General features: G+C 42.3%; 2 protein-coding genes across 4 annotated transcripts; both read right to left on the reverse strand.

Moving 5' to 3' along the window:
* Positions 1-17,442: 17,442 nt before the first annotated feature.
* LOC110527694 (zinc finger E-box-binding homeobox 2) lies at positions 17,443-64,218 on the reverse strand. 2 transcript variants are annotated; one of them, XM_021609134.3, is made up of 9 exons: positions 63,963-64,218; positions 27,192-27,521; positions 24,112-24,330; positions 22,314-22,528; positions 21,955-22,063; positions 20,339-21,693; positions 19,887-20,123; positions 19,425-19,608; positions 17,443-19,162 (listed from the first exon to the last, which is right to left on the reverse strand). In XM_021609134.3, the coding sequence occupies exons 1-9, from the start codon at positions 64,021-64,023 to the stop codon at positions 18,462-18,464; spliced, it is 3,411 nt and encodes a 1,136-aa protein (XP_021464809.2). In that variant the 5' UTR covers positions 64,024-64,218; the 3' UTR covers positions 17,443-18,461. The 2 variants fall into 2 exon arrangements, with proteins under 2 accessions (XP_021464809.2, XP_090096798.1); XM_090240672.1 differs by having other exon boundaries at positions 24,112-24,327; positions 63,963-64,150.
* Positions 64,219-68,607: 4,389 nt separating this feature from the next.
* On the reverse strand, positions 68,608-194,528 carry LOC110527695 (GLI family zinc finger 1). 2 transcript variants are annotated; one of them, XM_021609135.3, is made up of 17 exons: positions 194,102-194,528; positions 125,091-125,231; positions 118,479-118,705; positions 118,161-118,250; positions 117,786-117,984; positions 117,265-117,412; positions 105,559-105,666; positions 101,299-101,436; positions 100,877-101,026; positions 98,757-98,921; positions 98,195-98,440; positions 96,053-96,371; positions 89,300-89,554; positions 77,092-77,342; positions 76,506-76,673; positions 75,233-76,381; positions 68,608-75,060 (listed from the first exon to the last, which is right to left on the reverse strand). In XM_021609135.3, exons 2-17 carry the CDS (start codon positions 125,159-125,161, stop codon positions 74,158-74,160), a joined length of 4,587 nt encoding a protein of 1,528 aa, XP_021464810.3. In that variant the 5' UTR covers positions 125,162-125,231; positions 194,102-194,528; the 3' UTR covers positions 68,608-74,157. The 2 variants fall into 2 exon arrangements, with proteins under 2 accessions (XP_021464810.3, XP_021464811.3); XM_021609136.3 differs by lacking the exons at positions 105,559-105,666; positions 117,265-117,412; positions 117,786-117,984; ... (2 more) ...; positions 125,091-125,231; positions 194,102-194,528 and adding an exon at positions 103,665-103,769.
* Positions 194,529-224,644: the final 30,116 nt, after the last annotated feature.

The raw sequence follows: 224,644 nt of genomic DNA on the forward strand, positions 1-224,644 counted from the left end.
AAAAGAGGAACTAGAAATGCATATGTTTAAAAAAAATTGGACTTTCCGCAAACAAACTCCCTCTGCAGGTTTGATACTTTTATATTGACTGGTTTGGCAGGAGAAGACAGAAACGAACAAGAAGGAAAAGAAGAAAAGTAGAAGAAAATAGTGTGCGTTAGATTTGGATGTTTAATATGTTATATTTATTCATTTTTATTATTATTGCAAGTCTCATGAGAGAGGGAGAGAGGGGAAGGGGGAAATAGTTTTGTGACATCAGAGAAGATTTGACTCAAGTAGGGTCGTTATAACTTTTGAAAATGGGAAGAAAACTCCCCATTCCGTTTCAGTGCTGATTCTATTTTTTGGATAGTACATCTGAAGATGCTCCACATACTATCTACAGACAGTAACATTTCAACTACTTAATAACCCCAACCCTAGCCCTTAACCCTTATTCTAACCCTAAACTTAACCCTAACCTTAACCCTTACCCTAACACTTATTCCTAAACCTAACCCTAACCGCAACCTTAGAAAGCAGTTGATAGATAGTTTGTTGATAGTATGACCATCTGTAGAGCATCTAGATGGACAATCCAGACTATCCAAATGAAGTGTGACCCTATTTTTTGATTGCATTGAGGACCACAACCATTTTGGAGTTTGGCAACGTATAGATTATGTAGGTTATTTAGGCCTATAGATTACTTTATAACTTTACCTAGATTATTGACTTGCCTGCCTGCCTCTAATATCTGGCTTCTACACTCCACCCAAAGTTAGTGTTGTATAATGTTTACATATATTTTTTTAAACCTATTTCTAGAAGTTTGTGTTTTATTCCTAAAATGAGAGTTCATATATTAAACAGTGAACTCCAACAGTAATGGTACAGTTGTCACACCCTGACCATAGTTTGCTTTGTATGTTTCTATGTTTTGTTTGGTCAGGGTGTGATCTGAGTGGGCATTCTAAGTTGTGTGTCTAGTTTGTCTGTTTCTGTGTTTGGCCTGATATGGTTCTCAATCAGAGGCAGGTGTTAGTCATTGTCTCTGATTGGGAACCATATTTAGGTAGCCTGTTTGGTGTTGGGGTTTGTGGGTGATTGTTCCTGTCTCTGTGTTTGTTTGCACCAGATAGGCTCAGTCATTTGTTTTTTTCTTTTCACTTGTTTTGGAAGAGAAGAGAAGAGAACGAGCGCCATTCTCCTTGCGGAGATGGTGCTAAATACATCAACATGGTCGGTCCCTGGGATTGGGCTGGCTAACACGATTAGGTTTGCTTGGAAGGAAAAGGAGATGGAGCCTTTAGGACGGGAATCTTTTGGAAGGATAATATTGATGGGGATTCTAAAGCTGACGGTGAAGGACGTGTTTTGTTTCCAAGGCAACTCGTTGGAGGGAGCATACGACGTGGCACTATATACAGAGGCAAAACACGATGATATCCTGAGAAGGGCAAGAGCAGTGGGAGGTGAGAGGCCGATGTGCCACTACGAAATAACAAGCCTGGCGAAGAATAATTTTAGGGTTGTAACTGTCAACATTTACAACCCTTACGTTAAGGACGAAGAGGTGAGGGCTTTTCTGGGGAGATATATGGATAACGTCTCCTCAGCAAGGCACCTCAAAGACTCCCTTGGGTTTTGGAATGGGAGGAGAGGTTTCCAGGCCCTCCTCAGAGAGGACCCAAAGGGACATGGTGGCTACCTCCATCCTCCTGCTATGTTCTCCCTAGGGGCTGACAGGGGGATGTATTTTTATGCACGTCAGCCCCCATTTTGCAGACGCTGTATGGCCTACGGTCACATATTCGCCTCATGCAGTACAAGAAAATGCAGATTTTGTGCATCTGAGGATCATGAGGCGAGGGATTGTGACAAGCCTAAGACGTGCCATGGGTGTGGCTCGTCAGCACACCTGTGGCGGGGGTGCCCGGCCCGTCAGCGGTCATATGCGTCTGCGGCTGGGGGGGGAGCAGGGGCGGGGGATGGAGGAAGAAGAGGAGGGGAAGGAAGCACGCCTCATGATCAGAGTACAGGTCCAGAGGGGAAGGCCACAAGGAAGGAGGAGGAGCAAGAAGCGGCGGAAGGAAGAGAGAAGGAAACGGAAGGCACGGGAGTAGGAGAACCAGGAAAAGCGGCGGAAGACGGCAACCGAGTGGAGGAGCATGAGAGAGAAGAAAGCGATGGAGGAGTGGTGGAGAAGGAGACGGTGGAAGAGCAAGTGGACTGGGGGGAATGTGCCCTGGTGGAAGAGATGAGGGGTATGGTGAAGGAGCTGGCGGGGGGGGGGGGGTTGGTATCTCTCCACTGCCGTCATCACCAAAGAAGAGAATGAAGAGGAGGGAGCGATTGGCCGACAGTGAGAGGGAGGGGATGGCCAAGAGAGTGATGGGGGTGGGAGAAACCTCTGGGTTGCTGCTGGTTTCCACAGGCTCTCAATATCTGTTGGGTGGGGATACACCTAACAGGACTCAGGACTGGGTACAGGAGGAGGTGGGGAGTTTTTTGTTTGGGGACTCAGCCTCCCTGAATTTTTTCCAATCCAGCTGCAGCACTGGGGAGGGGGAGGATTGTGGGGGTAGACCCAGGGTGCAGGGCACCCCGGAGCCAAACACTATTCCTGCATCCTGGGTTGGTGAGATGGAGGAAGAGGGGGGGATGTTGGGAGTACAGATGGTGTCATCACCGGTAGATATGGAGCAGGGGAGCATCAGGTGAGTCTCCTGTTTTTGTTTTTTTCTGTCTGGGTTTAGAATTTGAGTGTATTACATGTTTTTATTTTATTCTTTCATGGGGTCTGATTTTACTTTTGTTAGTTTAAATGTAAGGGGTTTAAGGGATTGTGTTAAGAGGAGGGCGGTTTTTAGTTATTTGGAGGGTGTGGGGTTTGATTTTTGTTTTTTACAGGAGGTTCACCTGAGGGATGGAGGGGATGTTAATAGGTTTAAGAGGGAGTGGGACAAGGGGGAGTCGGTTTGGGGTGTTGGGGGGGGTGCACTCATCGGGGGTAGGGATTTTGTGTGGGCACAGGGAGGTTAAAGTGGAGGATTCTTTTGTGGTAATGCAGGGGAGGGTTATAGGGGTGGATGTCACGATAAGGGATTGTAATTTTAGATTAGTGGTGGTGTATGGACCACAGGTGGTGGCAGACAGGAGGGAGATGGTGGACTGTCTGACGCCCCTGTGTGTCACAAATAGGAAATTAGTGATAGGGGGGGATTTTAATACAGATTTAGGAAGAGGGGGGGATAGCAGTGCAGGCGCCATTGCCAGGCTAATGGCTTGCCATGGTCTGGTAGATGGTGGTCTGCACACTACTCCGAAAATGGACGGTCCTACATGGCGCAACTCCAGGGGGGTTGAGCTGAGGCTCGACTATATTTTTGTACCCAGGTCTTTGGGTAAGTTGTCTGGGCGGCTGTTGCCTGTTTTCTTTTCGGATCACGTCGGGGTGCTCCTGCAGGTGGGGTCGCCAGTCTGCCTCTTTGGTAGGGGGTACTGGAAGCTAGATCGGGATGTGCTGGAGGAGCAGGCTTTTGTTGACGGGTTTTATGGTTTCTTTTGGAGGCTTGAGGGTCTCCGGTCCATGTGCGAGGGGGTGGTAGAGTGGTGGGATTTAGTTAAGGTGAGGATTAGGGCTTTTATAATAGGATATTGCAAGAGGAAAAAAAGGGAGGAGAGGAGGGAGGTGGATCGTATCCAAAGGTTAATTGAACTCGAGTACGAGGCAGGCAACCTCGGCGGGTCGTTTGACTGGGAGAGATCCGCAACCCTAAAGGCGCAGCTCAGGGAGTTGCAGGAGCGGAAGGCTCGAGCTTTCCTGGAGCGTGCGCATAGTGGCTTTCTAGAACATAATGAGACTTGTTCTGCTATGTTCTTTAAGTCGGTTAGGGCCAGACAGAGTAGGAAGGTAATGCATGGCGTTAGGGAAGAAAATGGTAGTATAGTTAGAGAACCAGAGGATATGGTCAGGGTGACAACTGATCATTTCCAAGGTTTATTTAAGGAAAGGGAAATAGATGTAGAGCAGGGAAATGTGTTTTTAGAACACTTGTCCAGGCGGTTGCCGGAGGACATTAGAGAAGTGATGGAGGCCCAGATCTCACTAGAAGAGGTTGAGAGCGCTCTTAGGAGGATGGGAAAAGGGAAGGTGCCTGGGATAGATGGGCTGCCGGCTGAGTTTTATCTCAAGTTTTGGGGTCTACTTGCACCAGTGGTCCTCGAAGTCTTGAAGGCCATCCTTGAGACGGGGGTCCCGGGGGGATCAATGGCTGTTGGTGTGCTGTCACTTTTATATAAGAAGGGGGAAGTAACAGACCTTGGCAACTGGCGGCCGTTGACCATGCTGTGCGTAGATTACAAGCTACTTGCAAAGGTTTTAGCAGACCGGTTGCGCACAGCCCTTCCCTACGTCGTCCATGAGGATCAGACGTGCGGGGTAGAGGGCCGCTCTATTAGATGGAACCTACAGTTAATCAGGGACTCCATCGCTTGGGTTGAAGATAGAGGACTGCCTTTAATGGTAGCAGCGCTAGATCAGGCGAAAGCCTTTGATCGCGTGAATAGATCATTTTTATTCAGAGTGTTAGGTCGATTAGGATTTGGGGAGAAGTTCATAGGATGGATTCGTACATTATATGTCGGAGCGGGGTGCCGAGTTAGTGTAAATAGTCACTTGGGTGACGTTTTTGACCTCTCGTCTGGGGTCAGGCAGGGGTGCCCACTCTCGGCTCTCCTCTTCGTTCTGTACATGGAGCCTCTGGGGGCTGCCATTAGGGCAGACACAGGGGTGGAAGGCTTGTTGATCCCTGGAAGTGGTGGGCTGCGTGTTAAGATGACGCAGTACGCCGACGACACTTCCTTGCTGCTGTGCAAGGACTCGTGCCTGACAAGGTCCCTTGCCATCTTTGGGGATTTCACCCGAGCGTCGGGAACAGTTCTGAACCATGCAAAGTCTTCCGTCAAGTTTTTCGGAAGATGGCGCGGTAGAACGGATGTGCCCGGGGGGTTATCTCTCTGTGAGGGGGCCCTGAGGATTCTCGGGGTCCATTTTGAGACCTCCGGCTCAGCGACGCTAAACTGGAACATGCGTATCGCAGTGGTACAGAGGAAGCTAGCAATGTGGAAGGCTAGGTATTTGTCTTTTATGGGCAAAGTCCTGGTTCTAAAGGTGGATGTGTTGCCGTCTCTTTTGTATTTGGCGTACATCTACCCATTGCCGGCTAGTCTGAGGAGGCCTCTAGTGAGGCTTGTGTTTCAGTTCATGTGGAGTGGCAGGTGCGAGTGGGTCGCCAGGGCACGCATGCTTTGTCCCATCGGGGAGGGAGGTAGGGGGGTACCACATTTCCCCCTCAAGCTGGACGCAATTTTTGTTTCTTTCTTGTTAACGGAGCTTGCTCATCCAGTGATACACCCGTCCGGTTACCTCCTGCGGGTGTTCTTCTCGTATCAGGCGAGAAGCGTAATGGTGTGGTCTAACACGGGTCCTCGGGCGGAACAGCTGCCGTGGCACTTTGGTCATGCGGCCAAGTGGCTGCGTGAGCACCCTGAGGTTGAAGTTGCCTGAGTAGGTTTAGATCACAGGCACCTGTACGAGGAGGTCAGAAAGGCAGGGAGTCCGGCGCCTGTAGTGGGCATCTCGGAAGTGGTCTGGGAGGGAGTGCAGGCGCGGGGTCTGGACAACAGGCTCAAGGACCTGAATTGGTTGAGCCTCCATAAGTGCTTGCCGGTACGTTCCATCATGTACCGGTATAGTTTGGTGCAATCCCCCACCTGTCCAAGATCTTCTTGTGGCAGGGAGGAGACTGTGCGCCATGTCTTTTGGGACTGTGCCTTTGCCGGAGTAGTATGGGCTAGGGCACGGGTGTTGTTAGGTTTGGTAAGGGGGGATTTTGTATTGACGTGGGCCAGGTTAGAGAGAGGTGTAGGGAGAGCGAGAGGGACGGATAGGGACAGGTTTCTGCTCTGGCTTCTCATGAGTCTCTTTAAACGGGGGCTGTGGGAAGCCAGGCAGAACATGGTGAAGACAGGGAGAGATTGGGGGGTGGAAGGGATAGTGAGGAGGGTGGAAGGAGATTTGAGGGGGAGGATGAAGAGGGAGGAGAGGAAGTGGGGGCAGCATGCTGCCCGGGAGAGGTGGAAGGGGGGTTTAGGGCTGGGTGTCATTTAGATTTGTAAGGGGATAGATTAGGGACGGGGAGATAGGGAAAGGTAGTTTGTAGGATGACGGGGAGGGAAGATGCTCCCCTGAGGTTTTGTTTGGGGTTTTTGTTTTGTTTAAATTAAAATACCACTATTTGAGTTTGTATGGAAATTATGAGTTGTACAGAATGAATGGTATTGATGATAATAAATTATTTTTATAAAAAAATAAAAATAAAAAAATAGGGCTGTTTTCGGTTTTTCACGGTATCTTCTTTTTTTTTTGTATATTGTTCTATTTTCATCTTTATTAAAGATGTATCACAATAACCACGCTGCGTTTTGGTCCACCTCTCCTTCAACAGAAGAAGCCTGTTACAACAATGACCCGTTTTTTTTTTTTATCTAAGTACTACAGAACTTTGGATTTTAACTGATACAATAACTATGAGGTTAAAGTGCAGACTGTCAGCTTTAATTTTAGGGTACCCATATCAAGATTGGGAGAATGTCATATGGTCAGATGAAACCAAAATATAACTTTTTGGTAAAAACTCAACTCGTCGTGTTTGGAGGACAAAGAATGCTGAGTTGCATCCAAAGAACACCATACCTACTGTGAAGCATGGGGGTGGAAACATGCTTTGGGGCTGTTTTTCTGCAAAGGGACCAGAATGACTGATCCGTGTAAAGGAAATAATGAATGGGGCCATGTATCGTGAGATTTTGAGTGAAAACCTCCTTCCATCAGCAAGGGCATTGAAGATGAAACGTGGCTGGGTCTTTCAGCATGACAATGATCCCAAACACACCGCCCGGGCAACAAAGGAGTGGCTTCGTAAGAAGCATTTCAAGATCCTGGAGTGGCCTAGCCAGTCTCCAGATCTCAACCCCATGGAAAATCTTTGGAGGGAGTTGAAAGTTCGTGTTGCCCAGCAACAGCCCCAAAACATCACTGCTCTAGAGAAGATCTGCATGGAGGAATGGGCCAAAATACCAGCAACAGTGTGTGAAAACCTTGTGAAGACTTAGAGAAAATGTTTGACCTCTGTCATTACCAACAAAGGGTATATAACAAAGTATTGAGAAACTTTTGTTATTGACCAAATACTTATTTTCCACCATAATTTGCAAATAAATTCATTAAAAATCCTACAATGTGATTTTCTGGAATTTTCTTTCTCATTTTGTCTGTCATAGTTGAAGTGTACCTATGATGAAAATTACGTGGGAGAACTTGCACAATTGGTGACTGACTAAATACTTTTTTGCCCCACTGCATGTGCAGATGAGGATGTGCAAATATAAATACTGGTGTACAAAAGAGCAGAAAAACAAAAACAAATATGGGGATGAGGTGGGTAATTGGTTGGATGGGCTATTTACAGATGGGCAGCGATCGGTAAGCTGCTCTGACAGCTGATGCTTAAAGTTATTGAGGGAGATATAAGTCTCCAGCTACAGTGATTTTTGCAATTCGTTCCAGTCATTGGCAGCAGAGAACTGGAAGGAAAGGCGACCAAAGTAGGTGTTGGCTTTGGGGATGACCAGTGAAATATACCTGCTGGAGCGCATGGGTGTTGCTATGGTGACCAGTAATATTCCTAGTATGCAATGATTACATAAACCTTGTGACTCTACAATCTCATTGGATGCTGTTTGTTTTGCCCAAAAGAAATTAATGGTAAATAACGCATTGTGTCATTTTGGAGTCACTTTTATTGTAAATAAGAATAGAATATGTTTCTAAACACTTCTACATTAATGTGGATGCTACAATGATTACAGATAGTCCTGACTTAATCATGAATAATGATGAGTGAGAACGTTACACACTCACAAATATTATTATCCTGAAGACATACTAACATCTCACCATTACAATAACAAGGAGGTTTGCGTTTTGAGGGGGGGGGGGGGGTATGATATTTGTGCATCTGTAACTTTCTTACTCGTCATTGTGTGCCCCTTTCCCACAGTGAAGTGTATGAAATACTGCACCGTAATGCAGAATTGAAGTTGTGTGGCCTTATAACTTGAAGGGATGAATCTTGAAGACGCAAGCCAAATTAGATGACAAGCCAAATCTGTGCATAATGACAGTCGGGCCAAATTTTAGGCCACATTTTTTGTGCTATACAATGTTTAAATTTCAGGCCGGAATTTGTGTCATGTTATATATTAGCCACTATTGGTAGCCACCATCAGTAATACCCACACACATTTTTGACTGTCACTTAAGTCACAGTTCCCTTCAATTTGTAGGCTACATTTGGCATCATTCCATGACACTGTTGGTTTCCCTTTCTTTACTCTGTCATGTCCGTGTGGTTGATCCTGAGGGTTGCTAGCAACAGTGGATAGTATAACGTATAACAAGTTGTTCAATAATTTGGGACATGTAGCCCACTTCATGGAATCATCATGGAGCCTGGCAGTTTGAACCTGGAGCCTGGCGCATGGTTTACGATGACTGGATCATTGTCATATCAGTTACATGATCAGTGAGGATTAGGGTAGATTTATAGGACTATTGGTCAACTTTTATTGTTTTCTCCCTTTCCAATATTTAATATTTAATGGATTGAACAACTGAATGGCAACTTTCAGGATTAATCAAACCACTGTATTTTTGATGTACTAATACATTTTGTACGTAAAGGCTATCCAAACCTGTTTTTTTATGAATTGAGTACTGAATACATTCCTAACCCTAAATAGTCTACAAGATCAGATCATTTTTAAATCTACAAATTGGTGCTGAAACGGAGATATTAATTATATTATAGGCCTATGTTTTAAGGGCATTCTTTTATTGATCCTTATTACTCTGATCCCATTCTCTCTATATATTACAGTGAGTATGTTGATAAAATTCTAATGAAACTGTATTTAAAGGGATGACTTTAGATAAATGTACTGAAAACCCTGTGAATTAAAAATCCATGGGGAAATCTGTTAGCCAGAAAGTGGGAAGGTTTTCAGTGGTTGAATTACATTTGCAAACTATTACAGACTACAAAGGGAAGCACAGCCGCCAGCTGCTCAGTGACACAAGCCTACCAGATGAGCTAAATCACTTCTATGCTCGCTTCGAGGCAAGCAACACTGAGGCATGCATGAGAGCATCAGCTGTCCCGGACAACTCCAATTTGCATACCGCCCAAACAGATCCACAGATGATGCAATCTCTTTTGCATTCCACACTCCCCTTTCCCACCTGGATAAAAATAACACTTACGTGAGAATGCTATTCATTGACTACAGGTCAGCGTTCAACACCATAGTACCCTCAAACCTCATCACTAAGCTAAGGATCCTGAACCTAAACACCTCCCTCTGCAACTGGATCCTGGACCCCCAGGTGGTGAGGGTAGGTAGCAACACATCTGCCACGCTGATCCTCAACACTGGAGCTCCCCAGGAGTGTGTGCTCAGTCCCCTCCTTTATTCCGTTCACCCACGACTGCATGGCCAGGCACGACTCCAACACCATCATTAAGTTTGCAAATGACACAACAGTGGTAGGCCTGATCACCGACAATGACGAGACAGCCTATAGGGAGGAGGTCAGAGACCTGGCCGGGTGGTGCCAGAATAACAACCTATCCCTTACTGTAACAAAGACTAAGGAGATGATTGTGGACTACAGGAAAAGGATGACCGAGCACTCCCCCATTCTCATCGACGGGGCTGTAGTGGAGCAGGTTGTGAGCTTCAAGTTCCTTGGTGTCCGCATCAACAACAATCTAGAATGTTTCAAACACACCAAGACAGTCGTGAAAAGGGCATGACAAACCTATTCCCCCTCAGGAAACTAAAAAGATTTGGCATGGGTCCTGAGATCCTCAAAAGGTTCTACAGCTGCAACATCGAGAGCATGGTTGCATCACTGCCTGGTACGGCAATTGCTCGGCCTCTGACTGCAAGGCACTACAGAGGGTAATGCGTACGGCCCAGTACATCACTGGGGCAAAGCTGCCTGCCATCCAGGACCTCTTCACCAGGCGGTGTCAGAGGAAGGCCCTAAAAATGGTCAAAGACCCCAGCTACCCCGGTCTCTACTACCGCATGGCAAGCAGTACCGGCGTGCCAAGCCTAGGACAAAAAGGCTTCTCAACAGTTTTTACCCCCAAGCCATAAGACTCCTGAACCGGTAATCAAATGGCTACCCGGACTATTTGCATTGTGTTCCCCCCCAACCCCTCTTTTTACGCTGCTGCTACTCTCTGTTTGTTATATATGCATAGTCACTTTAACTATACATTCATGTACATACTACCTCAACTGGGCCGACCAACCAGTGCTCCCGCACATTGGCTAACCGGGCTATCTGCATTGTGTCCCACCCACCACCCGCCAACACCACTTTTACACTACTGCTACTCTCTGTTCATCATATATGCATAGTCACTTTAACCATATCTACATCTACATACTACCTCAATCAGCCTGACTAACCGGTGTCTCACTACTTTTATAGCCTCGCTACTGTACTTATATAGCCTATCTTTTTACTGTTGTTTTATTTCTATACCTACCTATTGTTCACCTAATACATTTTTTTTGTGCTTGTTGCACACCTACGTAAGGTAAAGTCTGATTACCAAATAGTGAGATGTGCTTAAATAAAAATCCGTAGGAAAGGCATACATTTCCTAAGTCTGAATCAAATGTATCTATGTACTATTTTGTTGTTTGTTTTTAGTACTGTTGAATGAAATATGTCCCTGCTGTCTTTCTAGTTACACTAGAGGAGTGACTAAGGACTGATGACTAAGCTATCTGTGAGTTAAAACAGTTACTGAGCACTGTCTTGTCTGCATGGCACAGCCATAACATGTTTCCGGGTAAAACATCTCCACCAATTCTGTACATTTAGTCCCCTTGAGCAGAGAATTGAGGCGGTGAGGTTACCATATAGAGGGAACTGAGGTATTTTACCAAAACCACATAGGCCTACTGTGAACATTTTGATTGGTTTATCCCTGAAGCTGATAATGTGTGGTCCTATCCAGTGATGCAGTTTGGGAAATAATTCATCAAAGGGTAAAGCAAAATGTACATTTTTATTACAAATATATCCACAGGTTAAAAAACAATACTAAATGTAATTCAATACAAAAGGCATAGCTGAGTTGATAAAAAAAATACAGCCTGATAAAAGTATTTTTGTGCAGATATAAATATAATGAAATTAACAACAGCTGGTGGCATGAGGCAGTTGTAGGCTTGCAGTTCAATACTACAAAATCCGATCATCTTGAAGTTGGTTGACTGGATATATGACTACACTCTCTGTTACTAAATATAGACAAGCCCATGATGGGCTTTCAATTCATAGTGATAGAGTAAGTGTCAGGCATATTCAATTTGTACAACACAAATTCAGAACTATTGAACTCAAATTCACTTTCTGAATACAAATTCACAATTATTGAATTAAAATCTCATTTCTTTTGGCACTAGTATGGCTCCACACAGGTACCCTGGCTGACATGACTGACTTGACACAGTCCAGGAAGAGCTGTGACACCAGTGGTGTCAGTTCAGCTAAACCTAGGATATGGCAAAGTATGATTTTTTTTAGGAGGTTGAAGCTCATTTATTACATTTCTACACAATTGAAGAACTCTAAAATGCTATTTCGAGAACAGCAAAAAAACAAAAAAACAACAACAACAAAATAGGCTGCAATGTCAACCACTACTCAACCTCATCATGAATTTAAACATTTACTAGTGGAACAGCGAATACAGTGAACATGAAATAGAGGCATAATACACAATATCAAGTCACTGCATGGCCGACTTAAAATGCCAACATCAACGTGAAAGTAACCTGTGCATAAAATAGCTGACCGCAAATGCAAACTATGCCAGATATAAATCCTACCCTGCATTGAAAGAAAAGGCATAGCCTACATCAAAGGACCTACTTAGGCCTACAATCGACAACGACGCATGAAGACAAACAACACTTGACCAAAGAATGACGAAAATAAAGAAACACAAAAGGAAAATCTACAAATGCATAACACTAGAGAGCTAGCTGATGTTAGCCACCTAGCTAAAATTCATAACATATCATTTGTTTGCAAATTCGTGACATATTTTGTACGTTTTGCAAATTTGTAACATATAATACCAATTATAATTACTAAAATATCATACGAAATTGGTGGTGGACATCCACAAATGAATACATACCATACAAAACACAGTGGTGTAAAGTACATAAGTAAAAAATACTTTAAAGTACTACTTAAGTCGTTTTTTTTGGTTATCTGCACTTTATTTGACTATTTATATTTTTGCCAACTTTTACTTTTACTTCACTAGATTCCTAAAGAAAATAATGTACTTATTACTCCATACATTTACCCTGACAGGAAAATGGTCCAATTCACACACTTATCAAGATAACATCCATTGCCATCCCTGCTGCCTCTGATCTGGTGGACTAACTAAACACAAGTGCTTCATTTATAAATTATGTCTGAGTGTTGGTGTGCCCCTGGCTATCCGTCAATAAAAATGTCTAAAATAATTGTGCCTTCTGGTTTGCTTAATATAAGGAATTTGAAATGGTTTTATACTTTACTTTGACTTTTGACTCTTAAGTACATTTTAGTAATTCAATTTACTTTCGATACTTAAGTATATTCAAAACCAAAAACTTTTAGACTTTATTTACTCGAGGTATTTTACTGGGTGACTTTCACTTCTACTTGAGTATTTTTTTATTTATCGGGTATCTTTACCATCCTACAATTTCTAAAGAGATGCGTGCCAGTTATGATTTTCAATAATGTATTGTAGGCTACCTAACGGTGCCCAACAATGTCTAACTGCCCACCAACTGGACATGGAAACCCGCACACTGTTGAAAAAAAGGAATAAATCAAAAACTGAGGCTTGAATGCAAAATAAAGATATTTATTAAAACATCATGGTGCCCAAAAAACTGCCCACAAACGAAATAATTATATAGCTGGCTCTAGACAGAGGGCTGTCCATTCAGCACTATGCCTTTCTGTACCGAGTTGCAAAGTAGCTAAATGTAGTTAAAAATTGCTAATGAGGTAAAATGCTAAAAATGTCCGTGATGAGATTCAAACTCGCAACCTTTGGGTTACTAGACATTCACGTTATCTGTGATGAGATTCAAACTCTCAACGAACCCCCCCATCCACCCTCCTTTTGATTTTGTCTAAGGTAACCATCTGTCTTATGTAAGGTTATATATGAAGCCACCCTTGTGGAACGGCGCATATGACAGTGGCATTGTTTCGTGCGCTCATTGTGCGCTCATTGTGCTGCATTCAGAGATGTTCCTCGAGTGTGCGCCTAGCTCATTGTCGCACTTGCATTTTTCGCCAGGGAAGGCAAACATTCTGCGAATATTGAAGCGTTATATCAACGAACAAAGCGGCTCCGAGAATATTGAAACGTTTTGTATCGACCAGGCGGCTCCGATAATATTGATTGCCACCCCCGAGGTGGTTGGTGGCACCTTACTTGGGGAGGATGAGCTCGTGGTAACGGCTGGAGCGGGCCAGCTTGTCTAACTAATATTAGTTGCACTATATGGCTGATTATTATACATTTATACTCTTATACTATTATACTTTATTATACAACAAAAAAAACTTCATTCTTACTATAGCTAAATAACTTAGCAATATTTAATGACATTTTGCAATCAAGATTGATCTGTAAGAGTATCTCATTTTAATCGAGGAAAACTGATCGAGTGAGAGGTGGAAATGTATTACAGCTATCACAGCCTATATTTTAATAGCAATAAATTAGCTTTTGGTTTTGAATGGTCACCAAAAATGAGGGATCCCTCACCTCCCAATTCCCAATTAAATGAACACATGGCTATCAGATTACAACAAGGTTTACACAGCAGAGTTCAAATGCCTACATCAATTTCAAAGCAATCGGATGCACTAACTGGCAAAGCAGACTGACACTGTCTCTGGTCTCTGCTATGCATTTTAATTGGGATTTTAATGATTTTAGTACATTTGTTCAGCCTACTTTAAATGTTTGGTCTTGAGCAAAGGTATGACGGCCCTGGGTGACACACTGGTCTGGACAGGATTCCGTTGTACATGCAATATTTGCTCAGAAATTGAGTGGACGCATTAATTGGTTCTCTCAAATGTTTGATTATTTTTCCTGGGGAGTTGAGACCTCTCATTGTTTGGATTTGAAATTCCAACAGTATTCCAACTGTAATTGAAGGGGGGCTGTGCTCAGGGGGCTGTGTGTGGCTGTGCATGTGGGTGTTTGAGTGAGAAAGACACGGAGGAGAGCCAACCAGTAAAAGTAACAGCCCACTTAATTGTCGACGCATCGTGCTGACAACATCAAAACAGCCTTTCCAGACTCTGAAATCAGGAAGACTTCACATTAGATGTTAGCAGGACTACCACACAGGTACAGTAGTCAAGTATGTACTGAAGACACTGGCTTGGTCACATCTCAGCTCTCTGTAACTCAATCTTATCGACTGTAGCAGAGAAGTTACAGATGACTCACAGTGGCTGAATACTGTGTATCCGAGGCGGTTTTCACATGGACTACACCACAGTCAGATTGAGGAAGTATGAAGATGATAAATGTTATAGAATCTGTTCTGAGACCTTGCTTGACTCTGTCGCTGTGGACACACCCATAGAAATAGAGACTGAAAGAATGGGAATGTTCAGTTCTAGTAATTCTATTTTTATGTTTACACCAGAACTGCTTTCATTGTGGTGGCATATACAGTTGTGCTATTGGCACCCTTAAACTTTACAATAAATGGATCAGAATGGATTTTTTCAAAACTGGTTGAATGGCTATTTTTACCCTGCTACTTACCACAGATTAGATCAATTACACAGTAAACGAGAATCACCTGCCTCCAACCAAATTAATTAGAACTGTGAGTAATTTATTCCAGGCCATTTGAAGTGAAAAAACTCAATTAAGTTTTGATTAAAGGCCCAGTGCAGTCAAAAACATGATTTCCCTGTGTTTTATATATACAGTGCCTTGCGAAAGTATTCGGCCCCCTTGAACTTTGCGACCTTTTGCCACATTTCAGGCTTCAAACATAAAGATATAAAACTGTATTTTTTTGTGAAGAATCAACAACAAGTGGGACACAATCATGAAGTGGAACGACATTTATTGGATATTTCAAACTTTTTTAACATATCAAAAATTGGGCGTGCAAAATTATTCAGCCCCTTTACTTTCAGTGCAGCAAACTCTCTCCAGAAGTTCAGTGAGGATCTCTGAATGATCCAATGTTGACCTAAATGACTAATGATGATAAATACAATCCACCTGTGTGTAATCAAGTCTCCGTATAAATGCACCTGCACTGTGATAGTCTCAGAGGTCCGTCAAAAGCGCAGAGAGCATCATGAAGAACAAGGAACACACCAGGCAGGTCCGCGATACTGTTGTGAAGAAGTTTAAAGCCAGATTTGGATACAAAAAGATTTCCCAAGCTTTAAACATCCCAAGGAGCACTGTGCAAGTGATAATATTGAAATGGAAGGAGTATCAGACCACTGCAAATCTACCAAGACCTGGCCGTCCCTCTAAACTTTCAGCTCATACAAGGAGAAGACTGATCAGAGATGCAGCCAAGAGGCCCATGATCACTCTGGATGAACTGCAGAGATCTACAGCTGAGGTGGGAGACTCTGTCCATAGGACAACAATCAGTCGTATATTGCACAAATCTGGCCTTTATGGAAGAGTGGCAAGAAGAAAGCCATTTCTTAAAGATATCCATAAAAAGTGTTGTTTGAAGTTTGCCACAAGCCACCTGGGAGACACACCAAACATGTAGAAGAAGGTGCTCTGGTCAGATGAAACCAAAATTGAACTTTTTGGCAACAATGCAAAACGTTATGTTTGGCGTAAAAGCAACACAGCTCATCACCCTGCACACATCATCCCCACTGTCAAACATGGTGGTGGCAGCATCATGGTTTGGGCCTGCTTTTCTTCAGCAGGGACAGGGAAGATGGTTAAAATTGATGGGAAGATGGATGGAGCAAAATACAGGACCATTCTGGAAGAAAACCTGATGGAGTCTGCAAAAGACCTGAGACTGGGACGGAGATTTGTCTTCCAACAAGACAATGATCCAAAACATAAAGCAAAATCTACAATGGAATGGTTCAAAAATAAACATATCCAGGTGTTAGAATGGCCAAGTCAAAGTCCAGACCTGAATCCAATCGAGAATCTGTGGAAATAACTGAAAACTGCTGTTCACAAATGCTCTCCATCCAACCTCAATGAGCTCGAGCTGTTTTGCAAGGAGGAATGGGAAAACATTTCAGTCTCTCGATGTGCAAAACTGATAGAGACATACCCCAAGCGACTTACAGCTGTAATCGCAGCAAAAGGTGGCGCTACAAAGTATTAACTTAAGGGGGCTGAATAATTTTGCACGCCCAATTTTTCAGTTTTTGATTTGTTAAAAAAGTTTGAAATATCCAATAAATGTCGTTCCACTTCATGATTGTGTCCCACTTGTTGTTGATTCTTCACAAAAAATACAGTTTTATATCTTTATGTTTGAAGCCTGAAATGTGGCAAAAGGTCGCAAAGTTCAAGGGGGCTGAATACTTTCGCAAGGCACTGTATTTCCTCACTATGAGGTTGGAATAATACTGTGAAATTGTGAAAATTATAATGCCCTTTTGGTGTAAGAGCTGTTTGAAAAGATCGGCTGAAATTTCAGTCTGTTTTGGTGGGAAGGAGTTTTGGCCTGCCTGGTGACATAACCATGCAGTAAATTAGTTAATAGACCAAAAAGACAAAAGAGTTCCAAACCTTTTTGCCAGTAACAGCTAGTTTTCACTTTTCCCCTCCGCACTCTAAGACAGTCCTAGCAAAATTCTTGCTTGATAAATTGCTCTTTGCTAAAAATATATTTTTGGTTATTTTCAACCATTTAAATTGAAAACAATGTACTTAATTGTTACCCAGAAATTATTTGATATTGCAATAAAAACGGTTGCATTGGACCTTTAAAAATGATCTTGGTCCTGTGCAGTTATTAACCAAACAAATAAACGTGTGAACATTAAACTATTTTCAATTTCCACTTATTTGAGAAGAAATAGTGAATCGTGCAAGGGTGCTAATATCTTTGAGGGCAACTGTAGTAGAACCTACACTGTGTTACAAGCATAATACTGCACTTATATTTCATAGAGCGAGACAATGTATTTGCGTTTTTCTAATAGAGACAAAGCAACTCCACATGTCTGTTAAGAGATATGGAACATTTTGTGAGGCAGTACAAGTTTAATTTATTTGTACCTTCTTCAAAGAAAACAAAATAAAACCATTTTAATTTTGACTCTCGTTTTTCTGTTGTGTGTAGAAATATGGTAAGGTATGGATGGATACATCGATTTACTTTACCAGGCTTAGGGTGGCTACCCAACATTCAACTTCCTAATGGCTCAGTGTAAAAGTCAGTGAGCGTTTGTAGTGACCGGCTTCCCTGTTGATCTTTTAGACAGTATATTAGCCATTCATTAGTCACCATGGAAACCCAATGGTAAATCTGTGTTTGTATGGAGATACAGTATATTAGTGCCAATATAACTAACTAACTCATTTACATAATTTGGCACTAATCTATCTGCATACTAACGCCCATAATTAATGCACAGCTGACCACAGTCATAATGGATATATCCTGAACCAATTTGTAGCTTTGGCAAAAAATAATACATATTTAATCCTTTATTCTAATTTGAATAATAGTTATTATTTATTGCTTATTCATTTTAAAGCACAGAGGTCGATTGTTTGATACAGTTGAGACCTCATGGTCTTTGGAGAACATGATGTCAAATCTGATATAAAAACCTTCAAAAGTGAATACTTGTATTGCCAAATAAAAAATACTGTATTATACTGATAAGGCAACTGGAAACACATTGAACAACACTGCTTGCTACAGAACAACATGAACATCACCTTGCAGTGCATACTCCTTTACCTTTACCTTAAACCAGTCGTAAGTGGTCAACTGGTAGCTGTGATGACAGATATGTAGTAGTCAACATTGCGCATGCTAACATACCGACCAGCGTGAATATCATACCCATGGCTCTTACTATGCACTTTGTGTTATGCTGTCAGTTCATGTGGTTCATATTTTGGTTGTGTTCATATGGCTTTGCATTGGAAGTCACTTCCTGTACCTGTACAGTATAAGTTTTGCTATATTTTGAACAGTGCATTTTTAAAATATATTTTCACACAGCTCTTAATCCTTATTTGTACATGTAGCTAGATGCATTGTTTTGGCACACTTGTCCACTGTTGTGACACTGGAGCTTCCGGGCTCAGCTCGTATGTGTCTGTGTTCTGGTCTCCATTTCGTTCCAATGTGTCTTTGTCCCAGTGATGGTTGGTCTCTAGTCCGTGAGTCCCTAGACCAGCACTCTCTCTCTCTTCATTGTGTCTGTCGACCTGCTCTTTGTCTCTCTCCCTCTGTTCTCTCTCACTGTCCCTCCCCACAGGGGACCCCTGTACCAGACTGGGGCTCGGCCCCAATCCCTCACCAGGCATTGACCCTGACAAACTACATGCCTCCTTCATACGTCCGCCTTCAGTCTCTTCTGTCACGTGCTCCTCTTCTTCCTCCTCTTCATCTACTCTCCCTTCTATCCCCCCATCTAGACTGGAGTCACTAAGAAATGTTGGGGTGTCCTCCATGGAAAGGGGGGTGTCCACGGCCATGTGGCCCACATCGGTGGGCCCTCCTGGGGTTAGAGGAAGCTCCTCACCCCCCTCCTGGTCCTGGTGCAGGCTGCAGTAGGCATACCGATGGTTCATGTGTTGGGAGTAGGAGCCCGAGTGGGAGAAGCGCTTGCCACACTTGTCACACTGGTAGGGCTTCTCTCCAGAGTGCAGGCGGCTGTGTTCAATTAGATGGTGCTTGTGCTTGAAGGCCTTCTTGCAGATCTTGCACTCGTGAGGACGCTTACCTGTGGGAATAGGACAAAACAGAGGCAGATGTGTAACTGTGGCAATTTCTTGATCTAGTACATTTGGTTTTTGTTTTGTTGCAATTGTTAAAGATCCTTTATGTGTATGCAGTTCAGTTCCTTGTTCTGGTTTGGATCATATCTGCCTGATCATGGAACACTCTGCTCAATTTAGCAACGCAACAGAAACATGATCTATCAATATCAATCACATGCTTCAAAATACATTGAGTAAGATAGTTACAGTAGACTCTGTATTTACCTGTGTGTTCGTACTTGTGTCGGAGCAGAGAGCTGCTCTTCTGGAAGGTTTTGTCACAGATGTCACAAGCGTACAGGCCTTCATCTGTCTTCTGTAGTCTCTTCCTCCCTGGTCCCCCCTCGCCCTCTCCTCCCTCCTGTATCAGAGAGAGGTAGTCCAGACCCCCGCGGCCAATCACCTCACCCTGCAGGACACACACAGACTTACAGACGGAGAGGTCTCTACCCAACGGGCAAATGTTTGGCAAACCTTTGGCACATGACATCTTGATGATGTTATTTTCTAGTTGTATACTTATACCAACTGGTTAACTAGGTTAAGCCTTGTTTTTCATGACAAGATCCATGTAAAATCCATTGTTTGGAATATCTACGCTTGGAGGTGACATGAAATACAGTTACACTGTTGGAAGTGACATGTACAGTATTTGTCAGCCCATCTAAGAAAAAACATCAATTTTACCATTAATGCTCGTCTCTCCTGGTGGATCCTCTTCAGCACAGCGTCTGTGTCTGACTCCATCATGTAGGTCATGGGTGAGAGGAATCCCTGGTTGCTAACTGGACGGCTGAGGGGCAGGGAGGGAACCCCATCGTGCTCTGAGCCAGCTAGCCCAGCAGGCATCATAGGGTTAAACAGAGGGTAGGCACTGTAGATGGAACCCCCGACAATATGAGCGCCGCTGTAGACTGCATGATGCTGGTGGGATTAGAGTAGATTACTGTAGATTGTAGTTTAAGGAGGCAATTCTTACCAGTGCTCACACATTAAATACATAAACTGCATAGAAACACAGCACGAAACAAACAACAGTCCATAGTCAGACATAAACTTCCTGCCCCACATCTGCACACGCACATGGTTTACTTTATTAGGATCCCCATTAGCTACTGCACATGTAGCAGCTACTCTACCTGGTGAGGAGGTGGACTGAGATTGACACTCAGCCTCCGGTGGTGCTGGTTCTCTGCCTGGTCTCTCTGGGTCTTCTGTCTCTTCTCTTCCCAGTGAGGGTGTCCATTATAGGGCTTGCTGTCCTCTATGGCTTTCCCCTCCTGGGGCTTGGGGAGGGAGAGATCCAGGGGTTGGTCATTCTCAGAGCTATATGACCGGTGGGTCCTTCCCTGGGGGGCGGCTCTGCTTGCAGGAGTGTTGAGAATGGCAGAGGACAGGTCCAGGCAGAGGTGCGAGCCGAACCCTGAAGAGGGGACCCGTCTTCGCCCCAATGGGGGAGGGGATGACATGTCTGTAGCAGGGCTGGTTGGTGCTGGTTGGCCAGGGCTGCCGTCACTCCTGCCACTCTCCTGGCTGGACCAATGTGACCTCATGGCAAGTGAGTCTGGGCTGGGCGGGAAGGGGGAGTGCATGGCAACCAGCAGCTGCTGAGGGACAGAGTTCCAGCTGGGTCTCTGGAGAGGAGACTTGTCTTTCGGGAAACCGTTGGTCATCGCTGGGGGTTTGTGGTTATCTGGTGATGGTGGTGGGTGGAGAGGGGGTCTGGTGGAGAAGTAGAGGGGGGAGAGGTGTTTTTTACTGTGAGGATCCTCAGACACCTCCATGGCCTCTCGGTAAATCTTACAGAGGTAGCGCTCGTGCTGGAGTAAGATGGCGGGGCTGGGAAAGAGCTGGGAGCACCAACGACATGTTACCCCTCCACTTACCCCCTGGCCATCACCCGAGCCGGCACGGTCGCGTTTTAGTTTCAACGGAGCCTCCGGTGATGCCTTCCCATCTCTCCCGCCATTGTGAACCCCCAGTCTTCCTTCCTCCCTGGCTGAGCCTGACCCTCCCTCCTCCCTGTGCAGCATCGCCTGCAGCATCTGCTCAAACTTTTCCCCGGTGCCGGCATGGAGGTACGGCAGCAGGGTGGACTCCTTGAACACACTGGCCCGGAGAAAGCGTTCCGGCGTGGGGTCCCACCGCCGGCCCAACTCCCAGCCTAGCTCCTGGCCCCGGAGGAGACGCGTACCATGGTCTCTAGGGAGATACAGGTTCCTCTCTAACCCCATTGGAGGACGTTCCTCCTGGGTGTGGGGAGGGTAGGGAGAGCCCATCCTACTGCTGTTCCTTCCACTACCTGCAGAGGGCGACGCAAGGGAGGAGTAGTAGGCCCCATGGTGGCCATGTCCGTTGTTATAGCTCCCCTCTCCTCCTCCTCCGCTGCCTCCTCCTCCTCCGGTCAGGCACTTCTTACTGCTGAGGTGTGAGCTGTAGGAGCCAGAGTGAGAGAAACGCTTCTTGCAATTGGAGCACTCATACGGTTTCTCACCTAAAGGAAGAAGCGCAGACAGGGAATATCAATCCAAGATACTACAGTTCAGAAAACATTTAATTGTCAAAAAAACTGATTTGACTTAATAGAGGAGATCATGCTCTTCTGCTCTTGATTCTACCCTCTTAACCACCTATCCTTAATAATTACCCTGTTGTACATAAGGCACTACCTATATAAGATTCTACTGAACCTACAGTACCTTATCTGACACGACGTAAAGTTGACGGGATTGATTTGGATTGTCCATTTCCTTACCACTGTGGATGCGGAGGTGCTCCTTGAGATGGTGTTTGTACTTGAAGGCTTTCCCACACTGAAGACACTTGAACTTCCTGCTCTCTATGCCATGGTCGGACCCAGGGTGCTGCACCAATCACACACAGACATAACCATACATACAGTCAAATCAGTAGGCCTGCCTACAAGAGATTAAGAATTCACATGAGATCGGCATTGCATGTTCAACAGTCAAACTAAATGAACTAACACAACACTCTTTTCGGAGTCATTTTCGGAGCAGGTTCATATCTAGCTCAAAATACCATAAAAAAGAGTGCCACCTTGTAGTAGATGGACTCCAAAATAATTATTTTATATTTCTTCCAGTGTCTCACCTTATCCTCTACCTGACTGTGCAGTGCCATGTGTTGTTCCATCTGTGCCCTATAGCGGGGAGTGTACCCACAGACCGGGCACACTATGTGCCCCCCGTCCCGCTCATGGCAGAACTTGATGTGCTCGCGTAGAGATGCACCGAGGTGGTAGGTGCGCTGGCAGAAAGGACATGCCTGAAGGTTCCTCACAGCATCCGGACTCAGAGGGATGCCATCTAGGGTACACACCCACCAGAGAGAGAGAGGGTGAACTAAACCTTCAGGAAGATACAATGTCCAGTTCTCAAACTATATCTACATACAGTTCAAGTCCGAAGTTTACATACACTTCTGTTGGAGACATTAAAACTCGTTTTTCAACCACTCCACAAATGTCTTGTTAACAAACTATAGTTTTGGGAAGTCGGTTAGGGCATCTACTTTGTGCATGACACAAATAATTTTTCCAACAATTGTTTACAGACAGATTATATCACAATTCCAGTGGGTCAGAAGTTTACATACACTAAATTGACTGTGCATTTAAACAGCTTGCTTTAGAAGCTAGTGGTAGGCTAACTGACATACTTTGAGTCAATTGGAGGTGTACCTGTGGATGTATTTCAAGGCCTACCTTCAAACTCAGTGCCTCTTTGCTTGACATCATGGGAAAATCAAAATAAATCAGCCAAGACTGACCTCCACAAGTCTGGTACATTCTTAGGAGCAATTTACAAATGCCTGAAGGTACCACGTTCATCTGTACAAACAATAGTATGCAAGTATAAACACCATGGGACCATGCAGCTGTCATACCGCTCAGGAAGGAGACACGTTCTGTCTCCTAGAGATGTACGTACTTTGGGGAAAAAAGTGCAAATCAATCCCAGAACAACAGCAAAGGACCTTGTGAAGATGCTGGAGGAAACAGGTACAAAACTATCTATATCCACAGTAAAACGAGTCCTATATCAACATAACCTGAAAGGCTGCTCAGCAAGGAAGAAGCCACTGCTCCAAAACTGCCATAAAGAAGGCAGACTACAGTTTGCAACTGCACATGGGGACAAAGATCGTACTTTTTGGAGAAATGTCCCCTGGTCTGATGAAACACAAATAGAACTGTTTGGCCATAATGACCATCGTTATGTTTGGAGGAAAAAGGGGAGGCTTGCAAGCCGAAGAACACCAACCCAACCGTGAAGCATAGGGGTGGCAGCATCATGTTGTTGGGGTGCTTTGCTGCAGGAGGGACTGGTGTGCTTCACAAAATAGATGGCAAAGCTTGTGGAAGGCTACGCAAAATGTTTGACCCAAGTTAAACAATTTAAAGGCAATGCTACCAAATACTAATTGAGTGGTATGTAAACTTCTGACCTACTGGGAATGTGATGACAGAAATAAAAGCTGTAAAAGCTGAAATAAATAATTCTCTCTACTATTATTCTGACATTTCACATTCTTAAAATAAAGTGGTGATCCCAACTGACCTAAAACAGGGGATTTTTACTGGGATTAAATGTCAGGAATTGTGAATAACTGAGTTGAAATGTATTTGGCTAAGGTGTATGTAAACTTCTGACTTCAACTGCACGTATATCTATAGGCCTCTAAAGATAGGCTTCACATTTTTTCCCCCTGCCATTTTGAAAAAAAGTAGCTCTATGAATCTTGTAGCAAGCCTTAATAGAGATTACGGGAAAGGTGTTTGTGTGAAAGCAGACAGTCGTCTACCTGGAAAACTAGCCTTATTAGCAAGCAGTAGATAGAGACATGCAGTGTGTTTGCGTCAAAGCAGGCAGAGAGTAGCCTACAGTACCTTGTCCCTCAGGTGAGCGCTGCGTCCCAGGAGACCAGATGGGAAGGGGGTCATCGTGGAGGTTCAGGCTGCCAGGGTGATACATGGCTGGGGCTGTAGCGCTGCCGTTAGGGGGCTGATGGTGCTGGTGGTAGTGGTGGGAGGATTCCTTTCTCAGCTGCACCAGGAAGTCATAGTGGGCCATGTCCTCCAGGGCCTGACTGTCTGACCTGTGACCTGCTGGGAAAAAGAGGGATAGGGGATAAAAACATGTGCTGTGCCTAAGGACACCCAACAAATAAACCATAAGCTCTCATGCCCTATTGCTTAAATATGATGTTATGATATGAAATGAACAGAGACTGTGAGCAAATCCCAAATTACAGTATTTTATGTGTAGTGAATTTAATGAATAGTCAACTGGTCTGGTTCCAGATAGTAAACGATATAGAACAGATAGAGAGGGCACATTCACAATGACACTATTTTCTATGAAGGGCACTACTCTGGTCGAATGTAGTGCACTATCTAGAGAATATTTCACCCTTGTGCTTGCAATGTTTTAGTAATTGTTTAACACTCTTAGATAAGATAAAAATACATTATACTGTATTTTGAATTTTATGAACAACTACGAAAGAGAGAAGTTGTCTGCTCTGGGCATCCGCAGGAATAGCCAAGAAGCTTTTGTCATTGACCTTGAGTGCTGTAACAGGCAGCGAAACCCACAGATGTAATGTCATGTGAAGAGAAGACGAGAGACGAGAGGGCGCTTTGCTTTCTATCACAATCAGAGTGCTCTGCTCTGCACTGAGTTGCCTGCATGTGACAGACTTTGAGGAAGTTTTTTCAAATGTTTGCAGATGTTGGCATATTTTGATCTGTTCTTCATGTGGCGAGGGAAGAGCCTGTGTGGTTGAGTGTTGTAAAAATTGGGCTTTGCATTCATCAGGCACAGACAAATCACATGAGGTGAGAGAGGAGAGAGGGAAAGAAAGGGAGAGAGAGAGAGATAGAGAGAAAGAGTGTGTGTGTGTGTGTGTGTGTGTGTGTGTGTGTGTGTGTGTGTGTGTGTGTGTGTGTGTGTGTGTGTGTGTGTGTGTGTGTGTGTGTGTGTGTGTGTGTGTGTGATAGAGAGAGAGAGAGAGAGAGAGAGAGAGAGACAGAGAGAGACAGAGAGAGAGGGAAAGAGAGAGAGAGAGAGAGAGAGAGAGAGAGAGAGAGAGAGAGAAAGAGAAAAGGGAGCAACAAGTGATTGTTAGGAGGCGAGCTGTGTGAGCCTTTGATCTCCTATCTAAATAAAAGGGAAGTGTGTGTGAGTGTGTGTGTCTCTGAGCAAAATGAAAGGGAAAGCCTCTCAGATTCTGCTCCGTTCTTATTTCGGTACGGTAACATCACCTCTTTGGTGCATGGAAATATTGCGACATTGTGGTGGGATGACTCTTTTGTCATGCTGCAGCATATTCAAAGACTATGCTTGTATCTTAAATGGCACTTAATACCTTATATATACTGAACAACTCTAAAAACAACATGCAGCACTTTCAATGATTTTACTCAGTTACAGTTCTTATAACGGGATCAGTCAATTGAAATAAATGTATTAGGCCTTAATCTATGGATTTCATATGACTGGGAATACAGATATGAATCTGTTGGTCACAGATGCCTTAAAAAAAGGTAGGGGAGTCGTTCAGAAAACCAGTCGGTTTCTGGTGTGACCACCATTTTCCTCATGCAGCGTGACTCATCTCCTTTGCATAGAGTTGATCAGCCTGGAATGTTCTTCAATGGCTGTGTGAAGTTGCTGGATATTGGCTGGAATTGGAACACACTCCTCCTGTTGTACATGTAAATCCAGAGCATCCCAAACATGCTCAATGGGTGACATGTCTGGTGTGTATGCAGGCCATGGAAGAACTGGGACATTTTCAGCTTCCAGGAATTGTGTACAGATCCTTGTGACATGGGGCCATGCATTATCATGCTGAAACATGAGGTGATGGCGGAAGATGAGTGGCACGACAATGGGCCTCAGGATCTTGTCACTGTATCGCTGAGCATTAAAATTGCAATCAATAAAAATGCAATTGTGTTTGTTCTCCATAGCTTATGCCTGCCCATACTAGAACCCCACCACCACCATGGGCATCTGTTCACCATGTTGACATTAGCAAACAGCTAGCCCACACAACGCCAAAAACAGGGTCTGCGGTTGTGAGGCCAGTTGAACATACTGCCAAATTCTCTAAAATGACGTTGGAGGTGGCTTATGGTAGAGAAATGAACATTAAATTCTCTGGCAACAGCTCTGGTGGAAATTCCTGCAGTCAGCATGCTAATTGCACAAACTTGAGACATTTGTGGCATTGTGTTGTGTGACAAAACTGCACATTTTAGAGTGGCCTTTTATTGCACAAGGGGTACCTTTGTAATGATCATGCTGTTGAATAAGCTTTTTGATATGCCACACCTGTCAGGTGGATGGGTTATCTTGGCAATGGATATCTTGGCAATAACAGGGATGTAAACAAATTTGTGCAAAACAGTTTTGAGAAATAATATTTTTGTGCACATGGCACATTTCTGGGATCTTTCAATTCAGCTCAAGGAACACTTTACATGTTGCATTTATATTTTTGTTCAGTATAGTACACTACTTTTGACCAAAGCTCTATGGTAGTAGTGCACTATAGGGTGCCATTTGGGATATTTGGGACAAACAAATCTTGGTTAACCCAGAACTAAAGTCTTGCATAATTGGTCAGATGCTCAATTAAAGTTCTGGATCATATGTGTTAAGAGAAGGCATAAAACGAGTATCGGAACCGGAACGAAAAGCTCCACCCTTTTTCTTTCTAGTTGCAGGTAAGTCTATAGGCCAAATGTCCCCTCCCCTTCCAAAATTCTAAAGATACAAAAACCTGCGAAATCGTGATTTGTTCAAAGCACCGGAAACTAATACTGCTCGTTATCTCACGCATCCCGTTGTGTCATGGCAGATCTATGGTACCATCCTTGTTTAAGTAGTCTGTCTATAAGAGAATAGGGACAAACCAAGACTGAAGAAGAAAAAGTGTGACCTTTGTTGATAAGCTTACTATAGGTCTTGAGTGATCCCTGCTCCCTCTCTCCATCCTTGTCCTCCATGGTTAGCCCACTCCCAGGGCTCTCCTCCTCCTCGGCCCCCTCTGCCCAGTGGCCCTCTCTGGGGCTGGGGCTGAGGCTTAGGTTGTGGGGCCGAGTTGAGAGTCCCCTAGGGCTGGGGCTGCCTGCTGGCTCAGTCCCCTCCCCGTCACCCTCTCCCTCGCTGGGGGTCAGACTGGTCTTGTCCAGGCTGTCCTGATAGTCCTGGACCTCTAGGCTCCACAAACCCACCTTATCATCATCCTTCCCCTCCGAGCCCAGCGAACTGGCCTGCTCAATGTCCACTGTCGTGTGTGAGTGTGAGAGAGAGAGAGAGAGAGAGAGAGAGAGAGAGAGAGAGAGAGAGAGAGAGAGAGGAGGGTGGAAAGGAGGTTTATAAGTTACATATTAGGTCATTTTATTTCACTCTCGTTAGAATCTAAATTAATTAAGAGTCTACTTAAATAAAGTACAAAAAAAATTACATTATAAAAGAAACCTTACATTTAAAACCTTGCAACCATGTAATTCCCCTCAATTCCCCTCAATTATTAGTTCAAGTGGTGACTATTTTCACAGGGTTAATAGAACTCTCCTCTCATTTTTGACATTGCGTTACTGACATACTGTATCTAACACAGTGAGAGAACATTTTAAAAGGCAAAATGCAGCGACATAACTAGAGAGTGTACAACACATCAAAGTGTGAGAGTGCTATTGTATCCAGGGCCACTTTTTCCCACCGTGGAGACAATGAATGATTATCAAACACACGCACACACACACACACACACATGCAAGTACACACACACACATCTGAGAGGGACCATATAAGCCACTTTTTTCCCATTGTGAAGACAATTCATGTGGATCACAAACACATGCAGGGGATTTCAACTGTAGACTCTTATTTCCAAAACTCTTCTGAGGTCTCTCTCTTTCTATCTCTTTCCCCTCACTCTGATTAGCAATATCTAATCCTTACTACATAGAACCATGCATTCACTTTGATGGGTTAATATAGAACTTTACTTTTTAACAGGGCAGCTCTTTTAGGCACAGGGTTGGCAAATGAAAATATGTGTTTATTATGTTTCTCTATGAAAAACGGTGTAAGTCACTTCAAACAAAGCCAAACAAAAACACAACAGTTCATAAACTATACAATTCAGCTCTGCAACTTTTACTGGGTATGGCGGGGACATTTCCACATTCTGAAATGGCATTTTTGACCCCCCAGTTGTATCATTAGAATATGATACAAAACGAGGAAACTTGTGCTTTAGGACCATGCAGACACCTCCTAGCTGTCGGGTAGGCTGTTTGGAGTTTTATCCGGCTGGATATAAAAAAATATATAATCATATTTAGTTATGTCCCCCTCACTTCTAAAAGCAAATTTACGTCCCTGTTAAAATTAGAACTCGCACATACGGTTTTGTAGAGCATGTATGTGTACAGACATTCAACGAAAGTATTGCGTCTGAATTATGAATTGTAGCTCAGTTGGTAGAGGGTGGTGCTTGTAATGCCAGGGTACTAGGTGCAATTCCTGGGCCCACCCATATTTAAAATATATGCAGGCATGACTTTCAGATGCTATGGATAAAAGCGTCTGCTAAATGGCATTGATATATAAAGTGGGAAACATTTTCAGCTTCGCTCTGACCGCATTGGCAATATCTAATCATTACCACATAGAACCATACATTCACTTTGATGTGTCTAGCACTGCACAGAACCATTCACTTTGATGGGTTTATATACAGTACATCATTGCATATAACCCTTCACTAAAGACGAAGCTCTGATGTGTGTGACTTTGACAATATTTTCCACTAGATACAGTATGTGCTGAATTGGCACTGATAGGAGCAGTGTTGGCAAAGTAAAAATGTCATCCTGCAGTTTGTTTCCTCGTGTATTGATTGTTTAAAACTCCTTACTGTTCATGTGACATCAAATGAAGGCAAACACACAAGCTACATATTTTCCGTTAAATAAACACAAACATACAACCTAAACACAGACGTCGATACCTTAGCAAATGAGAACTCGGAGAGGGATGTGTACAGTACAGCATGTGTACACACTTTTGAATTAGATGTTTTTGTGATGTATTTACTGTTATGAAGTCATGGAATTAATCACTGGCCTGTATTCAGTTCATAGGCATGTAAATTACTTGCAGCTTTGCTACGAGTACATCGTAAATGGCTATTTATGAAGCCGTTTTACATTTACATCTCCAAGGAATGACTCTAGGTATGACTGGATTTCTATTCTCTTCTCATTAAAAAAAATATATATATGTTGAAATGACCCCCTAGGTTTTTGTCTTACGTTATGTGATTGTGTTCACACATGGTGAGTAAGCAGATTGAGTTCATGTTTGGGGAACCCACTGCCATTTTAGAAGAAAAACAATTTATTGGTCAAATGAGTAATCAAGATGGGACACACTTGTATCATTCTCACTGACTGCATATACAGAAGAGCTGAGGTGAGTAAATTCAGACGTGACCTTTATAGTTATGACTGTGATGCTTTGACTGTCGTGGAGAGGTGGGCCGGTGGGCTCGAGGGGCAGCCCAGAAATGCAGCTATATAATTTCCAGCATCCTCAGTTTCGCTCTGCTCTCTCACAGTAAATGCATGCCCCGGCTGACTTGCAGGGAGCATGGTTCACAACGCCCCACGCTAAATTCACTAGTCATCAACTCCGTATTAAACAAGATTACTCTTCACTGCCGTACCAGATATTAGAAGCACAGAGGGAGCTATTTTTCTGCTCTGCTTATGAGCTGAGAGTGTGAGATAACTCCTATAAAGACTTTGAAGAGCCAAAATGAGGATGTGCTGGGCCGAGTTGTTAGGCATCTCCTCTGTCTGTCTAATCACTGAAGTTGGTGTCAGCACAGTGATGTAGATATTAATATGGTGAGTGTTCTTGTTCTCAGACAGTCCTCCAAACAGTCCCCTGAGGACTCACTGATCAACAACCTCAACCATGTGATGCAGCAGAGTAGCGCGATTAAAGGTTACAATCCCATCCCACGAAACATGCAAAATGACAGTTGTCCTGTGTTCTCACTTGTGTTCTACTCTCCAATTCCTCTCCTCTCCTTCTCTCTTTTTCTCCTTCTCTCCTGTCTTCTCCTTCCTAGCCCCTGCACTGTTCAGCCTCTCTTGGATTTATTGGTTCTTACCCAATATAAAAGAGTTTGCGAAGAATGCACTTGCTATCCAAATAAATAAATCAAGTGTGCAGATAATGAAAGCAATCCCCAGGCCAGGTTGTGTGATGCTGCTTTAATGACAGCACATGCCGTACAGTGTCAATCACTGTTATAGGAGAGAAAAATGTAATCCAATTTGGGAGGTAATGTGGACCAGAGCAAAGTTCTCTCTCTCACTGGTAGGTTGGGACTGACTGTATGGCTGAGCCCAAATGGCACCCTACTCCCTACATAGTGCACTACGTTTGGCCAGAGCCTTATGGGTCCTGGTCAAAAGTGGTGCGCTTATATAGCGAGTTGGGTGTGATTTGGGGTGTACTATATGTCTTACAGAGAAATCCCAGCAGGAATTAGAGTCTCGTCTCAACAACATGCTGCAACATGGGCCATATAGTTGTACCTCTCTATCTCGCGTCGTTTCAGGAAACAGATTGGATCACAATTTCATCCCATGTAAAGGGAATGTAATGTAGTCTCTCTGTCTTTCCACAGTTCAGCTAGATCTCAGTGAAGGGAGATACAGTAGGAGCGACCAAGCCTAACTCTGGAGCCATATACTGTACTGTAGCAAGATATTATACCATGTGGTGTGGCAACAAAGTTGACGTTAAATTTGACTATAAAATAGATTAAAATAACTTGTATTTTGAAAAGAGTTTAAATCTAAAGCAATTCTGCAGCCTACTCCATTCTCTGTCAGTCCGTCATTACAAAGCTATATAAATGCAATATTAGCAAAACTTTTGATAAGTCATTCATATTGGTAAAAGTCCTAATTAAATTGGTACCTTTCATAAATTAGATCAAGGCCCCTGAAATGATTTTATAATAATACACCTGCTCAGAGAAAGAGATTTCGTTTTAAGAAGTCATTATTTACAAATCTAAAAAAGTTAGGGCTAACAATGATTAGCACCCCTGTTTTCACTACTACAGCACCCTACCCTTGCGAGGATAACGACAACAATACTTTTCCTAAAATGTTTTATGAGATTGGAGAACAAAATAGCCCAATAACATCAAATATGCACCACCATATTTTACCATAATTGATGAAAAATATACATATGTATATATTTGACCATATTTGGTGGTAAAATACGGTGGTGGATCTTCGATGTTATGGGGCTAGTTTGCTTCCACTGTCGTGGGGCCCTTTTCAAGATCAACGGCATCATGAACTATACCAAGATGGCCGCAAGTGGATCTTCCAGCAAGACAATAACTACAAGCACTAATCAACATCCACAAAGAAATAGTTAATTGACCACAAAATCAATGTTTTGCAAGGGTGATCTCAAGTCTCCGGACATGAACCCTATTGAAAACCTGTGGTTTGAATTGAAGAGGGCTGTCCATAAGTGCAGATGAAGGATATAAAGGATCTGGGAAAATTCTGTATGAAGGAATGGTCTAACATCCCTCCCAACGTGTGCTCCAATCTCAATAAAACATTTATAAAAAAAGGCCAGTGTCATTATCCTCGCAAGGGGAGGATGCTAGAGTACTGAAAACAGGGGTGCCAATCATTTTGACCACAACATTTTTTAGATTCCTTTTTTTTAGAACTTGTTCAAACAAATCTCTTTCTCTGAGCAGTTATATTTGTACAAAATAATATCATATCAGTCTTTTTTGCTCATCTATATCAAGGGTTGCAATTATGTGAATTTCTCAAAATACTTTTAGTTCCCTAAAATGGGGAACTATGTACAAAAAGTTATGTAATTTGCAAGTGCCAACCGATATCGATGAAAATGAAAGCTGTAAGTCTGCACTTTAACCTCATGTATCATTTAAAATCCTAAATTCTGGAGTACAGAGGCAAAACACCGGCACGTGCCACTGTCCAATTACTTTTAGAACTCGCTGTATATATTTCAAACTCTATTATTAAAAGTTCTAAAAGTGAAATTGGTTCACTCAAACATTTTGATTTTTATTATAAACCTAAATTATACTTCAGAGATTCGGAGATTTGCACAGACTTGATGACTTCCAAGGAAATAAAATACCAATCTACGAAAAGGAGAAGAAACCATGTGGGCCCCATATGACAGTAAATTAATTCATCACTACAGCTAAAAAGATCAATGAAAAAAAGAGGGAATTATGCATATTTTGTTGATTTCAAATGGTGGAGGGGAAAAGAAGTCACTCACTATTATTGATCTTGAGGAATCTGACATGCAACGCAATGACAAAAAAAACAAGGAAATGCTAATCAAATGGCTACCCGGACACACCCCCTATTTTACGCTGCTACTACTCTCTGGTTATTATCTATGCATAGTCACTTTACCTCTACCTACATGTACATATTACCTCAATTACCTCGACTAACCTGTGCTCCCTGCACATTGACTCTGACACTGTCTCGGTACCCCCTGTATATAACCTCGCTACTGTTATTTTACTGCTGCTCTTTAATGATTTGTTATTTGTTTTTTGTTTGTTTTTTACTTCACACTTGTTTTTCTTAAAACTGCATTGTTGGTTAAGGGCTTGTAAGTAAGCATTTCACTGAAAGGTATTCGGTACACCTGTTGTATTCGGCGCATGTGAGAAATACAATTTGATTTGATTTGAAGGCAACAGTAAACATGCCGTACCCCACAAATTATGCAGCGCCCCCCCATGGGTCAATTGAGATTTGCATGTGACTACCACATTTTTGTTAATTACTATAGATCCCGCCTTGGGCCATTCAGTGTAATTTTGGAAAGGCCGAATCTCTGTGGCTAAACGCATCATTCATCCAAGTATCGTCCTAATCGGGCCAGTGGTGTCTGAGATATCACGTGTGACTAATGTCCTAACGGAGAGAGACAGATCCACGGTCACCTCCCCGATTTCCTCGTGGGGGACAGTTAAATTAGTCAAAAGGCTAAGTATTTTTAACCGTATTTCAGATTAATTAAAGGGGTGATACTAAAGGGGTGAACGATTTGGATAAAATGTCAAATGTACACTTTTCAAAATATCTGAATGCCTTTACTTAGCAACAATCAGACATGGCAGAGATGCCATTGGGGCAGCCGTAAACAAGCGCTTTCACACGGCCAACTGTTGTTCAACATAACGTCCAGAAAATCCGTATGTTTCTCAAACTCTCTGAAGAAATAGAAATGAAATTCACAATTTTACAACCGTGTTACCACATGAAGGTATAGGAGAGGAGGCCACATTGACAGGAATGGCAGCAGCATTTCTCAAGACACAGAGGAAATTGTAATGGTGGGGCGAGCAAAACACACGCTTGTGCAGTATAGAACTAAAACTCATAAAAGTTATCTACATTAATGTACTTTTCTTGTGCAAGTTCAATAAAAAAAAAACATCTTATTGGTACAGGGAACGTATTAGAAGAAATGCGCAAGTTACTTTAAAATATATATATAATGTTTTGAAAAACAAACAAACTCCCTAATAGACAAGATACCATTTCTCTCACAATAACCAAAATGTGAAATGCTATGTTTACACAAGACACATATTTAGACAGAGACACACATGCAGGAGCAAGCAGGAAATAGTTTCAGTAGCCTACCTATGATGACTGTAGCACAGGCAGAAGATCCATACTGCATTAATCTTGAAGTTCCACAATGATGATGATGATGAAGAGGATTTATTTAGGACATTTTAGAGATCAACTAGCCCAAAACACTAATGCAACGCAATGTCTGAATTATAGCAAATACCAAAGCAGCTATTTGACATTCTTGCAATGAGTCAGAGGCACCACATCTAAGAACAAACACCTCCCACTCCAACGCTTCTATCAACACTGTCAGTCTGTCAGGGAGGCAGGCAGGTCCATCGCTCTCTCTGCCCTCGTTTGGCCTGGTCTGATAGCACACAGAGAGAGCAAGGCCACATTGCAGAGAGGGAACCAGGACATTATAGCAAAGCATTCAGTATATCAAAGATGCCTATTTGCCTCTAAATTATAAACTGGTAATAGATTAGACATCAACTACAGTACTGGCCACACATATTCAACTAATATGCAGAACAACCATTCGTATTGTTCAATTGATTGGTGGTAGAATAAATCCTTAATAATTACTCTGCATCAAACTCATGTCGATAAAGCTTTTACAACAGCCTTATATTTAGCTGCAGCTTTATAACATTCTTACTGTAGAGTAAAGGGTAGAACAAGTGTCTGTCTATTGATGGTCAAATAAATAACCTACAGGTTATTAACAGGACAGATACTGTACTGTAAGTGTGTACATTTTAGGCCCACTACCGTAAGTGTGTATATTTTAGGCACACTACCGTCAGACTTGCAGAGACACTTGCCCTGATGTACTGTGCAGTAGGCCACACTGTTGTATTGCTGCAGAAGAGTGAACGTTCATGCTATAAAACTGTGCTACTGAGATGGACTCCCTGGAGGCGAAAGAAAGGCAACACCTATTCAGGCCTGGTGCTGGCATGCAGAGAAGAACGATTGAAAAAAAAAGATGAGAAGAGCTGCACACTCTGGGAGCTCAGATGCAATCATTTTATAAGCAATGTTTCGACAGCTAAGACCTTTGCTCCCTTCGGTCTCAGTGTAGAGATCCATGTGAAGCCAGTCGTGTGATCAATGTCTTTATTGCTATCCATTGTAAAATCATGTTTGCAGGCCTATGTAGCCAAATTGTATTTATGATCTAATGTTATCCATTCATGCTTTTTTTTTATATGTTCTATTTATATCACTAAATCAACCAATGAAATCAAGCCACAGCCAGCCATGATTACACACACCTGTGTGTCCTTTCAAACTACATAATGTTTCGAACATTATATGTTTGTCATTATACCCTGATGAAGACGGCTTGTCTGTCATATCAGTTTCATGTATGATGGGGTGGAGAGCATAAGTTACCATTAGTAATACGTGGGTGTTGATCAGTAAATGTCTTTGTGGAGTGTGTGGCTTCTCTCTGCAACTGCGTAGGCGTGAATATGTTTGTGGAAGAAAGAGATAATGAGATAGAGATACAGAGAGAGAGAGAGAGAGATATTCAGTGGGGCAAAAAAGTATTTAGTCAGCCACCAATTGTGCAAGTTCTCCCACTTAAAAAGATGAGAGAGGCCTGTAATTTTCATCATAGGTACACTATGACAGACAAAATGAGAGAAAAAATCCAGAAAATCACATTGTAGGATTTTTAATGAATTTATTTGCAAATTATGGTGGAAAATAAGTATTTGGTCAATAACAAAAGTTTATCTCAATACTTTGTTATATACCCTTTGTTGGCAACGACAGAGGTCAAACGTTTTCTGTAAGTCTTCACAAGGTTTTCACACACTGATGCTGGTATTTTGGCCCATTCCTCCATGCAGATCTCCTCTAGAGCAGTGATGTTTTGGGGCTGTTGCTGGGCAACACAGACTTTCAACTCCCTCCAAAGATTTTCTATGGGGTTGAGATCTGGAGACTGGCTAGGCCACTCCAGGACCTTGAAATGCTTCTTACGAAGCCACACCTTCGTTGCCCGGGAGGTGTGTTTGGGATCATTGTCATGCAGAAAGACCCAGTTTTATCTTCAATGCCCTTGCTGGTGGAAGGAGGTTTTCACTCAAAATCTCACGATACATGGCCCCATTCATTCTTTCCTTTACGATCAGTCGTCCTGGTCCTTTTGCAGAAAAATAGCCCCAAAGCATGATGTTTCCACCCCCATGCTTCACAGTAGGTATGGTGTTCTTTGGATGCAACTCAGCATTCTTTGTCCTCCAAACACGACGAGTTGAGTTTTTACCAAAAAGTTATATTTTGGTTTCATCTGACCATATGACATTCTTCCAATCTTCTTCTGGATCATCCAAATGCTCTCTAGCAAACTTCAGACGGGCCTGGACATGTACTGGCTTAAGCAGGGGGACACGTCTGGCACTGCAGGATTTGAGTCCCTGGCGGCGTAGTGTGTTACTGATGGTAGGCTTTGTTACTTTGGTCCCAGCTCTCTGCAGGTCATTCACTAGGTCCCCCCGTGTGGTTCTGGGATTTTTGCTCACCGTTCTTGTGATCATTTTGACCCCATGGGGTGAGATCTTGCGTGGAGCCCCAGATCGAGGGAGATTATCAGTGGTCTTGTATGTCTTCCATTTCCTAATAATTGCTCCCACAGTTGATTTCTTCAAGCCAAGCTGCTTACCTATTGCAGATTCAGTCTTCCCAGATTCAGTCTTTCTATTGCAGATTCAGTCTTTGACAGCTCTTGGGTCTTGGCCATAGTGGAGTTTGGAGTGTGATAATTTGCAAATATTTTCGTTAAAAATCCTACAATGTGATTTTCTGGATTTTTTACCTTCTCATTTTGTCTGTCATAGTTGAAGTGTTCCGATGATGAAAATTACAGGCATCTCTCATCTTTTTAAGTGGGAGAACTTGCACAATTGGTGGCTGACTAAATACTTTTTTGCTCCACTGTATATATATATATATATATATATATATATATATATATATATATATATATATATATATATATATATATATAGAGAGAGAGAGAGAGAGAGAGAGAGAGAGAGAGAGAGAGAGAGAGAGAGAGAGAGAGAGAAAGACAGAGAGACAAAGCTGTTAACAGAGAGAGAGAACAAGAGAGAGAACAAGAGAGAGAGAGAGAGAGAGAGAGAGAGAACAAGAGATAGTGTGTCACGCTGCCCCTGTCTCAGAACCTCTGTTGGATATTGAAACGAAAGAAGATATCAGGGGAAATTCCCTGAGCTCTCTCATGTCAGCTAGAGACCAGACCCACTGCATCAAAAGACACAGTGCAGCATCACAGATCAGTCACTCCTTCTCTCTTTTGATGTCCTCAGAAAAGCATGATGTAATAATTAAAAAGACATCACCCTATTAAGTAACCCACACACAGATTGCTGTGTCAGAGATGAAGAGATGAACATAGAAAGAGAGAAAACTAGAAAGAAGGGAGCTGCAGGGAGGAATTGAGCACCTTGTATCTTTCCTGCCAGTCATGTTTAGCCCATAGGTTTAGTCTGTGCAGAGGAGTGTCTAAGTATGAGTTCATGCCCACATAGTCGACGATGTTACTCACTAAACCCAGTACAGGAAGCAGAGTCGGCACCAGAAAGAATGAGTTGGACAGGCCTTTGATTTCCATAGGCTGGCAGGTTTTTTCGCGGGACCTCCTATGTGTGTACGTGCTTGCTCGTTCCTAACTTGTTAAAATGTGCTTTGTATTAAAGACCGTAGGCAGCTCGTGAGTTTCAAGTTTGGGGAAGTTTATAATTTATCCAAACATTTCTCCCGATCAGCGTGTCAGTTACGTTTTCGTTCCTTATAATCATTATCACATGGTTAATCATAAAAATCATAAAAGTTCAAATTCAACTAAGGCGAGAGCCCCAGCCTCTGCCATATGGACACATTGATACACTGTGATCCATTGGCGGCTAAAGAAATTAGTGCATAGAGCTCAGAGATAGCCTTTAGGCCAATGCAGCAGTAAGCCTATAACATCGCCTATATTCATCGTCAACTAAGTAAAATATGTAAATAGGCCTAAAGTCGACAAATAAAAACAGTCGAAAATATTTGACATTCATCTCTCTACTCCGCCTGTCTGCCTTCATCTCTATCTGTCTTGACTTGAGCTATTAATAGTGAAGTGCAACATTGTATCAAATCATCAACTGGAAGCTGTAGCTGTAGCTAGCGAACTTGCAACATTACATCAACTAACCTGTTCCGGGCCCTCAGAGTTTCCCGCACCAGTGAGCTCAGGACAGACCGTCGGGACAGACAGCTCTTTTTTAATGACGTTTCCACTGGATTTATGGAATCATCAGATCATTATGCTCTTTCACACCAAGGCTTGGTGATTATCGAAGCCGAGAGTGTTGCTAAAAAGATATTTCAAATACTTAAAACTATCATTCACAATGGATGTTAAAAACTTGACTGGCCTGCACAGAGCCCTGACCTCAACCCCATCGAACACCTTTGGGATGAATTGGAACGCTGACTGCGAGCCAGGCCTAATCGGCCAACATCAGCGCCCGACCTCACAAATGCTCTTGTGGCTGAATGGAAATAAGTCTCCGCAGCAATGTTCCAACATCTAATGGAAAGCCTTCCCAGAACAATGGAGACTGTTATATCTCCATATTAATACCCATGATTTTGGAATGAGATGTTCGATGAGCAGGTGTCCACATACTTTGGGTCATGTAGTGTTTGTCACCAGAGAAAGCATCTGAGCGAGTGAAACAGCGCCCCTCTATATGAAGTTAATGTATCTGATGCTGTCTGGACAGAAATAGTATGACTCTTCTGGTCCAGACAGTATCAGATACAGGTGAAGTCGAAAGTTGACATACACCTTAGCCAAATACATTTAAACTCAGTTTTTCACAATTCTATTTAATCCTAGTAAAAATACCCTGTCTTGGGTCAGTTAGGATCTTTATTTTATCTTAAGAACGTGAAATGTCAGAATAATAGTAGAGAGTAACTTATTTCAGCTTTTATTTCTTTCATCACATTCCCAGTGGGTCAAAAGTTTCTGGTAGCCTTCCACAAGCTTCCCACAATAAGTTAGATTTTCCCATGATGTCAAGCAAATAGGCACAGAGTTTGAAGGTAGGCCTTGAAATACAGGCACAAGTACACCTCCAATTGACTCAAATGATGTCATTTAGCCTATCAGAAGCTTCTAAAGCCATGACATAATTTTCTGCAATTTTCCAAGCTGTTTAAAGGAGCAGTCAACTTAGTGTATGTAAACTTTTGACCCACTGGATAAGTGAAATAATCGGTTTGTAAACAATTGTTGGAAAATGTACTTGTGTCATGCACAAAGTAGATGTCCTAACCGATATGCCAAAATTACAGTTTGTTAACAAGAAAATGTGTGGAGTGCTTGAAAAACAAGTTTTAAAGACTCCAACATAAGTGTATGTAAACTTCCGACTTCAACTGTACATGGTCTACACAGACTGAGACAGAGGTGCGCTGTTGCGTCTTTCTGTAGGCGCGTGTCTCGCTCAAATGAACTGTTAATATTTCTATATTTTATTTGGACAGGCAAGGTCGTGCGGTAGGGTGTGCCAGGCCTCCTAAGGCCCACCCATAACGCCGGACCTGACAGGTAGAGGCTTTAATAATTGTCTGAACAAACCAGAGCCCTCCTCTGGTTGGCTCTGGTGAGACAGAAATTATTTCAATGTTATACGGTTGCGACTGTATGTATGCTTTGGCGTATGCAGGCAAGGGAATGTCATAAGGATTTGTTTTTGTTAGCGGCTACATGTGCGACTATTGCAATGAGAATTGTAGGGATTTAATATTTTTGTTTCTCCTTAATTGCCAACGTGTGGACTCCCTTGTCTGTCACCATCTAAGAGCCAGGTCTGTTGGCATCGACAGCATGCAACATATTTCAACCAGATCTTCTTCAGGCAATGCAACATGACTGTGAGCAGGAGGTCTAGAGGATTAGAAAGTGCAGAGCACCAATCTACTGTATCTATCTATCTACATCAGTGATAGGGGATCGGGGTCTCATGAAGGAAATGCACAGCAACAGTCCAAACCACAGAAAGGGTTAACAACGGATGTACCTGTACTGTTGTTCAGTCTCATATTGACTCATTTCACTCACTGTGTTGTGAAGCGAGGGGAGGCTGAGAACAGAATGAGAAGGACAATAGAAGGAGAAGATAGGCAAATACAGTGGGGCAAAAAAGTATTTAGTCAGCCACCAATTGTGCAGGTTCTCCCACTTAAAAAGATGAGAGAGGCCTGTAATTTGCATCATAGGTACACTTCAACTATGACAGACAAAATTTGAAAAAAAATCAAGAAAATCACATTGTAGGATTTTTAATGAATTTATTTGAAAATTAAACTTGCACAATTGGTGGCTAACTAAATACTTTTTTGCCCCACTGTAGATAGAGTGAAGAGTTTTGGCTTCAACTCCCAGTTTGATTTCTTCGACAGGGACTTCACATTAGGTGCTTACAGTGTAACACCTGATCGTATGGCAACGTACACAAACAACAATTATCCAAAATCATCTAGATAGCAAGCCAAGAAAACCTCACTTTCTTCCCACTATTTCCCCATATATTCTAAATTTGGAGAAATGGAGAGATATGGTGTGAGAGATTAGCCTATATGGATCTGTTTGTGTGTGTGTACTTGTGTGAATGCATGCACTTGTGTATACAGCACAGTCAGAAAGTATTCAGACCCCTTGACTTTTTCCACATTTTGTTAGGTTACCGCTTTACTCTAAATCTACATACAATACCCGATAATGATGAAGCAAAAACAGGTTTTTACATAAGTATTCAGACCCTTTACGCAGTACTTTATTGAAGCACCTTTGGCAGTAATTACAGCCTTGAGTCTTCTTGGGTATGACACTACATGCTTGGCACACCTGCATTTGGGGAGTTTCTCCCATTCTTCTCTGCAGATCCTCTCAAGCTTTGTTAGGTTGGATGTGGAGCATTGCTGAATAGCTTAATTCAGGTCTCTCCTGAGATGTTCGATCGGGTTCAAGTACGGGCTCTGGCTGGGCCACTCAAGGACATTCAGAAACTTGTACCGAAGCCACTCCAGGTCATTGTCCTGTTGAAGTTTGAACCGTCGCCCCAGTCTAAGGTCCTGAGCACTCTATAGCAGGTTTTCATCAAGGATCTCTCTGATGAGTCCAAATTTTAGATTTTTGGTTCCAACCGCCATGTCTTTGTGAGACGCTGAGTTGGTGAACAGATGATCTCTGCATGTGTGGTCCACCATGAAGCAAGGAGGAGGAGGTGTGATGTTGTGGGGATGTTTTGCTGGTGACACTGTCTGTGATTTATTTAGAATTCAAGGCACACTTAACCAGCATGGCTACCACAGCATTCTGTAGCGATACGCCATCCCATCTGGTTTGTGCATAGTGGGACTATCATTTGTTTTTCAAAATGACAATGACCCCAAACACACCTCCAGGCAATGTAAGGGCTATTTGACCAAGAAGGAGAGTGATGGAGTGCTGCATCAGATGACCTGGCCTCCACAACCACCCGACCTCAACCCAATTGAGATGGTTTGGGAGGAGTTGGACCACAGAGTGAAGGAAAAGTATCCAACAAGTGCTCAGCATATGTGGGAAATCCTTCAAAACTGTTGGAAAAGCATTCCAGGTGAATCTGGTTGAGAGAATGCCAAGAGTGTGCAAAGCTGTCATCAAGCCAAAGGGTGGCTTCTTCGAATAATCATAACATTTAAAATATATTTTGATTTGTTTTAACACTTTTTTGGTTACTTCAAGATTATATGTGTGTTATTTCATATTTTTGATATCTTCACTGTTATTCTACAATGTAGAAAATAGTACAAATAAATAAAGACCCTTGAAAGAGTAGGTGTTCTAAAACTTTGACTGGTACTGTATGTATGTGTGTGTGTGTGTGCATGCATGTGTCTGTGTGTGTAATGGGAAATGGGATACCTAGTCAGTTGCACCACTGAATGCATTCAACCCAACCACTCTGAATCAGAGAGTTGCGGGGGACTGCTTTAATCAACACCCACGTACTCCGGGGTGCAGTTGTTGTTGGGTTTTAACTGCCTTGCTCAAGGGCAGAACGGCAGATTTTTCCACCTTGCCAGCTCTGGGATTCAAACCAGTGCCCTTTCGGTTACTGTCCCAATACCTGCCGCCCCTCAAATGTCAGTGAGTGGAGTTGTGCACATTATTTTGAGGTGTCTTGCTCTATCCCTGTGCAGCTGTGCCTTGCCTGAGTTCTGTTCTATTCCGTGTAGAGCGGTGGGATGTTGGGTTGGGTAGGAATGCAAGGACACATGGAGGGACCAGTCCCACACACTCACCACACACATACACACAAACACACACCACACCGCATATGAATCAAAAACCCAACTCCAGTTCAGTTCATTAACTGCTCTGTCATCTCAAAGTCTCTCACACCACTCTATAAATACCTTACTTTCCCCCAAAAATTTGTTTTCCCTTTTTTTCAGCACATGAAAATGCTTCACTGCATCTTCCAGTTCTTTCTGATGTGGGCTCTTTATTTTGTACATTTGAACAAAACCACACAATGGTGGTTCTGCGTCTAGAATATTAAAACATTCTCCAGGGGGAAGACAAAAGGTTTGAAGTTTTAATAGGGTAGTCTTAAATAAAACTCCTCTTTGAGTTTAACAGCTATATAATGTGGGACAGTTATGGGTTTAGTTTCTAGTTGAATTGCAACTTCTTTTCTGTTACGGTCCGAGAGATGGGGGGCTGAGGTCTGACTGGTATGCCTGGTATCCACAACACTGGGTGAATCCCAAATGGCTCCCTATTCCCTATAGAAACCTTTTGTCTCTCTACAACATCTTTATGATCTAAAACATCTTTATGAGATTAGGAATTGAGGTGTTTTCACAGCAATACAAACACAGACACAGAGGAATAAACACAATGGGATGAAATGTTGCATTAAAGTCATCAAAAGCCTTTGCTTTATCGACCAAAACTAAATCTAGACAACAGAAGGATCAGATTTAAACATAAAGTAAACATCTATAAAGGTTGTTTCTCTGAGTTGTTCTTTGCTGCATGGTACTCTTGGGTGACTCAGCACATCAGCATGGAGAAAAGGAAACACTGGACATTGTTGGTCACCGCCTTTCAAATTGTGTTGCTTTATGGGGGGGGGGGTTCACTACATGAACTTTACAGAAATCATGTGATCAAAGGTCGACTGCAAGTTTCTGCAGTTGCTCTTCACCAACTTCACAATAGAGCAATAGAGCCTATTGTGAAGCAGTCATTAGGGTATTTTGTTTGACTCAAGCGAACGTGACCAAAGAAGTGACTGAAACAGGAACCTACTTTGCCGCAATTCACGTGTACAGTGGATATGCTCTAATGATGATATTTGAGGCTTTCTCTCACCACTTGATTGATATTTTCCGTTTATGAGACTGTGATCTGGGGGTTGGAGACATGTTTATTCCGACATTAAAAATAACAACTTTTATAAACAATGGTAACACTGCTATGTTGCACTGAGCCTTGCTGTTGGAAAACCACATCAGTGTCCGACTTTTCGGCTGTCGCAGACGCACCTCCCCCGACTTCACTCCTCTACAGCCGGTTGCTTTCGCCTTACCACTCAAACGAGGCCCATGACTCTTCCAATCTTTCCCTCCTTTTACACACATACTGGGCACCCCCCTCTGGTACATACTGGTATTACATTGTTTCAATAGATCATCTTTCACAGTCATGACACAACTCAGCCTCTGTTTATCATTTTTCTTGGTGATGCCGCCCAGGTGAATATATGAAGAGATTTTTCACAATTCATCTTTCCTAGATGCATCCTCTCTCCTCTCCTCCATCTCAAAACACATTGGAGAAGAAAGTCTGAGGGGCGGGACCATGGACCTTCTCCTTCAATACGGTTGAAGGAGGAAAAAAAGAGAATTCAACAAATCGTCACAAGACAAATTGAGCCATGGACTACATGGCTGATGTTGTACTTAATTTAACACCAATATATAGGGCCTTGCTATAGATATGACCACACACACACGCGCACGCGCACACACACACACGCGCACACACACACACACACACACACACACACACACACACACACACACACACAAGCATGTTGTTGGTAGGATCTCACACACACACTCTGATAGGATACAGTGTAAATTGAGTCATGTGCTTTCTGCCCTATGAGAAAACGTCAGTTCAGTGAGCTGCTGAAGTGTTGAAGTGCTTTCTAGAATTTTGAGTTGATGTCTAATAAAACGACATTAAGGACTTTTAACCTCCCAAACAACCTGGCGTGTTTGTGTGTGTGTGCATGTGTGTGTGTGCATACGTGCATGCATGTGTGTGTAGTCATGTGTGATTGCAATTGTGAGCGTCTGCCATATGTGAGCATGCTAGCAACTGTGTGTATGTGGGGGCGTGTGTCTGTGTGTATGTGTGTGTGTGTTCTAGCAACAGTGCATTTATGTGTGTGTATTTGTATGTGTGTGGTGATGTGCGTGTGAAACAGAGCCAACACCTTAAAAAATCTACTAATTAAACTGTGTGAAAAGTGCAGAACCACCGCACCAGAGAGAGAATATGTGCATGTCATTACTGCCTGCATTGCTGACACTGACCCAGATCGGAAAAAAAAAGAACAGAACAAAGAAAGAGTGAGAGAGAGAAGAGAGCGGGAGAGAGTGTGTGTGCATGTGTCCATGCACACGTGTGTGTGGCAAGGGATAAAAAAAAAGAAATAAAAAAAATCTATGGAATAAAAACTCAAATTCAACTAGAAAAAAAGGGTTCGGTTTAAAAAGCAAACTGGGAGTTTAAGAGTATCTTTGAAGTATATCACAAGCCCTGTGACTGGGATTAGAGCTGTGTTAAGTCGAAGCAGAAGTTGTGTGCCTGGCCATGGGGCTTTGATGGCTGTGCTGTGGTGTTTGAAGTGGTTAGCAGAGGGATGGGAGCAGCGTGTGGCGTCAGTGGGACAGACGGGAGGCAAGGGGGGGAGGGCAGGTGGGAGACATGGGAGAGTTAGGGAGGGGGAGGGAGGGGGGGAGAGGCAGGGTGGCGACAGCACAGGGCTGGGGAGCGGGGGGTGGAGGAGAGGTAGAGTGTGGGGAGACCCAACCATGGTAGCTCCGGGGGGGAGCCAGGGTGGCGACAGCACCGGCTGAGGGGGATTCAACCAGGGTGGAAGGAGAGTGAAGGAGGGAAGGGGAGTGATAGAAAAGGGATAGAGAGAAGGAGGGAGGAGGAGAAGGAATGCTAGAGAAGAAGAAGAAGAAGAAGAAGAAGAAGAAGAAGAAGAAGAAGAAGAAGAAGAAGAAGAAGAAGGCTGAGTGCGTGCCACTGCCGGCTGGGTGGTTTTCAGATCCAGGATCTGGGACCAGGCACAGTCAGAGCTCTGATATCATCCACACACACATACTGTGATGATGCAACCATTCTCAGATACACTTCCAATACGTGGTAGAACCCTTCCCCTCCAATGTGTGTGTGTGTGTGTGTGTGTGTGTGTGTGTGTGTGTGTGTGTGTGTGTGAGTGAGTGAGACCACTGCTCCATGACCACTGTGACAAGAGCCTGAAGAAAATTCATTATAGGTTTCAATATGTGTTCTCTCTACCTATGACGGAAAATCCTGCTATTAGGTACCATGACGAGTGCATTAAAAAAGTAATTTGGGGTTTCATATTCATGTTAGCTATACTGCAACTATACATTTTGCTTACGTTGGACACCCCTGTGAGCTCTCTCAAATTTGTTTGATTTCTCAATAAAAATCAATAAAGGTAACTGTTTTACGTAAGCAATTCAATTCCTCACATGTCAGATAATCCTGTTATTTCACAGTGATAACCAGAGGTTCCCTTTCAGTCAGTTGGTCAACTCGGTACAACAGCTAATGAGGAGTTTGCTCGCTAGCGCCCTCTACTGAAAAACATTAGAATCATGCCTGACAATGCCAATGAACACCGTGCCTCGCCTGAAGTCTTCCACAGCTGGTACAGGATTTTTTTGTGCACGTGCACGGGATCACTTCTCACTTTTCACAGCGTGGTAGCCAGGGCACCATACACCAAAAGAGCAGAGAAGTTGAGCTTTGCGCATTAATGCTCTTAGTTGTTGTGAAAATCGACACACTATGCTGTTTGTTTTCTGCATCTAAGTCATATCGCTGAGTCAATCTTTACAGAGGGTCAATTTGTTAGTTATTCTTCTGCCTGTTTAGCCTCGCTAACTTGTTGTAAGTAAAATGACAAGCAGGCTGTTAAGTTCAGGACCTTGCCCACAGTCACCTGGTTTCACAGTGTCTTTGAATGGTACTCACGAGTGTTGCTTTGTATTTCTCATCTGGGTGCATGCTCAGGCTTCCCTGGATCGAACTAGCTTGTGCGACAACTGTTGCTGGCTGCGTCCAAGCTCACTCGATAGGCATGTGGCCTTCCTTAGAAGGCTTGGTGGGACGGAAGTTGACTGAAGTTGACCTTCCTCTCCAAACAGTGAGTAGGAGCAGTGTAAAAACAAAGCGGGGGGTGTCAATATAAATAGTCCGGGAGGCCATTTGATTAACTGTTCAGCAGTCTTATGGCTTGGAGGTAGAAGCTGTTAAGGAGCCTTTTGGACCTAGCTCCGGTACCACCTGCCATGCGGTAGCAAAGAAAACAGTCTATGACTTGGGTGACTGGGGTCTTTGACAAGTTTTTGGGCACTGCTTAGCTCCGCTTGTCTCTTTTTCCAGACTTTGTCGATGAGCTAAAGACCTTAATGGGGCCCAGCCGCATTCAGCAAACCTGATGTTGCATGGGTCTCCCACTTCATGGATGTGGAGGGGATGGAGGGGGCAGGGCTTGTCTACACGCCTCCGGGGGAAGGGAAGCTAGCTGGCTACCTAGCTCCGTTGGCTAATAAAGGGATGGCTAACCATAACCCGTCACTGCCGAATAAGCGTAGTCGTTTTTCGGGGGAGCAGCACTGGGCCCAGGGGGGTGGTGGCCAAGTCCCTGAACACGTTCACAATGCTGCATGTTTGCCAGACTGAGCTGTTGGCTGACCTGGCCATGGTTCTGGCTGCCCCATGCTGAGCTCCTAGATGTTCCGTTGCGCATGTCCCTTGGCATGGGGGCTACCGTGGTTGGGGCAGCGGCAACTTTGATTGACTTTGTCGCAGGTTACGCCCAAGGGTGAAGTGAAAGCTGGTCCCTGCAAGGAGCTGGGAAGGCAGCAGCCCTTGCTCAGCTAGCGCAATGAGAGTGGAGGTGGCACGGACTGGAGTTCCCCTTTCCCCCCCTCCCCAGATGTTCTCTGTGACAACAGTACCCCCAAGTGGCACGGCCAATCAGGGGGAGACACTGGTAGCCGAAGCCCTCGAACCCAGACTGGACCGAGCTTCAGGCAAACTCGGCCCTTAAACACATGATTTCTACCCCAAGTGTTCACTGGTGTCAAGAGTGCTGTGTCCTCCATGTGGGCTTAATAAAAAGAGTCCCTTCCTCACAGACAGACACTCAGTGGTTGAGAGTGGTGGAAATAAAAAAACGCATGAAAAAAAATCCCAAATTCTCCTAATCCACAAATTGACGTTCGGCCCCTTCAGATGGCACTTTACGGGACACTCACTCTCTATGTCGAAGCCCTGTATTATGCAAACAGTGACGTTGTGCGTCCCCCAGGTTTTCACTGAGTCATCACGTCGACTGCTCCCAAGACCTCAGCCCCTGTTATGAGGGAGGAGGTTTCTTCCCTTCTCCAGAATCAGGCAATCCGAGAGGTTCCTATGTAAGAGGTCCAGGAAGGCTGGCACAGCCAGTATTTCCTCGTTCCTAAAAGAGGTGGGACTTTGACTCCCATTTAAGCCTGCATGCCCTACAGAAGCAACATCAGGGTCTACACATTTTGTGTTGTTTCTCTCCTTCAACTAACACTACTGTAGTCACTGACTGTCAAAGGACCTTAAATGTGCTACAGACAGGAATTTCTCCCCTATGTGGAAGTTAGGCAAATTGAAACAGCACTAGCCTGCATTCAAAAATATATCCCCCCGCATCCCATTTCCCATTAACATGGTGGAGACTCACGCTTGAGCCTTTTACTTTCGGGTTTTAGTCCACCAGCTTCAAACATGTGTAAAAACAATGTTTTTTTTATTGAAAATATATTTCACATCAATTTAGATGGTACAATGATTCCCTACACTATTCAGTGCCTGTTTTCTCACATTACCTGACATTACCTGGATTTTTGCAACCAGGAAATTACAGAGCGCCCCAGTTTCCACTGGACAACACAGCCGCAAAGTCAAAACAGCTTTCGCATTTTGACTATAGATGCCGGCCTGGCTTAAAATCAATAGGCGAATCTCACATCCAAACACAATACTGGCGGCTAAGTAATACTGTGAAACACTATCATTCCACTATTACTGCAGATATATTATGGACATTTCCAGAAATTACATTGCAAATTAAAAAAAAGAATGTGTAAAATCTTTAAGCCTTAATTTCTCACACACAGTTTCCGGCCTCGAGGATCCTGTTCCCCCTATCATACCTGAACTACACTGATCATTAGCAATGATTATCTAATCAAAATGTCTCGTCTTAATTCTGTAGAAAGCTGAAAAAAGACCTCCTTCTGCAGTTCATTCCATTCACAACATTACTGTTTGTATTGCTCTCTGCTATTGATTAGCAGTTACAACTTCTTCGGTTAATTAAAACATATCCTTAACCACAGATCTAGGGTCAGATTATCCCTAACCAGATTCTGTATCAGTGATTATGAGCAGCAACTTCGACCTATTTAGTTAGAATCAAGCAAATTGTAACAACGTAGCACAAGAGTTGAAGCGCTTTTCAATATATAAAGAAATATGTGTGACATTGTGGTTGGGAACAGCAACTTCTACCTACTCCGTTAGAATCTGTCAACAAAACAAAAAACGTTATTTAACTAGGCAAGTCAGTTAGGAACAAATTCCTATTTACAATGATGGCCTAATTGCTCTACATAAATACAAATGTGTTGTTCAGGTAAGCCCCACTGAATTGCACCCTACTCACCATAAAGTGCAAGAGTTTTGACCATGGCTCTGGCCAAAAGTAACACCCTATATATTGAATAGAGTGCCATTTGGGATGCACAGTCTTCCTTTATCAGTAATACCACAGGTGAAGGGCAGCTGATGGAATGTGTTCTCTCCCTGTAGGTGGGAGTGAGGGCACGGCAGAGCAGCTGGTCTACAGGGCAGCTAGTGTAAAGAGCATATCAAGGTGGTACCTGTTGATCACAGGTACTGAGAGGTAGGAGTAAAGTACACCCAACAGTCAAGTCTCTGCCAATGCCACGCTCTCTCACTGTCAGCTCTGAGTTCACCTGAACTGCACTGTAGCAAAACCTCAGAAACGGGTGTGTTTGTATGTGCATGTGTAAGTGAGAGTGCGAGAGAAAACTGATGAATAGGTTAAGAGGGAGAAGAGAGAGGAGAGAGAGAACAAGCGATAGGGGGAACAATGACAGAGAAGGATTGAGGGAGAGAGACAGACAGGGACATAGAGGGAGACACCAAGCAGCAAACATTCACAGGGCCAGATTAACAAATCATAGGCGCCTGTTTTTTTTTGGGGGGGGGGGGGGGGACTCAGTCAGGCTCTCAACCTACTGTTGACAGTTAGAATAAACAAGGTGCATTTTTAAATGCTGTTACGCATCAGCAGTTTCTCTTATGTCACTCAATTAGCCATGTCAGCTAAAATTGATAAATGAGTCTAGTCTTGTAGTAAAAATGGCCGAATACCGACCGGGCATGCAGGGCATATGCCCAGGGGCCTTGAATTCCATGGGGCCCCCATTCATTTTTTGTTAGTCGGTCTCACTCCATAATGTCACAGTGGAATTATGTTTTTCGAAATTTTTACAAATGAATTACAAATGGAAAGTTGAAATGTCTTCAGTCAATAAGTATTCAATCCCATTATGGCAAGCCTAAATAAGTTCAAGAGTAAACGTAAAAATGTGCTTAACAAGTCACATAATACGTTCCATGGACTCACTGTGTGCAATAATAGTTAACATGATTTTTGAATGACTACCTAATCTCTGGACCCCACACATACAGTTACAGTAAGGTCCCTCAGTCAAGAAGTGGATTTTAAACACAAATTCAACCATAAAGACCAGGGATGTTTTCCAATGCCTTGCAAAGAAGGTGTTACACGGAGTGGAACAGGGGAACCCAAGAGCAGACTCAGATTAGGAGACTGGGATGAAGCAACCAAGGTATTTATTGAAACACAGGAAGAAGATGGAGTGCAGGCCAGGGGAAGCTTGGGTGGGTTGCATGAAACCAGGTTGGAGCGAGAGGAAAATAGCGTCAGGCAAGGGAAAACAGGCCCAACAGAATCTTAACAGGAACAAACGGCTAGAAACATAGACTGACTGAGCAGAGATTACGATCTGGCAGCGTGGAAGTGGCAGGGATGAGTATTTGTGGAGGTCTTGATTATGGAACAGGTTGCAGTTGGTGGGGATCTGCTCTCACTCCTGCCCACACAATCACACAGAAGGAGAGAGTACTGGGGTAGTCGCGGCAGGTCAAGGAGACACATGATGAGCAGCAGAGGGCGTTGCCGGAGCAGATGTGACAGAAGGGTACCTATTGGTGGATGGGTAAAAAAAAGCAGACATTGGATATATTTTTAATTTAATTTTTATCTTTATTTAACTAGGCAAGCCAGACTTCTTAAGGCTAGGCGTCCCGCTAGTGGGATGAAACTGGAGGGCGCACAATTCAAATAAAAATCATTAAAATTATGGATATTAAACATGTAGGTACATACAAGTGTCTTAAAGCAGTTAAACGTTTAAATTCTTGTTAATCTAACTGCACTGTGTTACACGGAGCAGCACAGGGGAACCCAAGAGCAGACTCAGACCAGGAAACAGGGATGAATGAACCAAGATATTTATTGTAACACAGGGAGAGATGAAGTGCAGGTCCAGGGAAGCTTGGATGAGTTGTAGGAAACCCGATGTGGAGGCTGAGGTTGGACTGAGCTGGGTTGGGACAGGGTAAACAGGTCTGGAGGGGAATCCAAGGGAGTGATGATGAGTTGAATTCAGAACAGGGTAGCAGAGTGGTGAGATGTGGAACAGGAGACAAGAACCAGAGTCAGAGCAGAAAAACTGCAGTGAGATGAGAAACAGCGTCGGGCAAGGAAATAGGCACAGCAGGATACAGGATCTTAAATAACAACAAATAGCTAGAAGCAGGACTGACTGAATGGAGATTACGATCTGGCAAAGTGGAAGTGGCAGGACTGAGTATTTGTAGAGGTCTTGATTATGGAACGAGTTGCAGCTGGTGGGGAACTGCTCTGACTCCAGTACACCTGTCTCCAACCACACAATCACACACAGAGAGAGAACAAGAGGGAGAGGGAGAGAACTGGGGGAATGGCTGCAGGTCAAGGAGACACCGGATGTCCACTAAGGGGCGTAGCAGGAGCAGATGTGACACACCATCCGATTTACAGTAGACTTTAAAGTGAAAGCACGCCATGCGATTGTTTGAGGACGGCGCCCCACATCAAAATATTTTTCCACCAGTACAGGTTTCATAAATTCACAAATAGCGAATAAATATTCACTTACTTTTAAAAAATATTCCTCTGATTTGTAATCCAAAGGGTCCCAGCTACAGCATGTAGTGTCGTTTTGTTAAAATCCTTCATTATATCCCTAAAAGTCTGTTTAGTTGGTGCCATCGATTTGAGTATTCCACTCGTTCAACATGCAGAGAAAGGAATCCAAAAAGCTACCGCTAAACTTTGTTAAAACAAGTCAAAATACGTTTCTATATAATTCTTAGATACCCTAAAATGGAAATAAAATATAATGTTTCATACGGAAAGAAGTATATTCAATAGGAAAACAATATTAGCAGGTGTGTGTCCTCTTCGTCTCGCGTGCATACACAAATTTACGTTGATCAGCCCTATGTTTTGGAAGAAACAAGCCTGAAACCTTGAACAAAGACTACTGACACCCAGTGGAAGCTATAGGAATTGCATACCGGGAGTGTCAAGTTCTGACCTTAGTTCTTTTGTTATGTCTTTGTTTTAGTATGGTCAGGGCGTGAGTTGGGTGGGTTGTCTATGTTCAGTTTTCTATGTTGTGTTTTGAGTTTGGCCTTGTATGGTTCTCAATCAGAGGCAGGTGTCGTTAGTTGTCTCTGATTGAGAATCATACTTAGGTAGCCTTTTTCCACCTGTGTTTCGTGGGTGTTTATTTTCTGTTCTGTGTTTTGTATTTCACCGTTCAGGACTGTTTCGTTTCGTTCTTGTTGTTTTTGTTTTGTGTTCATATAATAAATACAATATGGACACTTACCACGCTGCGCATTGGTCCTCCGATCCTTCTTACTACTCCTCCTCAGAAGAGGAGGACGAGAATCGTTACATGGAGCTAGATTGGGGTCTCAAAAAAAAATCTGGTTGTTTTTCTTTGGATTTTCTCCTACCATATCTATTGTGTTATAGTCCCCTACATTATTTTTACCAATTATATGCATATCCTGGATTCAGGGCCTGAGCAACAGGCAATTTACTTTGGGCACGTTAGTCGGGTGGAAATTGAGAAAAATAGACCCTAGGCTGAAGAAGTTTTAAGAACATATTTTTATTTACAATGGTGGCCTACACCGGCCAAACCCGGACAACAACCAGTTGTGATACAGCCTGGATTCAAACCAGGGTGTCTGGCACTAAGATGCAGTGCCTTAGACCAATGGGCCACTCCCTTCGAGCATGGTGAAGATATTAATTAAGCTTTGGATGTTACCTTCAATACACAATACACTACAAAGATACAGGCGTCCTCCCAAACTCAGTTGCCGGATAGGAAGACAACCGCTCAGGGGCCATATGAGGCCAAAGGTGACTTTAAAACAGTTAGAGTTTAATGGCTGTGATAGGAGAAAATTGAAGATGGATAAACAGACATTGTGGTTACTCCACAATACTAACCTAAATGACAGAGTGAAAAGAAGGAAGCTTGTACAGAATAAAAAATATTCCAAAGCATGCATCCTGTTTGCAACAAGGTAATAAAGTAATACTGCAGAAAATGTGGCAAAGCAATTAACTTCTGTCCTGAATACAAAGTGCTATGTTTGGGGCAAATCCAATGGAACACATTACCGAGTACCGCTTTTCATATTTTCAAGCACAGTGGTGGCTGCATCATGTTATGGATATGCTTGTAATTCTTAAGAACTGGGGAGTGTTTCAGGATAAAAAATTAATGGAATGGAGTTTTCCTAGAGGAAAACCAAAATCAGTCTATTTTACATCAGACACTGGGAGGACAATACCCTAAAACACAAGGTTAAACCTATGCTGGAGGTGCTTACCAAGACGTCAACGAATGTTCCTGTGTGGCCATGTTCCAGTTTTAACTTAATCTGCTTCAAAATCTATGGAAAGACTTGAAAATGGTTGTTGAGCAACCAAATCTCGCTTCAGTGCCCCCTAAAGGCTTGGGCCGGCCCTGAATAAAAAGGCTAGGTCTGGCCCTGTCTCTCCCTCAGTTACACACATAGGCCCCCTACCTCTTCTCCTCCCACATCTGATGATTAGCAGAGCGGCACCAGGCAGCAACAGGCTGTCTAAACTCATTGAGAGCGGGCTCCTAAGTCCTCCTGTGGTTGGCAGTTGCAGTAAAATATATATATATATATATACTACATACAGTTGAAGTTGGAAGTTTACATACACTTAGGTTGGAGACATTAAAACTCGTTTTTCAAGCATTCCACAAATGTTCTTGTTAACAAACTATAGTTTTGGCAAGTCGGTTAGAACATCTACTTTGTGCATGACACAAGTCATTTTTCTAACAATTGTTTACAGACAGATCATTTCACTGTATCACAATTCCAGTAAGTCAGAAGTTTACATACACTAAGTTGACTGTGCCTTTAAACAGCTTGGAAAATTCCAGAAAATGATCTCATGGCTTTAGAAGCTTCTGATAGGCTAATTGACATAATTTGAGTCAATTGGTGGTGTACCTGTGGATGTATTTCAAAGCCTACCTTCAAACTCAGTGCCTCTTTGCTTGCCATCATGGGAAAATCAAAAGAAATCAGCAAAGACCTCAGAAAATAAATTGTAGACTTCCACAATTCTGGTTCATCATTGGGATCAATTTCCAAATGTCTGAAGGTACCATGTTCATCTGTACAAACAATAGTACGCAAGTATAAACACCAGCTGTCATACCGCTCAGGAAGGAGATGCGTTCTGTCGTTCTCTCTATTATTATTCTGACATTTCACATTCTTAAAATAAAGTGGTGATCCTAACTGACCTAAGACATAGAATTTTTACTAGGATTAAATGTGAGGAAAACTGAGTTTACTACGATTAAATGTTGTGAAAAACTGAGTTTAAATGTATTTGGCTAAGGTGTATGTAAACTTCCAACTTCAACTGTATATAATATATACTGTGTTTTATTTATATATCTATATAATGCCTCTTGGGGCACCTACGGGCCTGGCCCCAGGGGCTTCACCCACTGTAAACCCATGCATTAATCTGGCCCGGTACATCCATGTCCACTCCTAGCAGGTGTAATGTTTACAGCACTGTTGGGGTGATCAAGACAAACGTCCTGAGCAAATGCCCACCTGTTGCTCTCTCTGTTGATACAGTCTAGATCAGAGCAAGATCCTACCCACAACATGCCCATCCAACCTCTAGTTCAACATCTAGTTCCCTTGCTAGTCAACACTGACATCAGCTTAGTAAACAAGTCAGTTAGGTGAAGTTTGGTTAGTTAGGTGACGTGTTCACCTCTCTCTCTCTCTCTCTAGCTCTCTCTCTTTGTTCTTCTCTGTCTCTCTCTCTAGCTCTCTCTCCCTCTGTCTGTATCTGTCTCTCTCTGTCTCTGTCGTGCTCTCTATCTCTAAATTCAATTCAATTCAAAGGGGCTTTAATGACATGGGAAATATGTTTACATTGCCAAAGCAAGTGAAATAAACAAGAAAAAAAATAGAATAAAAAATAAATAAAAAAACAACAATAGAAATGAACAGTTTACGTTGCAGTCACAAAGGTATGAATAATATGAAGGCATTTCAAATGTTTTGTTAACAGCTTTCTCTCTCTCTCTCTCTCTCTCTCTCTCTCTCTCTCTCTCTCTCTCTCTCTCTCTCTCTCTCTCTCTCTGGCACCCATCTGGGTCTTGTAACACATGACAGCTGAAGTAGGGTTTCCACGTTTAATTTGAGGTGTGATTAAACGGCACATATCTATAAATTGCCAGTCAGCTAGTCAGCCAGCCAACCCTAGCCGGCTGGCTGTTTGAAAAGCCTCTCTCTGCTAAACACATGTACATGCAACACAGTCTGCAAAGTTAATGCAGATTATTTTCACCTGCATGGGGCATTCAGGATGGAGCATCCAAAATAGCAACCCCAAATGGGACGTGTTGGCAAAGTTGTGTCATTGCAGTGGTAGCAATTGTCCAATTTGTTTAAATGTATCAATATGATGTGGATTTTTTATCTTCATACTGAATGAAAATAGCTACATCTAAATGAGTGAGAGACCACAGGAAATACAGTTGAAGACTTGAAGGTGTGAATATTGCCTATGACAGTACACACACCTCCCCAGTTATGTTATCTGTGAGATCTACTGGTCCCTGCTACAAAAAAAAGAAAGAAAATAAATGCTGCTCGAGTTGGTCCTCAGTTCTATCCAATTCTGCTCTGTTCCCACCAAACCCCCTCCACCCCTCCTGCGCTCCTTCACTCCATCCCTCACCCTGACCACAGCACTTGATCCTCTCTTATCCTCCTCCTCTCCCTCCATCCCTCTCGCTCACTGGGTCTGATGCCTGTGTCGAGCCTCGTGAAGAGGGCTAGTAAATAGGGCCTGGTGCCTGGGCTTGTTGCTGTCTCACTCTCCCCTGGTCTTGCCTTCCTACCACTGTGGGAATCTGGCCTAACTCAGTGCTGCAGCTACGCAATTTGAGAGTATCTTACAAGCAGCTTAGTGATGAGTAAGTCTGTATTTCATGTTACAGCACACCTACTGTAATAGAAATACATTATCAAAGCAAGTACTGTGTGATGACAAACAGTACAATACCTTAGAATTGACTGTATTATACTGTAAAAAGGTCAATGGTAGCATAATCAGAATGAATTCATGAACGGATGATTGAAATTCATCGAGGGGAGGGGTTTGTATTTCACAGCATTTTACTGTAATTACAAGGGACTGGTGCAAGCAGGTTGGCTGCTAGGTAAAGTGTTTACACATTACAACATATTATTGAATATTTGGTGTTTTATATCACCTTAACAAAGGCTTCCAAATTTCAAAAATAAAATTGTATTGGTCACATACACATATTTTAGCAGATGTTATTGCGGTTGTAGCGAAATGCTTGTGTTCCCAGCTCCAACAGTGCAGTAATATCTAACAATTCACAACAATACTCACAAATCTAAAAATAAAAGAATGGAATTAAGAAATCTATTAGGATGAGTAATGTCGGAGTGTCATTGACTAAAATACAGTAGAATACAGTATATACATATGAAATGATTCAAACAGTGTGTAAACATTATTAAAGTGACTAGCGTTCCATTATGTGCATGTCTATGTACATAGGGCAGCAGTCTATAAGGTGCAGGGTTGAGTAGCCGGGTGCTAGCCGGCTAGTGATGGCTATTTAACAGTCTGATGGCCTTGAGATAGAAGCTGTTTTTCAGTCTCTCGGTCCAAGCTTTGATGCACCTGTACTGACCTCGCCTTCTGGTTGATAACAGGGTGAACAGGCCATGGGTTGGGGGGTGATATCCTGTGACAGGATGGCCTTCCTGTGACATCGGGTGTTGTGGGTGTCCTGGAGGGCGGGCAGTGTGCCCCCGGTGATGTGTTAGGCAGACCGCACCACCCTCTGGAGAGCCCTGCGGTTGCGGGCGGTGCAGTTGCAGTACCAGGCGGTGAAACAGCCCGACAGGATGTTCTCGATTGTGCATCTGTAAAAGTTTTGAGGGTCTTAGGGGACAAGCCAAATTTCTTCAGCCTCCCGAGGTTGAAGATGCATTGCTGCGCCTTCTTCACCACACTGGCTGTGTGGGTGAACCATTTCAGATTATCAGGTGTGTACGCAAATGAACTTGAAGCTTTTTACCTTCTCCACTGCGGTCCTGTTGATGTGCTCCCTCTGCTGTCTCCTGAAGTCCACGATCATCTCCTTTGTTTTGTTGACTTTGAGGTTATTTTCCTGGCCACTACGCCAGGGCTCTCACCTCCTCCCTGTAGGCTGTCTCATCATTGTTGGTAATCAGGTACTACTGTTATGTTGTCTGCTAACTTGAGGATTGAGTTGGAGGTGTGATTGCCACGCAGTCATGGTTGAACAGGGAGTACAGGAGGGGGCTGAGCATGCACCCTTGTGGGGCTCTGTGTTGAGGATTAGCGTAGTGGGGGCAGCCCAGGACCCAGGTGCACAGAGTTCCGACCCCAGGGCCTGAGCTTAATGATGAGCTTGTAGGGTACTATGGTGTTGAAGGCTGAGCTTTAGTCAATGAACAGCATTCTTACGTAGGTGTCCCTTGTGTCCAGATGGGATAGGGCAGTGTGCAATGCAAGGGCGATTGCATCGCTTGTGGATCTAATTTTGTACCTTTATTTAACTAGGCAAGTCAGTTAAGAACAAATTCTTATTTTACAATGTTGGTCTACCCTGGCCAAACCCTCCCCTAACCCGGACGACACTGGGCCAATTGTGATACAGCCCAGGATCAACCCAGGGTCTGTAGTGACACCTCTAGCACTGAGACGCAGTGTCTTAGACCGCTGCGCCACTCGGGCGGATGTGAGTGCCCTGATCTATTGGGGCGGCTAGCAAATTGAAGTGGGTCTATGGTGTCAGGTAAGGTGGAGGTGATATGATCCTTAATGACAGAAAGATCAATATGATCCTGATGGCAGAAGTGAGTGCTGTTTGCCCTGTCATTTAGTTCAGTTACCTTTGATTTCTTGGGTACAAGAACAATGGTGGACTTCTTAAAGCAAGTGGGAACAGTAGACTAGAAATATATGTAAACACTCCAGCCAGCTGGTCTGCGCAAGCTCTGAGGACTCAGCTAGGGATGCCGTCTGGGCCGGCAGCCTTGCGAGGGTTAATACGCTTAAATGTCTTACTCACGTCGACCACAAAGAACGAGAGCCCACAGTCAGTCCATGGGAGGGTGTTGCGTCGGTGGCACAGAAGGTGTTTAGATTGTGGCAACGACTACAGGGCAAACAGACCAAAAGGACATGGCAAAATGCTCAACCATTTCATGTTCAAGACTTGCTGCAACTCTAATCTGTCCACTATACATTTTCAATTGATGGGGCACTACAACCACATAGGAGTTAAATTGGTACTGCATTCTCACTTACAGGTGCAACAAATATAGCCTCTTACAAGGCACGCCTCCAAATATATTAATGAGGCAGAAACAACAATACCATACACCCACTAGTGGTCAAAAAGTTTTAGACACTCTAAATATACGGTACGCACTGTATTCTGTGGGGTGGAATTAGAGTACCATTCAAAATATAGTAATTTTCCCACAGTGCACCATAATTCATAGTATGCTGCAGTTAACTATTTCAGAGTTGTTTACTTTTGATATTTACCTAAAATTACCATATAAATTAAAGTTTTTCGTTACAGTGCTGCTATAGATATATAGACTTTCACTCACTCTGCTGCTCATATAATACCACACCATCTCCCTCTCTCTCTCTCTCTCTCTCTTTTCTCTCAATGTGTTTTTCACTCATTACGACTCTCTCTCTTTCTCCCTTCGATTCTCTCTCCTGTACTCATGCCCCCTGTGACAATTCTGTGCCAGAGAAAGACACATTTGGGCGCACACACACACACACACACACACACACACACACACACACACACACACCACACACACATACATGTGTGCACATGCACACACACAGCTGGGCCCCAGCTGCACACAAAGACTGGGGTTTGGAAATCAATGAAGGAGAAAGAAGAAAAAGTGGAAAGAGTTTAAATAAATTGGCACTTGACAAAAGAAGAAACCGAGAAAGAGTGAGTGAGGGAAAGAGAGAGAGAGAGAACTGTGAGGAAAAAGTTAAATTGACTATCAGCTCAACAGTACAGTACAGTTGTAAATGAATCCAAGATCAAGTAGTATGGTAAAGAGGTCAAAGGGGGGGGGGGGGGGGGTGACTCTTGCTGCACCTTAGCACAACGTGAACTCAGAGAGTTCAGAGTTCAGAGACTACTCAGAGACAGTGCTGTGAGATATAATATGTGTACACTTCATGAATGTAGTTATTTATTTAGGCAGTTGTTATTGCGATGCCATGCATTATAATGCACCACACACCATTCACGAGGCATTACAAATGTGCGTATATGCATTATGAAGAAGGTATTCGTAGGAAGTGTTAACAATGTCACACATGGAGTGCAAACCTGTACCTGCATCACCATGCTTACAACCATTCTCATATCAAACTAGGGAAGTCACATCTTATTGAAATTGTACACCATTTTCAATGAGACTTGTCTACATAAATACCCTATAACATGATCTCCTGCATTCTGGAGACAATAGACAGCAATAATCTCAACTTTGGTTGATATCTGTGGACATTGACATTTTTATTTGGAAGACAGAGACTGTAATCAATAAGAGTCATGGAGACAGAAGAAACAACGTCGTAGCATCTCTTTTTTTGGACAGACACTTTAATCCCTGTCTGTTGAGTTAGTGTTGCCAAATTCATTTGGTTATATATGGGGCCCCACTCCTCACATACACATTCTCTCCAGAGGTTTCCGCACACACACACACGCATGCACACATGCACACTCAAGCACACACGGCTCAGAGAATGAAAGCTACAAAAAAAGGGAGATACTACAAAAAATAAATACTCCCATCACCTGATCATTCTTTAGACGGCAATTAAAAATGTCCCTTCACCATCTCTTGCCATCAATATTTGTCTATGAAGCAAACTATGCAAATATACATTGTTAAAAAAATCTTCGAAAATTTAGAATATTTAGGACTGTTTTCATGTATGTTCTTCTCTAACTTCCATCTGTTGTGCATTTGCATTAAGTCCTGTACCACCACAAGAGGAAGCATCAGCAAACATCTGAGGCGGCAATGTGTCGGAGCCATTTCACCTCGTCTTGTTGTGTGAATGAACAAAACACATATCCCAGGCATTATAGTCGTATTATATTCAGTCACAAAATTTTCTGTTTCATGGTAGGAATATCTCCTTGATAGTAGTTGCGACAGTCACAACACCATTTAACTTTCAACTATAGCTGACCCCTAAATCCACAAAGAAAAGTAATTGAACTTATTTGTCTCAGAAACAACGAGCAAGTTCTGACCGTGCCTCTAAACACAACATGCATCATCAAATTATACACACCTCAATCTCTTGGTTTGATGAGAGGAACTTCCCTGATCTACAAGTAATGTGGTGGTTGCTGTTTCTAGTTCCTTGTAAGTAATTACGGTAATATGTCTTTTTTTTTTTTACTATCTTTACGTTAGTGTGAGTAGAACTGTGAAAAGGAGGTCCTGGGAAGACGGGTGCTATATTTAACAAGGAGGGGACAGTGATGGGAGCACGCACACAACCACACACATCTCGCTCTGCATCAAAATTGGGGAACACTCCTAGCAGTCAACTGTTGTGTGTAGCCTTCATCTCATCACAGCCATAGTTAAAGTCAACATTGCATGAATTTAACAGTAGCCTACAAGCAGCCCAGTGGCAAATAAAATTAAGTACACCTGCTGTAATAGAAATACGGTAGCAAAGCAAGTACTGTGTAATGACACAAAGTACAATACCATAACATTTACTGTATGATATTGTAAAACAGTAAATGCTACCGTAATCGGAATGAATTAATGAATGGATGAGGAGGGGTTTGTATTTCATAGTAGAGGCCTTAACAAAGGCTTCCAAACTTGCAGTGACTACAGGGCAAAACAGAACAAAAGGACATGGCAAAATGCTCAACCATGTAAGGTTTAAGACTTGCTGCCACTCCAATCTGTCTCATATACATTTTACATTGACGGGGTACTATAACCACATAGGAGTTCAATTGGTACTGCCTTCTCACTCATGGGTGCATCAAATATAACCTCTTGAAGGCACACCTCCAAATATATTCATGAGCCAGAAACAAAGCCATGGAGGCATGCCAAGCATTTTTTTTTTTATGCTCTCTACTTGTCAGTGTTCCAAACAGGACATTACCTACTTTCTACCTAAACATGCTAACACCATCTGATAGAATTCATAGCAAGCAGTGCACTGGAATGACATTCAGATTAACTGGAATGACATTCACTCTCATGGGATGGGTGGCCGAAAATAAGTAACTGAAAGCCACACCCCCAATAAGTCATGAATATGACCGTACTGAGGCATATGTCACTATGTTTCTATGGCTATACGCACCATGCCATTGCCTTCTTCATCTGTCCATTTCGCAAAAAGACAGCTCAAAATCCTGAGTGCAAAGCAGCTGTCTAAGGCACTGCATTGCAGTGCTAGAGGCATCACTACAGACCTGGGTTCGACCCCAGGCTGTATCACAACCGGCCGTGATTGGAAGTCCCATAGGGTAGTGCACAACTGGCCCAGCGTTGTCCGGGTTAGGGGAGGGCTTGGCCAGGGTAGCTCGTCATTGTAAATAATAATGTATTCTTAACTGACTTGCCTAGTTAAATAATGGTTCAATAAAATACAATTAAAAAACAATCCAGTGCCTTTATCACAGTCAACACCTACAGTATATTTTAGCTGTAAAAAATGCTACATTTCTCCCAGCCTCATGGCAAAATGTGTAGAATAGCATGTAATTATCTATAAAACTGCACATGTTCCTTTCTGCCCAATGGCAAAATGTGTAGAATTGCAGGAAATTAGCTTTAAAACAGCAAATTCTTCTCTCAACCTCATGGCAAAAAGTGTAGAGTAACATAAAATGATCTATAATACTGCAACATTTTCTTGTTGCCCCATGGCAAAATGTGTAGAATTGCTACTGCTACTGTGCCATGCACCACTAGTGGTCAAAAGGTTGTTGGAGCTCCAAAGATAAGGTATCATGATAAAGCGATTCTTTCCCCCACACAACATTTCCCAAAACGCATTTACAGTGTCCTGCAGTAAAACGTTTGAGTATTTTATTGTTGATAATTCAAAAAATTGTAGTATAATTTACAGTTTCTCATTACTGTGTGTGTGTGTGTGTGTGTGTGTGTGTGTGTGTGTGTGTGTGTGTGTGTGTGTGTGTGTGTGTGTGTGTGTGTGTGTGTGTGTGTGTGTGTGTGTGTGTGTGTGTGTGTGTGTGTGTGTGAGAGAGAGAGACCCTATCTGACCCACTGTAGCACTCTCTGGCTTCAGCTCCACTTGTCACTGTTAAGTGATTGACATCATCAGTTTGATGAGAAGCTATTCAGTATTTACATATGAAAACACTGAGCTACCTCAGTAATAACCTACATACATTACAAATAGAGTGTTATGCATATGCATGTTTTAATTGTAGACTACGAGTGTGGGGAAATGAGGTAGGACTTGGATATCGCATTGGTACATCTATGAAATGTAGTTATTTTTGTTTGTTTGAAAATACAGTTAATCAAATAGATGGATATATTAACTTGCAATACTCGCGCAAAAAAAGAGAATTGTATATTATAATACAATGCGTTTTTATTTGGTAAAGGAGTCAAAAGTATTTATCTGTTCTATTTTTCAACTCATTTGAATGATGTTATTCTTAATAATTTGCTAAATATAAATGATGCAGGAATACGATTATCTATTTTTGATCAATGTATCACAATAGTAGGCCTCTTAGGATTTTTGTAAATAATCGTTTCATTTGTTTGTATATCTACCCTGTCCAACTCAGTCAGTCCCTTTGCTCTTTGTGTCTTTTGTCGTGTCTAGAATAAGCGGGTTTTAATTCTGTTTGGGTGATATAACCAATACAAAGCTTTTAATAATTGTAACATATGTTTCAATTGAGTTATTATGTTCAAAACCAGTTATTATTATGAGCGCAATGATCACTGTAAACAAAATGTAAGCCTGTTATACATTGTTGTCTTGGAGGAAATATTGCTTGCGACCTGTTGCATTTCAAATGCTGCTGTTCATGTCTATCCCGTTCTTCTTTACAATATACTTTACACGTGTTTTAAAATAAATACTCCGATATACTACAACAATCACGGAGAGACAATTAAAACGAACAAAAAACGTGGGTGCAAAATCCTATGACAATAGGCTATAGTTCAAAATATGTTCTCATTTTCAAACAAGGCATTATACTTAAATATAAGAACGTCTTATTATAATTAATTATAATATCAACACTTGGAAACTTGGAAACAGTAAGTAGCCCAAAGATGTTCAGTTTCGCACTGCATGCACTGCATTCACGTTGCCGCACAATTCTGGAATTTTAGGGTTATTTCTTGAATGGCACGTGTCTAGTCTACTGGTTAAATTTGGCATGTTTCGCTGTTTTGCAAATCTCTCTCTCTAAACATGCCATCAATTGCTGTTATGGCAAAAAAAAATGCATAATGACAATATCAGTGACATCGAAACCACATGTTTATACTTCTCTAGAATGTGCTGCTATTTCCCAAAGTTTTTAAATGAGAAAAACGTCTACTTAGAGAAACCAACCCGAGTCATTTACTATTCAATACCGTCTCAATAATGAAAGATCCGCTACATCATGAGATGTGAACGACATCACAAGGACGTAATGGCAATGTGTTCAACAACTTCAACTACATAATGCGCTGCACAAGTCATATTCCATACCTTGATTCCTTCTCGGGTTCGCTTGCTTCCTTCGTTTGCCCCTGCTCTCCTCTGCCATCATGCCCCCAAAGGCTCCCTTTGCCCGAAGAAGCACTTTTTGGAGTGTCGGTGCGTGACAATTGACAACGAATGGTGTGAAACATTGCCTGCGTCCGCAGCGGGTGACTATAACCCTTCTGTAACCTCAAGTCGATGAGCTGAGAGCGAGGAGAGAAGTGAGTGATGTCATTGGAGAAGGTTAGTCCCTCCTGTCCGTGATATAGTGAGTGGATTCTCTCCACCGGCGCATTCGTTGTGGCATCTAAAAACGCAATTTAAAAGTTATGGTTTGAAGTTATACACAGTCAATTCTAAGTTATCATCTCTCAATTCTATCGAGTTCCAGCCACAAATAGAGCACGGCTTGCACAAAGAAGCAGCAAGCCGCGTTTTGGTGGTCTAAGACTCTTTATTTAATATCTGATATTCTTGTGTTTTTTTCTTTGGAAACATTATATTGTCCAATAATATTTTAACAAATTCTTGCAGTAAATACAATTTTAAAAATAGGTTCATATGCGAACAACCTATTCTTTGTCATTTATTTGTTAAATAATTGTTCATGTTGAGCGCTAGGCTGCATATGGCCAAACATATGGCCAAACGGAGAAGTTTGACATTGCAAAACTTGCAAACTATCCCAAACACCACACAACAAATCGGCATTACCAAATGCAAACATGTTTATATGGTCACTGTAGGTATTCGAAGGGAATGCATAGCCCCCCTGATGCTTTGTGGCCTGAATGTTATAGGCATCGCACCTGCACTTAAGTGCCCTGTCGTGCCCCCTGCCCTGCGCCCTATTCACCCCTGGATAGCTCGAGGAAGTGGGGAATTGTCAGTCTTTTGTGTGAAGAACTGGACCGTAATCTGTTTTGCAACTGAAAAAAACATTCGAGAAAAAAAAAACCGCTAACACGGTGTTGAGGACCCCTACCTTGGCATTCTAACCCTTGTAGAACCAATAGAACCCCCACTTCTCCCAGGTGTCCTTTAGAATATTTAGAAAACCCCTGGATGCTGTTTTTCGATCATGATAATCCGAGTGGGACATGGGAGTCACCTTTTACATTTTACATTTTTACAGAAGGACAATGTCATGGTAATGTTTCTTTCTCTTGTTATACATGTTTTATTATGCATTTTAATCCCCCCTGTCAAATTGTCAGTTTGTCATTTGCAAACTTGTTGAAAACACAGCATCATATCTGTGCAATTTGCAATCACTCATATTATTGTTGTAGGTTTATATTATTCTTTTTTTTCCCAAATTAAGAATGTTTTCTCTGTGGTCTTCACAGCTATCCTCTGACTTGTTAAAAGCCATCTCGATTCTAGATGCATCCTAGTTGCAAGGAGAGAGAGGGAGGGGAGCAGGGAGAGAGAGAGAGGGAGGTCATGGCCCTTTTGTCCAGGGATGGAAGAGGGGGGCAGTGGGGTGCATCATAAACCCAGTAGGTCAGGGGACTGAGCTAGGAGTGCAGAACTCCTGGGAGAGCTGATAACAAGCACACCACCACCGGCAGCAATTTAAAACCCAAGAGTTGACTTTGTTTTATAAAAGATAACTCTTGCATACACATTATTACCTCTCTCCATGCTTTTGATTGTGTCGACAAAACACGCCAAGCTGCTCCCTCTACTTCTGTGCCTGTACATACCAGTAGTGTGGATCTGAGTGTACACATTGATGGGTTAAGCATCCAAACATATCGTTGGCATCCTGGATTTAAAAAAAACAAAAGTGCATTTTCAGATCCATAGCTTTGAAGTCACATAACTTCACAAGGTGTTTGAATTACCTTGATTAGTCCTAGAGTCATGAAGTGTTCATCTCTCTCTCTCACTCACTCACTGGGGTTTGGTCCCTGTCTGTGGCCAGGGTTCAAAGCTGGTAGCATGGGGAGGAGACCTCTTTAACCGCATATTAAGCACAAGTTAATTATATGCCAACCTTTGGGACAAAGGCAGAGAAAAAGCTGTCGCTTGAATAGATGGCAAGACAAGAAAGTAAAAAAAGTGATTATTCTCAGCCTATGAAACTTTTTAGCATTTGAAAAAAATAACTTATTTTGGGAGATTTACATTTGTATAAGTCACGTTGTTGCAGTTGTGAGGGGAAAGGGCCTCAGTACTGCTCACGCTATCCTCTCATCAATATTATTATGTTTAAAAGATAGATACCATTGCATACAGGATGATATTGAGTTGTTCAGATAACTATTTCTCTCTTATTTACATGATCAGATGGGCCCAGCATCAGATCTTCTCTGTGTGGTGTTACATGTTTATTAAGGCAGATTGCTACTCGGGAGAATAGGCCATCAAAGTCGCCTTTCAAATCTCTTGGTCAGGAGTGTTGTTAGGTTCACCCTTTATAATCAACTCATAAATCAAACCCTCATTCACACGGGAGAGAAGTTAGACGAAGTGCACTCCAGAAATATGCGGTTTGATTTCAGAGGAACAACCCAGGGTGCCAACTCTACTAACTTCATAGGGCCAGCAACCAGGGACCAGGACCAATGAAGAGCCTAGGGTCTGCCAGCCCCTGTGGCCCCAGAGCACCAGGGTAAGGCACTAGGGTTAAGGAAGTACCATGGACCAGCTCAAGGTGCCAATCCCTACTGGCCTCAGAGGAACATGCCTGCCAGCCCCACTGACCACAGTGGATCCCATTCAGAAGCTGATGTCACTTTCAGTGGTCACCCTCACGCTGGTCTGCTTTTATAACCACTTTATAACCGTCTTCTAATGGGAAAAGAGGAAATGCCTTTTTCTAATTAGCGTTTAAGACATTTTAAAAAGAAAAAAGACAATTAAGTAAATCAAATGGATTAATTAGAGATTGTTTGTCACTGGCCTACACACAATACCCCATAATGTCAAAGTGGAATTATGTTCTTCGAAATGTTTACAAATGAATAAAAAATGAAAAGCTGAAACGTTTTAAGTCAATAAGTATTCAACCCCTTTGTTATGACAAGCCTAAATAAGTTCAGGCATAAACCTTAGCTTAACAAGTCACATAATAAGTTGCATGGACTCACTCTGTGTGCAATAATAGTGTTTAACATAATTGTTGAATGACTACCTCATCTCTGTACCCCACACATACAGATAATTGTAAGGTCCCTCATTTCGAGCTGTGAATTTCAAACACAGATTCAACCACAAAGATCAGGTTTTTCAATGCCTTGCAAAGAAAGGCACCTATTGGTAGACATGGAGTACCCCTTTTAGAATGGTGAATCAATACACCCAGTCACTACAAAGATACGCTCAGGGATTTCACCATAAGGCCAAAAACAGTTACAGCGTTTAATGGCAGTGATAGGAGAAAACTGAGGATGGATCAACAACATTGCAGTTACTCCACAATACTAACCTAATTGGCAGAGTGAAAAGAAGGAAGCATCATATTATGGGTATGCTTGTAATCGTTGAGGACTGGGGAAAAGATGAGTGCATCATGTTATGGGTATGCTTGTTAAGGACTGGGGAGATTTTCAGGATAAGAAAGAAAGAATGGAGCTAAGCACAGACAAAATCCTAGAGGAAAACCTGGTTCAGTCTTCTTTCCACCTGACACTGGGAGATGAATTCACCTTTCAGCAGGACAATAACCTAAAACACATTTACTTGAAAATCTATGGTAAAACCTGAAAATGGTTGTCTAGCATTGATCAACAACCAATTTGAACTTGAATAATTTTTTAAAGAATAATGGGCAAATGTTGTACAATCCAGGTGTGGAAAGCTCTTAGAGACTTATCCAGAAAGACGCACAGCTGTAATCACTGCCAAAGGAGCTTCTACAAACTATTGACTCAGGGGTGTGAATGCTTATTCAAATGAGATATTTATGTATTTCATTTTCAAAACATTTTCCAAAATGTCTCAAAACATGTTTTCACTGCATTATGAGGTATTGTGTGTGGACGCGTGAGAAGAAATATAATTTCATCAATTTTGAATTCAGGCTGTAACAGAACAAAATGTGGAATAAGTCAAGGGGTATGAATACTTTCCGAAGGCACTGTAGGTTTGTGTTGGCTGCAGGAGTGGAAATGGAAAAAAGTTACTCCAGGAACCCAACAATGAAAAATTGTCCAATTCACCTTAAAATGCACATTTTAACATGGCAAAATGATTTCCCTGCCAGAACGTGGTTCCCTCAGGTTCCCCATAGACCTAAATAATGGGGTTCCCCTACATTTCCACATCTGGTTGGCTGCCCATCCAAATATACAGTTACTGTCACACAAGTTAATTATCATTGGCATCCTGGATTATTTACCATTTGTATCATACTCCACTGACCTCTGGTGGCTGTATGGAGACAATACATGTATTCAGACATTCTCAAGAGAGGCGGTGTGGATCCAAGTCAATAAAGGACAATAAGAACCTCTTACAAATACAGTAAGATCCAGTAAGTGAAATATATAGCAAGATACAGAAAGTTCTGACAGACATTTTTTCATCCATCCCAAGCTGAACATGTGTATTTTTTAATTGGTAAAATATAGTACATTTGTATAAAATTTAGAAAATTGTACACAAAATATATCATGTGTAAATAGAAAACGCTACGATCATAACCTTTGTTGCTTAACAGAATATTATTTCGCCAGCAAAAAAGTCTGATTGAACGGTGACAGGCAGGTATCAAAACACACAACACAGAGAAGAAAGGCAAATATCCATGATAAAGGTCATTCTTATAGAAACAAAAAGAGGACATGTTACTTTTATACAAAACATTTCATACATTCTAAGTAACGGCACTATCAAACCATTCACACCTTCATAGCCGTGACTATGAGTATTGTGCATCTTTTTTTTTCTTTCTCCTTGAATATTGTTAGTTCAAATCGTCTTTGGTTGGTTGATAGGTTGTACACAGTTTTCCTGACTAGATTAGTTTTTCCTGACTACTAACTCTAATCCTGCATTAAGAACAACAGTAAAGTACTAGAAATAATAAAGCATGATTGAAAAGGCACCAATACTGAGATATTACTGCACTGTTCGAGCTAGGAACACAAGCATTTCGCTACACCTGCAATAACACCTGCTAAATACGTGTATGTGAGCAAATACATTTTGATTTGAAATACAGCCTCATAAGATCTCCTGTAGTTGTGTGTAAACGTGATCTAGAATAACCATCCAAACAGATAGATACTACTGTAAGATACATTCCATCATCCTCCAAGCTGATGCTACATGAAATCAAAGCCATGTTGGCCAATGTGTTGGCCTCTAGACAGTCTCTATGTCACAAAGTCAAGGAGAGAGACTCGTCCACGTCCACGCAATGCTGCAGTCAGTGCAATGCTACAGTATGATGTCATGTGATGTCAGCTCTACTGGTTGGCTGCGGACAGGCTGTCAGAGGTAGAGGCTCTAGAATCTATAGAAAGGACCTCCCCATTCAAGTCAATGATGCCATAATAGGTGGACTGATTCTATTTCTATGGTCAGAGAGCCTCACCGCCATATACTGTACACGCTAAAGTACCTCAACGCCGTACCCCCAATCCATTATGAATCCTGTTTAAGGTTTTCCGGGGTGAGGGAAGGTATCTTTAAGACCCTGTCAAATATGTGACCAAGTTGGGTCGTATGATACTGTACCAGATGCAATATTTGATTTCATTCAGAAGTTCCACCTTTCTTTCTCTCTCTTTTATTCTCTGTACCTCTCGAGCATCATGGATAAGTTTAGACAAAGGCACTTTTTGATATTCTTATCCTATAACCCCTATACTTGTAAAATAGTGAGCTGCTTTAAGAACACTTAGGTATAATAAACATGTAACAGGTCTAAAAACATGTACTTTACCGTACAACAGATTCAGAGTATGGAGGCAGATTAATGCCAAACAGGCCTCTGAGTGAATACTGATATGATATGTCATCATTACGCTATGTCTGTCATCATTATGTACAGTTGAAGTCAGAAGTTTACATACACCTTAGCCAAATACATTTCAACCCAGTTTTTCACAATTCCTGACATTTAATCCTAGTAAAAATTCCATGTCTTAGGTCAGTTAGGATCACCAGTTTATTTTAAGAATGTGAAATGTCCGAATAATAGTAGAGAGAATGATTTATTTCAGCTTTTATTTATTTTGTCACATTCCCAGTGGGTCAGAAGTTTACATACACTCAATTATTATTTGGTAGCATTGCTTTTAAATTGTTTAACCTTGGTCAAACGTTTCGAGTGGCCTTCCGCAAGCTTCCCACAATAAGTTTGGGGAATTTTGGCCCATTCCTCCTGACAGAGCTGATGTAACTGAGTCAGGTTTGTAGGCCTCCTTGCTCGCACACGCTTTTTCAGTTCTGCCCACACATTTTCTATAGGATTGAGGTCAGGGCTTTGTGATGGTCACTCTATACCTTGACTTTGTTGTCCTTAAGCCATTTTGCCACAAATTAGGAAGTATGCGTGGGGTCATTGTCCATTTGGAAGACCCATGACTGATGTCTTGAGATGTTGCTTCAATATATCCACATAATTTCCCTCCCTCCTGCAGCAAAGCACACCACCAACATGATGCTGCCACCCCTGTGCTTCACGGTTGGGATGGTGTTCTTCGGCTAGCAAGCCTCCCCCTTTTTACTCCAAACATAATGATGGTCATTATGGCTAAACAGTTATATTTCTCCAAAAAGTACGATCTTTGTCCCCATGTGCAATTGCAAACCGTAGTCTGGCTTTTTTATGGCGGTTTTGGAGCAGTGGCTTCTTTCTTGCTGGGCGGCCTTTCAGGTTATGTCGATATAGGACTCGTTTTTACAGTGGATATAGATACTTTGTACCAGTTTCCTCCAGCATCTTCACAAGGTCTTTTGCTGTTGTTCTGGGATTGATGTGCACTTTTCGCACCAAAGTGGTCCCAAGGTGTTTATACTTGCATACTATTGTTTGTACAGATGAATGTGGCACCTTCAGGCGTTTGGAAATTGCTCCCAAGAATGAACCAGACTTGTGGAGGTCTACAATTTTTTTTCTGAGGTCTTGGATGATTTCTTTAGATTTTCCCATGACGTCAAGCAAAGAGGCACAGAGTTTGAAGGTAGGTCCTGAAATACATCCACAGGTACACCTCACCTCCAATTGACTGAAATTATGTAAATTAGCCTATCAGAAGCTTCTAAAGCCATGACATCATTTTCTGGGATTTTCCAAGCTGTTTAAAGGCACAGTCAACTTAGTGTATGTATGTAAACTTCTGACCCACTGGAATTGTGATACAGTGAATTATAAGTGAAATAATCTGTCTGTAAACAATTGTTGTAAAAAATTACTTGTGTTATGCATTAAGTAGATGTCCTAACTGACTTGCCAAAATTATAGTTTGTTAATTAACAAGGAATTTGTGGAGTGGTTGAAAAATGAGTTTTAATGACTCCAATATAAGTGTATGTAAACTTCCGACTTCAACTGTATGTGTGCGTGTGTCATCACGATCGTGTGTGTGTCATCATGTTTTGTGTGTCACTGACAGGGTTGTGCCCCTAGGGATATAGATACAGCTTCAAAGCACTGATGCATTTTTCAGTCAATATTTTTTATCTGGCACACTTTCTACAAAACATTCTTCCTCGGAACAGATTTGTTGACCTCAGTTCCTATTACGGAACCAGAATGAGAATCTAGAATCTGATCTGTTGGCCTCGGAATTCCCTTAGCAGTCCACGATACAGTAGAGTTCCGTCAACATTGTCATATAAACTACATGACCAAAAGTAAGCGGACACCTGCTCGTCAAACATCTCATCTCCAAAATTATGGACATTAATAAGGAGTTCATCCCCCCTTTGCAGCTATAACAGCCTCTACTTTTCTGGGAAGGTTTTCCACTAGATGTTGGAACATTGCTGCAGGGACTTGCTTCCATTCAGACACAAGAGCATTAATGAAGTCGGTTACTGATGTTGGGCTCTGTGCAGGCCAAAGGTATTCGATGGGGTTGAAGTCGGGGCTCTGTGCAAGCCAGTCAAGTTCTTCCACACCGATCTCGACAAACCATTTCTGTATGGACCACGCTTTGTACATTGGGGCATAGTCATGCTGAAACAGTGAAAGGGCCGTCCCCAAACTGTTGCCATAAAGTTGGAAGCACAGAATCGTCTAGAATATCATTGTATGCTGTAGTGTTAAGATTTTCCTTCACTGGAACTAAGGGGCCTGGCCCGAATGACGAAAAACAACCCAATACCATTATTCCTCCTCCACCAAACTTTACAGTTGGCACTATGTATTTGAGCAGGTAGCATTCTCCTGGCATCCGCCAAACCCAGATTTGTCCGTCGGACTGCAAGATGGTGAAGCGTGATTCATCACTCCAGAGAACGCGTTTCCACTGCTCCAGAGTCCAAAGGTGGCGAGATTTACACCACTCCAGCCGATGCTTGGCATTGCGCAATGGTGATCTTAGGCTGCGTGCGGCTGCTTGGCCATGGAAACAAATGACATGAAGCTCCCTACAAACAGTTCTTGTGAAGGACATTGCTTCCAGTGCGCAACACTCTTCAGCACTAGGCAGTCCCGTTCTGTGAGCTTGTGTGGCCTACCACTTCGCGGCTGAGCGTTTGTTTCTCCTAGATGTTTCCACTTCACAATAACAGCACTTACAGTTGGCCTGGGACAGCTCTAGCAGGGAAGAAATGTGATGAACTGACTTGTTGGAAAGGTGGCATCCTATGACGGTGCCACGTTGAAAGTCGCTGAGCTCTTCAGTAAGGCCATTCAACTGCCACTGTTTGTCTATGAAGATTGCATGGCTGTGTGCTGGATTTTATACAACTGTCAGCAACGGGTGTGGCGCAAATAACCGAATTCACTAATTTGTAGGGTTGTCCACATACTTTTTTATATGTAGTGTACACAGCATACAGTACCAGTCAAAAGTTTGGACATACCTACTCAAAGTTATTGAAATGTTTCGAATTGATTGAACTTCATGTCTTAAACCAATGATGGACTGTCATTTCTCTTTGCTTATTTGAGCTGTTCTTGCCATAATATGGACTTATTTTACCAAAAAGGGCTATCTTCTGTATACCTCCCCTACCTTGTCACAATACAAGTGATTGGCTCAAACGCATTAAGAAGAAAATAAATTCCACAACTTATCTTTTAACAGGTCACACCTGTTAATTGAAATCCATTACATCTCATTAAGCTGGTTGAGAGAATGCCAAGAGTGTGCAAAGCTGTCATCAAGGCAAAGGGTGGCTACTTTGAAGAATCTCAATTATAAAATATTTTGATTTGTTTAACACTTTTTTGGTTACTACATGATTCCATATGTGTTATTTCATAGTTTTGATGTCTTCACTATAATTCTACAATGTAGAAAACAGTAACAAAAAAAACAACAAAAAAAACCTTGAATGAGTAGGTGTGTCAAAACTTTTGACTTGTACTGTATATGTAAATGTATAACTTATTTACATATTATCCTCTGTTGCCCTCTGTGACTGGAATGACTGTCGTTATGGGGATTAAATCATTATGGAGATGACATCACTATGGTGTTGGTGTCATTATGGTGACAATGTTATTACGGTCATGATGTCGTTATGCTGATGACGCCATTATGGAGATGATGTCGTTATGGTGTTGAAGTCCCATGGAAACATTCTGCAAGTCATTTTAGGCAAACAATTCTGTCACCCTTCCCCTACTCTGCGAGCCAGAAATGTGAGTAGAGTATAGTACACCGTGAGCAAGATCAAGATCGATAGGTACCATTGGTTTGGGTTGAAAGTCTCTAGGAGTAGCTGGGAAAAAGTGTGTGGGAGGTCAAGAAGGAAAGGTAATATTTACAGTACCTTTATCTTTATAGGTGACCTAACACCAGAGCCACCGAGCTGAGCCCCCTAGTCTAGTCTATGACAGTGTGTCCATCCACACGCACGTGTTCTAGACCAATGTGTTTCGGTACTTGTCTAGTAAATGACAAATGTTTCAGTACTTGTTCAGTGGAGATGAGCCTACGAGAGTATGTCTAGGTACTTTCTCTCCCCCCCCCCCCCCCCCCCCCCCCCCCGGGGAGCTTAGCCCATCTAGTTAACTTTATGAGTGTGTTCAGGTTCTGTTATTGTTCTAGAACCGAGTCTTTGGGTTCTAAGACAGTGTATTAAGGTACTTGTTCTCTCCGGCCAGAGATGTCAACATGGAGGTCATGTCTCCTACAGCCATGTTTGGGAGCCCAGAGGGGGGCATGGTGATGGATGTCTGAGGGGTGGTGAGGCGGGACGAGGTCTGGGACGAACCCCCGTGGAGAGGAGGGTTGATGGGGCTGAATGACGAGGGGTCTGGGTCATCGATGATGGAGGTAAAGTCTATCTGGGCGTTGTCCAGATCTAGGTTCTCCAGAGCATTGGAGATGGGGGTCGACTCATGAAGGTAGGCTAGGGACGCAGACTTATTGCCCTGGTGATCCATGTGGGTTACCATGTGCTGTTGGTGCTGGTTGAGGCAGGGCCCGGTCTGAGTTGGGTCCTGGTGAGGGTGGCTGATTTGTTGGATCTGCTGCTTGTCCATGTCAGAGTGCTCCATGTGGATCTGGCCAGAGTAGTACATGTTATTGTTAATGTTGTTTAAGGGGGGGAAGATCTCCTGGTGGGTCTGATGGGGGGTCATGTGGCCCTGGACAGGGGGCAGACGGACCACACGTCTGGGGCTGGAGGTAGAGTGGACTGGGCTGAGGTGGGGAGGACTGCCCAGGTACGCTCCACCTCCCTGGGACTGGAGACTATTCTGCCTGCTGACGGGCTTCCGGCACTGGGGGGGTCTTGGGACTACAGGAGCCCCCATATCCTGGCCGTAGCAGGACCCTGGGCCTCCAGGCAGACCCGTCATGGATACCTCCGTCTGGGGGATGGAGGAGCTAGAGCTGGGGACTCGGTTGTGTGCTGGGGGGCTCATCAGGTTCTGGTTGGTAGGGTAGCCTGGGTAGCTGGAGCCTGGGTTGGGGTAGAGATTATGTTGGTGTTGAGGACTATGCTGTTGCTGCATCATGGCCACCTGAAACAAATCAAATGAGATCAACATTTAGTTAAAGTGCTACGATAAATACTTCAAGACAAACAAACACACACATTTTCTTCAGGAAATTTCTTTGAAAATGTCACAAAACACTTTACAAAAAGAGGGGGAACAAAGAGCAGAAGAAAAAGGGAGAGGGAAAACAAGTCACCTGCTGTCCTGTCATGTCCATGCTGTCTGACAGAGGAAGAGGTTTCCCGTCCACTCCTATCCCCCTCTGGTCCTGCTCCTGACCCCACATCAGAGCCTGCTGCGACTGCACATAGTTCCTCACCATCATCTCCTTCACCTGCATCATGGGTGTCTGGGAGCGACCCCCAGCACCCAGCGCAGCCGACCCCAGGTTGATGCCGCCGCTTTGGGGGAAGGAACCCTGCTGCTTCCCTTGCTGCATGGAGGCCTGGTTCTGGTTCTCCATGCCTCCTCCATGGAAGTCACAGCTGGGGTTGGTGGTCCTCATCATGCCCTGGCCAGGCTGCCCTTGTTGGGGGTAACTGCTCTGGGAGGACATGGGTCGCATGGGCATGGGTGTCTGCCCTGGATGGGGCCTCTGCTGCTGGTGTTGATGGAGTTGCTTCTGGCAGGCATCTGGGTTGGCTAGGGCTGGGTGGTACTGCTGCTGTTCTGGTTTGATGATCAGTTTGTGTCCGCCATCAGGCTCTTGGGTGTACAGACCCTGTGTCTGGCCCTGCATAGAGCCCTGGTCCTGATACTGCATCTCCGTCTGAAGAACTCCATGAGTGGTCTGGACCTGGTTGCTCTCTACCCAGGCCCCTGTACCTCCATCGGGGCCACCTTGGTCCAGGCTGGGGTAGTGTGGTCCAGAGGGACTAAGCTGGCAGGTACTCATACTGTACTCAGCCTGCTGCAGCAAGATGTTGGACATCCCCTCTGGGTGAATGGGTCCCCCCTGCCCCACCTGGCCCTGACCTGGTCCTCTGGAGGTGCCCTGGAAGTGCCCACCCTGCATGAACATCTGTCCCTGTGTCTGGTAGCCCTGCTCTGCGCATCCCAGGCTGTCGTGGCTGGGTGATAACAGGCTGGTGGGACCCCCCATGTGGTGGGACTGGTAGCCCAGGAAGCCTCTCTCTCCTGGGGAAAGCATCATGCAGTGGTTCCTGGAATCCATGGTCCCTCCATGGTAGTCTGTAGCCATGGCCTCCATCATGACATTCTCTGTAATGCTGGGTGGCCGCGGCGAATACATGTGGCGTGCGATGTTGGCGTCTGACCCACAATGCTGCAGGGCGTTCCTCCTGCCCATCATGGCCACATTATTCAGGCTGTTGAAGCGTTGCACCTTGAGAAACAAAATCAAATCAACATTTATTTAAAAAGTGTAAATACTCAAATACATAGCTAGCAACAACATTAAAGCAGTCTTAGTAATTTAATCTACTACTTCTACCAAGAACAACGACAACCTTGGGAAGGGCCTGTGGGTCGCCGGTGGAGCGGACAGGGTCGCTGGCGCGCCGGGTGGCATTCCCTGGGGCTTGGTGCGGGTAGATGACCCCAGTGCCATACTCCCCCGTGTTGGCACTGTGTTTTCTCTGACCCCCCTGCTGCAGGAACGCAGGTAGCGGCTGACCCTGGGGATAATAATAATTTGATAGCACATTTCATACATTTACATTTGAGTCATTTAGCAGATGCTCTTATCAGGAGCGACTTACAGGAGGTTAAGGGTTAAGTGCCTTGCTCAAGGGCACATCGACAAATTATTCACCTATCAGTTACTGGGCCAACGCTCCTAACCGCTAGGCTACCTGCCTCTAAATCAAGTTGCTGTCCATAATAAAATAACTAAAAGCAAAGAATGCTAAAAAAAAAATACATAGGAATAAGATATTCAAAAGAATACAAAACTAGCCATATTGAGAGTTGCAAAATTCCAAAATTCCCAGGTTTTCCAGAATTCAGAAAAGCTGGACATTTTGAGAAAGTTACCAGAATTTTGCAACCCAAGCCAGACTAATTAAAAACCAAACTAACAAGATAAGTCTGCACCTGGTACTCGCTGAGGAGCACTCCTCGTCTCCCGGGTGTCCCTGCTCCCTGTTCCATACTGGACAGCGGGGTAGGGGGTGGGCCGCCAGTTGCTGCTGCATACTTAGCCTTCAGGCTGTATTGCTGAGCGGGTGTTAGACATGGCAGACCTGGCAACCCTCCTCCCCCTCCAACACCATGGCAGAGCCCTCTTCGGCGGCTGGTCTCAGGGGAGAGGGGGTCACCTCCTCCCTGGTCAGGACCCAGGAACCCTTAAATTGAATTAGAAATTGAGTTATTAAACTAAACTAGAAGGTCATTTTCCATTAAGAAAAATTGTGGGACTTGCTTCAGCTCTTTAAAAGTATTTTTGCGGTAGTGGAGGAAGTTTACATTTTTTTACTGAAGAAGTGAAAATATGGTCAAAGGTTAACATATAAATAAATATATCTGGTCTGATTACGTTGATCGACTACTATATAAACCTTATTACTTTGGAGTATGGGGTAGTTAGATCACATATTAGAGCGCAAATAACTATACTTTTACTAATAAGGAATTAGAAAAGTTTTAAGCTATCATTTGGGGAGAGAAATATGATGGTGCGTCTAGTGGAAGAAGTTAACAATTTAGTTTGTGTTGAAAAATTTAGGCTGGTGTAGTAGTGTTTTCTAGATAATTGATTGGAGCCTTCAGTGGGAGACTAGATAATAGTATTATTTTTAGTAAATAGCCCAGAAGTACTAGTAGCAGTATATTGCAGTACTAATAGTGCATGTTTTAGTTACAGTGCATTCAGAAAGTATTCAAACCCCTTGACTGTTTCTACATTTTGTTAAGTTACAGCCTTATTCTAAAATTGATGAAATTATTTTCCCCTCATCCATCTACACACAATACCCCATTATGACAAAGCGAAAACAGGTTTTAGACATTTTTGCACATAAAAAAAATAACAAAAATACCTTTATTTACAGTGCATTGCGAAAGTATTCGGCCCCCTTGAACTTTGCGACCTTTTGCCACATTTCAGGCTTCAAACATAAAGATATAAAACTGTATTGTTTTGTGAAGAATCAACAACAAGTGGGACACAATCATGAAGTGGAACGACATTTATTGGATATTTAAAACTTTTTTAACAAATCAAAAACTGAAAAATTGGGCGTGCAAAATGATTCAGCCCCCTTAAGTTAAGTTTGTAGCGCCACCTTTTGCTGCGATTACAGCTGTAAGTCGCTTGGGGTATGTCTCTATCAGTTTTGCACATCGAGAGACTGAAATTTTTTCCCATTCCTCCTTGCAAAACAGCTCGAGCTCAGTGAGGTTGGATGGAGAGCATTTGTGAACAGCAGTTTTCAGTTCTTTCCACAGATTCTCGATTGGATTCAGGTCTGGACTTTGACTTGGCCATTCTAACACCTGGATATGTTTATTTTTGAACCATTCCATTGTAGATTTTGCTTTATGTTTTGGATCATTGTCTTGTTGGAAGACAAATCTCCGTCCCAGTCTCAGGTCTTTTGCAGACTCCATCAGGGTTTCTTCCAGAATGGTCCTGTATTTGGCTCCATCCATCTTCCCATCAATTTTAACCATCTTCCCTGTCCCTGCTGAAGAAAAGCAGGCCCAAACCATGATGCTGCCACCACCATGTTTGACAGTGGGGATGGTGTGTTCAGCTGTGTTGCTTTTACGCCAAACATAACGTTTTGCATTGTTGCCAAAAAGTTCAATTTTGGTTTCATCTGACCAGAGCACCTTCTTCCACATGTTTGGTGTGTCTCCCAGGTGGCTTGTGGCAAACTTTAAACAACACTTTTTATGGATATCTTTAAGAAATGGCTTTCTTCTTGCCACTCTTCCATAAAGGCCAGATTTGTGCAATATACGACTGATTGTTGTCCTATGGACAGAGTCTTCCACCTCAGCTGTAGATCTCTGCAGTTCATCCAGAGTGATCGTGGGCCTCTTGGCTGCATCTCTGATCAGTCTTCTCCTTGTATGAGCTGAAAGTTTAGAGGGACGGCCAGGTCTTGGTAGATTTGCAGTGGTCTGATACTCCTTCCATTTCAATATTATCGCTTGCACAGTGCTCCTTGGGATGTTTAAAGCTTGGGAAATCTTTTTGTATCCAAATCCGGCTTTAAACTTCTTCACAACAGTATCTCGGACCTGCCTGGTGTGTTCCTTGTTCTTCATGATGCTCTCTGCGCTTTTGACGGACCTCTGAGACTATCACAGTGCAGGTGCATTTATACGGAGACTTGATTACACACAGGTGGATTGTATTTATCATCATTAGTCATTTAGGTCAACATTGGATCATTCAGAGATCCTCACTGAACTTCTGGAGAGAGTTTGCTGCACTGAAAGTAAAGGGGCTGAATAATTTTGCACGCCAATTTTTCAGTTTTTGATTTGTTAAAAAAGTTTGGAATATCCAATAAATGTCATTCCACTTCATGATTGTGTCCCACTTGTTGATTCTTCACAAAAAAATAAAGTTTTATATCTTTATGTTTGAAGCCTGAAATGTGGCAAAAGGTCGCAAAGTTCAAGGGGGCCGAATACTTTCGCAAGGCACTGTATGTAAGTATTCAGACCCTTTGCTATGAGACTCAAAATTGAGCTCAGGTGCAACCTGTTTCCATTGATCGTCATTGAGATGTTTCTACAACTTGAACAGAGCCCTGGGTAGAGAGCAGCCAGGTCCAGACCACTCAAGGAGTTCTACAGATGGAGATGCAGTATCTAACCCTAACCCTAACCCTTTGGTAAGTTCAAGTGATTGGACATGATTTGGAAAGGCACACACCTGTCTACATAAGATCCCACAGTTGGCAGTGCATGTCAGAGCAAAAACCAAGCCATGAGGTCGAAGGAATTCTCCGTAGAGCTCCGAGACAGGATTGTGTCGAGGCACAGATCTGGGGAAGGATACCAAAACATTTCTGCAGCATTGAAGGTCCCCAGGAACACAGTGGCCTCCATCATTCTTAAATGGAAGAAGTTTTGGAGAACCAAGGCTCTTCCTAGAGCTGGCAGCCTGGCCAAACTGAGCAATTGGGGGAGAAGGGCCTTGGTCAGGGAGGTGACCAAGAACCTGTCGGTCACTCTGATAGAGCTCCAGAGTTCCTCTGGAGATGGGAGAACCTTCCAGAAGGACAACCATCTCTGCAGCACTCCACATATCAGGCCTTTATGGTAGAATAACCAGACTAAAGCTACTCCTTAGTAAAAGGCACATGACAGCCTGCTTGGAGTTTGCCAAATGGCACCTAAAAACTCTCAGACCATGAGAAACAAGATTCTCTTGTCTGATGAAACCAAGATTGAACTCTTTGGCCTGAATGCCAAGCGTCACGTCTGGAGGTAACCTGGCACCATCCCTACAGTGAAGCATGGTGGTGGCAGCATCATGCTGTGGGGATGTTTTTCCGCGGCAGGGACTGGGAGACTAGTCAGGATTGAGGGAAGATGAATGGAGCAAAGAACAGAGAGATCCTTGATGAAAACCTGCTCCAGATTGCTCAGGACCTTCCAACAGGACAGGACAATGGATAAGTCTCAATGTCATTCAGTGGCCCAGCCAGAGCCCAGACTTGAACATGATCAAACATCTCTGGAGAGATCTGAAAGTAGCTGTGCAGTGACGCTCCCCATCCAACCTGACAGAGCTTGAGAGGATCTGCAGAGAAGAATGGGGGGAATTCCCCAAATACAGGTGTGCCAAGCTTGTAGCGTCATACATAAGAAGACTTGAGGCTGGAATCGCTGTCAAAGGTGCTTCAAGAAAGTATTGAGTAAAGGGCCTGAATACTTATTTAAATGTGATATTTGTAATACATTTACAAAAATGTCTAAAAACCTGTTTTAGCTTTGTCATTATTGGGTATTGTGTGTTGATTGATGAGGGGGAAAAACTACGGAAACTATTTTAGAATGAGGCTGTAACGTAACAAAATATGGAAAAAGTCAAGGGATCTGAATACTTTCTGAATGCACTGTATGTAGGCCATGGGTTAGCTATAGTAAGTGGAGTCGCTATTTGGTTAGTGAGTGTGCGGGTTGTTATAGTGTGTTAGTTTAGTGGGTTGGAGTGAGCTGTGTGGCATAATCAGTCATACTGTATATGCTCCCTCAGCAGTGATCGTCTGATTACCCCCAGAATGTAATCTGTTAATGATTACAGTTACAGGTAAAATAAAGTAATCAGCAACGTAATCCTTTGGATTACTCAAAATTATACACTTTTGATTACTTTTTGATCACTATAGCATTATTTTGTTTAGTAGCCTAACATGACTATTTACAAATTGGGGACTAGTGTGAGAGCAGAAAGATCTTATAATTCACATGTTCTATATATGTGTGAAAGCATAAATGTGGTAAAGAGGTCAATCAAACTCGATCAAAACAATGGAATTGCCATGGAAACATGTGGGGGAAAGGGCCGTGGGGGTAAGATCCCGAACTCCTCATTGCCCAAAGTGTCATGCCCTGATCTGTTTCACCTGTCCTTGTGATTGTGTCCACCCCCTCCAGGTGTTGCTTATTTTCCCCGGTGTATTTATACCTGTGTTTCCTGTCTCTCTGTGCCAGTTCGTCTAGTATGTTCAAGTCAACCAGCGTGTTTTCCCCGTGTTCCTGCTTTTTCTATTCTCTTTTTGCTAGCCCTCCCGGTTTTGACTCTTGCCTGTTTCTGGACTCTGTACCCGCCTGCCTTGACCTCAAGCCTGTTATTTTACTGCCAAAATAGGGTTCCTGATTTATAAAAATGTTTGTTCAATAGAGATAGACAAATGTATCTTTTTGGGCACTAATATCACATAGGCTAAATCATTTGGGTCTAATTCACCACCTGAGGAAGTGGTTAGCTAGATCAGTTACTCTAAATAATATAGACTAATATTTAGGCTACTTATAGTTAGCAGCGTAATTTATATCAAATTGAATGCACTCACCTTGAGTGGCCGGCGTGTTCAATATTAAGTTGATACATAATATTCAGACCTACAGAAATCTTGGCCCTCTTCTCCTCTACAGTAACAACAGTGGTTGCGTTCAAGACAGTGTTTATTCCTCTATCGCATTGAGCTTTTTTTCAGATGTCCAGATGACTGTTTGATTGGCCATTGGGCCTTCATTAAACGTGTTCGAATACAAGATTAGCTATCAACCCTTGATGGCCAATCAGCAGAACAATAAAATCTTTAAGCATGTGAGATGTCTTGAGGGTGCGCTAAATGACAGCAACGCTGACCGTTTAATAAATTCCTCCTTTTGATATTAGATGAAGTCTCATTTTCACCTCATTTAACACCTGGTTTACTTCTCAATAGGTGGTCCTGGTAAATCATGACATAGCTGGAGTGGGGGGGGCAGCTCCTCTATTGTTCCTCAAGCAAGGGGGAGGCCGAACACACAGATTCCTATCAGACCAACTCCTTGAACGCCCTACTCCTTGAAGTTTATAGTTGTCTAAAAAACACTAAAAATAAAATAATCACTGGAAGACATCTTTAAGAACGTAACTGTAATCCGATTACACATTTTGAAAAAGTAATCCGAGCTGATTACAGTTCATATTTGTAATCGGTTCCATAGTCCCTGTTACATTAAATCCATTACTACCCAACCCTGTCCCCCAAGGCTATGATTTGATTGGTAAGATATGTTTCTATTCTGATTTCAGATTGTAATAGCAGAGAAGTAGACTAAGATTTCATACCTCTAAGTTTTTATCTAGCTTGTTGGGAAAATGGTCAAAGTAGCTGATTTGTGTCAAAAGTCACAATGTTAACTCATCGTCTCATGTTTCGATTGTGCTCCCCAAGTGCAAAAATTTGAAATTTCTTAAAGCTCTATGAAAGTTAATTCAACAGTGGGTAGTTAGCTTAATGAATGTAGTGGATGCGGTTGCTAAAACAGCCATACCTCCTGATTGGTAGAGGTTATATCTGATCTGTTCTTATTTCAGATGTAAATAACAGATGTCATACGCTCTAAGTTGTTGTCAAAAGTGCTCTTTCCTGATCCTTTGTCAGTGTTTATGGACGTCACTCTTCAATTCAAACCACAGATTCTCAATGAGGTTTAAGTCCAGAGACAAATATTGCCATTGCAAAATGTTGATTTTGTGGTCAATTAACCATTTCTTAGTGGACTTTGATGTGTGCTTGGGGTTATTGTCTTGCTGGAAGAGCCACTTGCAGCCAAGTTTCAGCCTCCTAGCAGAGGCAAGTATATTTTTGGCAAAAATGTCCATGCGTCCTCCGAAACATGACCCCGCCAAGCCGCACTGCTTCTTGACACACTGCTCGATTAACCCGGAAGCCAGCCGCACCAATGTGTGGAGGAAACACAGTACAGCTGGCGACCGAGGTCGGCGTGCATGCACCTGGCCGGTACAAGCAGTCGCTCGAGCGCGATGGGACAAGGACATCCCAGCTGGCCAAACTCTCCCCTAACCCGGACAACACTGGTCCAATTGTGCACCGCCTCATGGGTCTCCAGGTCGCAACCTGCTGTGACACAGCCAGGATCAAACCCGGAACTGTAGTGCCTTAGAACGCTGCGCCTCTTGGGAGGCCAAGGAAATCCTTTCTAATGCAGCTTTTTTGAAAGATATGCAGTTCAACTACGTGATAAGTGTTGCTCTCCACTTTCTGGAGGACAGAGTTTTGAAATCAGTGGAATTACAGCATGATAGCTAAGGAGATGGAGAAAATTCTAGCGTTTGAATGCAAATATGCAGAGGGAGTTGAAAAGAGAACACACAGAAGGCTGCTGTATAAAACACCTGTTTCCGGATTACTGTTTCCGTTTTCATTTCAAGTTAGTGTACTGTTAGCTAGCTAGCTAACGTTAGCTGGCAGGCTTGCTAGCTAACGTTACATGTATGATCTGTGTAGTTATATTATTCGTATCTCAGAGCCATTTGCATTGCTAGTTATAGACTACTGTTAGCTAAACTCAGCAAAAAAAGAAAGGGCCCTGTCTTTCAAAGATAATTCATAAAAATCCAAATAACGTCATAGATCTTCATTGTAAAGGGTTTAAACACTGTTTCCCATGCTTGTTCAATGAACCATTAACAATTAATGAACATGCACCTGTTGAACGGTCGTTAAGACACTAACAGCTTACAGACGGTAGGCAATTAGAGTCACAGTTATGAAAACTTAGGACACTAAAAGAGGCCTTTCCCCTGACTCTGAAAAACACCAAAAGAAAGATGCCCAGTGTCCCTGCTCATCTGCGTGCACGTGCCTTATGCATGCTGCAAGGCGGCATGAGGACTGCAGATGTGGCCAGAGCAAAACATTGCAATGTCCGTACTGTGAGATGCCTAAGACAGCGCTACAGGGAGACAGGACGGACAGCTGATCGTCCTCGCAGTGGCAGACCACATGTAACAACAACTGCACAGGATCGATACATCCGTACATCATACCTGCGGGACAGGTACAGGATGGCAACAACAACAGTCCGAGTTACACCAGGAATGCACAATCACTCCATCAGTGCTCAGACCTTTTAATAGGCTGAGAGAGGCTAGACTGAGGGCTTGTAGGCCTGTTGTAGGCAGGTCCTCACCAGACATCACCTCCAACAACGTCACCTATGGGCACAAACCTACAGTCGCTGGACCAGACTGGACTGGCAAAAAGTGCTCTTCACTGATGAGTTGCAGTTTTGTCTCACCAGGGGTGATGATCAGATTCGCGTTTATCGTTGAATGAATGAGCATTAGACCGAGGTCTGTACTCTTGAGCGGGATCGATTTGGAGGTGGAGGGTCCGGTGTGTCACAGCATCATTGGACTGAGCTTGTTGTCATTGCAGGCAATCTCAACGCTGTGCGTTACTGGGAAGACATCCTACTCCCTCATGTGGTACCATTCCGGCAGGCTCATCCTGACATGACCCTCTAGCATGACAATGCCACCAGCCATACTGCTTGTTCTGTACGTAATTTCCTGCAAGACAGGAATGTCAGTGTTCTGCCATGGCCAGCGAAGAGCCCGGATCTCAATCCCATTGAGCACGTCTGGGACCTGTTGGATCGGAGGGTGAGGGCTAGAGCCATTCCTCCCAAAAATGTCCAGGAACTTGCAAGTGCCTTGGTGGAAGAGTGGGGTAACATCTCACAGCAATAACTGGCAAATCTGGTGCATTCCATGAGGAGGAGATGCACTGCAGTACTTAATGCAGCTGGTGGCCACACCAGATACTGACTGTTATTTTTTGATTTTGACCCCCCTTTGTTCAGGGACAAATTATTCAATTTCTGTTAGTCACATGTCTGTGGAACTTGTTCAGTTTGTCTCAGTTGTTGAATCTTGTTATGTTCATACAAATATTTACACACGTTAAGTTTGCTGAAAATAAACGCTGTTGACAGTGAGAGGACATTTCTTTTTTTGCTGAGTTTAGCTAACATTGAACCTGGTTGGTTAGCTACCTCCAGACTCATGCAAAGTAGTAACGTTATGAGTTGGGATTATGGTTCATTGTCTGAACAAAAGATCGCACTATGCAAGTAACGATTTCAGTAGAATGTTAATGATGTCACTGCGACAACTGTTGATAGACAGTTGGTAGCTGGTAAATTCGAGGCAGCTGGTAAATTCGAGAGTGGAGAATAACTGACAAATTTACGAACGCTCAACACCCGTTGAATATGGCTGGTGTCAGTAAACGTTGGCAAAAAAGCATAATTATATTGTTGCCAGCAGCAGTTGCATTCACCAACACTCTGGATAACATAAAAACAGCCACCCCAGCTCTGCTAGGGCGAGTAAAATTGTCAGTGAGCTGTTCTCTCACTTGTGTCTGGAAGTAGCTAGCAAGCTAGTCAAGGTTAACTTGGATGCTTGACTGCTGTAGTTAGGTCAGAACACTCGGATCAACCCTACTCGGCCAGAGTGTCCAGTGTGCGCTCTCAATGCTACAAGAGCGAAACGCTGTGAATTTACGAATTGGCAATCTGACAACGCTCTGGGTTTAGGAACATCCAGAGGGCACTCTGAGCACACTCTGGCACTCCAGATTAAATGTACGAACACACCCGTAGTGTAAACCAGGCTTTAGTCTTGAAACTTTGGTTGTTTAGTACACAGCTTCACATGTGAATCCTTAAAGATAAGGCCTTAGAGCACATATGTCAGAGTCAAGGCCCGCGGGCCACATCCGGCCCGCAAGAAGGTTTTTTACGGCCCCTGGGATGATCTTGATTTATTATTAGAACCGGCCCGCAGCAAGCCGGCAGCCCGCAGATCTTTTACACGCACCAATACTACATTTCCCACAATGCAAAGGTGACGCACCGAGCAGTAGGCTGCTTCATTTCAATATTTATTGGCACAGCAGTCGTCAGCATCACAGTAAAATTAACTTTCAGATACCCATCAAAAATGGCAAAACGGAAGGTGGATACTGAGAACCGGGGGTTTCAAACAAGGTGGGAGTCGGAGTATATGTTCACGAAGGTAGCTGGAAAACCTGTGTGTCTTCTGTGTGGAGAAAGTGTGGCGGTACTGAAAGAGTATAATCTGAGACGACATTATGAAACGAAACACGCGGACACACACGCGGACGCAACTGTCAAGGCCAGTTTTATTTTGGCAGAAGAGATCGCTAAATCAGCCCGGCCATTTACGGAGGGGGATTTCATCAAAAACTGCATGATTAAAGTTTGTGACGAAGTTTGCCCAGAAAAAAGGCAACTCTTTTTAAATGTGAGTCTGAGCAGAAACACCATTGCCGAGAGAGTAGACCAGTTGTCCATCAATCTAAAAGAGCAGCTTGTGAAAAAGGGAAAAGATTTTATTGCATATTCCTTGGCTGTGGATGAGAGCACCGACATTTCTGACATTGCCCAGTTGTCAATTTTCATCCGCGGAGTGGACTCCAACCTAAGCGTGACAGAGGAGTTTTTGGCTTTACGTCCTATGCATGGCACAACTACGGGGCATGATTTGTATGAAGAGGTGTCAAGATGTGTAAATGAGATGGAGCTGCCTTGGGAAAAACTTGTGGGTTTGACAACCGACGGAGCACCTGCGATGTGTGGACACAGGAGCGGACTGGTGGCGAAGATACGGGAAAAGATGCAAGAGGAAAACGCGACAGGTGAGCTGACAGCTTATCATTGTATCATACACCAGGAAGCGTTGTGCGGTAAAGCCTTGAAAATGGAGCATGTAATGAGCATCATCACGCGCACAGTTAACTTTATCAGAGCCAAAGGTTTGAATCACCGCCAGTTCAAGGCATTTCTGACGGAGTTAGAAACGGAGCATGGTGATTTGCCTTATCACACAGAGGTGCGATGGCTAAGCCAGGGAAAGGTGCTTCAAAGATGTTTCGAGCTTCGTGAGGAGATTTGTCTGTTCTTGGACAGCAAAGGGAAAGACACAACACAACTCCGAGACGAAATGTTTCTGTGTGAAATGGCTTTTCTGTGTGACATTACGAGTCATCTGAATGCAATAAACTTGCAGCTGCAGGGTCGGGATCGTGTCATCTCTGATATGTACAGTACAGTGAAGGCATTTAAAACCAAACTGACTCTGTGGGAGACGCAGATGCGGAAAGAAAATTTGAGCCACTTTCCCAGCTGCCAGACCATGAAAGAGAAGCTCTCTACCAGTGCGTTCCCGAGCACACAGTTGGCTGATAAAATAGGTATGCTTGCCGCTGACTTTCGACGCCGATTTGCTGACTTTGAAGCACAAAAAAGCAGGTTGGAACTGCTCGGTAACCCATTTGCTGTTGACGTGGAAAGCTCACCACCAAACCTCCAAATGGAGTTGATTGACCTCCAATGCAATGATGCACTGAGGGCAAAATATGCGGCAGTGGGTGCTGCGGAGTTCGCCCGTTTCCTCCCCGGCACAATGCCCCAGCTGCGCATCCAGGCTGCTCAAACGTTGTCTATGTTTGGCAGCACATACCTGTGTGAACAACTGTTTTCTTTGATGAACCTGAACAAAACATCACACAGAAGTCGACTTACTGCTGAACACCTCCACTCAATTCTGAGGATTTCTTCAGCTCAGAGCCTTACCCCGAACATTGATGAACTTGTGGAAAAGATGGGACACCACCAAGTATCACCCTCAACCTCAAACAAGTGAACATTACTGTGCAATCACATATTTAGAGTTTTTACTCAGTTCAAGTTTAAAAGTTAAAATTTAATATTTGTTTTCACTGCATGTTACTTCTCCTTAAACAAAGTGTTGTTTTTGATTAATAGATTTTTGCACTTTATTTTTTTGTATTTCAATCCAATTATATTTTAAAAATATTTCAGTTGAGTGGATGATAGAAAATTGCTATTATTGTTTTTTCTTTGAAGTAAATTTAGCCCACTTTTGCTAAAATAGAAAATATAGTCTACTGATGGTGCCTTGAATACCGGTTTCTTTCATTTAATGTTCATGTTATGGGGATATTTATATAAAGGAAATTTGTCTTTTGTGTCTGTTGAAAATTAAAGATTACTGACAGAGCCATAAGAAAATATTGCTTTATTTATCTGATCATATTGTAATATATTTGTTAGGTTTTCAGTAGGTTCAATTAGGTTCACTAGACTATATGCGTCATTTAAAAATGTTTCAATGAACATTCGAACAGTCCGGCCCTCGTCTTGTAGCTGATTTTTTTATTTGGCCCTCCGTCCATTTGACTTTGACACCCCTGCCTTAGAGGGTGTGAACGATGCTGAATGGGTGTAGACAAAGAAGACCTGTCCAGTAGGTGTACCAAAACATTCAAGGGCCATTTTCTCAAAATTGAGGTTACATGTTTATCAACTTCCAAAGCAGAATTACTTTCCCATTGTTCCTCAACTGTAGTGTATCATATACCATTTTCTAGCTCTGTGTCTCTACTTTTAGCCAATGTAAAAAACACAAGTTCTAGCCAATGAGCTTCAGCCCCCCTGTAGAAAATAGTAAACATAAAAAAAAAACTTGAATGAGTAGGTGTGTCCAAACTTTTGACTGGTACTGTATCTGCACATATATCCCCCGGGAGACACATTTTGGCTCATGAGTACTACTTTCAGAACTACTGGTTAAAAAGTATACAAAAGTACAAGAGAATCTCTTTAAAAACATTCATTAAAACAGTTGTTTACAAAGTGGTCCTCCAAGGGTAAACAAATAACATGTAATGATTAAAAGAAGACAGTTACAAAACACAAATATTACCTCCTCCACCTCCTCCTAACTGGGAGACCTCGCTCGAGCGCCGGCTGGAGAGGTAGGGGGACACCATGGAAGAACGACGGCTCACTGTGTAGGCAGAGCTCAGGCTGCTGGTGCCACTTCCCCTCCGGTCACTGAGAGGGGGGGGCATGCCAGAGGGTCCGCCGCCCTGCTCGTGATTGGACAGTTCCATGACGCGCCGGTTGGAGAGGAGGGGCGAGGGAGTACACATCCCTCCCATCATCTCTCCTGGACAACCTGGAGAAACAAGACAGGATGAGAATCATCAGGTTCAATGACTGGCACAGAAAATACTGCTACAATTTGAGAGTGAATGTCATTTTTTGCATCTATGCACTGTAGTGCATATGTAAGGGGCTTAATACAGTAGTATTCCAGCCACTAGGGGGTACTCTGTTGAAGCCCATTGGAAATAAAGAAATATAGTTCAAGTGAATTGGGAAGAGTAAGAACGAAATACAAAAGAAAGACTGTAAACGGCTGTTACCTGTGCTGACGTGATTAAAAGTGAAGTAAACCGTACTTTTCGGGTTGTAGTTTATATGATAAGCTCATTGGAAGGGTAACAAATTTGGAGGCACTGCTGAGATTTATTTTCATGTGAGCACCGGCCCATATTCCTGGAACAGACAACGAGTGAGAGACATTGGGAGAGTAGCTAGCTAACGGAGTGTAGCTATCTTGCCATTGCCTGCATTGTCGTTGTTGCCACGTGAGTAGGACATATGAGTCAAGAGAGGGAAACGTTGTTGGATGAAATCAAACAGAGTTTATGGAATTTAACTGAAGACAATTTACGGCACTTGTGTGTACGTTGTGGAACAGGAGGTGTAGCTGACTGAAGTAAAAGGAAAGAATCATCGCGCTTTGCGGCGCAAATTGACGGAAGATTCCTGTGAGAAGGAGGATTTAATAGAATCAGAGGATGAGGGAATGTCTTGTCTGCTTCAACTGAAAGACGAAATCAAAGGAATATCGGACTCTGAGGATACTGTGAAAAGTCTGCCTACAAGTCCCAGCCAGTCGGCGCCAACAAGGCAAGTGGACAGCGAACCCAGTGGAGAGACGGGAGCAGCAGCAGAGCGAAAAGAAGAGGGAGGGGCTCCAGAAAGGCACCCGCCACAGAGAGAGAATGGAGTGAGTATGTCCAGTAATAAAGAGTTTAAAATTCATGGACAGATCGGAGATCACAATCAAAATGATAAGCTCAGCTTTAGCAGCCTAGAACATCAGATTGAAAAAGGACGGAGAAAAGGGTACCATGAATTAGAACTCATAGAAGCATTAATCAGAGCTGTGAGCCCAGGGCTTAAGATGAGGAGTTATTTTGAAGGGAAAAACAGACATGACACTCTACACACTACGGCAAATTTAAAGTGAACGCATGCAAAAGGCCTGGATTTCCCGTAAGTTCACACCCACACGAGTGAAAGCAGTACAGAATGAGGATAACGGGGGTAGCGGAGAGGAATGTGCACAGGCAGAGCCCTCACAGACCACAGTCCGAAAACAAAATGAATTTAATCCTCTCCTGAGTAAAATTGATGCGAGCAATGAAGCAGTCAAAGAACTGACCTGTCAGGTTGCCTCATAAGTACAGTCAGTGCAGGGGCAGGGTGACAGTTCAGTTAGGAATCGCTCCAACAGAAAACCAAGTCCAAACAACAGGGAGAAAAGAAAATGCAAACGTTTTGAGACTGGTCAACAGACTTGCCATCATTGCTACAAATGTGGCAGTGATAGCCATTGGGCAGTAGGATGTAGGAGCAGGGGCAACGCACCAGTCAATCGGGAAAGCGCCTGGGGGTCACAACCATGGAACGGGGAGTGACCTCAGATCCATCTAGTTCCATCCAGTGTTGCAGTGGCTGCAGTGCAAAGGTAGAGAGAATCTCAGCGTTGAAGTTGTGTTCCTTGTGTCATAAAGCTGCCTATTGTTCCAAAGTGTGCCAACAGGATCATTGGAAACAGCACCAACCTACATGTAAGACTTTCCTGCAAGACTAACCACAACTGTCCTTGTCCCATGACACAGCGAGAGTGGGTGCCAATTACCCCAGCTACCACAGGACATTGTAATATAGCACAGCTCATTGGTAAAAAAAAATTCAAGTGTGGTGTTATATGGAGGGTGTAAAGACTCTAGCACAATGGGACACAGGGGCTCAGGTGTCCATCATAAGTGAGGAATGGAGAAAACATAATTTGCCACGCACACAAATTAGACCACTGGCAGAAATCATGGGCAATACAGAGAAACTGGATCTGAAGGCAGCCAATGGCACTGAAATTCCCTTTCTGGGTTGGATGGGCATTTGCTTGAGTTTGCTTGATTCCAAAGCTGAGGTCATTACAGGAAAACAGTTGAGGGTTCCGATATTAGTCACAAATGAAAGACTGGAGAAACCAATCATTGGGTTTAATGTAATTGAAGAAATAGTTCAAACAAAAAGTAACAAGGAGCCCTCAGAGCTGATGTATATAGTAAAGATGCATAGAAATGCACCTAAGCTAGGACAGGGAAAGGCAAAGGCTCTACTCAATCTGCTTCAGCACTCAGAGTACACAGAGGAATGTTGCTCACCTCAGGCAGAGGTGACGTTGTCATTCCAGGTGGACAAACAAAATGGATTCATCCCTGTATCCCAAGAGTGGCTCCCTTCAATGATGAAATTGTGTTATTTGAACCGGACGTGAGAGTGCTCTGGGGCCTGGACCTGCAAAGCCAGGTCGTGAAAACATCAAAACAGCCATCTCGAAAAGTTGACATTGCGGTAGTGAATACTACCAAACATGACATTACCTTACCAAGACAAACAGTGATAGGGACATTACAGAGAGTCACCCGGTTCCTGTGCCCAGTGGAGAAAAGGTTACTGCAGCACAGGTTCAGGACAGATCCCCAACGGAGCCTGGCCCTGACAACGGTCAAATAGAGTGGTGGGATCCACCTGTAGAGGATCAGCACTTGAGCCAAGAACAACGAGAATTAGTCAAACGGATGCTCAGAGAGGAATCAGCTGTTTTCGCCAAAGACGACATGGACATAGGGTGTATTGAACATCTCAGAGTGGAGATAACATTGACTGATAACATACCCGTGGCAAAGAGATACAACGGTGTGCCAGGCCCCTTGTATGCTGAGGTGAAAAGCCACCTTCAGGGGCTCCTGAACAAAAACTTAATCAGGAAGTCAACCTTTGGTCCGCGTATGAAAAAAGGATGGGAGTTTAAGACTTTGTGTTGATTACAGGGGATTGAACAAGAAGACTGTTCTGGACAGGCATCCCATACCCCCGTATACAGGAAATACTTGATGGTTTGGGAGGGAACTCATGGTTTACGGAAAGGCAGACCACCACGGCTTTGTGGGAGAGTCCAGAAAATACAGTGCCTTCAGCACCCCTTGGGCCTTATATGAATGGAATAGAATTCCCTTTGACTTATCAAGCAGTCCCCTCTGCCTTCCAACGAAGCATGGAGGAAGGTTTAGAGGGGATAAGAGGTAGAATCTGTATACCCATATTTGGATGACGTTCTTATTTTTAGTCAGTCATTTGAACAACATGGGGAAGATGTCCGTCAGGTACTCAGGCAGCAAAAGAAATGGGGTATTAAACTCGGGGCTGATAAGTGTGACCTATTCAAGAATGAGGTCCGTTATTTAGGAAAAATCATTTCTGCTGAGGGTTACAGAATGGATGTTAAAGAAATTGAGGCAGTGCAAGAACTGGTAAACAGGCCACCAACAAACATGAGAGAGCTGAGGAAACGACTGGGGTTTCTAGGGTACTATAGGGGTTACGTACATAACTTTTCACAACATGTTAAATGTCTCTATGACTTACTAGCAGTGAAGTCGGAGACCCCAGCATCCGGGAAGCGAAGGACCAATGCAGTCGGGACAGGCTCTGCTCCACCAGAAAGTTATATGGGAGGATGCTCACCAGAGAGCATTAGCACACTTGGAGAGTGTGTTGACTAATCCACCTGTGCTTGCCCACCCAGATTTCAAGGACCCTTTTATCCTGCATGTTGATGCCTCCAAAGAGGGATTGGGAGGGGTGTTATACCAACGACAAAGTGGCAAACTGAGAGTCATTGGATAAGGCTCACGCACCCTGACTCAAGCAGAGAGAAACTATCACCTTCGCTCAGGGAAACTGGAATTCTTGGCCCTCAAATGGGCAGTGACTGAGTGGTTCCGAGATGCCTTATTTTATCCTCCGTCTGTGACAGTGTCCAGTGATAATAACCCCTTGACATGTGTTTTAACTACAGTGAGACTGAATGCCACCGGCCATCGCTGTCCGACTTGAATCTCACACTGAAGTATCTTCCTGGAAAGGTAAAGACTTTCTGTCCCGCTCTCGAACAGTTACAGACCGACGGTCTCCACACGATATCATGCAGGCTCAGTTAAAGGAAGCGGCTGTATGGAGAATCTTGGAACTGAAAAGTCAAAGAACTAAGCCTAAACCAACAGAATGTCAACAAGAGTCATACAAAGTCAAACAGTTACTGCAAGAATGGAACAGGCTCCATGTCTCACCAGATGGATTATTACAAAGGAAAACAGCAAAAAGGACACAAGTTGAGGTACCAAGTCAGTATAGAACACTGATTTACAAGTACTTACACACTGAAATGGCCCATCTAGGAACAGAGAGAGTGTTGAACTTAGCACGAGAACGCTTAGCACGAGAACGCTTAGCACGAGAATGCAACATGACATTGAACACCAAAGTGTGTAAGTGTATCAAACAAAATAAACCCAGTGTAATAACTAGGGCCCCAATGCAACATGTACGAGCTACAGCTCCTTTCCAGATGATTTCAATTGACTATGTGCATTTGGAGAAAAGCAGAGGGGGCTACGAGTACATTTGAGTTATTTTAGATAACTTTACAAAATTTGCACAAGCCTACCCCACCAGAAATAAGTCAGGGAAAACTGCAGCAAAAAAGCTTTACGATTATTTTTTCCCAAGTTTGGCTTTGTGTCAAAAATCCATCACGATCAGGGAAGAGAGTTTGAAAATCAGTTATTCAGAGCCTAGAAGAACTGTACAGGAATAGCCAATTCCAGAACATCTCCATATCATCCACAGGGGAATCCGGTGGAGAGATTTAACCGTACACTGTTGTCAATGTTGCGCACACTAGATGAAGAGAAAAAGGCCAGCTGGGGTGATTATCTGAACAATGTCATTCATGCATATAATTGTACCACCAGTGATGCTACTGTGTTCTCACCGTATTTCCTGCTATTTGGAAGGGCTCCACTGTTGACCTTGTCTTTGAGTTACAGATAAAGGAACAGGAGAAATCATACCAGGATTGAGCTAAGAAGTGGCAGCAACAGATGGCTGAAGCCTATGACATCGCCAGTAGAGACATGGAGAAGTCAACAGCAAAGGGAAAAACCTACTACGATCGGAAGAAAATTAGTTCGTTTCTGGTTTCAGGGGATCGTGTACTGGTGAGGAACATGTCAGAATGTGGGGGGACGGGAAAGCTAAGATCACACTGGGAAGACCGAATACACGTGGTGGTAACCAGGAAAGGTGATGACAGCCCTGTCTATGAGGTAAAACCTGAGAGTGGTACAAGGCAGGGCCAGTGTTCTGCATCGCAATATGCTCATGTCATGTAATTCCCTACCATTTGAAGAACCTGTTGAAACACCCGGTAGAGGTCTGTGGAGAAGGGAACCACCCCAGCAAAAGCAGCAAAATGGGGAAAGCGCTGAGTCTGAGAGCTCAGATGAGGATTCTTATCCAGTATTCATCAATAGGCCACGTAGGGATGAATAAAGCAGACAGAGTAGCACACAACTAGTACCAGATAATAGTGAGGAACGGGGTCAGACTGATAGAAACCTCACTATGAAGGAGTGCCAGTCCTCAAAAAGAGCCCGGAGAGGACAAGGGTAAATATGGAAACAGCTGAGGGCTCATGATGAAGTGGACACTGATTCATTGGGGTCACCCATGACCTTGCCCCGCCGTTCAGCCCGGCAGAGGAGGCCCAGAGACATTCTAACCTATGACACTTTAGGGCTGCCAAGCTCTTATCAGGATACCAACTAGAGATGTTCTGATGTGTATATATTTTCTTGTTTACCTTTACTAATCACAGTGTGATAATGTTTAGTGGGGGTTTCGTCTTTGCCCATAAAGGCAGGCTGGACATGTCTAGATAGTTATATGGCTGTTAGGCCAGTTTTTCGCCATTGTTCTCATGACCAGTACTTACATCTTCTGTTTGTTTTGAGGCCAGTGAAATGTTTGGGACAACATTTCGTTTTTGCAGGAGGGTGTTATAAGGGGCTTAATACAGTTGTATTCCAGCCACTAGGGGGTACTCTGGTGAAGCCCATGGGAAATAAAGAAATACAGTTTAAGTGAATTGGGAAGAGTAAGAACGAAAAACTAAAGTAAGACTGTAAACAGCTGTTACCTGTGCTGACATGATTACGAGTGAAGTCAACCGTACTTTTCGCATTGTAGTTTATATGACAAGCTCCTTGGAAGGGTAACACATACATTTTAGTTAGCCGTACTCTTCAAGGGTTGTTCAAGAGGAAAGCATAAGTATTGTGTTACTGAATCCAAGCTAAGCATCTTACTCCCGGGTCTGATTTTAGGTAAATGGTCCTCTATAGACAAGGACCAGGTTTAAAATCACTGGTTCAACCATAGTTTTTCAATCTATATAAGCGACTTTACAAACCTGTGAGTGCTGGTAGCTTGCTACTCCTACCACAGCGTCCGGGTGGAGTGGGCCTCCTGATCTGTTTCAGCTTGTCTATCTTCAGGTTCTCTAGTCTCTTTAGGGCCTGAGACGACGTGCCCCCCATCCCTGCCATACCCTGCCCTCTTCCCCCAGCTTCCCCTCCTCCCGCCCCTCCGTCCTCCAGAGCGGTCAGGTCCTCCAGACTCCCTGCTGCGTTCAGGTTCATCTCCACACCACTGTCGTTGTTGTTCGCGCTCCCCAGTGGAGAACGCTCGCTACTGCAGGACGACTGGCCACCCGGACTGGGCTGAGACTTCTGGAAGAAAGAGAGATGATAATGTAGCTTAATACAGTGCCTTGCGAAAGTATTCGGCCCCCTTGAACTTTGCGACCTTTTGCCACATTTCAGGCTTCAAACATAAAGATATAAAACTGTATTTTTTTGTGAAGAATCAACAACAAGTGGGACACAATCATGAAGTGGAACGACATTTATTGGATATTTCAAACTTTTTTAACAAATCAAAAACTGAAAAATTGGGCGTGCAAAATTATTCAGCCCCCTTAAGTTAATACTTTGTAGCGCCACCTTTTGCTGCGATTACAGCTATAAGTCGCTTGGGGTATGTCTCTATCAGTTTTGCACATCGAGAGACTGACATTTTTTCCCATTCCTCCTTGCAAAACAGCTCGAGCTCAGTGGGGTTGGATGGAGAGCATTTGTGAACAGCAGTTTTCAGTTCTTTCCACAGATTCTCGATTGGATTCAGGTCTGGACTTTGACTTGGCCATTCTAACACCTGGATATGTTTATTTTTGAACCATTCCATTGTAGATTTTGCTTTATGTTTTGGATCATTGTCTTGTTGGAAGACAAATCTCCGTCCCAGTCTCAGGTCTTTTGCAGACTCCATCAGGGTTTCTTCCAGAATGGTCCTGTATTTGGCTCCATCCATCTTCCCATCAATTTTAACCATCTTCCCTGTCCCTGCTGAAGAAAAGCAAGCCCAAACCATGATGCTGCCACCACCATGTTTGACAGTGGGGATGGTGTGTTCAGCTGTGTTGCTTTTACGCCAAAAATAACGTTTTGCATTGTTGCCAAAAAGTTCAATTTTGGTTTCATCTGACCAGAGCACCTTCTTCCACATGTTTGGTGTGTCTCCCAGGTGGCTTGTGGCAAACTTTAAACAACACTTTTTATGGATATCTTTAAGAAATGGCTTTCTTCTTGCCACTCTTCCATAAAGGCCAGATTTGTGCAATATACGACTGATTGTTGTCCTATGGACAGAGTCTCCCACCTCAGCTTTAGATCTCTGCAGTTCATCCAGAGTGATCATGGGCCTCTTGGCTGCATCTCTGATCAGTCTTCTCCTTGTATGAGCTGAAAGTTTAGAGGGACGGCCAGGTCTTGGTAGATTTGCAGTGGTCTGATACTCCTTCCATTTCAATATTATCGCTTGCACAGTGCTCCTTGGGATGTTTAAAGCTTGGGAAATCTTTTTGTATCCAAATCCGGCTTTAAACTTCTTCACAACAGTATCTCGGACCTGCCTGGTGTGTTCCTTGTTCTTCATGATGCTCTCTGCGCTTTTAACGGACCTCTGAGACTATCACAGTGCAGGTGCATTTATACGGAGACTTGATTACACACAGGTTGAATAATTTTGCACGGTCAATTTTTCAGTTTTTGATTTGTTAAAAAAGTTTGAAATATCCAATAAATGTTGTTCCACTTCATGATTGTGTCCCACTTGTTGTTGATTCTTCACAAAAAAATACAGTTTTATATCTTTATGTTTGAAGCCTGAAATATGGCAAAAGGTCGCAAAGTTCAAGGGGGCCGAATACTTTCGCAAGGCACTGTACATGTAGCTTCAAACATTTGGAAGAACTCTATAGCAGCTGGACAGCACAGAGGGCAGGAGTTGAGTCAGAAGATGATTTCATTCTCAGCTCTCCAGTCTAAATCACAGGAGGTTGGTGGCACCTTAATTGGGGAGAACAAGGTTGTGGTAATGGCTGGAGTGGAATGGTATCAAATACATAAAAAACATGGTTTCGAAGTGTTTGATGCCATTCCATTTGCTCCGTTCCAGCCATTATTATGAGCCGTCTTCTCCTTCCCTCACTCACCAGAGCAGATTCAGGCGCCAGCAGTTTGCAGTCCTCCCTGTGTCTAGTCTCCTCTTTCTCCAGCAGCAGTTCACCAGACTGTCCACCAGGGGTCAGTGATGAGCCAGGCGGCAGGGGCCCAGTGTCCCCTCGGTGCTTCTTAGTGATGTGAGCCTCAGGGCCGTGGACTGTCTTCACGTGCTTCCGCAGAGAGCTGGGGTCTGTGTAGCGTTTCGTACACCCGGGGATCTTACACACATACGGCTTCTGTAGTGGGACAGGAGGACACAACATGATTGGACATGGAAACAATTCAGGTAGATGTCAGACATTTGTAGCTATTTTAAGTTATTTCTTATGCCATCCATCTTTCAAATAGTCTCTCATGATGTCAAAACATAAGATAAATCTGTGAGATAAATCATAGATTTCAATGTAATCGATGCTGATAGATCATTCACTAGCTATTCATAAAACCATTTAAAGCTATAATTTGAGTGAACAATCCCTTTAAGCAGGTGATGATGTCAGTAGTTGGAGATAGTGTGATTGATTGACTGAGTGATTGGTTGATTGATTGTACCTCGTTGGAGTGTGTGCGGTTCTGGTGCTTGGCTCTGTCTGAGGCGTTGGAGAAGGCTTTGTTGCATCCCTCGTGTTCACAGACATACGGCTTCTCCCCTGTATGAGACCGCAGGTGGGTCTTCAGGTTCTCCAGGCGAGAGTAGGCCTTATTACAGCCCTCAAACTGAAACAACACATAAAGCATTATAACACAGCTCAAACTGAAACACACAAGACCCATACTAAGAGTAGGCCGTCTTATAATACCCATCAAACTGAAACACACATAATGCATTACAACACAGCTCAAACTGAAACACACAAGACCCATACTAAGAGTAGGCCTTATTACAGCCCACAAACTGAAACAGAGGTTAACATTGTCTTATAATACCCATCAAACTGAAACACACATAATGCATTACAACACAGCTCAATCTTACAGTACATTAGGAAAGTATTCAGACCCCTTACCTTTATCCACATTTTGTTACGTTACAGCCTTATTCTAAAATAGATTAAATCATTCCCCCCCCCTCATCAATCTACACACAATACCCCATAATGACAAAATGAAAACGAAATGAAAAGCTGCCTATATAAGATCCCACAGTTGACAGTGCATGTCAGAGCATAAACCAAGCCATGAGGTCGAAGGAACTGTCCATAGAGCTCCGAGACAGGATTGTGTCGAGGCATAGATCTGGGGAAGGGTACCAAAACATTTCTGCAGCATTGACGGTCTCCAAGAACACAGTGGCCTCCAGTATTCTTAAACGGAAGAAGTTTGAAACCACCAAGACTCTTTCTAGAGCTGGCTGCCTGGCCAACCAGAGCCGTCGAGGGAGAAGGGCCTTGTTCAGAGAGGTGACCAAGAACCCGATGGTCACTCTGAGAGAGTTCCAGAGTTCCTCTGTGGAGATGGGAGAACCTTCCAGAAGGACAACCATCTTTGCAGCACTCCACCAATCAAGCCTTTATGGTAGAGTGGCCAGACGGAAGCCACTCCTCAGTAAAAGACAGCCCGCTTGGAGTTTTTCAAAAGGCACCTAAAGGACTCCCAGACCATGCAAAACAAAATTCTCTGGTCTGATGAAACCAAGATCGAACTCTTTGGCCTGAATGCCAAGCGTCACGTCTGAAGGAAACCTGGCACCATCCCTACTGAAGCATGGTGGCAGGGACTGGGAGACGAATCAGGATCGAGGGAAAGATGAATGGAGCAAAGTACAGAGATCCTTGATGAAAACCTGCTCCAGAGTGCTCAGGATCTCAGACTAGGGCGAAGGTTCACCTTCCAAGTCACTGAATGACAAGTCTCTGAATGTCCTTGAATGGCCTTGTCAGAGCACCCGATCAAACATCTCTGGATAGACCTGAAAATAACTGTGCAGCGACGCTCCCCATCCAACCTGACACAGCTTGAGAGGATATGCAGAGAAGAATGGGAGAAATGCCCCAAATACAGGTGAGCCAAGCTTTGTAGCGTCATATCCAAGAAGACTTGAGGCCGTAATCGCTGCCAAAGGTGCTTCAACAAAGTACTGAGTAAAGAGTCTGAATACTTGTGTAAATTTGATATTTCAGTTTACATTTTTTAATCATTTGCAAAAAAATAAAATAATGTTTTGCTTTGTCATTATTTGGGTATTGTGTGAGGAAAAAAGAGATTGATGAGGGGGAGAAAAACCCTATTTAATCCATTTTAGAATAAGACTGTAACGTAACAAAATGTGGAAAAGTCAAGGGGGGGTCTGAACACTTTCCGAATACATTGTATAATATCCTTCAAACTGAAACTATAGACGCACATCTTATTACAGCCCTCAAACTGAAACACACATAACACATTATAACACAGCTCAAACTGAAACACACATACTGTACAAATACCAATATGTAATGTAGACCGAAAGACAAGGTCTGATGTAATCACTGTCGGGTAGCACATTTCGATTAAAGCCACATACATGCACTGTGAGTATACTACCTATACTGTGTTTCTCTCTCAAACTGATTTATGAAATTCATTATTTGATGAATTTGAAATTTGAGTCTAAACTGAATTTGAATTCATTCAACAATCAATTTCAAAGCTCAGTTTGCGAGAGAGCGATCAGGATACTGTAGTATACTCACAGTACACTTATGAGGTTTCTCTCCTGTGTGCCTGCGCATGTGAACCACCAGCATGTACTGGGCCTTGAAAGGTCTCTGCTCCCTGGAACACTCCTGCCAGTGGCACACAAACTCCTTCTTCTCTCCATGAATGTGCTCGTTGTTTATGTGCTGTTGAAGACAAAGGAATGTTATTGTTGATTTACACGGACCCCTGTGTTTTGGACCATAGTTGGAGACAGACTCGCTACTCGAGACAGACTCGAAACAGACTCAAACCAATGGTTCCCTTCCTTTCCCTTCTCTCATACAGTGTGTATATGTAAGGCCAACACTTTTTCCTCATGACCTGACCAGAAAAACTCTAACTAGTGCCGGGGGCCCCGAGTTTATCCAGGCCAAGTCACGTAGTCAGGAAAGCCTCCTGTCCTGTCCATACTCACGTGGACTAGCTGCTCCTGCGTGTCAAACTCCTTGCTGCAGCTCTCCCAGTGGCAGTTGGTCTCATAGATGGCCTCTGGTTCCGGTTTATCCTCCTTATCCAGATCCTCCCGCCCCTCCAGCAGACCCATCAGAGGATCCTGGGTAGAGGTCAATGGTCACGGGTCATTGGTTAGAAGTCAGGGTTCAACACAACAGGAAGTACATGGGCAGTTCTCAGATGAGCAACATTAAATACACATAGTTGAAACAGTTGTTGAGACACATAGCACACACACACATGCAGGTGCATACACACAATCGCTCTCTCTCTCTCTCTCTCTCTCTCACAATGACAATCTCACACATTTTGTTAGAAAAATGTTTTAACATTGTGATTGAGTGTTACCATGTGTGATTGAGTGTGTAGTGTAACCTGTTACCTGTGTGTTATGTTCTTCATTAAATATGTACATTTTAGTCATTTAGCAGACACTCTTAACAGTGCATTTAGTGCATTCATCTTAATTTTAGATATTCTTTAAAGAGGTAGGGTTTCAGATGTTTTCGGAAGACTCAGCTACCCTAGCATTAGGGGGAAGCTGGTTTCACCATTGCTGGGCTGAGCGGGAGATGCCCTCCGGTAGGGGTGGGAGGGCCAAGAGACCAGAGGTAGCAGAACAGAGTACTCAGGTTGGGTTTAGGGTTTGCTGCTTGCTGCTCCATAAGCAAGTACCATGGTCTTGTAGTGGATGAAAGCTTCGACTGCCCAGCCAAGACAGAGTTGCAGTAGTCCAGACGGGAGATGACAATTGCATGGATTAGGCCCTGCGCCGATTCCTTTGTGAGGTAGGGTCGTACTCTACGGATGTTGTAGAGCATAAACCTGCCAGGGCAAGTATCTACTTTGATGTTTACAAGGTTCTTTGCATTCTGGGAGGGGGACACCATAGAGTGGTCAACCATGATGGATATGTTTTGGAGCAACATACTGTCGCACGCAGCGGCCATTTTGTGGTCAGAGGGGATGCAGCCAGTGGTCAGGGATGAGTTGATGAGGAAAGTGAGGTCTCCGGAGATGGTCTGGAGAAGGGAGACGGGATGGGGCTAAGCGGGCAAGTTTTCGGGCGGCCAGACCTCACTAGTCGCAGGATTTCATCTGGAGAGAGAGGGGAGAAAGAGGTCCAGGCGTAGGGTAGATCTGTGCGAGTGGGACAGTGGACTCAATAGGCTGAGTGAATGAGGAGCAGATGTTGTCAACCTTCTTTTCAAAGTGTGTGTGTTTTGTGTGCAGAAGATTTCATTCTTACGGGTCAGACCCACAGAGAAATCAGTTTTACCTCTGATTTTTGCTTCGCATAAATACTCCCAGCCACAAGGGGGCAGTAGCTAGTTTGGCTTGTGCCTGCTGTAGCTAATGTAAGCTAACTGGCAAGCTGCGCTAATGTTGTTGCTAGCTAGCTAGAATTTGTAGTAAGCCCTTATTGACACTAACCAGATGACCACAACTAAATAACTGGTGTAGGTAGCAACATTATAATTAAATCACAATGGATTTGTTTTTGAATTAAGCAGATGCCTGTTAGCTGTCGAGTCGGTGGAGTAGCTAGCTATGTTGTGCTAACCATTTAGCTAAAATTAGATAGCAAGCGAACTGGCATTGACAGTACGGGATAATGGAAAGTGAAATCAATTATTGGTATAAAGCTAGCTTGGTAAAGGCAAGCAGTTAGTGTTGTATGCATTGTGCTGCACTTACCACCCCATTAGTTTCATATTTACTGTATGTGACTTCCTGGCTCAGTTATCAAGCTAACGTTAACTATTTAGCTAGCTAACAAAATGAGCAGATGCATATTATCAAACTGAACCTAACAAAAAAACATTTATTCAGACACAAAACTCCTTAGCTAGATGTAAAAGGAGTAATGGATAAAAATATGTTTCATTAAGAACAATACAGATGAAAAGGGGGTGGATAACACTGGGAAATGTGGACCTATTTTGTCCCTTTTTCTTGTCACTTCTGTCGGCTCCAGCACATGGAGGTTTGTGCTCTCTGATTGGCTCAAAGTCAAGTTCTTGGCCACTGACGAGCATTGCGATTCTACAAGCATAAACGGCAGGATCGTTGGTACCAGGTCAGTACACAGCAGGGATAGCTTTTGTTCTAGCAAGAGAAGGAACAGCCTCCTATTGTGCTAAGCACAGTACCTATCTGCAGTCAGGTTTCTCGGTGTGCCTGTATCGGTAAGGGACCTACTATTTATTTTCAAACATTTTATGGGTCCAATCAGAGAATTACATATAGAATCCCTATTGATTTAGTATAATCTCCGTGGGCCTAGTAGGCAAGTACAAATATTTCGTAACTTTGATCATGCATTACCTTTTAATGTGGCATAAATACAGCCAGTCATGATGAATTTCATCTGATTGTCAAAACAATCACTTCAAAAGGTTGCTCCTGTTGGCTACCCGCGCACGTTTTTCCACTCACAAAATAAATCCAGCATCCAAACTGTGCACCCGCAAATTGATGAATGGAAAGAGACATCTGTAACAAAAAACCTGAAGTTGTAATGTCATTCAGCGATTCATGCATCACGTGTCTCGGTCTCGGCTCACCGAACCACAACACAATTTGGAGGGTATACCGCCCGTTTTCAAGTAAGTTTGCATTTTTGAATGCAACTGACATGTGGTAATGTTAAATAATGGTGTAATTGCCTATAGTTTTCTTGGCATTACATTTTAATTATTGTGATAGGCTCACGTTTTACCGGTATGACGTACCCCAACTATTTATTTTCCTGGGACACCATACCGGACCATACCAAACTGGCTTATTTATTTATTGTTTTATTTCACCTTTTATTTAACCAGGTAGGCAAGTTGAGAACAAGTTCTCATTTACAATTGCGACCTGGCCAAGATGATAAAGCAAAGCAGTTCGACACATACAACGACACAGAGTTACACATGGAGTAAAACAAACATACAGTCAATCATACAGTAGAAACAAGTCTATATACGATGTGAGCAAATGAGGTGAGGTGAGATAAGGGAGGTAAAGGCAAAAAAAAGGCCATGGTGGCAAAGTAAATACAATATAGCAAGTAAAACACTGGAATGGTAGATTTGCAGTGGAAGAATGTGCAAAGTAGAAATAAAAATAATGGGGTGCAAAGGAGCAAAATAAATACATTAGGGAAATAGGTTTGGGCTAAATTATAGGTGGGCTATGTACAGGTGCAGTAATCTGTGAGCTGCTCTGACAGCTGGTGCTTAAAGCTAGTGAGGGAGATAAGTGTTTCCAGTTTCAGAGATTTGTGTAGTTCGTTCCAGTCATTGGCAGCAGAGAACTGGAAGGAGAAGCGGCCAAAGAAATAATTGGTTTTGGGGGTGACCAGAGATATATACCTGCTGGAGTGCGTGCTACAGGTGGGTGATGCTATGATAGCTGAGATAAGGGGGACTTTACCTAGCAGGGTCTTGTAGATGACATGGAGCCAGTGGGTTTGGCGACGAGTATGAAGCGAGGGCCAGCCAACGAGAGCGTACAGGTCGCAGTGGTGGGTAGTATATGGGGCTTTGGTGACAAAACGGATGGCACTGTGATAGACTGCATCCAATTTGTTGAGTAGGGTATTTTGTAAATGACATCGCCAAAGTCGAGGATTGGTAGGATGGTCAGTTTTACAAGGGTATGTTTGGCAGCATGAGTGAAGGATACTTTGTTTGCAAAATAGGAAGCCAATTCTAGATTTAACTTTGGATTGGATATGTTTGATGTGGGTCTGGAAGGAGAGTTTACAGTCTAACCAGACACCTAGGTATTTGTAGTTGTCCACGTATTCTAAGTCAGAGCCGTCCAGAGTAGGGATGTTGGACAGGCGGGCAGGTGCAGGCAGGGATCGGTTGAAGAGCATGCATTTAGTTTTACTTGTATTTAAGAGCAATTGGAGGCCACGGAAGGAGAGTTGTATGGCATTGAAGCTTGCCTCGAGGGTTGTTAACAGTGTCCAAAGAAGGGCCAGAAGTATACAGAATGGTGTCGTCTGCGTAGAGGTGGATCAGAGACTCAACAGCAGCAAAAAGCGACATCATTGATGTATACAGAGAAGAGAGTCGGCCCAAGAACTGAACCCTGTCACCCCTGGTTGTGTGTGTATTGTGGATAGTGTAGTGTAACCTATTGTATGTTATGTGTGTGTAATGAGCGTAGTGTTACCTGAGGTTGTGTGTGTATGTGTGTGTGTGTGTGTAGTGTAACCTGTTACCTGTGTGCCAGTAGAGGATGGGCTGGCCACGTCACCCTCAGACCTTTCCTCCAGACTCTTAATGTTGATCCCATCCATCAGACTACCCAGCACTGGCTCTGTCTTTAGCTACACACACACACACACACACACACACACACACACACACACACACACACACACACACACACACACAAAAGCAAAGACAGGATTGCACTCAGTTACAACATTGGTACGTTAGAATGTCTGGTAAAACATCACAATGCCCAATACCACCTCTGTCTTTGGCTACACACAGAGAAACAGGTCAGGACTATATAGAGCCAATTCTTGTTCACCATCAAACGTTGCGTTCGAGTGACGCGCACATATCCTGACATCAAAAGATAAGCAGGATTGCTAACCGTATGCTTGTAAACATGCCATTAATAAGTACAATAATGATTGAGTGTCCATATTTGTTTTGCTACTAAGTAAACCTCCAGTTGTTCTCCATTATTCCACCCATTAAAACTTCTCCCCATACCAAGTTGGGTTGTCGTCCCAGTGACTGGCAGACCACCCCTGTCCCCCTGGATCCCAGGGCCCCTGAGAGCCGTCCTTCAAAAAGAGCACACAGTGAAAACGGGCGGTATAACCTCCAAATTGTGTTGCAGTTTGACGAGAACATTAACATTTTGCCAAGGCGGAGAAAAGTGGCCCAAGACCGAGACGCGTGTACAGCAGTGGATGCATCAATCGCTGAATGCCTTTACAATTTCAGTTTTTTGTTGTTACAGATGTCTCTTTCCATTCATCAAATTGCAGTGCACTGTTTGGATTTATTTTGTGAGTGGACAAACGTGCGCGGGTAGCCAACAGGAGCGATCTTTTGAAGTGATTCTTTGACAATCAGATGAACACATCATGACTGGTTGTGTTTAGCAGTGCAAATACCATGGTACAGCTATATGAACACTCAATCGTGATGTTACTTTTTAATGGTTTACAAACAAGTTTACAAACATATATTATGATAAATAGAACTGAAACTTTTCATTATGTTAAATTGTTAAATAAGTATAGCTAGTTATAATTGTAATGGCTTAGCAGATAAGAGAAGGAGTATAATATCTATTGTTTACAGGGAACAACAATTTCAGATGAGGTTTTGTAGAAAAAGGACAGGGGGTATATATATTCTTCCATGGGCAAAGAAACTCAATTTATTAACAACTATTTTGATCAGAATGTGCAAATTGTCCAAACAGATTGGCACGGTAGATGGATTATTTAAAAAAAAATATTGGACCGTAAACAGATTTGGATCATTAATCTATACAGTCCAAATAATGATGATCCATGCTTCTTTGAAATATATATATACTACTTTATCAAACCTACAAGCAATACAAGACTCAATTATTATGGTGGGAGATTATAATAGGGTTTTAAATACCTCAATGGACCGTAAAGTAAATCACACTACGAACTTTCATGCACTTAAGGAAATCATGAACATCATGGATATATTGGAACTAGTGGATATATGGAGGCTTAAATATCCTGACCTAGTGAGATATACATGGCGGAAGCTCAATCAAATTAGTCGTCTTGACTACTTTCTTATGTCATTCTCGCTGGCACCAAAATATAAAAATGTTGATAGGGGACAGAATGCAGTTGGACCATAAAATAATTGGCATATTACATTCCTCTAACAGAATTTCCACGTGGGTGAGGATATTCGAAATGTAATCAAAGCCTATTGGATGATAACATGATTTTAAGTAGGACAGAATATTTTTTAACTGACTTTTTCCAACATTACATTAGTACAGAAGATCCCTTTATTGTATAGGACACATTTAAATGTGCCTTAAGAGGCCATGCAATTCAATACTAAAACAAAAGCAATTTAGGTCAAGAGTCCATATTAACAAAAGGAAATAGAAGGACGAAGAGTACAGATAGATAGCAATAAAAACAGTACCATAGAGGCACATAATAAGTTAGTGTAAGGTTCTGCTTCCCTTTTCTTAGTCAACCTTGTGTTCTTTTTCTTTGTGTTCTTGAACGTAGCCCTGTTTCTCTGTGTTCTGGAACTTAGTCCTGTCTTTCATTTTTTGTTCATTGATTTCAACTGTGTTCGTTTCTCACCTGGTCTCATTAGCTCCCTATTTAGTTCAGTTCTTTCTGTTTGTATGGTTGTGAGGTATTGTTCGTTTTTGATTACCTACCTGTGTTTGACCATTGCCTGCCTGTGACCATGACTCCTGCCTTCTGTGACGGCTTAATAAACATCTGTGCGTGAATCTACACATTTCCTCCATGAGCATTCATTACAGTTAGAGGAAAAATAAATGGAGGAACTTATTCAAGAAAGATCAAGTGTAATAAACTCAAAGAAATGTCCTCTCAATGTCAAATCAGTTTATTTTCAGCAAACATAGCATGTGTAAATATTTGTATGAACATAACAAGACAACTGACATTAAACTGAACAAGTTCCACAGACATGTGACTAATAGAAATTGATTAATGTGTCCCTGAACAAAGAGGGGGGTTCAAAAGTAATAGTCAGTATCTAGTGTGGCCACCAGCTGCAATAAGTACTGCAGCGCTTCTCCTCATGGACTGCACCAGATTTGTCAGTTCTTGCTGTGAGGTGTTACCCCATTCTTCACCAAGGCACCTACAAGTTCCCGGACATTTCTGGGGGAAATGGTCCTAGCCCTCACCCTCCGATCCAACAGGTCCCAGACGTGGTCAATGTGATTGAGATTCGGGCTCTTCGCTGGCCATGGCAGAACACTGCCATTTCTGTCTTGCAGGAAATCATGCACAGAATGAGCAGCATGGCTGGTGTCATTGTCATACTGGAATGTCATGTCAGGATGAGCCTGCAGGAATGGTACCACATGAGGGAGGAGGATGTCTTCCCAGTAACGCACAGTTGAGATTGCCTGCAATGACAACAAGCTCAGTCCAATGATGCTGTGACACACCGCCCCAAACCATGACGGACCCTCCACCTCCAAATTAATCCCTCTCAAGAGTACAGGCCTCGGTGTAACGCTCCTTTCTTCGATGATAAACGCGAATCCGACCATCACCCCTGGTGAGACAAAACTGCGACTCGTCAGTGAAGAGCACCTTTTGCCAGTCCTGTCTGGTCTAGCGATGGTGGGTTTGTGCCCATAGGCGAGGTTGTTGCCGGTGATGTCTGGTGAGGACCTGCCTTACAACAGGCCCACAAGCCCTCAATCCAACCTCTCTCAGCCTATTAAAAAGTCTGAGCACTGATGGGGAGGAATTGTGCGTTCCTGGTGTAACTCGGGTAGTTGTTGTTGCCATCCTGTACCTGTCCCTCAGGTGTGATGTTCAGATGTACCGATCCTGTGCAGGTGTTGTTACACGTGGTCTGCCACTGCAAGGACGTTCAGCTGTCCATCCTGTCTCCCTGTAGCGCTGTCTTAGGCGTCTCATAGTACGGACATTGCAATTTATTGCCTTGGCCACATCTGCAGTCCTCATGCCTCCTTGCAGTATGCCTAAGGCACGTTCACGCAGATGAGCTGGGACCCTGGGCATCTTTCTTTTGGTGTTTTTCAGAGTCAGTAGAAAGGTATCTTTTAGTGTCCTAAGTTTTCATAACTGTGACCTTAATTGCCTACTGTCTGTTCATTAATTGTTTGTGGTTCATTGAATAAGCATGGGAAACAGTGTTTAAACCCTTTACAATGAGGATCTGTAAAGATCTTTTCTTTTTTTGCTTAGTTTATATTGTATAAAATAAAGCAACCCTGATGGAATACGGGGAAAATGCACTATTATTTTTTAAATCTTCAACATAGAAATGCTTCCAAAAATAATTTACTGAAACTTGTTACAAATGGAGTCACCCATGATTCACCAAACTATATTTTGAAAGAGGAAGCAAATACTTTAAGCATATGTTCCAGTCTCCTCCATCTCCACTAACTGAAGTTAATTGTATGGATTTGTTTCTATTAATAATGTAAAATTAACAGCTGTGCAGAAAGACTCATGTGAAGGCCAAATTACAGAGGAGGAACTTCTTGATGCAATTAAAGCCTTCAAGGATCTGCCTCTTAAGGATCCAGACTTTTTTTTAAAAATGTTATACCTAAAATGACATACCCAAATCTAACTGCCTGTAGCTCAGGCCTTGAAGCAAGGATATGCATATTCTTGGTACCATTTGAAAGGAAACATTTTGAAGTTTGTGGAAATGTGAAAGGAATGTAGGAGAATATAACACAATAGAGCTGGTAAAAGATAATACAAAGAAAATAAATGCCATAATGTGTTATTCCAGCCCAGGTGCAATTTAGATTTTGGCCACTAGATGGCAGCAATGTATGCACAAAGTTTTAGACTGATTCAATGAACCATTGCATTTCTGTTCAACATTTTTAATCAAGACTGCCCAAATGTGCCAAATTTGTTGATTAATAACTTCTCATATTCAAAATTGTGCAATCTTCTCAAACAATATGGTATTATTTCACTATAATAGCTACTGTAAATTGGACAGTGCAGTTAGATTAACAAGAATTTAAGCTTTCTGCCAATATCAGATACAACCTCATGCTAATTGCATTAGCCTACGTTAGCTCAACCATCCCGTGGAAGGGACACAGGATCCCGAAGAAGATTTATTAAGTCCGGGAAAACTCCTGTGCTGGATGGCATACCAGTTGAGGTATACCAAACCTTTTTTGATGTACTCAGAGGACCGTTATTAGCATGTTTTAACCACTCCTATCAAAATGGTAGCTTGTCAGATACTCAACAAGAAGGTCTGATTTCATTAATACTGAAACAGGACGCAAGTGGTAAATATAAAGACCCAGTTCATTAAAATTGGAGGCCCCTTAAAATTGGAGGCCCACTTCAGTGTTGTGATGCAAAATGCATACCGCATAGAATTAAAAAGGTTTTGGCAGATATTATTCATCCAAATCAGACAGGTTTTTAACATGGACGAGACATTGTAGATAATATAAGACAAGTACTGGAAACAATAGAACAATATTAAAAATCTGGAAAACCAGGCCTTGTATTCATAGCTGACTTAAAGGCTTTTGATGAAGTACAACTGGAATCTATATATAAATGGCTGGTATATTTCAATTTTGGTAAAGCTCTCATACAATGGGTTATGTATAGTAATCCTAGGTTGAAAATAGTAAATAATGGCTACTTCTCAGAAACTATTAAACCGTCAAGAGGAGTAAAACAAGGTTGTCCTCTACTGTTTATCTATTGATTGTGGCCATCAAAATGTTAGGTATTAAAATATGTATAATTGCGCAGGAGGAGATGGCTGCCGTTTTACGGGTACTTAACCAATTGTGCTATTGTGTGTTTTTTTGCGTTATTTGTAACTTATTTTGTACATAATGTTTCTGCCACCGTTTCTTATGACCGAAAAGAGCTTCTGGATATCAGAACAGTGATTACTCATCTCGTACTGGACAAAAATAAAAAAATCTAACGAGTCGGACACCAGGCAAGGCCCAAATCCCTGTCATTCGCATGAAGAAGAGAGAGAGCTATAGGGGACGTGGGTCTGGGTGCCTTGTAAGAATCTGACGCCGAGTGGGTAACCTGCCGTACTATTAGCCAACGTGCAATCATTGAATAATGAACTGGATGAGCTCCGATCAAGAATATCCTACCAATGTGACATTAAAAACTGTAATATATTATGTTTCACCGAGTTGTGGCTGAACGACGACAGGGATAACATACAGCTGGCTGGGTTTTTCGTGCATCGGCAAGATAGAACAGCTGCCTCCGGTAAGACAAGGGGTGGCAGTCTGTCTCTATTTGTCAATAACAGCTGGTGCACGAAATCTAATATTAAGGAAGTCTTGAGGTTTTACTCACCTGAGGTAGAGTATCTCATAATAAGCTGTAGTCCACACTATTTGCCAAGAGATTGTTAATCTATATTTTTCGTTGCTGTCTATCTACCACCACAAACCGATGCTGGCACCAAGACCGCACTCAATGAGCTGTATAAGGCCATAAGCAAACAAGAAAATGCTCATCCAGAGGCGGCACTCCTAGTTGACAGGGACTTTAATGCAGGTAAACTTAAATATGTTTTACCTAATTTCTACCAGAATGTTACATGTGCAACAAGAGGAAAAAAACTCTAGACCCCCTTTACTCCACACACAGAGGCGCATACAAAACTCTCCCTCGCCCTTCACTTGGCAAATCTGACCATACCTATATCATCTTGATTCCTGCTTACAAGCAAAAATTAAAGCAAGAAGTACCAGTGACTCGCTCTATATGGAAGTGATCAGATGAAGCAGATGCTAAGCTACAGGATTCTTTTGCTAGCACAGATTAGAATATGTTCCGGGATTCTTTCGATGGCTTTGAGGAGTTCACCAAATCAATCACTGGTTTCATCAATAAGTGCATAGATGACGTTGTCCCCAAGGTAACCAACCGTATGTACATACCCCAAACAGAAACCACGGATTATAGGTAACATCCGCACTGACCTAAATTGTAGAGCTGCTGCTTTCAAGGAGCGGGACTCTAACCCTGATGCTTTTAAGAAATCCCTCTATGCCCTCGGACAAACCATCAAACAGGCAAAGCGTCAATACAGGACTAAGATTGAATCCAAGCATGCGCTGACCAACTGGCAAGTGTCTTCACTGACATTTTCAATTTATCCCTGACCGAGTCTGTAATACCAACATGTTTCAAGCAGACCACCATAGTCGCTATGCCCAACTGGATCCTGGACTTCCTGACAGGCCGCCCCGGGTGGTAAGGGTAGGTAACAACACATCTGCCATCCTGATCCTCAACACGGGGGCCCCTCAGGGGTGCGTGCTCAGTCCTCTCCTGTACTCGCTGTTCACCCATGACTGCTTGGCCAAGCACGACTCCAGCAACATTAAGTTTAATGATGACACAACAGTGGTAGGCCTGATCACCGACAGGGATGAGACAGCCTATAGGGAGGAGGTCAGAGACTTGGCAGTGTGGTGCCAGGATAGCAACCTCTACCTCAACGTGATCAAGACAAAGGAGATGATTGTGGACTACAGGAAAAGGTGGGCCGAACAAGTCCCCATTCTCATTGACGGGGCTCTAGTGTCCACGTCACCAACAAACCTATCATGGTCCAAACACACCAAGACAGTCGTGAAGAGGACACGACAATGCCTATTCCCCCTCAGGAGACTGAAATTATTCTGCATTGGGTTCTCAGATCCTCAAAATGTTTTACAGCTGCACCATCGAGAGCATTCTGACGGGTTGCATCACCGCCTGGCACTGCTCGGCCTCCAACCGCAAGGCACTACAGAAGGTAGTGCATACGGCCCAGTACATCACTGGGGCCAGCTTCCTTTCATCCAGGACCTCTATACCAGGCAGTGTCCGAGGAAGGCCCTAAAAATTGCCAAAGATGCCAGCCTAGTCATAGACTGTTCTCTCTGCTACAGCACGGCAACCGGTAACGGTGCCAAGTCTAGGTCCAAAAGGCTTCTTAACAGCTTCTATTCCCAGCCATAAGACTCCTGAACAGCTAATCAAATGGATACCCAGACTATTTGCATTGACCATTGAACTTTTTCTTAGCTCTCTGGATTACAACCAAATTATAATAAGTGTACTATATTACATATTGGATCACTAAAAAAATATATAACTTTTAGATTTACCAATAAATAATAAGGTCGGACGGTGATGTGGACATACTCAGTATTCATATCCCGAAATAAAAATGTCTCACTATGATACATTTTAATAGAAAGTTAGCAAAAAAAGGAAAATACCTGTGTATTTGTGGAACAATCACCCTTAACTCTCTAGTTGTTTCTTATGGCCTTGCCTACACCTAGCGACCTGTTTTTGTGTGTTAAAAAAATAATAATTATGCGCAAAAAAATATAAAATTTTATTTGGAATGGCAAGCCAGTCCAAATTAAACAGGCCTATTTATATCATAAATATGATTTTGGAGGGTAGAAATTATTAAATATTATAGCATTAGACCTCTCACTAAAGGCTTCAATCATAAAAAGTTATACTTAAATCCGAACTGGTTCTCTTGCAGATTAGTAAGAATGTCTCGCCCCATGGTCAAGAATGGCCCTTTTCCCTTCATTCAGATTAAAACCTCTTATTTAAAAGTTAAATAATCTCCAAATTATATAAACTATTTATATAAACTAAAACAAGCCATAGGAAGTTGGTTGCAATTTCAGTTTAATCCACCAGAAAAGACACTCAAGTATAGTAATAGATAATAAACATTATTTTTGGAATAAAAGTAAAATAAAAGGTATAATCTCTGTAAATTATATCATAAATAGGACTGGTGGAGTTATGTCACACATGCAGCTAACAAAAATATCTGCTCTACCCAAAATTACAGCCAACTAACTATAGCATTACCGCAAAAATGGTTAAAGAAAATTGTAACAAATAAAAAAAGTACACCAGTTTAATTTAAGGACCAGAAAATGTACAGTTATGCCATATAGATTGCAAAATAGTTAGGAAATTATTTTGATTTACCGATTCCAAGGCGAATGGTTTATGAACTGATACGCAAAATGACGGCATATTCAAAACGTAGAATTTAAATTATTATAAAATGATTTCAACCAATAGAATGTTATATACTGTAAATGGGGGGATACAACCATCCCAGCTCTGCAGATTTTGTTTGTGAAGAAACAGAATCATTAGATCATTGTTTTGGTACTGTTCATGTGTAGCTTGTTTTTGGTCGCAGGTCCAGGAATGGCTGAAGAATTGCAACGTTTATCTGGAGCTAACTCTGCAAATAACACTGCTGGGTGATTTGAAAAGTCCTAGTCAATCGATCAATAATATAATAATAATTTTAGCAAAATGTAAATTTAATTTACAATCTGTAGAAACTATGAGAATAGAAAGGTTCAGAAGTTTTGTGAAACATCACAGCACAGTTGAAAAAAAAAATGGCAAATAGAAGGAAAACAATTGTCTGTGTTAACTGAAGGATGGGATTAAAAACAAACAAAGATAACTATTGTAAAATTCATTGTGTTCATAAAATGTTTATAGTATGTCTAAACTGGAAGTAGAAGCCTGTGTTGTTATCCAGTCAGTAGTTTACTCAAATTAGGGGATGGGTGGAAGGGTTAGGAGAAAATTTAAAGGAATGTTTTTATTTAAAAAAATTATAGTAAAAAAATATATACACGTATGTGTGTGTGTATATATATTTACAAAACAAAAATACGGAGGATTGGAAATGATGCAGATACAGTGCCTTGCGAAAGTATTCGGCCCCCTTGAACTTTGCGACCTTTTGCCACATTTCAGGCTTCAAACATAAAGATATAAAACTGTATTTTTTTGTGAAGAATCAACAACAAGTGGGACACAATCATGAAGTGGAACGACATTTATTGGATATTTCAAACTTTTTTAACAAATCAAAAACTGAAAAATTGGGCGTGCAAAATTATTCAGCCCCTTTACTTTCAGTGCAGCAAACTCTCTCCAGAAGTTCAGTGAGGATCTCTGAATGATCCAATGTTGACCTAAAAGACTAATGATGATAAATACAATCCACCTGTGTGTAATCAAGTCTCGATATAAATGCACCTGCACTGTGATAGTCTCAGAGGTCCGTTAAAAGCACAGAGAGCATCATGAAGAACAAGGAACACACCAGGCAGGTCCGAGATACTGTTGTGAAGAAGTTTAAAGCCGGATTTGGATACAAAAAGATTTCCCAAGCTTTAAACATCCCAAGGAGCACTGTGCAAGCGATAATATTGAAATGGAAGGAGTATCAGACCACTGCAAATCTACCAAGACCTGGCCGTCCCTCTAAACTTTCAGCTCATACAAGGAGAAGACTGATCAGAGATGCAGCCAAGAGGCCCATGACCACTCTGGATGAACTGCAGAGATCTACAGCTGAGGTGGGAGACTCTGTCCATAGGACAACAATCAGTCGTATATTGCACAAATCTGGCCTTTATGGAAGAGTGGCAAGAAGAAAGACATTTATTAAAGATATCCATAAAAAGTGTTGTTTAAAGTTTGCCACAAGCCACCTGGGAGACACACCAAACATGTGGAAGAAGGTGCTCTGGTCAGATGAAACCAAAATTGAACTTTTTGGCAACAATGCAAAACGTTATGTTTGGTGTAAAAGCAACACAGCTCATCACCCTGAACACACCATCCCCACAGTCAAGCATGGTGGTGGCAGCATCATGGTTTGGGCCTGCTTTTCTTCAACAGGGACAGGGAAGATGGTTAAAATTGATGGGAAGATGGATGGAGCCAAATACAGGACCATTCTGGAAGAAACCCTGATGGAGTCTGCAAAAGACCTGAGACTGGGACGGAGATTTGTCTTCCAACAAGACAATGAATCAAAACATAAAGCAAAATCTACAATGGAATGGTTCAAAAATAAACATATCCAGGTGTTAGAATGGCCAAGTCAAAGTCCAGACCTGAATCCAATCGAGAATCTGTGGAAAGAACTGAAAACTGCTGTTCACAAATGCTCTCCATCCAACCTCACTGAGCTCGAGCTGTTTTGCAAGGAGGAATGGGAAAACATTTCAGTCTCTCGATGTGCAAAACTGATAGAGACATACCCCAAGCGACTTAGAGCTGTAATCACAGCAAAAGGTGGCGCTACAAAGTATTAACTTAAGGGGGCTGAATAATTTTGCACGCCCAATTTTTCAGTTTTTGATTTGTTTAAAAAGTTTGAAATATCCAATAAATGTCGTTCCACTTCATGATTGTGTCCCACTTGTTGTTGATTCTTCACAAAAAAATACAGTTTTATATCTTTATGTTTGAAGCCTGAAATGTGGCAAAAGGTCGCAAAGTTCAAGGGGGCCGAATACTTTCGCAAGGCACTGTAATTACATTGATGGAAGCTTCAATCTATCTGCAATATTAAAGCTGATCTACCCCCTAAAGAAATGTAATTAAAATATCTAACGCTGATGTCCCCCGACAAACTGAATAGTGAGTAAGTGATGAGCATGAAAACACACAAGACTGATGGCTACAGCTATGTTCAACAAGTACAGATGTAGGATCATAATTTGATCACTCTTTTGTTGCTGAGAATGTTTACGCTCAGCAGGTAATGCAAACTTGTAGCGTATTTGAGTGTATTGATTTCCACTTTGAAATTTTAGACTTGATTTGCCGTAACAAAAAATGTATCAACCCCTACAAAAATGTCCATTAATTATAATCCACATAATAATTCACATGTATTTTCCTGCTGTAGCATACTGGCTCAAATTAAGATCCTACATCTATATTTTATTCTTCTGGCTCTATTTGTGATATTTTACATTGCCTCACTGGCTTACAAGCGTGCTAGGTAATCATTCCTCTGATGACATCTAAGAAATTGTAGTCAATAACCATCTGATGATGTGTTTTGTTAACTTGCACGATCTGCATTTGAAGTTGTATGTGATCGTATCCACTGCTAGGTAAACAGAGGTTTCTGATGACCAACTGCATGCACGGCTTTTCATGACGCGGCCGGGAAATGGGTCTACTCAAGTACATGTACATACAGTACTTTGGTACAAGCTTTAGAATGTCTCTCTATCTTTCTGTATGCACTCTCTCGAAGCTGTTAGTAGCAAGTGGAGCCCATAGCAAGTGTCTGAAGACAATCATAAATAGTCTTACGTGTCCATGTTTTGGTGCGTGGAGGCGGGGGTTGTGGGGGGGTAGTCGGGGGGGAGGAGCGTGGCAGGGTCCAGGGGTGTGTCCACCATACATAGAGCTCTGTTGTCTGGACTGGTAGTTCATTGAGTTGGAGTAACCCATTGATGGACTACAATACAAGAGATAGGGGTATCATAAACAGTTTCACAGGTGCATGGGGGCATATATATATATATATTATCATCATCATGATGTTTAAGAATATTACACTGATCACAGGTTATGTTACTGATTTAAAACTGATGTTAACATTTTCATTGGGAAAGTATGCATTTCAATACAAAGTGACTGATGCCAAAGAATGTAAAGTAGTGTTGCGTTATACATGATATTATTCTGGTTCCTGAACTCATGACAGACATATGTCCGAAGGAGCTGGCTCCTTTGGGTCAGCAGCGTGAGTACAGTGTAATATAGTATCGTGCAATACATTGTGGTGTATATGTCATAGCGTAGTATAGTGTAGGGTCCCTGCTCCTGACCTCATGGCGCCCACAGACAGATGTCCGTAGGAGCTGGCTCCGTTGGGTCCACAACGTGAGTTGACGAAGGCCACCAGGGAGTTAGGAGAGGTTCTGATGACCGTCTGTAGGTCCACGCTGGCGTCAGACAGCGGCGAGATGGACAAGGCACGCTTCTTACTCAGCTTCAGCATGGAGCGAGGCGTTGAGAACCGCGAGCCTGGGGAGGCGAAAGGAGGAGGCGGGGGAGAGAAAAGAGGAGACGGGGAGTGGGGGAGATTGGGAGGTAAAGGATGGGTAAGGCGAGGAGATGAGGAGCGGAGAGGGGGAATTGCAACGGAAAGCATTTTAAAGCGTTTTGCAGCGGAAATAAACACGATCCAGTTATTTTCTTACCGTCTCCCACATGGTCTAATCCCTGTCCATGGGGGAAGCCGTGGTGGGATGACATGAGGTTGTTGTGACAGTAGGGGGTGCTATTACCACCTGGACAAACACAGAGGATAAGAAATAATACATTATTACAGGCTTTCGAACACAGCCATACTGACTCCTGAGGGACCGGAGCATCACGAAGAGGTTTCTTCTGTTTTTTTTCTCAATTCACCAGAGTCGGAGGAATGGAGAAAATACTAATTGAGATAGAGCCCGTCTTTGGTTATAATGAGGGTAAGGTCAAGAAGTGTTTCACGTGACGCAGGACTGTTGACTCACCGTCGGAGGACTGATTCATGCTGCGGTGTCCCATCATGCTGTGCAGTGGGGGAGCCAGAGGGGGTCTCATGTACTGGTCCATTGGGTTGACACCGGAGTTAGGATTGATTCTGGGGTTAGGGGTCATTGGGTTATACATGTTCCTGCAGTCCTGAGGATGGCCATTGTGGAGCGGAGCATGCAGGGATGACACTTCACTGTAGGGAGACCTTCCTGAAGAAGCAAGGCTAGACATACAGACAGACATTGACGGAGAGACATACAGAGAGACATTCAGACAGACATGCAAAAAGACAGAAATACAGACAGAGAGGCATCCAGAGGGACACAGACATACATAGAAAGCAACATACCCATACAGACATTCAGTACAAAGAAACCAAGATAACAACTTCTTAGTCACTCCGATGTAAGGGTGAGCCAAGCTAAAGTATGGCTGGTATGTTCTCTAAGTCAGTATTCTTCGATTCTGGTCCTTCTAGCCTAACACTAACCCACCTGATTCATGGTTGTGATCATATGTTGATTGGTTTAATCAGGTGTGTTTAGTGCTGGGCTAGGACAAAAGCCTGCACACAAGGATTAAAGAACAGTGATCTAAACCAGTGTTTCCCAAACTCGGTCCCGGGGCACCCCCTGGGTGAAGGCTTTGGTTTGTGCCCTAACACTACACAGCTAATTCATTTTTTTTGGTAAGATTAACAATACAAAACATACACGTACAAACGACAACATACAGACAGACGCACACAAACATCCACAACATCCCCTCTGCCCAGACCCACCTGCTCACACCCTCATCTCCAGCGCCCGCATCACTCTCCGCCACATGGCCTTAAACTGCACCATTTTGTTTCTCTCCATTGCACACACACTTCCAACATTTAGATAATAAAGCATTGACCTTTCCATTGTGTTAACGAAGGAGGATTAGTTGATTTCCAGTTTTTAAGTATACGTTTTTTCAAGATGATTGATGAGAAAAGTATCGTCCAACCCATCGGGTATCTCACTATGAACCCCCATATGCCATGTCTTGAAATATGCAGACAGATTAATTAAAACTACATTTACATTTTAATACTTATGACAGCCAACCTTCTAAACCCACCCATAACTTTTGGACTTCATAGCATTCCCATTAGTTTATACTGGATTAAAACCTCTACTGGATCAGTGGGTCCCCCTGTGGGACGGTTGAGCTAACGTAGGCTAATGTGATTAGCATGAGGTTTGTAAGTAACAAGGTAATTTCCCAGGACATAGACATATCTGATATTGGCAGAAAGCTTAAATTCTTGTTAATCTAACTGCACTGTCCAATTTACAGTAGCTATTACAGTGAAATAATACCATGCTATTGTTTCAGGAGAATGAACAGTTATGAACTTGAAAATGTATTAATAAACCAATTAGGCACATTTGGGCAGTCTTGATACAACAGTTTGAACAGGAATGCAATGGTTCATTGGACCAGTCTGAAACGTTGCACTGCTGCCATCTAGTGGACATAATCCAAATTGTGCCTGGGCTGACATAATATATTATGGCCTTCCTCTTGCATTTTAAAGATGGTACAAAATAACGCATGTATTTTTATTATCTTTTACCACCTCTAATGTGTTATTCTCCTACATTAATTGAACAAACTTCAAAGTATTTCCTTACAAATGGTATCAAGAATTTGCATATCCTTGCTTCAGGTCCTGAGCTACAGGCAGTTAGATTTGGCTATGTCATTTTAGGCGAAAATTGAAAAAAAGGGCCGGAACCTTAAGAGGTTTTAAGAGTACATTTTAGTTAACTGTAATTTTGTTAGTTATGTTCCAACATTCCCTCCATCTTGTGCCAATATCAGTTATTTTTAAGTCTTGGTTCCAATAGTTTCTATATTTTTCTAAGAGACTGTCAGTTGGATATGCATTCTTTAAGGTTTTGTATATTTTCCCTATCATATTGAACATCCTTCTCTGACTCAAATAGGATTCCCTCAATTTTGCTCTGATGTCCAAAAAATGTCAAATAGAAACCTTTTAAGTTGCATGTATGAAAATACATTAATCAGAAAAAGTTAATGCTCTTAGCTTTATCCTTTGGTACCTTTGTGGAAACCTGAATACCTGTCGTTATTTGGCATGATTAATGATGATGCTCATCCCCAGAATATTTTCACCTATCTTCAATATGTACCCATCGTTCCTCTTTAGTGCATTTAACTACATTGCCTTCAGAAAGTATTCACACCCCTTGACTTTTCCAGATTTTGTTGTATTACAGCCTGAATTTAAAAGGGACTCAATTCAAAATATCCACTAATGTCAAAGTGGAATAATGCTTTTCAATTTGTTTTACAATTTAATAAAAAATGAAAAGCTGAAATGTCTTGAGTCAATAAGTATTTAACCCCTCTGTTAAGGCAAGCTTATTAAGTTCAGGAGTAAGATATGCTTAACAAGTCACATAATAAGTTGCATGGACTCACCCGGTGTGCAAGAATAGTGTTTAACATGACTACCTCATCTCCGTATTCCACACACAAAAATCTGTAAGGTCGAGCAGTGAATTTCAAACACAGATTCAACCATAAAGACCAGGGACGTTTCCCAATGCCTCGCAAAGAAGGGCACCTATTGGTAGATAGGTCAAAATGAATATCTCTTTGAGCATGGTGAAGTTGTTAATTACACTTTGGATGGAGTATCACTTCACCCAGTCACTACAAAGATACAGGTGTCCTTCCTAACTAAGTTTCTAGAGAGGAAGGAGACCGCTCAGGAATTTCACCATGACTTTAAAACAGTTAGAGTTTAATGGCTGTAATAGGAGAAAAATGAGGATGGATCAACAACACTGTAGTTACTCCACAATACTAACCTAATTGACAGAGTGAAAAGAAGGAAGCTTGTATAGAATAAAATACTGTATTCCAAAACATGCATCCTGTTTGCAACAAGGCACTGAAGTAATACTGCAAAAATTTGGCAAAGCAATTCACTTTTGGTCCTGAATACCAGTGTTGGAAAATGTAACCAATTGTCATACTTGAGTAACAGTAAAGATACCTGAATAGAAAATGACTCCAGTAAAAGTAACCCAGAAAAATACTACTTCAGTAAAAGTTAAAATATTTGGTTTTAAATATACTTAGGTATCAAAAGTAAATGGAATTGCTAAAATATACTACCAACAGTTTCAAAAGTAAAAGTATAAATCATTTCAAAATCCTTATATTAAGTCTATTGATGCACCCGTGCGTCAATCTAAGTAACATAATAAAAAAATCCCCATAGAAATCTGTCAGTTTAAGATGGAGATATCAGGTTTTTTGCATGGGCTGTGTCTCAATCGACCGCATCTGCGGCGGAAGGTGGCAGAGCTACAGTGGTGTTTTGTTAGACCATGAGACATACCGAAAATTGGTCTTCTCACGAAAACATCTGCAGCGTCTGAACGGTTTGGCCTACAAACTATTAATAAAGGGTTAAATATGTGTCAAATATTATATATATTTCCAGAGCTTTCTAATATCTCCTAGATATAGGACAGACACTTCAAAACCTTAATTGTGATTAATTAGTTTTACTGTCTCTGTTGCCATTTATGAATGTGTTATTCAATGATTTCTATGGGGTACAGTAGCAGTAAAAGCCAAATTCAATATTTTATCAAATAATATTTGACAATTTTTTTATATACCTAAAGGACTCCTAAAATTCCAAATGAAATGGCTAAATGATCCATGGTATGACCATCTTAAAATAATTGCATATGTTAGCTTAGTACCTACTACCATACCCCGTCCAAAGGTACTTACATTTTTTGTCTTGCCCACTCATCCTCTGAATGGCACACATGCACAATCCATGTCTCAAGGCTTAAAAATCCTCCTTTAACCTGTCTCCTCCCCTTCATCTACACTGATTTGAAGATGATATAACAAGTGACATCAATAAGGGATCATAGCTTTCACCTGGATTCACCTGGTAAGTCTGTCATGGAAAGAGAAGGTGTTCTTAATGTTTTGTATACTCAGTGTATGTAAGTAAAAGCCCTGGGAGGCGAGTTGATACAATTCCAAGTCTGGAAGGTTAAAACCACCCTCAGTCTTAGGAAGATGTCAGACTTTGCTTTTCATTCTATGAGTTTTATTTGCCCATATGAAGTATGTTATGATATATATACTTTTTGAAAGAATGTCTTCAGTGAGCTAACTGGTATTACAGAGAATAAATCTAAAGACTTTGGGAGCCATGCCATTCTGAAGAGGTTTATTCACGCTTTCATTTTGTTGAGTAATGGGATAAAGTTATCTTTATTTATACAACGGGTGAGTCTAATTCTGGATGCTGGTTGGTCAAAACCGCATTCCAGCCGGTGTCTATTGCACAAGTTACCACCGGCTAAAGCTATGATGTTGAAATGCTCCATCTGACAGCGCAATCCACTGTCTCATTTGCCCAGCCAGACAATTTATAAATTTGATCTACACTGTAAAAAGCATCTAGATATTATCTCCCATTTCCTTTAGATTAGCAATTCGTTTTCAGTAGCGAACATTTGTATAAACCTGGCTGGCTGTCTCTCTGACATTTGCAACATTGTTTCAGTATTGAAATTCGATCTCCAGCTGTCCCACCAAAAGACCAGCCGGCTTGGGTAGCAACCATAGATTTGTGTCAGGACTGTATCTTGTGGAAGGCTGATATTGTATGAATTAATTCTTTAACATAATTCTTATTTGAATATGTTGGTAACCCGTTGTATAAAAATGATAATGCCCTCAAATGATAATGCCAATATATCCCTCAAGGATATATTGGCACGTTTTGACTTTGTCTCGAGCCTAACAAAACCCGTGCCAATATATCCCCCAATGAACAGCCTTTTTGGCCATTATCACTTAAATGTTTGTTGTTTGTTGTCACTTATTAAGCATCCTAAGTATTTGATATTTTTTGTGGTCCACTTAAAGAATTGTTGTAGATAATGAGTTATTATTTTTCCTATTGCCATTATGTCCTGGGTTTTTTTCACGTTCATTTAATATCCTGATATTTTAGAGTACTCTGAAAATATTTTTAGCAAGGGGGGCATTGAGTTTCAATACCTTTAGTTTATTTTCATGTTTACCAATACTGATACCTGTTACATTTGGGTCATGTCTAATTATTTCCGTAAACGGTGTAATTGCCAGTGCAAACTAAACAGCTGATTCAAATGACCATCTCATCATCAATCTTTGATTATATAAATCTGCTGTATAGTGCTGGGGCAAAAACCAAAATGTGCACCGAGTTTGGGAAACCCATGAATTCTGAGGTGTTGTGACGTTTCCCACTCCCCACCAGATGGTGATGTACTCCAATTCACAGTAATGTTGTTATAGCTGTAGCTAATAGCTACCCAGATGGGGGTTTCCCTTCTCAGCTGAACAGACTAGGGAAGCCTAGCTGGAACGTTCCAAATACATTTCAATGTGTTCTTTACTCCCTTTTCTCTCTCACTCTCTTTCTGGATTCAGAACTTTTCTCCACTCACACACACACACACACACACACACACTTTCTCACTCACGCTCCCCCTCTGTCTTTCTTTCTCTCTCCCTATATTCCTCTCCTGCAGAGCAGACTTCATTCATCCCTGTACCTTCTAAGTCTCCCTTTCAGCTCTCTAATTCTTTCTCCGCACTGTGTATTCCTCCTCCTCCTCCCGCTTTCTCTCCCCCTTTCTCGCTCCCTCTTTCTTACTCTCGATTTCTGGTAGAAGTAAATTAAGCTTTTCTTTCACGCTTTCTCTCTCTCTCCACCTCCCTCTGATTTTTCTCCCTCTGTTTCTCTCTGCCTCCCTGTCCCCTTTTTCTCTCTCCTTCTCACATCTTACTCTCTCTTTTCTCTCACTCTCTCTCCCTCCCTTACTTTCTCTCCCTCTATCCCTCTCTTCCTCTTACCCGCTATCAAGAGTAACCTGAGCAGGGAACGGTAGGGTGGGAGGGAGGGCAGTCATGCAGAGCTCAGCGGGGCCTGGCCGGCCTGTAATTAGCAGCTGAGAGAGAGCGAGAGAGAGGCTCTCTATCTCCAAAACAATTGCAGCTTAGGCTTTTAGCTACTCAGAGAATGCCGTCTGTCTGTGAGTAGAATAAAGAGATTTGAGCCCCTGGACTAGACGAGTCGTCAGATTGTTTTACAGTACGTATGGAGGAACGAGAGTGAATCATTCATATCTGTCTGTTTGTTGGTGTCTTTACAGTCTCTTGTGTGATACATGTTACAATAACATAATATCACAGTAAGAAGCTGGCCAGTGCACCAGATTTGATTTAAAGTTCAGGGATTATGATAGAAAAGTGTTGATAGTTTTAGGTTAGACTGGTTAGACTAAGGACAAGGAGGAGGAGTGGTTGTTGTTGTTGTTGTTGTTGATGGGGTTGTTGTGTTGTCTTACCCTCTGGATGGGATAGACAGGACAATTATTGACTTCATTCATTAACTTTTTGTTTTTATTTGGCGTTTTGTCTTGTATGCTTGTTCTTATTTTCTGTCTTTTGATTCTCTGTTTATGCATTTTTTTTGTATACACACCAAAATCAAAAGTTGGTCACAAAATATATCTTACCCTCTGGCCGGCTGGTTGGGTGTAGACTCATAATGATACAGCCCCTGATGTGGCTGCATGTCCACTGGCATTGGGGCTCTGTCCTCTGCTCAGTATTCTGTTCTGTGACGGAACAGGACAGCCAGCCAGCAGCCTTACGCCCTGAGGGAGCGACAACGAGAACCACCGTTAGGAGACGTAAACACAATAATAACTTTTAGAACTTAGAACCACCGTTAGGGAACACAATGACAGAAAACAAACATTTGAACTTAGAACCTAGAACTATAACCACCGGGGGGATCCGCAGCCATCTAACGACTTCTTGAAATGTGTCTTAGGCTAACGATAGCATTGTTTTGGAAAACACATGCTGAACTGAAATATGAATGAGTAGACACACACACACACACACACCATTGTACTTTTTATTCACAATCACCCTGTCATAGACACACTCTCTTGTAGACACATGCTGAATCACAAACACACTTGTCTTGCCTGTACACGAGGCACAGAGTGTCTAAATGAGCTTTTTCTGATGCCACCCAAAGTGTTCGCGTGGTAATGAAGTCCTGTGATCCTACTGTTGACATGCCTGGACAGGCTATGAGAGATTAGCCTGTCTTTAGGGACACAAACAATGATTTACTGCATTAAGCTCTCGCCACACTGCCAATCTCTCTCTGTCTGTCTCCAAACCGAAGACACAGGCCAAAAGAGACATGCTGCAGTATACAGAGCCATTGGACTGTCTCTGTGTCCCCAAACTGAAGAGGAATGCCACAATGGAGCCTTACCAGAAATCAAGGGATCAACAGGCATGATTTGGGCACTGTGCACGTGCGTGTGTGTAGAATTCTATGTGGGCAATTAGCCTCAGAAAGCTAGTGAGCACCTGCTCATTACAACCACCCACATCACTCCAGGTACTATTACTATTATTGCTGTAGGCTCTGGTAGGAACTTAACACAGCAATTAGTACAACATATTACAGTACACACAGAGTAGACATCAAACACAGTCAGCCAACAGAGAACTTCAGGACATGAGGAACTGCAATCTATCATAAGACAGCCCATTATCAGCCTAAAAAATGTATCCTGTTACGTTTTTGCAAAAAAGTTAGGTATCAACTGATTGATGCTTATGTCAACTAGCCATGCTCCCAGCAAGCTTTGCGGTGCGAATGGTAAAAGATGAGCATCAACCAATTGACGCTTATGTCAATAGATTGCAGTCAATGGGAAAAGATGAGTGTCACAGGGTTGAAGCTTATTATCAATATATTTGCAGTCAATGGGAAAGGATGAGTGTCAGTCTATTGACGCTTATGTCAATACATTGTTCTGGGGGAGACGCTTTAGACCCAAACTGTTACAGACCTATATCCATCCTGCCCTGTCTTTCTAAAGTCTTCGAAAACCAAGTGAATAAACAGATCACCGACCATTTCGAATCCCACGTACCTTCTCCGCTGTGCAATCCAGTTTCCGAGCTAGCCACAGATGCACCTCAGCCATGCTTAAGGTCCTAAACGATATCATAACCGCCATGATAAAAGACAGTACTGTGCAGCCGTCTTCATCGACCTGGCCAAGGCTTTCGACTCCGTCAATCACCGTATTCTTATTGGCAGACATATCAGCCTTGGTTTCTCTAATGACTGCCTCGCCTGGTTCACTAACTACTTTTCAGATAGAGTTCAGTGTCTCAAATCGGAGGGCCTGTTGTCCGGACCTCTGGCAGTCTCTATGGGGGTGCCACAGGGTTTAATTCTGAACATTCAACATCTGGCCCTTCTTTGGACACTGTGTAAGCAAACCTCCAAACAAGCTTTTTCACCATACAACACTCCTTCCGTGGCCTCCAACTGCTCATAAATGCTAGTAAATTTAAATGCATGCTCTTCAACCGATCGCTGCCCACACCCGCCCGCCCGACCAGCATCACTACTCTGGACGGTTCTGACTTAGAATATGTGGACAACTATAAATATCTAGGTGTCTGGCTAGACTGTAAACTCTCCTTCCAGACTCATATTAAGCATCTCCAATCCAAAATGAAATCTAGAATCGGCTTCCTATTTTGCAACAAAGCCTCCTTCACTCTGCCAAATACACCTTCATAAAACTGACTATCCTACCGATCCTTGACTTCGGGGATGTCATTTACAAAATAGCCTCCAACACTCTACTCAGCAAATTGGAGGCAGTCTATCACAGTGTCATCCGTTTTGTCACCAAAGCCCCATATACCTCCCACCACTGCGACCTGTGCTCTCATTGGCTGGTCCTCGCTACATATTCGTCACCAAACCCACTGGCTCCAGGTCATCTATAAGTCTTTGCTAGGTAAAGCCCCGCCATATCTCAGCTCATTGGTCACCATAGTTACACCCACCCATAGCACGCGCTCCAGCAGATATACAATGATCCCAAACACACTGCCCGGGCAACAAAGGAGTGGCTTCGTAAGAAGCATTTCAAGGTCCTGGAGTGGCCTAGCCAGTCTCCAGATCTCAACCCCATAGAAAATCTTTGGAAGAAGTTGAAAGTCCGTGTTGCCCAGCAACAGCCCCAAAACATCACTGCTCTAGAGGAGATCTGAATGGAGGAATTGGCCAAAATACCAGCAACAGTGTGTGAAAACCTTGTGAAGACTTACAGAAAACGTTTGACCTCTGTCATTGCCAAAAAAGGGTATGTAAAAAAGTATTGAGATAAACTTGTGTTATTGACCAAATACTTATTTTCCACCATAATATGCAAATAAATTCATAGAAAATCCTACAATGTGATTTTCTGGATTTTTTTCCCCCTCATTTTGTCTGTCATAGTTGAAGTGTACCTATGATGAAAAGTACAGGCCTCGCTCACCTTTTTAAGTGGGAGAACTTGCACAATTGTTGGCTGACTAAATACTTTTTTGCCCCACTGTATTTCACTGGCAGCATACCGATCGCTGCAGCTGTACACAGCCCATCTGTAAATAGCTCATCCATCCAACCAACTACCTACCTCATCCCCATATTTGTTTTTGTTCTTCTGCTCTTTTGCACACCGGTATTTCTACTTGCACATCCTCATCTGCACATCTATCACTCCAGTCTCTCTCCCTCCCCACCTTCTTTCACACCCTCCACCCTCTCGCCCTCTCTCCCCCTCCTCTCTTTCCCTCCCTCTCTCTCTTCTACTCTTTCTCCCACTTATCTCCCCTCTCTCTCTTTCTTCCCTTCTTCACCCTGTCTCTCTCAAGAGCTTTGTCCAAATACTGATGGACAATCTGAACAAGACCTTAAGAACAGTTTGCAGTTCCCCCATGCACAGGTGGATGTCCTGAAAGAGACTTTCAGCAAGATGACAGCAAACTGTAAGTCCACACGAGAGGACATCAGCCCTGTCTGTGAGTCATTATTAACAATGACTTGGAAAACAGACTGTCTAGAGGGACAATCCAGGAGGAATAACATTGTTGTGGATGGCATACCAGAGTCTTCACATGAGAACTGGGCCAAGTCTGAGGAGAAATTAAGAAAAATGATCACTGAAAAGCTGCAGATGGATCATAAGAAGATTGAGGTGAAGTGCACCCACAGGTCTGTAAAACCTGCAACCAGCCCAAGTAACAGACCCAGGACGATAGTGGTCAAATTCCTGAGGTTTAGAACAAGATGGCTGTTCTGGAGAGAGCCAAGAACTTGAGAGGAACCAACATGTTCCTTCTTAACGAGCACTACTCAGGAGATGTGCGCCAGAGGCAGAAAGAACTTATCCCAGCCGTGAAAGCTGCCAGAGAGCTTGGGGACATTGCTTACATTCCCTACCATGGGCTCATTGTCCACTCTCCCTCCCAAAAGACTGGGAGGAGTGAGAGAGCTCAGCTTCCAGGTCAGTAGCTTAAGCACAACATCACACACGTACACCAACTGTCACTCGCAAGTGCCTGATTGACTGACTCTATTAGGCAAACCACGTTCTTGTCATGATTTGTGTGTTTTCTTTCTTCTTATTATGTCCGTCTTCGATGAGCTACCTAGGAAAGGCCTAAAAATAGATCATATTACATCAATAACGTGCTAACATTGGATGACATTCATATATTGGCCATCTTTGAAACTGTCTAAGATCCATTCCTTTAATGATAAAGCAGTAGCAATACAAGGATATCACAACTACAGAAGAGACAGGGATGCCTATGGGGGAGGTGTGTTGCTTTATATGTTCATAGCCATATTCCTATAAATCTTAGAGAGGACCCCATGACAAATGTCTAATGTTGTTGAAGTGTTGTGGTTACAAGTTTACCCGACTCATCAAAAGGTTCTTATTTAGGGATGTTGCAATCAGCCTACCAGAGTATTTACAAATAGTGCAGGACCTACATCCTCCACGTGTGTTGATCACATTTTTACCAATGTATCCATACCCATTGGATATAGTGACCGTAGTGTAATGGTTACATCCAGAAAATCAAAAGTTCCAAAGGCTGGGACTAAGTTGTGAAAAATAGTTGCTGGTCTGATGTCTGTGAGAAGGAACATCTAGAAGCAAAAGGAGTGGCTAATGTCTGGCTGATTAACAAGCCTTGAAGTACTTTAAATAAAAGTATGGGCAGAAAGACGAATTCAACGCCATCTTTCATTGAATTAGAAGGCTCATTCATCACAAAACCTTTTGTTATTGCCACTTATTTTAATATTTCATTGGCAAAGTAATCAAACTCAAAAAACTGTGAGCCATCATATTCATGCATAAAAAAAACAAATAATTAAATAAAAATGTAATTTTGAATTCTGTAAAGTTAGTGTGGCAGAGGTGGAACAATTATTGTTGTCCATCAATAATGAGAAACCACCTGACATTGACAACAGATGGAAAGCTACTGAGGATGGTATTGGACTATATTTCCAGTCCTGTTTGTCATATCTTTAATCTGAGCCTTTGTCCTCAGACATAAATGCATTCCTCTCAGTACCCTAACTACTGTACATGCAGTATGAGGACACCGAGGTCCGAACCTACGTAATAATTTTTTTTTTAAATAAAATATAATACAAATATATATTTTTAATACAATAAAGAAAATTAATTATGGGTCAACATCTGAATATAGCTCAAAGCATTGATCAAAGCTCAGAATGCTTATATTCTTGATTTGCTTGAGTCCCCGGATTTGCCTTTTTAGCAACACATTAACCACTTCTCAAACGGCGCCAAACTACGCCTTCTCGCGGCACAGTCCGAGGGCCTGAGATGTGAAATGAACTACCCCAGGTTGGAGTCGGCTCCAATAAGCAACTAGAGACGCTGATGACTGTGTTTTTGCGAGATGCCGGACAAAAGGCCATTTTAAAACCGTCCTGCGACTTCTGCCATGTCTATAGACATCCCAAACAACCAAAAACCTTCTTTCAGAGAATGAGTGCACAACTGGTGGCTAGCAGTAAAATTGAAGGGCTCTGGCTAGTTTTACTTAGCCAGCTAGGAGGATGAAGTAGGAAGCTAACGTTAAATGGAGCCTACCTCAGCAGGAGCAAAAAATAGGCTACCAAGTTTTTATAATAACTGCTTTACAGAGAGTAGGCTACTGAGACAGACAGTGATGTGGTGAGGCTGAGGCAGGCAGCGATGCATGCAAGAGGAAGCAGAGGAGACAGAGCGAGAGGAAGCAATCAAAGAGAGAGGTTAGTACAGTGGATCCTGAACTTGGGGTCGGGGCCCTAAGAAAACCTGTACTAATCTTATCAAACAAATTAGGAACTTTATAAAAATATGATATGTTTCAATATGAACATCTCAACATGGCCTGTCTTCCATAATGCCCTAGGCCTACATTAAAATGCAATCCAAATGTAATACGTTTTGTTTATATCTGTGGTTGTTTGTCATACAGTGCCTTGCGAAAGTATTCGGCCCCCTTGAACTTTGCGACCTTTTGCCACATTTCAGGCTTCAAACATAAAGATATACAACTGTATTTTTTTGTGAAGAATCAACAACAAGTGGGACACAATCATGAAGTGGAACGACATTTATTGGATATTTCAAACTTTTTTAACAAATCAAAAACTGAAAAATTGGGCGTGCAAAATTATTCAGCCCCCTTAAGTTAATACTTTGTAGCGCCACCTTTTGCTGCGATTACAGCTGTAAGTCGCTCGGGGTATGTCTCTATCAGTTTTGCACATCGAGAGACTGACATTTTTTCCCATTCCTCCTTGCAAAACAGCTCGAGCTCAGTGAGGTTGGATGGAGAGCATTTGTGAACAGCAGTTTTCAGTTCTTTCCACAGATTCTCGATTGGATTCAGGTCTGGACTTTGACTTGGCCATTCTAACACCTGGATATGTTTATTTTTGAACCATTCCATTGTAGATTTTGCTTTATGTTTTGGATCATTGTCTTGTTGGAAGACAAATCTCCGTCCCAGTCTCAGGTCTTTTGCAGACTCCATCAGGTTTTCTTCCAGAATTATCCTGTATTTGGCTCCATCCATCTTCCCATGAATTTTAAGCATCTTCCCTGTCCCTGCTGAAGAAAAGCAGGCCCAAACCATGATGCTGCCACCACCATGTTTGACAGTGGGGATGGTGTGTTCAGCTGTGTTGCTTTTACGCCAAACATAACGTTTTGCATTGTTGCCAAAAAGTTCAATTTTGGTTTCATCTGAACAGAGCACCTTCTTCCACATGTTTGGTGTGTCTCCCAGGTGGCTTGTGGCAAACTTTAAACAACACTTTTTATGGATATCTTTAAGAAATGGCTTTCTTCTTGCCACTCTTCCATAAAGGCCAGATTTGTGCAATATACGACTGATTGTTGTCCTATGGACAGAGTCTCCCACCTCAGCTGTAGATCTCTGCAGTTCATCCAGAGTGATCATGGGCCTCTTGGCTGCATCTCTGATCAGTCTTCTCCTTGTATGAGCTGAAAGTTTAGAGGGACGGCCAGGTCTTGGTAGATTTGCAGTGGTCTGATACTCCTTCCATTTCAATATTATCGCTTGCACAGTGCTCCTTGGGATGTTTAAAGCTTGGGAAATCTTTTTGTATCCAAATACGGCTTTAAACTTCTTCACAACAGTATCTCGGACCTGCCTGGTGTGTTCCTTGTTCTTCATGATGCTCTCTGCGCTTTTAACGGACCTCTGAGACTATCACAATGCAGGTGCATTTATACGGAGACTTGATTACACACAGGTGGATTGTATTTATCATCATTAGTCATTTAGGTCAACATTGGATCATTCAGAGATCCTCACTGAACTTCTGGAGAGAGTTTGCTGCACTGAAAGTAAAGGGGCTGAATAATTTTGCACGCCCAATTTTTCAGTTTTTGAATTTGTTAAAAAAGTTAGAAATATCCAATAATTGTCGTTCCACTTCATGATTGTGTCCCACTTGTTGTTGATTCTTCACAAAAAAATACAGTTTTATATCTTTATGTTTGAAGCCTGAAATGTGGCAAAAGGTCGCAAAGTTCAAGGGGGCCGAATACTTTCGCAAGGCACTGTATCTCGATCAACCTCTAGATTTTTTAGTTTACCCATTAACCACCTTTTTTTTTATCACTACATCACTGATATTAATACAGAATTGTAAATAATATTTGAATAATTCACGTGACTGTCATAATCTGTGTGCTCCATTGATGTCTGTTTGTTCGGAGCTTGATTAGTAATGCCTAGGAATACAAATGTGAACGCTATATAATTTAAGAAAAGAGATATCTATGTAAAGAGTTGATGATTTCATGCAATTCATCATTACAACTGACTGAACAGTCGCTGATGCTACGTATCAGTGTGAATGATTTCCCATATTTCCCCACTTTCAGGGGTATAACATTGCAATTGTATAGCTAATAGGCTATGTGTTTGTAGATAGACTGATGTGAATGAACCTACAGCAGTCAAGGTGATAATGGATGGGGTCGTTTTTTGCTTTTTGCTGTTCTCCAAACAGCATTTTAACGTTTAAAAAAATATATATAAAGGACAATTCCTGGAGACACACCCTTCCAGACCACACTAAAACTCAAACCCTGGGTACAGCCCTGATTCCGCTACCCAAGAATGGTTAAGTGCCCTTTATTGGTTCTAATAGCCGACCAAACAGCTTGCTGCATGCAGGCTCTTAGCAAACTTTTGAAAATAATTGTTTGACCAGATACAATGCTATTTCTCTGTGAACAAATGACATTAAATTGCAAATGAACAACAGACTTTCAGCATCTTTGTAGAGAAGGGCACTCAACATGTACTGGCATTACTGCGCTGACACAAATTACTGATACTTGGCAGAAAGCAATCGATAAAAATAAAATTGTGAGATTGCAGCCTTTGATATTAATGACCATAATCTGTTATTGGAAAAACGTGTGTGTTATGGCTATACATCCTCTACCATATCATGGGTTGAGAGGGTCTTCTTTAATTGAAGCTTATCTAACGTAAAGCATGCAAAGTGTGGTAATCTGTTCTCTATTTTTACTAATGATCTTACCACTAGCCTTAAACAAAGCCTCTGTATCTATGTACACTGATGATTCAACATGATACACAGCAGCAACCACAGCTATTGAAATCACTGCAACCCTAAAACGAAGAGTTGCAGTCAGTTTTGGAATGGGTGGCTAGTAATAAACTAGTCCTGAACTAGAACTAAAAGCATTGCATTTGGTTAAAATAATTCCCTTAGTTCTAGACTACAGCTGAATCTGGTAATGTATGATGTGGCTGTTGATCAAGTTGAGGAAACTAACATTCTTGGTGTTACATTAGATTGTAAATTGTCATGGTCAAGGCATATTGATTCAATTGTTGTAAAGATGGGAAGAGGTCTGTTTGTGATAAAGATGCTCTGCTTTTTTAACACCATATTCGACCAAACAAGTCCTGCAGGCTCTGGTTTTTATCACATCTTGACTATTGCCCGGTTATATGGTCAGGAGCTGCAAATAAGAGCATAGAAAATCTGCTGCTGGCCCAGAACAGAGCAACACATCTTGCCTTTCACTGTAAACAGATGGCTAATATCAACAAGATGCATGCCAGTTTCACATTTGCAGTTTCACGAAAATCTCACTTTCACATGTGGAATTGCAAGTTCACGTTTGACAAACATTAACATTTGAAAATCACAATTCTCACATGCGGAATTGCATTTTAACTTGTGTGTGTGTGTGTGGGGGGGGGGGTGAGATAGCGTTATTCTCATCACATGTGAAAAGTTGGTGTTAACATGTTGCAGTAGCAATGTTTCCACATGTGCATGCAAATCCAGTAATGCCATTTTGTAAAATGGTTACTTAGCCTACCTGAGTATAATAATTAGTGTATCCAAAACAATGATTTCTTATTTCTGAGCCATCCACTCCTATATTACTGTAGTCCTCCACGGTGTTGCATTGATATGCATGTACTTTATACTTAGTGGTACTGCTAGGGAGAGGCATTCGGAGTGTTACTTCTGCAGGCGTGGGCCTCTCTTCTTTGTACATTTGTCCCATGACCGTTGGAAGAAGCCCAGTGAAAAGAAGAGAGAAGTTGTCTATCTTTCCATGTCTCCTTATATTTTTGTATGCTGTTTTCCGGGTTTGTATGCACGGTCACGCTTTCAAAATCCAGAGATAACATGTTTAGCAAAACTGTGTTGAGTTTTCTGGTCATTTTGGTGTATGTGTGATAGCTAGCCTTCCATTTTGTCCTAGCTAGCTATTTTTAGCTTCTGTTATTGTTAGCTGTCCATTTTGTTTTTTGCTACATTTAACACACAGGCCTAAAAGGGATTTTAAATGTATTTGAACATGTGGGAATGTGTTTGCTACTGGAATGAATGTAAACGGATACTTTTATATAATATATACAGCTAACAACAACAATGCAATGTCAAAACAAATTGACATTGAGGTTAAAGCTTTATCAATTCGCCTGATTTTGCACTACTTTGGGCAAAATCAAGACGTCAATATTCTTCCATTTCAGCAAATTCTGCATTTGTTAAATAAAGGTTAAATAAATAAGAAATAAAATGTGTGATTAATTGTGCCTTGATTATGTATTATTATTATTTTTTTTTTACATTTGACAGCCCTACTTTGAATTGAACAGTCAATATTCTGAGATTGAGACAAATTTATAAAAAATATACATTGGGAGAGAAATCCAGTGTCAGCCTTCTTGGTTTAATTGGCTTCTCCCTTGGGAGACTTGGGTTCTAATCCTGCTGGTCACAAAAGCACACATATGAAACTGAGAGTATCACATGTGGAATGTTGGGAAATCGCATGTCTGAGTCATGTGAAAAGCCATGTGAAACTGCACACGTGTCTGAAAACTACATGTATTTTTCATGTTTTATTTTGTAAAGGTATTTAGCATATGTCTACGCCAGAGATCGTGCGTATGACAGGGTGGGGTTATGAATGAAATCTCAATGGTTGTGCGTGTGTGTGTGTGTGTCGGAGTATGTGACAGAAAATTGTGTTACAGCGGGACAACTTGCTTGTATATAGAGGAGTTAAGATCTTTAGAGAAGTGTGTGTGGCATAATCATTTGGTGGGTGCTCATATTTGACCTATGTTTTTTTTGCATATGCCTACTCCCCCTGAGACACCCTTCAGAGAGTGGGGTTATGGCCAGGGTCAGCCATTATCAACAGCAACCCTGGAGCAAATACAGTTAAGTGCTTGCTCAAGGACACAATGACAGATTTTTCACCTTGTCAGCTCGGGGATTCAAACTAGCAACCTTTGGGTGACTGGCCCAACACTCTAACCACTAGGCTACCTGCCACCTTATGTGTGCACACACGCATGTCCATGTGCGTGTGTGTGATTGCATATTTCTCTGGAGAGTGGTAGGTGGTGGGCCGTAGCAAGCAATCTGCTTTAGATGATCGATCTCTGTCGAGAGGGGATCTGTTTTTTTACATATTGTGTATATTTATTTATTCAAAACACATTTCCGTTTGTTGACAAAGTCAACTCTTTATTTCAAATTATTATTATGGTCGCTAGCAAAACAGTACACAAGTTTTGATTGGTTTACAATCTCTGCTGGTCAAGTCTGCCAATCACGTTATCCGCATCTAAGATAGTAGACAGCTGGTGACATCTCAACTTAGAACACAGCAACCTTGGTAATGTAGCTAGCTAGCAGGAACAGATCGCTTTATCACTAGCTAACATGTCATTCTGGGACAAGGAGCGTTTTAGCTGTCAATTTATTACAATTAATAACTACAAAATCTATTGGACAAGTAGTGTAAATCTAATACAGTCATCAAGGCAGGACCCACTAATTTCATTCATACTGACAAATAAAAAATGCCACATTATCCCTGTCAATATTTGGAGTAGGATGATTGCAGAGCACCCTCCCTCAGACTGTTGGGATGTTCATTTTCTAGCTCATAAACACATTCCATTGCTGTGATGATTTATTTATTAATTCTTGTCTCTCACTTTTGTCTCACATGATCTATTCAGCTCTCCTGTGTCCAGCTCCCAGAGATCAGCCAAGTTACACTACTCCCTCCTTTCAAGCTCACCGGCCAAGCACACGCACTGTCGTGGATGCGAGGTCCGATCCCACGCAGGTCTCGAACCCTCGACATTTGAGCCCGAGGTCCGGCGCGCTATCGACTGTGCCGCAAAAGCATGCTCGTGCGGCAGGGTCGATTTCCGTGCTTATAAACCCAGGGTCGTTACAATATATAGAATCCGGCCATTGGCTGCCTTCATCACGAGGGGTAAGTACGAGAGTTCTGATTGGTTCCAAGTTCTGTAGTTTGTCAAATTCGCCTGAGCGGCAGAGTGTTGAAATCTACTTGTTATGTGAAAATGTTCAGGGATTGAAGGTGCCAACAATTTTTTTGTCATCTTAAGAATTTTTTAATGTTACAGTATATTCGGAAAGTATTCAGAACCCTTGGCTTTTTCTACATTTTGTTACGTTACAGCCTTGGTCTAAAATGTATCAAATAATTTTCCCCCTCATCAATCTACACTCAAATACCCCATATTGACATAGCAAAATCAGGTTTGTAGAATTTTTTGCAAATGTATTAAAGATAACAAAAAAAAATGAAAGATAACATTTACATAAGTATTCAGACCCTTTGCTATGAGATTTGAAATTGAGCTCAGGTGCATCCTGTTTCCATTGATCATTCTTGAGATGTTTCTACAACTTAATTGGAGTCCACCTCTGGTAAAGTCAATTGATTGGACATGATTTGGAAAGGCACACACCTGCCTACATAAGTGTAATTTATTTTTTGTCTGTGTTGCCTGGGCTTCTTCCTGGAGCTGATTCTAGGTACATAAACAGAATTCCTTTGCCTGCGTGTGTCATTGGAGCAGAACAGTATCCCATGATCTGTATCCCTCTCAATGGACTGGACATTATGCTGGACTTCAAGCAGAAGATGACTCAAGAGGAGCTGAATGGCAGTTTGATCACGACCACACCCCTCCCGTCATTTGTTGATCCACAGATGTCTGCACTTTTTACCTCAGACACGCTCACACACGACACAGCAGCTGTTGCTAAGTCACACAGCTGTACAACTATTCCCTGAACTTTACTGCACTTGTCGTACTGTACGTGTCTTTGAATGGCAATTTCATCATGACCACTTTACTACACAGGAGACATACTCGGACACACTGAAATGCACTACACTGTTCATCTTGTAGTTTTTTGTATGTTACTTTTACCACACAACATTCTTGTTGAATACCCAATTCTCTTTTTGAGTTAGCATTAGTGTACATTCCCCTTGACAAATGAACATTATTTGGATACATCTAAATGTCTAGCATCTGTTTGATGCTACAGAGCCCTGCACAGTTTATATACACTGAGTGTATAAGACATTAAGGTCACGGGTGGACTCTACAAGGTGTCGCAGGCGTTCCACAGGGATTCTGGCCCATGTTGACTCCAATGGATGTCCTTTGGGGGGTGGCCCATTCTTGATACACATGGGAAACTGTTGAGGGTGAAAAACCCAGCAGCGCTGCAGTTCTTGACACAAACCGTTACGCCTGGCACCTACTACCACACCCCGTTCAAAGGCACTACAATATTTTGTGTTGCCCATTCACCCTCAGAATAGCACACAATGTCTCAACTGTCTCAAGGCTTTAAAATCCTTATTTAACCTGTCTATTCCCCTTCATCTACACTGATTGAAGTGGATTTAACAAGTGACATCAATAAGGGATCATAGCTTTCACCTGAATTCATGGAAAGAGCAGGTGTTCATAATGTTTTATACACTCAGAGTAAATATCTTCTGTGAATCTATACAGGAATACATATTTAGAAGATTGATAAAAAGCCAGGCCAAACACATTTTAGGTTTCGCTTTAATTTTAATTTAAAAAACCCAGGAGCCAATACAATACTTTCAGCTGTAGGTTGCATACTTCTAGTTCTGCCTGGTTCAGCTTAGTTATCTTATTCTGGTTCTCTAGTAGGAGAACATTGCCAAATCGGGCTGAACTAGAATAATGCAACCTACAGAATGAAGGAGAAAATATCCTGTAGGATTCTGGTACTGTAGTGGTTCCATCCTGTAGTAGGGAACTGGCATTAGACGGTTAGGTCTGTTAATCAGATAATGAATCAAAACATTTTGATCACAGTTTGTAAAAAGCTATAGATGTTCAAAGTGAGACCTTTCTCTGTACAAAAATCGATCAACATGTTGAAATACAAAGGAATAGCATGATTTACAAACAGTATCGGTTACAGTGTCCCTGCCGCAAAGAAACATGTCACTGCTAGCTAGCTAATGTTGGTCAAAGATAGAACTAACAAACATGTGTACGTTACTCTGCTAAAGGTCTAGAAGTGACTACCATAGCATAAGCTAAATTGATGGACACTGTATCCAAAATATATATGATTTAGCTGATGGCTTTCAGAAGTCAGTTAAGAACGCAAGTCAGTTAAGAACACATTCTTATTTTCAATGATGGCCTAGGAACGGTGGGTTAACTGCCTTGTTCAGTGGCAGAACAACAGATTTTTACCTTGTCAGCTCCGGGATTCAATCTTGCAACCTTACAGTTAACTAGTCCAACGCGCTAACCACCTGCCTCTCATTGCACTCCATGAGGAGCCTGCCTGTTACGCGAATGCAGTAAGGAGCCAAGGTAAGGTGCTAACTAGCATTAAACGTATCTTATAAAAAACAATCAATCTTAACATAATCACTAGTTAACTACACATGGTTGATGATATTACTAGTTTATCTAGCGTGTCCTGCGTTGCATATAATCGATGCAACGCAGGGGGATGGTTTAACAAAAGCATATTTGCGAAAAAAAATCCCAATCGTTGCCTGACTGGAACTAACCATAAACACCAATGCCTTTCTTAAAATCAATACACATATATTTTTATACCTGCATATTTAGCTAAAAGAAATCCAGGTTAGCAGGCAATATTAACCAGGTGAAATTGTGTCACTTCTCTTGTGTTCATTGCACGCAGAGTCAGGGTATATGCAACAGTTTGGGCAGCCTGGCTCGTTGCGAACTAATTTGCCATAATTATACATAATTATGACATAACATTTGAAGGTAGTGCAATGTAACAGGAATATTTAGACGTAGGGAAGGCATCCGTTAGATAAAATACGGAACGGTTCCGTATTTCACTGAAATAATAAACGTTTTGACCATATTAATGACCAAAGGCTCGTATTTTTGTGTGTTATTATGTTATAGTTAAGTCTATGATTTGATAGAGCAGTCTGACTGAGCGGTGGTGGGCAACAGCAGACTCGTAAACATTCATTCAAACAGCACTTTCGTGCGTTTAGCCTGCAGCTCTTCGCTGTGCTTCAAGCATTGAGCTGTTTGACTTCAAGCCTATCAACTCCCGAGATTAGGCTGGTGTAACCGATGTGAAATGGCTAGCTAGTTAGCGGGGCGCGCGCTAATAGCGTTTCAAACGTCACTCGCTCTGAGACTTGAAGTAGTTGTTCCCCTTGCTCTGCAAAGGCTGCGGATTTTGTGGAGCGATGGGTAACGCTGCTTCGAGGGTGGCTGTTGTCGTTGTGTTCCTGGTTCGAGCCCAGGTAGGAGCGAGGAGAGGGACGGAAGCTATACTGTTACAATGGCAATACTAATGTGCCTATAAGAACATCCAATAGTCAAAGGTATATGAAATAGAAATCGTATAAAGAGAAATAGTCCTATAAATACTATAACTACAACCTAAAACCTCTTACCTTGGAATATTGAAGACTCATGTTAAAAGGAACTACCAGCTTTCATATGTTCTCTAAAAGTTAGCTTTTTTACATGGCACATATTGCACTTGTATCTTCTTCTCCAACACTTTGTTTTTGCATTAATTAAACCAAATTGAACATGTTTCATTATTTATTTGAGGCTAAATTGATTTTTATTGATGTATTATATTAAGTTAAAATAACTGTTCATTCAGTATTGTTGTAATTGTCATTATTACAAATTTAAAATAAAAATTGGCCAATTTTAATTGGTATCGGCTTTTTTTGGTCCTCCAATAATCGGTATCGCCGTTGAAAAATCATAATCGATCGACCTCTAGTCTGCATGACTTTGTGAATGTGTTTCACACCCGGTTTGATATGGGAGGGTTGTTTTCTCTGTTTAGTACGTACAGTAGGAGAGTCACACAATATATTATTGTAACAGTGGTTGACCCTGGGGTTATGTTACGCCCCCCACGTTCTGTATTGTTCAGTTGTCGTTACGATTAAGAGTACAGTTAGCTCTGACACCTGTGGTTGCGTCTATCCTTCAAACTTAACAGGGTTGAGAGAGGTGGGCTAGGGCTGCATATTAAAAACCCAATCCCATAAATCAAACTGCTAACCAAACAACTCTCTCTCCCCTGAGGGTATAGGAGCTGGTCAGTGAGGGCAGGCCTGGATGTTCAGCCTCTATCCACACCCAACCAACCACCAACTAGCCCCTAGCCAACCCCATTCCCCAAACCATCTTCTAGCCCTAAGCCCCAAGCCCAGAGACCCAAAGCAAAGTCTCTCTGCCAGACAGCCCCTAGCACCCAGCCGCCAGCCCTCAGTCACAACCTGGTGCTAAACCACCACAAGAGACACAACAGGAGGATCTGGCAACCCCTTTAGCATATTCCACATCTTCTACCTGTGCCTACCTCACCACAAAACCTGGCCAAATACACTCCTCAACATCATCACACACACACTCCTCACCACAGACAGCCACCATTGTCGTTAAAAACCTAGCAGGAAAATCAACAACAACTTTGGCCAAATTACTATTGACTTAATGACATTCATATTTCCAAGGTGTGTGTGCGTGTGTTTGTGTGTTTGTGCATGTGTGACTGTGTGTGTTCTATATTCCCTTAGCTGCTCCTCCAGTGACTGCATAGCCCAGTGACTTCGCGCACACAAAGTACTACCCAAATATAATACAGCCCTGCTCTCTCTGACCACCTCGCTGCCAAGGTAACACAGAACTACCTCTCACATAAGTCACATGTTATAACTGCCTTATAGCCTTCTTCTGTGTGTTGCTCCAGGAACGAAGAGGCTTAAGTGGGGAAATACGTTTCTTTCATTCCAATTTGAGATTTGAGAGAAATGTGTCTTCGTGATAATTTTTTGGGGGGACAATCCCACATTAGCTCCAAATCCTTTTGGCCCATTCCTCTGTTACATTTAATTACTCTTTGGGAGAAAATGTGTGAATTGAATTTAATCTTATTTTACAAATAAGGCATACATTAACAAGATGTACATTTGCAATGTGATAAAAACACGTATTTACAAAGTGGTCAAAGTGATAACCAATTTATATATCTGCCCCGCAGACAGACAGGCAGACGTACATACTGCGTAAAACTAAAGCACATCTTTGGAACGGGTTAAGGAACATAAACAGTCATCTGAAAGTATTTTGTTCTCCTCCTCTTTCACTCCCCTTTTTTTCCATCTCTCTCTCTTTTTCTCTCTCCCCCTCTCGCTCCCTCCCTCGCTCTTTACATCTCTCTGCCTCTTCCCCACCGTCTCTCGGCTCATTCCTGCTTTTGCAACCTGCCTCCTCCCCTCTCTGGGCTGAGCGCTGAGCCTCTGAGCGGAGCAGCAGTCGAAGTGGGTGTTCTCAGGCTGTTATGACTTGGGAGACGATAATGGGAGCTATAATGTAGCCAGCCGTTCCTGATGTGGCTGCACTTGTGGGGGATTCTGTTGTGTTAAGGCCAGAGAGGGAGGGAGAGAGAGAGAGAGATGTCCGGCTTTATGTCTCTCTTTTTCTGTCAATCTCTCTCTTTCTCTTCTTGCTCCCCCACTTTTTCAATCCTGTTGATTTCCTTCAGTGGTAAACTTTGTTTTTAAATGTATCCCCCCCCCCCCCCCTTCCCCGTCAACCCCCCACCCCTCTCTCTTCTCTCCCTCCTCCCCATGGCCACTCCCTCTCTGAATTCCTGTCAGCTGGGGTAATGGGGGCCAATCAGTGAGTATCTACAGGACTAAAGGCCAGTGTGGAGACGCCATTGTATCATACTGTATACGCCCTGCCAGACAGTCCAGCCACCGGACTACAGTAACAATATAAAGGACAAAAATTAAAAACATTGTTGCCCTGCTGGACAAGCCAGCCTCAAACAACACAAGTGAACAGTTAACTGTTGTAAAAAATTATACACTTTTTTTTCTCCAAGAGGAAGCATTGTAGCTAGTATATTAAGGTATGATTCATATTAATACTGCATTTGGAGTTGGACCCATTGGCAAGAAATTACAAAAATGTGGCTATTACTGTACAAGTCTATGAGAATCCCCCTGTCCAAGTGTTCCACCTACTTAAGCTCTTGGATGTATGTGTCCATATGTGTGGTCCTGTGTGACTCAGTTGGTAAGAGTGTGACGCTAGCAAAGCCAATGTAGTGGGTTCAATTCCTGCAGGGATTAGATAGATGTTAGTGATGCATGGGTAAGCTGTTTGTTCATCCGCACCCGCCTGCAATTGCTAATAACCTGTCTGAGTATAAGAAACATCAGGAACACCTTCATAGCATTGAGTTGCAATTGTCTCCATGCTTAAAAATCCTTCTTTAACCTGTCTCACCCCTTCACTTACACTGATTTGAAGTATATTTAACAAGTGACATCAATAAGGGATCATAGCTTTCGCCTGGATTCACCTGGTCAGTCTATGTCGTGTGTTCTTAAGGTTTTCTATAATCAGTGTATGCCGTACATTGCCATAACTCTTCCTGCATACTGTTATGTGATAAAGTGAAAATCTCTGACCATAACCTGCAAATAGGCCGATAGAAAATGTGCTGTACAGTCAGCGATGGCGGAATGTTTTTTGACAGGGGGTGCGTGATTTCGTTTTTTTAAGCCTAATTCAGATATGTTTTGGATGATCATTTCCGATATTTTGGTAGACTATTTGTTAGTCTATAATTAGATACATGCAGCTTCTCTTCTGTCGTTACTGTCCTAGAAGACTAAATAAACCCTAAGTCGATGAATGCTTCAATCTAGTTGGCATCGGTAAAGTTCTCTTTCATCTCTGCTTCTATCGCCCAAGTGACGTTTAGGAACCTGGAAGAAAAGGCAATAACCCCACCCCCAAAAAAAAATCTGGACACATTTTTCAGCAAAATTTCAAAATGACATGAGTTTGAGCGGTATTAAGGAAATGAAAAGCAGTGAACATGACCCAACATGTTTCTGATAAGATTCCTGGTCAGCTTGGATACATATTTTATGTGGTTGAAATACTATCAGCTTTTATGATGCTGATAATGATTGCACCTTTACAGACTTTCCCTAACTGCGCATTCACATTCTGTCAAGATGCTGAAAGAAAGCAATCCTATTTCTCCACTCCTGTTTCTGAGTCAAAATGTACATTTGGTGTATAATTTTACTGCAAGAAATTATTAATTCTGCAGGAGTTAATATTATATTATATTAGGTGAGAGATTATAGACCTACATTTCAGTTCCTATTCCATTTAACCCATCTGAACAGAAGGCTACAGTTCCCTTGACGTGCCATATTTGAAGTCCCCATCTAATTTGTATAGCACCTCACAATCATCACACATAAAATAGCCGGCACTACTATCATTCTCTTTTACCACCTCACAAAATCTTTCCAAAACATTACTGTTCTGGCCCTCCCTTCTCTTTATTTTCAACTCTCCATTTCATAGCTTTCCTCTTATTAAATTCAACTCTTGAGAACTCCGACGATGTCCTTGTGGAATTCAACTCCGACATTGTCCTTTTTGCCTCAGTGGATCGGCGGTAACTTTTCCTGCCGAAGTCCCCAAAAGGCATTTGGGGATTGGCGTGTATTTGGCGTGCGTACAGTTAGGCCCTAAAGCTTAGATTTATGCACTAATGGCAAATTAAAATAATGAAAGAAAAACTTCAATGTAGCCTATGAATTGCACAATAATTATATATTTATGGATTTTTTTTAATGTATTGTTTTATCTGTATTCAACCCGCCCGCCCGCCAACCCGCCCGCCTTTCATCCACACAATATTTCATGACCATAAACCCACCTTCCCTGCGGATATAAGGATGTAACCGCGGGGACTGCAGGTTATGAGTCAACCCGTGCATCACTAATACACGTGAAAAAGTGTGTGTGTGTGTGTGTGTGTGTTATGACTACTGTTAACTCTGATAGGCTGGTAGGCTGCTGCTGATTTTCCCATGCTGTGTTCAGGATAACTGTCAGACTGAAACGTTGATCCCTTGTTGCTACAGAGACTGAGTGACTGATGACAGATCACATGCTGCTCAACACCTTTAAACACACTGCAACACACACCTGTCCCTCCTGTCACCTGCTAGAAGCATATACCTCATGCTTGTTAATCGGTTAACACAGTAGCATTCACTGTATAGAAAGAGAGAGACTGCAGTAATACAGCAATAGCAAAATGTGACTAAACATTTTGTGGAGGTTTTCCTTTCCCTCCTTTTTTCCATTTCTACCGTCTCAATTTTCCCTCTCTCCCTCCTTTACTCACTCCCACTGCATTCCCTCTCTATTCCTCTCCCTCCCTACCTCTCTCCCTCTTTTCAGGCCACCCACCCACCATCCTGCACATACCGGTGGTTTCCTGCCGCCCTCTCCTCTCCTCCCTCTCTACTCCTCTTACTATACCTCCACCCTCTCCTCTCTCACTACACTCTCCTAACCTCTACCTTCTCTCTTTCTCCACTTTCTTAACCTCCTCCCTGGCCTCCCTCTCTACGCACTCTCTCTCTCTCTTTACCTCCAACCACCTCCTCATCTCCTTCCATCTTACTACACTTTCCTCTCTACCAGAGCCCTGTAACCTAGCAGGTTGGTACTATCCCAAACCACAAACATCTCTTTGAACTCTATTTAAGGAGGTGAGGGAGAGGAAATAGGGAAGGAGAGAAGAGGGCGGGAGGGTTGGTTGGATAGAGCAGATGAGGAGTGTGTGTTGGAATAGACTGATTCACAGCTGTGGACCAGCTGCAGCTCTCTGAGGGAACAGCACCAATGTATAAACAACCAAAACCCATCAGGGGGAAAAAAGGACTTTGTCATCGTTATCCCCCCCCCCCCCCAAAAGCACCCCTCCTCAACTTCACCACCGCTTCTGAACGTCACTGAGAGCCTCTCTCTCTTCCTCTGTGTCTATCTCTCGCTCTCGCTTTCTCTGTCTTTCGCTGTTCTCACTCATTCTTCCCTTCTCTGTTGTCCTTGCCATATCCAGGTCGCCAATGTCACTTTGAGCTATGTACAATACTCATCAAAGCCTCAGCATACAATACTCACACACACGTGCTCGCAATGCAAACACATGCATACACAGAGCTTTCCCTTTAAGCAGGGAGTACTAGAGAAGCCAAACCAAATAATAATGTGTTCAGTTTATAGTTCACCACAGTGATTACAAGAGAAATAATAATCATAACGGTTGGTCCTGGGTGGCCAGAGCAGGGGAGTTCGGGAACTAGGAGGGTATTTTTAGCCTGTCTGTTTCCACTTTTATAACAGGGCCCAGAGTAGAGTCGGCATTAACAGGGGAATATTAGGCAGCTGTTAGAAACCTCTGGACAATAGAGAGAGGAAGAGGGATTTCAGGGGTACGGGGGTGGACACAGCGGAAATACACACCCTGAGTGTGTGTGTGTGTGTGTGTGTGTGTGTGTGTGCGAGTGTAGAGGGCAGACTGTGAGAGAAACCATGATGGACGTCGACCCAAATCTTTAGTTTACTGCGACAGCATGGCGGACATGAGAAACTTCCTGATATCTCAGGCAGGGCCCAAAGTTTTCGTAGTTATAACCTAGGGGCCCTTTATCAGCAATTTGAAATAAGTACATTTTTTGCCAAAAATGTCTACTTCAAACGATGTTGTCCTCGAGAAGCATCGGCAAGGACTCCTTCTCTTCCTGCAGCAGTCTGCCTATGTCTCTGCATGATTGCCTTGTATCTGAACTAGCAGCTGAAAGCACATGTTAAGACTTGTCTTCATCAGTTCACAGACAGACAGTGGAGAGTGTTTGTGTACCGTGTGTGTGCTGTATGTGTGCATGCGTGTGTGCGTGTGTGCTTGTGGATACGTGTGTCTCATTATGTTATGTCACCAACACATTCACAAGGGCTCATGTCATTTTGCTACTCTCTCCCTACAGTCCGCATCGCCCCTTTCTCGTCTGAAATACTACACACACTTACTCGAAACACAAGGGAATTGTATGGAATTAGTAGGCCTATTACTAAAGAAAGTCCAGCTTGAGCAGTGTTCATGCTTGCTTCATTCTACAAACACTGAGAATTTTGCCAAGGGGATGGGCATGCCAACAGTTCTACAATAAAGGCTCATTTACATAAATAAGAGGCAACAAATCACCTCATCAACAAAACAGGCTCTGGACTGGTAATCCTGTGTGTGTGTGTGTGTGTGTGTGTGTGTGTGTGTGTGTGTGTGTGCGCGCGTCCTCACAAAGAGAGATAAACAGAGATCATGAGTGAGAGAGCAGAGATCGACTTGCACCTCTCCAGCAGAGAAGTGTCACTTGGAGAAGCTCTTGTCTGGTCTACTGCTGATGGAAGCTAAACAGCGGGAAACTGATCTAAAAACGGAGTTACTGCTGCAGTATTGGCAGAACAATTGCCACAATGTGTGTATAACACAGTTCTCCAGTCCAGTTGTTTCCAACTCTGGTCCTCGCATACCTCCAACAATACATTTTTATTGTGGGTAGTCAAGGGCCGGAGTTGGGAACCACTGCTCTAGTCTGTCTTCTAGCGAATAGTTTGTCACAAAAACCTGTAGCGCATTACAGCTTCTCCGTACTTCCACACGCGCTGCAATGAATGCGTAGCCAAGTGTATCGATAGCCCAGCATTTTTTGTATTATTAGCAACTCATCATGACTATTTTAATATCAAGGCATATTTCACTTACTCTGGTCATAGGAACAACATAAATTTGTGCATGAGGCAGAAACTTGAGTTTTGACATCAGGTGGAAGATGATGTCCCCTCTCTCTGGTCAGTCTCACTGGAGGAAAGGAAGGAGAGATCAGGGACCGTGAGAGGTGGACCCTCTGCTGCTCTCTCCCTCCCTACGCTCATACTAACGCCGTGTTCAAAACAACTGGGAACTCAAGAAAAAACTAGATTCGACTGTGAAAAATCATTTTTAACGTTCATCCAACTCGGAATTCCAAATCGGAAACTCTGGCATCTTTTTAGAGCTCCGACTTTCCGCCCTGAAGATCACTAACATTATTATTTGACACCCCCCCCCCCCAGAGTTCCCAGTTGTCTTGAAAACACCATGACCATCACATGCAGGTACCATCAGTCCAGTAAAATAAAAAAGCTAGTTATTTTAATTTATGCTCCGCAGTGATACGGAAGTGATACGCCAACTGATCTATTTTGTTATCAAAGCTCAAGTTTTGAAATATAATATGGTCTGAGAAGAACAATATTGGCAAGCCAGGCATATAGCCCAAACCTCATTCTTACAGAACTGTTTTTCTTAGGTTTATTTTTGTATTTTTAAAGTTGTTTTTAAATAAATCTGAGCTGGGCGGCGCAGTGGTTAAGGGCGCTGTACCACCCACAGCTGGCGGGTGGCGCCAGCTGTGCCATCAGAGTCCCTGGGTTCGCGCCCAGGCTCTGTCGTAACCGGCCGCGACCGGGAGGTCCGTGGGGCGACGCACAATTGGCCTAGCGTCGTCCGGGTTAGGGAGGGCTTGGTCGGTAGGGATGTCCTTGTCTCATCGCGCACCAGCGACTCCTGTGGCGGGCCGGGCGCAGTGCACGCTAACCAAGGTTGCCAGGTGCACGGTGTAGCCTCCGACACATTGGTGCGGCTGGCTTCCGGGTTGGATGCGCGCTGTGTTAAGAAGCAGTGCGGCTGGTTGGGTTGTGTATCGGAGGACGCATGACATTCAACCTTCGTCTCTCCCGAGCCCGTATGGGAGTTGTAGCGATGAGACAAGATAGTAGCTACTTCAACAATTGGATACCACGAAATTGGGGAGAAAAAGGGGTAAAAATTCAACAAAAAAAAAATTATAATAATTATAATAATAAATCTGAGCGGTAAATCTTGGCTGGCTTTTTGACTGTGAAAGTGTTCTTGACTCAGAAAAGGTTGGTGACCACTGGACTACCATTTGTTAGCTAGCTAAGACCCTTTTTAATTAGCTAGCCATTTTACAAGCCAGCTAACTCTTACAAATAAACGTTCATTTTACCTATAGAACGTGCCAAATAGAACTACAGACCCAGTCTGACATAGGCAATTAGCTAATTGTTTTTTTTAGTTCAGTATTTCAAGGTGGACACGAATGTCCATTTTGCCGCTGAACTCAACTATCAGGCAGAGAGAGGATCCCTCTATTGGCTGATGCGGATGTCAACAGGCATTAACCCATACTGTACTGCTCCATAAATAAGGCATAAACCCACTGAAGGCATCCAGAATGACCGATATTGGTGTTGGCTCTCATTCAAACAAAGAGCCTCCCTGGCCACCAGTGGAACTTTCCAAACAGTTTGCATTACCTAAACTGTTTTGTGTTTGAATGTGATTATAATGACATTCATGTGTGCATTATTTCATCACTTATTATATTATTTCCATAGTAATATTACTATTTTGTTAGTACAAAAGGGTTCTATTTAGATCTTTAAGGGGTTCCATAAATGAAGGAAGTGCTAAAAAAAAAATTGTTTCTATGGAACTTGTTTTTCTAAAAGTGTAGAGTACGATTCATGCCAATTTTAAAATGCAACATAAGAACAATGTAGTCATCGTTTAAGACATCCAGTGATATAGGCTTTGCAGACAAAAGGCTGAATATATTATGACAACATTTTGTGACGTTTTTGTTGAGGGTTTTTCCGGCTGTTTGGGCACACAAATTTTTTTCTGGAGGCAAGACGAAGTTTGGAGCCGAAGTCTACGCCCCTTCGTTGGTGATTGGTCAACAGTAGGGATTCTTCAATAAAGTCTTTGTTGTCATTCAACGAGAGACGACTCGTTTTCAGACAAACTTTTTTTATATTGAAAAATACTGCACCAACCGTCTTAGTTAAATGTAAAATTGCGTGTCAAAGATATGACCGGTGAAAACATTATCTTAGATTAATTCAGACTATTTTGAGGAAGTGTATACTAGCTAAGGCGTCTCAAAAATAACAAACAGTACTATTTCTACTTTTTAAGGGAGTATGCGAGCACACTCATTCAGTTCGGCTAGCTGAGCTCGGGTGACGCCTTAACACACCACTAATCCCTCCCTCATCACCATGTGTGCACACAGATGATAAAGGCATGAGTGTTTACCCTCTGTCCCCCTGTCCTCTAAGAAGGACACCTGTAGCCAGTGTTGTGACACAGTGTCACAGATCTCCTCTCAGCCACTGAGCCCAGCCAAACTCTCTCAGAGAACCATTGTTCTCCCTCACACAACTCCTGAAGCCCAGAATGTCTCCTTTCACACAGGGACAGAGGGTGGTGAGGGGTTAGGCAGTGGGGGCATCCCAACAGTTCCACAATTAAGGGCCATTTACATAACTAAGAGGCAACAAATCACCTCATCAACAGAACTGGCCCTGGACTCTGGAAATGCAGAGTGTGTGTGTGTGTGTGTGTGTGTGTGTGTGTGTGTGTGTGTGTGTGTGTGTGTGTGTGTGTGTGTGTGTGTCCTCACAAAGAGAGATACACAGAAAACAGAGATCATGAGTGAGAGAGCAGAGATCGACTTGCACCTCTCCAGAGAAGTGTCACTTGGAGAAGCTCTTGTCTGGCCTACTGCCGATGGAAGCTAAACAGCGGGAAACTGATCTAAAAACGGAGTTACCGCTGCAGTATTGGCAGAACAATTGCCACAATGTGTCTATAACACAGTGCTCCAGTCCAGTTGTTTCCAACTCTGGTCCTTGCGCACCCCCAACAATACACATTTTTATTGTGGGTATCAAGGGCCGGAGTTGGGAACCACTGCTCTAGTCTAATGTCTTCTAGCGAGTAGTTTGTCACAAAAACCTGTAGCGCATTACAGTGATTTACAAAACAAATTGTTAGTGCCCACAACTGTAACTACATATAACATATAGACGAAGCTGAGAGAGTGTGAACCTGATGATGAGAATTTAATCGGAATCATTGATATTAGAATAAACTAGATTGTAAAATGCTGTGTATTACAATACGCCAGGTGGAAAATATTCCAAACTCTGCTAACCTTGACCACATAACCAGTCTGATTGAAGAATGCATTTCTTTCAGAGCACACATCCCATCACATGAGAGTTTTGAAAGATTCAAATTCAAAATTCCTGACTCCTTGCTCTCTATCATTAGCATTAGTCAGTGAAGCATAGGGTGCAGGCAGACGAGCAGGGGTGGAGGAGTAGAGGGGTTGAAGGGTGGCGGGAGGGATCAACACAAATGGGTAAGTTATGGGGATAATCCTCGTCAGCAACTAACTGGCAAATGAACCATTCAAACCAACCATAACACGTGGGGGTGGACTAGTCATAATACACATGCTCGCTCGCACGTAACGCACACGCACAGACTCACAGAGAGAGGCAGAGGAATCCTCCAGTCAAGGCCTTGGATCATATATAGGAGTAATTCTGCCTCTTATGTGTTTCATGCCAGTATCCCAATGTCTGCTTGGTACAGCATGAGAAAGATCAGGCTCGACTGTTCAATTAAAAAAAAGTGCTGTCAAACGTTGAAAAATGTCATCAAGATAATCGCAGGAACTTGCTTTGATTAATCACGATTCATCTCAAATTCAGAATATGACCAAATTGAGCTGTCATTTAGGATTGTTGTATATTATATACTGTAAAATGCATTTCAAGAATATTGGTGTCCTGCTTTTGTCCAAAGTAACGGTTAGCAAAATCAGGTAAAATGTTAAAGCACACTTTCTTTAACCTCAATGTCAACTTGTTTTGACATTGTTGTTTTTCACTGTAGAGATGACCCATTTTGAACGTTTTCAGTATATTTTGAATGCTCCCAGACAATGTGATTAATCACGTTTCAAAATAAATTGTGGACAAAAATGACAAAAAGTTAACTAGAGTTAACTGATTAACTCTGACAGCCCTACTTCAAAAGCATATCTTTGTAGAAAATTATTTGTTTACATTCATTCCAAAAGCAAACACATTCACACATGTAACTGGCAGGTTAGCCTAGTGGTTAGAGTGTTGGACTAGTAACTAAAAGGTTGCAAGTTCAAATCCCTGAGCTGACAAGGTACAAATCTGTTGTTCTGCCCCTGAACAAGGCAGTTAACCCACTGTCATTGAAAATGAGAATTTGTTCTTAACTGACTAGTTAAATACATAAAAAATCCCTTTTAGGCCTGTCTATTAAATGTAACAAAAACCAAAAGCTAGCTAACAATAACAGAAGCTAAAAATAGCTAGCTAGGAAGAAATAGAAGGCTAGCTATTGCCTATCACTAATCTAGCTAGCGGTTAGCATGCAGCCATTAGATACAAATTAAACATATGTACACATATAAATACACACAATACACATACACACACACGCAAAGGAGAATAAAATATTTTCCCTATCTGAAAGGAAGAAGCAGAGTGCTTCACAAATCTGTCTGTGAGTAGAGCACTGTTAGCTGTGCAGGGCGGGTGAGTCAATGACTGTGTGTGGCATTTATGCCCCCCTCTTCTTTCTCCCACTGAGAGAGAGCAATAGGGGGACAGAGAGAGAGAGGGAGAGAGAAGACGGGGGAGAGAAAGAGAGCAAGAGAGAGAAAAGGGAGAAAGATTGAAAAGTAAAGGAGGGAGCGAGAGGAGAGAGAAAAAGAGAAGTAGAGTGAAAGAAATAGGGAAGGAGAGAAAGTGAGAGAACGACACAGAAAGAGAGCGAGCCTTCGTCCTCCTCTATGCTTGAACGATCCTTTTGAGTGACGTGAGAGACTGAAGGCTATTGTTGGAGGCCGTTCCTCACTGTATTGTCTGACCTTATAAATGTAGGGTCATCAGCACAGCCCACCCCATCCTACAGCTGTGTGTTTGTGTTTTTACCTCATTGAGTCACCCATTCACATTGTGTCAGCAGCAGCTGAATTATATTTCTCCATCATTTTACATTCAGATTCAGATTAATTTATTGCCACAACCATAGGCTAGTGGTATTTGCTTTTGGTATAGTATGTTAGGATAAATCTATAAAATACTCACTCATATAAAGTGCTGGAAGGAATGCAGACATTCATATGTGCATTTGAATCAGTATTAATTTCCACAAGATTTAATTTCCACAAGATACAAGATTAAGAAAAATCGGGAATAAAACACCTGTGTGATTAAAAAAAATCATTTTGGGACATCCACCATTTCCTATTCATTAGCTACTAGAAAGACAGACAAAGAAAGGGGGCTTCTAGTCCTTCATCTGCTCTCTCTCTACAGTCTCTCTCTCTCTAGTCCCTCTCTTCCCTTCTCCCTCCAGCTCTTCAGAAAGAAAAGGAGGGAGAGGAGAATCATTCACCAGCTGAAAAGGTTAAACTAGAGCGAGCGGGAGGAGTGTGTGGCCAGAGTAGAGAGAGCGACTGCCAGACAGGGGTACCTGAAAAGGGCCAAACATTTACCCCTAAGGACCTGGCTCATCAATAAAGGGGTCTAGAAAAAAATCAACAGTGGTCCCAAGAGTCCGGGGGCTGCCATGGGGGCTGTGTGAGTACATGGTGTGTAGGGCCCAAAAGAGGACGGGGCAGTGTATAGAGGGGCCCTTGGAAAGTTTGTCTAGTAATCGAGTCAATTGTTGACCTCCTGTTCAGCAATGAGGGAACTTTGGTGAGGGGGGGGGGGGGCTGTGGAATAATAAATGTTCTCTCCCTCCCTCTTCATCCATCTATTCCCCTTCTTCTCTCGCCTCCTCTCTTCCGTTTTCTACAGGGGTAATTGTGTTTTGAGTCAAAGGGTTGTGATTTAGGGGGAACTGTTCAGGGATCCGCAGGGTTACAAGGGAGGCTTACAATCTTTTCTTCACCCAAATCTTTTCCCCCCTCTCCACTCTCTCTCTCTCTCTCTCTCTCCTGCTGCATTCTCTCTCTTTTCATTCCTTCTTTTGTTTGCACCGTGGGATGAATTTGAATCACCCTGCCTTTCACCTCTTAGTCTGAATCCTCTATCTATCTCTCTCACTCTCACTCTCTATCGCTCTCTCTCTCCTGAGTCTCCCCACTCATCCCCTGCTCCTAAGCCCATATCTTATATACTGTAACGCCTCCTTTCCTTTTCATTTCCCTCCAGACCCAAAAAGGATGGAACTATTTTCCCATTTAAAGTTCAGGGATCCTGTCCAAATTCCTGTCTCAAACGGGGAGGGAAAGTGATGGTCATGATCTGACAGTGGAGGCTGAAGAGAGAGATTTTTTGTATGTCCCCTTCATTCAAGAACTCTGTTTGCACAAGAGCTTTAGCATTCTAACCCTAACACCCCCTATTGTAGTAGTTTATCCCAAGAGACAGTGCAGCCCAGGGGCAGGGCCAAACCACTACTATGGGGATGGGGGGACTACAACAACATTACTCCACTCCACGCAGTCTTATTACGAGTGAAACTTTCTATGAGGCTCCACTTTCCTTTCCCGTCCTCTCTCCTGACCTGTACTCAGCCCAACCGATAGAGCAGTAACATTTGCTGCTGTCACATAATCATCAGGCCAACATCCCCGGTAGTACACAGTAGCCTCATCCTGAGGACAACTCTTCTATTTGGGGGTGCGTGAGTGTTGCCATGCCGTGGACAGACGCACACTTTGGGAGAAGGGTAGAGAATCGGGGCGTAACCTAAGCCGGACCCTGCCGGCCGCTCTCTCCCATCCAAGGCTCCCTCTGTCCCTCCCTCTTTTCTCCCTCCATCAATGTTCCCTCTTTCTCTCTCGCTCTCTCTCTCTCCCTCTCCATCGGACTCTCTCCCTCTCTCTCCGTGTGGAGTGTTTGTTAGGAAGTCCTGAGCAAACCACTGCTGTTTGTTCACTCTTTGTCAATGAGTTTTATATAGACTTCCACTATTGACAATCGCACAACTCCTGTTGGCCCCACACAAACTGGATAACACTGTGCAAATATGTGTATGTACACACACCCGACCGACCCGCAATCTCCCAAACACACACATTCAAGTGCACCGCTATTGCCTGCGGACGTAAGTGGCGGAGAGAAAAGCTAGCGATTTATGACACCAATCCTTTAGGCTTTTTGATAGGATGTGAGATTTCACTGGGCCACCTGTTGAGTGACACTAGCTAAACCTAGCTCCTTCATCATACTTATGTTTCCATTGTAAATAGCCATTACACAATAGGGCCATGGGTTTTCCCTGACTAGGTCGCCTGGTGAGGAAAAATTCAAGGCCCTATATATAAATGATGAAATGTGTCTAAACTGGCAAATGGGACAATGACACACTGCTGAGAGACCGCAAGTGTCATCCCAAGAAAGTGTGGTGTTAAACTGTGAATCCTGCCTGTTGCTGTGGCTGTGGTTTAGCAGGTATGTTGTAAATCCTGAAAGAGAGTGTATCCCATCTACAGGCAGAAGGAAGGGAGGTGAAGAGGAGGCTGTTTGGGACAGCTTGTCAATTACGGAGGAGGGGAGAAGATACAAGGAGATACAGAGCGAGAGAAAGAGAGAATGGGGGAGATCATGGATGCTGGTAGGGGGGGGGGGGGGCTCAGCCTGTCACACAATGGACCCCCGACTGGGATAAGACCCTTAATACCAATGCTCCCATTTCACACCATCTTTACAAAGCTTCTATAGCAGCTAACACCCACCACCTCTCCATCAACACCTCCCTAGATCCCACCAGACCTGGTTTCAAATACTATTTGAAATCATTTCAAACAACTCTGCTTGATTGAGCTTGCCTGTTGTGAGGAAACCAATAGAAAAGTCCCAAAATTGTACATCCCACCCATCTGGCAAACGCTCAAAGTAATTTGAAAGATTTTGAATAGTATTTGAACCCAGGTAGGCTCCCTAGTCCCCGCAACCTCTCCACGACACCCTGTACCCCTCTATCCCACTACTCATCCCTGATCACAGCCTAAACAGCCAAATGACAATAGTGAGAACAGCAGTGTGGTAGTGGCCAATGGGACAGCTTGTCTTTGTGTATTGGGAGACAATGGTGCCATGTCACAGAGGTAATAATCACTTCCTTTTATCCCGTGGGGAGTAGAGGGGGACGGATAGGAGGAACAGAATACTAAGGAGGGGAATAGTGAGGTGAACAGGAGGGTTGACAGTCTCAGCTAAATGGACCATTATCATCAGAGCAGGAAGTCACAATGATGCCGTTATAAAGTACCAGGAACACCTGGTGGGACAGGGTGGCTCCTCACTTAGTCACACACTCAGTCACTCTGGGGACGTAGCTAACATAGTCAGAGCATCAGTAGCCTTCTTTTTATCAATGTTTATCCCATATCACTGTTAATCCTCTATTCATTCTTTATCAAAATGCATCTTACAGTATTAAAATAATGCGTTTCATTATACACTATACTAATTTTCCACATACCAATGTAATTTTCCACATACCAATTTATTATTGAAATACAATTTAATGTAGGTATTTCCATTTTACAAGCATGAACCATTTCAAATTGGCAGCAGTTTCCTAACAGGCCGTAACTCATCTCAATATAAACAGGTGAAATGTCCTAATGATGCCATGATTTGTACTGCTAATCTATCTAGCAGAGAGCTGTGTCAAAGCCTGTGACTAGCCAGACCAGGCTACCCAGAGGGCATTAGCATTTTAACGGCTTGGCCTGCATCCCAGATAACCCTCCCTGCCGGTTGGGTCTAGAGACCTCTCCTCTCCCCTCAACAAGCCCTCCACACAAACACCCTCCTTCTCTTCTCTTTACAAGGCTCCCTCTTCAGCAGCCGGCTGGTTGCTAGACAATGCGGCTTGGTTATGTGGGTTATGTAAAGACCCTCCTAACACACAAAAGCCAATGTTAGAGCCTGTTTCATGCCTGTTATACTGCAGCTCTTCAGAGGGCCTGGGTCAGTTAGCGGAAGAGCTCTGAGGAGAGGACGCTACTCTCCGAGTGAAGTTAACACCGTTTGCTCTCCTCTTTTTTTGTGGTGTGTTTGCAAAGAGGAGAGGTGACGAGGGATGAGGCAGTGAATTATCACTGTCTGCGGGTTGAGGACTGTGGTGGAATGTGTGTGTGTGTGTGTACTTCTTCTTGTGTGAAGAGCGTGCGTGAGGAGAGAACAGGGAGCAGAGGTTAAAACAACTCTTGTTGACCAGTGTGTGTAGTGTGTATAAATGGGCCCGAAGGAGTGTTTGTGTGTGGATGTGTGTGTTTTACATGTGTGCATATGCAGTGTACAGTATGTGTCTGTCAGTCTCTCTCTGTGTGTGTGTGTGTGTGTGTGTGTGTGTGTGTGTGTGTGTGTGTGTGTGTGTGTGTGTCTGTGTGTGTGTGTGTGTGTGTGTGTGTGTCTGTGTGTGTGTGTGTACAGAAGAGAAAACCATCCCAGCATATCCTATGACACAGTGGTTAGCCTCACACCCACACACCTCAGATGTCCCAACAGTCAACTCTTAATGGGCTACCAAGAGAAAATAAGAAGCAAACAGGCTATAGCGCACTGTGTCTACAGATTGATTTAACACTGTACTTAACACCACACTTACACTTGCTCCAAATGTATACAATTGATATTACAGGACGACGGATTATGATTTTTCAACACCGATACCGATTATTGGAGGACCAAAAAAGCCTATACAGATTAATCTGACGATTTTCTTTTTTTAAATGTGTAATAATGACAATTACAACAATACTGAATGAACACTTATTTTAACTTAATATAATACATCAATAAAATCAATTTAGCCTCAAATAATGAAACATGTTCAATTTGGTTTAAATAATGCAAAAACAAAGTGTTGGAGAAGAAAGTAAAAGTGCAATATGTGCTATGTAAGAAAGCTAACTTTTCAGTTCCTTGCTCAGAACATGAGAACATATGAAAGCTGGTGGTCCCTTTTAACATGAGTCTTCAATATTCCCAGGTAAGAAGTTTTAGGTTGTAGTTATTATAGGAATTATAGGACTATTTCCCTCTATATCATTTGTATTTCATTAACCTTTGACTATTAGATGTTCTTATAGGCACTTTAGTATTGCAGGTGTAACAGCATAGCTTCCGTCCCTCTCCTCGCTCCTCCCTTCGGCTCGAACCAGCAACACAACGACAACAGCCACCATCGAAGCAGCGTTACCCATGCAGAGCAAGGGGAACAACTACTAGAAGGCTCAGAGCGAGTGACGTTTGAAACGCTATTAGTGCGCTCTAACTAGCTAGCCATTTCACTTCGGTTACACCAGCCTCATGTCGGGAGTTGAGAGGCTTGAAGTCATAAACAGCGCAATGCTTGATGCACAACGAAGAGCTGCTGGCAAAATGCACGAAAGTGCTGTTTCAATGAATGTTTACATGCCTGCTTCTGCCTACCACCGCTCAGTCAGATACTTAGATACTTGTATGCTTGTATGTTTGTATGCTCAGTCAGGTTATATGCAACGCAGGACACGCTATATAATATCTAGTAACATCATCAACCATGTGTAGTTAACTAGTGATTATGATTTATTGTTTTTTATAAGATAAGTTTAATGCTAGCTAGCAACTTACCTTGGCTTACGGCATTCGCGTAACAGGCAGTCTCCTTGTGGAGTGCAACGAGAGAGAGGCAGGTCGTTATTGCGTTGGACTAGTTAACTGTAAGATTAGCTCCCCCGAGCTGACAAGGTGAAAATCTGACGTTCTGCACTGAACGAGGCAGTTAACCCACAGTTCCTAGGCCATTATTGAAAATAAGAGTGTGTTCTTAACTGACTTGCCTAGTTAAATAAAGGTATAAAAAGAAAAAATGTTTAAAAAAGAAAAAAAAATTACGCCCAAAAATACCGATTTCCGATTGTTATGAAAACTTGAAATCGGCCCTAATTAACCGGCCATTCCGATTAATCGGTCGACCTCTAATTGATATTATGCCACAGACTCTCTCCTAAATCACTCCTTGTAACTGATGATCTGGCTTAAATCTTGAGGGATAATTTGATGAGAAAACCTCCTCTGTACAGCCCAGCTATCAAGCTGACATGCCCTGTTTATTTTCCATTGTAACCAGAGATAGTAAATGTTTAACTGTCTCGTAGAAGACCATTGGCTGTCTGAGGGACAAAACTCACAAACAAAACGTTGTGTTTAGGAAACCTGAGACAGTTGATTCTGAGATGTGGTGACCTTTTGCAAATTAATATAAAATGTTCATGTTGCAGACAGACAGACAGACATGCTCCCCCACCCAAGTAAGAAAACACCCCTATGTCTACCACACACACACACACACACACACACACACACACACACACACACACACACACACACACACACACACACACACACACACACACACACACACAAAGACACACACACACAAAGACACACACACACAGAGAGACACACAAAGACACACACACACACAGACAAGATTCAGCATGTGTGACTGAACTTGTTCTCTTTACCTGCAGGCGTATATCACACAGGAAGCCAGAGTGAAAGGCTTGAGAAGCAGGACACAAAAGGTGAGAGGCAGGGCTCCACTATACATAGAACATGTCTAGGAATTAAATACAATTTAGAAACATCCTTAAATACATAATATGTAACAATAAAGATGTAATAATAATTCGATAATGCAAAATTGTGCTCACAGGCCAAGAGATTTCCATAAAACCCCTGGCTGATCATTTCTTATGGTCTACACTGAGGGCAGAGCGAACTCTCTCTCTCTCACTGGTTACCTTGGAGGACAAACACTGCACCCTCATTCTCGTCAGAAGGAGAAGCAGTCAGTGAGTGAGTGAGTGAGTGAGTGAGTGAGTGAGTGAGTGAGTGAGTGAGTGAGTGAGTGAGTGAGAGAAGGGCGTCGATTGCGCAAGATCAAAAACGTAAAAGTAGCCAAAAAAAAGTAGACTCAAATCATTCCAATCTTGATTCAAATGCAACGGCAGCGTATTGGTTGGCTGGCTGTAGGATCACGTTTAGGTAGTTTGGCGATTGCTTTGAATTTGATGTCAGCATTTCAACTTGGCCTTGTAAGTCTCGCAGCCAGCTGTTTTATGCACTGGTTACTTTCACATTGATGACGTCCAATAGGCTATATAATATACAGTACCAGTCAAAAGTTTGGACACACCTTTTTCTTTATTTTTACTATTTTCCACATTGTAGAATAATAGTGAACACACACATGTAGTAACCAAAAAAGTGTTCAACAAATCCAAATAGATTTGAGATTTTAGATTCTTCAAAGTAGCCACCCTTTGCCCTGATGACAGTTTTGCACACTCTATTTGGAGAACAGCAAAAACAAACAAAAATGACATTAATTAGGTTTAAAGCTCTGTGGAACTGCGTATGGGCTCAACAAGAAATAGAGGCATAATACACGCTATCGAGTCACAACTAGGCACTCTTCAAATGCCACCATCAATGTGACAGGAACTGCTGCATAAAACAGCTGACCTCGAATGCAAACTATGCCAGATAAATCCTACACATGTATAAAAGGCATAGCCTACATCAAAGAATTGACTTTGGCCCGCAATCAAAAAGGACGCATGAAGACAAACAAACTAGACCAAAGAATGACGAAAATCATGAAATACAAAAGGAAAATCTACACATGCCTTTTTAAAGGGAGCCAAGACCGCGCCTGTGATTCAGCACCGCTGAATGGACAGCACCTCGGTACAAGTAGGCATAGTGGAGCTCCGTGGCGTGGTGCTGAATGGACAGCGCCTCGGTACACGTAGGCATAGTGGAGCTCCGTGGCGTGGTGCTGAATGGACAGCGCCTCGGTACAAGTAGGCATAGTGGAGCTCCATGGCGTGGTGCACAATCGACTGAGCCTCTGTCTAGTAGCCAGCTATAGAATCATTTCATTTTTGGGCAGTTAAAAAAAAATTGGGGCCACAGTTAGGTAGCCTATAAATCATATATGAAAATCATAACTGGCTCACAGATTTTTAGCAGGATCAATTGTAAATTGCCACTCCACATGAAAAAGTTTCCTGACCCCCTGCTATAGGTTATGTGAAGCCACCCTTGTGGAATGGAGCATTGGCCTATAGTGTACCATGACAGTGTTATTGTCTCGTTCGCTTCCCACCAACATTTTCTCGTTGAGCTGGATTCAGAGATGTTCCTCATGTGTACGCCCAGCTAATTTTTGCAGTTGCATTATTCGCCAGGGACAGGAAACATTCTGCGAATATTGAAGCGTCAACAAGGAGGCTTTGAGAATATAGAAACATTTTGTATGAACAATGTGGCGCCAAGAATATTGATTTCAAAATACTAGCCTCGAAGGGCCGGCTTGCGTATTTGTGACGGGCCAGCTTGTCTCTGTCTGATATTATTGTATTACCTATGCAGTAGTTGCACTATATGGGTGATTATTATACTTAAAAAAACAACCCTACATCCACACTATAGCTAAATAACTTAGCAATATTTAATGACGTTTTGCCATCAAGATTTATCTGTAAAAGTATCTAATTTTAATTGAGGAAGATGGACAAACAAGACTGATAGAGTAAAAGGTGGAAATGTATTATACCAGAAGCAGGTGGGCTACAGGTAAGGATTAGGGATGCAGGCAGAGGATGATGATGAAGTGGGCCTACAGCAAGTAGTAAAAAAAAACATTAATACAATTAATTCAATAATGATTTGCATATATTATCTTTCCGCCATTGCATGACAACGTACATGTGTTACAGCATACAATTGTTAAACATCTTTGAAGCCAAGACATTTATTTTTGGGGAAATGCTCTAAATAGCAAGTTGTTCAGTTGTGTTAATTTTCATACCAATACATGAAACCAAAATTGCGCTAGCCTACTGGGCAAATTAATGAAGATATCAATTAGGCCTACAGATATCACAGCCTATATTTTAATAGCAATAAAATAGCTTTTGGTTTTGAATGGTCACCAAAAAAGGAGGGCTCCCTCACCTCCCAAATGCTAATTCAAAGTACCCATGGCTATCATGGTATACACGGCCGACAAGGTATACACGGCCGAGTTCAAATGCCGACATCAAATTCAAAGGAATCGGCGCACTGCCTAAATGGCTGACTAGCAAAGCAGACTGGCACCGACTCTGTCTCTGGCACTGTCTCTGTCTCTGTTAGAGAAAAGGGAGCAGGCTGGCAGCTGCTCTCCGAGCGATGCTCTACGTGGTCCTACAGCCAGCCACTAATACGATTAAAAAGCTGTTGCATTTTAACCTGGATTGGAATGATTTGAGTCAAATATTTTTTGGCTACTTTTTATTTTTGGTCTTGAGCTAGGGAATGGAAAGTTACAATTAATTTGTACGTTACCCATTATGACAACCTGAACCTTCTTGCCCTCCAAGTGGGAGGATAAACACACTAGTACACCACAGAGTACATGTTATATTTACGGTATAATGTCATTACTACGTGTTAAACAGTATTTAGCTAGTTAAAATGAAATGTGTCTTGAGGGTACTTAATTGTAATTAATGTGTACCTACAGTGGGGCAAAAGAGTATTTAGTCAGCCACCAATTGTGCAAGTTCTCCCACTTAAAAAGATGAGAGAGGCCTGTAATTTCCATCATAGGTACACTTCAACTATGACAGTCAAATTGAGAAAAAATCCAGAAAATCACATTGTGGGATTTTTTTATGAATTTATTTGCAAATTATGGTGGAAAATAAGTATTTGGTCACCTACGTACAAGCAAGATTTCTGGCTCTCACAGACCTGTAACTTCTTCTTTAAGTCGTTACCTGTATTAATGGCACCTGTTTGAACTTGTTATCAGTATAAAAGACACCTGTCCACAACCTCGAACAGTCGCGCTGTCCGTGTTGCTGGAGCTGCTACATAATTACAGCCATTTCTGTTACCGAAATCCCTCACTTGTTTTTTGTTTTTTGAATTTTATCCCTTTTTCTCCCCAATTTCGTGGTATCCAATTGTTTGAGTAGCTACTATCTTGTCTCATCGCTACAACTCCCTTACGGGCTCGACGAAGGTTGAAAGTTGAAAGTCATGCGTCCTCCGATACTCAAGCCGCACTGCTTCTTAACACAGCGCGCATCCAACCCGGAACACGTTCATCCTCCATCGCATCGGATCAGCGATGGATCAAATGATGGAGAGGATGGACCGTTGGGAGAGGAGTGGTCTCCCTACTACCCCACCCCAACTCTACCATCTCCTCCAGCGGGATCCGGTGCCAGCGCTCTGCGCATCACGCCTCCGAGGGAGTACGATGGAGCGGCGGCGGGGTGCCAGGGATTTCTGCTACAACTAGAGCTCTACCTGGCCACTGTTCGGCTGGCTCCCTCGGACGAGGAGAGCGTGAGTGTCCTCGTCTCTTGCCTGATGGGTAGAGCCCTGGAGTGGGCCAATGCTGTCTGGAACGGGCCCGACTCAGCGAGGGGCAACTACCCGGAGTTCACCCGCCGTTTCCGGGCCGTGTTCGATCACCCCCCGGAGGGCCGAGCGGCGGGTGAGAGGTTGTTCCATCTCCGGCAGGGGACGAGGAGCGCGCAGGACTTTGCGCTGGATTTCCGGACCTTGGCCGCTGGAGCAGGGTGGAACGACAGGGAGGGTAGACCATTACAGGTGTACAGGTGTATCCTGAGGGAGGACGTCCGCAGGGAGCTGGCTTGTCGGGACACTACGCTCAGCCTGGATGAACTGATAGACCTGTCGATCCGGTTAAACCATCTGCTAGCTGCTCGCGGACGTTCTGAAAGGGTCCTGTTAGTTCCACCTCCTGACCCTCCCGCTCCTATCCCGATGGAGCTAGGAGGGGCCGCCGCATCTAGGGAGATCGGAGGAGGAGGCTCCTCCTGTACCAGTTGTGGCCGGAGAGGGCACACTTCAGGTCGGTGCTGGAGGAGTTCATCTGGGAGTCGAGAGGGCAGGCAGAACACTCCTCGGTTACCCCAGGTGAGTCAGCACCACACTCTCCCAGAGTTTCCTGTTGGTCACATGTTTTTATTAATTTGTTTCCTTAAATTTGTTCCCTCTCTCCAGCATAAGGCGCTAGTCGATTCAGGCGCAGCTGGGAACTTTATAGATCGCGGGACTCGCTCAGAGGTTGAGGATACCGTTAGTTAAGGTAGAACCCCCTTTCCCCGTGCACTCTTTAGATAGTCGACCGTTTGGGTCAGGGCTGGTCAGGGAGGCCACAATTCCTTTGGAGATGATTACGCAGGGGAATCATAAGGAGCGGTTTAGTCTGTTCCTTATCGATTCACCTGCGTTTCCGGTGGTGCTGGGGATTCCCTGGCTGGCTATTCACAATCCGATGATTTCGTGGAAACAGGGAGCTCTCCAGGGGTGGTCTGATGAGTGTTCAGGCAGGTGTGTAGGAGTTTCCATCGGTGCAACAACGGTGGAGTCCAGACCATGTTTCCACCATGCACATTCCCTCTGAGTATGCCGATTAGGCTATCACTTTCAGTAAAAAGAAAGCGACCCAATTACCACCCCATCGACAGGGGGATTGCGTGATAAACCTCCAGGTAAACGCTGCACTTCCCAGGAGTCATGTGTATCCTTCATCCCAGGAGGAGACGTTGGCTATGGAGGCATATGTCACGGAAGCTCTGGGACAGGGGTACATTCGGCCCTCCATGTCACCCGTCTCCTCGAGTTTCTTTTTTGTGAAGAAAAAGGATGGTGGTTTGCGTCCGTGTATTGATTATCGAGGTCTCAATTCCATCACGGTGGGTTTTAGTTACCCACTACCTCTCATCGCTACAGCAGTGGAATCATTTCACGGAGCGCGGTTCTTCACGAAACTGGATCTCAGGAGCGAGTATAATCTGGTGCGTATTCGGGGGGGAAATGAGTGTAAAACCGCGTTTAGTACCACATCTGGCCATTATGAGTACCTCGTCATGCCGTACGGGTTAAAGAATGCTCCAGCTATCTTTCAATCCTTCGTTGACGAGATTCTCAGAGACCTGCACGGACAGGGTGTGGTGGTGTATATTGACGATATTTTGATCTACTCCGCTACACGCACGGCGCATGTGTCTCTGGTGCGCAAGGTTCTTGGGCGACTGCTGGAGCATGACCTGTACGTGAAGGCGGAGAAATGTGAGTGTTCCAAACGAGACGTTTCCTTCCTGGGTTATCGCATTTCCAGCTCGGGGGTGGTAATGGAGGTGACCGCGTCAAGGCCGTGCGTAATTGGCCGACTCCGACCACAGTAAAGGAGGTGCAGCGGTTCTTAGGGTTTGCCAATTACTACCGGAGGTTTATCCAGGGTTTTGGTCAGGTAGCAGCTCCTATTACCTCACTGCTGAAGGGGGGGGGCGGTGCATTTGCAGTGGTCAGCAGAGGCGGACGGAGCTTTCCGTAGGTTGAAGGCGCTGTTCACCGAGGCGCCAGTGTTGGCACATCCGGACCCTTCTTTGGCGTTCATAGTAGAGGTGGACGCATCCAAGGCTGGGGTTGGAGCGGTGCTCTCACAGCGCTTGGGTACGCCACCGAAGCTCCACCCTTGTGCTTTTTTTTCGAAGAAGCTCGGGCCAGCGGAGCGGAATTATGATGTGGGGGACAGGGAGTTGTTGGCTATGGTTAAGGCCCTGAAAGTGTGGAGACACTGGCTTGAGGGGGCTAAGCACCCTTTCCTCATCTGGACTGACCACCGTAACCTGGAGTATATCCGATCAGTTAGGAGACTGAATCCTCGTCAGGCAAGGTGGGCCATGTATTTCACCAGATTTCGTTTTACGATCTCGTATCGACCAGGTTCCCTCAACACTAAGGCCGACGCGCTGTCCCGCATCTATGACACTGAAGACCAGTCCATCGATCCTACTCCCATCATTCCGGCGGTTTACTAACCCGTTTACTGCTTCATTCAGTATGGATATCAATGTTAAACAGCATTTGTGGAGGTGAATGTTGCTTTCATCTGCTCTGGTTAACTACAAAAGGAAAACAACAACCAGCTAGCTACTAAGATAAACGAAAGGTGCACAATCCATGGCTACAAAGCTAGCTGGCTAGTTAGCTATAGCTAATCTGTAAACTAGCTTGATGTACTAGAAAGTAATATAAACAAGTTGAGAAAAAAGTAACCACAAGAAACATGGTTTATTATCTTCAGAAGCAATTTGGTTATCCTGTCTTGATTGTAGTTGCCATGTCACAAAATTAAAGAGATCTCTTTTAGTCAGGCCGTCTCCATGGTAACTAGATACTCTTTCTTCAATACATGCCTTAAAACTACCATAAAACCCATTACCCATCTTAACAGCATGGTCCTCATTTTAAAGCTTCTGGATGCGCACCATCCATGTAAACAGAGAATACATGTTATATCTGCCAGTACGATGTAATTGCTAAGTGTTACACATGATTTATCTAGTTAAACAGAAGTGTATCTTGAGGGGTACTTTCTTGTAATTATTGTGTACCTACATGGTACCGTACCTACATATATAGTTAGGCTGCAGGTAGTCTAGCAGTTAAGAGTAACCAAAAGGTGTCAACCCTCAAGGCCTGCAAGGTTATATATGCAAGGCAAAAATATACCGTTCTGCCCTTGATCAAGGCAGTTAACCCACAAAAAAAACTGCATCCAGGGTGCCGATGACGTGAATGTCAATAAAGGTAGCCCTCGCACCTCTTTGATTCAGAGGGGTTTGGTTAAACATTTTGTGTGAATGCATTCAGTTGTGCAACTGACTAGATTTTCCCTAGTTACCGATGAGCAATTACCATATACTTACTTACTAATCATTACCAAGTGAAATAGCTAAAAACAAAAGATGAGCTTCAACCTTATTGCAACATGGATAAATATCTTACATTTCTTACAAAATAATAATATTTTTTATTGTTGTATTAATAATTTGATGAATTAGATTTTTTTTTAAATATAGGCCTACTCAATAACATAAAATAACTATTTGGTGACTCAAATCTTCAGCCCATAGTAAGTATGATGAGTAGCCTAGCTAGCTAACATTTGCTAATTCCCCTTTTAAACATTGCATGTAGTTGGTTAGATAGCTAGCGTTTGCCACTATTTCTGTATCCAAAATATTAACAAATTACATGGAAAACCTACCTTCGCTCTCGTGCGTGGACATTTTTTTCTTGTCTGCAGCTTTATTCAATCTGCATTGCGGAAGTTCGGCTTTACAGCTAGATTTAAATGTTTAGGCAATGTTCCCGCTTTAGCGGAGGCTCAATCGAAACATGACCTTTCAATTTTTATCTCAGAATCTGTAATGCTTCAGCTTTACAGATTGAATAGAGCCCTTTGTTTCTTTCAAGGCCATCTATTATGTCTGGATTTTGCACAAAACCTTATTTTCGATCTCAACCCAGTTCTTTGTGCACTGTCACTCAGTGGCATGTATTCATGGATGCCAAGGAAAGCCTGGCTTCCCCACAAAATTGACCAAGAAAAAAATAAAACAACATGTAAAAGAATGTATCTTTCATCTCTCTTTGTTTCATAATTTTACTTCAATTTGCAAGAGGCTGAATGTATCTCACCGAAGAAAGCCTCCGAGCGAGCGAAACTGCGCTCCTCTGTCTTTGTATGTATAGCCCATTTATCTGATGCTGTCTGGCCAAAAAGTGTTATGTATCGTTGCCACCCGTAGCATTGAATGCAAAGGAAGCCAGCAAGCCTTTGGCCTCCCTTGATAAAAAGGTATAAAATCATAGCCAATCAACGGTGAGCTAAACTGAGTGAGCTCAACTGTGTCAAGGGAAGCCAGTTTGGATTTGGCTTCTCAGCAATCACATCGAGAGCTAAATGTAATTGACAGAAAAAACTTGAATTGTTGCATCTCGTTGTGTTAGTGTCCTCCGGTGGCTAGCTAGCTAACTAAAATTGGCCCTTTCCTAAATTAGCCATGGCTGGAGATAGAGATTTGAATTTGTAGTTTTACTTAATTCTCCATACTGTCTAATGATTATAACAACAATTCTGATCCTACCATCAATTCATACATTGTGCCCCTGGGTGGAAGTTGAATATGTAGCTAGATGTAGAATCCTAAAGTTAACTAGCTGGCTCATCGTTGCCCATGAAAGGAAGTTAGGCTACCGAGCAAGCCTTTTAGCCAGGTAGCCTAGGAAAACAAAAACTAAAGGCATGTAATGTATGAGTCATAGATTGTTTCGTCAACATGAAAGAGAGGAGGATGGTAACTCTCCCTGGTTCTAAATCAATTGTTGTTTATTAGTAAAAAAATGTTGGAAACATTAACGTGCTTGACTATGTTTTCGGTCATGTAACTGTTTGTTTAATGCAATATGTTTTGTGGACTTCACCGGACAGAGGTTGCTCTCCAGGTTTGTGATGTTACAAAAGTGTGGTTGAATTTATTCTGACTCTGTGTCATCTTATTGTCTCAGCTTTAGGCCTATATATAACGGTGGCAAGGCATATGAACTAACAGGTTATGGAGCAAACAACGTAATTGGCTTCCCTAGTGATTTTACCCACACACCGCTATTGCTGTCACTAGGATGTCAGTGTGAATATAATGGGCACAGTCAAGGTTGTTGTTATTTCGAGCATGTTGCACAAATGGGCAGATCTTGACATGATGCCTTAATTCCTGAGATAAATAAGTCGACTAATGCATCCCATCGAAAAGTAAGAATGTTCTTCAACCGCGAAACCCATGCAAGGTTACATGATGAAATAAGAGGTTGTCTTATAACCATTTTAAGTGCATTTATAAACTATTATTCAACCAAGCTTAAAGGCTCAGTGCAGTCAAAAATTTGATTTATCTATGTTTTATATATATTCCACTGTCACGACTTCCGCCGAAGTCGTTCCCTCTCCTTGTTCGGGCGGCGTTCGGCGGTCGACGTCACCAGCCTTCTAACCATCGTCGATCCACTTTTCATTTTCCATTTGTTTTGTCTTTGTCTTACACACATGGTTTCAATTGCCCAATTACTTGTTCAATATTTAACCCTCTGTTCCCCCATGTTTGTTTGTTGTGAGTAATTGTTTATTTTATTGCGGTCCGTATTTGTGGCCTTGTATTTATACGACGTGTATTGTTATATTATTGAGTAAAATTGCTTTCATTACTCATATCTGCTGTCCTGCGCCTGACTCATCTCACCAGCTACACACAGACGCATTACATCCACCCTACGAGGTTGGAATAATACTGCGAAATTGTGAAAACTATGATAATGCCCTTTTAGTGTAAGAACTGTTTGAAGACTGCCTGAAATTTCAGCCTGTTTTGAAGTGAGGGTGTTTTGGCCTTTCATGGTGAAGAATCTTAAAATACAGCTCAATTTGATCAAATTCCAAATTTTGCGATTAATCGTGACAAATCACAGCAAATTCCTGCGATTAACTCGATTACATTTTTTTTCCGTTTGACAGCCCTATTTTTAACAGTCAATATTCTGAGAAAGAGAAATGTATAATAAATACACATTGGAAGAGAGAGAGCGAGAGAGGGAGATGCTGTTCAAAACAAACATTGGGATACTGGCGTGAAACAAATAAGAGGCAGATTTATCCCTTATCTGATCCAAGGCCTTGACTGGAGATTTATGTGTGTGTGTGTGTGTTTGTGCGTGCGTGTGTGTGTGTGTGTGTGTGTGTGTGTGTGTGTGTGTGTGTCATTTCACTTAATATACCATCATGTAGTTTCTTTGACCATTGGATAAACTGCTTGCTTTCACTTATGGAAAAGTACATAGTTATTCTGTAAACACATGTCATTTGGACTGGCAAGCATATTTCAAAAGGACACACACAGTCAGTACACACACAAGCACACACGCACACACACTCCTTCTCATTACTTTTCTGCATGAGTTAACAAGAACACACTCCAGCCTTGAACAACATTAAAGACCCAGCGCACTCAAAACGGAGATTTTCCTGTGTTTTATACATATTTCCACACAAAGTTGAAATAATACTTTGAAATTGTGAAAGTTATTATAATGCCCTTTTACTGTAAGAGCTACTTGAAAATACAGCCTGTTTTGTTGGAATGGAGTTCTGGCCTGCCTGGTGGCGGTAAATTAATTAATAAACCAAGAAGAAAGAGAGTTCCAAACGACTTTGCCAATAACAGCTCGTTTTCAGTTTTCCCCTCGCCACTCAGACCACTTGCAGACAGTCCTAGCTAAATCTTGCTTGAGGAATTTCTATTTACTAAGAAGCTAGTTTCCATTTCAATTGAAAACAATCACAGTAAGCTTCTTAATTGTTACCCAGAAATGATTTGATATTCAGATAAAACTGCTGCATTGGACCTTTTATAGGCTCACAATTTGGCAAGCACTGAATGACTTTCTCACAGTTTTAACTGTAACTGTTTAGTACTGTTAAAAATAAAGTAAATCACCCATTGTTAAGCCCCGCCCTCCTTAGCTACTGTTGCTATTCAGGTCAAATGCACTGTTTATTGTCATAGTGCTCATAAGCTGCCATGCATTTCAAATGAAAGCTTGACCTGGGGGTGGGCATCAGTCTCCAGAGTCCTTTATAGCAGAGCTGTGTCAATGAGGTGGTTGGTTTTCAATTGGCTAACACTTATGTGGTTTATGCAGGCTGAAACATTGTGCAGTCGGATGCTATCGGAAACGTGAGCATTTGTAACAAGCATGGTAACAAGCATTTGTTGTTACACCTTTGTAATTACAGACTGCAATTACCACCAGTTACAGTGGGGCAAAAAAAGTATTTAGTCAGCCACCAATTGTGCAAGTTCTCCCACTTAAAAAGATGAGAGAGGTCTGTAATTTTCATCATAGGTACACTTCAACTATGACAGACAAAATTAGAAAAAGAAATCCAGAAAATCTTATTGTAGGATTTTTTATGAATTTATTTGCAAATTATGGTGGAAAATAAGTATTTGGTCACCTACAAACAAGCAAAATTTCTGGCTCTCACAGACCTGTAACTTCTTCTTTAAGAGGCTCCTCTGTCCTCCACTCGTTACCTGTATTAATGGCACCTGTTTGAACTTGTTATCAGTATAAAAGATACCTGTCCACAACCTCAAACAGTCACACTACAAACTCCACTATGGCCAAGACCAAAGAGCTGTCAAAGGACGCCAGAAACAAAATTGTAGACCTGCACCAGGCTGGGAAGACTGAATCTGCAATAGGTAAGCAGCTTGGCTTGAAGAAATCAACTGTGGGAGCAATTATTAGGAAATGGAAGACATACAAGAGTACTGATAATCTCCCTCGATCTGGGGCTCCACGCAAGATCTCACCCCGTGGGGTCAAAATGATCACAAGTGAATGACCTGCAGAGAGCTGGGACCAAAGTAACAAAGCCTACCATCAGTAAAACACTACGCCGCCAGGGACTCAAATCCTGCAGTGCCAGACGTGTCCCCCTGCTTAAGCCAGTACATGTCCAGGCCCGTCTGAAGTTTGCTAGAGAGCATTTGGATGATCCAGAAGAAGATTGGGAGAATGTCATATGGTCAGATGAAACCAAAATATAACTTTTTGGTAAAAACTCAACTCGTCGTGTTTGGAGGACAAAGAATGCTGAGTTGCATCCAAAGAACACCATACCTACTGTGAAGCATGGGGGTGGAAACATCATGCTTTGGGGCTGTTTTTCTGCAAAGGGACCAGGACGACTGATCCGTGTAAAGGAAAGAATGAATGGGGCCATGTATCGTGAGATTTTGAGGGAAAACCTCCTTCCATCAGCAAGGGCATTGAAGATGAAACGTGGCTCTGTCTTTCAGCATGACAATGATCCCAAACACACCGCCCGGGCAACGAAGGAGTGGCTTCGCAAGAAGCATTTCAAGGTCTTGGAGTGGCCTAGCCAGTCTCCAGATCTCAACCCCATAGAAAATCTTTGGAGGGAGTTGAAAGTCCGTGTTGCCCAGCAACAGCCCCAAAACATCACTGCTCTAGAGGAGATCTGCATGGAGGAATGGGCCAAAATACCAGCAACAGTGTGTGAAAACCTTGTGAAGACTTACATAAAATGTTTGACCTCTGTCATTGTTATATACCCTTTGCTGGCAAAGTATTGAGATAAACTTTTGTTATTGACCAAATACTTATTTTCCACCATCATTTGCAAATAAATTCATAAAAAATCCTACAATGTGATTTTCTGGATTTTATTTCTCATTTTGTCTGTCATAGTTGAAGTGTACCTATGATGAAAATTACAGGCCTCTCTCATCTTTTTAAGTGGGAGAACTTGCACAATTGGTGGCTGACTAAATATTTTTTTGCCCCACTGTACATGTTGTTAGTACAGCTTAACTATTCATTATTACAATTCATTACAATACTTGTTCAGGTGGGCCTTCGCACTATAGCAAACAAAGGAAAGGGGAGGTGCTCAACAACAATGACAAAAATCATGAGAGGAACTTACCAAAAAGACTTCCTAAAGGTACAATGGATTAAAGTGAGCTAAAACAAATCAATCTCTGCTTTTTTTGTTGAGTGCTCCAACTCCTTCTACCTCGAATCAGTCCTTTTTGATTTTTTTTTTTGTAAGCCCATCTCATAATTACAATAATTGTTAATTGTTACAGTGCAATTACATATGTATTTAAACTGTAGTAAGGACCCCCCCCCCCCCCCCCCCTGTTACCGAGAAGACAAAGAAAATACTCTAATCTGTCTCTAGTTATCCAAATTCTCAACTCCCAATTGAGCGAACAGTAGCCTACCTTATTGCCACCAACGAAGAGCATCAGCCATAGTGCAAGCATATTCACTGTCTTTATCATTGTAACAGTACCACTGGAAAGTGTTTTGGCCAACAATAATTTCTTCCTCCTACAATTTGTGTTCCCCCTTTTCGTAGGCCTAGATTAGATGGTTGCATACGAGACAAGGCGGTTTATACTGATCTGTGTGTTAGTCTCAGCAGAGCAGGCTTCTAATTTCTGTTGTATTAAACAATATGCTGCTTATGTCTCCAGTCATATAAAGTTTAGTAGAAATGGATGAAAGGCCACATCTTTCCCGTGCAACGAAAGGAGAAGAAACGTCTCTGATTAGGCCCACGTCTCTGATTAGGCCCATGTCACTACGCGCTCAGGCATGCATTGTTCAGAGCTGTCTGTTCTGCTCAAAGCAAATAAAATTTTATTGGTCACATACACATGGTTAGCAGATGTTATTGTGAGTGTAGCAAAATGCTTGTGCTTCTAGTTCTGACAGTGTAGCAGTATCTAATAGAGGTCGACCGATTAATCGCAAAGGCCGATTTAGTTAGGGCCGATTTCAAGTTTTCACAACAATCGGTAATCTGCATTTTTGGAATCAGCCTACTTCGGCCTACATTGAATCAGCCTACTTCGGCCTACATTGAATCAGCCTACTTCGCGAAATGGGTGATTTAACAAGCGCATTCACGAAAAAAGCACTGTTGTTACACCAATGTGTACCTAACCATAAACATCAACGCCTTTCTTAAAATCAATACACAAGTATATATTTTTGAACCTGTATATTTAGTTAATATTGCCTGCTAACATTCATTTATTTTAACTAGGGAAAATGTGTCACTTCTCTTGCGTGCTGTGCAACAGAGTCAGGGTATATGCAGCAGTTTGGGCCGCCTAGCTCGTTGCGATCTGTGTGAAGACTATTTCTTTCTAACAAAGATATCCAACTTCGCCAAACATGGGGGATGATTTAACAAAAGCGCATTTGTGAAAAAAGCACAATCGTTGCACAGATGTACCTAACCATAAACATCAATGCCTTTCTTAAAATCAATACACAGAAGTATATATTTTTTAAATCTGCATATTTAGTTAAAAAGAAATCCAGATTAGCAGGCAATATTAAACTAGGGAAATTGTGTCACTTCTCTTGGGTTCACTGCACGCAGAGTCAGGGTATATGCAACAGTTTGGGCCGCCTGGCTCGTTGCGAACTAATTTGCCAGAATTATACGTAATTAGGACATAACATTGAAGGTAGTGCAATGTAACAGTAATATTTAGACTTAGGGATGCCACCCGTTAGATAAAATATAGAACGGTTCCGTATTTCACTGAAATAATAAACGTTTTGTTCTCGAAACGATAGTTTCCGGATTTTGACCATATTAGTGACCTAAGGCTCGTATTTTTGTGTGTTATTATGTTATAACTAAGTCTATGATTTGATATTTGATAGAGCAGTCAGACTGAGCGGTGGTAGGCAGCAGCAGGCTCGTCAGCATTCATTCAAACAGCACTTTCGTGTGTTTGCCAGCAGCTCTTCGCTGTGATTCAAGCATTGAGCTGTTTATAACTTCAAGCCTATCAACTCCCGAGATTAGGCTGGTGGAACCGATGTGAAATGGCTAGCTAGTTAGCAGGGTGTGCGATAATAGCGTTTCAATCGGTGACGTCACTCGCTCTGAGACCTTGAAATAGTTGTTCCCCTTGCTCTGCAAAGGCCGCTACTTTTGTGGAGCGATGGGTAATGCTGCTTCGAGGGTGGCTGTTGTCGATGTGTTCCTGGTTCAAGCCCAGGTAGGGGCGAGGAAAGAGACGGAAGCTATACTGTTACACTGGCAATACTAAAGTGCCTATAAGAACATCCAATAGTCAAAGGTATATGAAATACAAACGGTATAGAGAGAAATAGTCCTATAATTCCTATAATAACTACAACCTAAAACTTCTTACCTGGGAATATTGAAGACTCATGTTAAAAGGAACCACCAGCCTTCATATGTTCTCATGTTCTGAGCAATAAACTTAAAAGTTAGCTTTTTTACATGGAACATATTGCACTTTTACTTTCTTCTCCAACACTTTGTTTTTGCATTATTTAAACCAAATTGAACATGTTTCATTATTTTTTTGAGGCTAAATTTATTTTATTGATGTATTATATTAAGTTAAAATAAAAGTGTTAATTCAGTATTGTTGTAATTGTCATTATTACAAATAAATAAATAAATAAAATCAGACGATTAATCGGTATCTGCTTTTTTTGGTCCTCCAATAATCGGCATCGGTATCGGCATTGAAAAATCATAATCGGTCAACCTCTAGTATCTAATAAATAATATCTAACACTTCCACAACAAAAACCTAATACACACACATCTAAGTAAAGGAATGGAATTAGAATGTATAACTATATGGATGATTGAGTTATAACAGTGATTGAGTTATATTATTAGCTAAGCATATCGACTCATCACATTAGGAATAGTAGCCTAACATTAGTCTGCAAATGTGATGATAGATACAGTCCTTTATTTTAAAGGTGCAGTTTTATGGTGATTTTTCCTCTCTCCCCAAACTTGAAACTGCCGCCGCCTATGGATGTCGGCATTTGAAGGCGGCCTTGTATTATGCATCTATTTCATGTTGCACTGTCTGCGCTGCTCCACAAGTAAATGAGTACATTTACGATGAGGTTGAGTAGTGGTTGACATTGTATGTGCCATTGCACAGACATTTAAACCTAATCATGCGGGGATGATTAATGGCTGGGTCATTTTTGTTCGTTTTTGCTGTTCTCCAATTATAATTTTATAGTATTTAAATTATGTAGAAATGTAGTAAATAACCCCCCCCCCCCCCCCACACACACACTTTTCCATACCCTAGGTTTAGCTGGACATCGAGTCCATGACCCTTTAACCCAAGGAGGAGTCCAGTACACTACGGAGCCTAACGATGACCTACCCTTGGCTGAGCCCTCTCCCTGAGGACCTGGACCTCAGATCTCTGCCAGTAATGAACAAACGTCCTTTTTATTGCACAACATCCACCCCCTTCCTCAACCCCCCCCAACACCCAGTCACACACGGTACATGCGCTGAGCAGATCTCTCTTTTACAGCTGCGGTGAGAGACAGCCATCGATAAATACATTTTAACTGATTGAGAGGGCATGTGCTTACATGAGAGATATTTCCTTCATATGATGACTTAACTCAGCTTAAGAGTATGGGATCACTATCATGCCAAATCTATTCACAAATGTAAAGCACCAATCCACAAATGTAAATCACCAATCCACAAATGTAAATCACCAATCCACAAATGTAAATCACCGATCCACAAATGTAAATCACCAATCCACAAATGCAATTCACTATCCCCAAACAAACACCTTTTGATTTGTACTAGTAAATCTACATATTGCGTAAGATTTTTTTTAATAACTGCTGATATGCAGGTCATTTCCAAGGGCTTAAGTAAAATGACTGCCATAAAGATTTGCACGTAGGAGAGAAATGCGCAAACATGACAGATATGGAAAACCTGCACCTCCATATTTGGAAGTGCTTAGGTCACCTGACATTTGGTAGGGATTTGACAACAAGAAATAGACAAAAAGTTCTCATGCGTAGAAGAAAAGTTCTCACGCGTAGAAAGCGATTTGTATTCATAGAAAAAAAGGTTTGTACCCATAGAAAGTGATTTCTATAAATTGATGGCAGCCTCTAGTTCGACCACGTTGATGCCTGCCTTTCAAGGCTGCAGACATTATAGTACGGTAACCATAATATGTTAACCATACGTGCAACCATAGTATGTCCAACGTAAATAATAGAAACCATATCCCTAGATTACTCTATATTTGCAACACTATTGCGGTCTACACCCATTCATCACCCAAATAGTTGAATTAGCTGGCCAGTGTGATAGCACCACTAAATGTGAAGGATATGTCATACATTGTAAGTGGTTATAAACCATCCGCTGTCTCATGTTGCACAGACGATGAGCATTAAGGAGACATAAGTATTCCTGAGGCCTCTAACCGTTTCCCCAGGAGAGGCATGTAAAAAGGTAGAGGGGAAGACTAGGATATGGGATCAGACTTTGTAACAGTATTGCTTCCATCCCTCTCCTCGCCCCAATCTGGGCTTGAACCAGGGACCCTCTGCACACATCAACAATAGTTACCCTCGAAGCATCGTTACCCATCGCTGCGACCAATGCAGAGCAAGGCTACTTCAAGGTCTCAGAGCGAGTGATGTCACCGACTGAAGCGCTATTAGCGCGCACCGCTAACTAGCTATCCATTTCACACCGGTTACACTCACCCCCTTTGACCTCCTCCTTTTCCACAGCAACCAGTGGTCCGGGTCAACAGCATCATTGGGATAAACTTTTCTTCTACGACTACAAAACGCTTTCTATGTGTGAGAACTATTTGTCTTCATGGCAGTCATTTTCCTTAAGGCCTTTGGAAATGACCTGCATATCTGCAGTTATAAATAAATTATAATGCAATATATTGATTTACAGATACAAATCAAAAGGTGTTTGTGGATAGTGAATTGCATTTTTGGATAGAGATTTACATTTGTGGAAAGTGATTCACATTTGTGGATTGGTGATTTACATTTGTGAATACATTTGGCATGATATTGATCCCATATAAGAGCCTTACAAACAAATGAAAATAACAGCAACACCAAGAGATGAACGCAACTCTTAATTTTATTTAACCAGGCAAATCAGTTATGAATAAATTGTTATTTACAATAACGGCCTACACCGGCCAAACCCGGACGATGCTGGGCCAATTGTGCGCCGCCCTTTGGGTGTCCCAATCATGGCCGGTTGTGATCCAGCCTGGATTTGAACCAGTGTGTCTGTAGTGACCCCTCTAGCACTGAGATGCAGTTTTTTAGACCCCTGCGCCAGTCGGGAGCAACGGGAGCCCCGAACAACAATGATATATGAATTGAATTACATGATGCTCTTTTAAAAAACATGTGTGGTCTTTGTCAAAGCTTAACTTTCACCAAATCAAACCAAAGCAGGTAATTGTCTGTCACTAAATTAGGGCCTGGTGGAAAGGAAAGTGACTCTTGCATGTGGTGCCAAATAATTAGGGTCCATAAATGATAATAAATGTGCCACATTGGAGCAACTGTCCATCCAAAGTGGACAAAACAAGACAAGTGAACTAGACAAGTGGACTGAACCTGCTACTCGGGCTGTAGAAACACTCAGCTCAGATCAAAACCCTGGGAAACAGGACCCGGGGTCCCGGCCCGCAGTCCCACAGTTCCTGCCCCGGCAAGTACACTGTCATCCGCTATAGAGCACTTGCAGCCCCATGTGGGTCAGGGTTTGGGTCAATTCAGTTTTCCATTCAGTCAATTCAGGAAGTGCAGTAACGGCATCCCTGTTCAAGTTTGCAACCTCACAAGACCGAGTGGCTGGGTGCCAGAGCTTCCCTCATGTAGGGAAGGAAGCATCTGAGATTGTAAGATAGAATGTCAATATGGGTCTGTTACCTGGCGGGCCATACATGGGGGTCTCAGGTAGCCTCGCAGTGTTTGTTCAGGTGTGACGGGAATCAACATGCAAATCCCCAACACACACACACACACACACACCTTTATCAACTATAAAGAACAATAGACTCAAGATACAACACAGATAAGAATCTTTCTACATCTCTCAGAGTGAACTCTTCTGTGAAAACGTCCTGAATCTACTATTCGACAAGCAACATTGGTACAAACTCCTACTCTGGGAAGATATTTGCATTGCACAGAAGACATGAAAAGAGATGGGAACCCAGAAGAACTTGGGAACTTGCCTATGAGAAGCAGAGCAGGGCCGAGCACAGTGGAGCGTAGCAGAGGTCTTGTTTTGACCCTGTTGTATTAAAGCCAGGCAGGGTGAGCAGGGTGTAAACGCCCAGCAGGAGACTGGGATCTACACAACAGGCCAACACTAAGAGAGAGACCTGCATCACAGGGCCACAACACAATCTCACAGCCTCCCACACACATACACACACTTTCCCTTTCACTGTCTCTCTCGCACCCTTCCACTCTCCCTTCCACAGACACGCACACGCACACACACTAACTGAGCTTCAACACACACACACACACACACACACACACACACACACACACACACAAACACACATACACACAGTAACTGAGCTTCAACACACTGTCACAGGCTACGCTCACACACACACTGTTGGTTAAGGGCTTGTACGTAAGCATTTCACGGTAAGGTCTACACATGTTGTACATGCATGTGACAAATAAAAATAAAGTTTGATTTGATTTGACTAACTGGGATAATTTCCTCCTCTTCTTTTCTCTCCCCCCACCAGTTTCCTTTCTTTCTTTCCTTCCTTCCTTCCTTTCCTTTCCTCTTTTACTTTCTCTCTTTCTCTCACACTCCCCCGCTCCTCCAATGGCAGGTGCACTCCTCCTGTCCCCTTGGAGAGGTAGAGGAAGGAGAGAAGGAGGAAAAGAGCGGGGGAGTCTCCAGGAGAGGAGAAGATGACAGGTTGGGAGGGAGGTTGTAACAACAGCTGCAGAGGGGCAGGACAGTTACACTGTATTTCCAAAATTAGCTTCAAGCAGAGCGCAGCCACAGGTCATCACACTAAGGGTCTGAGGAGACTAGAATGACAGGGTCAATTCCATTTCAATCGAGTACAGGGTTAACTGAATGACAACAGATACAGAATACAATATGGAATATAATTAAATAGTTTGTGGTAGACCTCGTCTCTGAGGAATGCTCCTCAGAGCCAGATGCTGATAACAGCATGGAATCGAACCCTAATATTGACTTGCACCCCCTTTTGCCCTCAGAACAGTCTCAATGGCATGGACTCTACAAGGTGTTGAAGGCGTTCCACAGGGATGCTGGCCTATGTTGACTACAATGCTTCCCACAGTTGTGTCAAGTTAGCTGGATGTCCTTTGGGTGGTTGACCATTCTTGATAAACACGGGAAACTGTTGAGCGTGAAAAACCCAGCAGCGTAGAAGTTCTTGACACACTCAAACCAGTGCGCCTGGCACCTACTATAATACCCCGTTCAAAGGCACTTAAATCTTCTGTCTTGCCCATTCACCCTCTGAATGGCACACATACAGTACACAATCCATGTCTCAATTGTCTAGAGGCTTAAACATCCTTATTCAACCTGTCTCCTCCCCTTCATCTACACTGATTGACGTGGATTTAACAAGTGACATCAATAAGGGATCATTGCTTTCATCTGGATTCACCTGGTCAGTCTATGTCATGGAAAGAGCAGGTGTTACTAATATTGTGTACACTCAGTGTAAATATTTTCTATGCTGATGAGTGAGATAGGAAGCAATGTGAATTATATGAGATTACTAATTTAAAAAATGGGCGAGCCATTCAGACCAGCCTTCCTGATTGAACTTCCTAAACTACATTTCACTTCAGGCAGTTCAGGAAGGAAACTGAAATTCCAATTTCCCTCCATTTCTTTTCAATGTTACCATACATTTTGTTTTCATAAAAAAAAAAAAATCTTAGATAATTTTGTAAACAAAATAACAAAATAACTAAAAAATAGTTAGGTTTGGAGACTTACTAAGAGATTTAGCACAAATTAGTCAAACAAAATAGCAAGTGATGAGTGTAGACCTGGTAAAAGGTCTCGCTCCAGTAGTAACATGCACACAGTAGCGAGACAGTCGCTGTCTCTAGCCAGTCAGTGGTGTGAAACCTACTGCTCCTTCATACCCCATCGCATCAGTCTCCAGCCAACCACAACATGCAGGTGATGAATCTTATACCCTGAGAGGAGACCTGCGGAGCTTGGTGTGTGGTCAAAAAGGACCCGGTCCCCAAAAGGCCAGACTCACTCTCTAATTTAGTCAAACTAGCTGCCGTGTCTCTTTTAATGCCCTGTATTTTTGTTAGTTACTGAAGAGGCATTTGTTGTTTACTGAAGACACATTTTGCTATTGAGGTTGTTGAGTGGCATTCATTGATGTGTTCTGCCAATGATTTGTCTTCAGGCTATTGCATCACGGTTGACTTGGGCCGTCACATTCCTATCGGCTGCAGTCCAATAACTTGACACTCTTTAAATTCCCGCACTTAAACACGTTTTTTTTTTCTCCTTCATTAAGGCACTACACCAGAACCAGTTACATTTAATAGACAGGCCTAAAAAGGAATGTTTGATGTATTTTGAAAATGTGTAAATGCGTTTGATTAATAACATTGTCTGGAAGTGTTCTAAGTACACTGTAAACATCCTAAATGTGTCATCTCTACAGTGAAGAACAACCATGTCAAAACAAAGTTGACATTGAGGTTAAAGAAAGTGTGCTTTAACAATGGACCTGATTTCGCTAACCGTTACTTTGGACAACCAACTAGGATGACTTCATTGCTGTTTGAATCCGCTGGCTCAGCTGAATGAATGAATAATCTGAAGTTAAGACGTTGGTTTCACCACAACATACGCTGAACAGACACACTACACTGAAACAAGTGCCATGAGAAGTGGCGAAAACTGGAGAGAGAGAGACTTTTAAAAATGTTTCACTTCAATATTTGTTCAAGGCCTTAGTTCAACTACCATCTTTGTCAAAGCGGAGCAACCCCGGCACATATTTCACCCTCCTGCGCCAGCACGGCCAAGCCTGTCTGTCTACATCTCTGTGAGGTAATTCAACATGAGGGCATTATGGTTATTGAAAGACTTGTAAACCATTAAGGGGTGGTTATTATTTACTGTCGTAGGCCTCTGGGGGATAGATTGACTGGGGTGGACTGGGCTACCGAGGGCTTGGCTTGCATCCCAAATGGCTTCCAAAGTAGTGCACTACTTTGACCAGGGCCATTGGAGTTCTGGTCAAATGTAATGCACTGTAGAGAATAGTGTTCCATTTGGGAAACAGCCATGGTATACAGGTTGACCCCACTGTAAGTGTTTGAGAACAATTGAACTCTTGAGAGACCAGACCCGGGCCAGGCAGGGAGGCATCTGGTATTCATTGCAGAGTAGAGAGCAGACCCCCGAGACCCCTCTTCTCCTCCTCCATTGCGTCCATTGCATAATTGTGGCCATTAATTACTAGAAAGGGTTCTCCACTTCATGCTAGCCGATAACCAACAACACAGGGCTAGTAAAATGGTCTCCAGGGCCCATAGGTTGGTATGCAGAGAGGGAACCGAGAACATGAAACATGGCCCTTCAATGTAAGAGAATGCAGAAACTGAGGTTACTCAGAAATCTATTCTACACAAGAACATCTATTTTAGCTGTTAGTCAGGATATCGAATGGAAATGATTGTACTACACTGTTTTTCACCATTTCATTCCAATGACAGCATTAGACATTTCACTCTGGACCGTCGTTTTGGACCGTCCTTTCTAAATCTTGAAAGGAAAACATAATTTCATAATTTGTTTGTTGCTGAGTGAGTTAACATTGCCCAGCTCATATAGAAATAGAGCAACCAATGTGGAGGTGGAAAGAGAGAGAGAGAGAAATAAAGAGAGCACATTGAGAGAGAAATTTCAAAAGACGTGTGAAAATCACATTTTAAGCTAGCTGGTTAACTTGCCCTCACAGCTAGCTATGCTATCCAATATACCTAGCACATCCAGCTTGGAAGATAGAAATGCTACATCCAGACATTGTGAGTACGTGCTTATAAGATACACATACAGTTAAAGTGTACATACACTTAGTTTGGAGTCATTCAAAGTCGTTTTTCAACCACTCCACAAATTTCTTGTTGACAAACTATAGTTTTGGCAAGGCGGTTAGGACATCTGCTTTGTGACACAAGTCATTTTTCCAACAATTGTTTACAGACAGATAGGCGATAGCTAGCCTTCCATTTCATCCTAGCTAGCTATTTGTATCTTCTGTTTATTGTTAGCCGTCCATTGGTTTTTGTTACATTTAATAGACAGGCCTAAAAGGGATTTTTGATGTATTTTGAAAATGTGTAAATGCGTTTGATTAATAACATTGTCTGGAAGTGTTCTAAGTACACTGTAAACATCCTAAATGTGTCATCTCTACAGTGAAGAACAACCATGTCAAAACAAAGTTGACATTGAGGTTAAAGAAAGTGTGCTTTAACATTTTACCTGATTTTGCTAACCGTTACTTTGGACAAGATCAAGACGTCAATATTTTATATATACAAAAATCGGGAATTACAGCACAATGTGATCAAATTCTGAATTTGCGATTAATCATGATTAATCAAAGCAAATTCCTGCGATTATCTCGATTACATTTTTTTAAAAACATTTGACAGGCCGATTTTGAGTTGAGCAGACGAGCCTGATCTTTCTCATGGTGTACAAAACAAACATTGGGATACTGGCATGAAACCCATGAGGCAGAATTACTCCTTATCTGATCCAAGGCCTGACTGGAGGATTTCTCTCTCTCTCTCTCTCTCTCTCTCTCTCTCTCTCTCTCTCTCTCTCTCTCTCTCTCTCTCTCTCTCTCTCTCTCTCTCTCTCTCTCTCTCTCTCTCTCTCTCTCTCTCTCTCTCTGTGTGTGTGTGTCATTTCACTTAGTATACCCTCTTCTCAGCGAGGTAGAAGTTTGGCAAATCATGTAGTTTCTTTGACCATTGGATGAACTACTTGCTTTCACTTTATGGAAAAGAACATAGTTATTATGTAAACACATGTTATTTGGAATGGAGAGCATATTTCAAGAGGACACACACAGTCAGTACGCATGCACAGAATCACACAGGCACGTACGCACTCACGCACACACACTCTTCCTCATTCCTTTTCTGCATGAGTTAACAAGAACACACTCCAGCCTTGAATAACATTAAAGGGGCAATCTACAGTTGCTCAATACATGTTTGGATTTATAAATGAATGATATGTACCTATTGATTCTTGAAGAATATAACTTAGAAATGAATGCCTTATGGATTAGTTCAACTGTCGTACCCCACCAGAACCCAAAATATAAGCTTATTTTCCACCAATGTTTGTAAACAAGGTACACTACCATTCAAAAGTTTGTGGTCACTTAGAAATGTCCTTGTTTTTTAACGAAAAGCTAATTTTTTTGTCTATTAAAATAACATAACATTTATCATAAATATAGTGTAGACATTGTTAATGTTGTAAATGACTATTGTAGCTGGAAACGGCTGATTTTTTTATGGAATATCTACATAGTAGGCGTACAGAGGCCCATTATCAGCAACAATGTGTGTTAGCTAATCCAAGTTTACAATTTTAAAAGGCTAATTGATCATTTGAAAACCCTTTTACAATTATGTTATCACATTAAAGAAGCAATAAAACTGGCCTTCTTTAGACTAGTTGATTATCTGGAGCATCAGCATTTGTGGATTTGATTACAGGTTCAAAATGGCCAGAAACAAAGAACTATTCTTGTTCTGAGAAATGAAGGCTATTCCATGCAAGAAATTGCCAAGAAACTGAAGATCTAGAACAACGCTGTGTACAACTCCCTTCACAGAACATCGCAAACCAGAATAGAAAGAGGAGTGGGAGGCCCCGGTGCTGTGCTAACAAAATTGCAAACTGGTTTTCTAATGATCAATTAGCCTTTTAAAATGATAAACTTGGATTGGCTAACACAACGTGCCATTGGAACATAGGAGTGATGGTTGCTGATAATGGGCCTCTGTACGCCTATGTAGATAATCCATGAAAAATTCTGCCGTTTCCAGCTACAATAGACATTTACAACATTAACAACATCTACACTGTATTTCTGATCCAAAAAGTCTAACATTTTCGGGACCCAAAGGTCTGTGGTCTGTGGTCTTAACCTAAAGGAAATACTATTTCAGAGACAATACTAATATTAATAAGACTGAAGGGATGAGTAAAAAACAAGCCCCATGGAGGAGTAGAATGAAAGAAAGAGAGAGAGAGAGACAGAGAGAGAGAGAGAGCGAGAGAGAGAGAGAGCAAGAAAGAGAGAGAGAGAGAGAGACAGACAGAGATACAGAGAGAGAGAAAGAGAGAGAGAGAGAGAGAGGGGGGGGGGGGGGGGTGCTGCCAGTCAGACCAGGACGGTTGAGATGTAAAATGTGTTCCAGCAGGAAAGCTGAAGCTGAGTAGTCTGGAATCAGTCAGCAACTTTCCCTTCCCCTGCTTTCCTACTCCAGCCTCTCCCCGCTGCTGCCTGCAGCCCACCCAAGAAGCAGCCTATGGGCATAAATTTGAAAGCTTGACTCACTGCGGATTTAAAACAATCTGCGTCTCTAGCTCCCCCCTCTCCCTTTCTCTCTGCTTTTCCTCTCTCCTTCTCTTTCTCCTACTCACTTTCTCTAAAATGCACTCTCTTTCTCACTCCCTCTCTTTCTATCTCTCCTCTCTCTCCTTTCCCCCTCTAAAATGATCTCAAATTCACTCTATTTGGTGCCGTCGTTATCAGAGAGAGAATCCCAGCGGTAAATGAAACAGAACTCTTTCTCAGTTCCTGCCAACAATATTATTTTGCTAAGCTAAATTGGGTTTGTCTTGTGAGTTGCATTGAATGAACAGAAACAGTATTGGTATTGGTGTATAGCTAGCTACGTGTGTGTGTTATCAGTGTGTCTGTAGCTAGCTGTGTGTGTGTGTGTGTGAGAGACTTGTATTGTTCGACTTTCGCCACATAACGTGTTAGATAAAGATTCGAATGTACGTTGGTAGACGCGTTAAGATCAAAAGGGGTAAATGTAACTTCCATATAGTTTTTTCCACCCCTTAAAAACTACTAACAGTTGTCTGTCTCAATGTTTAATATTTTTTTCAAAGAGGAAGTTAACTATTCCTTTATACATTAATTTACTAGTTTCATTTACCGGTTTGCATACAACATGAGTAAACAGAAACGTAATACAAAGCACAGATGTAGCTTGAAAGAGCAAACAATTCATTCAACTTCTTTCAGTCTATTTAACCCCCCCAAAATTACAATGAGAGCTTTATTGTGTTTGCTGTTGTTTTGTGTATCCTGCTTTAGTTTATCTTAAAATTATGTCTGATTACAAATATGGCTAAAATAGTAAATCTATAACTAAACACAATCACCTGGACCTTGCTTGATGTTAAACGTTTAATTCTGAAAATCATAAAATCATACAGATTTTGTATTTTTGGTAAATATTTGTAATCTTCAGAAGTTCCTTTGTTTAGAAGGTATGTCAGACAGATAGAGAGGTGTAAATCTCCTCCTGTCACATCAAAGCACTGTGTACAATTAACAGTTTAGAACTCTACAGTCAGTTCTAGAGAATCACTCTAGAATGAGTTGTAGTCTGCTCTATAAAGTCAGTTCTAGAGTCAGTTCTAATTCTAATCACTCTAGAATCAGATGTAGTCTGCTCTATAAAGTCAGTTCTAATTCTAATCACTCTAGAATCAGTTGTAGTCTGCTCTATAAAGTCAGTTATAATTCTAATCACTCTAGAATCAGTTGTAGTCTGCTCTATAAAGTCAGTTCTAATTCTGATCACTCTAGAATCAGTTGTAGTCTGTTCTATAAAGTCAGTTCTAGAGTCAGTTCTAATTCTAATCACTCTACAATCAGTTGTAGTCTGTTCTATAAAGTCAGTTCTAGAGTTCTCTAAAAGACACTTTTAGTAAATAGTAGGAATCTTCTGGACATGGTTTCATACTGAGTGCTCTTCTCAGCAGTAGCAACGTTTGGGTAAAATCACCCGGGGAAGCCAATCCAGAAAGAAAAAAAATATTACAACCTATGTGTTAATAATAATTGCGTTTTTTGCTCTATAACCTGTTAGTTCACATGCCTTGACACTGTGACAAATAGGCCGAAGGCCGAGGCAATAAGAAGACACGGTGGCAGAATAAATTCAACCACACATTTGTTTCATTACAAAACCGGAGAGCAACATCTGTTCGGTGAAGTCCACAAAACATATTGCATGTAACAAACAGTTACATGATCTACAGCATAGTCAAGCACGGTGATGCAAAAATATTTGCTCATTAGCCTAACTTCCTTTCATGGGCAACAATACGCCAGGCCAGCTAGTTAACATTAGCATACTACATCTAGCTAAACGTTTAACTTTTATCCTCTCAGGCCACGAGTACAATGTATGAATTTATGGTTGGATCAGAATCACCTTTATAATTATTGGCCAGTACGGAGAATTAAGTAAAACCACCAGTCCAAATCCCTGGCTAATTTAGGCTAATTTAGGAAAGGGACAGTTTTAGCTAGCTATCTTGCTAGCCACCGGAGGACAACAACACAACAAGACACAACAATTTTCTGTCAATAATGGCATTTGGTCTGAAGCCAAATCCAAACTGGCTTCCCTTAACACTTTTTTTGGGGTGTGCCAGGACCATTCACATCTGAGCTCACTCAATTTAGCTCAACGCTGATTGGCTATTATTATTTTAAAAAATGGAGGCCAGATGTTCACTGGCTTCCCTTGCATTCAAATATTATTATTTATTTTTATTATTTAATCTTTATTTAACTAGGCAAGTCAGTTAAGAACAAATTCTTATTTACAACCCGGACGACGCTGGGCCAATTGTGCGCCGCCCTATGAGACTCCCAATCACGGCCGGTTGTGATACAGCCTGGAATCAAACCAGGGTCTGTAGTGACACCTCTAGCACTGAGATGCAGTGCCTTAGACCGCTGCACCACTCAGGCAGCAACAATATCATAGTCTTTCTGTCCAGACAGCATCAGATAGACTGTGTACACATACTGAAGGGCACTGTTTCGTTCTCTCGAATGCTTTCTCCGGTGAGATACATTTAGCCCTTGGAAATTGAAGTAAATGTATAAAACACAGAGAGAAGAAAGATAAATTATTTTGTATGTTTTTGTCTTTTTTCTTAATAATTATTTTGCCCTTGGAGATGGTACGTGATAGTTCTTGTGGCATTTAGTTGCATGTTTGTGCCTCACCTTACTTCCGACATTGCTAACGATGGCCACTGGTTGTCTGAATAGACCATAACTCTATCTACAACTTGTTTGGGGTGACTGTGCTTGTGGCATTTAGTTGTCGTGTGTGTGTCCTATCACTCTATCTACGTCTAGTAAAGTATCTAGTCGTGTGTGTGTCCTTTTACTTACAACTAGTGAAGTACAGTTTCTAGTCTTGGGTGTCACCTTTAAAGAAAAATGTTTAACCAGGTAGGCCAGTTGAGAACAAGTTCTCATTTACAACTGCGACCTGGCCAAGATAAAGCAAAGCAATGCGACAAAAACAACACAGAGTTACACATGGGATAAACAAACGTACAGTCAATAACGCAAAAGGAAAATCTATGTACAGTGTGTGCAAATGTAGTAAGGTTAGAGAGGTAAGGCCATAAATAGGCCATAGTGGCAAACTAATTACAATTTAGTATTAACGCTGCAGTGATAGATGTGCAGATGATGATGTGCAAGTAGAGATACTGGTGTGCAAAAGAGCAAAAAATTAAATAACAATATGGGGATGAGGTAGTTGGGTGTGCTATTTACAGATGGGCTGTGTACAGGTACAGTAAGCTGCTCTGACAGCTGATGCTTAAAGTTAGTGAGGGAAATATAAGTCTCCAGCTTCAGTGATTTACTTTACTTTCGACATAAATCTATCTATAACTACCTGGTAACTTATCTAGGTGTGTGTGTGTGTCATTTACAACGTTATGACCACGTGTGCTGATTTGATCTGATTTAAGAGGTGTGCGATCATGAGACTTTCTACCCAACAACCTATTAAAACAACATATTTACAAACATATTAAAGCTACTATTTTTACTACTAGTCACCGAAAGAGCGAAACAGAATATGAACGACAAGTAAATGGAGATGCATACTGTATGAAAGTGATACAAAGTCTGAGAAGGATCGAGAGAGAGAGAGAGGTAAAAAAAAGGGTAGAGAGATAAGGAGTGATAGGGCGACAGACAGAGACAGAGGTAGAGGGGACACACACACACACACACACACACACACACACACACACACACACACACAGAAGAGAAAGGACAGAGAATCTTCTTCCTGTAGTCAGTGGGACTGGTGAGGACAGAACAGGGCTGTCAGTTCAGGAATCAGGACCTCTGCCAGCCAAGTCACTCCCTGATCTGGATCATTATCTCAGAGCTGTGATAGTAGATTTGTTGTGGAGGGTTGGAGGCCCATCGACACACGCAATGTGCTAACCGCCGAGGCTATGAAGAGAGTGTGTGTGTGTGTGGGCGTGTGCATGTGTGTGTGTGTGTGCGCGAGCGTGCGTGCGTGTGTGCGTGTGTGTGTGTGTGTGTGTGTGTGCGCGAGCGTGCGTGCGTGTGTGTGCGGAAGTCTGCGTTCCTTCCAGTTCCACTGGAAGTCGGCAATAATTGTTCCAGCAATAAAAATGTAATAGCTTATCACATAAACGCTGTGGAAATTAAGTGACTGTGTATGAACTTCTCGGCTCCTTTATTGACTTGAGTTTAGCAGTCTTATAGACCCGTGTTAAATGTTACTGAGGGCATTTGGATTAGTGATCTGTTTCTGGAGGATTCTCCGATCTGTTCAGTTTTTACAGAAAGCTGGAAGAGAAGAGGAAAGAGGGGAGAACATCAACATTCAAAATTCAGAGTGTTCTAGTCACTCGGATGACGGAACCCAAGCGCACGGTTGCCATTGCAACAGAAGGAAATAAAAAACACTGTCTCGTCGTCTCTTTTTTGTCTGCAGGGAGAACGACACCGTGTGAGTCATCAACAGCATTTCATGAGAGAACACACAAACTCACACACAGATTGCATGCGCACGCACTTACACGTATGCACGCACACAGACACACACACACACAGTTTAAAGATAAAGCGATCACTCAGTAACTCAGCAACCCCAAATAGAATGTCTTCATTGTATTTCGTGTCGATGTTTTCAATCAAGTGCGGTATAACCTGTACAAGATATGAAGGGATAAGGACTTATTGTTAACTTACAAATATTCCAATTCAATCATTTAGATATGCTTGTTTAGCTCAAAAGTGAACACAATCGGTACAGATACGAAGCTCTCTCTTGCATGTGCCCTTCTAATTAACATCAACTGGATGATGGAGAATGTTGACAATTTATGGCTTCAACCTGTTCAGCCAACCATTATTCTAAATTCAAGACAATGCAAGTTGTGATCTGAAGAAAATAAATCCAAAGAGGTGTAGTTATATCCTCCTCTCTACCTCCTCTCTCTTTCATCACACACAGATAGAACATGTTTCATTCAGCTTGTGCCCTGGCTGGCTATCAAACCCCAATTCACTAGACTACCATTTACTCCACTATAGACTTCCATTTCATCCACTGACTGCCATTTAATTTCATAATGTTTCACTCTGCTTTAGTCCTATTCTATCTGACCCCGGTACAATCCACTGACTGATCCTGATCAGTACCAGTCTGTAAACCCTGATCAGTTCCTAGGACCTCATTGTGATGGGCTATGCTAACACAACAGGGAAATTAGCAAGGATCACCGTGGCGTACGACTCCCATGGGTGTGTGTGTGTGTGTGTCCCTCACCTGGTTCCCATTACCAACGCTTTATTTTTAATATCAACCACATGGGACATTAGCAGCCTCTCTCTTTCTCTCCATCTCTCTTTCCCTTTGTCTCTCCCAGCCCGCCACCTTCATTCAAAGGCCTGTTGGATCAGAGAGAGAAGAGGTGGATCCAGTCCACTGTTCCCCCCCGGGCGCCGAAGGCGTGGATGTCGATTAAAGCAGAACCCCGCATCTCTCTGATTCAGAGGGTTAAATGCGGAAGACATTTCAGTTGAAGACATTCAGTTGTACAACTGACTAGGTATCCCCCTTTCCACATGTTACTGTGAGCAGCAGTACTCTCTCTCTCTTTTAATTCAATTGTCCCCTCTCTCTCTCTCTCTCTCTCTCTCTCTCTCTCTCTCTCTCTCTCTCACTCTCTCTCTCTCTCTCTCTCTCTCTCTCTCTCTCTCTCCCTCCTTCTTTCTCCCCCTATCTCTATCTCTCTGCCTCTCTCTCAACCCGAACTACTACACCACACATTCCGTTGACACATGCTACTACACTCACACACACACATGTGCATGCCAAACATACGCACACAAACGTACGCACACACAGAGAGGACACCCTGCGGGCTCTGAACATACACCTCACACTGACACACACACTTTGAGCTTCCTCTGCTCTTAACTACTTGTAAATCATTAAGGTTGATTGTGTTACAACTGATATAAAAATAGATGCTTAGAGAGACACAATCATTAGGCATTGATGAAAGGTTTTGTGTTCTCAACTGACTTGCCTGGTAAAAAATGAACATTAAATAAATACCATTTTTGGGGATGAGAATATGTAAATGAAATGTCTTTAATTGAAAGTTCATTTAATTTAATTTCTCAAACCATGTTCCAGATATTTCCCATGACTATGACGTTTCTCATTCCATTCTGTGTGATCCACAGCTAATGCCATTCAACCTTTCAAAATGTCTAATGCCTTTGCCCTCTTGTGTCAACCATCTACTTAGTAAAGCAAGTGCTCCTCCGCCACTTCTATTCTCTTTCTCTCCCCCACTCCTCCCCTCCTTCTGAGGCAGAGTAAGGACACTAGCTTTTTCATCAAGGTTTTATGGGGAAGAAGTTTATAACTAAGTTAGTACGCAGTAGGCATTCAATGAATGTGACCAATAACTTGGTTATTACATTAGAGTAACAAAAAAAAAAATCCAACAACTTTCAATTGATCGACAGGAGGCATTCAAGGAGATGGAGAAAGGGAGGGAGCGAGAGCGAGAGAAAGAGGTGGAAAGAGAGGAAGAGACTGAGAAACAGCACTGCCACCGGGCACGCTTTAATGCTAAAACACCACGGCAAGAGAGAAATGAACAGGAAAAAACACCCTTTCTTTCTTTTGTCTAATCCTCACAGAAAATGACACACAATTATGAAGGGAGAAAAGGAGAGATGCAGGGGGATAAAGAAAGAAAGAGAGGGGTCTCGGAGCATCGAGAATCATGTGCTAGCTAGCACGTGTGTGTGACTCCCCTGGTGCATCCACAGCCCAGTCCCAGTCCCTGGCTCTCTGCACCACACAGCGCTAGGCTAGCTGCAGCCGCTCTGCTCTGAGAGGGCCTATGGCAGTGCTGCAGCCGCTCTAAAGGTCTATGGGCCTGGGAAAGACAGCTGCTATTAAAGCCGGATTGTTTCAGGTTCACAGGGTGTGAAAGGGCCTGATTGAGGGCCTCTGATCCCAGTGAGGGTGGTCTCTCTCTCGCTCTCTTTTGGAGAGGTGGGAGGGGGGATGTGACCAATGCTGCGAGTCACGTGACGTGTACCACGCTTAGCGGACTAAAATGGAATCTGCTGGACAAAAACACACCACTTGTTGCTGCTTGCCTGGTCTGCCTGGCAGTGGTCTGCCATGGTCTTGTCTGGCCTGAGGTCCAGTGTGTGCTAAGTGCCAGCTTCCAAAATCTGGTTCCTTCTACATCTTTACCTGGACTTTCGATTTGTATTCACTTTGATTTGTTTGTGGTCTTCTCTTGTAGGAAAGGGACTTCCAGACTAACACAATCCCCGGAGTGTGTCTAACTCCGCTGAAAGCTCGCCTCGTTGAAAACTCCAACCATAATTCAAGACCACTTCCCTATGTTTCCAAAAACATTCACCCGTTAGTCACAATATGTATGTGTATGATAAATAGGCTTCTAAAAACATTATAGTCTATGTTTACGATCAAACCGTTTTCTTTAATGATGAATAATAATACAGTAATACAAATATTGCCTCTCAATTACATCATCTAAATAAGAATGTGCTTCTTAGCTGAGCCACCTGGTTAAATAACTAGGATAGATCAACTCTGAGGTAAAATGAGAAAACAGACGTTTCAGCTAGCTGGTGATAAAACAGAGTACAAGTCATCTTACTGCTCCGATAGGTAGCCACCATATAGGAGGAAGAGAGATACTTCCTGTATACTTTATTTGTTTAGGCCCTGTCCTAGCGGGGAGCCTTTTGGCCATAACACAGGCCCATCACACTCTGACAAAGACTAGGGGGAGGAGGAAGATCCTTTGCAGAGGTTTTCACACCAACCAGACCACAGACCAGTCGTGGGACAAGTGCAATTCTCTCCTCTCCTATTTTCTCCTTTCCTCTCGCTCTCTCATCCTCTCTGCTCTTCTCCTCGGTCCTCTCCTCCTCTCTTTTCCTCTCCTTGCTGCTCTAAATCTCAATCCCTTTCCATTTCATCAGTAATTATGTCCCATGTTGTCCCATAAGGCCAGGAGATTTTTCTTGTCAGGTCGCAAGGTTAGGTTTTCCCTGACTGTGTGACCAGACCAGATAAACATTCAGGCATTATTTGTTGATGTTGAGCGATATTGTGGCTGTGGAGTGTGTTGATTGCCATACAACAGTCTTCTGGCTCTCCTCCTTGTCAATAAAGGATACAAAGGTGTTTGCCTGTTGAGGTCAGTCTAGTATTGACAAACCCTCTATATTAGTTTAAAGTTCATAAAGGGTCATAATCTGAACATATTAGCAGATCAACGCCTAAAAACTCTTTAAGAGTAATTACTGAGATTAACAAGCTTCATGTGTGATTTCATATTATGGTTTTGGCCATTTCTCAAGAAAGAAAGAAAGAAAGACAGTTTAAAAAACATGATCACCAAAGGACTTGGATCTTATGTCAGAGGCCTACATATCTGGTCAATAATGATGTTGTTTTGCTGTGGCTGTGGGTGTCCTGACAGATGACATTTGAAAAATATATTGGCACCTCAAGTATTTCAGGTTACGAGAAACAGCTGTTATCATGCGCCCCTACAACCCCTCTGTGGAATTCTGGGACACACATGGCGAGGAGCTGTGCAGGCCGATGGCTTTTGAGTCTGTGTGGCTGTGTCACAGGCCGAATAGACTACCAAAACCTCTACTAGCATATGTTGAGGTAGTGGTGGGACATGTGAGACGTGTAATTCCAAAATTCTCTAGTTATTTTTTTTTAGGCACGATAAGCAAAATCTCTTCAAGCAAAGACAAATGCCAAAACATGCATTGACTCTTGAAAGGCTATTCTCAACCATCAACACTTTGAAAGAATTACAAGCCAAGAAAAGAAGTGAGAGATGAGTTGGGAACGTCCAATGCTCAGTTAAAAATGAGAGGCATTCTTCACTAGTTAAAATAAGGTAGGCTATTGAAATGTACTATTCATTGAAGATATTTCAGATGTGCTCCACTGGCAGCAATAGCCTATAATCAATAAACTTAAATAACTAAAGACAATGAAATTTGCAGAATTTTGGCTAACATTGATTAATTCTGTTTATTCAAAGTAAACACCACACGCACCACCATCACCTATTAGATTGAATGTATCCCAATTAGACCATCCTCACCGGAGGTGACAGCAATCTGACAATAGCCATAAATATATAGTCAACATGACATTACATGACTGGGAAATCAAAATAAGACTTGCATAGAAACAAACAACAAAGACACCTTCAGCACCCCTTTCCTTCCAAAACCACTCATATCGACGAATTTTGGTAACGTAGAATGGAGTATATGGAATAGATTAAGCATGGCAATACCTTCTATGAAAAGTTGAAGACGTCTGCATCAGTTTGTTGACTTGATCCCAAGACTTTGGAAGTTTTGGAAGTTTGGGGGTGAGATCTCTTGCGTCCCGCTGGGGGTTCAAGAATTTCCAATAAAGCTCCCTCTCTCTCTGCGTTCTGGCAGACATACAGATGGAGCTGCAGGAATGATCCTTTAGTTCTTTCTTCTATTCCTCCCGTGTTCAATTCACGTCTTTGTCCAATTTGTAGGAGCTTCTTTCCATCGTTTTCTTTATAGGTAATTCTTGAAATCAGTGTGCAGGACAGCATTGAACAAACCCCATATTCGGTAACCAAACTCCCGCAAACCCGAAGTTGGTTGCACAGTCAATGGTGGAATGCGAGACCTCTCTTCTCCTCCCCACTCCCTCCCTCCCTCCTTTCTCAAAGTATGTGGACCACCCCGAAACAGGAAGTTCACTTTTTGTTTTTCTTATAAAAAAGAAAGACCATGCTGGCTGCTTGGAGTGCAATAATAGTTTCTTCCACTAGCTAAAGACCATGCAATGCAAGCGAACAAAATTAACCATATGTTAAAACAGATAAATAGTACAATTACATATTATTTTTTACATAGTCATTTGTTTTACTGACAATTACAATCATAATTCACTATCATATTTACCATATGATACCTATCTATAACCGTTTATAAAATTGTTTGGTCATATGGTGGTTTTAAAATGATACGGGTCTCATTTGACGCTTGGGTATAAAACTTTTCTTTCTTGAACAGCAGCGTGTGTGGCACTAGGGATGCTGATTCCTGCATGTTACGCCTTACTGGAATCCAAGGTGCACCGCAAAACCTGGAATGGAGTCAGACCATCACGTTTTAGGAGGGAATGCATACAGTGGGTTAGGAACGCAATACATTTGAAGATTGAAGGCGCATTGCAATAATATTGATCTAGAACCAGGTTTCCATCCGACCTTTTTGTGCGAGTTAAAATATGTCGGATAAAAAAATGTCACCCCAGGCCTGTTGGAAACAGCAAACTTGTCAGTAAACTTTCAAAATGTTGTCAAAATAAAATGCTATAGAACAGGTGGTATCTTTTTGTGTCGGTAAAATTAATAATGCGAGAAATAGCGAAGGAAATGCCTTTATGCGCACTTTACGCGATTATATGTTTCCCCACTTGGGAACGAATGCAGTTTATTAGGCTACAGATTAAACCAATTATGATCAATTTCACAATGTGCTGTGAAAGAGCACGCGGTGATTGGTGCTCCTTTCCAATACATATTGAGGGTCTTCATCTGGAAAAATGATGATCGATGCTTGGCTACCTTTTGACAGATATAAAAAAAATCTCGCTATTTTGTCCATAATAATCTCATCATGTAGGCTATTCTCCCACACTGTATTTGCCAGCTGTTCGGTAGAGCACATGTGTCAAGACCAGAGTGGGCACATTTGGAATATAACACACGTTGTGTTGTTGTTGACAAAACCCTCAGTGGAGTTGAAAATACGAGGAAACCCATTTAATTTGTATTCTTTATTCGGTACATGGGAATTTAACTGCAAAACGTATTTTTATGTGAACTATGTCATCACACACAGCCTTGTATCTGCAACAGGTCCATTTGATGTAAGCATCTCTGTTGGGATTTTTTTTTAAATATTCGCATGAAAATCTGTTGCCAAATAGATGGAAAAATAGTCATAGTAAACTTGTACAAATACATACAGAAAAATTTGAGATGCAACGTTCATAATTGCTGTACAGCATGTTAATATAATTTTGTTACTAGAGTAGGCTATTGTATTTTGGTAACACTTAACATCAAGTTATTTTACCTGAGTAAAATTGTAATTACTCTAGTAACAACATTGTAACATATCACATATTAAGATCAACTTATAATATAAAGTGTTACCAAAGTGTTTACATGAAAAGCTAACATATATAGCTTGCATCTATTGTAACCTAACATATTAGCAGTATATTTATTGTTCATTAATGATATACATATTCATGAATGTATATCAAGAATTCATGAATGTATATCATGAATTAATGAATCTATATATATACATTCATATATATATATATATATATATACTCATTATATATATGCATTCATGAATATGTATATATAATTATATCTTATAATTATTTTTTTGTTTATGCTTACTCACCCTCAGGTGAAAGATGAGAGGTGAGCCAAGCCAGTTGGTGAGCTGACTAAGGAATGAAGAGTCAATTGACAACATATGGCCAGTGTTTAAATCAGATTGTGAATGAATGTCATGGCTTTGGTCCCAACATAGGATGTGAGCTTACAGACTCAACAGATGCAGCAACCATATGCTTCACCTGACTCTGCAATTTGGCAGAAGATCCCACACAGTCAGTGCAGAGACGTTTCATTCAAGTCAAGTGGATTTATGCTTTTCAATAGGAGCACATTAGTGGGCCTTAGTAACATGTCCTATAGGTCTACTACTGGTCTAGTTTTCCTGAGCTAGCTGGGATGGTTACTATATGTCTATGTGTGTTATAAGTTGTGTTTTTTTTTACATCTGTATGCAATAGTTTAATATAGTTAGTTATGGTAGATGTACATTTATATACTTAATATATGGTAAACATAATATTGACCTGGCCTCCACAATCACCCGACTTCAACCCAACTGAGATGGTTTGGGATGAGTTGGACCGCAGAGTGAAGAAAAAGCAGCCAACAAGTGCACAGCCTATGTGGGAACTCCTTCAAGACTGTTGGAAAAGCATTCCTTATGAAGCTGGTTGAGAGAATGCCAAGAGTGTGAAAAGCTGTCATATAGGCAAACGGTGGCTACTTTGAGTAAGTAATATATATTTTGATTTGTTTAACACTTTTTTGGTTACTACGTGATGTCTTCACTACTATTCTACAATGTAGAAAATAGTTTTTAAAAATGTAAAAAAAAACTTGAATGAGTAGATATATCAACTTTTGATTAGTACTGTATGTAAACACATGTATATACAGTATTAATGCAGTATTTGATGTCTATGGCACTTCCAAAATGCACTTAATAAAACACACTGTCTTTAACTGCCATTTTCTTAATGTCAGACTCTTCCCACACACATTTTTCTCAGCCTCAGAAGCATATGCATTCATTAAATTGTGTGTGGTTATCCACAAATATGTACATATTTAAAAAGGTGTCACCTAATTTGCATATTTTAATACAATATGTCAGAAGAAAAAAGTATACAAAAGCCTTACATTCATGTCCATATTCAACTGGTAGAAGTTGATTGTGATATGATAAAGGGGGGGTGATTACCCTATTAGAGTATGGTCCTTCTGGCCTTAAACATAACAATTATAAAATACATATACTCTTATGATACATAAACGTAAACTTTTCCAGAATAAAAGGTAATTTAAACATAATACAATTTGTTTTCAAGTCATTGTAAATGTATGTAAAACATCTAACTTTTGATGATCATACAAATGACAAATAGTACTGCAAATGTATTATATAACCATGGGTATGGGACAAATACTTACATTCAATACAATCTCTGTGCTTTTAGTCACCATCACCAGAGGGCAGTGTCACACAGAGAAAGCAGATATACACAAGTGACATACATCTCACATCCTCTGTAACTGTGATTGTGTGCTTTGAGAGTAATCAAGGTGGAACTTTAGGAAAGATGCACTGACCCACTTGGTATTAAAAATGTAAATCAATAGAATACTATAATCTAATATACATAATGTATTATAAATCATTTATACATACCTCCTCTCAGTCTGCAACATTCTTCTAATGGCGTCATGAAATATAGGCCAATGTCAGGCTAGGTCTGTAGCTCTATTTGGCCTATCCCATAATTTTGTAAAATATGTTTATTTGAAAGAGTTAGCTGGCAAGCTTGTAAAGTGGCCAATTAAAGTAGCCTAGCTTTTTCAGTTTAGCTAGCTAAGTTACTTTAGCTAGCTAGCTTACAAACGTGCTAAATTCTAAGAATATTTAACAGGTATTTATCTAGTCTGACTTTGGCTCCATATATATTAATTAAATTATCAACTTTGCTTAACTTAATAACACTCAGTATGTGTTTCACAGGTCTTGGTGATTCAATAGCCAAGTTTATCTTTTTTTTTTTTTTCTCCCCAATTTCGTGGTTGTCCAATTGTTGTAGTAGCTACTATCTTGTGTCATTGCTACAACTCCCGCACGGGCTCGGGAGAGACGAAGGCTGAATGTCATGCGTCCTCCGATACACAACCCAACCAGCCGTACTGCTTCTTAACACAGCGCGCATCCAACCCGGGAGCCAGCTGCACCAATGTGTCGGAGGCTACACCGTGCACCTGGCAACCTTGGCTAGCGCGCACTGCGCCCGGCCCACCACAGGAGTCGCTGGTGCGCAATAGTAGAGAGAATTATTTATTCCAGCTTTTATTTATTTCATCACATTCCTAGTGGGTCAGAAGTTTACATACACTCAATTAGTATTTGGTAGCATTGCCTTTAAATGGTTTAACTTGGGTCAAACGTTTCAGGTAGCCTTCCACAAGCTTCTCGCAATAAGTTGGGTGAATTTTGGCCCATTCCTCCTGACTGAGCTGGTGTAACTGAGTCAGGTTTGTAGGCCTCCTTGCTCGCACACGCTTTTTCAGTTCTGCCCACGCGCTGTGATTGCCACGCCAATACCTTGACTTTGTTGTCCTTAAAGCCCTTTTGCCACAACTTTGGAAGTATGCTTGGAGTCAATGTCCATTTGGAAGACCCATTTGCGACCAAGCTTTAACTTCCTGACTGACGTCTTGAGATGTTGCTTCAATATATCCACATAATTTTCCATCTTCATAATGCCATCTATTTTGTAAAGTGCACCAGTTCCTCCTGCGGCAAAGCACCCCCACAACATGATGCTGCCACCCCCATGCTTCACGGATGGGATGGTGTTCTTTGGCTTGCAAGTCTCTCCCTTTTCCCTCCTGTACGTTCTGAGTGTAGTGGGTGAGAAGTCAGGCGCAGGAAGCAGAGAGTTCAGGGTAGTGCTACTTTAATGCACAAAACGGCGAACATAAGCCAACCCCACGAAAACACAGGGCGTATAACAAAACAAACGCCCCAAACAAGGAGACTTAACCTGTCCAGCAAAACCCACGAAATGGGAAAACATGTAACTCACAGACGTGCACACAAGTTACACAAAACAGAAGGTCACAATAATTAATCCCGCACAAAGAACCAGGCGGGCTGGCTGACTAATAAAGCCTCACTAATTATACCCAACTCAAAACAGGTGTACTCAATAAACACATAAGGAGGGGGAGGAAAGAATCAGTGGCAGCTAGTAGGCCGGCGACGACGACCGCCGAGCGCCACCCGAACGGGAAGGGGAGCCACCTTCGGTCGGAGTCGTGAGACCTCCAAACATAACGATGGTCATTGCGGCCAAACAGTTCTATTTTTGTTTCATCAGACCAGACATTTCTCCAAAAAGTACGATCTTTGTCCACATGTGCAGTTGCAAACCATAGTCTGGCTTTTTTATGGCGGGTTTGGAGCAGTGGCTTCTTCCTTGCTGAGCAGCCTTTCAGGTTATGTCGATATAGGACTCGTTTAACTGTGGATATAAATACTGTTGTACCTCCCGCATCTTCACAAGGACCTTTGCTGTTGTTCTGGGATTGATTTGCACTTTTCGCACCAAAGTACGTTAATCTCTAGGATACAGAACGCGCCTACTTCCTGAACGGTATGACGGCTGCGCGGTCCCATGGTGTTTATACTTACGTACTATTGTTTGTACAGAAGAACATGGTATCATCAGGCGTTTGGAAATTGCTCCGAAGGATGAACCAGACTCCAATTGACTCAAATTATGTCAATTAGCCTAACAGAAGCTTCTAAAGCAATGACATCATTTTCTGGAATTTTCCAAGCTGTTTAAAGGCACAGTCAACTTAGTGTATGTAAACTTCTGACCCACTGTAAATGTGATACAGTGAATTATAAGTGAAATGATCTAGTCTGTAAACAATTGTTGGAAAAATTACTTCTGTCATGCACAAAGTAGATGTCCTAACTGAATTGCCAAAACTATAGTTTGATAACAAGACATTGTGGAGTGGTTGAAAATGAGTTTTAATGACTCCAACCTAAGTGTATGTAAACTTCCGACTTCAACTATAGATACCCCATATTGATATAAAGACAACGTTACACCACCATTTGGCCTCTAGCCATGCATATATGTCATTTGGATTGTAAAACAATTCAAGGTTAAGTTTATTTGCCTTTTGTTATGAATACATTATAAATCGTACTCACAAGAGCGCTGATATTTAAAACATTAATAATGTGCAGGACAAATTGACGGGTTGGTTGTTTAGCAACAAAACTGATGAATGTGCAACTATGGGGCAAAACAGACAGTTGGCTTTGGGTGTTGACGATAAGCTATATTTCGTCTCCAATGTTTCCTGAAAAAATAAATACATATGCACGATGAGCACTTGTTGTCTCTCAAATACACCATTACAGTTGTTGGTTAGCTAGCTAGCCATATTAGCATTGATATGAAAACAGTCAAAACACCTCAAAACAAGACATGGTATCAAGAACAAGATGAAACTAGCTGACACTAGCTGACAATGATACGATTCCCCACATGACAGTTTCTTGTCATTCTTGCTAGCAATCTGGCCATCACAACAACACGCTGACTTCTGCCCCATGGAAGTGCGCACATAATTCTTGTGACCTTGTCAGCTAATCCATCTATACCAAGTATACAGTAGATACAGATACGGTATACTACCACAACCAATAATGTCATGATGAAGCTGATATAATACAAGTAAAGCAATTAAACACAGGCCTTTGTGCAAATAAGTGCAAATAAATTGACTGCAACTACAAATCCTATTGTTGATCCTTAATATCACAGAGAATAACAGTTAATATACAACATGCTGTGTAGCAAATAATCTAAAAGCTGTTTTTACAGTACATGACCTTTGTATATTATGTTAACATAGGCTATATCTTATATTGTATCTTCTATTTCCTTATAGTCCACTAACAGGTCTTAAACAGATCACGATGGGGATGTGAGTTTAGTAGATATACATGTGATAAAAGGTTTATTCCTTAAAAAAGCATGTTGCATGCATTTGGTTAACTCAAGAGTTCAGGAGAAGCCTTCACGTTTAGACATGGAATCACTGGCCACTTTAATAATGGAACACTAGTCACTTTAATGTTCACATACTGTACTGCTTTACTCCTCTCATATGTACCTACTGTATTCTATTCTACTGTATTTTAGGCAGCCAACATTGCTCGTCCTAGTATTTATATATTTCTTAATTCCATTATTTTACTTTTAGATTTGTGTGTATTGTTGTGACTTGTTAGATACTACTGCACTGTTGGAGCTAGGAACACAAGCATTTCGCTACAACCGCAATAACATCTGTTAAAATTGTGTATGTGACCAATACAAATTTGATTTGAATTAGAAACCCTCCCTACCTGCCACTTACCATTAGCTGTCAAATTAAAGCAGCAGTCTGGGATTCAAAAAAACAACGAATGGCCTGAGCTGCCAAGTTAATACAGTGCTCTAGATACAAGGACTAACAGTTTTAACTAGCTAGTTTGTTAGTTTACAATGACATTGTTTACAAACAACAAAGTAAAGAAATCGTATATTTTGGGGCTCTGGTGGGGTAAGACAGTTGAATTAAGATCATTAGTTATATGACATAAACTCATAAATTATATTCTTCAAGAATCAATGGCTACATTTAAAAATCCATAATGGATATACCAATCACGGATGGCCCCTTTAAGAGGTTGCCAGGTATTTTCCATTCACTTCAAACTGAAAGAATTTAGGTCTCCCCAAGAAATTCGGTGCTGTAAGAGCTGTATAAACGGGCTCAGACAGACCAATAACGTTTGCTGACCGAGAGTAGGCATACTTAGCACTTCTGAATGTAATTTGCGAACAGACTTTACACCGTTTTTACATGTAGCATCGCGTGAAAAATGTCGCCAGTCAGACATCTACAGAGGGTGGTCCGTAACACACAACGCGCTAAACGATCGGCAGACGAATGGTAGATCCACATTCGGTGCGATGTGTGGTCTGCAAGCCTTAAGACTGTAAGTGAGGGTTAAGGTTGGAAGAACAAGACCATAACATTAATTCCTTGAAGTGTGCTGATGCAGGCTCTCGCTGGATCATTGGACTATTTGAATCTAGTAGCCCCTGTACGTTGTCCTCGTTGGAAAATAAACTGTAAAAAATAAGGTGTTGAATCTACTTTTAAAAAACAAGGCAACAAGAAGACACTAAATATTAATGAGTTTATGTAAATTACTATTTTTAATGAGTTGTTTGAATTTACACAAATAAAGTAAGCCCAATGAATTAATGTACACAGGCAGCCCAACTTTGTTATTTTTCCCACGAATTTGTCTTTTGACCAATCACATAAAATCTTTATACTTCAAATATTTTTCAGAGCTGATCTGACTGGTGAAAAAACTATAAGCATTGGGCTGCTGGTGTAAATGTAGCCTAATAGCCATTAAAATATGTTGGATTTACTGATCAAATAAATCAAATATGAGTTGATGTGACACAAATATTTCGTATACCCAACAATAGTGTTTCAAAAATTAACATTGGCAGGCGCTGTTGAACACAGTACTCAATCCACCAGCAGTAACTTGAGGTAGAGCCACAAGTTTTGCTGGATGCTGCATTGAACTCTGCCATTCAGAGTGCTAATGGTGGGAAAGGGTGGTCTCATCATTAAAAGTCAATTTCTCTGATGGTTTCGAAATTCACTCATCAGGATCCATTACACATGGCAGAACAAGCTGCTTAAAACTAACATAGAAATATTATTTTCTTTCTTCAAACACGCACACACAACATTATGTAAAATAATCGAAGTTGAATTACCCACAATCCTGTAAAAATAGAGCCACGTGGGAAGTTGTTTCAAGAATTTAAAATTCTTAAGTTAATGTAACCTATAAGTATTTTATAAGTATCTTATAAATAAAAATGTTGTAAATTAAAATCATCCAATTTTCTCTGTCTTTTTTTGTTTCCTCATAAAGATTTTGAGCAACGTGTTGTTTGTTTGATTTTTTCAGAATTTTTTGCGTAAAATTAAATTACGAAATTATTGAAATGGCTTACATATTTTTTTTATGTGAGTATATATATATATATATATATATATATATATATACATATATAGTACCCGTCAGAAGTGTGGACACCTACTCATTCAAGGGTTTTTCTTTATTTTTTCTATTTTCTACATTTTAGAATAATAGTGAAGACGTCAAGACGCACGCATCGCGATGGCCATCCATCTGTATAACCTACTTCGGGAGCGTCGGTATCCTCATCATTTCTCTCCCTCCCTCAGTGACCACACTCTATCAGATGGAGGTAGGGGTCACATGCCTCCCTCGGTGCTGAGCAACGCAGACGGAAAAAGCTGGGGCTCTGTCCCTATTTTGGTCAAGGGGGGCACCAGCTTCAGCAGTATCTGGTACGTCCCAACTCGGGATCCACGAGAGCAGAGGGACGGTCATGTGATCTTCCAGAAGTGTGCAGAAGAAGTGTGGATCTGTCACGTCTACTCCCTTCCCCTCTCCGGCACTTGACATCGCTAGTTTACTAATCACTGGCTCTGACAACCATCATTACGCACACCTGGCACAGTCGTTACATGCACCTGCGCCCCATCATGAGACACACCTGGACTCCATCACTTCACTGATTACCTGCCCTATATCTGTCACTCCCTTAGTTTTATTCCACAGGCAGTATTGGTTATGTGTTTCATGTCCAGACACTACTCGTGGTTTGTATTGTTCCATGTTCATTGCATTATTAAACTCACCACCTGGACCTGCTTCTCGGCTCCCAGTGTCTCCATTACAATTCCTACCAAGGCTTCCTGATTGCATTGGTGTGCAGGTGTGAGCACTTATGGTGCATGTTGATGGTATTGAGTGACAGTCAGAGAAAATAAGATCAATCACAGTTAAAGTCTGTCAAATTGTTGCTGCTGTACACACTGTATAGGTTCATATACTGTTTGGTTTCATAATGAGGCCAAGGACCAACACTTCAGCTTCAGCTGCAGTCGTCACGAAGACTAAACAAAATGTTCTTGACATAGATCCACACATGTCTTAAGGCTCACACCGAAACTGGATCTGCCTTTCGTCTGCCGATCTTCAGCACGTTGTTTTAGGGATCACCTGCCGAGATTTTTCATGTGATTCTTCATGTAAAATTAGTGCGCACTTAGTTAACAAATTACATTCAGAGGTGCTAAGTGCTCTCAGGCCATCAAACGCTATTGGTCTGTCTGAGACCTTAGGCTGTGATTGCATAACTGCAAGACTGGGAGGGTTAAGGTATTGTAGGCTATACTACAAGGTCTGTCATTCATTAGTAATCTATATTTCCAAGACTCATTGTTGACAAACAATATTAGAAAGTGTCACTCAAACATAGTCCTGTACTATAATCAGAGATGTAGAGGTAAAAAATATGTGTAATCTGACTGCCAGTCAAGAGGACAAATGGTGAGTAATATCAAATGTAAATTAAAAATATATTTTTTGATTTTTTGATTGGCAAATTCTTATTTACATCGGCCAAACCCGGACGACGCTGGGCCAATTGTGCTCTGCCCTATGGGACTCACAATCACATCCGGTTGTGATACTATAAAGTTCTGCTTTTCTTTTCTTAGTCAACCTTGTGTTCTTTTTATTTGTGTTCTTGAACGTAGCCCTGTTTCTTTGTGTTCTGGAACTTAGTCCTGTCTTTCATTTTTTTTCATTGATTTCACCTGTATTCGTTTCTTACCTGGTCTCATCAGCTCCCTATTTAGTTCAGTTCTTTCTGTTTGTATGGTTGTGAGGTTATTGTTTGTTTTTGACTACCTACCTGTGTTTGACCATTGCCTGCCTGTGACCATGACTCCTGCCTTCTGTGACGGCTTAATAAACATCTGCCGTGCTCTGCGTGTGAACCTACACCTTTTCTCCATGAGTACTCATTACAGGTACAGCCTGGATAAAAGCTAATAAAAGCTAAAACTAATAACACAAATTTGGCACAATATGTTTGTAAAGGCTATTCTTAAAATAAAAAGGGGCAAAATAAATCTGCCATGTTATCAGGGTCACAGCACGAGTCAAACCAGTCCAAGATCTGAGCAAACCAAAACGTAAGATTACTTGCGTAACCCCTGTTCTCTGATATTAGTGAGATATCTCACATGGGGATCTGTTAAGGACGGCCTACTCTTGGAAGTAGGCCTACCTATCAAAAGTGTCTGTTGGAGACAGACAGAGTGGCGAATAGGGCTGGGACAATACTAGTATCGCATTATTTTTTCCAGAGCAGAAATGAAAACTGTGTGGAGCTAGAATGTGTGTTGAGTGTGCTTTTGGCAGGCTTAAAGCTCAGTAGAAGATCCTACTGAAAAAAAAATGATCACAATATCAACAATTGGAAGACCATCGTAGCAGCTTGCTGTATACAGCATAATATATGCGAGAGCAAGAGGGGAAGCATTTGAGGCACATATTCTGGAGAATAGGGATGAAGAGGACGAGCAGCCCCAGGAGTAGCCTATTTAAGACAACGTCGATGCACATTGCCTATGCAGACCTCTGACAGAGTATTTTGCACAACTATGAAGAGATTAGCTAAACATATCTGTAATAGCCTACATAATGTGTATGCTTATCCACTGTACAATGCCGTTGTCATATTCTGCTTTAAAAAAGTAATTAAATTTATATTGTCTTGTTTTTGTGGTGTTAATATTAATATTTTATTAACCCAAATTACACTAACAAATATATTATTTTCAGTTCATGTCCAATTAAATAAGTTCACACCTTCACATTATACTTGTTTTGATGCACTGTAGACATACAGTGCCTTGCGAAAGTATTCGGCCCCCTTGAACTTTGTGACCTTTTGCCACATTTCAGGCTTCAAACATAAAGATATAAAACTGTATTTTTTTGTGAAGAATCAACAACAAGTGGGACACAATCATGAAGTGGAACGACAATTATTGGATATTTCAAACTTTTTTAACAAATTCAAAAACTGAAAAATTGGGCGTGCAAAATTATTCAGCCCCTTTACTTTCAGTGCAGCAAACTCTCTCCAGAAGTTCAGTGAGGATCTCTGAATGATCCAATGTTGACCTAAATGACTAATGATGATAAATACAATCCACCTGTGTGTAATCAAGTCTCTGTATAAATGCACCTGCATTGTGATAGTCTCAGAGGTCCGTTAAAAGCGCAGAGAGCATCATGAAGAACAAGGAACACACCAGGCAGGTCCGAGATACTGTTGTGAAGAAGTTTAAAGCCGGATTTGGATACAAAAAGATTTCCCAAGCTTTAAACATCCCAAGGAGCACTGTGCAAGCGATAATATTGAAATGGAAGGAGTATCAGACCACTGCAAATCTACCAAGACCTGGCCGTCCCTCTAAACTTTCAGCTCATACAAGGAAAAGACTGATCAGAGATGCAGCCAAGAGGCCCATTATCACTCTGGATGAACTGCAGAAATCTACAGCTGAGGTGGGAGACTCTGTCCATAGGACAACAATCAGTCGTATATTGCACAAATCTGGCCTTTATGGAAGAGTGGCAAGAAGAAAGCCATTTCTTAAAGATATCCATAAAAAGTGTTGTTTAAAGTTTGCCACAAGCCACCTGGGAGACACACCAAACATGTGGAAGAAGGTGCTCTGTTCAGATGAAACCAAAATTGAACTTTTTGGCAACAATGCAAAACGTTATGTTTGGCGTAAAAGCAACACAGCTGAACACACCATCCCCACTGTCAAACATGGTGGTGGCAGCATCATGGTTTGGGCCTGCTTTTCTTCAGCAGGGACAGGGAAGATGGTTAAAATTGATGGGAAGATGGATGGAGCCAAATACAGGACCATTCTGGAAGAAAACCTGATGGAGTCTGCAAAAGACCTGAGACTGGGACGGAGATTTGTCTTCCAACAAGACAATGATCCAAAACATAAAGCAAAATCTACAATGGAATGGTTCAAAAATAAACATATCCAGGTGTTAGAATGGCCAAGTCAAAGTCCAGACCTGAATCCAATCGAGAATCTGTGGAAAGAACTGAAAACTGCTGTTCACAAATGCTCTCCATCCAACCTCACTAAGCTCGAGCTGTTTTGCAAGGAGGAATGGGAAATAATTTCAGTCTCTCGATGTGCAAAACTGATAGAGACATACTCCAAGCGACTTACAGCTGTAATCGCAGCAAAAGGTGGCGCTACAAAGTATTAACTTAAGGGGGCTGAATAATTTTGCACGCCCAATTTTTTAGTTTTTGATTTGTTAAAAAAGTTTGAAATATCCAATAAATGTCGTTCCACTTCATGATTGTGTCCCACTTGTTGTTGATTCTTCACAAAAAAATACAGTTTTATATCTTTATGTTTGAAGCCTGAAATGTGGCAAAAGGTCGCAAAAGTTCAAGGGGGCCGAATACTTTCGCAAGGCACTGTAACCTTGTGTATGCTGACAGATTTGATGTCATTTTTTCTCCCTTCTTGGATGGGCACTTCTAATGTAAGTCTATGGCAGCACCCAAGAGGCTTGAATTTTTGAGCTCTACCTATAGATTTTGCGGTAATGTAGTGTCCCCATGAGTGACAGAACACTGAGCCAATCACAGCGCAACAAGAGAACATTACCAACCCGTACGCTCCCTATTTTCCTCTGGCAGCCCCACCACCACAAAAATCACTGAGCTAGGCTGAAACATCTGCATTTTGTAGCTGCCTTACTCAAGAAAGCAAAAAAAATACCATGTTTGAATCCGGCTTTATGAATTCATTATTTTTAATATTTTTTTACATTGTTTGCAAACTGATATGTGACACGTAATAACGGCAAAATAACATGCAAAACAGGGACACAAAAAAGGCCCCACCTGCCCTGAATGACGCATTGCCAATGCCTGAAACAACATATTTAGTTCTGTTAATTATACTTATTTAGCTCATGCAAGGCAGACAAGAGTGGTTGCTCGCTTGTACTGGCAGCAGAAGTTTCCTGACTATGATCTTTAGGCTGGTGCATGGGGTTAGGCTCATGCATGGCGGTAAGGGAGAGCAGAAGCACTGCTTGAAGCAACAGTGCTCATCACTTGAGTGAGCATCTTGATCATGGCTTGGTCATGTTTGTCCTGGGCTTCACGCCGCTTCCTCTTCAATCTGCATTAGGGACTTCTCTCTCTCCAGTTCCATTTCCTGCTAGTCCCTGGCATCTTTGTGCAACAATTCATCATGAACCTTCCTCTTTGTCAGTCGGTGCCGTTTTAAGATGAGGGAGGACGATTTTTTAATTTTTTATGAGCATTTCTATTATTTCTATTTCAGCATATTGGATGACTGTCATTCATGTTCCATTCACCCAGAACAATGTATAATTGAAAGGTTTAGGTTACTACATGACACTCAAATATTCCCTATACCCATCATGAGGAGCGGTACAACCTAGCCTATGAATGAAAGTTTACAACATAAGTGCATAAGTGACAGACATTGGCACATTCATTGCCGCCTTGCACGCTCTTGCCTGCATCCAGCTGATCTAGGGGGTAATCATTAGTCCAACAGTTGCAAACGAGAGTTTATATTGGATAAATTCAGGTATGCTTATCTCCGTTCCGTTTACTTTTCTTTAAGAAACGTTTTTCAACAAAATCGGCGGAAGGAACACACCCCTGATCACACGCAATCACCGTTCACTTTCATAGCAGGCACATATAGTTGATGTCAGAAGTTTACATACACTTAGGATGGAGACATTAAAACTTGTTTTTCAACCACTCCACAAATTTCTTCCTAACAAACTATAGCTTTGGCAAGTCGGTTAGGACATCCACTTTCTGCATGACACAAGTAATTTTTCCAACAATTGTTAGCAGACAGATTATTTCACTTATAACTCACTGTATCACAATTCCAGCGGTCAGAAGTTTACATACACTAAGTTGACTGTGTTTTTAAACAGCTTGTAAAATTCCAGAAAATGATGTCATGGCTTTAGAAGCTTCTGATAGGCTAATTGACATAATTTGAGTCAATTGGAGGTGTCCCTGTGCATGTATTTCAAGACCTACCTTCAAACTCAGTGCCTCTTTGCTTGACATCATGGAAAAATCAAAAGAAATCAGCCAATGCCTCAGAAAAGAAATTGTAGACCTCCACAAGTCTGGTTCATCCTTGGGAGCAATTTCCAAACGCCTGAAGGTACCACGTTCATCTGTACAAACAATAGTACACAAGTATAAACACCAATGGACCACGCAGCCGTCATACTGCTCAGGAAGGAGACGCGTTCTGTCTCCTAGAGATGAATGTACTTTGGTGCGAAAAGTGCAATTCAATTCCAGAACAACAGCAAAGGGCCTTGTGAAGATGCTGGAGGAAACAGGTACAAAGTATCTATATCCACAGTAAAACAAGTCCTATATCGACTTAAACTGAAAGGTCACTCAGCAAGGAAGAAGCCACTGCTCTAAAACCACCATCAAAAAATCCAGAGTACGGTTTGCAACTGTACATGTGGACAAAGATCGTACTTTTTTGAGAAATGTCCTCCAGTCTGATGAAACAAAACAGAATTGTTTGGCCATAATGACCATCATTATGTTTGGAGGAAAAAAGGGAGCCTTTCAAGCTGAAGAACACCATCCCAACCGTGAAGCAGGGGAGTGGCAGCATCATGTTTTGGGGTGCTTTGCTGCAGGAGGGACTGGTGCACTTCTCAAAATAGATGGCATCATGAAGATGGAAAATTATGTGGATATATTGAAGCAACATCTCAAGACATGAGCTTGGTCACAAATGGGTCTTCCAAATGGACAATGACCCCAAGCATACTTCCAAAGTTGAAGCAAAATGGCTTAAGGACAACAAGGTCAAGGTATTGGAGTGGCCATCACAAAGCCCTGACCTCAATCCTATAGAAAATGTGTGGGCAGAACTGAAAAAGCGTGTGCGAGCAAGGAGGCCTTTACAACCCTGACTCAGTTACACCAGCTCTGTCAGGAGGAATGGGCCAAAATACACCCAACTTATTGTGGGAAGCTTGTGGAAGGCTACCCAAAACGTTTGACCCAAGTTGAACAATTTAAAGGCAATGCTACCAAATACTAATTGAGTATATGTAAACTTCTGACCTGACCTAAGACAGGGAATTGTTACTAGGATTAAATGTCAGGAATTGTGAACAACTGAGTTTAAATGTATTTGGCTAAGGTGTATGTAAACTTCCGACTTCAACTGTACAAACAGCATGATCCCTTTGATCATTGTACAATTCCGTCTTGCATCTACGTGCTCTAATCCTCTCACTTTTGCCCTTTGCTTGTGGACTTTAGTGCACAACACATCAGCTCTGTGACCAGGTGAAAAAACCTAACAAACCAAACCTTCTTATCATAACTGCAACACACCTACATTTTTGTCACACTTTTAACATCATAGTTCTTGTAGCTATGTTGACTAATGCATTATAAGGTTAGCAGTTGCAGTGGCGAGTCCCGGTGGCAATAAATGTATCAAACCAAAAGCTTACATTGACTTGGAAGAGATCCAGTGTTGGATAGCCATAGCCATAGCCAGCTAGCTAATATAGTATCCCTCTCTATTTGAGCTGGGTGTTTGAGTAAGCTAAACTAGCTAGCTGCATTAGTGAAAGTGAAAGTAAGTGAAAGTGAGGAAAAAAATACTGCAAAATATAGATAGCTCTCTCTCTCTCTCTCGGTCTCTCTTGCTTCTCCTTCATTTTTGAAGAAATTAATTTGTTAAAAACTCTTTCTCCCTCTTTGTGAGACTACTCACAAACATTTTCATAATTTTCGGCTTGATCATCAACAACGACGAGACACCCTACAAGGAGGAGATGAGGGCCCTCAGAGTGTGATGTCAGGAAAACAACCTCTCACTTAACATCAACAAAACAAAGGAGATGATTGGGGACTTCAGGAAACAACCCCCCTATCCACATCGAAGGGACAGCAGTGGAGAAGGTGGAAAGTTTTAAGTTCCACACATCACAGACAAACTGAAATGGTTCACCCACACAGACAGTGTGGTGAAGAAGGCGCAACAGCGCCTCTTCAACCTTAGAAGGCTGAAGAAAGTTGGCTTGTCACCCAAAACCCTGACAAACTTTTACATGTGCACAATTGAGAGCATCCTGTTGGGCTGTATCACAGCCTGGTACGGCAACTGCACCGCCCTCAACTGCAAGGCTCTCCAGAGGGTTGCCGGGGCCAAACTACCTGCCCTCCACGACACCTACAGCACCCGATGTCACAGGAAGGCCAAAAAGATCATCAAGGACAACAACCTCCCTAGCCACTGCCTGTTCACACCGCTATCGTCCAGAAGGCGAGGTCAGTACAGGTGCATCAAAGCTGGGACCGAGAGGTTGAGAAACAGTTTCTATCTCAAGGCCATCAGACTGTTAAACAGCAATCACTAACTCAGACAGGCTGCTCCCTACATTGAGACCCAATCACTGAACACTTTAATAAATGGATCACTAGTGACTTTTAACAATACCACTTTCCACATTTCTAAATAATGCCACTTTAATCATTTATACATATCTTACATTACACCTATCACATGTAAATACGGTATTTTATACCATCCACTGCACCTTGCCTATGCCGCTCGGCAATCGCTCATCCATATACTTATATGTACAGTGGGGCAAAAAAGTATTTAGTCAGCCACCAATTGTGCAAGTTCTCCCACTTAAAAAGATGAGAGAGGCCTGTAATTTGCATAGGTACACTTCAACTATGACAGACAAAATGATTAAAAAAATCCAGAAAATCACATTGTAGGATTTTTTATGAATTTATTTGCAAATTATGGTGGAAAATAAGTATTTGGTCAATAACAAAAGTTCACCTCAATACTTTGTTATATACCCTTTGTTGGCAATGACAGAGGTCAAACGTTTTCTGTAAGTCTTCACATGGTTTTCACACACTGTTGCTGGTATTTTGGCCCATTCCTCCATGCAGATCTCCTCTAGAGCAGTGATGTTTTGGGGCTGTTGCTGGGCAACACGCACTTTCAACTCCCTCCAAAGATTTTCTATGGGGTTGAGATCTGGAGACTGGCTAGGCCACTCCAGGACCTTGAAATGCTTCTTACGAAGCCACTCCTTCGTTGCCCGGGCGGTGTGTTTGGGATCATTGTCATGCTGAAAGACCCAGCCACATTTCATCTTCAATGCCCTTGCTGATGGAAGGAGGTTTTCACTCAAAATCTCACGATACATGGCCCCATTCATTCTTTCCTTTACACGGATCAGTCATCCTGGTCCCTTTGCAGAAAAACATCCCCAAAGCATGATGTTTCCACCCCCGGGTGTGCTTCACAGTAGGTATGGTGTTCTTTGGATGCAACTCAACATTCTTTGTCCTCCAAACACGACGAGTTGAGGTTTTACCAAAAAGTTATATTTTGGTTTCATCTGACCATATGACATTCTCCCAATCTTCTTCTGGATCATCCAAATGCTCTCTAGCAAACTTCAGACGGGCCTGGACATGTACTGGCTTAAGCAGGGAGACACGTCTGGCACTGCAGGATTTGAGCCCCTTGCGGTGTAGGCTTTGTTACTTTGGTCCCAGCTCTCTGCAGGTCATTCACTAGGTCCCCCCGTGTGGTTCTGGGATTTTTGCTCACCGCTCTTGTGACCATTTTGACCCCACAGGGTGAGATCTTGCGTGGAGCCCCAGATCGAGGGAGATTATCAGTGGTGTTGTTTGTCTTCCATTTCCTAATAATTGCTCCCACAGTTGATTTCTTCAAACCAAGCTGCTTACCTATTGCAGATTCAGTCAGATTCAGTCCATTAATACAGGTAATGAATTGGTGGCTGACTAAATACTTGTTTGCCCTACTGTACATGTTATTCAACCATTTCATCCAAACTGCTTGCATCTGCATAGCTAGGAGGTAAAATAGAACTTGGTTCTATTTTTTACGCTTGATACGCTGCAAGTCCCTACTCTGCCAACTCATTGGTTTTTAGGAGCATAAACCCACGTGGGTGATTGAAAGATGAACTGAGGTCCACACTCCAGTCCAGTTGGTGGTGGTAATGTACCTCAAAGTTGGTTGCCAACCGCCATATAAAGTCAAAATAAGAACAAGAATGAAGGAGGAGAGATTACTAGAAACTAACTCGGTTTACCCTTTTTATCTGTGGATTAATTGTTAGAGTAAAGGACTTTGTGCATTTCAGGTAAAATAACAATCCAATGTTTATATCCAAGGACAAATGAGCTAGCAACAGCAAGCTAGCTAGCTAGCTAAATTGCCATGAATGTTTAATGCCTTTCGATCTGTCCCAAAATTAATATAGTTGGTTCAGAGTTAATTTTGATATTTCAAACTGCGTGTCCTGATCGTGTCTGGTGTGGATGGACAAAATCAACATGCGCGCGATGGAGGACACACGTGCACGTTCTAGTCAGTATGCTGGTCTATACTGCTTTGGTGGAGGATGATGAAAAGGATCCTATGGGTGATTGAGTACACCCTGTAGACGTGCAACTGTGAGAGTTGGAACTAAAGGCAAAATGGAATCAACAGATATTAGACCTTGAGCACAAGGAAATGGAAAGAGGTACAGGCAGACTAGAACAAGAACTAGGAGAACGTGCACATGCCATCTGATTAAAACTTGTTAAGGATGCTGCGAATTTTCGCAGCTTTTTTTTACAAATTGCGCAACATTTCAACGTCCTGCTACTCATGCCAGGAATATAGTATATGCATATAATAAGTATGTGTGTATAGAAAACACTCCGAAGTTTCTAAAACTGGTTAAATCATGTCTGTGGCTATAACAGAACGTGTTCAGGAGTAAAAATCCCAGGGAAAACTGTTCACCAAAAACACACAAAAAAAATTCATCCGCCAGTCTTTGAATTGTCTAAGGCGATAGCAAATAGATGAGGCGTTTACAACGCCTACAGCTTCCACACGATGTCGCCAATACTGGCATTTCTTTGCACGTTTATCCTTGGTGGGATGACGTATAGGCACTTCCTGTCTTGGGGTGCACCCAGGAAATTATGAAAGTGAAAAAAATGGACGATGATTTCAAGACTTGCTGCTATTGAATACAGATCGCCCCGTGATCAATTTTATCGATTATTAACGTTTATTAATACCTAAAGTTGGTTTACAAAAGTAGTTTGAAGTGATTTGTAAAAGTTTATAGGCAACTTTGTTAATTTTAAAAAATAATGTTGCGTCGTGTAAAGGTGCATTTTCCTTGGATCAGACGGCCTTTATAAATGGACATTTTTGGCATACTTTGACGGATTTAATTGGGAAAAATACCCAATTGTGATGTTTATGGGACATGTAGGAGTGCCAACAAAGAAGCTCGTCAAAGGTAATGAATGTTTTATATTTTATTTCTGCGTTTTGTGTAGCACCGGCTACCGCAAAATCTGTTGTTTAGGTGACGTTCTGGTATTTTGGGGGGTGCATGCTATCAGATAATAGCTTCTCATGCTTTCGCCGAAAAGCATTTTACAAATCTGACTTGGTGGCTAGATTCACAACGAGTGTAGCTTTAATTCAGTACCTTGCATGTGTGTTTTAATGAAAGTTTGAGTTTTATCGAAAACTATAGGTGGCGCTCTGAAATTTCCGCTGATTGATGTTCCTGCACTGGGATTAGATTCTGCATCATCCTTAACAGGCTAAAAGAGATGGAGCTGGAAGCGCGACAAAAAGAGATAGATCTGGAAGTACTCCGAATCAAATCAGGCCGTCCTACTCCAACAGAGTTTGATCTTGGTCGGAACAGCCGGATTGTACCGCCTTTCAACAAAAAAGGAAATGGATGTATATTTTACCCTGTTTGAGCAGATTGCCACATCCCTCAAACGTCTACAAGATATTTGGTCACTGATCCTCCAAAGCGTTCTTGTGGGAAAAGCCCAGAAAGTGTACACCGCTTTATCTCTTGAGCAGAGCTCAGATTATAACACAGTTAAAGCTGCTATCCTTCAAGCATATGAGTTGGTCTCAGAGGCATACAGACAAGAGTTCCATAAATTATGAAAGACCGAATCACAAAGCCATGTTCAGTTCGCAAGGGAACAAGCATGACTTTTTGATTGGTGGTGGGGTTCTCAAGAGGCCAAGGACCTTGAGGATTTAATTAAAGACACTCATACGTCTCAAGCAGTCTAAGAATTGCCTTTATGAAAGGGTTGGTACCTACATTAATGAGCACAAGGATCTCACTCCTGAGAAATCTGCAGTCTTTGCAGATGAGTTTGTGTTGACACATAAAACTTCCTTCACAAATAAAGCACCCAGTAGTTATCACTACTCAAAAAGCAATCCAGAGGAGCCACGTCCTACTGTGAGGTTTCGGTCTTTTTTCAACAATCCCAAAAGATAAGGATCAGCAGAAAACTGGTTTTAAGTATCCACCAGTTTGTCATTACTGCTGTGACAAAGGACACAATGTCCTTCCGTGTTCAAAGTTGAAATAGAGAGAGAGGGAGAGAAAAAGCAGTTTATTCTTGTGGGAGCCCTCCAGCCCATCAAGTCTCTAGTTGGGACTGGTGTATCACCTAAACAATATTTTGGATCCAATGTGTATGAACCCCTTGATTCAGACGGTTTCGTGTCTCTGCCAAGTGGCAATTATGTTAAGCAGCCGGTAAGATACTGCAAGATATTGGGGCATCCCAATCCTTCATTTTGGAGGATGTTATGCCTTTGTCTGACACTTCATCAACTGGTTACAGTGTGTTAGTGGACCTCAAGTCTAATCTTGCTTCTGGTTTCGTTGTCGTTGGAGTGAGGCCTAGCCTAGCAGTGAAGGGGGTCTCGTTAATTTTGGGAAATGATTTGTCTGGAAGGAAGGTCATGCCAAATCCTTTTGTTTGTAAGGAACCCAGAGTAGAGGAACCTGATCCCACCATGGTCGATCTGTCCAAGACGTTTGTGTGATCCTGATTTCGGTAAACCTCCTGAGTTGACCTCTCCTTTGAAAACCCCAAAGGTGAGCGAGTTTGTAGGACCACTGAAGACAGAGAGGGTCCCTGCAGTTGGCACATCAAAGTCTAGGAAGCAGCTCATTGCTGAACAGAGTAAAGATGTTTCCCTCTACAGACTCTTTTCTGAGATACTGTTCGTCCGGAGTATGATGACGTTTGTGTGTGGGTTACTTTGACAGAGATGGTGTTCTAATGAGGAAATGGTATTCTCGCTCCACTTCTGGGACAGCCAATTGGTCCAGTGTATCTCAAATTGTCGTTCCAGTTACACTTCGACAATATATGCTGAGGTTGGTTCATGACAGAAGTATGGCAGTCCATCTTGGGGTCAACAAGACGTATGACCATATCATGCGTCACTTATTTTGGCCTGGTCTGAAACAGGATGTTGTGGCTTACTGTAAATCTTGTTGCATTTGTCAGCGGACGGGTAAACCAAATAAAGTTGTACCGGTTGCACCTTTGCAGCCTATTCCTGCTTTTGACAAAGCTTTCAGCGAACTGTTCTGATGGACTGCGTTGGTCCTTTGCCCAAACCAAAGAGTGATAAGCAGTTTCTCTTGACCGTCATGTGCGCTGCCACTAGATTCCCTGAGGCCATTGCACTGAGGAAAATCACAGCTCCCAGTATTGTTAAGGCCCTGGTGAAGTTATTTTCAATGTTTTGACTTCCTCAAGTAGTGCATTCAGACCAAGGTTCGAATTGTATGTCAAATAACTTCCAGGAAGTGCTACAGCCGTTGGGGGTTTGCCCATTTTCCTTCTAGTGCCTACACCCCAGAGTCTCAAGGTGTTCTTGAGAGATTATAGCAGACTTTGAAGTCTATGTTGAGAGCTTACTGCTTTTGAGTTTGAGAACGACTGGAATGACGGGATCGCTCTTGTGCTGTTTGCAGCATGGGAGGTTGTTCAGGGAACTCTCGGTTTTAGTCAGAATGACCTCATGCTAGGATATCACGTCAGAGGTCCTGAGAGAGAGGTTGTTGCAGGGCAACACCTTAAACACAAAAACACATCTGTTGGAGCATGTTAGCGCTTTTCGATACAGATTGAACCGTGCCTGTGAGTTTGCCAGTGAGAATCTGGAAAGTGCGCAAATTAAAAGGAAAGTTTGGTACAATCAAAAGGTCAGAAGCCGCACTTTAGATGTGGGTGACCTAGTCCTGTTTTTGTTGCCAGTTCTGGGGTCACAGTTGGAAGCTCGCTTTTCAGGCCATTACCCCATAGTGTAATTATTTTTTTAATTTGGATTAAATCATCCGTACAGGAAAAAAAGTGTCTGTCATGTCTGTGTCGTGTCAACATGTTGAAAACATACTTCACCCTCTGTGATCGGGTGGAGACGTTGGTGGGGACCGGTAGTGATGTTCTGCCTGTGGCCACTGCTGTCACCGTTGACAATAGACTTCCACTAGAGCACGAGGAAAGCTTAATACACCCTGTGCCTGTGGGGCGGCAGAGTAAAAAACACCTTGCTGTATTTTTGACGCACTTGTCTCTGACATGCCTATTATTAAGTGAATCCTGAAAAGGGAGAAACTCCCAAGTGATGTGGAATTCATGCTTGAGCACAGCATTGCACAACATGGCAACAGTATTTGGAGTTCGCCCTGTATTCAGACCCCTTGACTTTTTCCACATTTTGTTACGTTACAGCCTTATTCTAAAATTGATGACATTGCTTTTTTCCTCATCAATTTACACACGCTACTCCATAATGACAAAGCAAAAACAGGTTTTTAGAAATGTTTGCAAATTTATAAAATAAAAAAAACTGAAATATCACATTTGCGTAAGTATTCAGACCCCAGCAATTACAGCCTTGATTCTTCTTGGGTAGGATTCTACAAGCTTGGCACACCTGCACTCGGGGAGATTCTCCCATTCTTCTCTGTAGATCCTTTCAAGCTCTGTCAGGTTTGAACCACTATTTCCAGGTCTCTCCAGAGATGTTCAATTGGGTTCAAGTCCCGGCTCTGGCTGGGCCACTCAAGGACATTCAGAGACTTGTCCCGAAGCCACTCCTGCGTTGTCTTGGCTGTGTGCTTAAGGTTGTTGCCTGGTTGGAAGGTGAACCTTGCCCCAGTCTGCAGTCCTGAGAGCTCCGCAGTTAGCTTTCATTCATCTTTCCTCGATCCTGACTAGTCTCCCAGTCCCTGCCGCTGAAAAACATCCCCACAGCATGATGCTGCCACCACCATGCTTCACTGTAGGGATTACAGACGGCACATAGAATGGCACATGATTCTGTCTATTGTTTTCGATGCTTTTATAGTGACACTTCTGGTTTTAGCGGGAAATACCCGGAAAATATTAAACCCTACTGAGTACTGAGCTAGTTCACCTCAATGTGGAGCAACTAGCCCTTTAGTGATGTAACACAGGGCTGATGTATATCAGATAACTGGGTCTGTCTGTCGTAATGGGATCAGCCTGGTGATTAAGAGTTATTTGAAGTGGCTAGCACATCACAAGGCAAAAGCAGCCTTAACCGTAGGCCTTGTATGTTTACATTGGCTGTTGTATGTGTACATTGACATAATTTGTTAGTGAATAATGGTGCACTACGCTTAAGAGATAGGATCATATGTGCATGATTCAAATATTCTGTAATGTGTAGGCTATATAACATCTATATTTTGAACATATATTTGATTTATCTTTTCATTTGCATGCATGGTTGAGATAAAGAGCCCAACATGGAATACTAGGTACATGCATGCAGGTACCTAGTATTATCTGTAAATAGCCCACCTAACTGCCTCATCCCCATATTGTTATTTATTTTTGCTCTTTTGCACCCCAGTATCTCTACTTGCACATCATAATTTGCACATCTATCACTCTAGTGTTAATGCTAAATTGTAATTATTTTGCCACTATGGCCTATTTATTGCCTTACCTCCCTAATCTAACTACATTTGCACACACTGTATATAGATTTTTCTATTGTGTTATTGACTGTACGTTTGTTTATCCCATGTGTAACTCTGTGTTGTTGTTTTTGTCACACTGCTTGTCCAGGTCGCAGTTGTAAATGAGAACTTGTTCTCAACTGGCCTACCTGGTTAAATAAAGGTGAAATAATTATTTACAAAAAAGGTGAGGTGGCAGAATCCAAGTAATTTAATAGTTGAGCTCTGTGGCCTGCAGGGATTTACCTTTCCATCATCAACAGTGGCCAGGGACCAGGGTAAAAGCTCTATTGTAGCTCTACAAAAAGACACTGTTGCCATTCCTATAGCACATAGGGAAAGTCGAATGGAAATTGTTACACACCACAGGATTGTGTGTGTGAGACGACATATGATTGCAATGCTGTTCTGTTGCAGTCTGGTGATGCCAGATTGTTTGTATTTGCTATAAATTTCTCTGTAGTGTTAAGTTTTATTCTCAGTAGCCTATTTGTTAGCATCCTGTGCTTCCTCTTCCTTTTGTTGATATTACCTGACAGTTACAGGGAGAGCGTTCTACCAGCAGGGTAGGGCTGGCCTTCTATCCCTCTCCAAAGATTTCACTCCTTGTCTCGGGCTACTCTTAATAAAGTGAAACGTACAGCCCTATGAACTCCAGTTATCAACACCAGGAAGCATATCACTATGTTGAGGGTTAAGATCAGGGCATGCAAGCATGCAGTTTATTAGGCTGCAGATGAAATAAGTTATGGGGTGGTGAAAGTACACGGTGAAGAGCTTGATGCTCCTTTCCAATAAATAGAGGGTGTTACTCTGGTGACATGAGGATTGATTCTTGGCTGCCGATTGACAATTAACAATAATCTTGCTGAAAGTAATCTCATCATGTAGGTAAACTACCCGCACTGTATCTGCTGGCTAGAGCCATGTGCCAAGACAAGAGTGGGCACGTTTGCTGTATAACGCAACAGTTTGGGGGAAAAAACATCAGTAGAGATGAAAATGTGAAGGAAAACCATTTAACATTTTATTTGGTATATGGGAATTTAACCACAAGTTATTTTTATGTGCACTACAGTACCAGTCAACAGTTAGGAAACAGCTACTCATTCAAGGGTTTCACTTTAATTTTACTATTTTCTGCATTGTAGAATAATAGCGAAGACATCAAAACTATGAAATAACACATATGGAATCATGTAGTAACTAAAAAAGTGTTCATTTAAACAAATAAAAAATATATATATTTCAGATTCTTCAAAGTAGTTACAGCTTTGCACACTCTTGGCAATCTCTCAACCAGCTTCACCTGGAATGCTTTTCCAACTGTCTTGAAGGAGTTATGCTGAGCGCTTGTTGGCTGCTCATCAAGGCACAGGGTGGCTACTTTGAAGAATCTCAAATATAAATTATATTTTGATTTAACACTTTTTTGGTTACTACATGATTCCATATGTGTTATTTCCTCGTTTTTGATGTCTTCACTATTATTCTACAATGTAGAAAATAGTACAAATAAAGAAAAACCATTGAATGAGTAGGTGTGTCCAAACTTTTGACTGATACTGTACGTCATCATGTAGGCCTACAGCCTTTTATCCACAATAAATCACTCTCTGGTGGGAAAATGCTCATATTGTTTCATCAAGAATTTAGAATATTGAAATAAATCTTTTGCCAATTAGATGGAAGCCTATTTTATCATTCCATCTCTCCTTGATTTACTATATACAGTATCTGTCACCTGAAGGGATACATCCTGTATACAGGTTGCGGCTGACTTCTAAACCCTGTATTAGGGATTTGCGTTGGAGATTAAGTAGAGTGCTGCAGGCGGCCAGGATTAGGATTAGGGTTTTAGTGACACAGTGTAGTGGGTCTCTGGGTTAGTGTGTCAGTATATCAGTGATTCACTAGGTTTGTTTCCACTGGAGCTCAATCTACTTTCCATGAATTCACTTCCTGGGGCAGTGTGTAGGCCACTCCTGCAGTGAATGCCTCACATGTCAACATAAAGCTACTGTCCTCAAACTGAAGAACACATGCAGCACAGCTGCATAATTGTGCATGGGCAGAGATGGTTTTCATGTTATTATTTAACAAATGTTTATCCCAAAGTGATTATTATTGACATGTAAAATGTATGGAATTTGCATCACTCAACAATACTTTTTAAATGGGGGGGGGGGGGGGTTAAGTGCTCGTAATGGAACGTTTTATCTCTATGCGTATTCTGACCTTCAGTTTAAGCATGAGAATAGTGTGCTATTCACCTGCTATTCATTCGGCGTGGAGTGGAAATGAAAGAAATGAAGGTGTGTCTACAGATACGCCTTAATCTGACCATGACTTAATTCCCTCATAATTCCACCACCTTCAAGTGCGAGGAAACCATGAATAAGGTAGATCAAACGTGCCAGTCCCAATTTGAAAAAGCCTCTACTTTGTTTTTTTTTCTTCAGATAGAAATAACAGCATTCTCTATGCACTGTCATTTATAAATGTATAAGAGCTACAGGTAAATGAGTAAGTAGTTTGTAGAAGGGGATTGTAAAATACACAAAGTAAATTGTTTTAGATGATTTTTTTCCTTATGATCACTGGAGACTAATGTGAAACCAGTCATATGGAAGTCAACTGAAAATCATATAAAAATGACATGTGTTGTGGCCCTTTTTCAACAAGTAGGCTACAAATAGCTGTGCCGTTATTTCCTCATAATTTGCGTGGATGAAATTTGAAGGCCTGCCGAGTTGAGGTGTGCACTTTAAAATGTTTTTATTTTATGCCCAGGCTTTTCTCTGTTTTATTTTACAATTTGTATCATGTTAAATATTAGCCAGTATCGGAATCCACCATCACTAATACCCACATACATTCATAACTGTCACTTAGTGCTAGTTTCCTTGAATTGTAGCCTACATTTTGCATCATTCCATTCCGTTGACCTTTCTTTCCTCTGTCACCTCTGTGTAGTTGTTCCTGAGGGTCGCTAGCATTAGTGGATCATGTTACACTAATGTTGTGCAATAATTTGGGACATCTAGCCTATTTGAATCATTATGGAACTCAGACCAAAATTTGCCTAAATAATCGACAACAGGATTTGGACCTAGGGGCCCCCCTGGGTGCACGTTTTGGTTTTTGCCCTAGCACAACATATCTGATTCAAAATAACTTACTCATCATTCTCATGCTGAAACAGAAAAGAGCTTTCGCCAAACTGTTGTCACAAAGTTGAAGCACAGGATCGTCTAGAATGTCATGTAAGCCGTCATTGTAAATAAGAATTTGTTCTTAACTGACTTGCCTAGTTAAATAAAGGTTCAATTAAAAAAATATGTATCCAAATGGCTTACTCATTTACCTAGCTATTATCAATAGCTCAGGCTCTTATCAATTTGTAATTTAAAGTGCATGAAGAATGGTGTTATTTCGATCGGGAAAAATAAAGTAGATGTTGTTCCACAGGTTGCTCGATCTTATTTCTTGCGCACAAAGGTGGTGGAATTGTAAGGGAATTAAGTCAAAGTCAGAAGAAGCGTAGAGATAAAAGTGTATAAAAAGGAAATTATATTCAATTTAACTCGAGTTGGAATTCCCCCTTGATTTTCAGTGCAAAAGAAAGACACTGAACAAAAATATAAACGCAACATGTAAAGTGTTGGTCCCATGTTTCATGAGCTGAAATAAAAGATCCCAGAAATGTTCCGTACGCACAAAAAGCCTATTTCTCAAAAAATGTATAATGATCAGCATGACTCAGTATGATTCCGCATTACACAGGTGAACCTTGTGCTGGGAACAATAAAAGGCCACTCTAAATGTGCAATTTTGTCAAACAACACAATGCCACAGATGTCTCAAGTTTTGACGAAGCTTGCAATTGGCATGCTGACTGCAGGAATGTCCATGTTGACAGAGAAATGAACGTTAATTGCTCCACCATAAGCCGCCTCCAACGTTGCTTTAGAGAATTTGCTAGTTCGTACAACCGCAGACTACATGTATGACGTCGTGCGAGCGAGTTGTTTGCTGATGCCAGCATTGTGAATAGAGGGCCCATGGTGGCGGTGGGATTATGGTATGGGCAGGTATAAACTACGGACAATGAACACAATTGCATTTTATCGATGGCAATTTGAATGCACAGAGATACCGTGACAAAATCCCAAGGCCCATTGTAGTGCCATTCATCTGCCGTCATCACCTGCTGTTTCAGCATGATAATGCATGGCCCCGTGTCGTAAGGATCTGTATGCAATTCCTGGAAGCTGAAAATGCCTCAGTTCATCCATGGCCTGAATACTCACCAGACATGTCACTCTTTGAGCATGTTTGGGATGTTCTGGATTGACGTGTACGACAGCGTGTTCCAGTTCCAGCCAATATCAAGCAACTTCACACAGCCATTGAAGAGGAGTGAGGTAACATTCTAAAGAGCCACAATCAACAGCCTGATCAACTCCATGCGAAGGAGATGTTTCACGCTGCATGAGGCAAATGGTGGTCACACCAGATAATGACTGGTTTTCAGATCCATGCCCCTTCCTTTTTTTGTATCTGTGACCAACAAATGTATGTCTGTATTCCCAGTCGTGAAATCTATAGATTAGGGCCTAATTTATTAATTTCAGTCGACTGAGTTCCTTATATGAACTGTAACTCAGTAAAATCTTTGAAATTGCAGCATGTTGCGTTCATATCTTTGTTCAGTATATATTACCAATGTATCCAACTATGTATTTTGAAGAGCTTGTGATTATAGAGAACTTGGTGTGATATGAAACACTACACTACTACATACCAGATAAACTTTCGGAAACTCCAGCAAACTGAGTGCGTCAACTATTCAAGTTTTATCATTCTAACTTTTCAACCTTTCGGCCTTCGCCAGAGCATTTACGTGCTGACCATAACCTATTTCTCTCTGACCTTTGGGGCCCGGGTGCGGGTGGATGCATGATATGCTCACAGAGGCTGCTGGGTGCCAGAAATATGGCAACTATTTACCTGACAAACACAGACAGTCCATAAAACCACTTCCAGTATTTGTCCGGGCAAACACGCTCTTTGCCTTTCAGACGCTATTGATTTTCGTTTTTGATATATATATATATATATATATATATATATATATATATATACAAATAAATCCAATCACTGTCATAGTAATTTGCGGTTTAAATATGGGAAGTTGAATTGTGTTACTGTCTTTTCAAAGAGAGTAGCTTAGAATTTTGTATTTTCATGAAGATGTTTGAAGTCATAGCTGTGTAAACATTAAAATGGGAAGTTGCCGAGTCATCACCTGCAGTTGACTATAATGCTATATGCAAATAGGTCTGAAGCGTATTAGAAAACACTACAATTCTCCACACCAACTCATATTGCATCATCCCATTCTGAATGATGTCTTTGCACTCAATAAAAAAAAA

The sequence above is a fragment of the Oncorhynchus mykiss genome, chromosome 7, assembly GCF_057628025.1.
Source record: "Oncorhynchus mykiss isolate SJ-2025 chromosome 7, ASM5762802v1, whole genome shotgun sequence".
NCBI lineage: Eukaryota > Metazoa > Chordata > Actinopteri > Salmoniformes > Salmonidae > Oncorhynchus > Oncorhynchus mykiss.

Bases quoted from the DNA above. Each gene is read 5' to 3' on its own strand.
- LOC110527694 (XM_021609134.3), bottom strand. From the start codon at position 64,023: ATGATGGCAGAGGAGAGCAGGGGCAAACGAAGGAAGCAAGCGAACCCG. The intron at 20,124-20,338 runs GTAGAGTAGCTG...TAATCCCACCAG, and splicing joins TCAGTCCACCTCCTCACCAG to CATCATGCAGTCTACAGCGG. The intron at 19,609-19,886 runs GTAAAATTGATG...TGTGTCCTGCAG, and splicing joins AGGAGAGACGAGCATTAATG to GGTGAGGTGATTGGCCGCGG.
- LOC110527695 (XM_021609135.3), bottom strand. From the start codon at position 125,161: ATGCCAGTGGACATGCAGCCACATCAGGGGCTGTATCATTATGAGTCT. The intron at 105,667-117,264 runs GTAAGACTATTT...GTGTGTGTGTAG, and splicing joins ACGCACCAAAACATGGACAC to CTAAAGACAGAGCCAGTGCT. The intron at 98,441-98,756 runs GTACAATCAATC...GTCCCACTACAG, and splicing joins ACCGCACACACTCCAACGAG to AAGCCGTATGTGTGTAAGAT.